This window comes from Bubalus bubalis, chromosome 4 (assembly GCF_019923935.1).
Source record: "Bubalus bubalis isolate 160015118507 breed Murrah chromosome 4, NDDB_SH_1, whole genome shotgun sequence".
Taxonomy (NCBI): Eukaryota; Metazoa; Chordata; class Mammalia; order Artiodactyla; family Bovidae; genus Bubalus; species Bubalus bubalis.
The window spans coordinates 64,209,801-64,417,316 of NC_059160.1; the positions used below are offsets into that span (position 1 = coordinate 64,209,801).

The following is a 207,516-nucleotide window of genomic DNA, read 5'->3' on the forward strand; positions in this document are numbered from 1 at the left end:
CATCCCAGGTTGTTGATGACTGCTACAGTCAAAGGGGGTCCAAGTGTGCCAAGTCGTTTCAGTCGTGTCCAACTCTTTGCAACCCTATGGACTGATTCCTCTGTCCATGGGATTCTCCAGACAAGAATACTGGAGTGGATTGCCATGCCCTCCTCCAGGGCATCTTTCTGACCCAGGGATCAAACCATCATCTCATGTTTCCTGCATTGGCAGGTAAGTTCTTTACCACTAGCGCCACCTGGGAATCCCAGGTCTACAATTCCTGTGCAGAAGGTCACACTGCTTTACATGGTCCTAGACTGAGAAAGGGTTACAGCCCTTTTCCTACAGTAGCAAATATGCTCAAAGAAGGCAGCTTTAAGCATCTAAAGAAACCTAGTGTGTGTGTGTTAGTCACTCAGTCGTGTCCAACTCTTTGCAACCCCATGGACTATAGCCCGCCAGACTCCTCTGTCCATGGAATTCTCCAGGCAAGAATACTGGAGCAGGAGGCCATTCCCTTCTCCAGGGGAATCTTCCTCATTGCAGGCAGATTCTTTACCCTCTGAGCCACCAGGGAAGCCCAAAGAATCCTTACCCAACTCCCAAAAGAGGAGCATTACTTTTCATTCCTCCTCTCTCCCTGGCTCAACTTTCTCAGTCTATTCCTCCTCTCTTGAGGAAGCTATGGATCCATCCACCTCCAGAAACAAGAGCCCTCCCCTTCCCTTTTAGCCTTGAGGTCTCAGCTCCAGCCTCAGCTTCCAAGCCAGTTCTGCCATCCTCCACTGGCTCCCTGGCTCCCTAGGGCCCCAGAGCAGAGCGATCTTCCTGGGGAAAAGGGGCGTCCTTGTTGATTGCTTAGAGGGAGGCTTGTGTCATCATCTGTCCACCAGGTGGCGTACACACTCCTGCAGCGCAGCTCATTCGAAAGGCCAGCACAGCCCCCTCCCTAGCACATTAATTACGCACCTGCCCTCGGACCCCAGTCCAGCCTCTCACTTCCTTCCCTGGGGCTATTCTGCCACACCCCCCTCTACTCTCCCCCAGCCGGCTCCTCCCCCTCCCCCAGAGCCTGTCTGCTCCCCACCACCAGCAGCCCCACCCCCTCACTCCCTCCCTCTGCCAGCCGTGCATCTGGTGCCCCCGGGGAGCCACTGATTCTCTGCCTGTCGCCTCAAGATCCTGGGCAGAGCGAGAGGGGCCCCCAGCTGCGGCTTGGAACACACACCCCTCCAGTCAGCATCCTTCCTCTGCCCACCAGGACGGCCAGGAGAGGGTCTACCTGAAGGAAGTGCTCAAAAATTCCCCACCTGGCAAGGATGTCAGAGAGACCTAAGACAGAAATGGAGAAGAGACAGGGGCAAAACCAGAGGCTGATACAGACAGAATGAGAGACAGAGACACAGAGATGGAGACAGGGAATGGTGTGTGTTTGTGTGTGTGTGTGTGTGTGTGTGTGTATGTATGAGAGTGAAGAAGCTGGGTAGAGGAAGCTGTGACCTGAGACTAGCAAAAGGAGGCGAGATGGGGTGGGTCAGGACTCCAGAAAAACAGGAGGGGCTTCTGTCCTGGGTACCGTGGGCCTGAGTGTGCCCCCTGCCCCCACCACCTCAGCAGCCCCTGAGTTTGGCACTCGGGCTCAGGTTCTGGATGGAGCCTTGTGGCCCGCGGCCTGGCTGTTCCTGCCTCTCCCTGCCTCCCTGTCTGCCCCACCTACACCCAGGTTCCTGGTCCAGGCTCCTGTCTGTCTCTCCCGGAGTATCTGTGTCCACTTCATCTTCTCAGCATTCCCGATCCTTGTTTTGTGTCTTGTCACATCCATGTGTCTGTCTATCTGTTTATGTGTGCCCTGGCTTGTCTTTTGGACTGCCAGTGCCAGCGTACACCTGTGTGTGTCCATCACTGTCTGTGAATGTCCACCTTTCTGCCAAGGCAAGGAAGGTAGGGTCGGCTCTGAGTACCTGGCTGGGTATGCATGTCTGTTGATGAAAGTTGCATTTATCTCTCGGGTCTCTGTGTATGCACACTCTGTGTAAACCGACTGTGTCCATCTACGTGGATCAGTGCCACTAGGCTTGCACCTGTCTGTGTATGTGTGCACTGTTCTCTGTGTGAATGTGTTTCACTGTGCCTGTATGTTCACCTTTATTGTGTGGCCTGCCCCTGCGAGGCTCCTGCGTGCATGCCTCGGGCCATGTGTTGGGATCTCCCGGTATGCATCTGTCTGTCTCTTTGCTTGTCCCTATCTCTGTCGCTGTCTAGGTGTCGGTCATACCACAACCTCAGCCACAGCCTCAGTGCGTAGCAACAGCTGACAGCTGAAGACTCCCTGGGCAGGAGAGAGAGAGAGACTAGGGGGAGGAGGGAGCTGATGAAGAAACAGCCAAGAGGATTGGGACAGAGACAGGACCAGACTGGGGACAGAGACAAGGACAGGGCTAGAGGAGAAAGGGGAGAAGGATCTAGAGCGACTGATGGTGAAAGAAGGGACCCTGGGCGGAAAGGGATGGATGGAGATCGCACCAAGAAGCCGGGCCGTTGGTGCGGCTCCTGCCCAACCCCCATGCAGGGACGCTCTGGGACGCGTGGGGGGTCAGCAGAGGGGGCGAGGGGCAAAGGTGAACGCCGCGTCTAGCGGAGGGGTCCTGAGACCGCAGAGGGGCCTTGAAGGCGGGGGTGGGGGCGGCGGGAGCCGTTTGTCAGCCCTATTGACAGACGTGATGGGGTTTCCGTCCGTGATCAATGATACTCATCTCCGGGCCGAATGAGCCGCGGGGCGCCCATCCATCCCCGTCAGCGCCGCGCGGCGGCAGTCGCCCGGGGCCCCGCCCGCCCTCACCTCGGCCCCTGCCCTGCTCCTGCCCGGGGACCCTCCAGGGCCCGGAGCACCGAAGAGGCCGGGAGTTCCGAGGGACCCCGGTCTTGCTGGACTGTTGAGCCTCGCCAGGCTCCCCACTCTCCGTGCCCCGCTTCGGGAACAAGGTCCCGGAGCCGGGAGCCCCACCCCCGGCCCTGTTCCTCAGCGATGCACCCACCCAGCCTCTCGGGTCTGCGGCCCCCGAGCCCCGCAGCCCGCTCCGCTCCGCACCTGGGCCGGGGGCGTGTCTGGGGCGTGTCGGGGTGAAAGTCACCTTCGGTGCCCCCGGCTGGGCGGGAGGGGGCGCGCGGGGCGCGGCCGGGATTGGAGCGCCGCGGAGCCCCGCCCCCCCGCCCGCCCGCCCGAGTCAGACCCAACTTTCTCCCCCGCCCGCGCCCCGCCCCCAGCGCCGCGCTCCGCGCCTCTCGCCGCTCAGTCCGCGGGCCGCGCCGCCCGCTCCCGCCGCTCCGGCAGCCACCCCGCGGCACGCCCGCCGGGGCCCCTAGTCCCCAGGCCCGGCGCCCGCCCCGCCCGGCCGCCCGGGAAGATGCGGTTGCTCCCGGAATGGCTTCTCTTGCTCTTTGGCCCGTGGCTCCTGAGGAAGGTAAGGGTAGCTGGGAGGCAGCGCGAGCGCTGGGGTCCCGGACGCCAAGGTCCCAGAGTGCGAGGGGCTCCGTGCGCCCGCCTCGTCTACAGCGCAGAGCGTCCCAACTTTGCCCGGCTCGGGGTGGGAGAAGGGGGGTACGCGGACAGACAGACTCCCGGTTCAGGATAGGCGCTCTCCCAGCACAAGTTGGCTGAGGGTCCCGGGTGGGGTGGGATAGGGGGGTGCCCGGGTGGAGGCCCGACTCGGATCCCGCTCCAGGCGAGGCGGGGGAGGGGACGAAGCCAGACCCACGAGTGTGCCAGACGGAGCGGGAGTGCGAGACAGACAGACAAGCCAGCAGGGTGTCAGCCTTGCCGTCTTTCCGCGCCAACCTCACTCGCCTTCCTCGCTGTCTGTCCTTCCACCACTCCACCCCCGCCTTCTCATTTCTCTCCTCTGCTCTTGTCACAATGCCAGGTGGGCACTGTGCTCTGAGCACACTCGGCCCGAACACACGCGCGCACACACGGACCCACACAGATACCGCCGAACTTGGCTACCATCTCCCATCGCATCTCCCGCGGAGACACTGTCTCCCCTGAACAACCTCACAGACACACCCCTCTCGCTCGCCCGGCGGGTAGGGGGTGTGGGCTGTCTGGCTCTTCTCCCGTCCTCTCCTCGCTCCATCTCCCTGAGGCTGGCCTGTTTCCCTGAAGCTCCAGGGCGAAGACAGGCTAAAGGGGCCCAGACTTGATCTGCGTCCCTCCAGACTTGGAGGCTTCAATTCGAATACACCGGGTGCTCATGTGTGCTGGTGTGGAGTGTGTGGGTCAGCGTGTGCGCCTGTGTGTGCACCTGTGTCCCGGGCAGCCAGGCTTGCGTGTCTAGTGCTGGCGTCCAGGGTGTGTGTATGCTGGTGTGGAGTGTGTTGGCTCTGAAGGGGTGAGCGTGAGTCCCTGCTTCACAGTGCAGCCATCTGTGCCCAGCTGTGCATCCCACAATGGGGGCCTAGGCCCTGGACACCTATCTTCTTACACCAGCCCCCTGCCTCTGACTTTCCCGTTTCCTACTCTAAGTATGACCTACCCACTCTGGGGGCAGACAGGTAGCTCCCCAAAGCCCTATTCCCTGCATCCCAGCCCTCAGACCCTACAGAGTCTGGAAGGGGTGTAGACCCCCCACACACACACACTTAGCCTCCCACCTGCTCATTCAGATTGCCTTCAGCAGCTCCAGCAGGGTGGGGGCCCTTAGTGAAGCTGGTGACGGAGCTCCCTGATTCTCTCAAACCAGCCTGGTGACCTTGAGGGGCTGGAAGGTGGGTGGAGGAGCCCCCTCCACAAATACTGCTTCCACTGGCAGGAGCTTCTTGGGGACCTGCTGCCTAGCTCTACCCTTGTAGAGCACTCTGGGAGGGGGTCTCTGCCCCACAACCCACTGGGATGTAAAGGCCCCGGGGGAGAAGTAGTGGGGCTGGATGGTCCTCCCCTGCCCCTCCTTTCTGGTTCCTCCCCACTCTCCTCTCCAATCTCCCCATCAAATAAACTCCCCTGTGGACAGATCTGGTTTAATTTCCTTTGCCCCCTGAAGGGGAATGAAACATCTGGTGAAGACTTGAGGGAGAGTGAGCGTGAGGATGTGAGCAATGGGGATCTGAGTGTGTGAGAGCTGCTGCTCTGGGCCTACGTGTTGGAGTCCATGGAGGAGAGGGTGTCTGCCATTTAGTGCGGCTTGTATGCACGTAAGAATCTGTGTTTGCATGTACATACAGACTGTGTTTGCATGTGTATAACTGTGAAGGGGGATGTGTGTAGGACAGTGTGTGTCTGACTACCTCTCTGTGTGTGCTCATGTGTGCTGTATGGTGTGAGCACATGTGTATGCACACCTCGGAGTATCAAGGTGTGTCTCTGGTGCATATCTGTGTGTTGGGGTGCCTGTGTTGTCTGTGAGTCTCCAAGGCTTGAGTGTGTCTGCATTCTTGTCATTTTGAGTGCATTTGAGTGTGGGGATGAGAAGGAAATGGCAACCCACTCTAGTACTCTTGCCTGGGAAATCGCATGGACAGAGGAGCCTGGCAGGCTATAGTCCTTGGGGTCACAAAGAGTCTGACACGACTTAGGTTCAAAAACAACAATAATGGGATTGTGAGCTTCAAGATGTGTTCATGTATCCTATCCGAATGTGGCTTGTGTGTGTGTGCGCGTGCACTCAGGGCCGTCTCAGTGCTAGGGCTGGCACTGGGCTGGCACTGGGCTGACACTGAGAGGCTGGTGGGGGATAGTTTGCAGGGAAACCCTAATTGTCCCATGTTAAGCACCTTGCCTTCTCTCATCTTGCTCATGGGCCCCTCCTTCAGGCGCCCTCTCCCTCCTCCCTCCTTGCTTCAGGCTCCTGGTCTCCTATGGGGCCTGTGACTCCTGGCTTCCACTGCCCTTGGGGCTCTGGCCCAGGCCTCCTACAGGATCTTTCCAACACTGTCTCTGACTTCTCGCCCTCTCTGTCTCTGTCTTCCCACCCCTTGCCAAAGCAGCCGCCTACTGGGAGAAGCAGCAGGCGATCAATAGTCACTAATCACTAATCACTAATTACTAATTAGCTGGGGGAGGGCAGGGGCGGGGCCCTATGGGACCTTCCAGCTCTAGCCTGCCTCAGGAAAGGATTAGGCTGAATTGAGTCTCTCAGCACTGGCTGGCCCCAGCCCTGCATCTAGCCACCCGCTCCTGACTCCATATCCCCCTCTAACCCCCCAGCTAATCTCTGGCTGGACCACTTAGGCACGTGCAGCCTGGGCCAGGGCCCAGAGCTGTCACGGGGATCAGGGGCCGCAGCTGAGCCAGGAGCATAGGCCAGGGTGGGCGCTGATAGCTCCCTTGGGTCAGAGCCCCCGAGTATGGGAGGGGCACCCAACGGAAAGAAGGTAGACTGTCTTAGGTTTGGGGTGAGGGAGGAGCTGGGGGTCCAGGACTGGGTGGCTGCGGAAGAGGTGAGGTAATTTGGGGACAGAAACAAGATAAAGAAGGGTCACTGGGTTCAGAGACAGTGTCCTTGGGGAGGGGCGGGATAAATGTTGAGGGAGACCGGTGAGTGGAGGGGGCATCATCGGGGTCAGAGATGAAGTCATTGTGGAGGAGGTGCGGAACTTTGGACCGAGCCCTAGAACTCCTCGTGGGCGGGGACGGGGGACAGGGTCACGGAGAAAGGGCAGGGTCTGTCGTGGGGGAAGGGTCCCAGGGCTCCCGGCTGGCTGGGCGCTGTGGCGAGTCCACAGGGCTTGGGGTGACAGCGAGCTGCGGGCCAGGGATGGCGAGCGGGGAGCACTTGCCTTGAGCGCTGGAAATTGGCGAGTCTCCCCCTCTCCCTAGCCTACCCCTCCTCCACCTCCACCCCGCCCACTCCCCCTCCGGCTCCGGCTTCGGGAAATTACATCCCAGCTCCGCGGCTCCCACCCCCCCCCCCCACCGCGCCCCGGAGCCCGCGCCTTTATAGGCACATTTATTGCAATAATAAAGTGAGGCGCGGGGCGGGGGGCGGGGGGGGCGGTCGTTCCCGTGGGGACTGCGCCGGCTCTAGGAAGCAGGGAAATAAAATAAAATAAAATAAAATCAAAATTCAGATAACGGTGAGCCTTGCGCTGCAGGCCAGGAGCAGGCGGGCAGGCGGGGCTGAGGGGGAGGGGGCGCCCGGCCCAAGGGCAGAGCCCGCCCCAGCAGCCATCCCCGCCCCCTCACGCTATAGCTATAGTAGGGTCTGGAAAAAGGTATCTTCACCTGCCGAGACCCCTCTGTGGCCTTATACTGCCGGTCTTCTGCCTTTTTCTCTGGCTTGACTCCCATACCTGTTCTCAGCCCGTCTCCCCATCTCTGTCTCTTATCTCCTTCCTTGTCTCCCATTTAACATTCCAGCCCCCATTCATATTCCCCATCCCCACCTCCTGGGTCTCTGCATCCTTCAGCAACCCTATTTCTGCCCAGTAACCACTTCCCATCCCCCGTTTCTGTTCCCACCCCCATCTGGTCCCACCCCCATCTCCCAGTCCCCGTCCCACTCTCATTCCTCCCAGTGCCCATCCCTCATCCACCATCCCTGTCTCCCCCATCCCCATTCCCATTCTAGTTCCCACCTTGTTCTGTCCCCCATCTTCACTGCCTTGGCCCCTATCCCATCTGCATCCCAGTCTCTGCCCAGTACCTGTCCACCATTTCTGACCTCCTCTTCTTTCCTGTTCCCATGCCTACCCTTGTTCCATCTTTATCTCTGCACCATGTACCTGTGCCTGCCCAGGCCTCAGTCCCAGTCCCCCTCCATCTCTGGCCCAGTCCTCATCGCAGCCTGTCCTGTCCACCCCACCTCTGTCTTCACCCCCATCTCCATCCCAGGCAGACCCTGCCTATTTTACCCACCCTGGCTGCGGGGTGCCTCCACCTCTTTCTAGGTGCAAGGCCTCAGTACGCACTTCCCTCTCCTTCCCTGACCCAGGCCTGGAGCACTCTTCCTTCCCCAACTACTGGGTGCTGTCCCCTCCCCCAGTCAGAATCCTGAGCAGCCCGCCTGACCCACACAGCAGGAGAAAAGCCACCGACCAGTCTGGAGGCCTGGGGGAGGTGCACCCTGCAATGCGGATGGGGGGCCGACAGCCTGATCCTCCCCCCATTCCCAGTAGTCCCATCCCCAAAGAGCGCCCCCACCCCCCCCCACCAAGTGGAGTTTGTTCAGCAGAAAAAGGCATCCTCAACTCCCCTGCAATGCGTGGGCTCGCTGCCTGGGGGGCAAAGCACTCCTGGCTCAGCTCCCACCCGGCTAGGGCCCAGAGGCGCCTGGTGAAGCGCACCCCCACCCTCACCCCCTGACTCCCTCCTGCCACCACACCTCCGCCCCTCAAGCCGGCAGCCAGGCTAGCCTCTCCTCTTCGCAAATGTCACTGCGCCCAATTAGCTTAATTAAACCAGCTCCGAAACGACCGGGACCCCTCCTCGGACAACACCCTACCCCCACTCTCAAGGGGGAGGGACAGCACTGTGAATTCTAGGCAAATAGGGGCTCCCTTATCACTTCGTTTTCCCCTCCCTCCCACCCCCACCCACAGCTAGAGACAGACCACCTGAAGGGTAGAGGGAGAGAACCACAGTCAGACAGACAGACAGAAACAGAAAAGCAGAATCGCAGAAGAAAATTAGAGACAGAGACAAAAAGAGACTAAAAGAGAGCGAGGGAGATGGAAAAACAGTGAGAGAGAGAGCGAGAGAGGGAGAGTGAGCGTGAGAGCTAGGAAGCCAGAGGGAGGGTTTTATTTTATTTTATTCCATGTTCCCATTTCTCGGCTCGTTTCCTCGCAGACTCTCACCCCTCCCTGACTGAGTTCTCCCCCCAAGGTCGCTTCGGCCTCTCCCCCCCACTCTTCCCTTTTATCTTGGCTGTCTCCAGCGGCGGGTGGGGGGTGCAGGTGCCCAAAGCCCAGGGATTTGCCAGGATCAGAGAAGCGTAGACAGCAATTTTTCTGGGATCAGGGTGGGGGGACAACTGGCGCCCCTCACCACCCAGCCAAACCTCCTTCCCTCTCCAGCCCCTGCCTGGGAAGAGTGGTTGCACTGGAGCAGTGGACAGGTCCTGGACTGGGTGCAAGATGTCTAGTGCTGTTGGGGTGTGCTGGGGAGGCGGGCTCAGAGGTATTTGGGGTCATAACAGCAGGTGTAGGGGCTCATGGATGCCCCTGGAAAGAGCTAGTGGTTGGGCCCAGGCAGGTGAGGAGTTTAGGTGTCAGAGTTCAAATGACTCCTCCCAACCATTCTTGGACTTCCCCTGGAAGCTTTGATACACTCCCACCTCCAATGCCCTCTCCAGGGCTCAAGCCTTGCCCTCTCTAAGCTCACCTCCTGGAGCCTTGGTCCTTCCTGCTGGAAGGCCCTTGTCTCCTCCTCTGTGGCCCAGGACCCCTTCCCCCCATCCCCTCTCAGGCCCACCCTCTGGGTGTTAGCTGCCAGCTCAAGCTTGTCAGTCTGAGTCAGTCTCTCTTACCGCCCCCGCCCCCCACACCTGAGCTGGGAGGAGAGATGGACGGGAGGAGGAATGAGGGGGGCGATAAATATGTATGACGAGCGGGTGGCGGCAGCATTAATAACCCAGGATCGCAGAGCTGCGGGAATGGGACCAGGCGGTGGAGATTCTAGCCTAGCAGCTTGACTCTGCTGTTACTATCCCCTGTGGACACATGGTGTATGCAAACAGAGAGGTACACCCATGCTGCCTGGCCTCTTTACCTACTCAAAGCTCATCCTGTAGGCCAGTGTGGGGATCCCCCCACCCCCCAGGAACATTCGTATACAACTGACATGTATGCACCACCCCCCAGGGGAACACAATGAGACCACACTTGTTATATCATTGTGAATACACTGACCCAGCCTTGAGAAAGAGCTTGACACATGGACAGAGGATGAGAGGAGATCACAGAGGGAAAGTGACACCCCCACTGAATCACACACAGCCACCCTCAGATACACAGCCAACCCAGGCATACGACTACACCAGTCACAGAGAGGCAACTACCACAACCTGAAACAGCCTCACTCAGATCCACACGCACAGACACAACCAACCTAGGCACATATACAACCCAGACACCTGTACAGAGCCACCATGGACTAATACAACAGGCATTCAACCACCACAAGCAGGCAGACACACACAACACAGCCTCTTCGGACTGCTACACATGGCATACAGATACGCATAGACACATACACAAACACACACAGCCACCCCAGGCAGACACATACACACCCATCACCAGAGGTTGAGACCTGAGCATGCGCATGCACACACACACACACAGTCATCACTCCAGGCAGATAGACAGATACATACAATATAACAGAAATACAATCACCCCAGACTCACGCATGGTACTGCCCCCTCCTCCCCACCCAAACAAACCCACAGGCAGTAAGGGCCACACTGAATGGCCACAGCTAGCACGGTCTGACTGACACACTCTGACACGCACAGCTCCTCTCCTTTCCACTCCCCTCGCTGGAGCAGCATCTCCATATTTCTTCCTCTCCACTCTCTCACGTCTCCTTCACTCGGGGCCACCCCCCAACCCCGCCCCGGATAATTGATGGCCGGGGCCTGGCCCTGCCGCTCCCGCCTCTCGATCCATCTTATACTCGCCTGCGCTGTCTCCCAGATCGGCTGCCACCTGAGACACAGAGACGGGTGGGGGGCAAGCAGGGCAGTCCTCCTCGGTACCCCTCCTAGCCCAGGGGAGGACCACCAGGCGGCCTCCCCAAGAGCAGGAGTGCTGGAGGTAGAGAGAGGTGCCCACTAGTAGCCCCCAAGCCTCAGCTTATGGCAAGCATGCAGACTCTCCACTGTTCTCCTCAGGTCCATTGGTCTCCCATGCTCCACCCCTCAAGGAAGTAGAGGCTGAGGCCTGGGTGGGGGCTCCAGTCTTGGCAAAGGTGTGCTGGGAGGTCTCACTCTTTCCTGATGCTGGGCACTGACAGTGGTCATGGCCTCCCTTGCCTGAGTCCAGCTTCTCCATGGTGCATTACTCCCAATCAAGCCAGAGTTCATAGCTCCAGTCCCTTTCAAACCCACACTGCTTTGGCTCTTCTAGTTTCCTCAGCCCTCGTCAGAGTTCTGTGAAAAGACTAGGATTCTAGTGTCATTTCACAGATGTAGAAACTGAGGCAGAGACCACACACCTTGAAAGAGCCGCAGGCCCATTCCAACGGGCACTCCTTGAACCACTGCTGTGGCAGCCTAATTCCATTTGTTCTCCCAGCGGCTGTGGACAGGGACCGGCGTGGCCCTGGCGGGTGGCCCCAGACAACTCCAGCGTCTCTCTTTTCCTCCTTCTTGGTCCCCAGGCCGTCAGTGCCCAGATACCGGAATCCAGGAGGCCGCAGTACCTGGAGCTGCGCCCCGCCACGGCCGGAGGTGGCGCCGCTGGCCATCACCTCCCGGCAGCGGCAGCGCCAAAGTCCTCCGACGGCCTGGGCACCGCGCGTGCCTGGAGCTGGGCCTGGCCGGCTAACCACACAGGGACACTGGCCCGGGCTGGGGCGGCGGGAGCGCCAGCGCAGCGCACGAAGAGAAAGCCGTCCATCAAAGCGGCCCGCGCCAAAAAGATCTTTGGCTGGGGGGACTTTTACTTCCGGGTGCACACTCTCAAGTTCTCGCTGCTGGTGACGGGTAAGATCGTGGACCATGTGAACGGTACCTTCAGCGTCTACTTCCGCCACAACTCGTCCAGCCTGGGCAACCTCAGCGTCAGTATCGTGCCGCCCTCCAAGCGTGTAGAGTTTGGGGGCGTCTGGCTGCCGGGGCCCGCCCCCCACCCGCTGCAGTCTACGCTGGCCCTGGAGGGGGTGCTCCCTGGGCTGGGGGCCCCGCTGGGGATAGCGGCGGCGGGGCCGGGGCTCGGGGGCACCCTCGGCGGTGCGCTGGCGGGTCCGCTCGGGGGCGCGCTGGGAGTGCCTGGGGCCAAAGAGTCACGCGCTTTCAATTGCCACGTGGAGTACGAGAAGACGAACCGCGCGCGCAAGCACCGCCCGTGCCTGTACGACCCGTCGCAGGTGTGCTTCACCGAGCACACGCAGAGCCAGGCCGCCTGGCTGTGTGCCAAGCCCTTCAAAGTCATCTGCATTTTCGTCTCCTTCCTCAGCTTTGACTACAAACTGGTGCAGAAGGTGTGCCCAGACTATAACTTCCAGAGCGAGCACCCCTACTTTGGATAGCCCACCCCGCCCTCGCCCCGGCCCCTGAGCTTCCCGCGAAATCCCGGACTCCCTTAAGTGGAACCCCTGCCCCTACCCTGCAGCTCCTGTGGCCGCGTCCACTCCTTCCACTCTGGGGGTGGAGAGGAGCAGCCCTTCCGAGACTCAGCCGGTATGGATCCCCCTTTCCTTATGGGGAGTGCCCAAGAGTCTAGGGGTAGCCCCCCATGGGCTACAGCCTCAAGTGGAGGGCCCAGAAGGCAGCCCTAGAATCGGCGGGGCTTGGAGGCGGTCCCCGCGTCCCCTGCGTCCCCATTGAGTCCTCTTCACTCCTGCCCCTGATGCTGGGATGGATACTCCCTTTGCCCGCAGCTTTATAACGCCTTGCCTGGCACCCTCATCCCACCCCTTTCTTACTCCCAGGCGCTTGTCTTCCACCCTATACCCACGTAAAGACCATAAAGGCCTATACACCTTGGCCTATTCCCAATCCCTCTGCCTGTCGTATGCCTGTCCCTATTTCCCCCGAACCCCAATAATTAGGGTAGGGGAAGCAAAACTCCCGTGCTTAGGCGATCCACTCGCCTGCACTCTGCCCGCCTCCCTCCAGTCCCTGCCAGCCTTGCTCCACCATCCGGCTGCTTCCTCTCGGTTATTTTTTTTTTCCTACGCCAAAACAGACGGGAAAGGGAACAAAATAAAGTGAAATCCAATACGCGTCTGTGTGAGACCTTTAGGCAAGGGGGTGGTGGTGTGCGTTTCTGTCTGGCAGAGACCTAGCCAGGGCCTCCTCCCTCGGCGGCTCATGGGGAAACTGAGGCAAATATTGACGGAGCTGTCACCTTGGAGGACATCCAAGACGAGACCAGATTCAGACGAGGAGGACGACTCTTGGGGTTGAGCCCTGCAGGAGGTGGGAATTTTCCTCCCAGAGGTGGGCGGGGTGAAGCTGCCGAAAATGGGACGGGGATTAGATCTGAGAGGGGACCACCAGCGGGCTCTCTGGGGGAGGAGGTATAAGGCCCTGAATGGGATGGAGATGGAGGGACCGCGTAGGCGGAGCGCTGACAACCTGCTAAGCTCCGCGGGCTGGCGGGAGGCGGCAGGTGGGGGGGGAGGGGAAACAGAGTTTGCGGCATCTGGAGTCATCGATCTTCCTTTTCCTTCCTAATTTCGTGGGCGCTGAGTTTGCAGACGGTTGGGGGAGGGAAGGAGAGAGGCCTGAGACGAGAGGGTGGGGGAAGGGACGACTGCGAGTTTGGAGAACTGGGCAACGCCGCTCCCACTAGCCGTCTGCAAACGCAAACAAGGGCTCCTTCAGCCAGCTGTCCACCCTCCCACCCCTGCAGACGCAGCTGCTAATTTTATCCTCCCCCAACCCTGGCCTGGGCGTTAATTGGCTGCGGCTTCATTAGCAGTTCTCAAGCTCAGCAGCCCCCTTCCCCTCGGGGGACCCCTGACGACGAGGCTAGGGAGGAGGTACAGACAAGCTGAGGCACAGAACGACACCTTCTCCTCTGTAGCCTTCCTTCGCTTTGAGTCCTGGGTCAAGGTAAAACTGGGAGGCAGCAGTGTTCTCCGGAGGATTGCCCGCTGGCTGTATCGGGAAACTGAGTCAGAGGTGAGTCTAACCCAGACACCTTGAGTCTCACTCGAGGAATGGAAAGTCAGTAAGGGGAAAATAAATACGTGATGGATGGATGGTGGGTGGGTGGATGGATGGATGAATGAACTGAAAGGAAGAGGGAGGTTGGAAGTGGTTCTGGGTCAGAGATTGTAAGAGGGACAGGAACAGGGCTGACTCCCGACACCAAGCCTATTATTGGAAAAAGCTGAAAGCACCTGAGGCTAGAGTGAGAGGGAAGGAGATTAGAGCTAAGGGGGGACTTCTAAGGTCTGAAATGAGAACCAAGTGGGAATAACTGGAATTAGCAAATTAGCTCATCTGGGCCTCAGTTTCCTCACTTGTGATGCAATAATAGTTCTGGACACTGAAAGAGACTTTGCAAGGGAACATGCTTTGTGATGGATTGTCCTCCCTCTCTGACTCACAAATTGCCTCCACCACCACCCTCTCCTCCTCCTTTCCTTGTTCTTAGGATGTCTGGACACCTGGGAGCAGAATGAGATGCCCCTGCTGGTAATTGCACTTGTTCACCTCTTGATGTCCTGGTAGTCAGTGATCTATTCTGGTATCTCCAGGGCTAAGGCATGCCTAGCATGGTGAAGGAGTTAATGTGTTTGCTGAATGAATGAATGATTGAATGAATGTGTAATATTGCTATGTAAGGCAGTGGTTCTCAAAATCACTGCTTATAGAATCACTAAGGAGAGGTTTTGTTGTGTGTCAGTGTGAGTGGGCAAATGCCCACTCTTTAAGATCCACTCTTTAAGACTTAGAACCTCTGAGGAAACTCTCAAAATCATATATTTATATCACACAGCCAATTCTGATACCCAGGTTTGAGAACCTACTCCTGGAGGGATCAGTGAGTCCCTCCCTTAAAGGAAAGTCCAGATGAAGTCAGGCTATAAGGAAATCCCTTCCAGCTCCAAGAATCTATAGCCCCAGGGTACAAAGAGAGCTCACTGATTGCTGGAGCATCCAGACTGAATTGGTAACAAAATTCAACAGGTGCAGTGAGGAGGGGGCACCTCAGTCAGCTCCCACATGTCCCAGAGAAGGAGATGGCCATAGAGGAGGCAGGTTTGTGAGGATGAGGTGAGGGAGTGATCCATCAACAGCATGTTTACATACAGTTTCATTAAATCCCACCACATGTTATTTTATTATTGATTTGCAAGTGGGGAAACTGAGGCTCAAATCAGCTAATTCGTTAGTTAGTCCCAGAGTGGGAACTTGAACTCGGGTCTCTCACCCTTCCAATTCAGGGTGCTTTACAGCTTGTACAGGAGTCTTTGTATTTCCAGCTGGTAAACAATCTGCCTGCAATGCAGGAGACCCCAGTTCGAATCCTGGGTCGGGAAGATGCCCTGGAGAAGGGATAGTCTACCCTGTTCTTGGGATTCCCTGGTGGCTCAGACGGTAAAGAATCCACCTGCAGTGTGGGAGACCTGGGTTCGATCCCGGGGTTGGGAAGATCCCCTGGAGGAGGGCATGGCAACCCATTCCAGTATGCTTGCCTGGAGAATCCCCATGAACAGAGGAGCCTGGTGGGCTGCAGTTCAACGGGTCACAGAGTCCGATACTACTGGGCAACTAAGCACAACACATTCACTCAGTAGATACCCAATAAATTGCTATTGTCTGAACAGACGAAAAAACAAAACAAAACAAACGCTGAAGAGCTTCAGGACAATGAGGAGACAGGGCGGCAGTGGATCTCTCATCTTTCAGGCAAGAGCTTCTCCAGTTGGAAAACGAAACTGAAGAGAGAAAAAACTACAATTCCCAACAGACCCTAAAGGGTCCACCTTACGCATGCGTAGGTCCCGCCCTAATTCCGTGGCTTCCCGGTAGCTCTTTCGCGCCTGCGCCCTCCGATCGGTCGCCTTTCTACCCCTTGCTTTCCCGCGCCGGAGTTGGTACCCGGATCTCGTGCGACTTTGAATCTCTTGTTGCGATGTTGTCCTTCTCTTTTATTTGGGCGACTCGGGTAAGGATGGGGCTCCAGAGAATAGGTGACCCATAGAAAGTAAGTTCTCAACCTATCCCAGTTAGTTCTATTCTAACGATTCACAAACTTGGGCTTCTCTGGGCTTTTAAACGCACGTGGTCAGGGTCCTCGGGGAGGGGAGAGCGGAGGGGAGTGCAGATGTGCAACTAGGGGATCCCTGAGACCCCCGCTGCACGCAGGGTGATTAGGGCCCCTTCTCATTCTGGGAACCAGATGCCCCAGGGCCTTGTGACTGCCCGTTTAACGTGGCTTTAGGGAAGAGAACCATACTGAATGCCCCGTGGACCCTGTGCTGGCGAGCCAGCACGGTTCTTGGCTTGGACCCTCGAACTGAGTCTTTCTTGCCAGATCTGAGCCATGCAAATGATGCAACTGGTCACCCATGCTTGCATCAGGGGTCCAGCGGCTCTGGGCTGGAAGGAGGTGGAAAGAGTCGGGAGCACAAGGGACAAGATACAGGTTTTGGCCCTCTTCCCCAGAGGCTGCTAAAGGTCTGTGTTCCCACCTCCATTGCTCTGGTAACTACCTCTACAGCTTTTTGCCCTAATCTTTGCCAGCTTGGTCGCCACCACGGGCCCCCACCCCCACCCCCCACCCCCCACTAGGGTATCACTTTGTTAAGGCTCTGCAGGAAAACATGTGTTTCTGTGGGACTGCCCGGCGTTCCAGAGACACAGGCTTCTAGAGGACAAACTGCCCTGAGGCTTCGCAGAGTGTTTTAAGGGCAGAGGTGGAGGGAGATTCTGAGGTTAGCTGAAAGGATCAAATCAGAACCACCCCCTGGATGTTTATCTCAACCTTTGCTCTAGACCTGGTTTTTGAAGGTGGAGGTGGGGTTAAGGAGAACTGAATGGACTGACTGTACAACTGACTGCTGGGTATGGCGCCTGAGGATCTGATAAGCATAACTGAGCACTGTTAACTCTTTCTCGTCTGGACACTTTTTCTTTGACCCGAGCTTTTCTTTCCCTAGCCTCTGCGGAGATGTGGTCAGCTGGTTGGGATGGCCGTACGGTGCCAGCACAGTGAGGTGGCCCAGACTCAGACTGGAGAAGCAAGCAAGGGCTGGTCAGGCCAGGAGAGTCTATCAGACAGTGACCCTGAGATGTGGGAGCTGCTGCGGAGAGAGAAGGACAGGCAGTGTCGCGGCCTGGAGCTCATTGCCTCAGAGGTGGGGCCTGGGGAGAGGGGCCAGGGCTTAGGCCACAGCTGGAAGTAACAGATCATCTTCCTGCTATTTCTCCAGATCTCCCTTTCAAACTCAAGGCCTTCCTGCTGGGCCTCATCTCCGAATCTTCTGCTGATCTCTGAAGCAAAGGCAGGGCCAGTCTGGGTTATGGGCAGGGGCATTAGGAAGCCCGCCAGAGCCTCTTGGAGCTTCTGTAGTTTAGTCTGGTCCCTCTTCCATCCAAGGTGGAAACAGAAGCCTGGAAGCACAGGCTCATGTGGACAGGAGGCCTTGCTGGAGACACCTATCACAGCAGATGGGTTTCTTTTTTTTTTTAATATTTATTTATTTGGCTGTGCCTGGTCTTAGTTGCAGCATGCAGGATCTTCCCTGTGGCACGTGGGATCCAGTTCCTCAACCAGGGATTGAACCTTGGCCCCTGCATTGAGAGCCCAGAGTCCTAGCCCCTGGACCACCAGGGAAGTCCTAGCAGCTGGGTTTCTGAGGAGGATGCTCTGGCCCTGTCCCTGACCTGGCAAGGAATCCTCAATGAACAGAGCTTTCTATAGAACCCGGCTCCTCCCTGCAGCCTGGGGCTCTGGCCGGAGGGGGCTGTGGGGTCCAGGGAAGGGGGCTCGGTACCTTCTGACACTGCCCCTCCCCCACCTCAGAACTTCTGCAGCCGAGCTGCGCTGGAGGCCCTGGGGTCCTGTCTGAACAACAAGTACTCGGAGGGTTATCCTGGCAAGAGGTGAGGGCTAGGCACCATGAGGCTGGAGGACAGCCTCAGGGACCGTGCTCCCGGTGGGGGAGACCCGCCTGCGCCCTGCCAGTGTGTCTAGAGGATGGTCTTCCCCGTCCTTTGCTGCTGGTCCAGGGGATGGGGGCACCCTTTCTCTGTACGCTGATCTGCGCCCCTCCCTTTGCAGATACTACGGAGGAGCAGAGGTAGTGGATGAGATAGAGCTGCTGTGTCAGCGCCGGGCCTTGGAGGCCTTTGACCTGGATCCTGCTCAGTGGGGAGTCAATGTCCAACCCTACTCCGGATCCCCAGCCAATCTGGCTGCCTACACAGCCCTTCTGCAGCCTCACGACCGAATCATGGGGCTGGACTTGCCCGATGGGGGCCAGTGAGTGTGGGTGGGGTGGTGGGTGGGCTTGTAGGCAGTATGGGCATGAGAGAAGAGTAATTTATTGAACATCTACCGTGTTCCATGCAGATGGAACAGGGCTCTCCCAGTCCAGGAGTGGTTGAGGAAGATAAGACCCCATAAGTGTTGCTCAGAGCCACAGGGGTAGAACTTGCTAGGAGCAGTGTTCCAGAGACCCCGGCCTTTGGAGCGGGGCAGGAAACCAGTGGCTGAGTTGGAGAGTTCCTGTACTCTGAACCTGCCTCCTTCCTCTCCTCTCCTCCCAGTCTCACCCATGGCTACATGTCTGATGTCAAGCGGATCTCAGCTACATCCATCTTCTTCGAGTCTATGCCTTATAAGCTGAACGTGAGTGCTCTGGGGTGTGAGGAGAGAGCTCTGAGGAGCTGCTCTGCTTTCTCTTAGAGCTTTAGCTTTTTGTCTGTCTGTCTAGCCCCAAACCGGCCTCATTGACTATGATCAGCTGGCACTCACTGCTCGGCTCTTCAAACCACGACTCATCATAGCTGGTACCAGTGCCTATGCTCGTCTCATTGACTACGCCCGCATGAGAGAAGTTAGTGGTGGGCTGGAATCTCTGCCCCTCCCCAAGGGGTCGTGAGGAGACTTGGGAGGAGGGGCAAGCCTTGGGCAGGCCTGTCTGGGCCCTCCCCAGGCTGAGGCCTATCTCTGTACTCCTCTGTACCCCCCTAGGTGTGTGACGAGGTCAAGGCACACCTCTTGGCAGACATGGCCCACATCAGTGGCCTGGTGGCTGCCAAGGTGATCCCCTCACCCTTCAAGCACGCGGATATTGTCACCACGACCACTCACAAGACCCTTCGAGGGGCCAGGTCAGGCTTCCCTGAGGTCTTTCCTTGCCTCTCCCTGTCTTCATGCCCCACCCCAGAGCATGGTTGGGGTTGGATGTGAGTTTGTTCCCACCAGAAGCCCTGTCTAGGATACTTCTCCTTTTCTTGCCCCTGGTGGCAGTTCCCCGGCAGGGGGTTTGAGGGTGGAGGTGAGGTCTGCTCCCCTCAAGGCCTGGAGTGCACCACACTGAACACCACTGGGCTGGACTCTGAGAGCCGGTGGGGGCCAGGGCAGCCAGTCTCCTCTGCTCTCCCCACCCCCATGCTCTTTCTTGTCAGCTTAGATTCTGACCGCCTACCTCCCACACAGGTCAGGACTCATCTTCTACCGGAAGGGGGTGCAGGCTGTGGACTCCAAAACTGGCCGAGAGATCCCTTACACATTTGAGGACCGAATCAACTTTGCTGTGTTCCCATCCCTGCAGGGGGGCCCCCACAACCATGCCATTGCTGCAGTGGCTGTGGCCCTAAAGCAGGTTGGGGAGCCTACTCTTGTGGGGTGGGAGGGGGCAGGAGGCTCAGACCCTGCACCTTGCTAGCTGAAATTGGAGCTGATGGAAGGGAGGTGTCAGGCTGGGAGGGCGAGGGGATGGGGTCCCAAGTATGCTGGGGGTGGTGGGGCAGGAGGGGCCGGGCTTAAGGCGACAGTGCTGCTGCCTCTTCTCCAGGCTTGCACCCCCATGTTCCGGGAGTACTCCCTGCAGATTCTGAAGAACGCTCAGGCCATGGCTGATGCCCTGCTGGAGCGAGGCTACTCCCTGGTGTCTGGTAAGCTGGGGGGTGGGGAGGGGGAGGTGCAAGCCCCTGTAGCCTCAGAGGCCCAGGACTCACCACCACTCCCTGCTCACTCTCCCCGCCTCAGGTGGCACTGACAACCACCTAGTGCTGGTAGACCTTCGGCCAAAGGGCCTGGACGGAGCTCGAGCAGAACGGGTGTTGGAACTTGTATCCATCACGGCCAACAAGAACACCTGTCCTGGAGATCGAAGTGCCATCACCCCTGGGGGCCTGCGGCTGGGTGAGACCTGCATTCTGGTAGGGGCGGGGCTGACTGCCAGGTGGACTGGGGCTGTGCTAATCCTCTTCTGCCCCTCTCGCAGGGGCCCCAGCCCTGACTTCTCGAGGGTTCCTTGAAGATGACTTCCGGAAAGTTGTAGGCTTTATAGATGAAGGTGTCAACATTGGCTTGGAAGTGAAGAGCAAGACCAGTGAGTGGACAAGACCTCCCCCGCCCCCCAGCCAGTTCATACTGACTATCTCCCCCCTCGTCCAGCTGATCTCACTGCCTTCCCCTAAGCTCTGACCACTTTTTTTTCGTCACCCGTGTCTAGCCAAACTCCAGGATTTCAAATCTTTCCTGCTCAAAGACCCAGAAACAAGTCATCAGCTGGCTGACCTTAGGCAACGGGTGGAGCAGTTCGCCAGGGCCTTCCCCATGCCTGGTTTTGATGATCACTGAAGGCACCTAAGAAACGAAGCCCGCGGACTGACATGTCTCCCTCTTGGCCTTCCTGGACAAGCTGGGGAGGGGTGGTAACTGCTCCTCTTTCAGCTTTCTGCTGGCGGAGGGAAGGGCCCCCCACTTAGAGCAAGAGCCATTGGTAGTTCCACTTCTCAGGATGTGGAGCTGAGGTTTCTTCTTGTAATAAGACTAAGGAGGAGGCTTGGAGCTTTCTGCCCTAACCTCTCCCATTATCTCAGTATTATAGACCCCTGCCCTTTCTTGGGGAGGTGGGAGTTCCTCTCCTGAGCCAGAGGAAGGGGTGGGTAGGCACCCTCCTTTCTGTTTCTATCTAATAAAATACTAACCTGCCCTGAGCTTCTATTACTGGGGTAGGGGCCCCCCGGGGGTCCCCTGGGCCAAGTGGTGATTCCTCTCCCTCGGCATATTCCTCATTTCCTTCCCACCACCACCACAAGGACCCCCAAGGCTGCCTCCTCCTCTCCCTCTGATCAGAGGCGACACCAGACGTGATTAGCAGGCGCAACAAATTCAATTTGTTAAATGAAATTGTATTTTGCCCACGGCTGCTTCTGTTTGATCCCTGGGGACCGAGGGAAGTAGGGGAGGGGTTGGGGAGGCCCAGGTGTGAGGCGGGAGGGGGTGCCCAGTGGTACCGGAAGCGGAGGGAAGCGGAAGCAGCGCAGGCACTGGAGGAACAAGCCACACCTTCCTGAGTGTGGGTGCCTCAAGCTGGCTGTACTGTCAGCAACGAGCCTGGTTGAGCCCAGGGCCAGAGTAGCACCGCCCCCAGTCTGGCGCCAGGAAGCCTGTAGCCTGGGCTAACGTGGGGCCCGCCACGTCATTTGGCACTCAGGCCCCTGCTTGGTCTTGTCTCTCACGTAGGCCACGCTCAACATGTAGCATGCACCCCGCCCTCCGAAGCCAGGGTAACGGGGCAGAGGGGCTGGCATGAGCCTTTTGGGTTAGGCTACTCCCTGCCCTTTAACTGCTCCTCCCCCTCGTGGGACTGAAGCTGAGGGTCAGAGGCGCTTCCGCTGCTGGGAGCAAGGGAAGGGGGGTGGGGCTGCCTCCCCTCCTCGTGGGAACCCGGCTGTGTAAGCAGAAACTGGACAGGGTGGCTAGTGTGGCGCCTTGGGGTTGAGGGTGGAGAGTGGAAGAAATGAGTAGGCTGGCTGCTGGTGGTTCACGTCGACTGGCACTGCAGCCAGCTTAGAAGTCTGGCCTGTCTTTCTTCAGTTTCTTGTAGTCAGTGGAAACTGCAAGGAACTATGGAGAGAAAGGGGGATTGCATTGAGTGCCCCACTCGTCCCTTTGCTGGGGTGGGAGGTGCCCAGCGGGGATCAAGAGATGAGCGGATGGCGGTGCAACCCGAAGGCCACTGGGAGGTACCTTGTATTGGTCATTGGGGCTGAGGCGGTTCCAGGGCTCCGGGTTGTTCTTTCGGTCCCAGCTGTGGAGACGGAGGTGGGGGGGCGGGGGGTGGTGGTGCTGGTTAGGGTTTCCTCTCTGGGAGCTAGGACTCTGGAGCCTAAGGGGACCCATAAGGTCTGTGCCCCCACCCCAGCACCCTCCATCCTCCCGGGAGATGGGGGTGTGTGCATTTCCCAGAGACTGAGAGGGGAGGGGGCACATTAGCAGGTGCTGACAAGTGAGGCAAGAAGGCTGTCACCATTGTCAGCGTGGGGCCAGGTGATAGATTTGACAACCTGGCCCAAGGACTCCCCCTGGTTCGGTGCCACCCTAGGCTAGCCCCGCAGAGCTGGGCGGTGGGAATCAGGCCAAAATCCCGAGGTACTGGGGTTGCAGTGATGTGACTCGAATTCAGACAACACCATGGGTGCTCCTGCCCAATGGCAGACCCTCCATTCCCGCCGCCTCTGGCGCGGCTTGGAGTCTCCGCGCTCCCCTGGTTGCAAAGGCGACCCCAGCAGCTCACCCGGCCACACCCCCGGCGCTTGGGCAGCGAGATAGAGGTACCCAAAGGCCGCCGGCGCCTGGCAGAGCGGCGTCGTCATGGTAACGCGGTCGGGAGCGGTGCTAGTTTCGCAACCCAAAGCCGGCAGAATCTCTAGCTACTGAGGGTGGGCCTGAGGGGAGGCGGGGGGGCCTCCCAGGTCAGGAGCAGGCTCCAGTCCCGAGATGTAACCTGCCTGGGAGTCCCCGCAAGGACCATCATTCACATCATTCCTGAGAGTCCTGTGCATTCCTGTCCCATCTTGCCCCACCCAGGACCCTTTCCTGCGTCCCAAGCCCGGCCTTTACCAGACGTCGGGGCTGCGCAAGGCGAGTCGCAGCAAGTAGAGCGCAGCGCTGCCCATGCCCAGGCCAATGAAGCCGATCATCGGGATGAGCTGCGGGAAGACAGAAAGAACGAACTTTCAGGAACAGCCCCCTCCCAATCTCCTTTTACAAGCTTTTCTGCTCGGCCAACCCCCACGCCACCCCATCCCAGGTCTGGCGCTCTCTCCCTTTGGGAAGAGAGGACCTACAGCCTCCCACCACATTTCCTGCCATAGTCTCCCTCAACCTGTAGCTAACCTGTTTGAGGTGACTTCAAGGGACCCGGGGACATATTGCAGGGATTGGATTGAGGGCACTGCAGAGAAATACTAGGAGCTTTGGGGAAACTTAGCAATAGGCAGGGTACGGGGAGATTTCGGGGCTGCCAGGGCAGCTAGAGAGTTAGAAGGTAGAATCATGGCTCCTGGGACCAAACTTACCCCGGGATGTCTCTTGATCTGCCGATAGAAGCGGGCTCCGAGGCCGGTTCCCGCCATAGCGCCTCTCCAGTGTCTGCTCCTCTCCAGCAGCCCTGAGCCCTTGCTTCTCCTGGGGTCCCGCCCCTCTCTGGGGAGGGGTCAGCCCAGCCCAGCCTGGCCCAGCCCCGGCAACTTCATCAGATTCACCCCAACCCCCATCTCTCTCCTTATTGCAGTTCCAGGATCGGCCAGGAAGAGAATTGTTGGGGAGCAGGAGGATTTCTGCTCATCCACTCTCCATTCCAAGGGGTCTGACCTTGGCCCAGGAGACATTATCATGCTTTGGGCTGGTCCAAGGGAGAGGCCTCCCAGACTCTTAACTGAGAGCCCGACTGAGGGGAATCCTGAAGTGGGAGGAGGGACTCAACAGGGGACAGGCAGACAGACCTCCAGTAAAGTGCAGCTGCAGGGTGTTCACAAGTGGGTCGGAGGGGGTGGGGGTATGGGGATCAGGGACAAGTGAGGGCCTCTGTAATGTTTCCCTGACACCCCTAGAGCCACCCAGGAGCTAGCAGGGCCACCTCCCTCCAAGAACAGTGGGGAGTGGTGGTGGGGGCGCAGACAGATCCGAGCCGCTCTAGTCCTGGGTGGCTTCTCCAACTTGTGTTGTGGTTAGCCTGGAAGAGTGTGGAGGCCAGGGGAGCCGGGCATTATCTCAAGCCTGGCTCAGGATAGAGTAAAACAGTTGGTTAAATCTGGGGGTTAAGAGTCTTCCTTCCCCTACCTACCTCGAGTATCCATCCAAGGAGACTTCTGCCTCTGACTGTGATGGAGAGAAAGAGAATGGAGTGAAGGAAATCGTGGAATAAAGATAGAAAAGATGTTGAAAGAGAAAAGAGAACACATAGAGACAAGCTAGAGTGATTGCATCCCACTGGATGATCAACTCGGGTGCATGCTGTACTATCAGGTGGGATGCTATGCTATCTCTGCCCCTGCCTTTGGGGAACTGGGGTCCTAGGGAGCCCTGTAAGAGCTGAGCCTTAACCACTTCTCCCCATTCCACGCTAACCTACCCCCTCCTTCCCCTACTTCTGTCCTGGCGGCTGATTCCTATAGAGAGCTCCCACTTCTCCCCTCCAAAGCTTCGTGGTGCCCAGGCAGGGGCGAGCCGTGCACCCGCTGCTGTGCCTCTCAGAGTACCGAGAGGTAGGGGTCCCTTCCTGAGGGCCTCCTGCTTTCCCCTCCCGCGCCTGATACCTCCCCCACCTCCTGCGCTGACAAGCGCGGCTGTAATTAGGCTGCGGGGTCCCGAGCTCTCCGCCTCCCTCCGGCGGATAATGAGATAAAGTGTCAGAGACAGGGCGAGAACAAAGAGACAGAGACTCGGTGCTTACGTGTGTGGGGGCGGGGGCGGGGGACGGGGGACTGACGGGATGTCGGAGCCTGGAGCAGCTCAGAGCCTGGCCCTGAGTACCTGCACTTCCAGGGCCGGGTCAGGGGCTGAGGTGTCCTTTCACCTGTGCCCCGTAGCCCTCCAGTCTCTGGGGATAAAAATCAATCCTGGAGCTTGAGCTCGAGGGGCCGCACAGCTGGGCTGCACACGTGACTCCTGTGGCACAGCTGGAGTGATAGGGACTTCTGGCTCCGGTGCCGCGCCCCTTTGCTTCTTGGGCCCTCACCTTTCTTGCGGAGCCCTTTCTCTGAGTCCCAGTGATCCGCGCCTCGCGCTTTCCGGGCTCTCCTCCCGGCTTTTTCCCTGGCAGCCCCAGTGATCCTCCTGCCTTGGGCCTCCGCCCTTGCTTTTCTTTTTTTTTTTTTTTCGCCCTTGCTTTTCGAGTTTCTTACTACGTTATTGCTTCTGCCTCTCCGGGGCTCCTTGACCCTTCATCTGCTTCTGGTACTTGTCTCTGACCCCTTGTCTGTGACCCTATTTCTAAGGCTCCTCCCGTCTCTGGATCTTGGTCCCTGGGGCCGAACTGAGACCCAGAACTCCTTGAATTCCAGATCTCATTTCTTCCCACCAGAAGGACTCAGGCTACGCTGACCGAGCAGACACAAGTCATTAGCCGCGGATTAGGCGTGGCCAGGGGCGGGCGGGGGTCCCGCTGGGATCTGTCTCAAAGCTAACCCGCACAGGACACTAATCCGCGCTCTGGTGGAGCTGAACTTCAAAAGCAGCTGGACTCGCGGGAGCGAGCAGGCCGCGGGGCCATGGGCGCGGGCGCCCCCTGGAGGCGGAGCTGCTCTCAAATTCTTAGGGGCGATGCCTCGGACGCCCCCTATCGGGCCGCAGCTGCCCTGAGCCTCGCGGCTTCCGAGCTGGGAAGTTACTGCCAGGAGTGTGGGTCCCGCCGGCCGGCCGCTCTCGCCACTCCTGCCGCCAGGGCAGTGAGTCCAGCAACTTCCATTCATCCGCTGTGAGGAGGGGCCGAGGTGGGGGAAGGAGAGGGAACTCAGAAGCTCCCACTTCGCCAGCTGCGGACATCCCAGGTTCAGGCTGGCTCCTTTTGCGGGGCTGGGCGGCCCCAGGTGCCCAGGGCTCCGTCTCAGCGCCGAGACACTCCTCTTCTTCAGGCCTTATCACTGTCTCTTTCTGCCTTCCCATTCTGTCTCTCCCTCTGCAGCTCCCTACCTGCCTTTGTCCCCCTGCATCTGTTTCTCTGCGTCTCCCTGCGTTTGTTTCTCCTTTCCTCTACATCTACCTCGCCGTGTCTCTCTTTATAAATGCCTCCCTCTCTGTCACTGTCTTTCTCCCCCCTCCCATTCCCTGGTTCTATTCCTATTCTCTGGCTTGCTGCTCCTGGGGGTCTGCAGCAGTCCAACGGGGGACAGCCCGCGGGCACCTCGGGGCTCTGCCCAGGGTCCCCTTCCTGGTCACCTCCACACGCCCGTCACCTTGGCGCAGACTCCGCTTTCCCTCTGCACCAGTGGGGCGTGGAGGGGGCGCTAGGGAGGGAAGACACAGTGCCCAGCATCTGCTCGGGAGCCCCGGGGCCCCTAACCCCCCTCTGCCGCTATTAAGGGCGCCGGGTCCCGAGGCTCTGAGATGATCATGGTTGCATCAGCCAGACAGCCGAGGAGCCCGGAGCCTCGTAGCGAGCGAACCATCTAGACAAAGACTCCCGCGCCATCTGTTTATGCAAAGCGCTTTCCGCTGGGGACCCCGGCGTCCCGGTGCCTGGCCCGGCTCTGGGCACAGGGTCATGAGCTCGCAGGAGCTGCGGCTGCAGCCCCGCCGCGCTGCGGCTCCCCCACTCCCCAACACCCAGAGGGGACGCGGGGCGAGCGAAAAGGAGGGGGGCGGGGGGTGTTGATGTGATTGGAGCGGACGCGGCTGTTTCTTCAATAATGGATGGAGATGATGCGGACGGCGGAGCCAAGCCCGCCCGGAGAGGAGAGAGGAATAGAAATAGGGAGAGGTAGGGGCGGGGGCGGGGGACTCACCCTGGCGAGCGCACACGCACACACACACACACACACACGAGCGTGCGTGCGTCACAATGTCATTCGAATACACGCCGCTGCGCGGCTCACACCCAGGCACACGCCCACGCACTGTCACCGAGACACACACCTGCAGGCAGAGACGCCGGAGCAACACACTCACCAGAGGCTTTTTCTGGTTCTCACACAACATGGTCCTGCAGGCAGAGGCGCACGGAAATGCCCACACGTGGGGAACACGCAGGCGTGAAGAATGCACAGACACGTAGACACATCAAAAAGCACATATGCCCATCTGACACCCAGGGACTAAGACAGCCAAAAACCTCAGAGGCTGGGGTGGTGGAGCAGAATAGGGACAAGACACACAGTGGCACAGACACACACCAGGGCACAAGTTCCAGGGGTACACACATCAACACACACACACAACACCTGTGACTCTGATAGACACACCTCACACCTTAAGGGCAGACATATACATTGCACAGCAGGGGCACAGAGTCACCCCTCACACACTCAGTTTCACACCCACCCGTGCTGAAGCTGCTGCTTCTGAGAGGTCACTGGGATCCCCAAAGAAGGCCTTGTTAGTCTAGCCTTGTAATGAGGTTCTGATGACAGGAGATGCCTGGGGCCATGGACACTGAGCCGCTACTTAACTGCCTACAAACTTCCTTTCTTGGCCCCCAGAGCCAGTGGTGTAGGCCTTAGGCCTCTCTGGCTACAGCCAGCCCTGCTGGCTTCAACCCCCAAAGCTGGGGGAGAGGTAGGAGAGCCATAGAGGGGTATCAAGGCTACATAGGGAGACTGCCAGGATCCCCAACACAGCCAGGAGGCAGGCTCACACCTGGTGCTGCCCAATCTTCTCACTTCAAGGGGCACTTTTCTTGCTCAGAGCCAGGGGGCCCTGGGGAGGGGTAGGATGTGGGTTATCTTGGACCCTCCTAACCTGAACCCTCCTTCTGTCTGTTTTCAATTCAGTCAGCTCCTTGGCCCAGACTTATGACCTTTGCAGCCTGAGGCAGCATCATCCATCACCCAGGCGGCTGCTAGTGGGATGAGGGGCTCTGGGGGCTCACACAGGGTCGCTGTCCCTCCTGCCTCCATCTCTTGAGACCTGCTCTCTGCCGTGGGCCAGGGCTCAATGGGAGGGGTAAGTACTGCGGGGAGGGTGTGACCAAGGTGCTCAATTGCTATAAATGGGCCTTGTGTCCCCACCCCTGATAGCCCAGCACCCTGTCCTTCGAGCTCGGCACAGTCAGCCTTCCCGCTCCTCCCGCCCTCCCTCTCTCGGGCCCTTTGCTTAATTTCCTATTAACTGCTGATAAATCCAATTAAACCGCCGCTCTAATTAGGGACAGCTGCCGGCTCTGGGAGGAGGGGGAGGAGGATGCCCCCCTCCCCGAGTGTAGGGGGAGAGAACAGCAGCTCTCTCGGCTTCTCGGTACCCCCATACCAGCACTGCCGCCCAATGAGCCAGTAAATTGGTTTTGCTTCAGCATTGGGGGTGTGCTCTCGAGGATCTTGGGGAGCTCTGGTTTTGAGTCCCTTAGACCGCTTGATGAAGAGTTGAGACTCAAGCCCTAGCCGTCCCTGCTCCCTCCGTCCTTTGGTGGTAGGTGGATCCTAAGGAGGGATGGGGGCAAAAGGTGTGCGGCGGTAGATGGGGGCTTGTGATCTGCGCCCGTTCCAACCCAAGTGCGGTTCAAAGGGGCTGCCTGACTCTTCATTATGACCCCGCCGCCGCCCCGAGGCATCCCGGACAATCAAGGGCAAAGGGAAAAGGAAGCCGAACGAGGTTCTGAGACGAGTCTTCTCGTGTGCTTCCCTACCCCCAACGCACCTCAGCCTTCTGGATGGAAGGGGGGCGCTCCCGTCCTGGGCCCTCCTCTTCCCCAGCCCAGCTGAGCCTCTGCCCTCCCCCCTGCCAGCAGCAGATGGTGCCCAGGCTCCCGCTGCCAACCTTGCTAGGCGGTGCCAACCTCAGGCCTGGCAGACAACAAGCAGATGAGAAGAGGATCTCTTGGCTGGCCAGGGTGACCCTCCCCCACTCGCCATCAAGCTCAAGACCCTCAGCCGGCCTCATTCCAGCGGACCACCCCAGGTTGCCTCTCTCTGTTCCGCTCCCAGGTCCCTAAACTCCTCATCTCCTTCAGCTCCCTTTCCCACACCTTCCGGCTCCCGGCCACCTGCCACCGTGACCGGGGCCGGTACATTTGCATATTTACATATGCAAATAATAACATTTGCATACGGCACACCACTGGGGCGGCTCCGCGTGAGCCGGTTAGCTGTCTGCCCCGCGCCCTCTCTACCTGTCGCTAAGGGCTGGGGCGGGGGCCGCGCGGGAGGGGTTAGGCCCCCCGGTCTCGCTAGCTCAGTTCCCGGAGGATTTGAGTAAGTGTTGCCATGGAGACGGCACGCACCCCACCCCCTCCCAGGCCGAGGGTCTCGAGCTTGGTGTCTCCAGTTCTCTCCTCTCCCCCCGACCCCCGCCCATCCCATCCCTCGCACTTCAACAGAGATCTTGCATCGCCCCCTGGCGGCCTAGCTCGGAACTGAGCCAGGTTCGAAAATGGCAAGGGGCTGCCCACGGCGAAATCGCTCAGAGCTCTGGGGAGCTACCCTGCTACTGGATCCTGCTCCCAGCGGCAGGGGCGCGGGGACCGTGACCTCAGTCCGACTCTCTTTCTTCATTGACGACAGAGGCCTTGCCGAGCGGACGCGTCTATCTCCCCACCTCGCGCCAGCCTCAGCCCAGGTGGGTCTCGGGTTTCGGGTTACTCGATGGTAGTGAGGGGAGACTGCTGGGGAAGATTCTCCACCCCTTCGGAGGGCTTCTCCTCCCTCCCCCTTCGGCCCCCAGTTAAACAGCAAACTTTTCTTAACTTTTGTCAAAACTTTAATAAATTCGCAATATTCGATGGTTCGTCTCAACCCCCCACCCCTCCCGTCTCCCTAGTAGAGAGGCATTCTTTCTATCCCCCCCCCCCACCCCCCGCCAGATTTGGGAAAAAAGGCTGGGCCTGAGGGTTGCGAATGAGGCTGCTCCAGGCACCAAGAATCCGACGCCCTCAGCGGGGGAGGGGGACGGGAACCAGTCCCTTCCTGGAAGCCCCGTCAAGTTTCGGTGGCCTTCCCAGCCCTCCCCAACCCAGCCATGTAGTTGCTTTCGCCCCTTTTCTCCCCAACCTCCACTGGGCCTGCCCAGAATGGGGTTTGGGTATCTCCCACTGGCAGGCGTCAGCACGCCTAAATCTCCTCCAGAAAGTCGGTGGGGAACAGCCCCACCTTGCGGCCGGTGTAGACCTTGACGTAGCCGCCGGTTTCATCGCCTTTTTGCACCACAATCTAAAGGATTAAAGGACGAGGGAGAGAAAATGGAAGAGCTGAGCAAGGGAGCCCAGAGCCATGGAGGCCCAATCTGGTCCCATGAATGAGTTACGATCTGAAAGGAGTGTAGTTGGCAGAGGAGCCTCTGGGCCTGGCTTTGAGTTGGGGCACCAGAGCTACCTGGTCCTTCTTGAGAGTGATCTGCCCTATCTCGCGGTTCCCCACGAAGGATCTGGTTACGCGGTGCACACGCTCTCCAGCCCGGACCCGAATAATGAAGTTTGGAGGGAAAAATCCGACCTTCTCCCCTATTTTCCCCTAGAGGAGGTGGTAGGAAGAATTAATCTCACAGTCTCAGGCTCTAAACTCAACCCACGTCCCACCTGAGCCTTAGCCATCTCTCTTACCCGCCACCACTCCTCATTGGAGTCATCAATGACTGTGATCTTCTCTCCAGGCCTGGGGCAGGAAGGAAGGGGCCTCTGAGATTCAGGGACCTTACACATTCAGTCCCTTGGCTGTGCCCAGGTCCAGCCCCAGATAGGCTCCATGCCCTGAGTACCCCCTTTTCCTTTCCCATAGGGAACTGGGCTCTCCCCTCTCCATTCCCAGTACACCCCCACCCCAATTCTAAGGTCTCTCACGGGAAATCCAGATCGTCCTTCTCCAGGGCTTTGAATCGATAGAGAGCCACAAAGTAATGAGATTGCTGGAAGCCAGGCTGCTTGTGCTGAGGGTGAAAGGGGGTGAAGAGTCTCAGGGCTCCTCTGTCCCACACTGAGGGGCAGGAGGCCAAGGCAGGGACATTTTCCAGACACGCTACATTCCACCTCTCTTCTGTGTCCCTGAACTGAGAGGAATGTGTTGGTCACATGTGTGTATGGGTGAGGTGGTGAAGAGGGCAGGTTAAGGATTGGAACCCATGGAATATGTGTGAGTGCTGCCAGACCTGGGTTGGGGAGAGGACCGGGGTCCCCTTAGGGAGAAAAGATTCTCACTTTGTCATCAGGTGTCTTCTTTTCAGCTTTCTTATCCCCTTCAGGGTTTCCTAGAATGGGAAACACTGACAAATTGTCTCTGGCTTTTGGACAGTAGCCCTCAGTCCCTTACCTTTCTGTTCCAGGGCCTCTTATCTCTTATCTCCCTTTGGCTCTCCATCCCTGGGGCCATGACTGAGCCCCAGCCCTCCTCCATCTCAATGGACAGAGGTGGGTGTTACTCACCATCCTGGGGTTTGCCTTCTTCTGGTCTGGCAGACTCTGGCTCCTCTTCCATCATGGCCGCTAGAGACTGGAGAGGGCACCAGCATTAGGAAGATGCTGTCTTGAAAACCCACATTGCCCTGGCTGTCAAGTCAGTCCAGAGAACTACAGAATAGTATCTCAGGTTTGGAAGAAGCCTTGGAGGAAGTATCTAGCCAACCACCTGCCTACTGCAGGGACTTGCTCTGAAACGTCCTGCTAGGTTACCACCTAAATTGTGTTTGAATGTAGGTGACAGGAAGTTCACTACCTTGCAAAAATCCTTGTCTTTTATGTAATGTCTGCTTTTCAAAATATTACACCGTGTAAGAGAAAAACAGGCAGCACAATTTTTGTAATTCCTTTAAGACGATTGAACCTGAGCGGGCTAGCCTCTCTGGAAGCAGTCAGATCACATTGATAGTACCTTAGAAGTCATGGCTCACTCCACAGAAATCCCTAATTTGCACCTAACCTCCATATCAACTACTTTGAGGCCAGATCTCTAGTTGTGTTTTTGTGCAGTTGATTTTTTTTTTTGATCCAAGAACAGTTAGGTATTTTTTCCAAAAATTTTGGATTATTAGTTCTTGGTCTTTCTGCTCGTCTGTAAGGTTTTTGAATATATTATTCAGTGTATAAGTTATCCCTCATAGGTTTCCTACAAACTTCATGGGACATACCATTTATATCTTCATTTGTAGCAGTGAGAAAAATGTCCATAGATGAGAACCAAGGACTAAAGCAGGTCAAAAAGCATCAGAAACCTCCCTACAGTTGGAAACTCCCTAAAGGACCAGGATCCTTTGGGTGCTGTCATTCAACTAATTTTACGAATCCATCTAACTGTGATCATTATCCACATTAGTCCATCCTTGTCCAGAAAGATATAAGGATATGCTAACAAATCCCTTGCTGTGCTGAATACAAGTCTATTGTATTACCAATCTAGGAAATGAAGGTGCTCTTGGCCACAAGCTTTGTGTCTCAGTTTCCTCATCTTTAGGATAGATGAGTCAGAACAGATTGTCTTCATGGGCCCTTATGGGGTTCTAGAATGGCATGACAAGTTCTCCTTCCCAAATCCAAAAGCATAGATCGCTTCTGTTGCCTGGCAATGCCAGAGGCCTAGGTCCTAGCCTTTAGTTGAATTATGGTGGTTAATCTGACAAGTTCAGAAGGGAGTTCCTAGAGTAAACACATGCTATAAGGAGATGCTAAACTGAGGCCCTTTAAAACCGCACACAGAAATTTGTCTGTTGGGTTGTGTGCAGTTTTAGGGGAAAAGGATCCCTACTTTTGTCAGCTTTCCAGAGAGGAGACAGGACCTGCTCACTGGGCTCTTGGGAATGGATCTCAGTAGGAAGATTGGGTGCTCACATTTTTCTTATCTGCCTGTCCCTTCTTCCGTTCTTTGTTTGCCATGATCACCCCAGTGCGAAGAGTTTCAAACACAGGGTCATTGCGATTGGCAGAAGCTAGTTGGAATGGGAGAAGAAAAGAGATATTAGTGGGGAGGCAGGAAGAGGCTTGGAGGAAAAAGAGACCACCTAAGTAAGGGAGAGATGGGATTGAGTAATAGATACTCGAGTGTGTGTGTTTAGAATTAGAAAAGTGTCAGCTGGGTATACCTAGATCATCAATTTATAAAGAACTCTAAAGACATCACTGGAAATATGATGGAGAAAAATATTTACCAGCGCTCCTTCCAGGCCGAGTATTATATGTTGTTGGAAAGACAACTCTACTAATAAGTTGCTTGGGAGCTGGGGAATGCTCAGAACCACTCTTTTCAAGGAGTGGGTCCTTTGTGTAACTGTTGGCTTTTATTCCTCTGAGTGGCATGTGCAAGCTGGGGTACTACCAGCAGTGGGTTCTTCTTTTTTTCCATCCATGCTCCTCACAGAGAGTTCAGTCTCTTCTCCAGATAAAGGTTGAGCAAATTATCAATGAATACATTTTTAAGGGGTGCCAAATTATGAATCTTCCCAGGATGCCCACAGCTCTTGATCTGGCCCTGAGTCTGGCATTATTTTGTAATAAGGAGATGAGAGTGTAGTTCATGGTCACAAATGGCTTTGCATAGAAAGAGCACAGAGTTTGAATTCAGGCAGATGAAAGTTTCAGTCTCTTCTTTACCATATAGAGCTAAATCTTATCTCCCCCAGCCATAAAACACGGGGATACTGACTTTGTATCCAAGATGACTAAAACACTAGATTGAGTGAAAACGATGGGAAATAGAATGTTTCAGAATTTGGCTTCCAAATCTGGAGACAGTGATGAAAGCACCTCTAGGCTTTCCCACTCCCTCAGGTTCCATACGGGGCACTTACAGAGATCTTTGACACAAGCGTACTGCTGGTTGCTGTAGAGTGGAGAGCTATAGGCCCGATGGAAACCAGGGGGCTGTAGGATTGGACAGGAGACAACATTAGCGATATGAGGCAGGGCCCAGAACCCCATCTCTCTCACAAGTACTTGCCCCTTCTTGGAGTGCGAGATGGGCTGAGGAAGAAAAAGCAGGGAAATGGGTGGGATGACTTGAGGAGGGACTGGCAGAGGAGGAAGCTGGCCATATGTCCCCTCCCTTCTACTTTCTTGCTCCCCAGAGCCTACTCACGATCTTGCCGAAGCATCTCTGCATCTCCACGTAGGACTGGCAGTGTTCGTGGATGTTGGTTTTGCAGTTCTTACAGCGAAGCCCAAATTTGTTGTTGACTTGGGAGATGGAGAGAATGCTGGGTGAGGCTCCTGGTTTCCCTCCCGCTTTGAAGGGCTGCTGCTACTCTAGCTCCCAGGTCCCTTTTCTGTCTGGGAGCCAACACTGTCTCTAAGTATTTTCTTAGAGCCAGATCTTGCCACAGCCTGTCTGATAAGACAAATACTTCTCTCCTAAACCTGTTCCCCCACCCTTGCCTTCAACAGCACACTCTCCACTTCCCTTCGTGACTCACGCACAATCATCCGGGCACAGACATCACAGAACTTGGGCTTCTTGAAGAAATGATCTTTGAATTTGTGAGGTTTATCATTAACAAGCTTAGGAGGCTCTGGGGGTGGCTCCTCCTCTTCCTCCTCTTCTTCCTCCTCTTCCTCATAGATGTAGTAGATGGGCCCACCTCCAGCTCCCACTGCCTCCCCATTGGCCTGGGGCTCTGGGGGAAGCTCCATCTCCTTTGTCCCTGTAGACTCCTTCCTGAATAGCTGTTTCAGCCGCTGTAGCTGAGGGAGGGAGATCCAGTGTTGAAAGAACTGTCTTGCTTTCTAGAGTAGGTAAGGCTGAGGCTATCTACACATTTTTCTACCTGGGACAAGGGCCACACTCCAGGATTAGGGGGTGTGGGGGCTGCGGGTGCTGTTGAGCATTTTAACAGTAAGATTTTAACATATACAAGTGAGATCAATTCAAGCACTTTTCTTCAAGAGCTGCAGGGGCTCCCCAGCTCCCCACCCCCAGTGGTCAGAGGCCCAGACTCACCCCACCCTTCCGAGTCTCTGATGGAAAAGAGGAGGACTCCAGCACCTCCTTTTCTGTCATCCTGCAAGAAGTTGGACCCACCGTGAAATCTCATCCCCAGCTGCCATTCTTCCCTCCCTTATTCCTGTCCCTTGTAGTAGGGTGGTCCTTGAAGGGGAGGCTTTGTGAGAAATTTGGTTAAAAAGAGATCCTTTCACAAGGTTTATGAGCAGGGAGGGCCAGAGAAAAGCCCAGCAGACTAAAGAACTTCCCAACTAGCTCCTCAAACCAGTTAAGCATCCTTCTGCCCTGAGGGACAACCCAAGTTTACAGCCCCAAGGCTGCATGGTTTAGGGATTTTCCTACAGATACTTTGTTTCTCCTGGAAACCTGGGGCAACAGAAATGTGACACACACACCTTCCTAGATCCTCTTTCAAGAGGCTTAATGTGTGTGTCCATAAGCATGCGTGGAGGGATGGGCTGAGGACAGTTGTTCTCCTCTAGCTCTCTCGTGAGCCCTGGGGGCCCAGTGCCTAGTTCCCAGCCTGCCTCAGGCTTCAGCTATTTTAAGTTTTCAGAGTAATATGAGCCTTTCCTTCCCTTACTGCTCCATTCTCCTGATCCCACCCCCACCCCACCCTCCAATCCTAGCTCTTATCCTGGAGTAGCATAATAAATTCACTCCTAAAACCCAAACTACTCACAAACAAGGAGAGAAATGAAGAAGCTGAATAGACTATGGATTGGGGAAGCTTGGGTGAGCAATCCTGGAAATGGAAAGAGGATGAAGAGGCAACTTACGTTTGGGATTCCCTAAGTCAGTTCACAGCCTGCAGAGGAAAAGAGGGAGCCCCTGTGATCTTGATGGTGGTGCTGGGGGAGGACTGGTCGTCTTCCTTGGGGGCTAAGCCCCCCCAGTACCCTCTGTACTCACACCAGCTACCCAGACGGTGTTTGTAGACCTCCTAGCCTCTTGCCTTGGTGTCAGAGCTGAAATGACAGGGCTAGAGGAAAGTGGACAGCTGAGCGACACAGCTGACACAGAGAAATTGGACACGGGGCGGGCTGGACCCTAACTCCTCCCACCCCCCCGAGTGCTGCTGCCCAGTTTTTCATCTATGGTGTGCAGGTCAGAACTGGCTAAATTCAGGAAGGCACTGTCCATACCGCATACTCATGTGCATGAATTTTTTGGGGGGTTGCTCCATATAGCTTGTGGAATCTTAGTTCCCTGACTGGGAATCGAACCTGGGCCCAGTGAAAGCTCAGAGTCCTAACCACTGGACTGCCAAGGAATTCCCTCATGAGAGTGACTTTAAATAACTAAAGGTAAAGATGAATTATAAACAGCCTTCTTCATCTCCTTATCCCAAGGTCCAAACACCTCCCCAGTTCTACTCTCTCTGGAATCTAGCTTTCAACCTCTCAGCCACTGCTTCTTGTGGCCACGTGTTTTTAATAGCCTCAAGCACTGATCTAGCCTCCAATCTTTAGGAAGGAAAGGGCTTGCAAACTGGTGAAGAAAGGAAAACTTGAATTTTCAGAACTCCTCAAAATCAGCTGATTGCTTTTCTATCCACGGGAAGCTGGAAGAGTGCCTTGCTGCTATTCTGTGAGGGAGTCAAGAACCTGTGGTACTGCTCTGTTCCCTGCAGTAGCCTCAGAAGTATCTGTCCCCTATCCCCCTAAAATCTTGTCCTCGGGGTGAATGGAATTCTAAAAGCTATTTTAAAAAGCCAGGCTGGGACTTCCATTTGAGAGGTTCTGGGGGAGTGAGGGTCTAATGATGACATAGAGATTGTTCTGTTAATGTTGGACAAAGCAACAGCTGTCACACAGGGAGTCTTTGTCATCTGTCATGTGCCCTTTCCCATCTGCAAACTCTTGGAGGTAGGATGGCCAAGCCTCAAGCTTCCTTCGTCATTCTGATTCCCTGATTCCATCTCCTTCCTCTGCTGCCCTGGCATATGAACCAAGGGGTCAAATATATATCTGGCAGTGTTATCTCACAGGGATGCAGCCTTTTCCTAGTCTGAGCTATGACATGGTTGAAAAAGGAGATACTCCCATCTCAGAGGAGAGTAATCTGGAGACGGTAATGTCGTGTTGCTTTATCCTGTGTATCTGCAAGAAGTAAAGGATTATGTTAGAGGTTGGGTCAGACTAACTTCAGAGGAGGCTGGCTAGAGAGAGACTGCTATCCAGACCTCAGGGATTTCCATGGCAATGTGCTATGCATTTCTACCTACTGCTCTTTTTTCTTTTTTTAAGGGGAGGGTGACATTGAGAAGGGGCTGCTGGATGGTTCTGGGTCAACAGACTCTTTAACGGCCCTGGTCTGACTGGTTGAACAACAGGGTTAGCTTTGTGAAGACAGAGGAGAGCTCTATCTTATGGGCACGTGACTTCTGTTCTTCACCTTTCTTCAGCTGCACAGGACAGGGACTGCTAAGCACACCTGGACAGTATGGCATCTTGGCATAGCACGTTCAACTGACACAGCTTTTAAGAAACATGCAATCCTGTTCCTATCAGGTAGAACCCAGCCCTCTGGCTTTGGAGTTAAAGAAAGGCCCAAGTCCTCGAAGAGTTTTCAGAAGAGATGGGCAGGTATGAGGCCAGCATCTTGACCCAGTTTTGACCTCACTCACACCCCTCTGGCTTAGCTACCAGAACCCTAAATGAATATCACAGAATTAACAGGGTGGAAGGAACCTGGAGGTCACCTAGTTAGTCCAAGTCTCTTGTTTTACTGGTAAGAACTCAGAGATCCAGTGTCTAGAGTGATGTACTTGATAAACTACAGTTTGTGGCAGAGTCCTGTCAGAGACCTGGCCATCTATCAGAAACACTTGTTAAGGAGGACGGGATGCAGGGAACTGTGTTAGGCAGATATGTGTGCATATGCCAGAGAAAGCCATCCAGCCCACACCAAACCCACCCAGCCCCCATCCACACCAGGGTGGCAACAGGAAACAGGGACTGATGTCCAGTGACAGATTTTTTTTTTTTATATTTAAAAACAAAATCAACCTCCCCCCAAAGAACCCCCAACAAACAAAAAATCAGATTAAATAAAATTTACAGTGAATATACCCAGCAAACATCTGTATGTGCAATTAAATACTGTGTCTGTTACTGCGGCACAAACCTCAAACAAACAATATACAAGTGTTCTGGGGGCGGGGCGGGTGGAAGGAGGCCCAAGTTTAAACTCTGTGGGGTTTGGAGAGACAAGATGGGGTGAGAGAAAGGGGAAATCAATTTTGTTTTTCTTAATTCTGTCCATATAAATATATTCATAAAGACCAAAAAAGAAAAGGGAGCTTGGGATGGTAAGGAAATAGGAGAACAGGGGAGTGTGGGACCCTCCCAATTCTACCTGACCAAAAAATATGAATTAATTTCATGGTGAGAGAAGAGATAAAAAATGATAGAAGAGGATGGGAAAGAGAGGGAAGCAGACATGGGCCAACCAGGGAACCGGAGGGAGCCTTGGCAGGGGAGTGAGAAAGTCCAGTGCCAGTGTGAGTGTTTGTCTCTGTTTCCATCTTCATCCCACTGTCTTAGGCTCCAGTTTAGTGTCTGTCTGTAGACCTTATCTTACTTTCTGCCTCTGTCTGTGGTCTGACAGGACCTCTTGACCCCCTCCACCCTGCCCCCACCCCTGCCATGCTGGTCCCTTCTCTTCTCCATTTATTGGGAGCTGGCTCGCTCCAGGATCCTCAGGTCATAGTTCTTTTTGGCCATTCGAAGTTTGAAGCGACTCACAGAGTTGTTGAGGCGAAGGGAGGCATTCTGAGCAGCCAGGGAGCTGGGGAACACAGCCACAATGGTGTACAAGGCAGCAAGGTCCGAGTGGCGGCCGTTCTCAGCAGTCCCACCGTTGTCCCCCCCACCCCCACCAGGCAGCCCCTGAGCATCCTTGAGCCACTGGATCTTGGCGCCGGACATGGCAAGTTGAGTGAAGAGTTTGTCTGCCTCGGTACGGGTGATGCCCTCCGGGAGATCTGTCACCTCCAGTACCCGTCCCAGAACTGGAAGGGGAGGAGAGAGGATACGGTTGTGAGAGGTGCAGAGTAGGCAGGACTGGACAGTGGCCTGGCCAAGGAGGATCTAGTTGACTAAGTCTGTATACAATGCCCTCAAAAGCCCAGCCTTTCTCACTCAGTCCTTTCCTTCCTTCCCACATCAATCCAACTCCCCACCATTCAGACTCTGACCAGGGCAACTAGGAGACACAAAGAACTTTTCTCTTCTCTTAGCCAGAGATGTAGGCAAGAAGAGACCGAGAATCAGAATGCCCGAGTTAAGATCTGGAAACCTATACCTCAGCTCTTGCACAAGGTGCCATTACCATGAAGGAAGGATGGCTTTCGGTGATGTTCATTCACAAAGTTAACAGCTCAATCTGAAATATGTTACATTTCCTTCCCAGAGGCTGGCCCAGGTAGATTCCTCTTCCTTATCATCTAGGGAAGTCAGTTTCCCTTCCTTTTCTTGTTTAGCAAATTGCTTCAAACAGGGGAACCTCCAAGAGAGCTTGTATGCCTAGTTTGGAAGGCCTGCAGGAGGAGAGCTACTCCCTCACGTTTTAGTATCAAGCCTCTCCTAAACTGGGTCTAGGACTACCAGAGACAGACATTCTAGATCAGGGTCAGGACCATTTCCATGAGATTCTCTGTTAATAGCAGGCTCAACAAACTTCATCATTATATTTTTCCCAATTTTTACCCTCATCTTCCCCAAGACCTGGAATGGCTTGGTAAGGAGGACTGAGCCACAACTTCTCCAGCTTCTCCTTGCTCTTGAATACAAAAAGGTCCTCTTTTGAATGCCTGCTGACCCTAAGCTGGCCTTTCTCACCAGCCTGGAATGGTAATGCAGAGCTGGAGGGTTAAGCTCTTCTTGTGGGGATTTAGCAATGGCAAACCACTCCAGTACTCTTGCCTGGAAAATCCCATGGGCAGAGAGGAACCTGGTAGCCTGCCGTCCATGGGGTCGCAAAGAGTCGGACATAACTGAGCGACTTCACTTTCATTTTTCACTTTCATGCATTGGAGAAGGAAATGGCAACCCACTTCAGTGTTCTTGCCTGGAGAATCCCAGGGACGGGGGAGCCTGTTGGGCTGCTGTCTATGGGGTCACACAGGGTCAGACACGACTGAAGCGACTTAGCAGCAGTAGCAGCAGCATCCTATCACTCACCAACGTCTGTTGTCCCCAGGTCAGTGGAGGCAGATTTGAGTGCTTGTCTCTTGCTCCGGTTTCCATGCTTCAATCCGCTCTGTCCCTTCAACATTTGAAAGATAACTCTCATTCCAGGTAAACAATATTGACTGCCTTGCATCCCAGTCTGTCTGAGAGATTAAGGAACAGTACGCGACCCTAAGGATCCCACCCTACCAGTCAGACTGGCCAGAGTGGCCAGTGAGAAATAAAGAGCCCCTCCCAATTGGCACTGGGAAGGGGTGAGAAGAATGAGCACAGGAGTGGGGCAAAGGCTCCCCCCACTGTGTCCATGCTCTCTGGGTTGTCTCCCTTGTCCACCTAGCTGGTTGAGGTGATGGCTCAGAAGCAGGGGCCTGGATGAGAAGGAGACTCCAGTGGCCCTGAGGCTGATGGGAGACACCCTTACCTGGTGCACCGAGTAAGCTGACTGGCCATGAAGCAGGGGAGGGCAGATGGACAGATTGTACTGTAACGGCTGGCCCAAGAGGGAATAGCGACCATCACCTAGGGAGGAAGCACAGGTGGTTTTCTGGGAGTTTGCGCTATTTGGTATGACTTCTGTGAGACTTCATGGGGCTTTGGAGATGGGACTGCAACAATGCATACTATTCCTACTTTTTCTTTGATAGGAGTGCCCATGTCACTGATTTTAAGCGTTGTCTGTCTTCCTAACCCCCTTGGTTCTCAGTTGTATCTTGGACAAAAGGGGTTATTAGGTTCCCTCATCTTTGAAGACGGAGAAGGCAATGGCACCCCACTCCAGTACTCTTGCCTGGAAAATCCCATGGGCGGAGGAGCCTGGTAGGCTGCAGTCCATGGGGTTGCTGGGAGTTGGAACGACTGAGCGACTTAACTTTTACTTTTCACTTTCATGCATTGGAGAAGGAAATGGCAACCCACTCCAGTGTTCTTGCCTGGAGAATCCCAGGGATGGGGGAGCCTGTTGGGCTGCCGTCTCTGGGGGCGCACAGAGTCGGACACGACTGAAGCGACTTAGCAGCAGCAGCAGCATCTTTGAAGAAGGGTTCTGTTCATTGAAGACAAAAGGCCCTAGAGGAAACCTACAGACCCTTATAACTGTCTTTTATTTCTCATATAGTTGCTTCTCACCCTAAACCCAAGGCTCAAGTTTCTGACTTAGATGAGAGGCAATACAGTGTAGCAGACAAGGAGAGACCTGTAGCCAGACTACATTCAAATTCTGTCTCTGTTTCTGAAGATGGGATGTTGGGTATGTTCTTCTCTCATCAGCACCGGTGCAGTTAAATGATTATAAGATATCACACCTGTGTGTTAGCTAGTATTGGTGATAAATACTGTATTTCAGAGCACTCTGAAGTTTTAAACCATATTCTCATCTTATTTTTATACTGCTTTTGATAGCCAAGGCAGAAAGCAGGTAAGATTATTTCCATTTTACATGTGATTAACCTCATTTTATATATTAGGAAACTGAGCTCTGGTTCTAAGTTTAAGTAACATGGTAACATACTCAGCTTCACAAAACTAGTTAGTGGTAGAACTAGAATTTGAATTCAAGTCTTTTTTTTGTTTTTGTTTTTTTTTTACTTTTTAAGAAATTGAGTTATTTCTGAAATAAAATATTGGCGGTATGTTTTAAAGCTATAAAACTCTAATTCTTGTAAATTCTTGGTTAAAAATTTGACTGTGCTTATTAAAATGGCCATCTATGTTGTGCACTTGAGATTTGTGAAAAATAAAGTTTCTGTGGGAAGGTGACCTCTGGTTTCCTGATCATGGGAGGGAGGTGGTGTCTGGGGCTCGGTGGCTTGGGACTAGTTTCCTTGGTCCACTCACCCTGGGCTGAAGGAAGGGGCCACATCCCCCACGTGCCCAGGTGCAGGGAGCAGGACTCCCACAAGCTGGGTGGCATCTCAACAGACTCGTGTAAGTTGTGATTCTGATCGAAAGAACAGCAGAAGCGCCAGGATGCTCCCTCCTCGTCTGCGACAGTCATAGCTGAGCCCTCCTTTGGTGTCCATCAGGGAATAGACAGCAACGAGCAGCTGTTCTAAGCTTCTGTCTGTCATAGTAAGTTGGGGGTGAACCCAAGTCTTTTCACTCAAATCCAGCATTCCCTTTTCTAAAACCATACTGTTTCTGACATACACCATATTCCTAGCCCTCAGTCTCAGTACTGATAGGTTAAACTCTTTGCTGTTCATTAGAAAGTTCAGGGAACTTCTTTTCCCTGGCTCGCAGTCTCTGGGGACTTGGAAGGAAATACTAAATACGTAAAGGAGATCTAGAGTTAAGGTAACTATGGGCAGCACTAAAGACGGGTGTGTCTTTGGCCTAAACAGGGACATTAAAGGAAGAGCTGGCTTCCACGAACTGGATGGCCAGCCACAGTGATTCTCTGTCTATTGCTACCCTCTTGATCTCCCCACTTGGGAATGGGATGCAAAGGGTGAATTTGACAGCTGACAGCAGCCCACCTTACTGAACCCTTACCCTGTGCGGGACCTCCAGGCCGGGGGAACTGTGTGAGGACAGGAAGGGGACTGAGTCCTGTGCAGACGTTGCTGAGGCTGGTGACAGGAGAGGGTGCTGGAGACTGAGTAGGAGATGTGACAGGGCTGCTGCTCATCTGTGTGTTGGCCTGTGGGAGAGAGCGGAGTACACATCACATATACACCAGACCCTGCCCTCTGGATTACTCCCACAGCTTGGCTTAAAAGTTACCTCTCTCAGGAAACTTCTCTTGCTGAACTCTGTCAAAGTCAGAGTGCTCCTTCAAACTGGCCCCTGAGTGCCTAATTAGTTGGTATTATTTTAATATTTCACTTCCTGACAACCTGTTTTATGTCTTCCCTTAGCGTTTTTAAGCATGCGTCCTATCTGCCACCTTAGGTCTTAGGTTCCTTGAAACCTTGAAAGAAGATGCTCCCTCCTCTCTTTCCTGTGTTTCTTCTGAAAAGTGCCCAGGGTAAAAGAGCGCACAAGTAAAAGAGGCTGCTTGGTCAATGGCAAAGACTGCTTCCTGAAAAGAATCTGGTCACCTCCCTGCCAAGATAAAGCTGGGTTGCAGGACTCACCTGGGGGCTGCTCTCAGGACTGTACAGGTCTCCAGGTTTCTGACCCCGCTGGTCCATGCTGTAATATTTACAGTGACTCCACTGGACCATGGATGGGTTCTGGGGAGGCTGGGGTCCATTAGGGACATTTAGCTGCATGACCACCACACCTGGTCCAGAAGGTGACACTCCTGAGTGGCAGGAAAAAAGCAGTTGGTTGTGAATTCAAACTACATTTTAGCCTGTCAGCTAACCCTGAGTGGGAAAGCCTGTAAGCAAATCCACCTATGGCTTCAGGGTCACTTAAACTGTGTCCTGCCAGGAATCTGAGACAGTTGCTGATTTGGTCTCTGACTCTCTCTCCTCAAACCAGTGGAAGTTTGAGGGGCAGATGCCAATGCTCTCCTGGCCTTCACCTGGTTGAGGGGTACTTTTGATAGGCTTGGCCAAAAACTACTCCATTCTGTCATAATTAGGTATTACCAAATGCCCAGATCAGATTGCTCAAATGTCTGGGCATGGTACAGGTCCCAGTCTGGAGCTTGAGGCAGGGCTGCAGGCACGTGCAGGCTTTTCTAGTAATGGCTGCAGGTAAGTCAGTGATCTCTGGTTGTTCTGGAGAAGATAAATGTGCACAGCTTCACTAAGCCAGACATTAATTCTTGGGCAAGGATAGGGTGAGTTGGAACACTTCAAGTAGAGGGAATGGCATAGAGATATATGTCACATTCAGGAAATGACAAATAATTCAAGGTGCTAAGGAAGGCCCAGGAGCTATGTAGGGGAAGTACTAGGGGATGGATGAGATATATCTCTTCATTTATCCAATAAACATTTATGGAACATTTACCAGTTCCTATGCCAGGCACTGGGTATAAAACAACAAAAAAACTGGTCTCTACCCCAATGGAATGAACAGTCTATCAGAGAGTTGGACATTAAACAAATAGCTGGTGTCAAGAATTCGAAGCACATTCAGGTAAGGGTTGTAACCCAGAGGTGTTGCAAACAGGACTTGTGCTTCAGAGAGCTAACCCCAGTGGCCAAATGTAAGATGGCTGAAGGGAGGGGGAGACTAGTGACTGGAAGAGAAGTTAGAAGTCTACTGAAACAGAACACAGTGGTTATGAGTTAGAGCAGCGACAGCAGGAATGGAGTGGGAGGGTGAGACCCTCGGAAGATTTTACTGACAGGATATAGCCGTGGGGTTTTAGTCCAGGCAACCATGGATGTAGTCTTACCCTCTCACAGGCTGGGGAAGGAAAGGGCTCATTGAGGAGGAATACTAAGTCCTGAATCTTCTGCACGGTGAAAAGCAAGGTAAGGGGTCAGGGAGGAGTAGTCTGACGGACAGTTCCTGCTGGGGGAGACGGGCAGGAACTCCGCGTCCCCACAGGGGATTGTCTAGCGTGAGGGTCTGCTCTTGGCCCGCAGCCCGTATTCCTGTGGATGGACAGTCTGAGTTCATGTGTGTGTGTGGTGGCAGCGACACGGGGCTGGGCGCGCTAGGTGGAAACCTGCCGCAGTGCTGCTTCCTGGCTCAGCGCCCGGGGGCCGCCTCTGCTGCCACCATCACACTGCTTCCTGTGACAGGAAATGCTACAGCCTCTGCCCTGGGCACCAGTCATGCTGGGAAGTAAGCGTGATTGCTTTTCTCAGGTAGCATCGGTCAAAGGAAAGGAGAAGAAGTGGGGGGAGGTCTGAGAACAGCTCAGGAGACACAGCATCTGTTGTATCCTAGTCCCCAATGTGTACCCCTCCCCCATCCTCTAGGGTTCATCTAATCAGAGCGCAAAAACACTTAGAACGGCAGGCTCATATCTTCCCTTCCCCTGCCAGAGGGGACAGGGTATTCATCAACACAGCTTGTGGAAGGGCCATAGGAAAACTGCACAGAGATGAAGTGTCATGCATTTAACAACTCCCCCTTTACTTCAGCTGCTCTGGGCACTGTATCTCCCATCCTAGGAGCCCCACCTGCGCCAATGTCCTTTAGCCACAACTGCCTCAACTGACCTTCTTCAAACTGCTGAGGGGGCCAATGCAAAAATAATCAAATCCACAGCTTTTCTGGAAGGCAACATATAACCTAAGCCTAATGCCCTGGGCCAGGAAAGGGTAGAGGATGTGTGAATGCGTGGGGTATGGGCACAAGCAAGGCAGTAGATGCTCTTTATAAGGCCAACATGTAGACATAAGGAGCTATTAGAGGTCTAAAGTGGAGCGGGGAAGAGAACAAAGTCCTCATATTATTTTCTCTGATCCTAACAAAAACAAAGGCAGGGTTCTTAGTCGCAGCCTCATTCCTGAGCTCCTCCTAACACTGAGTCCTCCCCCGCTGGCCCCGAGCGTTGTTCCTTCACTCAGCCGAGGACAGAGAGCACTACTCTGCTGATGAGCTGATTTTTATGCTTCTCATCCTCAAGCCAGAAGCAGGTGGCATCCATTAGCAGCTGAACTGTGGCCACTTCTTAATGCACATGGCAAAAAACTGCCCAAATCTCACAAAACAAAACCCCCCACGGCACTGCCCAGTGACAGCACTTCCATATTATCAGGCTGGGGGAAGCAGCCTGGGTTAGAGTAGGAAGTGGGAGAAGAGAATTGAATAAGGAAATCAATTTCATCTTGAAAGCTCTGAAAAGAGAGGGGACGTGTGAATGGCTTTTTAAGTGGCATCGTTAAACCTGGGCAGAAAGGTCGATTGGGCAGAGCAAACCCCATAAATATAAACAGATGACATTTATGTCTGGCAGAATTGGTTTTTGTTTAGTTGTTGTTTTTTTTTTTTTTTTTTAAATCACTGAGGTAGAAAACTGATAAGGCTTCTTCTTTACCATCTGGAATGAAATCTATGGAAAGGAATGTCCAGAGAAATAAAATCCCTCAGGCATCTTTCCCAAATTACAGGCTATAATCCTACAGTATCTTCGTCTTTTTCCCTTTTTTGGTGGGGGAGAAGGTTATCTTCAGGAAGTGGGGAGAGAAAAGAGTTATCTCTGCTTTGGAAAGCCCTCAGCTACAAAATGAGCCAGCAAGTATGTGGGAAGCTATTTCTGTATGTACCTCACTCTGGCCACGCTGCTGTGTCACTGTGAGTTGAGAGTCTGTGCATAGGTTTCACTGCCATTTCATGTCCGTGTGCATCTTCCCAAGACAAGCCTGCAGAAACCTCAAAGGACCTGCAAGTCATTATTTCAGTGGGGAGAAAACTATTTCCTAGGGTTATGGTTATATCTAAAATCATAGTGAAGGAATTAAGGTCCCGGCCTGGGGGTAAACTGGGCAACTACAAAAATGTATTAATAAACCAGAACAGTTGCTCCAGGAACAGTCAATCCTAATCCCTGCCTTTATTTTTGGAAAAGTGACCATGCTGCTACATGGGAGAAGGGCGGGTGACTGTCCTCTGAAGGTGACATAGCAGCCCTTGTGGGCAATGCTGGCCTTCTAGCTTTCCAGTAAAGGCCAAACTGGAAAGGAAGGCAAAATAAGCACTTTTCCTTTTCTTCCACTTCCTCTTAAGATTCCCATGACCTGGGATTGAAGATTTTTAAGATCAATGATATAGTGAATAGGTCTCTTAGATGATGTGAGTGGAATAGAGGGTCATCATCTAGGAAAAGTACAAGGGGTCAGTCAGAAGCCTAGGTCAATCAGGGTGGCTAGAAAGAAAGGAAATATACTAGAAAATTCTAAAGCAGCAAAGAAATGAGATGATGAAGAGGGTTTTGTCTATTTCTATTAATTTGGGGAAGAGCCTAGATTATCTCCTTCCAATTCCAGTCCAGATCTCTAGTGCCAACTTTCAGAACCAATAGCTGTTTCAGTTTACTTATCATTAGGTCCACAGTAGGTACTGCAAAATTATTTTCACTTGATTTGTTTCTAATTCAAAGACCTTGTATTTGTATATGAAGAGGTATAAATGCAGAGACCCAGTAGATATACTGATATACCACTAAGGATTTACACAGAAATTCACATACAACTATACCCATATACACACGCACAAACTTATCTTAACAAATAGGAGAGAAAATGCCCTGCGGTATCAAGCACCCCCACAGGCTACAGCAGTTCTTGGAGCTAGTTTCTATCATTTCCATACCCCATTGGGAATTTCAAGGTCAACTGCCCCTGGCGGACACTAGGAGATACAGCTGGAGAGACCAATAATGGAGTAAAGAGTAGTAAGGGTTGTTGAATTTTAAAACCTCAGCCTGTAAGAGATCCATGGTTGGTCTGGATAAAGGCAGAAGTTATTAATCCTTGAAGCTAAGAATTGATCAGGTCTTGTGAGCAAGATTGATTCTGGAATCTATTCCACAGCACCCAACACAGAGTACAGAAAATCTTATGTGAAAAATATCCCATTTCTAAAATATGAAAAACTGGCAAAATACCTTATCTCACCAGAAGAGGGCACTCTGACATTCCCACTGTAGAGCGGAATGAGGAAGGCTGGAGGCTACCTTAAGACCCCCTTGCCTCCAGAACCCCTGAAGTCAATTTAAATGCAGTGCAATGATATGTCAGGGTAGGGTGAAAGGGAAACAGCAGTTGTTCTTGGTATATTGGGGGGGTTTTAGGCAAAGACAGACAAGCTGTGTAGCATTAAGTGTATTCACCTGGGATAACCGGCCCCTCCAAAGAAGGCCTTTTTCCTTCCACTGGAGGGAAAGGAACGGAGTACAGAAACCTGTTGAAAATGTGTCCGAGGATGTAGCAGGGGTTACAGAAAGTGAAAAGACCCAAGTTCAAGCTTTAGGATTGTGACCTTACACAAAATTTATCCCTCTTTTGAGTCTTAAATTTTCTCTTCACAAAGCTGTGGAGAGAATTAAAAGGACACAATGTATATGAGTACAAATGAAAAATTGCTAAACAAATCTAAGATACAATTTTAAAAGCATTTTATCAGCCTCCCTCACACTCCCAAGAGAAAAGGAAAGCTATTTACAGGAAGAATGAGTGCAAGAGACAGAGATATAAGCACTTTATGTTGTAAAGGCATGTGAGTCATCGTAATCCAGTCATAGTGCTGGATTCAGCAGAGAGGAAGAAACAAAGGAGAGAGAAAGGAAACAAGGAACCCAATCGACATGCGGTTCCCCAGGGGTAGGGATCAGGCAAACCACCTCACCTCTTGAGGGGGTCAATTTCAACACCTCTGGAAAACACCAGCCAGCCAGGACTTTGGTCTTTCCTCCTGATGAAGTCACAGCTGGGGACAGAGCCAATCCCTGAGCTTTCTCTGCCCTACCCAGTTCTAGAGCACAAGTCCTTCAGCAGTGTTTTGCTCTCACCAGTGCCCAAGACCCCTCCGTTCTTTATGCTCTTACCTGAGTACTGCTGTGGCATCTGTGGTGGACTGCAGGGAGAGGGAGACTGAGGCATCTGGTACTGCTCAGAGCCAGGAGGCTGCAGAAACCCCACAGAAGGGCTGGGGAGATGGAGAAGAGGGGAGTGGTAAAGCAGTAGAGGGAGGAACACAGCTCCCGGCAGACAGCTGTTGCCTCCTGGGCCTCCCCTGTGGGAAGCCAAGGCAGCTCCAAGCCATTCCCAGACCAATTTGCCATGCAATTTCTAAAATCACTCATCAGTTCAAAGTTAATTATATATATTTGTACTTGATCATCTTTCAATTAGGAAGCTGCTAATCAGTGCTACAGATGGAATGTTAGTGACACATGGCTCTTCCCAACAGTGTAGAAACACCAAATACATAACTCATGCGAGTGTATGCGCACGTGTACACACACACACACACACACACACACACAAATACACACACTCCCTCTCTGTGTCTCTTTCTCTCAGAAACACAACAGAAACGCAAAGCGAGTGCCAAAAACAGACACACAGGGCTAGAGTGCTAGAGAGAGATGGGCAAAAAAAACAACTAAGGAGATTCAGGATATTTTCTTAATGGCAAACACAGATCATCAATTAAAGAAAAACAGGGGAAAACCTCACAAAATTCAAGACACATTAAAAAAAAAAGGCAGAAATAAACATATGTACACTGAGAGAGACACAGAAACACATCGACATAGGCCCAGACTTGAGTTCTAATCCCAGCTCTGCTTCTATTAACTAGTTGTATGACTTTGAGTAAGTTTCTTAATATACCTAGCTGGAATTTCCTCATTTATAGAAGAAGAGCACAAAATAAAACAAGGGGAGTGGACTAGATATTTCTAAGATAAACTTCTATCTCTAAAATTACATTCATTATACTAAGATATACGAGCTTCCCTGGTGGCTCAGTGCTAAAGAACCCACCCACCAATGCAAGAGATGCAGGTTCGATCCCTGGGTCGGGAAGATCCCCTGGAATAGGAAATGACACCCCACGCCAGTATTCTTGCCTGGGAAATTCCACAGACAGAGGAGCCTGGCAGGCTACAGTTCATGGGGTCGCAAAGAGTTGGACATGACTTAGCAACTAAACAACAACATACTAAGATATATAAACAGACAAAAGAGATAACACCTCAGATTCATCCATGGCTATAGAGGTACATGGAAAATTTTACATATGTATACACCAAACTGCTTTTTTAAAAAATAATAAGCAGTCTCTATTTCATAGTTCAGAAAAACAAAAATTGGGGGAAATTATAAAGTCTCTGTTTCTGAAGCGGGAATTTTTTCCTGCTAATGAATTCTTATGCAAATATCAAATTAACAAGGAGAATGAACTCCCTCATGTTCTAACTGCTTTGGGGTACCCCTGATCTTTTTAAAAAATAAACATTTATTTATTTGACTGCACCAAGTTTTAGTTAAGGCATGTGGATCTGGTTCCCTGACCAGGGATTGAACCCAGGCCCCCTGCGTTGGGAGCACTGAGTCTTAGCCACTGGAGCACCAGGGAAGTCCCTACCCCTAGGATCTTTACCCCTGTTTTTCTTTTCCAGTGGAATAAAAACCATGGTGCAACAGTTGCTAAAAGTCTGCGGGAGATGCACCCCGTCTCTCTGGGAGCCCTCACCTTGTACCGTTCTGCTGAGCTGGCGGGATCATGCTGTAATACACTGGAACACCCCCTGCTGGGAGGGCCCCCTGCACAGATTGGCTTGCAGGGACCAGCATGGGTTGCTGGAAAGGCGGCTGGACCACATTTTGTGAGTCATTACCCACTGGGACCTGGGTGAAGACAAGAAGAGAATGACCACTTTTACTCGAAATGAAGTCATCCAAAAAACAGCTTAGTCATCTCTGGACAGGGACACTCTAACCTCCTTCCCTACCTTTAGAGATCCTCTTACTCTCCTCACCTAAAGCACGTTTAGTGCTACCTCCATTTCCCCCTCCTCCAAACATCACCTTTGGGCATCTGATGTACAGGAAGGAGCCTAATTTCCTCTAGATCCTACTTTTCTGGGCATATACTCATTTGCATGGTATAAAGACCAAACAATTTAAATAAAGACTCTTCTCAGACTCTTTTGACCTTCTTTCAGAGAAAGAAAACCTAAAAGTGCTAGAGGTAAAAAAAAAAAAAAAAAAAAGTGCTAGAGATAAAGTGAACAGTGTTTTAATGTTCGAGTTGTCAGACTCGAGGACAGACGTGGGAACTGTCCTCCTTTTCCTCATCCCAAGGACTGGGTGGTTTCCCCATTCAGAATGCACCCACTTGGTAAGAAGGCAGTGGAGTGTACTGAACCACCAGGCCTTGCATCTGGCCCCCCATGCCGCTCCTCTGGTTGCTGAGCAGGCCCTGGTTCTGTGGCTGCTGGACCCCAATCATGCCTTGGTAAGCCGCTTGCTGCTGGTTAGGCATCATGGGCTGTAAACCTAGGGACAGGCAAAGCAGAGAAGACATCAGCATAGCCTCAACAATGTTTAGGAGGTCACACTCTCTTAGTAATTTTCCTTCTTTTTTGGAGATCACAGGTTCCTTTTTAGGACCCTAACCATTCCAGCCACTACTCCCCTTCCCCACCGCTTTTTAAACAGGGAAAGTAATTCTTCCCCAGTTGCTGTCCTTCCCTTACTTGCTGCCTCCGTACAGTTCCTCTTACCAGGCTGCTGGGATGGCTGAGGCAGCTGCTGACCACGCTGGGGGCTGTACGCCACTGGGTGAGACAGAGGTCGGTATTGCTGGTTGGAGTTGGGGTACTGTCCAGGGGAATAGTAAGACACCTGGATCTATGGTGAGAGGAAACAGATGTATGAGAAAGCCCCTCAAATTCAGCCCCAACATCCCCTAACTATTAAATACATCACAGTCGATTCCAGAAGTCTGTAAACAGAAATATTTTGGGTTTGCAATTGCAGCATTAGTGTACAAGTTTGAAACAGAAGAGGAAGGACTTGTGTTATTTGATAGATGTTTCTGACTACAAAGACAATTCTCAAGAGAAAGGTGGGGAAATGGAGGAGGGTAGCGGGCAGGTATCTCCTCTGGTCTGTCTAAACTAGAGGAAAAAAGAAGGTTTATAATACTGGATAAATTGAATTCATGATTTAGACTGGAAACCCAAACCACTCACCTGTTGAGGGGGCTGCATGTAGCCCTGGGGTGGCAGGACTTGCTGAGTAGGTGGTGCATGGCTAGAGGTGGAATAGTTGGAAGTAGGGAGGGGCTGCCCTGTAGAAGCCATGATGAAGCTAGTCTGCTGAGGGTGCTGGGAGATAAGTGGGGGCTGGAACAGAGCTGAGGATGGGTCAGCTGCTTCAGTAGAACCTTGGCGACTAAGGCTCATTTGTCCAAAGGGGTTGCTGAGATCATCTGCCTGTTGAGAGAGTGGGGGAGACCTAAGGACTGAGGTCATATCAAGCCCCAGGTCTCTGGCTTCAACACAGACAGACAGACAGAAATAGTAACCCTCTCTACCGCCTTCCTTCCTTACGCCAATTTGGGATATTCCTACCTCTGTGCCCTGGGAGGTACTTTTTAGCCCTAAGCCTCTGTCATGTGGTATTTCAAATTGCTATGAATCGAAAGCTGTTTGAAGCCCAACTCCAGAGCCAGTCTCCCTACCACATATGAGGTAACAATGGCCGCTCTGATTATGATCTTTATTAGAATTAGTCCTGGGGAGACGGGAGCAATGATACAACTTCTATATATAGAAAAAACAGGACTATTTAAGTCTTTCCATTTCCTGTCTTCCTCATGCCTCCAACCATGCAAAGGGCCTATATGTTGTCATAAATCTCATTTTTATAATAAAGGACCCAGATAACACCTTGTGTGGCTGATCGGTAGATGCATGTGGCTCCCCAGCTCTGCCTATGCATTGGAAAGACTGGTGGGATCCCAGCTCCTGCTGCTTATCTCCTTACTCCCTCTTGAAGTCATTTCCACCTCTGTTCTCTGACACTTGCCTAGTGTTCTCCTGCTCTTCAGAAACCACTTCCAATTCTCACCTCTGAAAGGAGGCCAGGGTGAGCAGCTGAGCTGGGGAGAGAGACTGACTGACTAATCTGTAATTGCCTTCTCTCTCAGCCCTCTTCTCCAACCAGCAAGGGTGAGGGTGTTCCATCTCTCACTTGTATGGTGACAGGTTAGTCTGTTAACTTTAACTTCATCTCTTTTGCTCCATGGATAGTAATCAACATACACATACACATGCAGAGCAGAAGTTCTTCTGCAAACGAAACTAGTAGAAACAAAAGATAGTACTTTCCTGTGGTTTCACTCAATTTTCAGGGATCTTATCTTAGCTGTTTTGCTAACTTAGTGGGAAGGAACAGATGACAAGAGCACTGGATTGCAGTTACTATTTTGAGGTTCATATTCTAGAACTTTTCAGTACGGAGCTAAGAGGTGGGAGAAAAGAAGGGATTCTAGTGAAAAAGCAGACAGGTGTGATTAACACAAAATTTGAAAAAAGTCAGGGCTCCTATAACCATGACAGAAGTCACCAACTATGAGACAGACCAGATCTTTATAAAGGATTTGTTGTCAGGGTACAAACAATTTAAACAGCGCATGCTATACAACAGAAGAGGATATTTTTTATGTAAAACAGGGAAACATCTGAAGCTTTTACCAGTGGTACCAGAGAAATATGCAACTGTGTTTTTATTTTTAAAGGGAATTATAGAGAATCATTCTCTACAGTACAGAATAAACTGCGTTCCTCCACCATGGCCTGGGAGCAGATGAGATGAAGAAGGCACATGGCAGAGAGGACAAGGAGCCCAGGTTAGATCAACATCTGATCTTGTTCCCCACTCCTGAAACTCAGAGGAACTCTGTTCTCTGTCTTACATTTAGGCATCTTTGATGCCTGAAGTACTGTGAGGAGGTCACTAGAAATGAAGTATAGTTCAGCCTGTGCCAGCCCCTAAAGAAGAAATATGTTCCTAACAATGGTCCTCTAAAAAGCATAACTGCTTTGCAAGGTTGTCACAGACTGACCCAGACATGCCCATAGACACAGGCCACACATGAACAAGACAAAAAGCTGGAATGGAGTTTATACCATGTTGTACTGCTGGGGCGGAGAGACTGGCAGAAGGACTTGGGGACAGGAGCCTGGAGAGAACTGAACAGGCTGCGGAGAGGGCTGCAGAGCCGGGACTGGCTGTGGACCAGCAGTGAGACATGTGGAAAGGCAAGAGCAAAGGGAGGTATAAGGAGAGGCAGGGGTAGGGGTGTGGGTGAGGCAGAGAAGGGGAAGGAAAGGGAAGGAACAACAAGGTTAATCATAAGAGAAATTTCACATGAAGAGTAAGGCAGCTGAGCAGGCTGGAGACCAAGTCCTGGACTTGGTCTCTGACAAACAGGCAATCTACCCTATCAGTACAGACTCACTGCAGACACTCAACCCCATTAGCCACTCAGAACTCTGTAGCTGCTGTTTACAATCTTAAGACTCTCAGAGCCAGGGTTTGCCGCCTGATTCTAAACACAGCTTTTTCCCTAAGCATTTTTCCTGGGCACAGGATTCCTGGGGAGCATAACCCGCCTTGAGAAGGGATTCCTGCTTCTGTAGGAAAGGTCATCCAAGGTCTAGCTCGGCTCTCCCAGGCAGGCTCCTGACTTCACACCACAGCTCTCTTGAAGGAGTGCTCATTCACAAGGATCATCTCCCTCCCGAGGGCAAAGAAGGAAAAATAAGCCAGTTCATGTGCTACTTCCTCCTGCTCCATGATTCTTCTGTGCTCCCCCAGGCTGAGAGAGCAGTATTAAAAATGCTCCCATAAGCAAACAGGGAGGGATTTAGGAATAAAATAGAAATAGCCTAGTTTTAGCTTCTGTTCCTTGGGTTCCTTCACTTGCCTCAAGCAGGAGGACTTGTTTATTAGGAACATGGTGTGTTCTAAACCAACTAATAGGGAGTTATTTTTTTCTCTCTTCTTCCCCTCCAGTCATTTCAATCACCTCATCAGCTCTCCAGTCATAGCTTCTGGAGCCCTATGAAGAGAGGGGGAAATAACACTGATATACACTGCTCATTTACATACACTTATCTCATTACAACCTCACAATTATCTGATAGGGAGATAACGTGTATTTGCAATTAAGACAATAGGGCTCAGAGAAATTAAATCACATACCCAGGATCATACAGCTAATGTGGCAGAGCAGGGAGAGGAACCTAGTTTTGCCTGACATATGTTCTTTCCATTCCACTCCAGCAGTAGGGAAAAGGTAAAGGAAGAAGTCAAACAATTATGTAAATATCTTGTTTGAATAATTCTCCTTCCTCCTTTCAAATTTAGAGTATTAAGAGTTAGTTGTGGGGGAACCAAGGCATCAATATATATATCTACCTGCCATATATCTCCTGGGAGACCCTTTCAGAGGGGATTAACAGCTCGAGAGGCAGACAGTCCAAAAATTAGAAGACTCCCAACATGGAGAATACTCCTGATATCTGAATTGAATACAATGTAAATCATCTTGGAAAAAGTTACCGATTTTCAATTTTCGACTGTGTGACCTGAGTGAGATACTGCCACAACCTTGAAAATAAGCTCTCAGCAACTCTGGCACACCTATTTTCTGGAATTGGTGACATTCCAAATATAACTGCTGGCCAACCTGCTGAGCATGAGCTACCTGTGCTGGTAACTTTTAGACCCATTTTCTATGATCCTAATCCATTTCTTCGTCTTGAGGGATGGCCTGCCATATTTCAGGCCTTACATTCTCTGGGGGACAATGGGAGACCTTAGGGACAGTGAAGTGGTAAAATAACTGCCTGTTTTTCCTCATGTTTGTGAGTTTTGAATAAAAAGTGAAGAGAGGAATGGAGGTTCAACAGGGAGGGGATAAATGTATACCTATGGCTGATTCATGTTGAGGTTTGACAGACAAAAAAATTCTGTAAAGCGATTATCCTTCAATAAAAAAAATTAATTAATTTAAAAAAAGTGAAGAGAAAAGAAACAATGCTCTTCTGTTCATCCTCTCCTGACTGAGGAAGGGAGTGATAAAGGCAAGCGTTCTCAGTGCTATTTTTAAGTGAAATCTACCACTATCCTCAGCCACAGTTCTCTTCTTGGAGAGTCTCAAACTCCAGTTAGGGAACTTTGAAGAACCACTGGGAAGCCAAAGACTGGCCCTGGGGGACATGACTGCCACCTACTGGTGACTTCTGGGCTAGATCATTGCTCTTGGATGCTGACTGGACTCCAGGGAGAGGCTCAGAGGACTCCTTTTCATAAGATCTACTCTAAGTTAATTGGCCAAAAGGTAGCCACTGGTCCTTTAATCCTCACAATCACTCCCTGGTTTCAAACGTTCTACTGATATGTGATATGGAAGCCTGCTCTAACAGCAGGGGCTGCCAAGAAGGGAAAGAGCATAGTTTACCCGGAACTGTCCCCCAGGCCTGGGGCAAATGCTTGTTGCTACAAAGCTAAAGGTTTTTCTTCAAAAGGAAAACCTTTAGGGTAAGCACAGTGGTGTGTGCGTGTGGTCACTTCCTTCATTCCCTGTTACATACCACTGAGAAATGAAATGGTAAGTATTCTGGGGTTTAACAACTTGAGTTTGGAGAGCCACCAGTGTTGAGAGACAGGGGTAAAGAGAAAGGAAGAAAGAAAAAGGCAATAGGAAGAGGAAGAAAGGGATAAAGAGAAAAGGAGATATATGTAGTGGGGTGGTGCTGGTATATTAGCAGCTACCATGAGTGCTTCAGAGACACCAAAATTAACCAACATAAGATTTTTTTAGTTTGGAGTTTGTGATCACAATTAAGTGCAAGAGTAAATTTCTGAGATCTCTGTACCAAACAATGTTCCTCTGTCCCCAGTTTACAGGACCTAATCTAGCACTGTACTGCCTGGAGATGATCAGTCAATACCAACAACTGACCCACTGACCCTCAAGACTCAAGAAGCATGGAAAGAATCTGAGTAAAAGTTTGGGATTTAGGGCCAGTCACCTGAACAGTCTATCTAAAAGTTTTTCAGTCCCAAATGGTTATTCTCTTTACTTATCTCTTTATCCCCCTCCCACTCTTGCTGTCTGTTTCTAGATATGGATGGATGGATGAGACAGATGGAAGACTAAGAGGGAGACAAGGAAACAGAACTGTATCAAAATACACACATTTTAGAAAACTCAAAAAAATATACTGGGACCTTAAAAAACTAAAGCACATACACATACACAGCAGGGGATGGCCAGAGGGAGAGGTTCAGAGTTTACTCACTTACAGGTCTAAATTAAGACACAGATGGGGAGAGCACACACACATGCTATGCTTCAGTATGGAGTGAGGTAAGCTGATGTGAATGAGACTTAATGAGGTGGTAGAAAGACGGCGGGTGGTAGAATTAGAAAGAAAGTCAGGCCTATTATAGAGAAACTGATTAGGGACTGAGATGAAGGACTTGGAATGACTGGCATGTGTGTGAAGCTACAAAACAGAGTTTCCTAGATCTTCACTGTTCTTTATTTTAGTTTCATTTTCCAATATACTGAATGGGGTAGTGATGAGCCATTCTGGAGTGTTCCCTCTCTAGTTTCCAATCCTTGGGGTATCAATGCTTAGGACTTCTTCTTGTACCTATGGAAGAGATCTCTCTGAGGCCAAGCTGGACTAACTGAGTATGGAGGTAAGAGAGTCTGGGAGGTGAAACGAGAACTTAAACTGCAGCAAAAAAAAAGTACAGACATATTAGCTTCCTAACTACCAGAGAATACTTCAGGAGAAAGTGCAGGCTCTATTCACGGAAGAAAAGAGTAAGTGAAGATCTCAGCACAGTTCTCCTCAGAGTATTAAAGAGACTTTAAACCTAAAACACATAGGAGGTTCCAGTTTAAAATAGGATCTGATTCTTGTGCTGATCACTTGCATGGTCTCCACAAAAGCAAAACTTTCTCAAACCCTAGTTGGTACCAATGTCCAACAGCCCCACAACAGAAGGAGAAAGAGAGCTCTTTTATGGCATGGGAAACAAAAACACTGGGGGGGTTTGTGGTTGGGCTTCCTAGATGGCTCAGTGGGTAAAGAATCCACCTGCAATGCAGGAAACGCGGGTTTGATCCCTGGGTGGGGAAGATCCCTTGGAGAAGGAAATGGCTACCCACTCCAGTATTCTTGCCTGGAGAATCCCATGGACAGTGGAGCCTGGCGAGTTATAGTCCTTGGGGTCACAAAGAGTCAGACACAACTGAAGTGACTGAGCATGTGCTTATGGTACATGAGTCTTGATAAGTATTATTTACTTTTCCCCAAACACCAATATATAAATATTTGTTTATGGCTCAACAGTCATATAAACACATTCAGCTAGACTATGGTGGGAGCTGTGATCTTTTCAAGCTCCATGTATGGATGTAGGAAGTAAAATCACCTTGAAATTACACAGGATGTAGAAGGAGACAGAATACAGCAGAAATATGGGATAGGGTAAAAGATCCTGCTGACAATTCCCAGAACGAAGAGAAGGAAATATAAAGCTGGGGGGAAAAAAAAGAAAAAGCCTCCCAGGCTGACTCTACTAAGAGCCCTTTGGCCAAACCTCTGCCCTTACTCCTCTCTCCCACAACTAACAAACAAGAAGTGGGGGAGGGAGAGGCATGTCTCCAAAAACAGATCTTTCCTGCCACCCACAGTACAAGAGACATGACTGTACTTCCAGAGCTTGCTTGAATCAGAGTTGGGGTGGGGGGGCTCCAACACTGAGTGCTGACTCACCTGTGAAATCATGTGATTATTCAAGGGTGGCTGTTGTTGAGGCGTGGGTGGGAGAGCAGGAAGTTGCTGCTGCTGCTGCTGTTGTTGGGCAGTACAAGGGAGAAGGCCCCGGACAGACTGGGATGAGGTGACCTGGTTGCACACTTCTGGGGCACCTAGCACCATACCTAAGGCAAAGAGGAGACCCAGCAAGAGTTGTAAGCACAAGCCATGAACATACCACCCCTGGAGGGCCCAGTCGTAGGGCCTGACTCTTTCCTTGCTGTCTTCCTCGTCATTCCCCTTCTGTCTATATCCCACTGTCTTAGGAGATCCATGCATGAGCACAGATGTATTTCAGATGTCCTATTGATGGGAATCCTCATCTTAGCCAGTTTCCACTCCCCAGTGTCCATAACCATCTTGACTGTCAAGGTTAGGTTTTGAAAATGAACCCCTGGAGTGCCTAGAATCTGTCCATCATGACTAGACAGCTGGAAAAATGAATGTTTGCTTCCTGGGAAGGTATATATTCCTAGTCTCTTAAGAGACCTGTCTTCTCTTTTCATTTCTTCTCAACTTGCAGCATCTCATAAAAGTTGCTGAAGGCAACCTCCAAGTACATGCCTGTGCACACACCCCCCCACACAGCCATAATCCAACTACTCCCCTCATTTCCAGGCTGTCCAAGTCATGAATGCATTTACTCAAAATACTTTTACGGAATATGTACTACGTGAGGCACTGTACAATGAATCCTTTGTATCCTGAGGATACAAAGGTAAAGGAAACATAGTCCTTGCCCTTGAACAGTACAGGATCTTCCAATGGAGATAGATATCCATGTGATTACAATCTGATAAGGATAAAGGGCCTCCCTTGTGGCTCGGCTGGTAAAGAATCCACCTGCAATGTGGGAGACCTGGGTTCCATCCCTGGGTGCTGAAGATCCCTTGGAGAAGGGAAAGGCTACTCACTCCAGTATTCTGGCCATGGAGAATTCCATGGACTATATAGATCATGGGGTTACAAAGAATTGGACACGACAGAGCGACTTTCACTTTCAAGGATAAAGGATGCATCAGTGACATGAATAAAGTTGTATGAAAGTAAAGATTAGGAACAATAACTCTTGGGAGGGTTAGAGGGAAGGATTTAAACAGGAAGTGGCAGAAGAGACAGGTTTGAGGGATGAACAGAGACTTTTCAGGCTGAGAGGAGACAAAGCTAATGCCATACTCAGAAAATGGTTGGAGGGTCAGGAGAGGATGAACGTTCGAAAGTAAGACTGAGATGGCAAACTGGAGTCAGGAAGTTATGCTATATTAAGTAACTTGGATTTTATTACACAAGAAATGTAGAACCATGAATGTTTTTAAGGGAGGACTGATGTGATTAGATCTATGTTTTAGATTAGTAAACTGGCTCAAAACAGGGTTGAGAATAGGAAATTACCTGGCAGTCCAGTGGTTAGGACAATGCACGTTCACTGCTGAGGGTCCAGGTTCAACCTGGGGTTGGGGAACTAAGATCCCTGCAAGCCGCACAGTGCGGTCAGCTGAGGGTAAAGCAGGGAAACCAGCTTGGATAAAGGCAGAGACAGTGGGATTAGAAAAGAGGTAACAGAGAAGCATAAACAGAGGCAAAGTCTTTGCCACTACTGATGTCTTTTGAGGACAAGACCAACAGAACTTTGTGGATGAAAGTCAAGAAATTCTTCAGAGGCAGGAGGATGGTGAAATAGCGACTTACTGGGTAAAAAGAGCTGAATGGCCCTCTGCTAAAAGTGCAGCAGAAATCGATGGAGAAAAGTTAACACAGCAGCTCAGGAGAGCTGATGGGTGCTCCCAGGCTGGCAGGTGGAACTCATGCTCATTTTCCATGACTGGGCTCCAGAGAAGCAGTTGCAGCAGTGATGCTTAACATTTCAAGCCTATTGGCTGCTACCAATTAATTACAAAAATACAAACTGTAAGGTTCCCTCTACTTTACAAACCCTCTTTATAGTCTCAGGGGCCTCAGAATCATCCTTATTTTAGTACACAACCTGAACTGGGGTTGACACGGCTGTCCCGCCTTGGTCAGAAATCACGTAATAATCTAATCCCAATCAGTTTTTTTTTTTTCAATTAGGAAAAATGGTTAGAAAGGAAATCAGAGAAGGAACTCAAAGGACAATGGATCCAAGAAATCAAACTTCCCCTCATCTGGCTGTGTTAGGTTTCTGGGACACAATATGGGACAAGTGTTTTGTTAAAAATAACTATCAGTGATGTTTTGCAGAAGATACACAAGCAGTGATGGAAGGAGAGAAGCTGTGGTACCTGGCCTGGAGATCCTTCCTGCACTGCCACCTTTGCTGCTCCCGATGCTGTCACCCCGGGTGAGGATGGAGATTCCACTGAAGCTGCTGGCTTTGGTGACAGGGGGCCGCATGCTCCGGACAGAGCCATCGGAGTCTGTGCTGCTCCAAGGCCGCGGCTCCAGGGATTTGAGTTCGCTGTCTGTGCTGCTCTGGCGGCTGCTTGAGGTGCGGCTCAGCCCCTCACGGTTCCCCCTGCAGAGACCACAGTGGTCAGAGCATACCACTTCAGCAGAAGGGCTAGGAGAGAGTTCATTTCTATTCTTTCAGTAACAGAGAAGGGGTGAGGGTTGGGGAGAATGGACACTGACTTCGTGTTAGTTGGCTGGCCAACCAAGACTTGATGGGAGCAGACAGAACAAGATCCAGTACAGTACAAAGAGCACAGAGGCAAATCTGGAAGACAGTGCGCTGGCAACTAGTTCAATACAGCAGACCAGAGGTGGACGGGAAACCATGTACATGATGCTGAGATTGGCTGCGGTCTCTTCCCCTGGCCCCGCAGGGATCCCACACATGCAGGAAATAGTGGGGAGCACAGGAGAACCAGTTCCTTCTGAGAGTTCTTGAAACAAAAGGACTCCAAGAAGTTACTATTGCTAGAAGGCAGGAGTAGCCAACAACATGGATAAATCTCACATCAGGTCTTCCATACAACACATGTCTGAGCCAGAAGAGATGTTGCTTACAGCCACTTTTCAGGGTTGGGAAGAAGAATATAGTGACTAAAGGGGCACTGAGTCTAATAAAGAGAAAACTCAGTCTGATAGTCTGGAATCAACTCAACCTGTTCTGTGGAAGTCTTGTGTTAGTATCTGAGAACAATTTATTTCAGGGTCTCTAAAGGCTGACATCCTCAGCACAATCAGGTAAACATAACCTTAGGACTCAGGATGGCAAACAGGAGGGGGCTGACTGTGCCTAGTTGCCTCCATATTAATAACACTGTTGCCCTAGGTAAGGCACAAGGCTACTAAGAAAAGGGATTCATCCTCTTATTTTACTCTGGAAACATCAGGGTTAGCCTAATACTATAATCACTTTAATTATAAACAGCTGTGCTCCTCAAGCTATCTGAGGTTAGACTGAAAACCCTCAGTGTTGACTCTTACTGCCACTTAATTGATAAGCAATCAACCATCAGGAATTTTCCTTTCAGATCCCCCACCACTCCAATAACTAATGACCTAAGAAAACCAAATGATAATAATTATAACAATTTTGATATGTATGCTGGGGAGCAATTGAGCAACAATCATGGTAGCTTGGGTTCCCTCCTTTTCCCACCCAAAGCAAACAGAATACTCTATCCCAAAGCCCACAGCTCTTCAAAGACATCAGGCTCAGAGTTATTCTAATAAAGAAAGTTATTTTTCTTAAGGGGGTAATATTAAAGAAAACACTTTTATTAGAATATCTATTCCAAAGATACTGTAGGGAAAATAGACAAAATATCTGCTAGGGTCACTATTTTAGTTTTTAGTCAATCATGGGGGGCTAAGACACATTGGCCTAGATGGTTAGGGACATGCTAATTCTCTGAATCTTAAGTAGATGTATTGATACATATAACCTCAATGCTTCTCTCTATACTGTTAGAATAGAAGACTGGAAAATATTAATGTTTCCCCAATGCTTTACCCCCTTTCTCTTGGGGATGTCCAAAGTAGAATGGGAAACAAGACATAAGAATAACTCAGGGACTCTCCAGGAACAGAACCAACCTGAAATAAGAGCCAACAGCTCAAATCTACTGACTGGACTCAATAAAGATGTGTTTGTCTGTGGGATGTGGGAATACAGCAGCACCAATGAATGAGGCTGCTCATTAGACATTAGAACTTGAATTCTGCAAGACAAGCCCTAATGGCCTTTTATATCTAAATCAAACACTATATTTTCTATTAGAGCAATTCTGCCATTTACGTTCTTTTTCTACCAGGGATAGGCAGTGAAATGAGGCGACTTTAAACCAAACACCTGGAAAACTTGAGCCAAACTGGCAGCACTTATGTACTGATCCAGTTCCCCCAAGACAGTAATGGCCTAGTGCTCAAATGTGGACTGTCTGATGATCTTCTAACCTGGGTTAGTACACTACACCCCTGAGAGTTGGAGAATCTAAGTTGAGTCTGGACTAGGAAGACAGATCAATTCTATTCCTCTACAACTAAAGCTAATCTCTAGTCACATCTTTGTACTTCACTAAAAATAAGGCAATTAGGGAAAGTTACTAGATCTAATTCTAAGCACTGGACTGGACTGTGTATGTGTTGGTGAGATGGAGGTGAAGGACAGAGACATTCACACTTGATAGCACAAACAGGAGATGACTTAGTTTTTACAAGTAAATTTAGTGCTGGTGAAAAGTCCTGTTTATTGGTCTTGGGTAGAGAGGCCCATGAAAGAGGTGGCAATAAGCATCAGTAAACCTCAGGTAGCTTATTTATCAGTGGCGCAGTGGAGTAGAATCTTCCAAAGAACAGAGAAGTTGCCATAGTTATTATTATTATTATCCACATTATTGCTAACGGAGATAATGGAATCTGATATATCAGTATTCGTTTCACACACCTGGGAAGAAAGGTTTAAAAGTTAGAGAAAATCAGCTTCTCATCATTTGAGCTCTGGACTAGTACCCAAATAGAGGAAGAAGCTACCCCCTGAAGAGTCCACAGAGCTGCATTTTAGATGACCTAGATCTTTAATCAAAACTCAGTATGGAAAGCACTAGCTTAAAAGGAGGTCTGGACAGGAGAAGGCTGCACCTACTCACTAGCTCCTTCAAGCTATTATCTGCACAGTTTGATGCAGTCTGATGCTCCACGGCACTAATAAGGGCATCATTCTTATCAGTGAATCAATTAGGCGTGATATTTACAGACAGCTTGTGTAGTGTGGTGAAAAGAACACTGGACAGAGTCAGTCCCAGTTTTGCCACTTACAGTCATGTAAACTTGGCTAGCTACTTAATCTCTCTTGCTTTTGTTCTTTTACATGTAAACCAGCTCACCAAATCAGGATATTCAGAGAATTCAATGAGATACAGTATACTGTGGCAACTATAAAGTGCTGCACATTGTCACACACACTTTTAATTTAAAAGTTCTGTTTATTAAAGGTATTCTGGAATGGTTGCGGAGTAAGATTTTTTTTAAGGGGGACTCTATCTTGACTACCACTGACGACACAGAGCCCTTTTGCCTGGGCTTTCAGATGGATCTCAGGGCAGGCTGGTCTAGGAGAAAGAGTTCAGAGATGTGGAATGGGAGATAACTCTCCTTCCCAAGAAGAGTTGAAATCTTGCTATCCCAATTTCCACATGGTTTAATTAGCTCTAGAAAGGGTGATAGAGAAGGGACTAGTAAAAGTACTTTAGTAAAGGACTTTAGTAAAAGTACTGGGGATGACAGTTGTAACTAATGTGTGTTAGTGAGCACATATCAAGCTTAGGGGGCTTCCCTGGTGGCTCAATGGTAAAGAATCCACCTGCAGTGCAGGAGACCTGGGTTCAGTCCCTAGGTTGGGAAGATGCCCTGGAGGAGGGCATGACAACCCACTCTAGTACTCTTGCCTACAGAATCCCATGGATAGAGGAGGCTGGCAGTCTGCAGTCCATAGCGTCGCACAGTTAGACACGACTGAAGCGACTAAGCAAAAGCAGCATCAAGCTTAGGATTGAGAAAAGAGATAAACCCTTTGGAAAGAGTGAGACCTGAATCCTAGCATTAAATTGTCAGGTTTTCTGTACTCTATAGTTTTTCTGTTGATAAAATGGAAAGTATATACTTAAAATGAGTCAGTGTCAGGATATGGTCCTAAAGTGCTTCTCTCACGTTGCCTTTGTAATTGTCTGGGATGGAATTGAGAGACTGAGATGAAGGGAGAAGCTCACAACTGCTTTGTGGAAAATGGAGAATATGAGGCACAGGAGAAGTTAGTACAGTAGCTTTCAGCAACATTAAGAGTAAGTCATGGACAATTATATAAAGGACATGCCCTACGTCCATTCTAAGGCCTTTCTGAGCTCATCTTACACGTTACATTTCCCAAAGAGAAAACCACACAGACAGAGGTGTTCGTATTTTTTTTTAAATGTGTGTGTGTACTATTCCTTCTTAAGGATACAAAACATTCCCCTATGCTGGGTGAGGGATAAGTTCTTCACATCTTTCCATAGATTTGGAAAAAGCAGCCAAAAGACACCTGTTCTTTTACCTTAATAGGCTTCCCTTGTGGCTCAGCTGGTAAAGAATTCACCTGCAATGCAGGAGACATGGGTTCGATTCCTGGGTTGGGAAAATCCCCTGGAGAAGGGAAAGGCTACCCACTCAAGTATTCTGGCGTGGAGAATTCCATGGACTGTATAGTCCATGGGGTCGCAAAGAGTCAGACATGACTGAGCGACTTTCACTTTCAAATACATGCTGAAATCCTCCAAAAATGCTCAGTTTCAGCAAACTTCTGAAACAGAGCAGTACCTATCCTAAACATACTTATTTGGTCCCCTTCATCACCTATCCAGGACTTACAGCGAAATTAGCAACAATAAAAGTAAAGTCATTGAGCACTACCCATTTTTTTTAAATGGGGAAAATATCCAATGTTGCAAAAACCACAAACTGACTTATTCCACAAGCAGCCATGCATGGAGCAAACTTACTCCGCTGAAAAGATTACAGCGAAACAAAATAAAATTAAAAAAACAAACAAACAAAAACAAGGAGAGATATAGACCACACAGAGGTACCTAAAAATCTGCCTTCTCTTGTGAGAGCTAGAAGAAAAGGCTTCTTTGGAGAGTCTGTTGGTTAACATCAAAGAAAAGCATCATTACAGGATTATATTAACCTCACTGACAAAGCTCAATGAGAAGCAGGGAACATGCTAAGTGGTACTAACCTGATGTCATTTAGATATCCGTTCTGGCCAGTCTAGGTGAAGGGGAGAAAACGGAAAATAACTTATAAGAAAACAGCATGGCATAACCAAAAAGGGTGTCCATGATGCTATGAATACCCAAGGTCCTCAAACCAAGCTCACCCCCCAACAGGGAGAGAGGGAGCAGGGACAGGATGACCCACACCCACACACCCAATCTGACTTCTCACCTTTAATGGGAAAGCGCATTCAGAGTTTTTAGCCTTCCCACAGAGTGTTTAAAAAGAGAGGTCAATGAAGGTAGGAGTATGGAAAGGAGAAAGAGGAAAGTATTAACCTAACTATTAATTCCTTTTTAGTTCTAAATTTATTCTCTCTATAGGTAAGCTGAGCATAATAACTGGTGTGCTTGGTCCTAAAGAGTATTCAAAGAAAGGGAAAAGGGAGAGAAGAGAAAAAAATTTAGTTTTTTTTAGAAATCATCCTCAATCTCTATCCCATTTCTGTCCTCTACACTGGCCAAAATGAAAGACATTCTGACCTGACACCCAAGGAGAGTAAGAAATTGGGGAAGCAGGTACTTTTCAGAGCCTAGAAAAAATGAGAAAATTAAAAGCCTGAAACATTCCTTTTGGGGATCATTTCCTGACAAAGCCACTGAGCTGAGTCAAGTGAGCATTATGGTGGACTCCCAAGCCTTAGAAAAAGGTACAGAGAGTGTCCAGCTGCTGAGCACAGGGGCCTTCGTGCGGAGCAGAGCCTGAGTGGGGCAGCTTTCCCAAACACAGCTCAGCTCCAGAGAAGGCTGTAGCAGCAGCATTTCCATCCAAACACCCTTCTTGCCACTTCCCTTTCTTTTTGGACTGCCTCTTCCTCCCCTCTGCGGCAACCCACAACTCCACCCTTAATCAGTTGCCTTTGATTGGCCAGGTTCTTTCCTCTCCACATAGGAAATCTTTGGCATATAGTAGGCTTTGGCCATTTCCCCCTGCCTAGACCTTTTGCGATTCCTGATGCCTCTACCACAGCAAGAGTTAGGAAGTGCTAAAATGCAAATGATAAATCCAAAAGGATTTAACAAAGAGTACACATATTAGTAGAGGCTTGAGAGACTAAATATCAGAGAAAAAGGAGAGAAGAGCTTCCTTTGTTATGGTAATAGAGATATATTCCAGTGTTGTACATAATAAGCCCTAATATCCTATGAAAAGTTACTTGTGCTTTCAGAATGGCTTTGCTAATGGCTGGCATGGTGGAACAGTCATTTTCCATGTGTCAGTGAAGCAGAGGAGCACATCACAGGTAGCTATGCTATGATGTCACGGGAACTTCTTAATTTAAAAAGCCCAGAGCAGAGCAAGCTATGGAGAGGTGGTTTACTTAAGGGGTTAAGAGCGTTGACTCTGGAGCCAAGGACTGCCTGAATTCAAATATCGGCTCTTTCACTAAATAGTGGTGTAATCATAGGTTACTTAACCTCTTCGTGCCTCAGTCCCTCATTTCTAAAATGAGGAAGATAATGTAACCTATCACATAGGCCTAGTGTGAAGATTAAATAAATTTATGTGTGCAAAGTGTTAAGGACAGGGTCTGAAAGATAATAAGCACTACATGAATGTTTGCTATTAACTTCCACCATTCTGCCCTGTCCACAATTTAGGGTCCTCACCAGCTGTAGTCATGTACAAATGACCACTCTCCTAGCATTCCACTCAACTGATTTTCAGATAAAGTTAGAAAAACCCTCTCTGGGCCACAGTTGGATAACTGGGAGGATGGGTTTTTCTGACTCAGAATGGAAGGCTACATAACATAAGAAGAGTCCTTCTCCTCAGACTTTAGGCCAGAAGGTTTGCTGTGTATCTGACCACAGTGAGGCTCCTTGGAACAACTGTGTCTTCCAAAACAATAGAAGAAGTTCACAGAGGAGTTTGGTTTTTATAAGTTAGAGATAATATTTTTCTGAGCTAGGTGATGATGAGAAGATGCATTATTTTTTTTTGTCTTGATGAGGGAGAGTGAGGAAGTGGGAGGGGAGCAGTGTGCATCTAAGTATTCATTAGAATTGGCCATCTTCTGATGACAAAGGGAGGCTGGCTCTTCTTCGTTTGCTAATTTGACTGTAAGATGGTGCTACTATCTGGATCATGTATTTTCTGGAGATTTGTTTCTCTCTTGCCTATCCTGAATTCCTCCTATACTTCTGTTCAGTCTGGTAGGCAAAGGCCACCAGACACAGGGATACCAAGTATATCTGATATGGCCAACAGTTCTTAAGAATAAAGTTGCCCATAACAATTCATGTTGCCTTTTGGTCCATGGAGCAGGCCTATTCTAAGAAACAAGGTAAGAAATATAGGAAGAAAGAGACTTCCTATTCAGGTCAAGACTGTACGGAATAGTGAGTGTACCCTCTGTGCGTGTGGAATGTGGAGCTCAGAGAATGGATGCCACATCTGTGCTCTGATAATCACCAACATAGCCTAAAAATGAGCCAGACCAAACAAGATGAATGTATATAGGCTGTGTGGACACTAAGTCTTCCACTTAGAAGCAAAGACGCCTAAAATAGATAGTGGAAATGAAAGAGGGTAAGCGGGAGGAGGGTTTGACAGGCAAGATCCAGGGCCCTTCCGTAAGCCCTGCCAAAACCATTTCTATTTTCAGTCTAATCAAATCTACCAAATTCAGCCACTCCATTTGTTCTCTTTATAGGCCATATGCATTAACGATAATATGAATAAAAATCTGCAGCTTCCTAATAAGCTACATTTAATTTTAGAGATCAAATATGGGGCTGGCTGATGTTGGTTAAAAACAAAATCAGAAAAAAACAACAAAACATATATGGAGGGTTCATTCCATTCACAGTTCCAAAGATTAAGAGCTAAAAGCTAGGGGCTGACAACTCTCAGAAGCTACACTTACCTCTCGGGCAAATATTCTCTCTCGGACCCTTTGATATTCCTCCTCTCTCTCTTCTATTGACTTGCTCCTCCTTCCATCCTGCAATGGAACTCTGATCTAGATCGATGAGCAGAATTAAGCTAGTTAAGTTCTCCTCGTACTGCAAGCTCACTGCACACCAGCAAGGAAGAGAAACCGGGAGAGTTTATAGTTGCCATCAAAAAAATGGAAAAAAAAAAGAAATAAAATTTCCAGTGTTGGACAGGTTTCACTGGGTACATCTGACCATGCAGTTTGGGAGATCAGGTTTTCTGGATGGTTGGGGCCTCACCAGCTCCCCACCCCCCCAACCAGAGTATCAAGAACAGTAACTTTTGATAAGGATTAGGTTGCTTCCTTATGTAGCAGGGTACTCTCCAGTCAGTAAGGATGAAGAGAATCGCCCATGGAATAAACAGCATTGCTTTGGAGGGAAAGCAAGGGATAGGAGGAAGCTAGAAAAGGAGAAGAGACAGGTATTTACCAGAGCTAAATTTAGAAGAGTTTTTACAGAACTAGCACCTGATCTTATCCCTTCTTTAGTCACTGATGCCATGGCCTGTAGATCCAAGTCACACAGAGCTCAGCAAAGAGGGCCTTGCAAGTGAAATCCCAAGGGCGAAGCTAAACTCAGAGCTTAAGTATTTTTTCTCACCTTAACTACAGCTACTGGAGGGAGGGAAAGGGTGAGAGCTTACAGAAATATACAGTAGAAAGAGAACACAGCAACACGAAGAAGAAAATAGAAGGAAAAGGAGAACAGAAAGAAGGACGGACAGGGAAGGGCAGACAAACGAGTGCCGCGAGGAAAGCGAGCTCAGTGACAGAACAGAGGACAGAGAGCCCTGCATTCTCAGAAAAACATAGTCAGGAGACCAGAGGGGATGGCTGGGCAGACCGCCACCTCTGCAAGCCTACCCCCCACTCTCCACCACCATCTTTTCCCCTCTTAGCCTGGGAGTTGTGAGCACTGTCCTGGGTAGGATGTTACAGAATGTCCTTTTTCCATACTGCTCTTGAAGGCAAAGTGTTCTGAGGGAGGTAAGTCATCAAATGCATGTCATCAGGTTATAAAAGATTCTGACCTTCAATCCAGAGGCTTTTAAAGTTTCAGATGAAACAACCAAGGAGACCACTGGTCTAGGCTGATCTTCACCAATTGCCAGAAGTAAGCATAATTTCAGGAGTATCAACTTTTGACTAGTAGTTCTCACTAGCCTAAAGAACCTAAATTCTACTAAATGTCCTTTTTACCAATCCCATGCCAAGAAGATATAGGACCTCAAGTGCTATATTGTCCTTAGCCCCTAGCACTGGTTAACCAGCGGCAGAACAGATAGAGCATAATGGGCTTTGAGGTCAGGCAGAATCTCAGCTCTGCCACCTCCAAGTAATGTCACTGGCAACTAACTTAACATTTCCTAGCTCAGTTTACTTATATTTAAAACGGGGCTAATAATCCCCGTCTAGACTGGGTTGTGGAGAGGATTAAATGAGATAATGAATATAATGTATTTAGAACAGAGGCTAGCAGAGGGAAAACACTCTATGAAATAGCAATTACTGTGTTTATTATTAATATCACAGACAGAAAGTGCATAGAGCCTACCCTATTATGGATCAAGCCTGAAGCCGAGAGATGAAAAGTTCACAGTAGGGAGAGATTCCATCCCACCCCAATGTGCCTCTAGGCCTGAATAATTCCTGATCCACAGAAAAGGGGTTTTGGGAAAATGGAGAGAAGGGCATCAGGATGGAAAGGCTCTTTCTCGTTTTTTAAATTTTATTTGTCTTTTGTATGTTTCATTGTTTTCAATCAGACCCAGCATGTTTGTCCACAATAGATAATGGCACTTTTCTCAAAAGGACTCCCTCAAATACTCAAGTAGCAAGCAGGAAAAGTCCTGGTCTCAGGACCAGACAATATTGAGAGGAAACTAATTTTGACTCTAGAGGTAAGATATTATTAGAGTTATCATGAATTAGCAAGACTAATGTTATTGGCTTTACCCCACCATATTATTTAAACTGTAATCCTGGTTCTCTACCTAACCTCCTTTGGAGGCCAAGCAGAAGCAGGCTGGATCTTAACCCTGTATGAGGCTAGGAAACTAACTCCAAATAATCACTATCTGAAGGATGCGCTAGAAGTCAGGGCAAAAGCCAGGCCCATAAATGAAGGGATGGGGCAGACTTTTTACTTCTCATTCCCACAGGAGTGGATCAAAATGGGGATACTGCCTGAGGTTTCAAGCGTCAAAAGCCAAACTGACTCACTCACCTTGCTGGAAGGAGTTGGGAAAAGAATAATGGGTTTGCAGAAAGGGATCAGAAACACCTTTACAAGTGGGTAAATCAGATAACAATTTTCCCAGTTCAAGGCTAGCTCTGAGACAGGAAGAGTGCAAGTGGGATAAAAGTAGCTTTGGGTAGTTCCCAAAGAAATTCCTAACTATTAAAGAAAAAAAGAATGGAGCTATCAGTTGAATCAAGGTTGAAGCAGGGAGGGATCTTGCTTTGTCCCAAAATGAAGTGGAGTTAGAAGTCAGTGGCAGAACCAGGGAGTTCCAGGCCAAATGAGAAAACCCAGCAAACCTCAGCACCATGTCACTCTGGGGCTAAGAGGGTGGCATTTAGCTCAACAAGTGTACTTAATCCTCAACATTAAGCTAAAGCCAACTCAGTGTAGCTCAAGAGTTTCCTTCCATACTAAGATATTTTGAGTTTTCTCCATCCCACAAAAACTCTTCTCCCCTCCCAGTTTCTCTTACTGCAATCTCTCTGTATAGACCCAACCCTTTCCAGTCTTCACCTGGTTATCATCTCGGTCCATACTGGCATCATCTCTCTTAAGAATGAATCTCTGTTGAAATTCTGTATTCTTCTCATCCTTTATATGTTCTGAGAATCTCTGTTCAGGGCTGGGATTGGGAGAGAAATGTGGAAGGAAGGGAAGAAAGACTCTTCTGTTAGGAAGCAGACCTTCTATACAGTTCTCTTAAATTCCACAACTCCCACCCAGGAAATTTCTGGAGTCAGGCATTGTGAAAGTTTTAACGAAATCCTCAAGGACTGTTCTTTATACATCTATAACTTACCTTCTTCCACAGTTACTCCTATCCTATCACTAAAGGTGAAGAGAGCCAGGGGCCAGTCTTCACAAAATGCCAATGCCTCTAGAATACATCTCCAAGGCTTCAAAAAGAGTAGAACTTGATAATATAACCTACCCACTCCCTCCACTGCTCCCTCTCCAGAAAGAGAAATCCTGCATCTTCCTCTCCCACCCCAGAGCTATCCTAGGGAAGTCTTCCCAATCTGTGGTTTCCTCCCTTACATTCTTGTGTTACTGGTTTTGTTGATGATGACAGCTTTTCCAGTTTGATCTACATTGTGGTCCATCCCAAAATAGGCAGCTACCCGGTGTAATAGCATCCGGTGATATGAGGTCATCTGAGGGAACTTCTTGAACTGGTTGCTGCAGGGAAACCCAGGGGGGAAAAGTGAAATAAGAACAAATAATAGCCCATTGTAATTTTTCTTACAAGTGTTGAAAGTGGAGAAATTCCTACGAGACATTATCATAAGGAAGATAGATATTTACTCAATGGTAACCAAACAAGTTCTCTTAGCTTTATCTACAGTACTGTGTAGATCCCTTTGACCCACTATCTTCATTAAGACTGCTCCTTAGACAAAAAGCCCTAGGTCTCACCCACCTGGATGATATTCTACAAAGAAAAAGGGAGAAACTTAAGAATAGTGAAATATAGGACAAAGGGCTAGCTTTTGAAAAGATATAAATATTTTTCAACTCAAGTCTAAGTGATAATTTAAAAACTTGATTTAGTTTCCACACATATACATTTTGATTCATTGTGATTATGTCTTCCCAACTCCTCCTGGTTCCTAGTGAGTTATTACTTCAAAATTCAGACTTTAAGGGAACGATAAAAGAGGGATATCCTTAAATTTTACCTAAATTTCTTTCCAGTACCCCCTCCCACCTCTAAGGTGTATTTCATTCAAGTAACTTACTTGTTGTCATTAATAAAGTCCAGAATCTCCTGTTCTAATTTTAGCAGCATCATTCTGTCCCTGTTTAAAAAAGATTAAAACAAAACAAAACAAAAGGCAGCCCTCCCATAGACACCGACACAAGGATTGAAAACACAACCTGCTCACTATAGAAGCTTAAGGGAGGGACAAATCCAAACTCCAAGAGTGGATCAAAAATGCAAAGGCTACCAACCTCACTACCCTGTCTTATGTTACTTTAAAAAAACAATCAAGCCTCCTAATCATGTCCTCTGTTTCCCTTATCAGAAACCTAATTCTGTTGGCAGTCATAGTCATACAAACACATACTTTATACTTATACTAATCGTAATTCTACACTCCATCTGGTTATTTATAGAATTTGTAAACAAGTATGATTTAGCTTTGTTACAAATCAGTTCTTTTCTCTTCTGTACTTTTTAATTGTATTCTTAAGCCTTGATATTTCTTTGTCTCCATTCTTTCACAGAATTTTTCTCAACTCTTCTGAAAGCAGAAATCTCAATATAAGGGTATTCTGAATCCCTCCACAGAATATAAAACTACTTTGGAGAGAAATGGTGGTGTGTAGGGGAAATGGACATCCCAGATTCTAACAATAATAGAAAAATTCTGAGAAGCTACTTGGCTTCTTGGGTATTCTGCTGATCCAGGCCCCTTTCCCCCTTCCATCAAATCATGTTATTACCTTGGGTTCTTTTTCAGTGTATTTACAAGAAATTCATGTAGGTCTATTCCAGTGGAGTCCGTATATTCTTGGCTGGAGTCTAGAACACCACAATGAAATAAATTTGAAATAAATGAAACTGCTTTGTATGATATTTAACCCCAAGCAGAAGCCTACAATCTGATCAGGAGACATAAGAGGAAAAGTAGAATCAAACTTCAGGAGTTTTAGCTTAAAATGAGAGTAACCTTGATTTACCAGCCTCTCAAAATTTCCCATGATAATGACAGAAGGTGGAATCTGGGTCACAGTGTTATATTCATATTACACTGAATAGTCACCTTGCCATCAGTATTTAGCAAAAGACCAGACCAAAACAAAGGTTTTATTCTAGTTAAAGAAAATAAATTCTAGGTAAGGTCTGATGGGGCTGAATTTTCCAGAACCTCAGCAAATATATTCAAATGGTGATTATTTTTATATATTTATATTTGCTTATAAAATTTTAATACTACGATTGCCTTTTCCCTCTTAATTATCATTAAAAAAATTTGTTTTTGGCTATATCACATGGCTTGTGGGATCTTAGTTCCTTGACCAGGGATTGAACCTGGGCCCACGACAGTGAAAGAGTTGAGTCTTAATGACTGGACTGCCAGGGAATTCCCTCCATTTCTGTGGACCATGTCTTTTTGCTACCAGCCCAAGAGTTTAAAACCAAAGAGAGCTTAATAATTACATGCAAATTTAATTATTTAAAAAAAATCACTCTGAGCATCTCCAAACTAAACTATAAATGGTATTGAATCTGTTACCAGTGATAATCCATCACTATTTATTCCAAAAGCAAGAATAAAATCAGAATTGACTACAATATTCTCCTGCTATTGGCAGCCCAATGTTAACAGAGTAGCTCTCTGTCAGCCCTTACAGCAGAGCTGGATAAAGCAGCAAAGAAAGTAACCTAGTTAGGCACCTCCCCAAACAATGATGAAGTCAGCAGGACACTGTACACTGTCGGGCCAATAAGGCCAGTGGGAAGATGGAAGGAAAGGGCACTGCAGAGCCAGGCCCTAGGACAGATGAGCAAGGGGGAAAAGTCTTCACCTCTAGACAGCATCCTCCTTGGGACCTTTTCTTTGTTTTTGTCCTTGTCTTCCTTTTCAGAGACATCCTTTGTGGACTTTTCTTCCTCCTTGTCAGAGGGGCAGCTGATGTGCAATTGAATTATATCCTTGGACAAGGGGAAACAGAAATATAATCAAAAGGGAAAACAATTAACTCTCCTGCAGCTCCTTTAAAATCTAAAAGAAGGCAAATCTTAGGGTGACAGCACTGTATTACAAAAGAGAATATTTTAATTAAATTGTTTTAGTTTTTGTTCTACCAATAAGGTAGAGGCTAAGTCCTTTCTGCCAATAATCACAGCCTACTCTTTGGAGAGCTCAAGTTATGCTGGCTGTTTCTGGCATAAGAATTAGAATGGAAATGGTTCTAACCACCAGAGGGAAAGGTGTGGTTGGGAAAACATGATCCAGCCCTGGAATCTCCTTGTCTGCATCATCCTGGGTGGTCCAGGTGTGAAGACCTACACTTCATGCTCTCATTCATGCCACTTTACTGCAACAACTTGTTTTGAAGCTTTTTCTACCCCAATTTCCAAGTCTAATGTTGATGCCATGGTTGTGACACCACTGCTCAGCAAACAACTGCCAAACTCAAAAGCTATACTTACTCATAAAGGACCTACCTGGGTTTCTAGTGGCCCGTCAACAAATGGAGCAGAGGATTCCTCACACACTGCAAGGCTGCGCACCAATTTCAGCTTGGAATTAGACTGGGGGGGGGAAAAAAAAAATATATATATATATATACACACACACACATACACACACACACACACACATACTCCCTTGGGGAACATTTGGAAATCTTTCCGCTGAATAAAGGGCATCCTCTTTGGTTCTGTTAGTTGCTGCTTCCATTAAAGAGGGTTTTTTTTTTCCCTTCTTCAAACAGGTCCTTCTCATCCATTCCTGATCCACTTGAAAGATAATTCTCTTGCTTACAGCAGTAGATATATAACAACAAAACAACTACTTTTGGCTAGATGATAGGCAAGTCACTTTGTTTAGCTCTCCTCTCTCTCTAGCTCAGTGCTCCAATATTAGACTTGGAAGTTAACTGAGAATACACAGCAGCAAAGCTTAGTAGAAAGACTAGATTTAAGAGCCAGAAGTCCTAGCTTCAACTTCTGTTTCAAACGATGAGATATGAGACCCTCAGCAAACTACTTGACCTTTCTGGGTCCTCTTTTTTTCTCACAATGAAAATGGGATAGAAATGCCTAAATTCTTGTGAGAATTATATAAAATATGTAAACATAAATAGTGTTTAGCATACAGTAGACAACAAATGCTAAATGACTCTAAACCTGAGGTGGCAATGTAATGGGGAAAAGTGTCTAAGGAAAATGTAAAGAGAAAGAAAACTTTCTAACACTTGGGGTTCAGTGTAATAAAGAACTAATCCACTTGGTTTATTTATGCTACCTGGAGAATCTCCCCAAAATCTGAAATTCACTTTATAATTATAATCACTGCTCTTCCAGGGATCTCCAAAGTCAAAAAGTATAGTGACTCATTAAAAATCTACCTATAAACATTTATTGAGAGTTCTTATAATAAAATTAAAGTTTACAGTAAACACAAAAGCACAAAACACAGTATGTGTGTTTCAGGTTGTATAGTACAGTGAAAAAATTTCCAATCCTGAAGAACTGACTTTAAGCCTAGTTTTGCCACTTACTAATAAATGTCCTTTGTCAATCTCACTCAAACTCTATTAAGCCCAAGTTTTCTCCTCTGTAAAATGGAGACAATAACAATAGAAACTTTTTAAACTTTTCTGTCTTATTTCAAAAAGTTTGGAGGAAGTGAAATGGCAGATAATACCCTCTGGTTTGCTTTTCCCCCCCTTTATGAGGTGCCATGCGGCATACAGGATCCTAGTTCCCTGACCAGGTATCGAAGCTTTACCTCCTGCATTGGAAGTGTAGAGAATTAGCCACTGGATGCCAGGAAATCGTGAACACCCTTTTTACTGTCAAGTCCATTACTTGTGGATTAGGCCATGGAAGGCAGTCCACAGAACCAATTTATCATACATCATAGTCTTCTTCAAACCCAAGCTACACACTGGCTGGGACACTCCCAAATTCTACCATTATTTTTCTAGGGGAAAAGGGTGGATACCCTTAATTACTAGTTCTGTTGACAATTCTTCCAAATGCAGGACAAGTTTAATATTTTACTGTTCCCTAATTAAAATTAAAAAGCTATCATACCATTAACACCTATAGTCTTCCCTGATAATACTGCTTAAAATAATCTGTGATGTGCTAATTTTATCATACAATGATTAAAAACAAAATCCTCCTCCCTGAACCAACCTAAAAGGTGAACCAAAACAAACCAAAACAAAGCCTCTATTTTTAGGATGTCCAAAAATGTTCAACCATTTTACTAAGGAGGGAGGATTTATCTTACAGAAAATTCTCATGGCAAAAATCCCCAAAACTGTTGGGGGAAAAATAAGAGCCAGAGATGAGCAGAGAAACTAGCACTACAACAGAACCAGTATCAATCTGCTCAGGCTTTGTTTGTGGGAGGCTTGGGCTGGGTATCCTTTCAGGTAACTGAAATAGACTAAAGATAACAGAAAAATAAAGCCAGACATTCCAACAGGACATATGTATATGTGCAATGCATGTTTGTGATTGTGTGTGTGTGTATGCATGTTCACAATTAGGGTACAAAGTATAGGCAAAAAACTTTACATATATATAACCTAAATACACTAGATATTAGTGTTAAGTCCATTTGTACAATGCACTACTAATAACACTAGAAGTTATAGAGGAAGGGCTCTCACCTTGGCTCTTTTCCTGGCATGACCATGGTTGGATGTCCGCCTCTGTTAGAAGTGGATTAGAAAATATTAAAGGTAGAGGAAATAAACACTTAAAAGCAATACAAATTTACAGAGAAAAAGCACTAACTTTAAAACCACTGTAACAGCCAAACTATGATGAGACCCTGTTGTCGTGGTTGTCCCCCAAGCTACAACTCTAGCAACTGTGACATGGAGGGGACCACAGGCCACCTGCAGACAAATCACTCACCATGAAGATAAAAAACGGAAAGACTGACTGGTTGGCCTAGTTCATAGATTGATAAAAATTGCTTTTGAATAAACCAGGGAATCCTCTCCTGATTAGGATGGTTCCAGAAATATTACTACCATAGCATGACAAGTGTTTCTTCCCCAAACTTTGCTAACAGAAGCCTATTTAGCCTATAATGGATGTGAAATATGGCCCCTAAGCATCACTTAAAATACTGTCTTTGGAGGACAACACACTGAGAGTTCTAACTTCAGATACTCGAAAGACCTGTTCCTATGGCTGCAGAAATGGAATGAAGGCTCTTCTTGGCAAATGCCTACTTCCTGGAATATGAGAATTCTCCCAGTGCTAAGCTCCTGGTTGTTGGCTCTTATAGCCTGTTTGGGTCAGGGATATAAGATGGGGACAGGATAAAAAGAAAGGAGCATGGAAGATGTGGACAAGACCTCCAGAGCAAAGGGAGGTAAGAAGAGTGAGTAAGGAGCAGGATAGAAGCTGAGGAAGATGAATGAGGGCCTGAGGTGGGATGAAGGGAAAAATGACTAATTAATTTATGAGGTTTCTGAATAGCTGAGAAGTCAAAATGGGGACTCTGGAGAAGAGGTTGGGTAGGGTTATGCATGGAGAAGGCAACGGCAACCCATTCCAGTACTCTCGCCTGGAAAATCCCATGGACGGAGGAGCCTTGCAGTCCATGGGGTTGTAAGAGTCGGACACTACTGAAGCAACTTAGCAGCAGCAGCAGTAGCAGGGTTATGCATGATACTTAGGGCTTCTAAGATGTTTGGAATGGAACTGTCACTGGGGTGTGGAGAAAACTGAGGCTGGTGGGTAGAGGAGGGGAAACAAGACAGAGGTAGAGTACCAGCATGGTTCTGGGTAGGTGAGGATTTCTCTTTGCTTTGTCCTCTTCACTAGTTATCAAATAACACTGCTACAATGCAAAATGGAGAACTGGAAAGGTGGGTGGAAAGAGTAAGAAATGACGGAGAATCTGGTCAGTGGCAAGATGTGTTACAGTAAGAGAATAGTCCAGGGATATGAAGCAGGATTTGTCACTATTTTTTCAAATAAGTAAGAACATACACATGGCACAAAACAGAACAGTAAGTCTCCTTTTACATGTGTTCCTCAGCTACCTGGATCCCTCCTAAAGGATCAACTAGTATTGAATTTCTTGTAATCTTTCCAGAGATCTTTTATGCATCTATAAGTTTATTGTACTTGTGTACACACACTTAAAAAAAAAAAAAGGATATTGTACACACTGTCCTAAACCTTACTTTTAAATTTTTCTTCAAGGATATACCTCCACAGAAGAGATACTGTTTTTCTTAGTGGCTACATGGTATTCCTTTGTGTGGCCATACACAAACTGTACCATTTTGGATGTTTCTCATGTTTGTTAGTATAAACAATGCTTCAATGACTATATCATTGAGTATACCTGCAAATACTGTACAGTCCATTTAAAATTTTTATAAAGTATTGCTAAACTGTCCTTCAGAGAACTTATACCAATTTCAGTCAGTTCAGTTGCTCAGTCGTATTCAAGTCTTTGCAATACCATCAACTGCAGCATGCCAGGCTTCCCTGTCCATCACCAACTCCTGGAGCTTGCTCAAACTCATGTCTATAACGTTGGTGATGCCGTACAACCATCTCATCCCCTGTTGTCCCCTTCTCTTTCTGCCTTCAATCTTTCCCAGCACCAAGGTCTTTTCAAATGAGTCAGTTCTTTGCACCAGGTGGCCAAAGTATTGGAGTTTCAGCTTCAGCATCAGTCCTTCCAATGAATATTCAGGACTGATTTCCTTTAGGATGGACTGGTTGGATCTCCTTGCAGTCCAAGGGACTCTCAACAGTCTTCTCCAACACCACAGTTCAAAAGCATCAATTCTTCAGCTCAGTTTTCTTTATAGCCCAACTCTCACATCCATATATGACTACTGGAAAAACCATAGCTTTGACTAGACAGACCTTTGTTGGCAAAATAATGTCTCTGCTTTGTAATATGCTATCTAGGTTGGTCATAGCTTTTCTTCCAAGGAGCAAGTGTCTTTTAACTTCATGGCTGTAGTCACCATCTGCAGTGATTTTGGAGCTTAAGAAGATAAAGTCTGTCACTGTTTCCATTGTTTCTCCATCTATATGCCATGAAGTGATGGGACCGGATGCCACGATCTTAGTTTTCTGAATGCTGAGTTTTAAGCCAGCTTTTTCACTCTCCTCTTTCACCTTCATCAAGAGGCTTTTTAGTTCCTCTTTACTTTCTGCCATAAGGGTGGTATCATCTGCATATCTAAGGTTATTGATATTTATCCTAGTAATCTTGATTCCAGCTTGTGCTTCATCCAGCCTGTCATTTCTCATGATGTACTCTGCATATAAGTTAAATAAGCAGGGTGACAATATACAGCCTTGACATACTCCTTTCCCAATTTGGAACCAGTCTGTTCCATGTCTGGTTCTAACTGTTGCTTCTTGACTGTATACAGATTTCTCAGGAGGCACGTCAGGTGGTCTGGTATTCCCATCTCTTCAAGAATTTTCCAGTTTATTGTGATCCACACAGTCAAAGACTTTAGCATAATCAATAAAGCAGAAGTAGATGTTTTTCTGGAACTCTCTTGCTTTTTCGATGATCCAGAGGATGTTGGCAATTTATCTCTGGTTCCTCTGCCTTTTCTAAATCCAGCTTGAACATCTGGAAGTTCATGGTTCACGTACTGTTGAAACCTGGCTTGGAGGATTTTGAGCATTACTTTGCTGGCTTGTGAGATGAGTGTAACCATGTGGTAGTTTGAACATTCTTTGACATTGCCTTTCTTTGTGACTGGAATGAAAACTGACCTTTTCCAGTCCTGTGGCCACTGCTGAGTTTTCCAGATTTGCTGGCATACTGAGTGCAGCACTTTAACAACCTCATCTTTTAGGATTTGAAATAGTTCAACTGGAATTCCATCACCTTCACTAGCTTTGTTTGTAGTGATGCTTCCTAAAGCCCACTTGACTTCATATTCCAGGATGTCTGGGTCTAGGTGAGTGATCACACCATTGTGGTTATTTGGGTCATGAAGATCTTTTCTGTATAGTTCTGTGTATTCTTGCCACCTCTTCTTAATATCTTCTGTTTCTGTAAGATCCATACCATTTCTGTCCTTTATTGTGCCCATTTTTGCATGAAATGTTCCCTTGGTATCTCTAACTTTATAAATACCAATTTGTATCTCTACAAAAATGTATAAATCTGTGAATTTCTCAGAATGCATAATTTTCATTTAATAGTCAAACACATACTGAAGGCCTAGTATGTATCAGACCCCATGCTAACTACTGGAGGATACAGAGATAAAAGACAGAGGCCTTGTCAAAAAGGAACTCATAATTCTGCTGAAGAAGACAGACAAATGGACAATTACAATATAGGATATTAAGTGCATTACAGAGGTACTTATGAAGTGCTATAGGAGTGCAAGTATCTAACTAAGACCTAGGAATTCATAAATTCATATGTTCATAAATAATGAGTGCCTGCAAGGAACTGTGTTGGGCCTTAGAGATACAATGATGAGACTAAACTGACCTGGCAAAGGCCAGGGAAAGAACACCAAGGAAGGCGTTCTAGTTAGAGAAAGCATGTATAAAAGCATGCTTTCTCCAAACTTTCCAGCTCCAATTTATAACAGGGACCAGGGAATCCGTTAGGCTGAAGCATAGAATGCCAGAGGTGGATGGATAGCAGGCAAGGGGCTAGGTCACAATATGCCATGCTGACAAATTTGGGACTTAGCCTAGGGCATGAAAAGACACAGAAAGGTTGAAGAGAATTAACACAATCAGATCGTTATTTCATAGCCATCTTTCTAAAGCAGTATGGTAGATGAATCAGAGGGGATTACAAGTATAAAGGCAGAAAGCCTAGCTCAGTTCTTTAAAGGACCCACCTAAGAGTTCAGTATTTGTTATGTCAGGGCTTGCCCATTCTAGACTGAATCTCAGAACCTGTCTTACATAGCACTGTTTTCGTGCCAAAGATGTTCTGAATTCCAATTGCTGATTCCAAGAATATGTCTCACAGCACAAGTAATGAAAGTACCCTTTCCTCAAACTTTCCAGCTCCAATTCATAATATTCCAGAACAATATTTGGAACTATCCAGTTCTAATTCATAACAGGTACTCTCAGCATCAGTAAGATTCTTGGGGAGACTTAAGACTTGAGGGGAAGGTAAGAGAAAGAGCAAAATTTTTTGTGTTACTGAAGAGGAATACTGGTAGAGGGGAGAAGGCTTCTGAAGGGTGGCCAAGGGTGGCCAAGAATGAAGACTTTGTAGAAGGAGCAGGAGCTCCAGGAAATGGCAGCAGCAACTCAACCTGTACTAGCAGCCACGAAAGGAGTCTGAGGGGAGGCAGGTTCCCTTCCCAGCCTCCCACACAACCTATCCAGACATATAGGTGAAGACATTCTTAAACCAAGTAAGTATCCATAAGGCATATAAAACCTATAGTCATCCTTTCTTTTCTGCCTATCTTCAAGAAGAACACACAACAGGAGTTCAGAACACCACTTAAAATAGTCTCCTGAGAACAGAGTAACTTGAACTCAAAAGTTCATTTAATTATTATCGTCCATGTAACATGACAGCACATAATTAAATATTCAGCACTTATCTGTCCTGAGGATTTAAAATTCATTATTGGTATCAGTGGAAGCTAAAAGTAGAGCTGCAACAGCGGCAGACTGTCTCCCCAAACTCTGGAAGGATGGGTGGGGAATGACAACTCACATGCAAAAGATAATGGAAAGAAAAACAGCCATGACAGAGATCTGGCAAACTGTAAGAGGAAAAACAGTAGAAAAAGCAGGCAGCTAGAGAACAAAATATTTCAGAGTTGTCTGATTTTAATTTAATTTATCCCTTCGTGTTGTTGCTGTCTTAAAGACAAGGCCTAGGTGAACTGGTTGTCCAGAAAAATCATGCTTCAAGTTTCCAGACCCTCAAAAATGTTATTGCTACTGTTGTTTAAACTAACTGCAGTTAACAGTCTACCTCCTAGGCATATAATAAAGACCAGTCTCACCCCTGGGCAAGAAGGAAAGGATTTATGCTATTTCAGCTTGGGTAACAGAGGAAACTAGTTGTAACCACAAGGAAGAGAACTGAAACAGGTAAGCTAGAGAAGGCTCAGAGGCCGGGCTGGCTGGGTACCAAAAAGGAGCCCTGGAAGAAGCTTGGCTGGCAATCTACTGCCATCATATCTGCACTGCAGTATGAATTTGGATGGAAAACAACATGGCAACCAAAGAATAAAATTCTTCTCACACACATTTACCAAGTGGCAAGTTCAGAGACTATTTCTGATCCAGAAAATACTGACTGCTTTAACACAACCAGAATATGAATTTAACATTGTATAAAGTCAGGCAGTTCTCATTTTAAGAGTTTATTATAAGCCATATTATGACATCAAATATCACTATATAGTTTATTTTTTGATCATTAAAAAAATATCAAAATGTAGCAAGAACTGGTGTTACTCAGGTCCTAACAGATTAGGGATTTCATTCTGTTTTCTTTGAACTTCATTGTGGACTCTGACAAAAAGTGGAAGAGATATTTCTTGAGAGCTGAAGCTCGGCTTTTAGGGAGATTCCAATGTCTGTATAAGTGACTGGCTTCCTATAGGTCCCCAATACCACCCATAAGGACACTTCTGTTTTGCTGAGAAGAATGCACACAGGATGCGCTTCTAATCCTTACCTGTGTCTCCTGACGCAAACTGGTATCCTCACTCTCTTTCTCAATTTCTTCTTTGCTTGGAGTCTTAGATATAAACTTGTTTTTGTTTACAGATTCTTCCACCAGCTTTTTTTCCGATTCTTTCATTATTTCCAGGGTCTCTTGAGTAGTGTTGCTGTTAGACATCTTCTTCAATAGAATACAGTAGCCTCTATGGACTCCTAAAAAAACATGAAATGCATTAAACAGGAGTTGTGCATCTATAGTTAATACACTTACAAGATTAGTATTTCACACGAAGCCTACAATAGCCTTCCTATAACCCAGTATAGGGTTCTTTGATAAATGTTGCCCCTAGAAAAAAAATTTCATTTTTTTTTTAACTTTAGGGTGTGGTGTGTTTTTTTTTTTAACTTTAGGGTGTAGCTCAGTTGTATCCAACTCTTTGTGACCCCGTGGACTGACTATAGCACCTGCCAGGCTCCTCTGTCCATGGGATTCTTCAGGCAAGAATAATGGAGTGGGTAGCCATTCCCTTCTCCAGGGGATCTTCCCAACCCAGGGATCAAATGCAGGTCTCCTGAGGTAAAACTGACATAAATTTCATATATTTAAAATGTACTAGGAGAAGGAAATGGCAACCCACTCCAGCATTCTTGCCTGGAGAATCCCATGGACAGAGGAGCCTGGCAGGCTACAGCCCATGGGCTCATAAGAGTCAGATTTAGCGACTAAACCATCACCACAGGAATTCTCTGGCAGTCCAGTGATTAGGACTCCACATTTTCACTGCTGAGGGCCCAGGTCCAATCCCTGGTGGGGAATTAAGATCCTGCAAGCCACGTGGTACAGCCAAAAGAAAAGTACAGTTTGATGAATTATGAAACATGCATACATTTGTGAAACATCATCACAATCAAAACAGTGGGCATATTATAAAAGCTTCCTCCTGCTCCTTTATAAGCCCATCCTCCCCTCTCCATATTCCCAGCCAACCACTGTCACTACAGTTCTGTCTCCATTTTCTAGAATTTTACATCATACACTACATGGATTCTTTTACTCAGCATAATTATTTTGAGATTCACCAGGATTCAGTTCTAAAGCAATGCAGTATCAAGTCCCCTTGGCATTTTATTTTCCCTCCCTTGTTCCCTCCAGAAATTTGCTCACATTTTCAGCTTGAGCACTTCACAGAGTTAACTCACCAGACTCTCTTCAGAACGGAGGAAAATATAAAGCTCTATTCAATACTAGAGAAGATCACTCTTCTTTCCCAAGGGAGAACCCCTACAGCTACCACAAACCACAACACTGTTAACAACTTCAAGTGTTTCCTCCATCAAAAAGGCAGCAAAATCAGACAATGTTTACAGAATCTTAAATTCTTTCTTTTATCTTAAGCAAACTGAAAAGGTAAGAAGAGTTTGTAGTCATCTGCTCTTCAGCAAGACCGGGTCTCTCCCTGGAGGAAGGGAGAATCTTTGCTTTGCTATTCACTATTTGAGTTCAGTCACTTTACTGGGTCCCAAAGACACAGAGATTTATACTGCAGGGGTTGCTAGCTCTTGTCACTTGCTATAGCTACAAGAAACCCTGTAATAAGGTCAACATAGTAATCTCAGCACATATTCAGAAGCAGAAGCTGATGCTCTATACAAAGATTCATGTTCTCAACAACTGTTGAAGTCAAACATACTTAGCTCCAACAATGGTTTATAATCGAGGCTTCTCCTTACATGGATTACTGACTGTACTTGAATCCTAAATAATTCCTTCCCCTCTTTAAAAAGATAAGACTGGAAACCCTCTCAGATGTGTCTCTTGGCATGTGACCCTAGAAACTAAGCTAAACAAACAAAAGTGCTTCAAGAAAATTGTAATGCCAGACATTTTTCCTCCTTCAAATCAGTTTCAAGGACAAGACCCAGAAGGTTCTTAAGAAGCATGTGTAACCTCAACCTGGCATAAATTAGTCTGCAAGATTATTGCTTTGTTCACTTTTTGGTAGCTCCTGAGCAGCTGCCTGGAGACTTAGTTTAAAAGGCCAAAGTCACTCATACAATCAGTCATACAGTTGAATTTAAAGATGAGAAACACTGGAAGATACTGACTACACAAGGAAAATGGCTGATATTTTATTTTTTAATTGATTCAGTGTCTGGAGATTTCTATAAAAAGACTTCCCTGGTGGTGCAGTGGTTAAGAATCCACCTTCCAATGCAGAGGATGTGAGTTTGATCCCTGGTCAGAGAGCGAAAACCCCACATGCCATGGGGCAACTAAGTCCGTGTGCCAAAACAACTGAGCCCATGTACTCTGAAGACCATGTGCCACAACTCCATTGAAGCCTGAGCACTGCAACAGAAGCTGCCACGTGCCACAATGAAGACATAATGCAGCCAAATAATTTCTCTTTAAAGTTATAACCTACAGAGCTTATGGTCATTGGCTGCACATGGGAACTGCATACACACATATACTTGTCTTTTCTCTCCATGGATAAATAAAGCCTCAATTCTCTTCAGTCTGAAGGATAGTAAAACTTAGTATATCCCTTCTCTGTATCTCTTAGCTGAGATCCTGAGTGAGTTAGTGATCCTTAGTGTGAGTTCCTGAGAGGAACGTTCTTTCTTCTAGAAAACTCCCAGGACAGGATCAACTCACCATTTTATAGCCTTAACTTGTGACTCAGCTGGTAAAGAATCCGCCTACAATGTGGAAGACCTGGGTTCCATCCATGGATTGGGAAGACCCCCTGGAGAAGGGAAAAGCTATCCACTCCAGTATTCTGGCCTTGAGAATTCCATGGACTCTATAGTCCATGGGGTCACAAAGAGTCGGACACAACTGAGCGACTTTCACTTTCACTGTTGTATAGTTTCTCCCTATAGAAAGCTATGAACGGTTTCAATCCTGCCCCTAAATCTGCCTTCAGAGTCAAACAAAATTAAGTTTACTACTTTTACCACATGATAGATCTTTAATATTTTTCTTTTTCAGGCTTAAATAACCTTAAACAGATTACTCTGTCAGAAAGAAAAGTTAGAGGTGGGGAGTGGGGAAAACTGGATGAAAGTGGTCAACAGGTACACATCCCTAGTGAAAAGATACATAAGTACCGGAGATGTAATGACTATAGAGATGACAACAGTTAACTGCATGGTATATTTTGAAAGTTGCTAAAAGAGTAGCACCTAAAAGTTCTCATCAAAAGAAAAAAAAAATTGTAACCTGGAATTGTATTTAATTGAATTAAAAAAATTCACTCAACATAAATTAAGCACTTTGAAGTGAATTCAGTGGATTTAATATATTCACAATGTTGTGTAACCATCACTTCTGTCTAGTTGCAAAACATTTTCATCAACCTAGAAGGAAACCCAGAGAAGGCAATGGCACCCCACTCCAGTACTCTTGCCTGGAAAATCCCATGGGCAGAGGAGCCTGGTAGGCTGTAGTCCATGGGGTCGCTAAGAGTCGGACACGACTGAGCGACTTCACTTTCACTTTTCACTTTCATGCATTGGAGAAGGAAATGGCAACCCACTCCAGTGTTCTTGCCTGGAGAATCCCAGGGACGGGGGAGCCTGGTGGGCTGCCATCTATGGGGTCGCACAGAGTCGGACACGACTGAAGCGACTTAGCAGCAGCAGCAGCAGCAGCAGCAGAAGGAAACCGTCTATGAGGAAATGGATGTTAACTAAATTTATTGTGGTCATCATTTCATAGTATATGTATGTGAAATTATTAAGCAGTATACTTTAAACTATGGTTTTTCCAGTGGTCATGTACGGATGTGAGAGTTGGACTGTGAAGAAAGCTGAGCGCCGAAGAATTGATGCTTTTGAACTGTGGTGTTGGAGAAGACTCTTGAGAGTCCCTTGGACTGCAAGGAGATCCAACCAGTCCATTCTAAAGGAGATCAGCCCTGGGTGTTCTTTGGAAGGAATGATGCCAAAGCTGAAACTTCAGTACTTTGGCCATCTCATGCAAAGAGTTGACTAATTGGAAAAGACTCTGATGCTGGGAGGGATTGGGGGCAGGAGGAAAAGGGGACGACAGAGGATGAGATGGCTGGATGGCATCACCGACTCAATGGACGAGAGTTTGAGTGAACTCCAGGAGATGGTGATGGACAGGGAGGCCTGGCGTGCTGCGATTCATGGGGTCGCAAAGAGTCAGACATGACTGAGTGACTAAACTCAACTGAACTGAACACTTTTAACTTATACAGAGCTATCTATCAATTAAATCTCAATAAAACTGAAAAAATGGGAGAAAGTGGTATGGAAAAATATAAAGTAGCAGTTGTTTCTTTTTCCAGGATGGGCTTCAATTACCAAACAGGTATATTGTCAAATCAGAATAATAACTTTGCAGCTCCTCTTTACATCTAAGGCAGAAAAGGCTCAACTGTCTGGACAGCTGGACTAATAATAACTTCATGGTGTCCAAGCACTGTTATTCAGTCAAAGCACTAATGAAAAAATTCAACTAAAAACAAAAAACAGTCTTTCATAACAGCCACCTGTGGAATATGGTCACACATTCCAACTTAAGTTGCAGGGAGTCACATGGTTTCCTTCACTCACTGGGAAACAGGAAAACTTGAACTTTAGATTAAGACATCCATAAAACAGACAGTGATTAATGCACCCACTTTTAAGAATTCTGACAGTCATTTCCAATGAGACTACTGGCCTCTTAAAGATCTGTGTAAAACAAAGTAATTCTTACTCTAAGGAAAGAGGAAGCAGCAGAGGAAACAGTACAGTAGACCTTATACTGGCTGCCTATCCAAATCTCCTTTCTCCCACACTTCTCCAGCCCAGATTTCCTCTTGTGTTTGCCTTCCTCTGAGGACATGATCAGCAAAGGTGATCCTGTCCCTGAGTCCTACGAGGTGGATCCTAATTAGCTAGACTAATCGTGGTAATTCTGTTTTCTTTTGTGAATGGGTTGGGAAGGGACAAGTGACTCAATCATTACCAGCTAGACATGAGAGGGCTTTGCTGGGTGAGTGGCTTTAAAGAAAGGCCATTGTATTTGGAAAAAAAAAAAAAAAAGCCACTAGAGAAATGCTTTTCTTCTGCTGAAGGTTGTCTTCTGTGTAGATGATGCCTGGACTGCAACAACCTACAAACACATGGAGAAGGGTGCATCAGAGAGAATAAGCTAGTCATGAGAGGTCAGAGTGTTACTATCCTAGAGTTAAGACCCATAACAAGATACATGGAGGTCAAATCTGTATTACTTCGCTGGGGTTCTGTTTTGTTCTATAGTTTTAACTACAGTCACTTCTAACCCTGTAATCCTACGCAGAAGGCTCTCTTTATCTGTTGGGACATAAGGATCCCTGGAAACAATTTTTTCTGGGCCAAAACAAAGCAAAAGTTGTAGCCAAGGGACAAGATAATTTATTAGCAGGAAGAAAGGAAGAAAACAAAGAAAGGTCTTGAAAGAGCAAAAATAAAGTCAGCAGATAAGGGATAAAAGGCAAAGAAACAATTTCCGCTGTGGATGGCTTATTCAATGAAGAAAGGAACTATTTCATATATAACTTGACTAAAACAAAACAAGACAGTAAGCTCCCAAGAGAGCCTAGATGGTGTGCTTCCCTACAACCTATTTGGGTACACTGTACATTTCACCCTGGCAAAGAGCACAATTTTAAGGCAGAGTGTCTCCTGAGGACACTCAGTGGCTTGAAGCTGCACAGAGGGACTGTCAGAAATGAGGGGCAAGGAGAGGGAGTGAGGAAATAGGATGATACAGGAGAAGACGATTGGAAGCCAAGATTTGGCAATTTTTTTCAGGGAGAATATTGCATATTCCCCATAAATTTTTTGACTGCCAAGGTAAGTACCTTCCAGAGCACAGTGATATTATATATCCTTCCATCAACTCTATAAAAACCTTCTAGGCATTGTGCCAAAAAGAATATAGTGAGGATATTCAGAGATAGAAGGGCAATTTAATTTTCTTCCTTTTAATCTATGACCAGGTAGACAGAATACAAGAAAGAAGAAAATAACTAGAGGCTAAAAATTCTGACTTACTCTGTGGCAAAAGCCCTATAAACTTTCTAATCCTTTTCTAATTTATACATCAACAGTAAGTTACTCCCAACTGATACTCATATTGAAAAAATATTTAAAATCCAAGGGCTCAGGAGAATGGAAAAACAAATTGTGGTATATTCATATAACAGAATACTATTCAACAATTTAAAAAATGAACTTCTGGTATCTGCTTTCCTCTGAGGACACATGATTAGGGAAGGTGACCCTATCCCTGAGCCCCTAGAAGGCGGATCAATCGTGGTAATTCTGTTTCTTTTTTGAGACTTGAGAAGAAAGAACTGATTCAATCACCACTGACCCCATTGGCTGTATACTGACATACACAAAAACATGCATGGATTTCAAAACTGTATGGTATGGAGTAGGAAATGGCAACCCACTCCAGTATGCTTGCCTGGAAAATCCCCTGGACAGAAGAGCCTGGTGGGCTACAGTCCGTGGGGTTGCAAAGAGTCAGACACAACTGACTGAATGCACACACACACATAGTTGATTTATAGTTAGTTTCAGTTGTATAACAGTGATTCAATAAATTACATTATTATAAAAAAAAAAAAAAACTGTATGGTAGGTAGAAGAAAGCAAATCTCTTTCCCTAAAAATACAGACTATGTAAATTCACTTACATGAATTTCAAGAACAGGCAAAACTACTCGACAGTGGTTTAAATCAGAAAGGTTTGGGGGTAAAATACTGATTCAAAAGAGACATAAGGGATCCTTTAGGAGTGATGGAAATATTCTGCTTTGTTTGGGGTAGTGGTCATATGGGTGTATATAAATGTCAAAACTTAATTATTAACTGAGTACTTAATATTTGTGTGTTTTACTGTATGTTATTTAAACACACATACATACACAAAGAGAAAAAAAATGCCCTTAGGAGTCAAGACAGTGGGGACAAAATATTCATAGGTTTAAAATGGCAGGTTAAAAACAAAACAAACTGTACAGACACTCATGATGGCTTAGCCTATTCATACACTCTTTGACAATGGAGTTAGGATAAAAGGAAAAACCATTAATGTTTATTGAGCACAATTATGAACCTGGTGACTTTATGTACTTCAAATTATATCCACGAAGAGTAGTTAAGGAGTTTACCCAAGGTCACACTACTATTAAATGACAGAATCAGACCTCTTGTGCTGATGCCAAAGTCTACATTCTTTCTATGACTCTGATTACTGTTTCTATACATTTCTTTAATCCTAACAAAACATTAGGGTATTTTTCAGATGAAGAAACCAAAGCTCTGAGGAATTATATAACTTTCCCAAGTTAATACAATGAGGGGGCAAAGGCAAGATTCTAGCCTAGCTGTGTCTGAACCCAAAACCAAAGTTCTAGGTGTCCCAAGGTAGACATTCAAGAGCATTCTGGGACATGAAGTATGGGATGGAAGGAGTGCCCAGATCCAAGGTTTCCCTTCAGAGAGTGTCGGCGGGGGACATACTTTGGGGCTTGCAAACTCTCCCATTTTTTGCCTCAATCTGAGTCACCTCTCAGGACTTTAAATTTTTTATAGTTTATAGAAAATATCTTGTTTGATCTTCTCAAGGTATAAAATATCATCATTTAATAAATAAAATACATTACTGAGGGCCATACAGCCTGTAAAAGAAGCTAGAATTCAAACCAGGTCTTCTTGATTCCAAAATCCCATGTTCTTTCCACTACAGTGTCCAAAGGATAAAAAGAAAAAAATTATGGTAACTGTATGTCTGAAAAGGAAAATTGGTTCAACTGCCCTTGGGACAAGGACAAGAAAGAAGGCTGTACTGAGTAATGAGAGATACAGGTCCAACACTCCTTTCTCGTCAAAGAGAGAAAGCAAAATACGGGGGAATAGAGTATAAAGCACTTATGGAACATGTAAAGCTATAGCTACGTGACAGTCACCAAGTCTTTTAAAGATTTCAGAAGTCAAATGTCATAGGTTTCACTAGTACTAAGCCAATAAAAGCAACAACAACAACAACTGTGCCAATTCTCCAAATCAGGGAAGCGTGAGAAAACCATTCTACTCTATAAATGCAAAAGGATTCACTGGTGTGTAAGGGAGGCCACAGTTGGCTGATGTCCACAGCAATTCCTTAGGCAAAGTAAAGAGAGAAACAAGATTGAAATGTTCTTAACATGTATCCTCTTTCTTTGCTCAGTATCTGTTACGGTTGTACTTGCCCCAAAATGAGAGCTGCAGGTGCTCTGATTAATGGACTGAAGTGTCAGTTGGGCTTCATTATAGTTTTATCAGCTTCTCTACATTCTTGGCCAAAAATGCCCATTTTATTTCCTTGAGCAAAATAGAACAAATCATATTTCCTCCTCTTTCAAACAAAAAGCAGCAGTGCTCCAACAGTGGAGCACCTCTACTACTTCCATTTTCTTTAGCTTTATCACAGTAATGCCACTATGGAGAAAATAACACAGAATTTTAGAAATGGAAAAGACTTTGAAAGTTCACATTGTCTTTTCCCACATCCTGGCAAAACTGCTCCCAACTAAACCCAGACAAGACATGCTAGGAAAGAAAACAAAAAAAATAACAATTTACCTATTGCTTATGACATTTCAAGATGCCTTCTCTTGCAAACTTAAAACACCATGCAGCTAAGTGTGTATTGCCCACTGTGATGAACTCAGAGGTCAACCTATGAGGTGGAGAGGGCACTTAAGCCAACAATTTAGTTTTAAAATAATCTTTCAAAATCTAAAACTGAATGTGAGTTTGGCCAGAGAAATAAGGTAAGAACAATCTAATTTCACATGAAGGAACTGGAAAACTTTAAGAATCATTACTCCTTAAGCCTCCGCTACAAAGGAGAGCCTGCTGTTCATTCCCCAATATCCAATCACCTCTTTCTTAATACAACTATTGATTTTCAGTTGGGCACATGGCTGACTGTAAAAATGTTATACATATTCTAACTTTCATTATAGCTAAAAATGAATGTGTGACTAGGTTGTGGTCCATGGGATATAAGTAGAAAGAAGTATTATTATGGCTGGATTGTGTCCTCTCAAAATTCACATGCTGAAGCCCTATCCACTCCCTTACCCCCAGTACTTCAGAATGTGACTATATTTGGAGATAGAGCCTATAAAGAAAAAAACCATGGGAGTACACAGTAAACAGGCCATTTGGAAATCCAAGAGAGAGGCTTCAGGAAAATTCCAATCTGCTGATACCTTGATTTTGAGACTTCTAGCCTCTAGAACTGTGAGAAAATAAATTTCTGTTGTTTACACACTCCTGTTTGTGGTATTTTGTTACAGCACCCCCAGGAAACTAATAAAAATAGTAAATACAACTTGTATGAAGTATCCCTAATAGAAACAGATGGCTCTTCTTCACTGATCCCTGATTCTTGCTGTCTTGAATGCAGAAGTAAAGGCTGGCACTTCACTCATCATCCGAAGCTATGAGTTGATAGGATTGAAAACCACAGACAGTGGGGCAACAGAAGAAACCTAACTCCTTGATGAGTCCAACCCTGGATTGGATTGGCTACCTCTGGATTTCCTGAATGTAAGAGAAAGACTTCTTTTGTCTTATTTAAGATACTATTTAAATTTTGCTGTAATATATATTAAAAGCACACACACTCTCTTAAAAAATGATAAAAAATACCAGACCACCTTACCTGACTCCTGAGAAATCTGTATGCAGGTCAAGAAGCAACAGTTAGAACTGGACATGGAACAACAGATTGGTTCCAAATTGGGAAAGGAGTACATCAAGACTGTATATTGTCACCCTGCTTATTTAACTTATAAATGCAGAGTACATCCTGTGAAATGCCGGGCTGGATGAAGCACAAGCTGGAATCAAGGTTACCAGGAGAAATATCAATAACCTCAGATACGCAAATGACACTACACTTATGGCAGAAAGTGAAGAGGAACTAAAGAGCCTCTTGATGAAAGTGAAAGAGAAGAGAGGAAAAGCTGGCTTAAAACTCAGCATTCAAAAAACGAAGATCGTGGCATCCGGTCCCATCACTTTATGGCAAACAGATGGAGAAACAATGGAAACAAGTGACAGACTTTATTTTTTTGGGTTCCAAAATCACTGCCCATGGTGACTGCAGCCATGGAATTAAAAGATGCTTGCTCCTTGGAAGAAAAGCTATGACCCACCTAGACAGCATATTAAAAAGCAGAGGCATTACTTTACCAACAAAGGTCCATCTAGTCAAAGCTATGGTTTTTCCAGTAGTCATATATGGATGTGAGAGTTGGACTATAAAGAAAGCTGAGCCCCAAAGAATTAATGTTTTTGAACTGTAGTGTTAGAGAAGACTCTTGAGAGTCCCTTGGACTGCAAGGAGATCAAACCAGTCAATCCTAAAGGAAATCAGTCCTGAATATTCATTGGAAGGACTGATGCTGAAGCTGAAGCTCCAATACTTTGCCCACCTGATGGGAAGCACTGACTCATCTGAAAAGACCCTGATGCTGAGAAAGATTAAAGGCAGGAGGAGAAGGGGACAAAAGAGGATGAGATGGTCGACGGCATCATCGATTCAATGAACAAGAATTTGAGCAAGCTCCAGGAGTTGGTGATGGACAGGAAAGCCTGGCATGCTGCAGTCCATGGGGTTGCAACGAGTCGGACATGACTGAGCATCATTAAAGGATGAGTTAGGGATGGCTTCCCCTTCAAGGATCACTGCCTTGTTGTTGTAAAGGGGTGCGCATAACTCCGTAAAGCTATGAGCCATGCTGTGCAGGGTTACTCAAGATGGACAGGTCATAGCAGAGAGTTCTGACAAATGTAATCCACTGGAGGAGGGAATGCAAACCACTTCAGTATAACCGTGAGAACCATGAGAATCTTGCATACTGGGCTTCAGCATTATGTGAACCAAGAACTTCCAGATGTCCAAACTGGGTTTAGAAAAGGAAAAGGAACTAGAGATCAAGTTGCCAACATTCACTGGATTACACCAAGAGAATTTCAGAAAAACATCTATCTGTTTCATCGACTACACTACAACCTTTGACTGTGTCAATCATGAAAAACCGTGGAAAGCTGTCAGAGAGATGGGAATATCAGACCATCTTACCTGTCTCCTGAGAAACCTACATGCAGGTCAAGAAGCAATAGTCAGAACCCTGTATGGAACAACTGATTGGTTCAAGACTGAGAAAGGAGTATGACAGGACTGTCTGCTGTCACTTTGTTTAACCTATACACTGAGCACATCATGAGAAATGCCAGAATCAAGATAGGCAGGAGAAACATCAACAACCTCAGATATGCAGATACCATTGTAATGGCAGAAAGTGAAGAGGAACTAAAGAGCCTCTTGATGAGGATGAAGGAGGAGAAAGAGCTGGCTTAAGACTAAAGGTTGCAAAAACTAAGATCATGGCATCTGGCCCCATTACTGCATGGCAAATAGAAGGGGAAAACGTGGAACTAGTAACAGATTTCATCTTCTTGGGCTCCAAGATCACTGCAGACGGTGACTGCAGTCATGAAATCAGAAATCAGAAGACTACTGCTTCCTGGCAGGAAAGTGATGACAAACACACCTAGACAGTATGTTGAAAAGCAGAGACATTACTTTGCCAATAAAGGTCCGTATAGTCAAGGCAATGATCTTCCCAGTGGTCATGTATGGTTGTGACAGCTGGACCGTACAGAAGGCAGAACGGCAAAGAACTGATGCTTTTGAACTGTGGTGCTGGAAAAGACTCCTGAAAGTCCCTTGAGCAGCAGGGAGATCAAACCAGTCACTCTTAAGGGATTTCAACCCTGAATATTCACTGGAAGGACTGAAGCTGAAGCCCCAGTATTTTGGTCATCTGATGTACACAGACGACTCACTGGAAAAGTCCCCGATTCTGGGAAAGATCGAGGGCAGAAGGAGAAGAGGGTGTCAGAGGATGAGATGGCTGGAAGGCATCACCAGTGCAATAAATATGAAATTGGGCAAACTGTAGGAGATGGTGAGGGACAGGGAGGCCTGGTGTGCTACAGTCCATGTGGTCACAAAGAGTCGGACACGACTGGGTGACTGAACAACAGTAACAAGGGATGGCTTTCACAGTTCCTTCTTCTACCTGGTTGCTCAGTCTTTTCAGGTCTTTACTCAGATACCATCCCAGGGAGCTTTTTTCTGGTCACAATAACTAAAATTACAAAATCCCAAATACTTCCCATCCTATTTTTCTAAGGCCTCCCCCACAAAAAGTTAGTCAGATACCAAACAGATTTTTTGCTCCTCTCTGCTAAACAGATGAATCTGAAGTTTGGTTTTATTCCTCTGAGACAGAAAGTAACCGTATGAGAAGTTCACAACTTACTTAGAGAGACTCCAATGGTTCAAAAGAGGGGAACAGACTCATTGACCTTTTGAGGTCTCTCTCAATCCTTCAAATCTGTAAATAGCCAAGTATGGGAACACTGGAGGAGAGAAGATCAAGACCCATCACAATTTCTAAAGTATTCCTGACACACAATGTAAGAAGAAAAACACAATACTTTTTTTCATTTGCAAGATCTAGAAGGGGTACTTTCTTTATATGAATGAATCATTTTCAGTCATAAGGTACAGAGGAAGATTCATGCCATGATCTGCCGTGACAAGGAACTAACACTGAGTTAAGTGAAATCTCGCTCTCTTTTATGTTGATAAATATGAACAAGCTAAAGAAGTGAAGATGGAGAACTCAGAAGCTACTCCCAGATCATTCTCTAACACCAGATCAAATAATGTGCAATATAACATTTACATGGACTATCATACCAGAGTAGAAGAGAAAAAAGAAAAAACAAGAAAAAAAGATGCCAATTTCTGACTCAGCTCTAAAGCTACCAAAATAAGCAAGGCAGCTTCAGATATCAAGACAAATCTCTAGTCTAGAGGCCAGAGTTTGACTTAGACTTGGCATAAGCCCAACGGACTGCAGCAGCAGCTCAATTCACAGACAGGTGAAAGGTATTTCCCACCATATTTTCTCCCAGTCAAATCAAAGCAAGAAGATAATGCATTATTACAACTGTTTACATTAAGCAGGAAATTTTGAAAGGGAAGAGAAAACCACCTTATACCATTCTTGAATCAATTTAGTTCACGACTCTATGTACAGTATTAATGTCATATATCACTGAATAAATGAATTCTGCAAGGTTAAATGATGATGTATTTATGTTCTAACTGCTCATTGGCCCGGGGTCAGCCAATCTGATCCAGGACTCCATGGCAACAGGCTCTATCACTAAGAGCTACAAGATGATATTCCCCTTGCCGCTACCTTTTTTTTTTTTTTTTAATAAAACATTTTCCACAGAAACTGCTGCAAATATTGTCAAAAAATAGTCTTCATAGGCAAATAAGAAATGCTGATACACTAAAAATGAATAATAGGGGTAAGAAAGTGAATAGCAATGACAATGAATCTATGCAAATAACAAGGGATCTCAAACTCCAGAAATCGTCTCTTGTTTAGCTTAAAAGGAGAAATTCAGGAATCTTTGCATTGTGAAAAATCATCAGTAGGAAAAATTGTGGGGTTAGTATAAATAAAGTGCTGCCTAGCTGAAATTTCAATATTGAAGTGTCCCGTGCCACAATGTATGGAGAAAGCTAAACATTTTAAGACTGCTAATCATTGTAATGAAACTGTCATCTGCCAACATGGATCGACTTAGTGACTATCATAAAGAGTGAAGTAAGTCAGAAAGAGAAAAATAAATATCGCACATTAATGGAATCTTAAAAAAATGATACAGATGATCTTATTTGCAAAGCTGAAATAAGAGACACAGACATAGAGAACAAATTGTATGGATGTCAAGGTGGAAAGGGGTGGGTGGGATGAATTGGGAGGTTGGGACTGACATATAAACACAACTATGTATAAAATAGATAACTAATGAGAACCTACTGTGTAGCACAAGGAACTCTACTTGGTGCTCCATGGTGACTTAAATGGGAAGGAAATCCAAAAAAAGGGGGATATATGTATATATATAACTGATTCACTTTGCTGTACAGCATAAACTGACACAGCAGTACAAAGCAGCTATATTAAAAAAAAAAAAATTCTCCCAACCTTTGTAAGAGGGCTTCCCAGGTGGCTGAGTGGGTAAAGAATCTGCCTGCCAATGCAGAAGATGCAAGAGATGTGGGTTTGATCCCTGGGTCAGGAAGATCCCCTGGAGGAGGGCATGGTAACCCACACAAGTATTCTTGCCTGGAGAATCCCATGGACAGAGGAGCCTGGCTATAGACCATGGGGTGGCAAAGAGGAGGACACGACTGAAGCAACTGAGCACAACTTTTTTAAGTTTCCCATAACTTTCTTTGAAATGTTAAAATGAACATCAAACTCCAGAGATTTCAGGCTCTTGTTTTCCATATTCTCAAATCAGTCAGTTTATACAGTTTCTATAATTCTGTATCTGTCCTCTTTTCAACACTCCCCTCCCTCATCACCCTCCACTATCCATAGAGAAAAAACTGCTATGTCCAAATAAGGAAATGTAGTAGTTTCCGTCCCCCACTCCCAATTCTGTAGCTTTGCTTTCCATGGTTTCAGTTACCCAGTCAACTGTAGTCCAAAAATATTGAATGGAAAATTTCAGAAATAAACAATTCTTAAGTGCTGTTCTGAATAGCATGATGAAATCTCAAGCCACCCCATTAAGTCCTGCCCAAGACAGGCATCATCCCTTTGTCCATCATATCCCACCTGTCAGTTACTTAGTAGTCTTCTCAGCAGATCGACTGTCATGGTATTGCAAATACCAGCATTCATATAAGCCTTATTTTACTTAATAATGATCTTAAAACACAAGTAGTAATGCTGGCAATTTGCATATGCCAAAGAGAGGCCATAAAGTGCTTCCTTTAGGTGAAAAGGTAAAAGTTCTCAACTTGATAAGGAAAAAAAAAAAAAAAAACACCACACTGAGGTTGCTAAGAATGACTCTTCTGTGAAATTGTGACAAGGGAAAAATAAAACTGTGCTAATTTTGCTGTCACACCTCAGACTGTAAAAGTTATGGCCAGTGCATTATAAGTGCTTAGTAGTTAAGGTGGAAAAGGTATTACATTTGTACAGTAAGATATTCTAAGAGAGAAAGAAAACTTTTACTAATATAATTGCCTTTGTTAATCTCCTACTATGTCTAATTTATAAATTAAACTTTTTCATAGGTATGGATGCCTAAGAAAAAGTATATAGTATATACAGGGCCTGGTACTATCCAGGTTTCAGCAATCCACTGGGGGGTCTTGCAACATATCCCCCGTGTATAGGGAAGATCTACTGTAATATATTTGCTCTTCACAGTCCATGTCCCAATTCCTTCACCCTCAGTTGCAGATCTCCTTGAAGTAAAGAGGATTCAAGACAATTATAAACTAGATCCAGAGACTAGCCCAAAAAGCACATCCTTCTCCCTAGTGGTGCTCATTAATATTCTAAAATCCACCTGATGTATTATAAGGTATCCCCCTTTCCTCACATGCTTTTTGCTAGTAATTGCTACAATATCTCTGTAATAAGCAACTCTGGGCCACATCTTCTGGTATATGGAGGTAAGTGAATGCTAACAAGTAGACAGAATCTGAGGTGTCAGGGCAGAAACTTAGCTGGGAAAGTGTACATTTTCATTTGGTTCACACTGTTGGGTTTTTGGTTTTAACAGTGGTAAAATACACATAACATAAAAATTACCATTTCAATAATTTTTAAGTGTAAATTTCAGTAGTATTAAGTACATTCACATTATTGTGCCTTCTGGAAGAGAAAATGGCCTCAGGCACACAAGCCATGATGTTAAGACTACAGTCATTTTTTCTGTGACTATTTATTAAACATGTATTTATTGTACAAGTCACATATTAAGAACTATAGTTATTATGAAGAATAAGTAGTCAAATTTTAAGAATATCTGACACTACTGCCCAGTAAAAATAGCCACGTGTATTTCCAGAATGTTTTTCATGTGTTGAAAGTAGCTTCTTAGATGCACATCTCAGTTCCCAAGCAAGTCCAAAGTAGATGGAAGTCTACATTTCTTTTTTTTATCATCAGCTGAGTTCCAAGAGGTCCATAGGAGTAGACTAACATGAGAAGCAACGGAAATTCTTAACTGTTTCAAGCTTCCTAAGAATTTTTAAGGAGACAACCCAGAAACAGGGGATAAAAGCAACCTGTAGTGGGACTCATAAATTATATCAAAGCCAAAAAAATTTTAAATCACTGAAGAAAAATCATTACTAGGTCCCCTCTACATCAGTTTCCTTTACACCTTCATATGAGAACACCAGAACATTTCACTCTGGTCCTAAAAGTTCTTTTGTTTTAATATCCTAGGCCAGACAAAATGCTACATGTCTCACCGATGCTCCTGTCCAATATGAAAGGGTTCTGATCCAGGAGCTGATCTTCCTCGGTACATAGGAGCTATTGTTTATCAAGCATTTACTGCATACCAAACACTATGCTTAGGAATTTACACATCATCATTTATTTTCACTTTAACAGATTCTGCAATTTTACTTTCAGATGCTAACAGAAAGACTTTTATGATTAGAGAAGTACTATAGGCTTTATAGGCTTCCCTGGTAGCTCAGCTGGTAAAAGAATCTGCCTGCAATGCAGGAGACCCCGGTTCAGTCCCTGGAATGGAAAGTTACCCCTGGAGGAGAGCATGGCAACCCACTCCAGTATTCCTGCCTGGAGAATCCCCATGGGCAGAGGAGCATGGCAGGCTACACAGTCCATGGGGTCGCAAAGGGTCGGACATGACTGAGCGACTAAGCACACACATAGGCTTTATACTTATAGAAAAGACACACAAGTAGAAATAGAAAAGAAAAATCACCCATATTCTGTAGCTCAGAGATAACTGCTACTAATAACACCAATGTTTTCAGGTATGCTTTTTAAAACTTGGTTTCCATATTCAAATGGAATTTGGATGTTCAGATACATTTGGATGTTTCTACATCTAACAATTTTTATGTAATTTATAGTATACAGAACATTTTTAAAATACCATGCTTATTTTTACTACTAGAACTGTGACCATTTCTACCATTATTAACTACTTTTACCAACTATCTAATATTCTACTACATACTGGTACCATGACTTATTTAACCATTTCCTTCTTACTGGATATTCAGGAAGCTGTTTATTTTTATAATAAAATAAGGCTGTGATGGGTATCTGTGCACTTAAATCTTTATTCACATTTCTCACCAACGCCCTAGGATAAATATGTCCAAGAGTCTTGAAGATAAAAAAATTTCCCCCTTAGTTCATTCCAGAAGCAAGGCCAGTCACATTATCTAATTATAGTGTTTCTCAACGTTCCCCCAGCAACACATAATGTCCACTTAGCACATCCCTTGGCAGTGGCTGGACTTTGAGGACATTCACCTGGGCAGTGCTTCTTACTTTTTATTTTTCTTCAACTTATACCTTCCGTTTTAATAATATTAACTCTCCTTCCCCATATAGTCCACTAGAAAAGATATGTACCCAGTACTCCTTAAAACTCACTGGCCTAAGAAAATTAATAGGGAGGAAAGAAAACTTTACATATAAAGCTATTTTCTTCACAGTAAATATTATACACATTACTAGCTATCGTCAGTATACATTGGTAGTTTAGAGAGCAATCCAAAAGAGGGAAGTCTCAAAAACCACAAAAGAGTAATACTCTAAGTCTTTAATATAAAATTAAAAGAAGGTAAACGGACATGGACATACTGGGTATTTTAATATTTGTGATTTGATATTTGGTCCATTTGCGATCCTAGAATTTTTTAACATGGCAAAGAAAACAGTCACTTAAGTCCAGGAAGCTATCTTAAAGGTTTTACATGAATTAACTCTTAATCTTCAAAACAATCCTAGGAGATGGATACTATTATTATCTTCATTTCATGTATTTTACATATGTAGAAATGGAGCAGTTAAGTAATCTGTCCAAGGTCACAAAACCAGCAATTGGCATACCTAGGATCTGAACTCAGGCAGCCTAAATTCTGAGTCCAAGCATTTAGCTACTGTCTATGCTTTTCCAAAAAAAGAAGTTCCTAAACAGGCTACAAATCATCGAGTGTAGGTGGGCTAGGGGTACTTCCCCAATGGCTCAGCAGAGTAAAGCCTGCAATGCAGGAGACAGGGGAGGCACCGGTTTGATCCCTGGCTCAGGAAGATCCTTTGAAGGAGGAAAATGGCAACCCACTCCAGTATTTCATGGATGGAAGAGCTTGGAAAGATACAGTCCAAAGGTCAGCAGCGACTAACCACACATACCACAGGTGGGCTAGAAGAGGAGAACTTCTGAGAGAAGTATTTACAAGGTAACTTTGAGACACAGAAACAGTCCCTCTCAATTTTGCTGCAAAGTTCTTCTAACATATATTATATTTTAATTATCACAAACAAGGTGATGCTAAACATCTTTTCCAAAAGCAGTTTTTGATCTTTTCCTTTTCTTGGGGGGATGGGAGAAGTGAGTGAAAAAAGGATAAAAAGAAATAAACCTTACTTCAACATTTTTTCACAGCTTTTCTTTCCTAGACCTTTTCTATAATCTTGATGGTTAGAAAACAAAGATTAAATAAGAAGGTACTTTTAGTTCAAACAAAAAGATCTCTCAGTAAATTTTCCAGTGCTAACATTTAAGAAAGACTTAAATGACGGAAACATTTAAGAAAGACTTTCGGCCTATCCCACCCACTCCCAAATGGAAGGAAAACCAAGTTAACAAAACCATCATCTTTAACTTCACAGCAGCTTTCTTCCCCCTCAAAGGCTATTCCTGTCCTCGTTGCAGACGGGGAACTGCTCCCAGTGATGTCAGAGCAGTCTCCTGGCAACGATTAATGAGGGTTGTCCACCACAGGGGTTTCCTGAAAAGCTAGCAAGAAATTATCCACATATTTGCTGCAACATTTAGATGCAAGGATGCGGTGGAATTTCTATTAACCCTTATAGCCCTGGTCTCTTGCAAGCTTCTAAATAGGTTATTCTTTCAGAATACTCTTGGCTTACCCGAGGACTGTATTTCTTTACTTATCCCTAATTATTTCCAAATAAAATTAGAATTTTGTTAGTTTGAAATATTTATGGCTGTAATAAATATTAATACAGTTGAACTACCATAAAAATAGGACTGTATAATGTAAGCTAAAAGCAGATATTACTCTTTTCACTTCACACGAAGAACTTAGAATAAATGAAAGCACAGAAGAGAAAAGAAGATCAGGATAGAAAATAAACCAGCAAGTTCTTAAAGGCACTTTTTAACATATTGTATCCACACACATATTGGATCCAAATACAGGCAAACCTAAAATATTCCTAGGCTCTAATCTACTCTGGCCTCCGCAGGCAGCCCTCCAGAGATCAGATTATTAAAATAGAGTTGCATAAAGAGAAAGTGGAAGTCCAAAAACTTACCCCAAAAAAAGTAAGTTAGATGCACACCTAAGAGTATAACAATTTCTTCCTAAATCTTTGCTTTAGCTTCATACATTCAAACTGAGAGTTTCACTCTAACTACTGTGGCAAGCAATTTTATATAACTATCTATTTTTGAGGTCTGAGAAACAGTGTACAAACCGCCTGCTCAGGACCAGCGCAAATAAGGTAGAAAAATTTCAAATTCCAAAACCCAACCTAGAATTACTCATGTTTGGTAGGTTCAAGAAATCTCTTTATGAGCCCCCTTTTCATTCCATACTTTGAAAAGGCAATTAAGCAAAATTCATTAGCAGGACATAAAGGGTTAATGCAGGCACTCTGCTTCAGCAATCCTGACTTTGGGCTCAGCCTATTCTAAAAGAAAAGAAACAAAATAGCATCCCTGTCATTAACAGCATCCCACTCTGGCTTCAGTTCTGTTCAAGGGTACCCAATTATCATCAAGGCATAGATGGGAGAACGCACCGCTTCAGATGGATTTTTCTTCTTTCTCTCTCTGTCCCCTCCCTTTCAGAAGAAAAAGACTGCAAACAAAATCACTACGTCACTGGAGGTAGAGGGAATCCCATCTCTACACCCTTTAGAAACCAAGGGCAGCAAACAAAATCAAACCAATTATAAGAAACAAACAAGTAATCCAAAATAAGAAGCAGTAAACCCACAGGAAATTCTTATGACAACCTCAATGTCACAAGGCATGTTTCACTAAAAAGGCTGAATAAATTCTCCTTAATATGTTCATAATCAAAAAAGCTTCCTAGACACAGCAAAGGCGACATGTTTCTTTTTAACACATTTAAAGACTAGGGGACAGTTATGTAAAGACACAGGACAGAGAGACATATTTATCAACTGGGTGTGGATAGCTGTGGAATGACACAGTGAAAGATATTTATAGGGGATTCCCTGCTTCCTGCAACGTGCGTCAACAGCATCACCGAAAAGAACAGAAATCACCACTATTCTCATAAGCTAAATCTGAATGAAGCATCACTTGAAATAGCCACAGAAAAGGTAGAATCTGACTACAGAAAAGTTCTAGCAAACCTAATTTTAAAAATATTTTAAAGATAAAAAACAAAAATCCTCAAAAACTTAACATTTGAAAATTATCTTATTTCCCTAAATGTATTATACAGTTAAATTGGCCAAGATAAAAAAGATATCTTTCTAGCTTTTCCCCTATCCAGTCTGTAGAGTTCAAGGACTTTTATATAAAAGACAGAAAATAATCCAAAACTCACCCCAGATGGATCTGCACTTAAACCAACAGCGAGCTCACGTTATTAATGGAGACCTCATTGTAAGAGTCTGTTCTGCCGGAATTTTGCCGGAAGAAATTCCTTCTGGGAAACCTGTGCCTCTTCCCCCGCCCACAGTCCCCTCCCACCCCCTTCACCCTTGAATGAAACGCTACTGATCCTTGCTGCTGTGTCTCTAGCAAGCTAATTGCTCTGACAAGCAGCTCTGAAGCAGACCATGGCCCAGCTGTTCAGAGGGATGTCACCTAGAGCTCTGCCAACAGTCACACTCACGTGCGCGCACAGGGAAAGAGATACACACACACACACACACACACACACACAGGCTATAAGAGCACCCCCTTCTACCTCCTCTTCTCGCTCTCATTCAAGCACTTCAGTGACATGCCTGCTTCCACTGCTCAGAGGATAGTTTTTAAAGACACAGCACCAGCTCTTTTCGGCTATATATGCTGAGATGCCAAAACAGTCTTATTAGAGAAGAATAATGAGTTGCGGATGTGTACTGAATTATAAGTTCACGTTTAAACTTATTTTGCCTTTTTCTCACTTGCAAAATAACTGAAGTCAGAGAAATGGTCTTTGCCTAAAAGCTACTGGGCTGGACTTTAGAAACTAAGGGCAAATCTACATAAAAAGAATTATCTTTTCAGCAAGCTATATTTAATAATCATTTTTCAGTTTGAACACAGGATACTAGCAGCTATCTGTTCCTTCTCCCATATCTGCCCCCAGAATGATGGGGGAAAGACTGGCTATAAAATGGGTGTAATGAGGAAACCATGAAGGTATCTTACTAACAGAACCGATGAAAAAGAATTAGAGTACAGCACATGGGTGGAGATGAGAATAAAAAGATTAAAATGAAGTGGTACAAAAGACACCAGGAGGGGCCTTGTTCACTGAAACTTGGTCTCCCCATGTCACTCTCTCTCCCAAATTCTAGCTGAGTCTCCATCTGGAGCACGGAACCCACCATGCTTGCTAATTATGCCTGGGCTTCTAAGATCCGACCGGGGAGGCCTCAGTGTCTCTTCTCCTTCGGGAGAACGGAAGGACGCCTGCGGCCTACGTAAGTGGTGCAAACTTCTTGTCTTGAAGTTTTATTGGTCTCCCGCGTAAACCAAGCTACTCAGCCTCTTTTCTCCACTGAATTTTCCTACTGAGCTATCCTCATTCTATTACTCTTTGTATCCTTAATTAACGTGTAATTAAGCAGTTGTTTCCTGACCCTCGCCTATGCCGTCTCTCCTTCGAATACCCTGGATCAGCTGGGGCTGGACCCCGGCAGACATTCATGTCTCTCCTCTCTGAACTCTTAAAAGCTCTTCTTGCCTGAAGCGTACTGCAGAACATCATGGATTCTACTGAGTCATGTGCCCTCCTTTTATGATTCATATTGTTTCAGGTAGATTTAAAACTTCTGAAGGACAGAGGACCCACCTTATGCTTCTTTGGTAACCCCTAGAGTGCCTAGCACAATGCTGAATACATACCTCATGCTCAATAAATAATCTGATCAAAACAATTCCAAGCACCAGATATGTAAAGTTGTGTGGGAGAAGATTAATCATATTATGTCATCTTCTTTTTAGGCAACTTCATAAGAATCTATCACCAATCTATAACTTCACAGTGTCTCTTTAGGAGACCTAGATAACAAACACGGAGAAGGCAATGGCAACCCACTCCAGTTAAAAAAAAAAAAAAAAAAAAGACACCAGGAAAGAAGAGTAATAGTTCTTGAAAGCATGTATGGCTCTGGGACATAATTTTTAAGAATTAAAAAAATTTTTTAAACTAGGTCCTAATTTTTAAGAGCCTAACAAAAAGGGAGTAAGTAGGGAAGTAATAGACATTGTAGGTGGTGCCAGGTCTGCAAAATCACAAAGTAACATATAAGTGGGGTTCAGACATCCTGAGAAAAACAATAAAATCTGTAACAGAGACACAACTAGTCAGTCATTCATACAAACATGTCTGTTCTGTGTTTGTGTTCTTACTACAGGCCAAACCCTACAATGAGTTCTAGGAATATAAGATAAATAAATTAAAGGTCATATGGAAGAAGGAAAAAAAGGGAGGATTCTGGCTTTTACCCTGAATGAGATGAGAAGCCACTGGGGGTTTTGAAGAAGCTGATCATGGAGGGCCAAATGGACCACATGTTTCTGACCTATATATATATATATATATATATATTTTTTTTTTCCCCCCCCCTGCCTCCAAATTTTTGTTTGAGAAGTTTCTAACATACAGAGATTTGCAAAAATAGTACAAGTCACCCAAATTCACATACAGATTTAGTACATACGTGCTACAGTATGTATACATTCTTTTCAGAACTATTTGAGATGTTCTCATAATGACCTTTCATACCCAAAATAATTCACCATGTATCTCCTAACAGTTTGAACTATGAGAATAGCCACCAACCAAGTCCCATATAGGGGCTCTCCTGGTGGCTCAAATGGTAAAGAATCCACCTGCAATATGGGATACCCAGGTTCACTCCCTGGGTTGGGAAGATCCCCTGGAGGAAGGAATGGCAACCCACTCCAGCATTCTTGCCTGGAGAATTCCATGCACAGAGGAACCTGGTGAGCTACAGTCCATGGGATCACAAAGAGTCAGACACAACTGAACAACTAACACACACACAAGCCCCATATGAGTTAATGGGTAGCACACATGCAAAGCAGATCTAAATAGCACTGCAAAAGCTAAGAAAACTGAACCAACTTTGGAATCACCATCCACTGGAGGCTGGACAGAATTTGCAAGCTGAACCCAACCAGGTCAAGTGTCTGCTAAAATAAAAGTCAACATTCGCCACAGCATTTAACAAGATCCAGATCCTTATAATATTCAAAAATTTCAGGATATGATCCAAAATTACTTAGAATACAAAGAAGCAAAATAATCTGCATACAAAGAGAGATGAATAGATGCAACATGGAGTTGACATATATGAAGAAATTATCTGACAGCTATTAAATCATCTATTACAAAAAATGTTGTCAAAATGTAGAGAAATCACTCCTGAAACTAACAGAATGTTTCAGGAAAGAAATAGAGGCTATAAAAAGGAACCAAATGGAAATTTTAGAACTAAAAAATAGAGCAACAAAAACATATACACTCACTTGATGAGTTCAATAACAGAAGAGAAATGAGAGAAGAGTCAGTGAATCTGAAGAAAGATCAAATTCCAATTGAAGACAAACTAAATTTCAATAGAAATACCAAATATGAACAATAAAGAGAAAAAAGACTGAGACAGGAAGAACAGATTATCACAGGCCTGTAAAATACTACAAAAAAGCCTAATATCTGGGCTATCTGTATCCCAGAAGCAGGGGAGAAAGTGTGGTGAAACAATTTAAGAAATAATGTCTGCAAGCTTCACAAACTTGACAGAAGACATAAACCTACAGAGTTAAGAAGCTCAGAAATCCCCAAACAGGATAAACACAATAAAATCCACTCCTGGATTCATCACAATCTAACAGGTTAAAAACTACAGACAAAGAACAAATCTTGGCAAGTAATAAGACAGAAATGATGCAGGACTTACTAAGGGAACAATGACCTAAATGACTGCATATTTCTCATCAGAAACTATTAAGACTAGAAGGAAGTAGAACAACATGCTTAAAGTGCTTAAAGGAAAGAACCCTAAACACAGAATCCTATGTCCAGAGAAAAGCCCCTTAAGTAATAAAAATGACAAAAGACATTCTCAGATGAAGAAAAACCGTCAGCAAACCTACTCTACAATGACCAAAGAAGATTGTTCAAAAAAGTGGTAAACAATACAGTAAAGACTTGGAATACCAGGAATGAGGGGAGAAAGACAAACATGCTAGATGTCTGGTTACATATAATATTCTTCTCCTATTTAGTTCTTTAAAACATATTTTGATGTTTGAAAACAAGAACTGTAAGATTATCTCATTAAGTTTTCAATGTATGTAGATAAACGTAAGGAGCCTGGTGGGCTGCAGTCGATGAGGTCGCTAAGAGTCGGACACGACTGAGCGACTTCACTTTCACTTTCCACTTTCATGCATTGGAGAAGGAAATGGGAACCCACCGCAGTGTTCCTGCCTGGAGAACCCCAGGGACGGGGGTGCCCGGCGGGCTACCGTCTACGGGGTCGCACAGATTCGGACACGATTGAAGTGACTTGAAGCGACTTAGTAGCAGCAGCTGCTGCTGCTAAGTCACTTCAGTCGTGTCTGACTCTGTGCGACCCCACAGACGGCAGCCCACCAGGCTCCCCCGTCCCTGGGATTCTCCAGGCAAGAACACTGGAGTGTGATGCCATTTCCTTCTCCAATGCATGAAAGTGGAAAGTGAAAGTGAAGTCGCTCAGTCGTGTCCGACTCTTAGTGACCTCATGGACTGCAGCCCACCAGGCCCCTCCGTCCATGGGATTTTCCAGGCGAGAGTACTGGAGTGGGGTGCCATCGCCTTCTTCGAAAATATCTATAATTACATTAAATGTAAATGGTCTAAAAATGCCAATTAAAGAGAGACTGTTCAAATACATTACAAAGCCACTTCAAATATAGTGATAAAGGTCCGTGGAAATGGAATAAACTATTCTGTATGATACTTTAATACTGGATACATGACATGTATTTGTCAAAACCCAGAGAACTGTACAATACAAAGAGTGAAACCTAAATTAAACTACAGACTTTAGTTAACAATAACATATCACTATTGGCTCATCAATAGTGATGAGCCGCCAGGCTCATCTGTCCAGGCTCCAAGTGTAACTCATGTACCACATAAAGCAAAATGGTTATTAACACATTATTGACCAGAGATGTACGAATATGTCTTTTGTTACCCAAATGTTACTGACTGGAGATTTTTCAATATTCACTTACGTAACAAATTGCCAGCCACAGGCATTAGTTTCTGAAAAATCCCCCAGTAAATAATGTATTAACAGGGAAACCATGTTTCTATTGGAGAAGAATGGCATATGGGACTCTGTACTTTCTGCTCAATTTTTCTGTAAGCCTAAAATTGTTCCAAAAAATAAACTCTATCAATTTAAAATTTAAAAGGTTGAAAAAGATACACTATACAAATACTAGCCAAAAAAAGCTGGAAGGGCTAAATCAGTATCAGACAAAGTAGACTCCAGAGCAAAGAAATCACACAGATAAAGAATATTACACTATGATAAAAAGGGACAATTCACCAAAATGACAACAATTATAAACGTCTACCAATACAGATTTATAATACACAAAACATAACTGAAATGAAATACTGTTGTTGTTGTTTAGTTGCTAAGTCATGTCTGACTCTTTTGTGACCCCATGGCCTGCAGCCTGCCAGGCTCCTATGTCCATAGGATTTCCCAGGCAACTTCTGGACTAGGTTGCCATTTTCTTTTCCAGGCCATCTTCCCAACCCAGGGACTGAACCCATGTCTCCTGCATTGCAGGTAAATTCTTTACTGCTGAGACCCAGGGAAGTCCTGAAATGAAAAACAGACATGCACAATTACAACTAAATATTTCAACACCCCTCTTTTAGGAAGAGACAGAACCATTAGATCAAAAATCAGCAAGGATACAGGGCTTCCCCGGTGGCTCAAGGGTAAAGAATCCGCTTGCCAATGCAGGAGACACCGGTTTGATCCCTGGTCGGGGAAAATCCCACATGCTGCAGAGCAAGTAAGCCCATGCACCACAGCTACTGAGCCTGTACTCTAGAGCCTGGGAGCTGAAACTCCTGAGCCTGTGTGCCACAACTACTGAGGCTGACGTGCCTAGAACCTGTACCCCACAATGAGAGAAGCTAATGCAATGTGAAGCCCCAGCACTACAACTAGAGAGCAGCCCCCACTTGGAACAACTAGAGGAACGTCCTCACAGCAATGAAGACCCAGCACAGCCAAAAATAAATAAATTTTAAAAACTACTTAAAAAAATTAGCAAGGATACAGAAAGAACTGAATAAAATCATCAAACAACAGGATCTAGTTGACATTTACAGAACACTCCAAACATAAACAAAATGCATATTCTTTTCAAGTGCTCATGAAACATCACCAAGATAGACCATATATGCCAAATCATAAAAACACTTGAACAACAACAACAAAAAAAACCTGAAATCATACAAACTATCTTCTCTGAAAGTCGTTCAGTCATGTCCAACTCTTTGTGACCCCATGGACTGTACAGTCCATGGAATTCTCCAGGCCAGAATACTGAATGGGTAGCCTTTCCCTTCTCCAGGGGATCTTCCCTACCCAGGGATGGAACCCAGGTCTCCCACTTTGCAGGCGAATTCTTTACCAGCTGAGCCACAAGGGAAGCCATCTTCTCTCACCAAAATGGAATTAAATTAGAAATCAATAATAAATATATTAACAGGTCCATCTCCACATGCTGAGAAATTAAACACCACATTTTAGGCTTTCAGTTTAAGATAGCAGAGTCAAAGGACATGTGCTCATCTCTTCCCATGAGAGCACCAAAGTCACAACTAGCTGTTGAACATCCATCGACAGGAGAATACTGGAACTGTATGTAACAGGAGGGAAAGCGGCAGGGCACAACTTTTGAAAGAATGACGTGGCCCAAGGACACAACATAAACTGACTAGAATCAAATGGGACCAAGATAGCAAACAAGACTAGACCTTGATCCTGAATCAGCAAGTGAAATGACACACCCAGAGGTGACAGTTCCAAGACACTGTCAAAAGACCAAGGAGTGGGCGGTGGCCCAAATCCAGGAAATCTCTGCCCCTTCCCCAAAATAGTTGGAATAGTCCTCCCACTCATTAGCATAAGAAATTACCCAGCCTATAAAAACTAACCACGTCACATTTCACAGCCACAGCATTCACTCTCTGCAATGGCCCACATTCTGTGCAGTGTGCTTCTCTCTGTATCTGAATAAATCCACTTATCTGTCACTTTGTCTCTCACTGAATTCTTTCTGTGATGAGACATCAAGAACCTGAGCTTCATTAGGTCCTGAAACCAGGTACCATGGGTTTTGGCTGGGTTCGAGTCCCAGCCATGTGGGTTCAAGTCCCAAGCAGGGTTTTGGCTGGGTTCGAGTTCCAGTCTGTGGTAAATGGTTTCAGAACCCATCAAAAAAAGATAACTACGTCCAAAGACAAAGAAAAAGCCACCACAAGACGGCAGGAGGGACACAATCATGATAAAATCAAACCCCATAACCGTTGGTTGGGTGATCTACAAACTGGAGAACAACAATACCAAAGAAGTTCTCCCACTGTTGTGAAGGTTCCGAACCCCACGTCAGGCTTCCCAGCCTGGTATCTGACAAAGAGACTAGGAATCCCCAGGGAATCTTGTCCTTGAAGGCCAGTGGGATTTGATTATAGGACTTCCACAGGACTGGGGTAAACAGAGACCCCAGTCATGGGGGGCACAAACAAAATCTTGCACACACCAAGACCCAGAGGAAAGGAACAGTGACCCCACAGGAGACTGAACCAAAACTACCTGCTAGTGTTTGGAGGGTCTCCTGTAGCAGTGAGGGTCCGCAGGGGCTCACCACAGGAACAGGGGCATTGGCAGCAGTAGTTTGAGAAGGTCCCTCCCTGGCTTAAGTCCTCTTGGAGGTCACCATTAACCCTACCACAAAGCCTGTAGACCCCAGGGCTGGGTCACCTCAGGCCAAACAACTCCCAGGGAGGGAGCACAACCCCACCCATCAGCAGATAATTGGATTTAATCATCTTTATTGAAGAAGGCCTTGCCCACCAAAGCAAGACCCAGTCCCTCCCATCAGGAAGCTTATACAAGTCTCTTAGTCTCCTCTATCAGAAGGCAGACAGAAGAAGCAAGAAGAACCAGCCTTCTGTTTTTCTAAGACCACTCATAATAAAAACTGTCAAGAAACTAGGAATAGAAAGAAATTTCCTCTTGTCTTTATAGATAGAAGGCATCTATAACAAACCTACAGACTGATGCCTTCTCCCTTAGATTAGAAAAAAGGCAAGGTTGTCCACAACCACCACTGGTATTCAAAATCATACTCAAGTCCCAGCTAGTACAAAAAGCCAAGAAAAAGAAATGATAGGCAAACAGATTGGCAAGGAAGAAATAAAATCTGTTTCCCATCACAGGCAACATAATTGTGCACCTATAAAATATCAAGGAATTCACACACACACACAAAACCACTCCAAAGCTAGAACTTGTAAATGTTTTTAGATGCTTAGATCACAGGACATAAAATCAACACTGCCAAGCCAATAAAATTTACATACACTAGCAATGAGTAACTGAAAACCAAAACTTAAAAAACAGTATGATTTATGATTGTTGCCCACCAAAATTAAATAATTAGGCATGTACTTTGCAAAACATATAAGGGTCTGAATCCTGAAAACTACAAAACACTGAAGGAAAAAATGAGACCTAAATAAATAGGGAGACATACCATTTTCTAGTCTATGTCACAGACTAGAAGAGTCAACACAGATTTAGTATAAGTAAGTAAGTGTTAGTCGCTCAGTCGTGCCCGACTCTTTGCAACCCCATGGCCTGCAGCCCACCAGGCTCCTCTGTCTGTGAGATTTTCCAGGCAAGGATACTGGAGTGGGTTGCCATTTCCTTCTCCGCCTGGATCTTTCCAACCCAGGGATTGAACCTGGTCTCCTGCACTGTAGGCAGACTCTTTACCGACTGAGCTACAAGGGAAGCTCCATGGATTTAGTATAAGTCTACTCAAAATTCCAGCAGGATTTTTTCGTACACACAGACAAACTAATCTAATATTTATATGGAAAGGCAAAGGAGAAAAACAGGCAAAAACGATTTTTACGAACAAAGTTGTAGGAACTATATTACCAATTTTAAGACTTACTATAAAGTTACAGTAATCAAGATGGTATAGAATTGGTGAAGGAAAGAACATACGGATGAATAAAACGAGAGTACAGAAACAGATCCATACAAACATACTGTTTTTTTACAAAGATGCAAAGGCAATTTAATGAAGGAAGTACAGCCTTTCAACAAATGGTATAGAAGTCACTGTACATTCATATGCAAAATAAAAGAATACTGACTTTAACCTTATACTTACACAAAAATGAACTCAAAATGGATTGATCTAAAAGAATAATGTAAAACTTAAACGTTTATTAGAAAACATAGAAGCAGTAAATCTTTGTGACCTGAGATTAGGTAAAGGGTTCTCTAAAGATACCAAAATCACAACACAAAAAAGAAAAAAAATCAACAAGTTGGACTTTATCAAAATTAAAATCTTTTGTTTTGCAAAAGACACTGCTAAAATAAAAAGATAAGCTACCAGATGGAAGAAAATATATGCAAATTATGTATCCAACAAATGATTTGTATTCAGAATAAAGAACTCTCAAAACTCAATGATAATAAAATAACCCAATTTTTAAATGGGCTAAGGTTTAAAATATAAAATATTGATACTTCTGGCAAAGATATGGGGCAACTGGAACTCTCATACATTGGTAAAGCCACTCTGGATAGTGGTTTGGCAGTTTCTTATACAGTTAAAATAGACTTATCATATGACCCAGCAATCCTACTCCTAGCTATTTAACTTAGAGAAAAGAAAATCTGCATTCATACAAAACCTGTGTAAGAATGTTTACAGCTGATCTGTTCATAACTGCCAAAGGAAAAAAGGAAACAACCTAAATATCCTTCAATGAGTCAATGGATAAATTGTGGTATATTCATACAACTGAAATCTAAAGTGCAATAAAAAGGAGTGAACTAAGGATACATACAACAACTTGGATGAACCAAGATATTAAGCTGAATGGGACCAGCTAGTATCAAAATGTTGTATATTGTGTTATTCTACTTAAATGACATTTTGGAAAAGTCAAAATTATACGAACAGTAAACAGATTAGAAGTTGCCAGGGTCTGGGGATGAGGAAGAGACCAACTACAAGGGGCAAAAGAGAACTGTTTGAGATGATGGAATATTCTGTCTGGATTGTGGTGATAGTTATAAGATGCTATATGTCTGTCAAAATTTATAGACATGTTCACTTAAAAAGGGTAAATGTTACTCTATGTAAAATTAAAATCATGATGGTGTGACCACTGACCTAGAGCCAGACATCCTGGAATGTGAAGTCAAGTGGGCCTTAGAAAGCATCACTACGAACAAAGCTAGTGGAGGTGATGAATTCCAGTTGAGCTATTCCAAATCCTAAAAGATGATGCTGTGAAAGTGCTGCACTCAATATGCCAGCAAATTTGGAAAACTCAGCAGTGGCCACAGGACTGGGAAAGGTCAGTTTTCATTCCAATCCCAAAGAAAGGCAATGCCAAAGAATGCTCCAACTACCACACAATTGCACTCATCTTACACGCTAGTAAAGTAATGCTCAAAATTCTCCAAGCCAGGCTTCAGCAATATGTGAACCGTGAACTTCCTGATGTTCAAGCTGGTTTTAGAAAAGGCAGAGGAACCAGATATCAAATTGCCAACATCCGCTGGGTCATGGAAAAAGCAAGAGAGTTCCAGAAAAACATCTATTTCTGCTTTATTGACTATGCCAAAGCCTTTGACTGTGTGGCTCACAATAAACTGTGGAAAATTCTGAAAGAGATGGGAATACCAGACCACCTGACCTGCCTCTTGAGAAATTTGTATGCAGGTCAGGAAGCAACAGTTAGAACTGGACATGGAACAACAGACTGGTTCCAAAGAGGAAAAGGAGTACGTCAAGGCTGTATATTGTCACCCTGTTTATTTAACTTCTATGCAGAGTACATCACGAGAAACGCTGGACTGGAAGAAACACAAGCTGGAATCAAGACTGCCGGGAGAAATATCAATAACCTCAGATATGCAGATGACAACACCCTTATGGCAGAAAGTGAAGAGGAACTCAAAAGCCTCTTGATGAAAGTGAAAGTGGAGAGTGAAAAGTGGGCTTAAAGCTCAACATTCAGAAAACGAAGATCATGGCATCTGGTCCCATCACTTCATGGGAAATAGATGGGGAAAACAGTGGAAACAGTGTCAGACTTTATTTTTCTGGGCTCCAAAATCACTGCAGATGGCGACTGCAGCCATGAAATTAAAAGATGCTTACTCCTTGGAAGGAAAGTTATGACCAACCTAGACAGCATATTCAAAAGCCGAGACATTACTTTGTCAACAAAGGTCCGTCTAGTCAAGGCTATGGTTTTTCCAGTGGTCATGTATGGATGTGAGAGTTGGACTGTGAAGAAGGCTGAGCACCGAAGAATTGATGCTTTTGAACTGTGGTGTTGGAGAAGATTCTTGAGAGTCCCTTGGACTGCAAGGAGATCCAACCAGTCCATTCTGAAGGAGATCAGCCATGGGATTTCTTTGGAAGGAATGATGCTAAAGCTGAAACTCCAGTACTTTGGCCACCTCATGCGAAGAGTTGACTCACTGGAAAAGACTCTGATGCTGGGAGGGATTGGGGGCAGGAGGAGAGGGGGACGACAGAGGATGAGATGGCTGGATGGCATCACTGACTCGATGGACGTGAGTCTCAGTGAACTCTGGGAGTTGGTGTTGGACAGGGAGGCCTGGCGTGCTGTGATTCATGGGGTTGCAAAGAGTCGGACACGACTGAGCGACTGATCTGATCTGATCTGATGTAAAATTATCTTATAAACATGACTTTTATAAATAAGAAAAATAATCAAATAGGGGTAATCAATGACTGGAGATATATAGATTGAACAAGAACAGTAGAATGTCGATGATTACTGAGGGGTACATGAGAGGATTTGTTATAATATTCTATTTACTTTGTATGTTTGAAAATTTTCATTTAAAAAAAAAAAAAGGTCAGGAGAACCAGTGAAGGAAACTGAGAAGCAGTGACCAGTGAGAAAGAAAACTGTGATGTTTTAGAAGCCAGACAAAAAAGCGTTTCAAAGACGTTAGGTCAAAATAAGATGAGACCTTACAACTGATTATCAGGTTTAGGAACAGAGTGTAGTGGTAGTGAAAGCTTAAATGGAGTGGGAATAAGAGAGAAAAAAGGAGATAAATTAGTATTAGCAAGAAAAGACAACTCAAATAATTTTGCTGTAAATAGAAATGAGGTGGTAGCCAGAGCAGGGAGATCAAAACGAGGTTTTTTAAGATGTGACAGATTGAAATATATCTGAATGTTAATATTCTTTGACAAAGTTATTCTTTTAAAGAATCATCAGCTAAATCTGGATGGAGTATGTTAAGACCTCCAGGTCATATTAAGTGATAAAAGCAAGTTACATTTCCCAAAATATTTTTGAGTGTTTTCTATGGTTTAGGCACTATTTTAAGCATTTTGAATGTTTTTCACTGAAATTTCATTCTTCAATAGTGAACATTATATAAAATATCTGCATACAAAAATGTTCAAAAGCATTATTTATAATAGAGAAAATCTAGAAATAACCAATAAAAGGAATGATAATAAATGATGACAAATTCAAATCAATGAACTTTATAGTATTCTCATGCTGTGTTTATAAATTTTTTAATGACAAAGGAAATACTTATGATAGCCTAGAAAAATCTTACGTAAAAGTATATTTATTATATATTATGATATTAACTATAAAAAATTTATGAAAAAATAATAAATTTAAAAAAAGATAACAAGTATCTTTCTCTGAGGAGATTATAGGTGATATTTGCTTTCTTTATATAGTTTTACTTGGATTTTCTAAAGTATCTTTCATAATAAACATGGTTTGATTCTGTAATCAGATATTAAAAAAATAGTCATTTCTGTACTGAACTACATGAGCTAACAGATGACAATGACAAGGAAATTAGGAAACTGGTAATTTTTAGGTCCCTCCATGCTCAGTACAGGAGAAGGCAATGGCACCCCACTCCAGTACTCTTGCCTGGAAAATCCCATGGGCGGAGGAGCCTGGTAGGCTGCAGTCCATGGGGTCGCTAAGAGTCGGACACGACTGAGCGACTTCACTTTCAGTTTTCACTTTCATGCATTGGAGAAGGAAATGGCATCACACTCCAGTGTTCTTGCCTGGAGAATCCCAGGGACGGGGGAGCCTGGTGGGCTGCCATCTATGGGGTCGCACAGAGTTGGACACGACTGAAGCAACTTAGCAGCATGCTCAGTACAAGAAGGCTTAAATGTGAGCTTTACAAAACAAATCTTCAAAACTGAATTTAGAATTAACTCAATTTAGAATCTTAGCTGGGCTATAGAACGAGGATGTGCTCAGATCCTCATAACTGTGAACAAAGCAAGTCAATAAGTTTTAACACGGACAGTATCATAACTACAGCAAAAGTCCTCTAATTCTACACTGCATCACAAAAAAATTCAACAACAGCACCTTCAAATAAAAATTAAGGAACTCACTGGTTCCCACAATCTGTTCAACTAAGAAGTTTAAACATATGGACCTTGTTTGGATCCATATTCACACAATTATAAAAAAAGACACCTTACAGACAACTGGGGAAAACCAAACATGAAATAAGTATTGGATGACATCATCATCATTGCTAATTTTATAAAATATGCAAATGATATGGTAGTTATTAAAGTCATTATTAGTTGTAGACACATCCTGAATTATTTACAGGCAAAATGATGTGTTGATTTAAGATAGTCCAACTTCAGTAACAACAACAATAACAAAAACCTGTGTCGACTAGATATTGAATTTATGGTGGTTCATTAGACCATTCTCTGGTGTATTTATGTTTAAATCTTCCATTAAAAAAAAAAAAACTGAAAAGAAAGTTTACATGAGTGGGGAGAGTGAGGATTTAGATAAATTTCCAAGAATTTTTCCCATATCTGGATGGCAAATAAGACATCAAATGTCTAAAGAATCCAAAACAATATGTAGAACAGGAAATGGTTGGTGATTCTGACAGTAAAAATATGCTTATGTAATGAATAAGACATATTCTGAATTAAGTCATAATTAAGACTAAAAATCAATAGTGTTATTCATATCAATAGGACATAAAAGGAAGCAATAACTAAGGTCTATAGATGGTAAGTACTGAGGGAGCACATACGTGCTGTTTCTATAGCACAGGACAGGCAGAGAATTCATAGATAAGGAAAACATCAGTACATATTTAATTTTAGTACGTATTTCCTTCTACTTCTCACGGAGAGATTTTCCTCAATGTAAAGCAGAAGGACTAACAGTGACTGATCTGCAGGCTTTCTACTCAGTAATCATGTAACTGGCAGGCTACTTTTTGAACCTCATTAAAACTGAGGGTAACTATACCTGCTTCCCAAGATACTACAAATCACTGGCACAGGACCTGGCACAAAGTATGCAACCTTAGTAAGATGTAGGAAGTGGCAACCCACTCCAGTATTCTTGCCTGGGAAATCCCATAAACAGAGGAGCCCGGCAGACTATATATATAGTCCATGGGGTCCCAAAGAGTCGGACACAACTTGGTGGCTTAACAACAGAGTATTATTACTACTGAGTTTAACAGGAAAAAGAATATCCATTAGGGTGAGGTATGATATAAGGAAACTCACCATCACTGTTTCTACTCAATACTAAATGGTAAGGCTTAAACAATAGCAGCAAGACACAAAAAAGAAACGAGAGATAGAAGAATTAGAAAAACAAAATTTCCCTGAATTTAGCAATGTGACTGTGTGGAATCCAGAATAAAAGGACTAATCCTTAAGAATTTAAAAGACCTCAGGTGAAATGAAGCTCAATGTAGCAAAATTAACAATGTATCTATATTCTAACAGCAATAGAAAAAAAGAACACATACACAGTAACAACCAATACTACCTAGGGATATACCTAAGAGACCATATCCCTGACTGGAAAGACTCAATATTGCAAAGAAACCAGTTCTCTTCATGTTAATCTATAAAGTCAATGCAATTCCATAAAAAATGTCAATGGAATTTGAGTAAGATCAAAGGAAATCCGCCTGACTAGGCATAGGCTTCATATACAGTAATTAAAATATGTGTAAATAGAGCAAAGCAATGGAAAAGAACAGAGATCCTAGAAGAGACCTACACATATCCAACAACTTGGATTATATTATAGGAGGCAACACTAATATTCAACAACAAATGGCTTGGGGCAACTAATTATCCATATAGAAAAAAAAAAAAAAAATCAGAGCCTTTTTCATTGCCACACACAAATATGAATTCCAGCTGGATTTAAAAACTTACATATGAAAAGCAAATCCTTAAAACTTTTAGAAATACGTATACAAGAATCTTTATGTCTTCAGCAAAAGAAGGATTTCTTAAGAATCTGAAGCACAAAGTAGGAAAAAAGATAGCAATATTTAATGAATTTTTTTAATTTAAACTTTAAAAAATCATAAACAGTTAAAAAATACACTATAGATTTAAAAAAAATTTTAACATACATATATGATAAATATTCAGTGTATACAAAAAGAAAAAGACAACTCAACAGAAAATTTGGCAAAGACTCAAGAGTAGAAACCTGAAACACCAATAATAAAAGAAGAGAAGCTCACCTTCTACTAGTAATTAGGAAAATGAAAATTAATACAAGGAAATACCATGTTACGCACAACTGACTGTCCGAAAAAATATTTGTAACGAATAGTTTTATAATAGCATGTACTGGTACATCAATAGACTGTTAATTTTTATTGCTCCCCATCCTCACCAACATTTAATATAGTCATATTTTTTAAGATTAGTCATGATAATAATAGTTGTATACTGGTATCTTGTGATTTTAACGTGCATTTCCCTAATGACTAATGCTGAACATCTTTTCATGGGTTTATTTGCCAAACACATATCTTCTATGGCAAAGTGTTCCCATATTTTGCTAATTTTTAAATTGAGTTCTCCTATTGGGGCTTCTCTGGTGGCTCAGAAGGTAAAGAATCCACCTGCAATGTAGGAGACCTGGGTTTGATCCCTGGGTTGGGAAGATCCCTTGGAGGAGGGCATGGCAACCCACTCCAGTATTCTTGCCTGGAGAATCCCCATGGGCAGAGGAGTCTGGCAGGCTACAATCCATGAGGTCACAAAGTCAGACACGTCTGAATGACTAAGCATAGCATCGTTGAATTATGAGAGTTCTACATATATTTTACATACAAGTATTTTCTTGTAGATGAAATCAGGTGCATTCAGAGTGGTATGGCTGAAGATCAGTATATATATATTTTTTGGCTGTGCTGGGTATTTGCTGCTGCTCCTCAGCTTTCTCTAGTTGCAGTGAGTGGGGGCTACTCTCTAGTTACAATGTCTGGGCTTCTCGTTAGGTTGGCTCCTCTTCTTGTGGAGCACAGGCTTTAGGCACACAGGCTCAGTAGTTCCAACGCATAGGCTTAGCTACCCCATGGCATGTGGAATCTTCCCAGACCAGGGATCAAACCTGTGTCCCCTGTGTTAGCAGACAGATTCTTAATCACTGGATTACCAGGAAGTCCGACAAGTACATTCTTAGACATATTTCTTCCAATCTGTTACCTGTCTTTTCATTTTCTTTACCACTGTCTTTAAAAAAGAAATTTTATTTTGATGAAATAAAACATCAAACTTTTTACTTTTAATACTTTGTGTTTTTTGTGTTAAGCTTATGAAATTTTTGCCTTATCTATGAAAATGATGATATTCTCAGAAGTTTTCTAGAATTTCAGTTTCAGCCCATTTTGAGTTAATCTTTTGATGATGTCAAATAAGGTTTTGAGGGTTTTTTTGGTAATTTTTTAAAATGTGATGAAGAGTAGCAGAAGCAAAAATGTCACTTCTACGGATTATTTAAGAGAAAGCAATTGAAAAACAGATGCCAGAAAAGCTCTCTGTATTTGCCTAAAAGCAGGAATTAAATTTATAAAGGTATCCTCCTCCCCTCTCTACCAGGAAAGACAAAAGTTAATCACGAAGACAACCCTTACCAGCCTGGAGATGGCACCAGAGGACTCTATGTAACAATCTTCACTAGCATTTGCTTTTCCACAATTTACCACCCTTAGAGACTCAAGGTCCTTCTACTTTGTCCTGTCATATCTCAAAACATTTATTGTTCCTTTGTTAAGCTATATAAACCTAAGTTCTAACTGAACCTTTGAGTAATTTATCTAAGAGCTTCTCCCATGTACATATGAGATACACGTTAATAAATGTATTTTTCTCTTGTTAATATGTCTTTTGTTAGAGAACCAGCTGAGAACCTAGAAGAACAGAAGGAAAAAAGATTTTAATGGTTATCCAATTATTAAAGGTCTACTTGCTAAAAAGATACCCTTTCCCCACTGAAATGCGTTGGAAACTATCAAAATTCAATTGACCATAAACCTGTGGATCTACTTCTGGACTTCTATATTCTATTAACCTACATGTTTACCTTCACACCAATACCACACCATCTTAATTACAAACTTTTATAATAAGTTTTGTGATCAGGTAGTAAAAGTCCTCCAATGTGGATCTTTACTTTCAAATGTGTTTTGTTTACTCTAGATCTTTTGTGTTTCCAGATAAATTTTATTCAGCCTATCAACTGACTGGGACTGTGTTGAATCTATAGATCTGGGAAGAACTGAAATCTAAACAATACTGAGTCTTCTCATAGGCAATATTTTGTATTTTTTAGTATACAGCTATCACATGTGTCTTGTCAAATTCAGCCCTAAGGATTTCATATTTTTATGTTTTTTGTAAATGCTATGTTTCACTCACTTTAATTTCAGATTGCTCTTCCAAGTATATAAACATAATTTTTATATACTGATTTTGTATCTACAACCATCTTAAATTTAATTCTTTATAATTTCCTATATATATCATGCTGTCTTCTACAGTGGGAAAATAGTTTTACTGCAGTGGCGAGAATCATCACTTCTGTATTGAAAAGAAGTGGTGAAGGCAAACATTCACATCTTGTTCTTAGGAGCAAAGAATTCAGTATTTCACCATTAAGTATAGTGTTAACTGAAGGTTCTTCAAAGATGCCTTCTATCATATTGAGGAAGTTTCCCTTCTAGTTAGTTGAAATTTTAACACAAATGAAAGTTGAATTTTCTCAAATGCTTTTTCTGTTTCTCTTGAGAGAAGCATATGTTATTTCCTTTTTTAGTCTATTAATACACTTAATGACATCGTCTGAATTTTGAATGTTAAACCAACCATTAATTGCTGGGATAAACCCTACTCTGTCATACTGTATGTCATTTTTATAAATTGTTAGCTTCGATTTACTAAAATTTTGCTAAGGATTTTTGCATCTATGTTTATAACTGATACTGGTCTGTGGTTTCTTACATCTTTGGTTTTGGTAACAAAATAAGGTTGGGCTGATACAATGATTTAGAAGTATTCCGAGCTCCTCTGAGTTTGTCAGAAGTTTATGTAGAAACAGTACATAAATTTTTCCTTAAAATTGCTGGTAGACATCAGTGGTGAAGCCCTCTATGCCTGGAGTTTCCTTTGTGGAAAAATTTTAAACCACAATTCAATTTCTTTAACAGAGATCAGGTTATCTGCTTCCTTTTGATTAAGCTTTAGCAATCTGTGTATTCTAAGGAACCTGTCCATTTAATCTAAATTGTCAAATTTACCAGCATAGAATAATTTGTGGTATTCATTATTATCTTCATAACACCTTAAGAAGTATCAGTAACGCCCCATCTCTCATTTGTGATACTGGAAATGTGCTCTCTTTTCCTTTTCTAAGTCTGGCTAAAAGTTTATTAATTTTGTTAACTGTTTTAAAGAACTAGCTTTTTAATTCATTGATATTCTCTGTTTTCTGATTTTTTTGCTCTAATATTTGCAATTTCCTTTCCTCTGCTTCCTTGGAGTTAAGTTTGTTCTTCTAATTTCTTAAAGTGAAAGCTTAGGTCAGTGATTTTAGATCTTTTTTTCTTCTAATATAAACATTTAATGCTATAAATTTCCTTTTAAATACTGCATCCTACAAATTTTGCTATCATATTTTCATTCTTTAAAAAATATTTTCTAAAAAATTTTTTCAAATTTCTCTTGTTCTTCTTTGAACTATATCTAATTCACTGTGTCTAATTTTCAAATGTTTGGGAATTTACCAGGTAATTTTTCTATTACTGATATCCAATTTACTACCTTTATGATAAAATAACATATTCTGTGTAATTTAAATCATACATTTATTGAGGCTACTTTTATGGCCCAGAATATAGTTTACTTTGTAAATATTATGTGAACACCAGAAAAAAATATGTACCATGATGTTGTTGGGTGGAGTGTTCTATAAATGTCAACTAGGTCTAGCAAGTTACTTACTAATTTTTTGTCTAATTGTTCTATCAATTATTAATAGAGTGGTGTTGAAATACCTAATTATACCGGTGGATTCTCTATTTTTCCTTTCAGTTTTCTTTTGCTTTATGCATTTTGAAATTGTTATTGAACACATAAATATTTGCGTTCTTTTTTTGTGTGTGAATTGTGAATCTACCTGCAATGCAGGAGAGACCCTGGTTTGAACCCTTAGCCAGGAAGATACCCTGGAGAAGGAAATGGCAACCCACTCCAGTATTCTTGCCTGGAAAATCCCATTGTCAGAGGAGCCTGGAAGGCTACAGTCCATGGGGTCGGGCAGCAAGAGTCGGACATGACTTAGTGACTAAACCACCACCATCATCATAGTCGTCTTGAAGAACTGATCCTCTTTTCATCATGAAGAAACGCTCTATATCCATAGTAATATCCTTGTCCTGAAACCTACTTTAATATTAATTAAACAAATTGATTAATTTGTCCTGCTTTCTTCTGATTAGTGTATGCATGGTGTATCTTCCCCCATCCCTGTACTTTTAGTCTGTGTCTTTAAATATATTTAAAGTGGGTTTCTCACAGACAGCACCCAATAAGGTCTTGCTTTTAAATGAAATGTGATAATTTCCACCTATTAATTGTAGTTTCAGGTCATTTGCATTTAAAATCATTACTCATATTGCTGGATTAAAATCAACCAAATTGGTGTTTGTTTTCTGTTTGTCCAATCTGTTCATCTTTCCCTTTAGGATATCTTTTATATTAATTAAGCATTTTTATGATTCAATTTTATCTTCTTTATTGGCTTATCAACTATACCTCTTTGCATTCTTTTTAAAAGTAGTTTCTTAAGCATTTCTTCAACACACCACTTTGTATGCTGTGAGAACCTTAGAACAGTATACTTCTATTTTACTTTTCCCAACCTTTTGGGCAACTGCTATCATATGTCTTATCTCTACACATGTCATAAATCCCATAATACAGTTTTATCATTTGTTTTAAATAGTCAATTATCTTTTAAGTGTTGTTTTTTTTCAAATAAGAAAACACTAATATTTTCTATATAGATTTTTGCTCCTCTTCATACTTTTACATAGATCGAAATTTCCAACTGGAATATTTTTCTTCTGCCTTTAACATTTCTTATAATGGTAGTTTGATGGGGATTAATTCTATCAACTCATATATTTTTAAAAGGCTCTGTTTAACCTTCATTAATTTTATTGTGTATAATTCACTTACCATACAATTCACCCTTTTAACATGCACAGTTCAATAGCTTTTAGTGTATTTACAGATATGCTTCTATTGCCAAAACAGATTTTAGAATATTTTTATCACATTAAAAAGAAATGCCTATGCCCATCATTAATAACTTCCCATTTTCTCCCAATACTTGGCCCTAAGGAACCATGAATGTACTTTCTGACTTGAGTGATTTGCCCATTTTCCACATATTCCTCCTCAATTTTGAAAGGTATTTTCACTGCATATACCATTTTAAGGTTGACAGGCATTTTTTTAATTTAGGACTTTAATGCTGGGTGGCTTAAACAATAGAAATTTGTTTTCCCATAGTTCTGAAGGCTAGAGCTCCGAGTTCAGGCGTCAGCAGGTTGTTTTCTCCTAAGGCCTCTCTCTCTGGCTCACAGATGGCCACCTTCTCACTCTGTCCTCAGACGGTCTTTCCTCTGTGCATCCATGTCCCTGGTGTCCCTGAGTGCCCAAATTTCTTCCTCTATAAGAACACCAGTCAGACTGAATTAGAGGCCCTTCTTTAAAGGCTCTTTCCTCAGATGCAGTCACATTCTAAGCTGCTGGGCATTAGCGCTTCAACATATAAATTTGGGGGGGGATATAATTCAGCCCGTAATACTTCTGTATATAATGTTTTGGGGGTTTTGGTTTTTTTATTCCTGCCTCCTTTGAAGACTTTCTTCACTAGTTTTGTGCAATTTGACTAAGATGTGCCTTGGTACAGCTCTCTTCATGATTTTTCTATTTTGAGTTCTCAAAGAACCAAGCAGCTCAAAGAACACAAAACAGAAAAATCATGAAGAGAGCTATACCAAAGTATATCATAATCAAATTACTTAAAATCAGTGATGAAAATCTCAAATAAGCCTTTTGGATCTGTGAGTTTAGTTTTTAATAAATTTAGAAAACACACAGCCATCATTTTTCAAATATTTTTTCTGTCCCCTTGCCCACATTCCTAAAACTACAATTATATGCATTCTTAGACTTCCTGATGTCACTTATTCATTATTCACTTATCACTGTATATTTATACTTTCAATCTTTTTCTTATGTTTCATTCTGGATGCTTCTATTGCTGTATCTTGAAGTTCACTAATTTTTTCTTCTGCACTACCTATCTGCTGTTAATCCTGTCCACTATATTTTTTCATTTTAGCCATTGCAATTGTCATCTTCAAGAATTTTGAGTTATTTTTGTATCTTCCATGTCTCTACTTAACATGCTTAATCTTTCCTCTAGCTTTTGAACCTATGGTATAGGTATTACAGCTACAATATCATTGTCTACTAAGTCTGTCATCTGTTATTTCTACTGACTATTCTTTTTCTTCCAAATGAACTATGTACTCTCTACTTCTTTGTATGGCCTGATAATTCGTGACTGGATGTCAAACACTGTAAATTCTGCATTGTTAGCTGCTAGGGTTTTTCTTTAAATTTCTTTAACTTTGAGCTTTGTTTTACGAATCAGTGACTTGAAATAATTTGATCCTTCTTGAGGCTTGCTTTCTACTTTGTTAGTCAAATCCTTTAAACTGCAGCAAATCTGGCACCATTATTGAGGCAATACCCTTTTAAGCACTCTATTCAATGTCCCAGATGTCAGAGCAACTTCTGCACTGGTTAGTGGAATCAAAATATTTGTGGCCCTAGATTCCAGTTCTGACTAATGCTTTCTAATAATCTTTTCCTGGTCTTGGGTTAGTTTCCTCACTAATCAAGAACTGACACTCAGCTAAAGAGATTAAGGCAATAAAAGAACTTACTGGGGTGATGAAATTGTTGCCACTGGGCATTTGAAATGTGGTTAATGAACCCAAGGAACTGAATTTTTATTTAAATATCTACATGTGGTTAGTAGCTACAGTATTGGACCATGAAGGTTTAGGGGAAACCTCTGCAAATCTCTGGAGTCCTCTTTCCTATGAAACCCTCTGCCCACAAATTAGCTTCCTTGGCTTCCCTGAACTTTTACCTGTGTCTCAATTCAGGGAGACTGCCAGCTTTGTTTAGGTATCCCTTTCCATACTAGGTGCTACAGTCTGAGAACTCTCTTTAGGTGCAAAAGTGGGAACAGGAGAGGGCTCAACTTATTTTTTTCCCTTCTTTCAAGTAACACTACTCTGTTCTACCCTTTGTCCAATATCTGAAAGCAGTTTCTGAAATACATTTTGTACAGTTATTTATCTGTTTAAGGCAAGAGCATATATAAAACAACTTCTTGTTATTCCATCATGACCAGAAGCATACATTCTCTTGCATCGAGTTAACTCTGATTTATATATTTTTTACTTTTAAAATATTTAATGGCTTGTTTTATAAATCAACCAGTGTTGCTTTTTTCTCTTCTTTGTTATTCATGGTTTTTATTCACACTCTTATTTCATTAAGTATACTTATTTTATTTTCTGTATCAAATAATCCCAATATCTGAAGTTTCTGTGGATCTGAAGCAATTGTTTCTATTAACACTTACTCATAGTAATTTGTTTGCTGGTTATATTATTATGAGCTCATATTTGTTAACAATCCATCTCTGTAAATTCTTTGAAGCTAGAGCTGGGGTATATTCCACCATAGATGATCTGAGTTTGCTTCTCTCAGGTGCCTAGGAGCTCTAACAACTTGGATCTACTTTTTCAAAAAATTCAGTTTATATTTTTCTAGCTTTTTGACCAGAAAATAAATATATGTGGTTCAAAAAATTTAAACTAGGGACTTCTCTGGCTGTCCAGTAGTTAAGACGCCACGCTTCCACTGTAGGGGGCACAGGTTCAATTCCTGGTCGGGGAGCCAAGATCCCACATCCATGTGGCCAAAAAAAAAAAAATTAAACTAGTTCCCTTCCCCTTTTACTTGGTTGGGCCTAAGGTCTGAACTAGCATAGTATGTTGTAAAAAATTTAGCTTTGCCCCTAAAAAAGCTCTGGTTTTTGCCTTTAGAACCCTAGAAGTAATCCTAAATTGCTGGAATGTCTTATTTGATAAGAGTCTTTGTTTACTAGGGGACCATGAGCTGTGCCAAACAACCTAACAATGTGATTTATGGCAGGAACTTTGAGTCACACAGTATCAGCTCCATCTGAGGAGGGGCTGGAGACTGAGGCTGTCTACCCAAGCAATCAACCATATCCAGGGGATGATGGCGTCCCCATAAAAACTCTGGACACCAAGGCTTGGGTGAGCTTCTTGGATTGGCAGTTGCCCTTGTGTACTGTCGAACGTCACTGCCAGGAAGAGTTAATGCTCTTCACGTCTCCACTGGGAGAGAACAACTAGAAGCTCAGTTTTGGAACCCTCCTGGACTCTGTGTGTCTCTTTCATTGGCTGATTTTAATCTGTGTCCTTCTGCTGAAATGAACAATAACTTTCAGTGGAACAGCTTTTAGTGAGTTCTGTGAGTCCTTCTAACAAATCACTGAACCCCAAGCGTGGTCTTGGAGATCCTCAAACTCTGAAATTGGTGCTAGAAGTGAGGGCAGGTTTGGAGACCATTCCCTAACTCCGCACAAAGTCAGCGGCACTGGGACTGAGAATTCAGCTGGTGGGGCTGCGGTAGGGCTAAGAAGGCGGCATAAGTAATCAGGAGATTGACTTCATATAGAAGGATTAGGTAAATAAGTGTCCTCAAGTAGCTTTCCTTCTAGTCTTCACTCAGGAACTTTCATGCTGCCAAATCTCACTTATCCTACCCCCTCCTACTACCCCAGCACCTTAACATCATCAAGTGATCTAAGAAGTGCTAGGAAAATGAAACACAGCTCCACTTCTTAAAAGGTCAGGGACATTAGCTCTGAATTAAGATTTCTAAGGTAAACTCATGCATGTAAACGGTCATGGGGGGCTGGAAATAAGGTTAACAGCTCTGCAGATAATACGCATTTCTAGTTTTGAACGTCACCTAAAAGACTTTCACAGTAAACTAAGATGAACTCAAATCTATTAAGAATGTACAATTATACCATCAGCCTGTCAGGGATAGACCTTGTGCTCAGGTAAGCCATCCTTCTAGCATGCCAGTAATAAATATGCTCTAACTTCATTATGCAGACAAAACTTGGATAGCTACTTCAGAAACCAAGCATATCTTTTGGACTTTCAATCTGTAATCTGTGTCATTTTAGTTTCCAAAATACAATTCCAAGTAAGACTGTAAAGTCTTAGTCTTCTTATCATTATAAAAGATACAAAATAGAGAATATCCAGAACTTAGGATCCCTCGTTCCCTACACTGATAACTATTATTCAAGAGACTGCCCTATGTTAAGGCAAGTGGCTGTCTACCACATGCTAAGAGCAGTAGGAACAGTTCATCAGATTTCTTCTATAGAAAACAAGATACTTTCTCCTGATCTTACAAATGAAAACTAGAATTTAAAAATATATATGTGAAATTTAAAACCAAAAGAAGTTTAAAATAATTAGAAAAATAAGTGCATTCCTCTCTGATTCCTTCCTAAGATGAAGACTTCCTAAAGTGCAAGGACTATGCCTTACATGATCAGCAACCTGAAAACAGAATAAACACAAAAACTGCTGCTGCTGCTGCTGCTAAGTCGCTTCAGTCGTGTCCGACTCTGTGCGACCCCATAGACAGCAGCCCACCAGGCTCCTCCGTCCCTAGGATTCTCCAGGCAAGAACACTGGAGTGGGCTGCCATTTCCTTCTCCAATGCATGAAAGTGAAAAGTGAAAATGAAGTCGCTCAGTAGTGTCCGACCCTCAGCGACCCCATGGACTGCAGCCTTCCAGGCTCCTCCGTCCATGTACATACAAATAAGAGCTGGGTAGTTTGAACCATGGAAAGTTCCCTAAAGAACATAATTTTGCACTGGATTTTTCAAGAAGTCACGGAAATGTATTGAGAGAGAGTCAACATAACTCAGAGGACAGCAAAAGCACATGGGGAAAGACAGTAAATTTAGTTTTGTTTAACTTGGCTGACACAGTCCAAAGAAAGGAATTCAATGAAATGTCAGAACAGTCTGTGAGTGGGGCTGTCCTTAGGTCCTGCTGAGATATGTTGGATTTATGCAACTGAGAACTATTATCACAGGGTAGCAAAATGATAATAATGATAAAACCTATAATCACTGAGCAGTGAGAAGCAACAGAAGACTATAAAACTTGTTCTAGTTCAAAATATAAAAGCATTTCCTTACTCCAAGAATGGGAACCAAATCTATACTATTACTTTTGCTAAAAAGGTCCTAAGCAAACTTGGAGATGGACAACAGGGCAGTGGGGACAAACAAGGTTTCTCTTTTGCCCAAGTGAGTGACAGCTACCTGTACTTTCTGTTTACAGTGATATAAAAGGGGGAAATAGTTTAAAAAGTAAAGAATATGCATATAGTAGTGTGTTCCTATATCAAAGAGGAAAAAAAAAAGATGAAGGAAAAACACAGGACAGAGACAGAAGACAAACACCAATTCTGATGCACTGGAAAACAGAAAAGGGAAGAAACGTTCAAAGTAACTGTCAGAACAGATTTTGCCACCCTTCTTCCAAGTCCAGAATCTCTAAGAAGGTGAAAGAATAGGGAATGAGAAGAAATACTCTCAAACAAAACAAATTAATTCCCTACAACCCATATGCCAAGACCAAAAAATTTCAAAATGCCCCCAAGTATCTGGGTCATATTTATAACTAAATTTGAATCTTGGTTCAATGTCATGCTTTTTGTAGGGATTCCTTCCTCATCTCTCCTGAAAGCATAACTATAAAAACATAAAATAAGCTTCATAACAAAAATCAGCATAATAATCGCTCTTTTAACAGACACTAAGGGAAGAACATGGCATAGCTTCTATCTTTCCCATTGTTGCCAAAACAAAATAACAATAGTCTAAAAGCCTGAATGATATTACAATGCCATCACAGACTGTGGCCTGTACCCACACTGCCTTGCAGCCTTCTGAGGATGAGCCAGTGGGATTTAACAGGAACCAAATCTGTCAACCAAGTTGAAGACAGACACGTGGGTTCTAATGAGCAGTGGTGAAAAAACATACTGCTCCATTCAGCTCCAAACAATGATAAATAATTGAGGAAAAGAACTGCCGCAATATAGAGCACAGCAGCAAGGCTTAAAAATAGAGCTTAGGTTGAAGAATCAGGAGTCAGAGACAATGATTTATGTCAACAATTCCCAAGCCATTTGCAATACAGGATGCTGCTGAAATTGTCACTCAAAACAGATGCCAGAAATCTAATGTGTTTTTTCAAAAAACAAGTACTTTTTCCAAGAACTTGGCAAAGCTGGTAACAAGATAGGTAATAAACAATAGTAGTATTTGGCAATAGTAGGTATCATTAAAAAAAAAAAAAGCAAATCCAAATGACATAGGGAAGACATGTTCTTAAGAAAAAAATTAGAAGGGGGATAAAATTCTATTTTTCATACCACTACATTCTAGGTAAAACATCAATTTAGACTTACTAATAATTATACCTCTAAAATTGAGAGTACACAGCACTCAAGATTTTTCTATTCAGTTTTCCACCACTAACAGATCTGATCATGCAACACATGCAAACACAAGATTCTCACCTGTTAAAAAAAAAAAAAGAGTACCTTGAAAACTGAACAGAAGTCATGACTATATTATTTCCACATTTAAATTAAACTCTGCTAAGTCACCAGTCATGTCCAACTCTGTGCGACTCCACAGACGGCAGCCCACCAGGCTCCCCCATCCCTGGGATTCTCCAGGCAAGAACACTGGAGTGGATTGCCATTTCCTTCTCCAATGCATGAAAGTGAAAAGTGAAAGTGAAGTCATTCAGTCATATCTGACTCTTAGCGACCCCATGGACTGCAGCCTACCAGGCTCCTCCATCCATGGGATCTTCCAGGCAAGAGTACTGGAGTGGGGTGCCATTGCCTTCTCTGAAATTAAACTCTAAGTCTGATAAAACTGATGAATTTGGGACTTCCTGGAAGTCCAGTGGTTAAGATGCAACAGTTTCACTGTCAAGGGCCCATGTTCCATCCTGGTCAGGAAACTAAGATTCTGTCAGCCTTGCAACTCAGTCAAAAAAACAAAAATATCATATATGAAACGAGTCGCCAGTTCAGGTTCGATGCACGATACTGGATGCTTGGGGCTGGTGCACTGGGACGACCCAGAGGGATGGTATTGGGAGGGAGGAGGGAAAAGGGTTCAGGATGGGGAACACGTGTATACCTGTGGCGGATTCATGTTGATATATGGCAAAACCAATACAGTATTGTAAAGTTAAAAAATAAAAAAAAAAAAAAAAAAAAAGGACAAATTTATAATTAGATGAGGATAATCCAAGATCATGGGTTCATGTAGATTTTCCAGGTTTCAATCTACTCAAGAATGCTTTAGGAATGGGGGTCTGATGAATAGTGTGGCTGGACAGCCTTAAGACTGGTATCCTGTGGACTATTAATAAAAGAATGACTAGAACCCAGGTATATTCTAAAAACTCAACAATCTGTATAATGAAAATCTAATATTCCACATCCAAACAGCAATTCTTCACAGCCACCAAAACACCACTCTCTCTTCCTACTTCTAAGATCAATTTCAGACAACTGAAATTTTTAAGACTATATAATGATGCCTAATCTACCTTTAAAGTATAATATAAAATACAACATAATCTTGTCCTTTTATAAATGTTTCATTCTAACTAAGCAAAGCAAGTAGTGCTGAAGAAACTCTTGTTCAACCTAAACTCCAGACCAATACATAAACAGACCAATATGCTTCTGCGTCACCTATCTTCAGAAGAAAAATTGGTTATGTCTCCTCATTACTATGTCATTCAACTTAAACTGCAGAAAGATCAGAACACACTTGGAACAAGTTTCATTTTTTTTTTTTTTCTCCCACTCTTAAATTCTCTAGAATCTAAGATTAAATACTAAATAGTATGTTAAAAGGTAAAACAGACTGGCTTATTGAAAACATGATCCATTCAAAGCAGTTCTCCAGGACTTCCCTGGCAGTTCAGTGGTTAAGACTTTGCTTTCCAATGCAGGGGGTACAGGTTCTATGTGCATCTTGGCCAAAACACCGAAACATAAATAATAGAATCAATACTGTAGCAAATTCAATAAACACTTAAAAAAAAAATGGTCCATATCAAAAGAAAAAAAAAACACAACTTCAAAGCACTTCTCCAAGCATGACATAACATGGTCAAATTAGCTGTTTTCCATACCTGCTGCACTCACCAAACAATAAACAATCATGTCCTTTCTATGTAAATCCACACTTTCTCACTGTTGACAAAGGACAGTATAGTCAAATATACCCGAGTTTGAGTCCTGGTGGTAGTACCACCCTTGGCTGTTGTAAAGAAAGCCTATTCTGAGTCTTGTACTTTGGACAGATCCACTCTGATGCTCTTCTGACCTGTCTATCCCCTCAGGGCAAGATGCTAACAGGACCAAGGGGCCAGCCCTACAGGAAGCCTCTGACTCTACCATCACCAACTATAGTCTCTGGATTCTAGAATGCCCTGCCCAAGGCTCAAACTTACTTCCAGGGCTTTCAGAGGGTCTCTCCTCAAACTCCGTCCTCAACAGACAATACTTGTTGTTCACATCCCATGGTCTGAATGGTGGGCAAGGGACAGATGATGAGACGGATGTAGACGGAAATCAGACTTAAGAGGACATCCCTGTACTATCCCCTTCCTGTCTCAGAACTTTGAGAAGTCCAAGAATTCTGGCCTTCCAGGACATTATGAAAATATATCTAAGCAGGAGGACAATTTTTTTCCCCAAAGTTGTGTTTAAAATTCTGATTTCAGGAATCCCTGGTGGTCCAGGGTTAAGAATCTGCCTTGCAATGTAGGGGATGCAGGTTTGCAGGTTGGGGAACTAAGATCCCACATGTCGCAGAGCAATTAGGCCCATAGGCCACAACTACTGACCTGAGCACAGCTAGACAGTCCGTGCGCTGCAATGAAAAGACCCCACATGACGCAACGGAGATCCTGTGTGCTGCGACTAAGACCAGAAGCAGCCAATAAATAAACAAAATTCTGATTCATAACTTAAATATCTAAACACATGGAATATATCCTTCCATTCACATTTTCAACCTGGGACTTAAAATTGTTAGGAACAGGTCTACCTAGCCACACCAGCTGTGTGATCTGAGTAGTAGCCACCTCTATAACCCTCACTTAACTGATCTGTAAAATAAGCAAGTTAAAAATGCCACTGTAGGATTTTAATGCAATTAAATAATTTTCAAAATTATTTTACAGGGCACCTAATACTCAGTAAATCTGTGACAAACTGAAACTATCATTTATTACATGTTCTGCCATTACACTTCTCCCTGGAAGGGCAAAATAGGTACCAAAGACAAAAAAGTAGAGCCAATTTTCAGAGAAACTACAACCAAAACACCACCATCTCTAAGTCTCACTTTAAGGAATTCCACATTAATTCCATGGAAGTTTGATGGCATTGATCATTTCTCCCAGTAAAATGTTAAGCTCCAATTTTTAAAACTATACAAAGAGATGAATATTAATAAAACTTTTTGTAGTAATCCTTTCTTATTCCAAGTCATTATGCAGTACATCTTAAACTTATACAGAGCTGCATATCAATTGTGTCTAGATAAAACTGGGGGGGAAAAATGTAAGCTGTACAAGGGCAAGGATGGGGAAACAGTGGAAACAGTGTCAGACTCTATTTTTCTGGGCTCCAAAATCACTACAGACGGTGTGCAGCCATGAAATTAAAAGACGCTTACTCCTTGGAAGGAAAGTTATGACCAACCTAGATAGCATATTCAAAAGCAGAGACATTACTTTGCCAACAAAGGTTCGTCTGGTCAAGGCTATGGTTTTTCCTGTGGTCATGCATGGATGTGAGAGTTGGACTGTGAAGAAGGCTGAGCGCCAAAGAATTGATGCTTTTGAACTGTGGTGTTGGAGAAGATTCTTGAGAGTCCCTTGGACTGCAAGGAGATCCAATCAGTCCATTCTGAAGGAGATCAGCCCTGGGATTTCTTTGGAAGGAATGATGCTAAAGCTGAAACTCCAGTACTTTGGCCACCTCATGCGAAGAGTTGACTCATTGGAAAAGACTCTGATGCTGGGAGGGATTGGGGGCAAGAGGAGAAGAGGACGACAGAGGATGAGATGGCTGGATGGCATCACTGACTCAATGGACGTGAGTCTCAGTGAACTCCGGGAGTTGGTGATGGACAGGGAGGCCTGGCGTGCTGCAATTCATGGGGTCGCAAAGAGTTGGACATGACTGAGCGACTGATCTGATCTGATCTGATTCCTTACTCTCAGACAGTTCCTGGCATAACAAATAAACTATTGTTAATAAACCATTGACTACAAAAAGTGAATATGGAATGGTTACCCGATACCTCAACGTCAATATCACATGTAAGCAAGTCTGGCATAACCAGAAAATGAATTATTTATATATGGCTATTTCACTTAGCTGCTTCCTCTAATTTCAGAACAGTTTCCTTAAAAATGAAACTAACTGAAACTGTAGAGTATGTCTTTAATATAAGGACAATTTTGTTCTCCTTAACTTGATGCCTCAACTTCCTGCACAGGGATACTAAAAATACTCAGTAATTTCACACATAATCCTACCACAGAGCATAATCTAATTAACTAAATTATACTGAAGTTCTTATTTTAAGCTCCAAATATGATGGGATGTAGTAGAAAGATATCCAAAATAGTAGTTTAGGGGAAAAGCACCTTTCTGCATGTCTCTCATGCTTTTCTCCCTAAGCCCACTGTATCTTGCCTAGGCCAATCCTATCAGCTCTTAAAGAGCTCAAAGTCAATCTACAAACCATATCCTGCACCCCATCACATTCTCAAAAACATTATTAAGGGGGTTTCCCTGGTGATCTAGTGGTTGAGAATCCGCCTGTCAATGCAGGGTACACAGGTCTAGTCTGGGGAGATCCCACACGCCATAGAGCAGCCAAGTCCATTTGTCACAACTACTGAGCCAGTGCTCTGAGCCATAAGAGCTGCAGCTACTTAAGCCCACACCCCTAGAGTTTGTGCTCTGCAACAAGAGAAGCCACTGCAGCAAGAAGCCTGTGCAACCGCTGTGAAGTGGAGCCCCCATTAACCACAACTAGAGAAAGCCTGCCTGGCAATGAAGACCCACCGCAGCCACAAATAAACAAATCTTTTCTAAGAAATATTATGACTTTCAAATTTTCTTAAACCAATCCACTTATTTCTTTGGTGAATGCTCATTGTCAAACTAAAGGTTAAAATATTGTGTCAGAAGTAGGTAATTTGGAAACAAATCTATTCCGGAAACAGACTAAAACATTGACAATATTCTAACTAACACTTTCAGAAAGACAGAAGGAAGGCTGGTAAAAAGATAGTGTAGCAGCATACCCTAAATAACTAAGAATTAAAAACGTGTCAACAAAGGGGACCTGTTGTGGATGTGCTTTCAGATTCACACAAACCCTAAAACTAGGCTGGGTAGTTTAATAAAATTACATTCTCCATATTGGTCCGATTTCAAAACCCATCTACAACATAAGGCATCATCTTAAAGAAGAACTACTTTTGATGACTTCAAAATACTATTAGCAAAAAATAAGTATCACATTCCTGGATACTGGCTAAATAAATCTGCAATAGCCCTAAATTCCATGACTGAATTTAGATTAACAAGCTCCTCCATGAACTAAATTCAAAGCTTTCTTGAAAAAAGAAAAAAAGACACAAAAGGCAAAAAGTTCCAACACATCCTATTCCAAACCAAAAATACAAAGCTATAAATGTCTAGACATGCCTCAAGGTGTGTAATTACTGAAGCTAATTAGCATTCTCAAAGTTAAACATCCACAGCAGTGCTTAAGGGATGGGGCGGCAGGGTGGGGGTGGGGGGTGGTGGGGGGTGGTTGGGGAGATGTATCTCTCAAATAAATTAAGAAAACAGGATTCTGGAATCACCTAATGTAAGTTGCTAGGAGAAGAAAAATGATTATCAGCTTCCTAAGTCTCAACTAAAATGTGAGACTTCTTGTTGCTATTATTCACTGGGAAGGTAAGAATTAAATTGGGCAGGAAGCTCAGAACTCATTAATTTTGTAATAAAGATAACATAAAAGAGCCTTTCATTCATACTAAAAAGATGGTGTTTTAAAAAGAAAACACATTTTTAAAAATCTATAGTAAATCATCACTTTCTATAAGATCATGACAGTAGAGTTGCACCATATAATTTTACCTCTATTCCTCCCTTACCTTTATCCTAACGATGACTGTACTATGAGATCCTGGGTAAAACGGATTCAGTATTCTGTACAGTATAGTTTTTAGAGATTTTGAATTCCACATCTGCCACTTAAAAACTGTGTGATGTTGGATAAGTTACTTATTTTCTTGGTGCCTCAGTTTCCCTTAGGGGGGGTCCTGAGTGGCTCAGTGGTAAAGAATCCGCCTGCCAAAGCAGAAGATGTGTATTTGATCCCTGGTCAGAAAGATCTCCTGGAGAAGGAAATGGCAACCCACTCCAGTATTCTTGCCTGGGAAATCCCATGGACAAAGGAGACTGGTGGGCTACAGTCCATTGGGACGCAAAAGAGTTGGAAAAGACTTAGCAACTAAACAACAAAAACCAAAACAAGATCAGGGACACTATTTTTTAAACTTGGAAGAATTAATATAGAAATATTCTTAACTGTTTTATGGTTTCTCTGAAATTGAGGGCCTTGCTGGTATAGAATGAACAGAGTAAGTAGGTCCAGAGTGACATTAGGTTTTAAGGCCCTCAATATGCATTCTCCTTTTAGAGAGAAATATTCTGGGATGCAGACTAATTTTCCTATGCCAGAAGAATGAAGTTCCCTTCCTGTACCTACTAGGAAAATTAATGGTACAGGAGATAAATAAGTAAATTCTCATGTGCTAAGTGCTAGCTAGAGCTGCTCACAAGGTTAAATGGGAATAGAGGAAGTGGTCATCTAAATCACACTGGAGGGAAGGCTTCCAGAAGGAGGCGATGCTTAAGCCTAATCCTCAAGGAAAAACAGCAAAACAGGAAATAGAGAAACAGATCCAGATTCCATATTTAACAACTGGATGATGTGAAGCCAGATACTTAATCTCTCTAAACTCCAGTTTCTTCATCTATAAAATGAAATGGTAAGAGTACTTCATTTGGAAGACTGTGTGAAGATTAAATGAAATAATACATGTAAAGAATAATGCCAGTAACATAATGTGAATCCAACAAACAATAATATCATTAACACAGATGTATGGCTCACCATGATGCTTTCTCAGAACTGCAAGTATTGCATAAAAAAAGCTATATCATAAGACACTCACAGAAAAGTGGCTACAAAAGAAGTTAGAAGTTAGTGGAAACAGGCTCATGAAATATCTTGTGTTGTGGGACTTCCTGGTGGTCCTGTGGCTAAGACTACACTCCCAATGCAGGGGCCCTAGGTTTAACCCCTGGGCAGGGAACTAGATCCTACATGGACCTAGCACAACCAAATATATATATGTACATAAATCTGGTGTACTAACTAAAGCACTGGGAAATTTATAAAGGACATCCAGAAAGGAGATACATGATTATATTTCTATTTTAAAAAGATTACTTTTGCTACAAAAGTAATGGGTTAAGAAAGCAGATAAACTAGAGGCAGAGACACTACCTAGGGAAAAGATGAGATAAGCATTCTGGCTGGAGAATGAAGGGACTCTGATACAAGAAGCATTAAGGAGGTAGAATCATTAAGACATGGTGACACAGGAAATACGTGTGATGATAGGGAGAAGTCAAAGAGGACATCCAGGCAGCCAGAGACAAAAGCAGCTCTCAAAGTGTGGCCTGGGAATTCCTAAGACTTTTTCAAGGAATACGCAAGATCAAAACCATTTTTATAAGCATGTTAAACCTTATTCACCCTTTTCGTGTATCTCAAAGATACACAAGAGCATTTTCCGAAAGCTACATGACATATAATATCACAACTAATTAAATGAAAAGCAGATATGAGACTCATCTGTATTCTATTAACCCCAACACTAAATTATTTGGAAAAATTAAAAACAATGACACATTTCTTATAAATTTTATTGCTGTTGTGGGGAAAAAAATATTTAATTCACTTTTATGTTAACATGTAATGGATTTATTATCATACTTAAATGAACTAATGTGTTTTAAATTTCTCAGTTTTAATTTCTAATACATTAATACTGATAGATACAACCTACATAAACAAAAGCTCTTTTGGAGGCTTTGGTAATTTCTAAGAGTGTAAAGAGATTATAATACCAAAAAGTTTGAGAACAACTGGGGTAGACAGACATTTCTCAGTATTCTGAGATATGCATATTGACGGAGAATAGTCTGTAAAGAAAGAATAAAGTTCTACTTAAAACATGGTATATGTGATGTACTGACATAAAGTGCCCAGTAGGCAGTTACACTGATGGAACTGGATACCTAGACCACCAGATTGTGACAGGAGCTGAAACCTTGGATTTTAAAGGGAGAGTGCATGGTGAGAACACTGGAAGATTAACAGCAGAAAAGACTAGAAAGGTGAGCAGAGGTTTCAGGATACACCAATATTTAAGGAATAAAGAAGTAGACGAGAACTCCACATAGAAGAAAAGAAAAGATTACAAAAATTAGAAATAAAAATGAAAACTAAAGCAGCATGTGAAAGTGAAGTGAAAGCGAAAGTCGCAAAGTCATGTCTGACTCTTTGCAACCCCATGAACTATACAGTCCATGGAATTCTCTTATCACCAGCTATAAACTAAAGAGAAAAAAGCTGCTCAGGATGCTGAAGAAAAGCAAAACACCAATTCAGCACTAGTAACGGCAAGAAAAATAGAGAAGTGAAATCTAGTATTAATTCAAAAACCTCATTTTAGGCAGGAGTTTCAATTTCTTCTCATACAGTACTCTTTCCTTACCTGAGTTATTTACAAACAACAGAATGATTTCTGGTTCATCTTTTTTGCCTTCTCTGTCCACCCTCTGGAGGAAATGCAGACCAAAAAAATGACCAAAAGGATAGAGATAGAAAGAAAAGGAAAGATCCTGGACAAAACATATGAAAGGAACTGACCGAAGCAGTGACTCAATGAAAAGGCATTCATTCATTCATGCAACAAGTACTCACTCACTGAGTAACCATTCGGTACAAGGCATCCATGATACACACTGCGGAAAACCAGCTAATAATATACCAAGCTATGCCCCTGTACATCAGCAGAAGCAATAGACCAGGAATAGAAGTAAAACTTTCCTAATGAGACTAGCCTAAGCAGAGATAGCTCTATTCTAAAGGTGGCTCTAGCAGATTTCCAGAGCTCAGTTACCTAATTGCTGAAATGTGTCCTCATTCCACAAAATAACTCCAAAGAAGTATTTCCTTCAAGTGTTTGATAGCTACATGATCCTGTGGCAATGCTTATCTCTTTGAATTTTATATAGGCAAGTGCAGTTTTGAAATGCAGAGCAAAGTCTTTAAGAAACACTTGTATACATATTAAAACATCAAAAGCTCTGATGTAAGCTCCAAAACTAATAATAAAGGTCAAAAGAGAATTACCCAGCTAGATGCACCTAAGCTTACAAAGCAGCTTTTTTAACCGGTTAACTCTACCCTTTAGATAAAAGAAAATGTGATTTTAAAAATATGGTCATTCTTTCAAGAAAAGGATGTAAGGATAAGAATAAAGATATTTGAAAATATCCAGAATCTAGCATTACATCCAAACAGAAACCTGAACAAGAAAGGATATATTATCACACACAAGCTGTCACAAAAATCTTTCCACATCATCATTGTGTTCTATGGTAGCTGACCTATTTCTAGCTCTAAACCTGTATCTGATTGATTTGCAAACTTCTGAAAGGACCTGAGCTTCAAGAGATACTGAACAACATCAGAAGTATCTTCTGTCTGAGTTATATTTAGCCTCCATTCCCACCTCATGCCCACCCTTTTTAAAAAACAACCTGAGAAAGGAAGGCATTTTTGGACAGTAGTTAGTAACAATGGATATTCCTAGTGTTACTGAAAATTCTGAGGGTGGGATGGGGATTTCACTTCTGGCTAACTTGGAATAACAGGAATGATATTTATATTCCTGGCAGAAATAATAAAAAAATCAGACAAATGTGCAAAACACTGGTGTTTAAGACACTGAACATCAGGCAATGAAGGACAATGATTCCTGAGAGATGAGGAAAAAATAAAGTAAGTTCTGTGTTATACTGTGTGCTCAGTCTATGTCTGACTCTTTGCAACCCTATGGACTGTAGCCAGTCAGGCTCCTCTGTCCAAGGGATTTTTCAGGAAGAATACTGGAGTGGGTTGCCATTTCCTACTGAAGGGAGACCTTCCCAAACCAGGGATCGATTCCGTGCCTTTTGTGACTCCTGTGTTGGCAGGCAGATTCTTTATCACTGAGCCACCTGGGAAGCCCCAGCCAAGCTCTATATTACCTAAGTTTAATGCCTCGAGAGTTTCCAAGAAATATCCAAAGGAAGAAAGAGTCTAAGGGAAACCTAGGCATGTTCCTACAGGCTTCCTAAGTGGCGAACACAGGAGTGAGAGCCTGAGAGAGCAAAGGAGTCTAGAGTTAGAGTAAGCCACAGATTGGAGAAAAAATCTGCAAACCACATAACCAACAAAAGACTTGTATACAGAATATATAAAGAATTCTCAAACTCAACAGTAAAGAAACAAACAAAAAGAAAATGGGCAGTAGACATGAACAGACATATTGAAAATCCACCATTAGGGAAATACAAATTAAAACTGTAATGAGATATCACTACACACCCATCATAATGGCTAAAATAAAAAATACTGCCAATACCAAATGCTGGCAAGGATGCAGAAAAACTGGATCATTGGTAGGAATATAATATGGCACAGCCACTCTGGAAGAAAGTAGAGCAGTTTCTTATGAAATGAAATACGCAGTTACCATTCTATTAAGCAACTGTAATTTGGACCTCTATTCCAGAAAAATAAACTTATACAAAAACATGCATATGAATATTTACATGCATATGAATGTATAGCCTTATTCATAATAGCCTGAAACTGAAGCCAACACAAAAATCTTTCAACACATGAATGTTTAAACAGACTTGGGATAGCCATACCACGGAACACTACTTAGCAACAGGAACTATTATACACACAACTTTTTTGGATCTCAAGGAAATTATGCTGTGTAAGGGGAAAAAAAGGTCAATCTTACAGGGTTACATGGCGTATGATTCCTTTTAAATAACATTCTGAGGACTTCCCTAGTGACGCAGTGGGTAAGAATCTGCCTGCAAACGCAGGGGACACAGGAATCTTCTGCTTGGGGAAGATTCCACATGCCTCAAGAGTAACTAAGCCCCTGCACCACAACTACTGAGCCTGCACTCTAGAGGCCGAGAGCCACAGCAACTGAAGCCCATGCACCTAGAGCCTGTGCTCTGCAGCAAGAGAAGCCACTGCAGTGAGAAGCCCACACACCACAATGAAGAGTAGCCCCTGCTCACCACAACTCGAGAAAGCCCATGAGCAGCAACGAAGACGCAGCAAAGCCAAAAATAAATAATTAAAAAGCGGCAAATGCAAAAAACAAGTTTTGAGATGACAATATTATAGACATGGAGAACAGATTATTGGTTGTCAGGGTTACAGGTTTATGAGTGGGGTGGAGGGAGGTAGGGGTGGTTTTAAAAGGGCAACAGGGACTTCCCAGGTGGTCCAGGGGCTACACCACATTCCCAATGCAGAGGGCACGAGGAACTGGCTGGGGAACTAAGACCCCACATGCTGCACAGTGCGGCCAAAAAAAAAAGGGTAGGGGCAACAGGAAAAATTCTTGTGGGAATAAAACTGTTCTGTACTTCGACAAATTTACATGTGATGAAATTCCATAAGAACTACATGCACACAAACATACACATGAGAATAGATCTAAAATGTTGATCAGGTATGAATAAACTCTGCAGACTATACCAATATCAATTTGCTAGCTTGATATGGTCCTATAATTATGCAAACTGATACCACTAGGAGAAAATGCGTGAAAAACACATGGAACATGTGCAACTTCTTATAAGTTACATTTACTTCCTAATGAAAAGATAAATGACTAAGAAACAATGTAGACTATAGAATTAGTAAAGAAAGACATTTAGAAAATTATTATAACTATATATGCAAATATATTCTCCAAGCCAGGCTTCAACAGTACGTGAATCATGAACCTCCACATGGTCAAGCTGGATTTAGAAAAGGCAGAGGAACCAGAGATCAAATTGCCAACATCCATTGGATCACTGAAAAAGCAAGAGAATTCCAGAAAAACATCTACTTCTGCTTTATTGACTACACCAAAGCCTTTGACTGTGTGGATCACAACAAACTGTGGAAAATTCTTCAAGAGATGGGAATACCAGACCACCTGACCTGCCTTCTGAGAAATCTGTATGCAGGTCACAAAGCAACAGTTAGAACTGGACATGGAACAATAGACTGGTTCGAAATCAAGAAAGGAATACGTGAAGGCTGTGTATTGTCACCCTGCTTATTTAACTTATATGCAGAGTACATCATGAGAAATGCTGGACTGGATGAAGCACAAGTTGGAATCAAGACTGCTGGGAGAAATATCAATAACTTCAGATATGCAGATGACATCACCCTTATGGCAGAAAGCGAAGAAAAACTAAAAGCCTCTTGATGAAAGTGAAAGAGGAGAATGAAAAAGTTGGCTTAAAATTCAACATTCAGAAAACTAAGATCATAGCATCCAGTCCCATCACTTCACCATAAATAGATGGCAAAAAAGTGGAAACAGTGACAGTTTATTTTTGGGGGCTCCAAAATCACTGCAGATGGTAACCGCAGCCATGAAATTAAAAGATGCCTGCTCCTTGGAAGAAAAGCTATGACCAACCTAGACAGCATATTAAAAAGTAGAGATATTACTTTACCAACAAAGGTCTGTCTAGTCAAAGCTATGGTTTTTCCAGTAGTAGTGTATGGATGCGAGAGTTGGACTATAAAGAAAGCTGAGCGCCAAAGAACTGATGCTTTTGAACTGTGGTGTTCATGAAGACTCTTGAGAGTCCCTTGGACTGCAAGGAGATCAAACCAGTCAACCCTAAAGGAAATCAGTCCTGAATATTCATTGGAAGAACTGATGCTGAAGCTGAAACTCCAATACTTTGGCCACCCGATGCAAAGAACTGACTTACTGGAAAAGACCCTGATGCTTGGAAAGATTGAAGGCAGGAGGAGAGGGGGACGACAGAGAATGAGATGGTTGGATGGTATCACCAATGTGATGGACATGAGTTTGAATAGGCTCCAGGAGTTGATGATGGATAGGGAAGCCTGGCATGCTGCAGTCCATGGGATTGCAAAGATTTGGACACAACTGAGAGCCATGAAATTAAAAGACGCTTACTCCTTGGAAGCAAAGTTATGACCAACCTAGATAGCATATTCAAAAGCAGAGACATTACTTTGCCAACAAAGGTCCGTCTAGTCAAGGCTATGGTTTTTCCTGTGGTCATGTATGGATGTGAGAGTTGGACTGCGAAGAAGGCTGAGCACCGAAGAATTGATGCTTTTGAACTGTGGTGTTGGAGAAAACTCTTGAGAGTCCCTTGGACTACAAGGAGATCCAACCAGTCCATTCTGAAGGAGATCAGCCCTGGGATTTCTTTGGAAGGACTGATGCTAAAGCTGAAACTCCAGTACTTTGGCCACCTCATGCAAAGAGTTGACTCACTGGAAAAGACTCTGATGCTGGGAGGGATTGGGGGCAAGAGGAGAAGGGGACGACAGAGGATGAGATGGCTGGATGGCATCAATGACTCGATGAACATGAATTTGAGTGAACTCTGGGAGTTGGTGATGGACAGGGAGGCCTGGCGTGCTGCGATTCATGGGGTCGCAAAGCGTCGGACACGACTGAGTGACTGAACTGAACTGAACTGAACTCAGTGACTGCACTGATATATGCAAAAATCTAAAGAAAAAACTAAGCATGTTAGAAGAAGTAAAAAAAAAATCTCTGATATATTAGAGATAAAACTACACTATGTAAGACTAACAGCAGATTAAAAATTTTAACAGAATAAATTAGGAGAAAAAACTTTTAAATAAGATCAAATAGGAAAGAGGGAGGGAAAAATTTTTTTTTTAATTAAGAAAACTATGACTGAAAAACTAAAGAAAAACTATGAGAACAATGTCTCACCAAAAATAGAATACTGAATGAAAGACAGAAATTATAAAAAGGAACCAAAAATGAAAATTTTGGAGTCAAAAATTACAATAATGGAAATTAAAAACATCAGTAGAGAGTTCAACAGGAGATGTGAGCAAGAAGAAATAATCAATAAACTTTAAGTTGGGTCAATTAGGCTAGATATTGAGAAACAGAAAAAAAATAAAGAAAAAGTAACAAAGTCTCAGCACAAAACGTAACAATTCATTTGGGAGTCCCATGACAGGAAAGAAAGGGAAAGAAATGATATTTAATGAAATAGTACCCAAATTTTTCTCAAATGTGATTTAAAACACTAAATCTGCATATCCAAGAAGTTCATCAGAAACCATGGAGGTCAGAAAGCAATGGGAAGATTTATTCAAAGTCCTAAAAGAAAAAGAGTATCAAGCAAGAATTCCATATCCAGCAAAACCACTCTTCGAAATCAGAGAAGAAATTAAGACATTCCTAGATAAAAATGAAAGAACTCATCACCAGCAAATCTAGTCTATAAGAAATACCATAGAGAGTCATTCAGCCTGAGATAAAAGGATACTAGGCAGTATCTCAAATCCAAACAAAAAACTTAAAAGTACTGGTAAAAGTAACTACATAGGTAAATATAAAACATAGTATAAATGCTTTGTATGTAACTCTTTGTCTAATTTCAAAGAAAACCAAATAAAGCTATAATTATAAAACTGTGTTGATGGGCATGCAATATAAAAGGATATAATTTGCACGTAATACCACAAAAGAGAAGGGAGGGAACAGAGCTGAACAGGCACAAAGTTTTGCACACAATTGTAATTGAGTTGGTATTAATTAAGATGTCACTGTTATAAATTAAGATGTCAACTGTAATCCTCAGAGCAATCCTAAGGAAATAGCTCAATTTCATTAAAAAAAAAAAAAAATCTGCAAAACCTCATACATAACATCCTACTTACAGATGGAATGCATTTATCCTAAGCTCAGTAACAAGACAAAGACATCCACTTTTGCACTGAAGGTTCTAGCTAGGACAATAAGACATTAAGAAGAAAGAAACGGGGGACTTCCCTTGTGGTCCAGGGATTAAGACTTGACCTTCCAATGCCAGGGATGTAGGTTCAATCCCTGGTTGGGGAGCTAAGATCCCTCAAAGCCGAAAAACCAAAACATAAGAAAAAAAAAAAGAAGAAGAAGAAAGAAACGGCACCCAGATTGGAAAAGGAGTAAAAACTATCTCGCAGATAACATGATCTTGTATCTGGACAATCCTAAGGAATCCACTAAAAACTAGTAAACAAGTTTAGCAAGGTTCCAAGATACAAGGTCAATATAAAAAAATTGATTGCATTTTATACACAAGCAATGAACAACCCAAAAGTGAAGTTAAGGGAAGAAATTATTTACAGTAGTAAGAAAAATAAGACAAGCCAGGGTAAGCCCAGCAGCCCCCTCCTTCCCTAAGCCAGGGTCCTTATTGCTCTGTGATGTCCAGGGTGGCCTGAGGCCTGTGCCAGGCAGAACCAGGACCCTTCATTTCCAGGCTGGGAGACAGCCAAGGATGCTTGAGCTGAATCACATGGTGACAGTTCTTCAGGCATTTCTACCACAATATTAGAATTGGACACATTGGCCAAATAAAGTTGAAATTAAAAAAAAAAAATGGTGGCTCAGCGGTAAAGGATCCACCTGCCAATGCAAGAGACACAAATTTGACCCCTGTTCCAGGAAGATGCCATATGCTATGGAGCAACTAAGGCCGTGCATCACAACTACTGAGGCTGTGCTCTAGAGCCCAGGAACTGAAAACTACTGAAGCCCACTTGCCCTAGAGAGCCCACGCTCCACAAAGGAAGCCACGGCAATGAGAAACCCAAGCATAGCAGCTAGAGAAAAGCCCGTGCAGCAACAAAGGCCCAGCAGAGCCAAAAATAAAAAAATTTTTAAAACAATACTTAGATATAAACTTAACTCTGAATATTCACTAGAAGGACTGATGCTAAAGCTGAAGCTCCAATACTTTGGCCACTTGATGCAAAGAGCCAACTCATTGGAAAAGACCCTAATGCTGGGAAAGATAGAAGGCAAAAGAAGGGGACAGCAGAAGATTAAATGGTCAGATAGCATCACTGACTCACTGGACATGAATCTGGGCAAATTCTGGAGCTAGTGAAGGACAGGGGATCCTGGCATGCTGCAGTCCATGGGGTTGCAAAGAGTCGGACATGACTGAAGCGACTTACCCTGATGATACATATGTTTTGGAGAAGGAAATGGCAACCCACTCCGGTGTTCTTGCCTGGAGAATCCTGTGGACAGAGGAGCCTAGTGGGCTGCTGTCCATGGGGTTGCACAGAGTCGAACACAACTGAAGCACTGTGCATGCATGTATGTATGTTTTACATACCAAGGAATGTATGTTACTGTCAAGATGGTAACACTCCCAAAACTGATCTATAGATTCAAAGCATCCCTATCAAAATCCTAGCTGGCTTTTTTATTCATAAACTGACAAACTGATCCTAAAATTCATATGGAAATGCAAGGAACCTAGAACAAACAACATACTCTTAAAAAAAAAATAAAATTGGAGGACTCACATTTCCCAAGTTCAACTAACTGCACAAAGCTATAGTAATCAAAACAGTATTGTAGTGGAAAAGCACTGAAAGTCCAGAAATAAATCCTTACATATACAGTCAACTGACTTTTGACAAGGGTACCAAGACAATCAATCCAACAGGCCAAAGGAGGGCACGGCAACCCACTCCAGTATTCTTGCCTGGAGAATCCCCACAGAGGAGCCTGGTGGGCTATAGTCCATAGGGTCACAAAGAGTTGAACACAACTGAGTGAGAGTCTTTTCAACAAGCAGTAATGAGACAAGTAGATATCTATACATAAAAGTTAGAACCATACTTCACACCATACACAAAAATTAACTCAAAATGGATCACAGACCTAAGTGTAAGAGCTAAAAATAGATTAAGATCCACTTAATCAAAAAAAATAGATTAAGTGGATTTAATCAAATTTAAAACTTGTCTGTGACAATATCATCAAGGGACTTCCCTGGTGGTGGTGGTGAAGAATGCAGGAGACGTGGATTAGATCCCTGATTGGGGAACTGAGATCCCACATGACACAGAGCAACTAAGCCCACGTGTCACAACTACTGAGCCCGCATATACAGAGCCCACATGCCACAACTAGAGAGTCTGCGTGCTGCAACAAAAGCTCTTGCATGATGCAATGAATGTCCCATGTGCTGCAACTAAGACTCAATGCAGCCAAATAAATAAATATTTTAAACAAAACAATACCATAAAGAAAATGAAACAAAACCCATGGAAAAACTATTTGCAAATCATGCATCCGATAAGGAATTTGTACTCAGAACTCTTACAACTCAATAATATAAAGACAAGTTATCCAATTTTTTAAAAGACAAAGAATTTAAATATACATTTTTCCAAAAAAGATATACAAATGGCGAACTTCTAAGTGAAAAGATGCTCAACATCACTAGTAATCAGGAAAATGCAAATCAAAACCATTATGAGATTCTATTTCACTATTTCTGGCTACTAGGATGGCCTGCGGAGAAGGCAATGGCACCCCACTCCAGTACTCTTGCCTGGAAAATCCCATGGATGGAGGAGCCTGGTGGGCTGCAGTCCATGGGGTCGCTAGGAGTTGGACACGACTGAGCAACTTCACTTTCACTTTTCACTTTCATGCATTGGAGAAGGAAATGGCAACCCACTCCAGTGTTCTTGCCTGGAGAAGCCCAGGGACGGGGGAGCCTGCTGCGCTGCCGTCTCTGGGGTCGCACAGAGTCGGACACGACTGAAGCAACGCAGCAGCAAGCAGCAGCAGCAGGATGGCCAGACTCAAAAAGACAGATAAGAAGAAGTTTGATAAGGACAAACTGGTACTCTCATAAACCGCTGGTGGGAATGTAAAATAGTGCAACTACTTTGAAAGCAATCTGAGAGTCCATTAACAAGTTCAACATAGAGTTACTATGGTGCACATGTACTCAGTTGTCTCTGACTCTTTGCAACCCCATAGACTGTAGCTCGCCAGACTCATCTGTCCATGGGATTTTCCAGGCAAGAATACTGGAGTGAGTTGCCATTATGATCCAGCAAATAGACTTTGAGGTATATAGCCAAGATAAATGAAAACATATTTCCACACAAAAGCTTGTATATAATAGTTTGTAGCATTATTCATATATCCACCCCAAAAGTGGAAAACAACATAAAAGTCCCCTAAATGATGAATGGATAAACAAAATAGGATATATTCACCACACAACAGAATATTACTCAGTCATAAAAAAAGAACAAAGTATTGGGAGTTCCCTTGTGGTCTAGTGGTCAGAATTTCAGGCTTTCACTGCTGTGGCTCAGGTTCAATCCCTGGTCAGGGAACTAAAATTCCAAAAGCCATGTGGCACAGCCTAAACATGAAACAAAGTACTGATACATTCTACAAATTGGATGAATCCAACCCAGGGATCAAACCCAGGTCTCCCACATTGCAGGTGGATTCTTTACCAACTGAGCTATCAGGGAAACCTGAACCATAAAAATATTATGCTAAATGAAAGAAGCCAGCCACAGAAGTTCACATACTATCTGATTTCTTTTATATTATAATGTCCAGACTAGGTAAATCCATAACAACAGAAAGCAGATTAGAAGTTACCAAAGGATGGGGGGAAGAGAGAATGGGAAAAGATTAGTCAATGAGCCTGAGGTGGTTCATGGAATAATCAAAGTTCTGAATCTAGAAAGCGCTAGTGATTGCAGAACACTGTAAATATACTAAATACCCATTAATTGTACACTTTAAAATTGTTAATTGTATGCTATGTGAACTCACCTCAAAAAAAAAAAAAGAAATTAACTTGGAGGGAAAAATAAAGTCTAAGTCCATACAAAGATTTGTATACAAATATTCACAGCATAGCGTTATTTGTAACTGCTGAAAACTGGAATAAATCCAAATGTCTGTCAGTAAGTAAATGAATGAACAAATTGTGCTACAGCTATACAAAAGATCACTACTCAGAAATAAAAAGTAATGAACTATTGATACATAAAACAACATATATCAATCTAAAATAATTAACTTTAAAAAAAACCCAAACCAAAAATAATTAAATATGAAAGTGTACACTTATGATTCCATTTATATAAAATTCTAGGCATTGCAAACTATTCTATAGTGACAGAAAATTGATCAGTGGTTGTCCAAAGACCACAGAGGTTGGGAGAAGAATTACAAATGGGGATAAGAAAACTCGAGGGGTGATAAATATATTCATTATGCATTGATTGTGGTGACAGTTTCATGACAAGCTCATGTCAAAACTTAACAAATTGTGTATTTTCATCTGTAGTTTACCGTATGCTAATTTTTAAAAACCTCAATTAAGCTCTTTTTTGAAAACTATGAGAGGACAGTGTATTCCTGCTGGCCACTCAACAATTGATAAGGCATTAATAAAGCGGTTTTACTTTCCCTTGCTGAGTGTACAGGCAACTCTTGGCAAAATTAAACAGAGAGAACCACTCAAAGTAGCATATACATTTGAATTTTTGTAAACATAAAAACACTTCCATTAACCTATATTATAATTTCAGACATGTTCCATCTTTAATTTTGACAGATCTTCAGTTGGTACTGCTAGAAACTCTGTCAGTTCTGGCAAGTACACAATTAATGTAATCTGTAAATAAGCATTTAGATACACCAAAAAAAGCTCCTACAAGAAAACCAAATAAGGTTCCTTAAACTTGAAAACATCTGTGAATAGTACCCCAAGTGTGATAAAATCAATAAAAAAAGATTAGAATCTGTATTATCTCCTCTTAAGAATTTCCCAATTATAGATTTTTACCTTTTGTAGACATTTACTCAAAAAATATAAACTTTTTACCTACTTAAAAAAAAAAGTTTAAAAGCTTTAAGGTTAAAAATCCTAAACTGAATTTTTCTTTACCAAAAGATATTTTCACTGTTTTAAAGACAAACAGAAAGTATGATGTATTGAGCAATGGGGAAAAGTTATGGAGATGAGGGTGAACTACAGTCCATCAAAACCATTTTATATTCATATTTATGTCAGATAATGAATAACAACATCATCTAATCCAAGCTACTACATGTCTCACTTTAACTATTGCAGTAGCCTTTTTGCATTTTTTAAATAAAAATTAAAATTCAGATGAATTAAATCTTGATATACTGTGAGTCTCAATTTCTTCACCCATTATATGGGTACAATAACACTCCCAGGTTGTGTGAGGATTAAATGAGATCATGGGTAAGCACTTACTTTGTTGCCTGGCACATAAAAAGTGTTTCATAAATGTTAACTATTATTACCTGAATAAATGTTCAGCCTCCATGAGTTCAGTGCTGGAATGGTGTCACATATAAGTAACAAGTCTAACCTCAAAAAAAAAAAAAAAGATAAGTTAAAAGCAATATTTCAATCTTAATATACTGAGACTCTCAAAGAAAATAAAGAGATCTATTTAAAAATCCATAGCAGCTTCTTAATATTTTCTTTCTCAATTCTTTTTGCTCACAATATTTCTTATAACCCTCACTTTGCCCTGAACCCTCGGTATCTACCCCTATTTTAATTCACAATAAAACACTAGTCATTTGGTTCCTCCCCTGCTGCTGATCCCTTCTACTTATAAGCAGTTCTCAGTTCACTTTCTAATAAAGTCCACTTTCATCCAGTCTTACTCCTTGAACTTCTTCAGCTGTTTTTTTACCCATTATCCTTCTACAGAAGACAAATCTAGAAACTGACCTAGCAGAATAGCTTCTGTCTTGGTAGATGCGAAGCAAAAGTAGAGTGGCCAGAGAAAAAATTTTCTTCTCTGAGTAGAAATAATATCACAAACACAGAATTTAGTATCTCCTCACTCCAACTGCAATATTTATTATTATTGTTATTATAGGACTCTGAGGGCTGGTTGCTGCTGAATCCACTTTAGGAACCCAGGGTGCTGAGTGCCACCACCAGAACCCTTAATATGCTCAAGCCAGCCTGTCTCCAAAGCCTAAGCCCTAAAAAACAAAAACAAACAAAAAAACCTAAGCGCTACTAAGTTCTATACAGTGAGGAGTATCTCCAATTCATCCTTTTGTTTTATAACTCTATTTTATGAATATCACATCGCTAAGTCCACCTTCCCAGTATCTTACACAGATTTCCATGAAAAAGCTCTTCGAGTTTCTGTACAGTCCCTTCCCCTCAGACTTTTGGCATTCGATGTGTGGTGGTTTGGTTAGGATTGGGAGGCGTGACCGGAGGATACTGCCCTTCCCCTTTCCATCGCCAATCTTGGTCCTGAAACACTACCTGCACAGTGAATTTTTTCCCCACGAAATGTCTTGTTCTTCCTCATGCAAAGAAATTACTGGTTGCCTTTCTCTAAAGGCCCTCAAGACACGCCCAGATGTGTCTTATTCTTCAGTGAGCAAAGGAGATTCAAGTTGAAGCCTTGCCACACCAAAAAGTCACTTTCCAACTGAGTCAGAGAATCAAGAGCAACATAATTCAAAGCCCACACTAGTACTTATTGCTATGACGGTTTTCTTGCCCAAACTGTAATCTATCAAAATGAAAAATGAAATACTTTCTGAAAGAAGCTGAATTCCTTTTTGCTATCCATCCTCTTCAACCTCCATATAATTGCAATTTTTTAATAAAATGCAATAGAATCTGCCTGGAATACAGGAGACCAGGGTTTGATCCCTGGGTCTAGAAGATCCCTTGGAGAAGGGAATGATTACCCACTCCAGTATTCTTACCTGGAGAATTCTATGGACAAAGGAGCCTGGTGGGCTACAGTCCATGGGCTCACCAAGACCAGGACACAACTGAGCGACTAACACTACACTAAGAGCCTCTCAACTGATCTTTCTACTTCTGCACTGGGCACTCTGCTATCTGTTCTTCCCAGAGAATCAAGAGTGATCTTTTTTTTTTTTTTTAATTGAAGTATAGTTGATCTACAATGTGTTATGAGTGATCTTTTTAACATGTATATCAGATCACTTAGCTTCTTTGTTCAACCAGTTTCCTTCCATTAATGGCTTTCCATCATCCAAAGCAAGGTCTACAGAGCCTTGTAAAACCTGGCCCTGCCTATTCTTGAACATACCAAACCACATACTCCCTATAAGTCCTTTGTATTTGTTGTTCCTCCTGCCCAGAACAGTAACCTTCCGTCAGGAAATGCTAGTTCTAACCCCACTTCAAATGTCACTATGAAGAGATCTGACCACACAATTTAAAGTATCCTCTTGCTCTCAAATCACATCACCATATCAATTTTCTTCATAGCACTATACTAATTATCTTATTTCTTTATTTTCTTCTTTATCAAAGTTCTCAAACAAGAAAATGTAAACTCTGTGAGGGCAGAAATCTCATGTGTCTTTTTCACATCTGCACCTCCAATGCCAAATAGTGTCTGACACACAATAAACACTGTACCAGTTTTCTAACAGTCTGATTCACTTACAAAGCCAGGTACTATCTCTGAGGTGTTCGGTTTTTTTAAAACTTATTTCTACAGCCAAAAAACCAGCCAGGCTTCAAAACCCCTATGTTCTCTTCATTCTAACAATCCGTCCTGTATTCTCAAAAAGCTCTCTTCCTTTCTGGAAGAGAGAAGGTACCTCTGAAAGTAAAATTTGCACTCAAAAAATAGATGCAATCTTATCTGGCAACACAGTCCTCTAGGTCTGTGGGGTTCAGATCCAAAATTCTCAGGCAGCAGCAAGTACCAAAAATCTGGCCATTAGTATTGCACTGAGGAAAAGCAGAACAACCAGGTTAACCTGAATCAAGTTGCAAATCCTTTAAGAGTATCATAGTTGATAAGAGTTCTGTGAAGCACTCCTCACAGGAATAGGGAGATTTAGTTTAGTCATCAGACTAGTGGCACATTCTAGAAAGCCTAAATAATGACCCTGTCACCAGAATAACAGATACTTTGTCCCAGCCTTCCAATCAACTGCATTTAGCAACCAACATCCATCTTTCACAATAAAATGCCACCTCTGAGTTCCTATTTCTATCAAATTATCACTAGTTTGGGCAACAGACAAATCAGAAACTACAGTTAACAAATCTACTTGTCTGGGACCCAAGACAATTAATTAAACTTACTCAGAGAAACAGTCACCTGTTGCCTCTAGTCACCTAGAGACAAGTTTAAAAGATGCAAACAACTGTAACACTTGGGCACATGAAAATGGCTATAATCTGAAGAACAGCCACACGTCACTTCCAATGGTGCATCTATACTGAAAGTGACCTTCCCCCTCCAAAATAAATAATGTTTAAAGTCAGTTGAATCTTGAACAAATACTCAGACTTTTCTTTAAAATAAGGGCTATGACAGCGACCTTAACGAGAGGCCCAATAAACTCAGGGCAAGGGGCTCATTGTGCTGACATTGTCACGTCATTTAGGACTTGAGCTGATTTATCCTGATGGGCTGACAGGTCACTGACATCTGCACCTTACCCAAAATTCTTACTGATTTCACATGTGAAAAACACTGTCCACTCAAGACAACTGCAATCCAGACACCTTCTCCTGATAGGGAACCTTTCCTTTCCTGACTTCAATGAGCACCATGGAAAAAAGTTGCCATTTCAGACCCACTTCAGGAACTCTGGATGACTAACAAGTAACTTCTGAATGACTGAACGGCTGGGAACAGAGACCATAAAAGGCCTAGAATGTTAAACTTTAGCAATTACAAATAAAAGGATTTTTTTTTAAGATCAAAATCACCTGAAGAAAAAACTACTCTCTCCTGTATTAAGAGATATTTGGTACTACTAAGGTAATTTGAAAAGAAGTTACAAAGTCAAGACCTAAAAATATCTGGTCCTTCACCACACCAAGAAATTACAGAAGAAATCCTTTAACCAAGTAAGCTTTGTTCTAACATGAATTTCAAGAAAAAGACAAGGCAAGGCAAGGTAATTTTTAAAAATCCACCAACTATCCACTTAACTTGAAGGAAGGAAGGGAGGTGAGAAAAGGAGGGAGAAAGAGCAAGAAGACAAAAGAAGAGGAACAAGGAAAAGGAATGCCCAGTGTTACAGGTTAAACATGGCCATAGATTATTTGCAGCAATTCCCATCAGGAAGTGGAGCTCAGGGACTTCTCTGGTGGTCCAGTGGCTAAGACTCTGCACTCCCAATGCAGGGAATCTGGATTCAATCCTGGTCAGGGAACTAGATTCCACATGCCAAAACTAAAGGGCTGGTATGCTGCAACAGAGTGAAGATCCTGTGTGCAATAACTATGACCCTGCACCTAAATATATATATATACACACACAAGTAACAAATGCTGAATAGGGTGTAGAGAAAAGGGAACCCTCCTACACTGTTGGTAGGAATGAAAATTGGTACAGTCACTACAGAAAAGAGTATGGAAGTTCCTCAGAAAACTAAAAGTAGAATTACCAAATGATCCAGCAATCCTACTCCTGGCTATACACCTGGAAAAAACTGTAATCCAAAGAGACACATGCACCCTTTTGTTCAAAGTAGCACTATTTACAAAAGCCAAGACAAAGATACAACCTAAATGTCCATCGACACATGAATGGATAAAGAAGATGTGGTATATATACATACATACACACACACACACAATGAAATACTATTCAGCCATAAAAAAGAATGAAATAATACCATTTGAGGCAACATGGACCTAGAAATGATCACACTACGTGAAGTAAGTTGGAAAGACAAATACCATATGATATCACTTGTATGAGGAATCTAAAATATGGCACAATGGGGACTTCCCTCATAGTCCTTGATTAAGATTCTGCATCTCCAAAAAAAAAAAGATTCTGCACCTCCAATGCAGGAGGTATGGGTTTGACCCCTAATCAGGGAAGATCCCACATGCAGCACAGCGTAGCCAAAAATTAAAACAACAACAACAAAAAGACACAATGAATTTATCTACAAAACAGAAATAGACTCACAGAGAACAGACTTATGGTTGTCAACATCAGGGGGTGGGGGAGGGATAGATTGGGAGTTTGGGATTAGTAGATACAAACTATTATATACAGGATGATGGAAATTATACTCAGCATCTAGTAATAAATCATAATGGAAAAGAATATGAATAAGTGTATATATATATGTGTGTGTTTCTGTATAATGAATCACTTTGCTGTACAGCAGAAATTAATGCAACATTGTAAATCAACTATACCTCAATAAAATAAATTTTTTTAAAAATTAGTGTTTTCATTAAAAAGTATATTATAAAAAAAAATTGGCAGAAGAAGTAAATAGGTAATTTTCCAAAGAGGAAATAGAAATGGTCAACAGGCACAGGAGAAGATGCTCAACATCACTGGAAATGGAAATCAAAACCACAATGAGATACCACTTCACAGGATGGCTATAAGAAAAAAGAACATTAATGACAAATGTCGGCAAGGATGAGGAGGAAGGGAATCCTTGTACATCGTTGGCAGGAATGTAAACTGGAGCAGCCACTATGGAAAACAGTATGGAGGCTCCTCAAAAAGCTAAAAATAGAACTACCATGCTACTGCTGCTGCTAAGTTGCTTCAGTCGTGTCCGGCTCTGTGCATCCCCATAGACGGCAGCCCACCAGGCTCCCCCGTCCCTGGGATTCTCCAGGCTAGAACAACTGGAGTCGGTTACCATTTCCTTCTCCAAAGCATGAAAGTGAAAAGTGAAAGTGATGTCGCTCAGTCGTGTCTGACTCTTAGCGACCCCATGGACTGTGGCCCACCAGGGTCCCCCGTCCATGGGATTTTCCAGGCAAGAGTACTGGAGTGGGGTGCCATTACCATATGACCCAGCAATTCTACTGTGTGTGTATATACACACATACATGTAGGCACGTGTGCACACATACACACAGGAATATTACTCAGCCATAAAAAAGAACAAAATTTTGCCATTTGCAGCAACATGGGTGGACTTGAAGGGCATTATGCTAAATGAAATAAGACAAAGAGAGAAAGGCAAATACTATGTGATGTTACTTATATGTCAAATCTAAAAAATACAACAAACTAATGAACATAAAAAAGCAGACTTACAGACACAGAGAACAAACCAGTGGTAACTAGGGGGAGGGGTGGGGGGTGGGCATGAGCAGGCAACACAGGGGTGGGAGAGTGGGAGGCAGACTCAGTTCAGTCCCTCAGTCGTGTCTGACTCTGCGAACCCGTGAACCACAGCACGCCAGGCCTCCCTGTCCATCACCAACTCCCGGAGTTCACCCAAACCCATGTCCATTAAGTCGGTGATGCCATCCAGCCATCTCATCCTCTGTCGTCCCCTTCTCCTCTTGTCCTCACTCTTTCCCAGCATCAGGGTCTTTTCAAATGAGTCAGCTCTTCGCATCATGTGGCCAAAGTACTGGAGTTTCAGCTTCAACATCAGTCCTTCCAATGAACACCCAGGACTGATCTCCTTTAGAATGGACTGGTTGGATCTCCTTGCAGTCCAAGGGATTCCCAAGAGTCTTCTCCAACACTACAGTTCAAAAGCATCAATTCTTTGGCGCTCAGCTTTCTTTATAGTCCAACTCTCGCATCCATACATGACCACTGGAAAAACAATAGCTTTGACTAGATGGACCTTTGTTGGCAATGTCTCTGCTTTTTAATACGCTGTCTAGGTTGGTCATAACTTTCCTTCCAAGGAGTAAGAGTCTTTTAATTTCATGGCTGCAGTCACCATCTGCAGTGATTCTGGAGCCCAAAAAAATAAAGTCTGACACTGTTTCCACTGTTTCCCCATCTATTTGCCATGAAGTGATGGGACTGGATGCCATGATCTTAGTTTTCTGAATGTTGAGCTTTAAGCCAACTTTTTCACTCTCCTCTTTCACCTTCATCAAGAGGCTCTTTAGTTTTTCTTCACTTTCTGGCGTAAGGGTGGTGTCATCTGCATTATCTGAGGTTATTGATATTTCTCCTGGCAATCTTGATTCCAGCTTGTGCTTCATCCAGCCCAGCGTTTCTCATGACAGCCTTGACGTACTCCTTTTCCTATTTGGAACCAGTTTGTTGTTCCACGTCCAGTTCTAACTGTTGCTTCCTGACCTGCATACAGGTTTCTCAAGAGGCAGGTCAGGTGGTTGGTATTCCCAACTCTTTCAGAATTTTCCACAGTTTATTGTGATCCACACAGTCAAAGGCTTTGGCATAGTCAATAAAGCCAGAAATGATCCAGCGGATGTTTGTGATTTGATCTCTGGTTCCTCTGCCTTTTCTAAAACCAGACTGAACATCTGGAAGTTCACCGTTCACATATTGCTGAAGCCTGGCTTAGAGAATTTTAAGCATTACTTTACTAGCGTGTGAGATGAGTGCAATTGTGCGGTAGTTTGAGCATTCTTTGGCATTGCCTTTGGTATTGGAATGAAAACTGACCTTTCCCAGTCCTGTGGCCACTGCTGAGTTTTCCAAATTTGCTGGCATATTGAGTGCAGCACTTTCACAGCATCATCTTTCAGGATTTGAAATAGCTCAACTGGTATTCCATCACCTCCACTAGCTTTGTTCGTAGTGATGCTTCCTAAGACCCACTTGACTTCACATTCCAGGATTTCTAGCTCTAGGTGAGTGATCACATCATCATGATTATCTGGGTCATGAAGATCTTTTTTGTACAGTTCTGTGTATTCTTGCCATCTCTTCTTAATATCTTCTGCTTCTGTTAGGTCCCTACCATTTCTGTCCTTTATTGTGCCCATCTTTGCATGAAATGTTCCCTTGGTATCTCTAATTTTCTTGAAGAGATCTCTAGTCTTTCCCATTCTATTGTCTTCCTCTATTTCTTTGCATTGATCGCTGAGGAAGGCTTTCTTATCTCTTCTTGCTATTCTTTGGAACTCTGCATTCAGATGTTTATATCTTTCCTTTTCTCCTTTGCTTTTCACTTCTCTTCTTTTCACAGCTATTTGTAAGGCCTTCTTAGACAGCCATTTTGCTTTTTTGCATTTCTTTGGTTATAAAATAGGCTATAAGGATGTATTGTACAATGCAGAGAATATAGCCAATATTTTAGTAACTGCAAGTGAAGTGCAATCTTTAATTAAAAATTATATATAAAAAATTAAAAAGTGTGTCATACATTAATATGTAATGAATTGACTATTTTTAATGAATTAATAAATATTTAAATGTTTCCTGAGTTTTAATCTCTAAATAGTAAATATTGGCAAATATAACCCACATAAATAAAAGTTCTTTGGAGTCCGTAATAATTTTTTAAAGAGTTAAAAAGTCAGACTAAGATTTGAGAACTGCTAATCTAGAATTTCCCCTGCCCCACTTGTCCTTCAAGGCTCTGCTCTTGCAGAAAGCCTTCCCTGATAGCTTAATCAGCTATAGTTGCTTATGAGAGCAAAGACTACATTGGTTCAGAGGCACTCAGTTAACTGTGTTGAATGAACTAGGCTAAGCTGAATGCACACCAAATATACATGTGTGGAAACATTTCAAAGTGGTTATTTTATATGTATCCACCATGACTAAATCCTATCTCTCAAATCTCGAATCAACTACTGGTAGAAATGTAAACTTCATATATATTTAGAAGTCAATTTTACAATGTTTATAAAAACTGCAAAGTATATACCTTTAGAAAATTATCTTAATAATTATTACAAATATGCAAAATAACATATGTACAAAGTTATTCATGCAGCACTGTTTATAACTGAGAAAAAAGTCAAAATGCTTTTTTTTTTTGAAGAGTTACAAGTCACTATGAAAAGAGTAGGGAAAATGCTTGCAAAAATATATGTAACTTACTTAAATAAGAAACACACATAACTACTCCTGATTTGCCCCTGTGCTCAACTCTTCCCCTGAAAGTATTTTAAATTGTAGAGATTTGCCTTAAAAACCTTACTGATAACATAGCACAATAATAACCATAAATATTATAAATGATAGAAACTTCATACACAGCCCATAATACTGTACAGATGCAAACAAGAATAAGGAAATTTTTGATGTTATGTTGTAAGTCTGAATTACAACAACACATACAACTTGATGTATGTGTAAGAAAAGTGCAAGACAATCATTTTTCAAAAAAGGAATAAAAGAACATAGAAACATTTTCATGTATGTGTATATTTCATGCTTGTAAGTGCACAGGATACACGAAAACTGGTAACCCTAGTTGCCCCTGGAAAGAGGAACTAACTGGTTTATATCGTAGGAAAAAGAAGAAAATTTCACTCTACTTTTTTCTATCAGTAGAACCTTATACCATATAACTGTGACACCAATTCAAAGAGCAAATCTAAAAATACGTAATTTTTCACATTAGGAATAACTTCTTATCTTTCTTTTTCCAGCCTCAGAAAATGTTAATCCCTAATGTCTTTTTAAAATTTTTTATTTTTTTCAAGTGTAGTTGATGTACAATGTCATGTTCATTTCTACTGTATAGCAAAGTGGTTCAGTTATACACATACTATAAATTTTTTCATATTCTTTTCCCTTATGGTTTATCACAGGATATTGAATATAGTTCCCTGTGCTCTGCAGTAGGACCTTGTTGTTTATCTCACACACACACACACACACACACACACACACACACGCATTAGGCTGGTGCAAAAGTAATTGCAGCTTTGCACTGTTGAAATTTGTCATGATACTGGAATACATTCTTAAATAAATATGGTTATGTTATACATCATTTTAATGTGTATTTCTTGTTTTATGGTTTTTTTTGCTAATTACATTACTTGTTGTTTGTTTTATATACACTTTAGACTATGGAAATGATGTTAGACAAAAAGAAAATTCAAGTGATTTTCTTATTCAAGTTCAAAAATGGGTTGTAAAAAGCAGAGGAGACAACCACAACATCAAAAATGCATCTGGCTCAGGAACTGCTAATGAACATACAGTGCAGTGGTGCCTCAAGAAGTTTTGCAAAGGAGACGAGAGCCTTGAAGATGAGGAGCATAGTGGTCAGTCATCGGAAGGTAACGACAGCTGAGCACCATCATCAAAGCTGATCCTCTTAAAATTACATGAGAAGTTGCTAAAGAACTCATCATCGACCATATGGAATTTGAAGCAAACTAGAAAGGTAAAAAGCTTAATAAGTGGGTACCTCATGAACTGATCAAAAATCAAAAAAATTGTCCTTTTGAATTGTCATCTTCTCTTACTCTAGGCAACAACAATGAACCATTTCTTGATTGGATCATGACGTGCAATGAAAAGTGGATTTTATATGACAATCATCAACAACCAGCTCAGTGAATGGACCAAGAAGCTCCAAAGCATTCCCAAAGCCAAACCTGAACCAAAAAAAAGGTCATGGTCGCTGTTTGGTGGTCTGCTGCCAATCTAATTCACTACAGCTTTCTGAATCCCAGCGAAATTGTTACATCTGATAAGTATGCTCAGCAAATCAGTGAGATGCACTGAAAACTACAATGCCTGCAGCTGGTATCAGTCAACAGAAAGGACCCAGTTCTTCTCCAGGACAACCAACACTTCAGAAGTTGAATAAATTGGCTACGAAGTTTTGCCTCATCTGCCACGTTCACCTGACCAACCACCACTTCTTCAAGCATCATAACAGCTTTCTGCAGGGGAAATGCTTCCACAACCAGCAGGAGGCAGAAAATGCTTTCCAAGAGTTCGTCGAATCCTGAAGCACAGATATTCACACTACAGGAATAAACAAACATTTTTCACTGGCAAAAATGTGTTGATTGAAAAATAAAATAAAATAAAAAAGTGTATTGGTTGTAATGGTTCCTATCTTGATTAGTAAAGATGTACCTGCGTGTGTGCTAAGTTGCTTCAGTCGTGTCTGACTCTTTGAGCCTAGTTATACGTATTTAAAATTCATGGTCCAGCACGGCAATTACATTTGCACCAACCTAAAAATGAATGAAAGTGAAAGAGGAGAGTGAAAAAGTTGGCTTAAAGCTCAACATTCAGAAAACTAAGATCATGGCATCTGGTCCCATCACTTCATGGCAAATAGATGAGGTAACAGTGGAAACAGTGTCAGACTTTATTTTTGGGGGCTCCAAAATCACTGCAGATGGTGACTGCAGCCATGAAATTAAAAGACGCTTACTCCTTGGAAGGAAAGTTATGACCAACCTAGATAGCATATTCTGGAGAAGGAAATGGCAACCCACTCCAGTGTTCTTGCTTGGTGAATCCCAGGGACAGGGAAGCCTGGTGGGCTACCGTCTATGGGGTTGCACAGAGTCGGACACGACTGAAGCGACTTAGCAGCAGCAGCAGCAGATAGCATATTGAAAAGCAGAGACATTACTTTGCCAACAAAGGTCCGTCTGGTCAAGGCTATGGTTTATCCTGTGGTCACGTATGGATGTGAGAGTTGGACTGTGAAGAAGGCTGAGCGCCAAAGAATTGATGCTTTTGAACTGTGGTGTTGGAGAATACTCTTGCGAGTAGCTTGGACTGCAAGAAGATCCAACCAGTCCATTCTAAAGGACATCAGTCCTGGGTGTTCTTTGGAAGGAATGATGTTAAAGCAGAAACTCCAGTACTTTGGCCACCTCATGCAAAGAGTTGACTCATTGGAAAAGACCCTGATGCTGGGAGGGATTGGGGGCAGGAGGAGAAGGGGACGACAGAGGATGAGATGGCTGGATGGCATCACTGACTCGATGGACGTTGAGTTTGAGTGAACTCTGGGAGTTGGTGATGGACAGGGAGGCCTGGAGTGCTGCAATTCATGGGGTCGCAAAGAGTCGAACACAATTGAGTGACTGAACTGAACTGAATAGTTTGCATCTGCTAATTTCAAACTCCCAATCTATCCTTCTCCCTGGCTCTTGGCAACCAGTCTGTTCTCTCTGTCAACAAGTCTGTTTCTGTTTTGTAAACAGGTTCGTTTGTGCCATATTTTAGATTCTGCATATAAGAGATATAATAAGGTATTTCTCTTTCTGACTTACTTCAATTAGTATGATAATCTCTAGTTGCATCCATGTTGCTGTAAATGGCGTTATTTTGTTCTTTTTATGGTTGAATAGTATTCCACTGTATATATGTACCACATCTTCCTTATCCATTCATCTGTTGATGGACATTTAGGTTGTATTCATTGTTTTGGCTATTGTGAATAGTGCTGCTATGAAAATGTAAGTGGTATCATATGGTATTTGTCTTTCTCTTTCTGGCTTACTTCACACTGGAAAGGATGCAGAGAAAAGGGAACCCTTGGTACACTATTAGTGGAAATATAATTTGGAAGAGTCACTATGGAAAACAGTATGACGTTTCCTCAAAAAAACTAAAAGTAGAAATATCAGAGGATCCAGCAATTCCATTCCAGGGCATATATCTGAAGAAAATGAAAATACTAATTCAAAAAGATACATGCACCCCAATATCCATGAAGCACTATTTACAATGGCCAAGATAAGGAAGCAACCAAGATGCTCGTGGCTTCTCTCAAAGCTGAGATGGTAAAGAATCTGCCTCTAATGCAGGAGACCCAGGTTCGATCCCTGGGTTGGGAAGAGCCCCTGGAGAAGGAAATGGCAACCCATCCAGTATTCTTGCCTGGAGAATCCCCATGGACAGAGAACCCTGGTGGGTTACAGTCCACGGGGTTGCAGAGTCGGACATGAATTAGCGACTAAACCACCACTACAAGATGCTCATCAACCTATGAATGGATAAAGAAGATGTGAGACTGAGATACACACACACACACACACACACAATACACAAAACATATTCCTCAGCCATAAAAAGGAATGAAATCCAGCTACCTGCAGCAATATGGATGGACCCAGAAAATTTTATGCTTAGTCAAATAGGTCAAACAGAGAAAGATAAATACTGTGTATCACTTATACGCAGAATCTAAAAAATAATACAATAGGGGGCAAGGGAGGGTTGGATTGGGAATTTGGGACTAGCAAATGCAAATTATTATATATAGAATGGATAAACAACGAGGTCCTACTGTATAGCACAAGTCACTACATTCAGTATCTTATAAAAAACCATAATGAAAAAGAGTATGAAAAAGAATATATATACATATATAACTGAATTCATTTGTTGCACACCAGAAACTAACAACAACATAGTAAATCAACCACACTTTGATTAAAAGTAAATAAGTAAAAATTTTAAAGGAAAAATAAAGAAAAATTAGAATAATACAAATGAAAATACAAACAAAAAAGAAACAGACTCACAGATATAAAACAACAAGCTGCTAAGTCGCTTCAGTCGTGTCCGACTCTGTGCAACCCCATGGACGGCAGCCCACCAGGCTCCCCCGTCCCTGGGATTCTCCAGGCAAGAACACTGGAGTGGGTTGCCATTTCCTTCTCCAATAAAACAACAACAAACTAGTGGTTACCAAAGGTGAGAGGAAAGGGGTGTGGAGCAAATTAGGGGTATGGAATTAAGAGATACAAACTACTACATATAAAATAGATAACCAACAAGGATATATTATATAGCACAGGGAATTAGAGCCACTATCTTATAATAACTTTTAACTGAGTATAATCTGTAAAAATACTGGCTCACTATGCTGTACACCTGAAACTAATAATATAGATCAACTATACTTCAATTTAAAAAAAAGAAAAAAATATCCACTATGAAGGCTTTAAATTAATTGTGTTAAGTAGTTAACTAACGGTTCTGGGGTAGGGTCAGGGTCTTCACCTTTTACATTTTTTGAATTATTTAAATTTCTTATGATAATTACATTATTACTTTCACAATTTGAAAAATACAAATCTATAAGATTAAAGATACTGAACGTAAAAATCTATAGTCCTGTCTTTGAATTGGAAATACTGATACAAACTTGTAATACACTTTCTTTCAAAAAGACAAAAAACCTTATTTCCTAGCCTTCTTCACTAAAAACAGCAAGAAATAATGAACAATCCACTAAGCAATAGTGCCTCTTGCACCCAGACTGTGGCTTCTAAACACCATTTTCCAAAAAAGGGGCAATGGCTGTTACATGCCCATGAATGTAAATGGAAAAGAGGATCTCTGAATATCAGGTCAGACCAGAAAACAAAGAAACTAGGAGGATCACATGAAAAGAACACTGGAGGGAATTCCCTGGTGGTCCAGTGATTGTGACTCCACTCTCACTGCCAAGGTCCCAGATTCAGTCTACTAAGATCACACAAACTGTGCAGTGTAGCCAAAACGGAAAGGTGTTTTTTTTTTTAAAAAAAAAAAAAGGACACTGAAGCCAACTTAAAGAGGTTTCCATTTGCCATTATGAGTTAATCAATGAGACATCAATAATAAAAAAGAAATAAGACTGAAACATATCAATATATTTAAAATGATGAGTTCATAATAACAATTCAAAAAACTTATCAGTCACTAGCAGCAGCAGTGAACAAACTATTTTGAAAATAAAGATTCATTAATTAAAATGAAGATTCAAAGCAACTATCTCACCTTTGCTGTATAAAATACACCTGAAAGTAACCAAGGAAATAATGAGGGAAGTATCCCTTTATAAAAGTATTCCAGGACTTCCCTAGTAGTCCAGTGGTTAAGAATCAGCCTGCCAATGCAGAGGACATGGGTTTGATCCCTGGTCCAGGAAGATTTCACATGCCGCAGAGCAACTAAGCCCATGCATCACACCTGTTGAAGCCTGCGCACCCTAGAGCCCGTGCTCTGCAACAAGAAGCCACCACAATGAGAAGCCTGCACGCCACGTCTAAAGAGTAGCTCCCACTCACTTCAACTGGAGAAAGCCCACGCACAGCAATGAAGACCCAGAGTAGCCAAAAATAAAACAAATAAATACTAAAAAATAAAACTGCTAAAAAAAATTCCAGCTAAAATAAATTTTAAAATAATACAAATTGAATATCATTTATAACCACTAATGAAATTCAATAAAGGATGTAGACAAGGTTCATCAATGGCTGCTGACATCATGAAAATTAGACTCATAGACATCATACACTTCCTCCTAATGGAAGTACACTATAAAGTATTCTAGCCAAAAACACTGAATCTGATCAAATCCACTTTGTGGGAAATTAGTGGACAGATAACCAAGTTTCTTCAACAAATACACTAGGGGAAAAAAAAAGGAGAGGGGAAATTTTTCAGATTAAGTGATTTTTAAACATATATTGACCAACTACAAGATACAGATTTTATTTGACTAAACATACAAGCTGTTTAGAAAATATGATACAGTCAGGGAAATATGAACACCAGATATTTAATATTCAGGAATTACTGTTAATTATTTTAGAAGTATAAATGGTATTGATATTATGTCTTTAAAGTCATTATTTAGGGGTATATACTGAAATATTCACGGTGAAATCATACACCAGATTCTCTTCAAGACAGTCAGGAAAGGGGCTAGGATTATAGATTAAGTAAGAGTAGCCACAAGCTAACAACTGCATATGGAAGTTCATTTAACTATTCCACTGCTTTCAAATGTTTGAAATTTTTCATAGTAAAGTTATTTAAATAAGCAACTCTCAGAAAAATATAAATATTTGAAATATAGCCACTGAAATGAAATAAATTTTATATACTAATCTTTTATTGAAGCCCAGTTCAATTCCTACCTCTATCCATTCTTCCTACATTGATTTCTATCTTTTTTCTTTTATATTTGTTGGACGGAGGAGCCTGGTAGGCTGCAGTCCATGGGGTCGCTAGGAGTCGGACACAATTGAGCGACTTCACTTTCACTTTTCACTTTCATGCATTGGAGAAGGAAATGGCAACCCACTCCAGTGTTCTTGCCTGGAGAATCCCAGGGACAGAGGAGCCTGGTGGGCTGCGGTCTATGGGATGACACAGAGTCAGACACGACTGAAGCGACTTAGCAGCAGCAGCAGCAGCATACTGCACAGTTAGATACAACTAAATTCTACAACATTCCATCTATACTACAGAATCTAACCCACTATATCTACTGTTGTTTTGTTCATAAATTATCAAGTTTATCTCCACAGCTAGCCAGTAAGGTCTTTTAATGCACATAAAATTTTTTTTGATCCCACAGCCTTAAAATGGTCCTAAGACTTTTCTAATGGTCCCAAATACCTTATCTGATACTCAAGGTGTCTCTGAAAATCCCTGGGACCTAGGGAAAAATGCAACAGTCTTTCCTGTCACCCCAAAGACTACTAAGATTTTACTCTAGTAAAGCACATAATATTGTCTTTTTCAAATTTAATTGAAGTTCCCTTTATAACATCAAAATGATGAGTCTCCAGAAAGCTAGGGCAAGTTAATAAGCACAAGCTTTCCTCCCAGAATTCAAATGGGAACTTGAGTATTTATACTCTTTCACAAAAACAAAATTACACATTACTAGGTTTAAATAGAAAGTTTATTATCTAAGTGGTTGACTAAACACACTGAAATTCTTTAATAAAAATTTCAGCTATAATATAAAGAAAGTTTGCCCAAAGAAATAGTCACAAAGCCCAGGAAAAAAGAACTCACCATCTAACTGGAGTCCAAGAGCACTGGAAAACAAGTCTATTAGTGTACTTACAAGTGTCAAGAGTTGATTTATAGCCCCTTTATCCTTTTTAGAAATGTTTTAAAATAACTGACTTTTCCATCTAACCGTAAGAGAAATCCGTGTTATTTATGAAGAGATAAGAAAAAAAGAAAAGAAAAACCATCCTACTACCTCCTCATGGCATTTGTCTTACTCAACAGTAAGTCTTTTGAGAGCAGGAAAAAAAAAGGGCACATGGGCTTACAATGAGAATAAGATGCAGATCTGTCTTTCAATTTTTTTACATTTCACCACTTGTATAAATCCAGGGCCAGAAAATAAAAAAACCTACATTCCACTCTGGGAATTTTCTTGGTTTACAATAATTTAGGGGCATTTTTCTAATGTCCTCAAAATTTCTTACCATAGTAGCACCAAAGCCTTACATTTCCAATTGCCAAGTCAGGTAGTAAACACATCATATACACTCTATATAAAATCTGTCCCTATTTTAACTTACATTTAAAATAGTTACTCAAACTACCATTCCTTTTATTTGCTATTTTTTATATCTATTCAACTCCATCAAGAGATTTTTATTTCACGTACAGTTAAATATACACTGAATAAGTTTCTCCTCAAAATATCCTAGACTAGTCTCAATCCACACATAGGCAAAACAATTCTAGTGTCATAAAACTCACCCACCAGTACCCAACCATAATGCTCACCTGATCTCTAACTCAGATGTATTGCCTCATCCATCCTGGTGAAGTATAAAGAACTGCACTTATCAAGCATAATCTGAAGAGACATTGGAGAAAGGAGAGTGGATAGCCTCCAGCAATTCACCTAGGAGGAGGAAAAAAATTATCCCTTTCACCACCCAGAATCTAAACTCCAACAAATTTTCAGCAACAGTCAAATAAAATTCTCAGAACAGTTTTGACTTTTCACTGGCCCAGGTGAGAGTGCAAAAATTAATTTGAAGCTATTTGTTTTCTACCTTATTTCGAAGAGCCAAATATCATCTGTCTTCACTATTAAAATCCCCTGAGATTTCAATTCTGCAGAAGCTCTACAGGGTTCTAAATTTAGCCAAGTAACAGAAATAGTTGGAAGGCATGCAATTCATTTTAATATCTGCACATTTATGTTGCCAGGCAGCTAATTTTTAAAATACTCTTAGAGTAGACATCCACATATAAAAGAACAAATACATAAGCCATGTAATTAAAATATTTATTATCTATAACTTCTGGAAGTGACCAACATCACTCCTCCAAAAACATATTCCATGTTCCTTCCACAGGGATAGAGTTTTAAATATTTCAACAAAACATGGGACTTCCCTGGCAGTCCAGTGGTTAAGACTCCATGCTGTCAATGCAGGGGACACCAATTCAGTCCCTGGTCAGGGAACTAAAATCCCATGTCGTGGCCAAAAAAAAAAATTTAACGTTAACAGCAATTTCCTTACACCTTATTTATTTGTTTCCACTTCAAAGGAATATATAGATAGGTTTAAGGAGTTTCACCTTCAACGCAAAACCTTTTTGTACGCTTTGCTGTAAGGCACAATTAGCGTAACATTGTTAATCAACTATACTTCAATTTTTAAAAATCAAGGAAAAAAAGTTTTGTAGAAAGGACTGACATGTCTCATTTCACATAGAGTCCCATAGCAGGATGTTCTCAAGTTGTTGGGCCATTAGTCATTAGGGTGTACAAGATCTCAATTCTAAGGCCAAATCTATTTTGGATTTTCTGAAATATCAGACCTCATAAGGAGCCATAAAACCAGGCTTCAGCATAAATGATCAATACAATAAACACCCTAACTTCATGTCAGTTTCATAGATTGTGTACACAAACCAATGTATAAAGTGTATGTGCAGATGAATACAACATGCAGGTTCAAAATACAAAGTATTTGTATTAGCTGGATTACAAGGTTCCCTATCTAAGGAGATTTTAATTCAGAGAGCAGAAAATAACAAAGAGGGAAACAACTCTTAAGTCACTACACCACAGGAAAAAAAGCATGGATTATATAAGAGTAAAAAGGATACAAATACTTGTTTTCACCTTCACATGTCACCACCAAGTTAGAGGAAAAAAAAATACAATGCCAATTTTCTAAACAACATCCCATTATTTCCCATGGCAAGTCATCGACATTGCCTGTAACTCACTTCATTCTGAGAAATAATTCAGACACTTTATTACTGAGTACTTCTAGGAAGACACAGAAGGGTCTTAGGTCTGGAATGCACTAATTTTTTTGTACTGGAAATAACTGACCCCATAAAGATGGCAAAGGATAGATAATTAAATATGAGCAGTTCCCCTTTAAAGGAACCATTCCCCACTAAAGGAATCAGGGTTCCTTGCAAGTAAAGTACAGAGTGAACCCAAAATACCTTGTTGTGGCAGGATGTAAAGAAGTTCTCAGAACTTGACCAGGACAAGTCAAAAAAGCATAGGAATTAGTTTGAAGGCGCTCCGATTGACCAGACTGACAACAATTGTTGTATGTAAAATACTAAATACTGTCAGTATTTTATACATTGATAAAGGACTGCAACATTTTGAATTTTTTTTAATACCAAATCTATAGTGATCCTCAAAAACAAAGAACAGGAGAAATAAAGTTCTCCTTTATAGAATAACACCAACTAGTAAATGGAGAAGGAATGATAAAATCAACATTTTGTAACCACCAATGTAATAATTAATTCAGGCAAGGATCACCAACAAATGCTAACACCACTGGGTAAAACGTAGAGAAAAAGAATCATACAATCTTAACAGCACCATCCTACAGATATTTTCTTCATTACAAAGGGAAAAAGGCATTTTTACAAAGAAGAAATGCAGCCTATATCAATTCATCTAAGTAATCAAACTTATCACCAATAATGCGGCAAAATGACATTGCATGCACAGAGACGCACACAACATTACCTAAACAGTATTCCTGTCAAAACTGTTTAAAAAAATCATGACATAATCATGACAAATCCAAATTGTGAAACATTCTTCAACACAACTGGCCTAAACTCTTCAAAAGTATCAATGACCCAAGACACAAAAATGGAAAGAACTGCTCTGAACTAAAAAGCTAAAAAGATATGAAAATTAAGTGGAATTCATGATACTTGAATAAATCCAAGATCGGAAGGACAGCTATAAAATAGTATCTCAATTATTAATATGATTGAGGAAATTTGAGCATACACTATAATTATTATATCACTGTAACTCTTTTAAAGAAGATAATGAATTTTATAACAATATTGTAGTAATATAGGAAAATACCTTGTTCCTAGGTGACATATGCTTAAGCAATTCTGGGTGAAGTTTCCTGATGTCTGAAATTTCCTAATACACAGTAAAAAAAAATTAATAATAATAATGTGTATATGTATAGGGAGGGAAGCGGAAGTGAAAAGTGGAATGTGACAGAGAGGGAAAGAGAGGGAGGGAGGGAAGTGGGTAAAGAACGTGTGAAAGCACAAATGTGACAAAATATTCGATAAATATTAGGTAAAATCATATGGGTGCTCATTATATCACTCCTTCAATTTTTCTCCAGGTTTGGAATTACACATAAAAACATGGAGGTAAAAAAGAACAAGCAGCAACTTTAACCCAAGCTCCTGGCTATCCAGTATAAATTTTGCTGTGTTCTATTAATAAAAAGCAATTCCAGGTGATGCTTACAAGTGCAGACTTCAGCATGAAAGTGGGTTGTCCTGGCTGCACAATGAATAACCTAACTTAACCTCTCTGCAATGGTCTGAATGTATCCTCCCAAAATTCATGTTAAATCCTAACCTCCAAACATATTAAGAGGTGAGGCCTCTGTGGTTAGGTCATGAACTTACTGTCTTACACAGAAAGATTCTAGAGAGATCGCTAGCTCCTTTCACCATGAAAGGACACAGTAAGATGAAGGCTATTAACCAGGACAAGGGTCCTCAGCAGAATCAGACCATGTTTGATCTTGAACTTCTCAGCCTCCAGAACAGTGAGAAATAAATTTCTGTTGATGAGCCACCCAGTATTTTGTTATAGCACCTTGAACAGAAAAAGACACTCCCTGAACCTCGCCTGTAAATAGGGATAATACAGTACTGATCCACAGGGACTACCTTCTAAGGATTAAATCATCTAATATGTGCTATTATACTTCTGTGATACCACGTTTTCTGTTCACTTATATTCCTTCTAAGTATATGGGGAGACTGGATCAATTTTTAGCCTTTCTCTGTCCTGGCAACTAGCTTATGAGCTATTAATAACTTTACTAAAATTTACTACAATAACTTTACTAAAACTTGACTAAAATTTTATGAATTGCCAAATATATCCAAATTCAAATAAAAAATTAAAATGCATTCCATCTAAGGACCAATAAAAATAAATCCACCATTAACACAATAACAGAGCTAACATACTCGACCATGTTAAAGCAGCAGCTTTTCACAGCTTACAGCTGCTCCTTCCTCACAAGAGAGTTCTATGTCAGAAACAGATATAGCCTGCCTTGGTCCCCAAAATATCAATCTTTACATTAAAATCCAATGCCCTCAGGCCAGAAATGCCTCTTAAATTCTGGTATTTCCTGGAGTTTCCTCTCAGTTTTCTTATCACTCTGTAAGTTTGTCTCCATGACCCTGTTTCTTCTCATGGATTGAACAACATTCATGTACAGAGTACTTCAAAATCTAAATACCTGTGCCCCTCTGAAGAGCCCCAGATTCATTTAGACAACTATATTTCCAAAAGTGAACTTCCTAACAACACTCCTCTGCCCATTTTAAAATCAGACTGGTCTTTTTTCTATTGAGCTGCATGAGAACATTTCGGATACTAACCTTTTTTTTTAAATATATGAGTTTTTTGGAAGTATAGTTTATGTACAATATTACCTAAGCTACAGGTGTACAATATAGTGATTCATAATTTTTCAAGGTTATATTCCATTATCTTAAAATACTGGCTATATTCCCTGTGTTGTACCAATAAATCCTTATAACTTTTATATATAATCATTTATACCTCTTTCAAGTATATGATAAGTAAATATTTTCTCCCATACAGCAGACTTTTTCGTTTTGTTGATGGCTTCCCTTACTGAGTGACTTCACTTTCACTTTTCACTTTCATGTATTGGAGAAGGAAATGGCAACCCACTCCAGTATCCTTGCCTGGAGAATCCCAGGGACGTGGAGCCTGGTGGGCTGCCGTCCACGGGGTCGCTAAGAGTCAGACACGACTGACTAACTTCACTTTCCCTTTCCCTTTCTGTGCAAAACTTTTTAGTTTGATGTAGTCCCACTTAATTCATTTTTACTTTTGCTGCCTTTGCTTTTGGTGTTAAAGCAAAAGAATCCTAATACTGATGCCAAGGAGCTTACTCTCTATGTTTCTTTCTGGAAGTTTTATAGTCTCAGGTCATATGTTCAAGTTTCTAAACCATTCTGAACCATTTTTTGTGTCTGGTATAATACAGTAGTCTAGTTTTCCCGACACAATTTACTGAAGAGACCATCATTTGCCCACTGTACATTTTTGGCTCTGTTGTCATAAATGAACTGACCATGCATGCATAGGTTTATTTCTGGGCTCTTTATTCTATTAATCTACTTATCTGTTTCTATGCCAATACCATATTGCTCTGATTACTATGGCTTTGTAATATAGTTTGGTATCAGGAAATATGATACCTTCATTTTGCTCTTCTTTCTCAAGATTTCTTTGGCTATTTGCTGTCTTTTGTGGTTCCACACAAATTTTAGGATTGTTTGTTCCCTGTAAAAAATGTAATGAGAAATACAATAGGGGTTGAATCCGTAAATTGGTTTCAGTGGTATGGACCTTTTTCAGTATGGACTTTTTAACAATATTAATTCTCCCAATCCATCAGCAGAGAATATCTTTCCACTAATCTGTGTCTTCTTCAATTTCTTTCACTGATGTCTTACAGATCTTATAATAAACTGTAAACATTTTTTACCTCCTTGGTCAAACTTATTTCTAGGTATTTTTTTCTTTATGCTACAATTGAAAGCGAGATTATTTTGAAAGTTTCTGAGTATTAGCATATAGAAACACAACTGATTTTTGTATACCTATTTTGTATCCTGCAACTTTACTGAATTCATTCATTAATTCTAACAGCGTAGTGTTTAGTATTTTCTATATATAATATCATGTCATCTGCAAATAGTGACAGTTTTACTTCTTTCTTTCTGATCTGAATGCCTCATTCCTTTTTAATAATTTTATTTATTATTTGCCTGGTTTTTGCTAAACTGCACTGACTAGAATCACCAAAACTATGTCAAATAAAAGTGGGAAGGAAAAGCTTTCAGCTTCAGTTGAGTATGTTAGCTGAGGGCTTGTAATATATGGTTTTTATCCATAGGAGGAGTTTACAAAGAATTTTGATTTAAAGAATTGCTTTAATAGAAGAAAAAGTTTCTTTAAAAATCTGGATTTTATGATGTTGAGGTACATTCCCTCTATACCCACTTTGTTGAAAGTTTGTATCATAACGGATGTTAAATTTGTTAGATCCTTTTCCTGCACCACTGAGATGATCATGTGATTTTTAGCCTTCATTTTGTTAATATGACGTATCACACTGATGACCTGCAGATGCTGAACCAACCGCCTTTGCAGCTCCAGAATCAATCCCACTTGATTATGGTGAACGATCCTTTTAACGTACTGTTGAATTTAGTTTGCTAATATTTTGTTGAGAATTTCTGCATCATATGCATCAGGGATACTGGCCTGTAATTTTCTATACTTCCAGTGTTCTTGTCTGTTTTTTGTATCAGGGTTATGCTAGCCTCATAAAATGAGTTTGAAGTGTACCCTCCTATTCTACTTTTTGGAAGAGTTTGAGGATTGTTAATAGTTCTTCTTTAAATGTCTGGTAGAATTCACCAGTGAAGCCATCTGGTCCTGGACTTTTGCGTGTTGGAAGTTTTTTGATTACTCAATAATCAAGACTATTTGATCCAGATTCAATCTCTTTACTAATATAGGTATACCTTAGAGATACTACAGGTTTGGCTCCAGAACACTGTAATAAAGCAAATATCAAAATAAAGCAAGTCACAAATTTTTTGGCCTTTCAGTGCATATGAAAGCACATTTACACTATATTGTAGTCTATTAATTGTGCAATATCATTTCATCTAAAAAAACAATGTACATGCCTTAATTTTAGAATATTTTATTGCTAAAAAATGACAAGATAACATAATAGTAACACAGATGATTACTGAACACAGATCACCATAACAAATAATAATGAACAAGTCTGAAACACTGTAAGAATTACCAATTTGTGACACAAAGACACAAAGTGAATCAGTGCTATTGGAAAAACAGGGCCATGAGACTTGCTCAATGCAAGGTTGCCACAAACCTTCAATTTGTTTAAAAAACAAAAAACACAGTATCTGTGAAGCACAATAAAGTCAATCTCAAAAAAAATGAGGTACATCTCTAATATGGTTTGGTTCAGATTTTCTATTTCTTCATAATATAGTTTTGGTAGGTAGTATGTTTCTAAGAATTTATCTATTTCTTCTTAGTTGTCCAATTTGTTGGCATGTAATTGTTCACAGTAGTCTCTTGAGATATGAGGTGTTAACATCTCCTCTTTGATTTCTTATTTGAGTCCTCTTTTTTCCTTAGTAAGTCTAGCTATAGGTTTTGTCTATTTAATCTTTTAAAAAAAAAACTAGCTCCTAGTTCCATTGATCTTTTCTATTGTTACTCTAGTTCTAATCTAATATTTATTTCCTTTCTTCTACTAACATTACATTTAGCTTGTTCTTCTAGTCCTAGAGGTGTAAAGTTAGGTTATTTAAGATCTGCCTTGTTTCTTAACTTTGGCCTTTTCTCAATGAGCTTTTCTTTTGCTTCATTCTATAGGTTTTGTATTTAGTACACTGTATTTCCATATTCATTAGTCTCTAAGTATTTATTAATTTTTCTTTTTATTTCTTCTTTGACCCATTGATTATTCAGTAGCATGTTGCTTAAGCTCTACCTGTTTATGAATTTTGCAGTTTTCCTCTTGTCACTGAGTTCTAGTTTTATACCACTGTGGTCAAAAAGATTGCTAATATGACTCAAATCTTCTTAAACTTATTAAAATTTGTTTATGCCTAACATATTATCTTTGAGAATATTCCAAATGCACTTGAGAAGAATGTGTATTTGGATACACATTTGCTTTTGGATAGAATGTTCCATACATGTCTGTTAAGTCTATCTTGTCTTATTTGTAATTTAAGGCCAATGTTTCCTTGCTGATTTTCTGTCTTGATGACTTACTCACTGATAAAAGTGGGGAATTAAGGTCTCCTATTACTGTATTGCTGTCTACTTCTCCCTTTAGGTCTGTTAATATCTACTTTATATAATTAGATACTCCTAAAACCTGCCCCCTTTCTTATCTCTGTTAACACCGCCCAGTCACCTAAGACAGAAACTGAGAGTCATCTGTTCACAATTACTTCTCTCTCCTCCCATATTTAACCAATTTCCAAACTCTGGTACCATCTCCTGGATCCATCTGATCGTCTTAGCTCCTGTCCCTTCTTCTCCACTTCCATCATTGATAGGCAGAGAAATCAGTTAATGGGACAAGACCTCCAGAGTTCTTTTTTTCCTCCAGCAAAGCAGCTGGCAATTTTCCCATGGTGGCTCCTCTGCTGGCCTTTTAGCCTTTATCCCTGAATAACTAAAATTCTAATCTATCCTGATGAACATGTAGTGTGAGAAATAAACTGCCCTTTCAAGCTATATTTGACGGTGGTTTCTTACCCACCATACCCATCTCTATCTTGATTTCAACATCTTCTGCATGACTACAATAACCCCCAAACAAATGTCTCTCCCTCTACGCTTAATCCATTGTATTTTTCAAAACTGATACCAGAGTTACCCTTGTAAAATAACCATTCCATTTCTCTGATGATAATCTTCAGAGGTTCCTCTTTGCCTAAAAATATTTCAAATTCCGTAATATAACTCTTAAAGCCTACCATGAAATTAGGCTCTACAGATATTCTCTTCAGTCCATCAAAATAATGCTACCTCTCCGTACACACCATAGTCTTTAACATTCCTGGGATTTTGCCCAGGCTCTTCTATTTGCTTGAAATGCATTCCCACCCTTATACCACCTCACCCTATCTTTGCCATCCTAGCCAAACAAACCCCTTGGCAACTATCCTTCCCATTCTCTCAACAGTTATTCAAATTTCTGTCTCTTCTCAAGGGCTCTATTTTACTGACTCTTTTATTAGAACACACCAGCCCCCTAACCCAAAAGGATAAGTCTCCTTCATCACAAGGAATATCAAGGCCCTACAGTCAGAAGCTCCCTCAAACTCCTTTGTTCAGTGACCAAGCATTTGTCCCCATCCCTTTCTTGACCTTTTCCTCTACCTTAATGAAAGACATAAAAATAATTCTACCTCCCTTATGGAAAGTGAAGAGGAACTAGAGAGCCTCTTGATGAAAGTGAAAAGGCTGGCTTAAAACTCAACATTCAAAAAACAAATCATCACACCCGATCCCATCACTTCATGGCAAATAGATGGGGAAATAATGGAAACAGTGGCAGACTTTACTTTCTTGGGCTCCAAAATCACTGCACATGGTGACTGTAGCCATGAAAGTAAAAGATGCTTACTCCTTGGAAGAAAAGCTATGACCAACCTAGACAGCATGTTAAAAAGCAGAGACATGACATTACTGACAAAGGTCCATCTAGTCAAAGCTATGATTTCTCCAGTAGTCATGTATGGATGTGGGAGTTGGACCATAAAGAAAGCTGAACACCGAAAAACTGATGCTTCTGAACTCTGGTGTTGGAAAAGAGTCTTGAGAGTCCCTTGGACTTCAAGGAGATCAAGCCAGTCAATCCTAAAGGAAATCAGTCCCGAATATTCACTGCAAGGACTGATGTGAAGAACTGACTCACTGGAAAGACCCTGATGCTAGGAAAGACTGAAGGCAGGAGGAGAAGGGAATGACAGAGGATCAGATGATTGGATGGCATCACTGACTCAATGGACCTAAGTCTGAACAAGCTCTGGGAGTTGGTGATGGACAGAGAAGCCTGGTGTGCTGCAGTTCATGGTCTTGCAAGGAGTTGCACACAACTGAGCAACTCAACTGAACTGCTCTGGAGTTCATCTTCTCTTCACACTCAAGGACTTCACTCCATTATCACCATTCTCTAACGTCTTGCTCATTCACTGAACATATACATATGCTCAAGTCTCTCACGCTAAAAAACTCTTCGGTGGGACTTCCCTGGCAATCCAGTGGTTACAACTCCACACTTCCCATGCAGGGGGTGCAGGTTCAGTCCCTCACCCCAATCCTCATCCCAATTCCTGGTGAGGAAACTAAGATCCCACATGCCATGCAGCATGGCCAAAAATGAATAAGTTGATTAATTTTTTTAAAAAAACTCTTCTCTGAACTCCACCTACTCTCACTATTGTCCTCTCTCTCCATCTCTCTGTAATCTTCCTGAAAAATAGTTTACTTTCTCCCACCTCTTATTTATTCCTCAACACAATGCAATTTTGCCTCTGCCCTCATCACGCCAGTGATCCTGCTCTCACTGATGTCAACAATGACCCAAATCCATTAAGTAAGGGCTTCCATGGTGGCTCAGACAGTAAAGAATCTGCCTGCAATGCAGGAGACGCAGGTTCAATCCCTGGGTTGGGAAGATCCCCCATTGAAGGAAATGGCTATCCACTCTAGTATTCTTGCCTAGGAAATCCCATGGACAGGTGAGCCTGGTGGGCTACAAACCATGGGGTCACAAAGAATCAGACACGACTGACCAACACTAACACTCACACTTTCATGTCCTTTCTGTTTTTATACTTGACATTTCCACTACACACAAACACAATTACCTTCCTCCTCTTTGAAAGTTTCTCCTCTAAAATCCTATCACAATACTTTACTGATTCCCATCTACCTTCCTGGCTTCCTATATTTCTTCCAGGGCTCCTGCCACCAATCACATCTTTAACTGTCAGTATTCTCCAAGGCGCTCTCAGCCTTTAGCTCTTCAGTCTTAACATGATCCTTGGAGGAACCAAACCTATCCCTTCAACTACAATGTATATGATGTTGACTCCTAAATCTCTCCCCAGCCCTGATTTCTCTCTTCGACTCCAGGCTGAAGCATCTAATTTCCTATTACGTATTTCCACAGGGTTCTACAGATACCTCCTATTCAACCAGTCCAAAACCAAAGACCTCACTTTTATTTCCAAACATCCATCTCTAACCATTCAATATCACAATAATCCAAGTCTATGCCCCAACCAGTAATGCTGAAGAAGCTGAAGTTGAACAATTCTATAAAGACCTACAAGACCTTTGAGAACTAACACCCAAAAAAGATGTCCTTTTCATTATAGGAGACTGGAATGCAAAAGTAGGAAGTCAAGAAACACCTGGAGTAACAGGCAAATTTGGCCTTGAAATACGAAATGAAGCAGGGCAAAGACTAATAGAGTTTTGCCAAGAAAATGCACTGGTCATAACAAACACCCTCTTCCAACAACACAAGAGAAGACTCTACACATGGACATCACCAGATGGTCAACACCAAAATCAGATTGATTATATTCTTTGCAGCCAAAGATGGAGAAGCTCTATACAATCAGCAAAAACAAGACCAGGAGCTGACTGTGGCTCAGACCATGAACTCCTTATTGCCAAATTCAGACTTAAATTGAAGAAAGTAGGGAAAACCACTAGACCATTCAGGTATGACCTAAATCAAATCCCTTATGATTATACAGTGGAAGTGAGAAATAGATTTAAGGGCCTAGATCTGATAGAGTGCCTGATGAACTATGGAATGAGGTTCGTGACATTGTACAGGAGACAGGGATCAAGACCATCCCCATGGAAAAGAAATGCAAAAAAGCAAAATGGCTGTCTGGGGAGGCCTTAAAAATAGCTGTGAAAAGAAGAAAGCAAAAAGCAAAGGAGAAAAAGAAAGATATAAACATCTGAAGGCAGAGTTCCAAAGAATAGCAAGAAGAGATAAGAAAGCCTTCCTCAGCGATCAATGCAAATAAAGGAAAACAACAGAATTGGAAAGACTAGAGATCTCTTCAAGAAAATCAGAGATACCCAAGGAACATTTCATGCAAAGATGGGCTCGATAAAGGATAGAAATGGTATGGACCTAACAGAAGCAGAAGATATTAAGAAGAGATGGCAAGTATACACAGAAGAACTGTACAAAAAAGATCTTCATGACCCAGATAATCACAATGGTGTGATCACTCACCTAGAGCCAGACATCCTAGAATGTGAAGTCAAGTGGGCCTTAGAAAGCATCACTATTAACAAAGCTAGTGGAGGGGATGGAATTCCAGTTGAGCTATTTCAAATCCTGAAAGATGATGCTGTGAAAGTGCTGCACTCAATATGCCAGCAAATTTGGAAAACACAGCAGTGGCCACAGGACTGGAAAAGGTCAGTTTTCATTCCAATCCTCAAGAAAGGCAATGCCAAAGAACGCTCAAACTACCACACAATTGCACTCATCTCACACGCTAGTAAAATAATGCTCAAAATTCTCCAAGCCAGGCTTCAGCAATATGTGAACCGTGAACTTCCTGATGTTCAAGCTGGTTTTAGAAAAGGCAGAGGAACCAGAGATCAAATTGCCAACATCCGCTGGATCATGGAAAAAGCAAGAGAGTTCCAGAAAAACATATATTTCTGCTTTATTGACTATGCCAAAGCCTTTGACTGTGTGGATCACAATAAACTGTGGAAAATTCTTCAAGATATGGGAATACCAGACCACCTGACCTGCCTCTTGAGAAATTTGTACGCAGGCCAGGAAGCAACAGTTAGAACTGGACATGGAACAACTGACTGGTTCCAAATAGGAAAAGGAGTACGTCAAGGCTGTATACTGTCACCCAGTTTATTTAACTTCTATGCAGAGTACATCATGAGAAACGCTGGACTGGAAGAAACACAAGCTGGAATCAAGATTGCCGGGAGAAATATCAATAACCTCAGATATGCAGATGACAACACCCTTATGGCAGAAAGTGAAGAGGAACTCAAAAGCCTCTTGATGAAAGTGAAAGTGGAGAGTGAAAAGTGGGCTTAAAGCTCAACATTCAGAAAACGAAGATCATGGCATCTGGTCCCATCACTTCATGGGAAATAGATGGGGAAACAGTGTCAGACTTTATTTTTCTGGGCTCCAAAATCACTACAGATGGTGACTGCAGCCATGAAATTAAAAGACGCTTACTCCTTGGAAAGAAAGTTATGACCAACCTAGATAGCATATTCAAAAGCAGAGACAGTACTTTGCCAACAAAGGTCCGTCTAGTCAAGGCTATGGTTTTTTCCTGTGGTCATGTATGGATGTGAGACTTGGACTGTAAAGAAGGCTGAACGCCGAAGAATTGATGCTTTTGAACTGTGGTGAAGACTTTTAAGAGTCCCTTGGACTGCAAGGAGATCCAACCAGTCCATTCTGAAGGAGATCAGCCCTGGGATTTCTTTGGAAGGAATGATGCTAAAGCTGAAACTCCAGTACTTTGGGCACCTCATGTGAAGAGTTGACTCATTGGAAAAGACTCTGATGCTGGGAGGGATTGGGGGCAAGAGGAGAAGGGGACGACAGAGGATGAGATGGCTGGATGGCATCACTGACTCGATGGACGTGAGTCTCAGTGAACTCCGGGAGTTGGTGATGGACAGGGAGGCCTGGCATGCTGCGATTCATGGGGTCACAAAGAGTCGGACACGACTGAGTGACTGATCTGATCTGATCTGATCCCTAACTCATATAAATGATGGTCACCATCCACCATGGCATAGAATCCAGAAAACTAGAAATCATTCAAGAGCTCATCCCTCTCACTTACAACTATACTCACATATATACACATCATACACACTTCCAAGTCTAACAGATTCTACCTTTTAAACATCTCTTGAATCTGTACATCTCTATGCATTTGCAGGACCACTTTAGAGCCTCACAATCTGTTACCTGGATTATTTATTATATATTAGCCCCTAAATTGGACTCCCTGGTTCTAGTCTACTTTTCAATCCAGTTCCCACATTGCTACAAGCAATCTTTTAAAAATACAATCCTTCAATAGTTTTCATACTGTAACACAAAATTCATTGCAGCCTATGAAATAAGGCCTTCAAGATCAGGCCCCTACCTACCTCTCTAGCCTTTTCTCTAAACAATCCCCATAAACATCCCATGTGAAGGCACATCCCTGTCCTTGAAGTTTCACAAAGGCAGTATGATGTTCAGCTCTACACCTCCACCCTTTATGTAGGTAGTTCTTCCCCTAGAACTCTCTTCCTCATAAGTACCTGTCCACCTTGTTAACTCCTTCAGGTTAACTACCTATCACCCCTTCAAGATTCCTAACTCCCTGACAGAAAGTCTTTCCAGATCTTTATTGTGCTTCCCAAGAACTTTGTGCATTCCTCTAGCTCAGAGTTCATCAGGCTGCAGTATCCTGACTTCTCAGTCTATGCTCTTTGAAGGTAAGGACTACATCTTGTTTTTTAATACCTCCAGCACCTAATCCTGTAGCTATTTATATGCTGGTTGAATTAATGAGTCCACTGAGACTAATTCAAATTTTACCTTTTCTGAAAAGTTGATTCTGAACCCGTCATTTAGAATTAAGCATTCTTTCTCCTTGCTCTCATATTACATTTTATTACCACCTTGTAACTGCTGCCTGAGGAGGCCTTACAAATAGCTGTGAAAAGAAGAGAAGCAAAAAGCAAAGGAGAAAAGGAAAGATATACCCATTTGAATGCAGAGTTCCAAAGAAGAGCAAGGAGAGATAATAAAGCCTTCCTCAGTGATCAGTGTAAAGAAATAGAGGAAAATAATGGAATGGGAAAGACCAGAGATCTCGTCAAGAAAAGTAGAGATACCAAGGGAACATTTCATGCAAAGGTGTGCACAATAAAGGACAGAAATAATATGGACCTAACAGAAGCAGAAGATATTAAGAAGAGGTGGCAAGAATACACAGGAGAACTGTACAAAAAAGATCTTCATGACCCAGATAATCACAATGGTGTGATCACTCACCTAGAACCAGATCCTGGAATGTGAAGTCAAGTGGGCTTTAGGAAGCATCACTACAAACAAAGCTAGTGGAGGTGATGGAATTCCAGTTGAGCTATTTCAAATCCTAAAAGATGCTGCTGTGAAAGTGCTGCACTCAATATGCCAGCAAATTTGGAAAACTCAGCAGCGGCCACCAGACTGGAAAAGGTCTGTTTTCATTCCAATCCCAAAGAAAGGCAATGCCAAAGAATGCTCAAACTACCATACAATTACACTCATCTCACACGCTAGCAAAGTAATGCTCAAAATTCTCCAAGCCAGGTTTCAACAACATGTGAACCATGAACTTCAAGCTGGTTTTAGAAAAGGCAGAGGAACCAGAGATTAAATCATCAATATCCGGTGGATCATCGAAAAAGCAAGAGAATTCCAGAAAAACAATTATTTCTGCTTTACTGACTACGTCAAAGTCTTTGACTATGTGGATCACAACAAACTGTGGAAAATTCTTCAAGAGATGGGACTACCAGACCACCTGACATGCTTCTTGAGAAACCTGTATACAGGTCAGGAAGCAACAGTTAGAACTGGACACGGAACAACAGACTGGTTCCAAATAGGGAAAGGAGTACGTCAAGGCTGTATATTGTCACCCTGCTTCTTTAACTTCTATGCAGAGTACATCATGAGAAACGCTGGGCTGGAAGAAGCACAAGCTGGAATCAAGATTGCCGGGAGAAATATCAATAATCTCAGATATGCAGATGACACCACCCTTATGGCAGAAAATGAAGAACTAAAGAGCCTCTTGATGAAAGTGAAAGAGAAGAGTGAAAAAGTTGGCTTAAAGCTCAACATTCAGAAAACTAAGATCATGGCATCCGGTCCCATCATTTCATGGCAAATAGATGGGGAAACAGTGGAAACAGTGGCAGACTTTATTTTCTTGTGCTCCAAAATCACTGCAGATGGTGACTGCAGCCATGAAATTAAGACACTTGATCCTTGGAAGAAAAGTCTGACCAATCTAAACAGCATATTAAAAAGCAGAGACACTACTTTGCCAACAAAGGTCCGTCTAGTCAAAGCTATGGTTTTTCCAGTAGTCATGTATGGATGTGAGAGTTGGACTATAAAGAAAGCTGAGCACCAAAGAATTGATGCTTTTGAACTGTGGTGTTGGAGAAGACTCTTGAGAGTCCCTTGGACTGCAAGGAGATCCAACCAGTCCATCCTAAAGGAGATCAGTCCTGAGTGTTCTTTGGAAGGAACACTGGATGTTGCTCTGTGGCATGTGGATATTAAACACTGGATGTTGAAGCTGAAACTCCAATACTTTGGCCACATGATGCCAACAGCTGACTCATTTGAAAAGACCCTGATGCTGGGAAAGAGTGAGGGCAGGAGGAGAAGGGGACGACTGAGGATGAGATGGTTGGATGGCATCACCAACTCAATGGACATGAGCTTGGGTAAACTCTGAGAGTTGGTGATGGACAGGGAGACCCAGCATGCTGCAGTCCATGGGGTTGCAAAGAGTCAGACACGACTGAGCAACTGAACTGAAATGTAACACTCATGACCTTGTAGTGTATTTACTTTCTTGTAATCTATAAAAATAAAACATGAAATAGGGACAATAGGGAATGATGACAATCCTTGACAATAAGGACGATGTCGCATCTATCTTATTATCATTAGTATATAATCTATCACAGGTACCTATTAAACAGCTGAGTAAATGAATGAGTTGTTCTTTTCATAACTCTTCTCGACGTATTACTTTGGAAGCAGTTCTGTAAACCTCACTTAAAAATCACTCTTTCTATTGTAAAAATAGAGAAGAACCAGAAACTAAGAGAATACCTTCTACGAAAGAACTAACCTGGACAGAAAACATATGGGTGATGTTTATTCTAACAAAGACCAATATTAAACTGAGTTCCTCTGATTTCTAAGCTAATACTGTACCTTAGAAATGTACTAGGCTCATGGTACACCAAAGGAAATGCTGGGTTTGTAACATGAAACAGTAGCAAGTGAATGCCGGTAATTCTTAATTGAAAATCTATAACCAGGCTTCCCTGCTGGCCCGGTGGCTAAGAATCTGCCTTGCAATACAAGGAACATCAGTTCGATCCCTGGTCTGGTAAGATTCCACATGCCATAGAGCAACTAATGCCATGAGCCACAACGACTGAGCCTAAGCTCTAGAGCCCATGAGCCATAACTACTGAACCCACACGCTGCAACTACTGAAGTCCAAGTGACTAGAGCCTGTGCTCCACAATAAGAGAAGCCACTGCAATGAGAAGCCCACATACCACAACTAGAGAAAGCCCATGTGCAGAAATAAAGACCCAGCACAGCCGAAAATAATTTTTTTTTAAAGAAATAGACTTAGAAAAAGAAAATCGATAATCTTTTCAGAGGGCCTCAGGTGGCACTGTGTGTGCACATGTATGTGTATGGCTAAATCTGTGTATTCTACTTTGGGAAATGAACAAAGCACAAGTCTACAACAAAGGACAAGATAGAACAGAAAGAACAGAAGAGACTCATGGCCTAAAACACATTATGGATCTGAATAGATTCTATAGCTGAATCCAGTCAGTCTACTAAATTGAAAAGACAATTGCTATTTCCCAACCTCTAACAAACTAATAGGCAGAAAAACATTTATGAAAGCAATGTTAATTCCAAAGAGAAAAAGGAAGAAAAAGAAAAAAAAAAACAAAGCATGGAAATAAAGCACCATTTTATCTCTGCAAATATTAACTTCAATGCTGTTCTGTTATTTAATAGCACTAGAGAACGTCATTTAGAGACTAGTAATTTGATCATATTTAATATAGATTATCCTTCTATGAAGGCTTCCCTGATAGCTCAACTGGTAAAGAATCTGCCTGCAGTACAGAAGATCCTGGTTCGATTCCTGGGTCAGGAAGATCTCCTGGAGAAGGGATAGACTACCCATTCCAGTATTCTTGGGCTTCCCTTGTGGCTCAGCTGGTAAAGAATCTGCCTGCAATGGAGGAGACACGGGTTCAATCCCTGGGTTGGGAAGATCCCCTGGAGAAGGGAAAGGCTACCCACTCCAGTATTCTGGCCTGGAGAATCCCATGGACTGCATAGTCCATGGGGTCATAGAGTCGGACACGAGTGAGAGACTTTCACTTTCTGATTGTGGCCACCAAAGAGATGTAAATACATCCCAGGTACATGGAAAGTATGCTCATTAGTATCTGTAGATACCTCTTTGTCTCTCTTCTGTATCACCTACTAACTATAGATGAAGTACAATATTGAAGCTAGCCTAAGAATTCATTAAGGGCAGCTTCAATCTCAAGTGTTTACATTTTAAATCAGTAGATGTATCAAGAAGTATTATCATACTTAACCTTAAGATACCTCCAAAAGTCAATTTTCCTGTATCCTAAAAGGCAACAGACCATCAACTCCATTTTACATATAAAGACACTGATTCAGCAGAGTTCATGACAGTAAACACAGAAAAGCCTCGAAGAACTTCAAATAAGGTTAAAAATTCAAGTCTCAAGCACTGGTTCTGATTTTACTCCCTCACAAAGCCTACACAGAAACTAAACAGGTTTGATTCCTTTCAGTCATCCTATCTTAACAGTCAATTACACTTAATTTTTCAGCCATCATATTCATTTAGAAGAATGAATCATTCATTCATTAAGAAGAAAGAAAAAATATTTTTGCATTACCATATAGAGAAAATACTCAAAGGGCAAACCCTCTTTGTCTTCCTGGTTTTTTTACAGTTAAAAATATTGCTAGGATATGTGTTATAGCAAATGCAGCACAATACTAATTATTGGCTCTTAGAGGTGAGTTCAGAGAAGGCAATGGCACCCTACTCCAGTACTCTTGCCTGGAAAATCCCATGGATGGAGGAGCCTGCTAGGCTGCAGTCCATGGGGTTGCTAGGAGTCGGACACGACTGAGCAACTTCAGTTTCACTTTTCACTGTCATGCATTGGAGAAGGAAATGGCAACCCACCCCACTGTTCTTGCCTGGAGAATCCCAGGGACAGTGCAGCCTGGTGGGCTGCCGTCTATGGGGTCGCACAGAGTCAGACACGACTGAAGCGACTTAGTAGTAGTTAGAATTAGGGACATTAACTGTAAAATTCTTTCAACTCTTCAGTATGCTTGAAAATTTTATGATAAATGTTGGGAGAGAAAGCTAATTATAATGTAGAATGACATTCATAAAGAGATGTCTTATTTTACTCACTGGTCATATTGAGCCGGAGAGGGCAATGGCAACCCACTCCAGTACTCTTGCCTGGACGATCCCATGGACAGAGATGTCTGGTGGGCTGCAGTCCATGAGGTTGCACAGAGTTGGACATGACTGAAGCGACTTAGGAGCAGCAGCAGCAATATATGACCAAATTTATCTGTGAAAAAAGCGTGTGTGTGTGTGTCATGAATCTGAAAGAGGATTCATTTGTTAGTAAAAATCCACTAATGATGACTAGGTTTCACAGGACACAGTGATACATTAGACTGCTGCTGCTACTGCTGCTGCTGCTAAGTCGCTTCAGTCGTGTCCGACTCTGTGCGACCCCATAGACGGCAGCCCACCAGGCTCCCCCGTCCCTGGGATTCTCCAGGCAAGAATACTGGAATGGGTTGCCATTTCCTCCTCCAATGCATGAAAGTGAAAAGTGAAAGTGAAGTCACTCAGTCATGTCGGACTCTTAGCGACCCCATGGACTGCAACCCACCAGGATCCTCCGTCCATGAGATTTTCCAGGCAAGAGTACTGGAGTGGGGTGCCATTGCCTTCTCCGATATATTAGACTAGTATGTGTTTATCCTGCCTATAGCCCGCTTTGTCTACATGCAATGAAGGAAACTCTTATCTAACGTGGAGTAGGGGAGTGTTTTAACAACAGTAACTCATCTAATGCTTAAATATTAGGTTGGTACAGTAGCAATTGTGGTTTTGCACCGCTGAACTTTGCCGTTTGATACTGGAATACAGACTTAAATAAATGTGGTTATGTTATGCATTTCTTGCTTTATGTTTTTTTGCTAATGACTTATTACTTGCCATTTATTTTATACTTATTTTAGACTAAGCATATGTTAGACAAAAAGCAAATTCGAGTGATTTCCTTATTCGAATTCAAAATGTTTTGGAAAGTAGCAGAGACAACTTGCAACATCAACAACGTGTTTGGCTCAGGAACTACTACTGAACACACAGTGCAGTGGTGATTCAAGAAGTTTGCAAAGGAGAAGAGAGCTTTGAAGATGAGGAGCACTGTGCCTGCCACTGGAAGTTGACAATGACCAACTGAGAGCAATCATCAAAGCTAATCCTCTTATAACTACACGAGAAGTTGCCAAAGAACTCAATGTCAACCATTCAGCATTTGAAGCAAACTGGACAGGTAAAAAAGCTTGATAAATGAGTGCCTCAAAAGCTGACTGAAAATCAAAAAAGCGTCCTTTTGAAGTGTCATCTTCTCGTATTCTATGCAACAACGATGAACCATTTCTCGATCAAATTGTGACGGGCAACAAAAAGTGGATTATATACAATGATCAGTGACGACCAGCTCAGTGGGAGGACCGAGAAGCTGCAAAGCACTTCCCAAAGCCAAACTTGCACCAAAAAAAGGTCTCGGTCACTGTTTGGGGGTCTGCTGCCAGTCTGATTCACGACTGCTTTCTGAATCCAGCAAAAACCATTACATCTGAAAAACATGCTCTGCAAATCAATGAGATGCACTGAAAAGCGCTAATGCCACCACCGCACCATGCGCTTCCACTGTAAGGGCACGGGTTCAATCCAGCCTCTGGTTGGAGAACAAAAATCCCACATGGCACAGCCAAAAAACCAAAAACTGGCCAAATCACAATCTAGACAACAGACCTCTACAACATGTACCTCAAATTATCTAATTATTTTTCTTCTCTTCTCTTCTCCTTTACACCTAGTAGAGGAATAAGACAAAAATCACATGCTCTAGAGAGCTCTTTTGGCACTGGAGAGATGACGATTCTAGAAAATTTAACTTCAGTGTGAGCAGGAAACTCAGAATGGAATCTAAGAGGGAAATATGGTAAACTAAAGACAAAGAGGAATCCAGATTTGTGAAAACTGGTTCAAAAAAGGCAGACAAAATGAGAAGTCTGGGATGCCCTGAAGGGTTCCAGAACATTACATCTAAGCCAAGGAGGGCATCTGTTGTTTTGGAGTGCAGAGGTGTCCTGTTGAAACAATGGTGTACCCAAGGGTGGCAAGGTGTGAGAACAGGGAAGATAAAAGAACAAGTAATTCATCTGTAGCTGAAGCCTAACCCTGAAAGCACAGGGAAAAGGAGCAAAATATAAGGTAGGTGAGATAAAACAAGCTGGATTTTAATGTGTGTGTATATGGACTTCCCTGGTAATCCAGTGGCTAAGACTCCACGATCCCAATTGTGTGTGTGTGTGTGTGTGTGTGTGTGTGTGTGTATGTGAGGGTACCTAACTGCATGATTACTTAATATCAAAGAGTAAGAATGACTAAAGTATGATATCCAGGTTTCCAGCTACACAACTAGGTAGTATAATTCAAAGAAAAAAGAATTCATGTATGCTTTGGTCATACTGAGTCTGAGATGCTGTGTGGCAGTCATATGGAGATGTTCAAGAGATCACTGAATAAATAAGCCTAGTGCTCAGGTAAATGGAGAAGGAAATGGCAACCTATTCCAGTGTTCTTGCCTGGAGAATCCTGTGGACGGAGGAGCCTGGTGGTCTGCTGTCCATGGGGTCGCATAGAATCAGACATGACTGAAGTGACTTTGCATGCATTCGTGTATTGGAGAAAGAAATGGCAACCCACTCCAGTGTTCTTGCCTGGAGAATCCCAGGGACGGGGGAGCCTGGTGGGCTGCCGTCTATGGGGTCGCACAGAGTCGGACATGACTGAAGCAACTTAGCAGCAGCAGCTCAGGTAAAAGATCAAAACTGGACACAGAGAATTACAAATTGCCAGCTTATAAAAGATGCCAAGTGAAGCTACCAGGGTAGATATGTGACAAACTATGTAGAACGATATTCTTCTAAATGTTATCCAAGACAACTGACCAGAGACATCACAAATACCTGGAATGTTTGTTAATACACAAATTCCTGGGCTCCATCCCAAGCCTATTAAGTCAAAATCCCTGGGCATAAGCCCAGGAACCCATGTTTCACCCATTCACTAATTCATTCATTCCATAAACGTGTGCTGAAAGACCATTCTAGGCACGAAGAATACAGCAACTATAAAATAAACAAGACCCCTGTACTTATAGGTTTGAGGTTTTGGCTATGGCCAGACTATAGACAAGAAAACAAACAAGATAACTAAGATAGTGGTAAGTGCTATGGAGCAAATAAAACAGAACTGTAATGAAAGAATAGTAAGAACAGGGAAATGAGGCACAAGGTAAGTCACAGCAGTTGGCAGTGGTGAGATCATGAAGGCTTCTGTAAGTCACATTCTTAAATTCTTCAAGAGATGCTATGCCATTAAGGTTTAAGAATCAGAGGTAAAGAGAGAGAATACAATAGTAACCTTAAGGAAAATACATATTTAAGGGATGAGCAGGGGACAAAGGGCCAGGAATGCAAGTGGAAAAGAAAGTAGTATCACTGAAACATTTTAAGAAAGAGAAGGGTCAAAAGTGACAAATGCTCCAGGATGAAAAGAAATCCATTAAACTAACAAGGTCCACCATATTCTTCCCACTGATGTTGATGGCTGCTGGGAGCAGCTCCACCAATAGTTGAGAAACACTAAGTAACCGTTCGCCTTCTACACAGTCACAGCACACTGCTTCCTGCTAGTTAGCAGCTGGTTACTGTCCTAGATCTTTTCCCTTTTCCCACAGAATCACAAAGGAGACAACATAATTTGTGAGCATAGGAAGAAAACTATATTTCAAATATATCACTTATTAAGTATGAGCTGTCACTGCCTTGATTACTTCCCTCCTCGTTCTGTTAGAAAGCTTACAGAAGTCTGAGCCACTCTTCTCCAAAACATAAAGAACGCCCAAAGTGTTGCCCACGTGTCAAAACCATGCAAAGTCTTAAAAACTGATAGAAGTCCTTGCAACTGGCACATGCAACAAAAACACTGCCCTCACAAAAATATGAACTGCATCCTTGGAAAATCTATCTTTTAATATGAATGTTGCCCACTTTAAGGTGTGATGAGCTTTTAGGAAAAAGAAAATGCTTTGCAGATATGAAACATGGTTTTGATCATTATTAATAAAAACTGCAGCACAACTGTTGTTATCAACATGAAACACACAAAAAACATCACATAAGGTAGATAATGAATCAAGTGGCAAAGGAAACTACTTAATAATTAAGTTAAAAGTTTACCTCTATGCTGTACACTAGACGAGAATTATATAGAAAACTAGCAGTGGGAGCAAAATTACCTCCAAAATGGCCATCATCAAAAAAATCTAAAAATAATAAACACACACACACACAAATAAAATTAAAAAAAAGAAAGAAAGAAAGAAAAAAATCTACAAACAATAAATGCTGAAGATGGTGTGGAGAAAAGAAAACCTTCCTAAACTGTTGGTGGAAATGTAAATTGGTGCAGCCACAATGGAGAACAGTATGGAGGTTCCTCAAAAAGCTAAAAAGAGGGACTTTCCTGATGGTCCAGGTTAAGAATCTGCCTGCCAATGCAGGGGACACAGGTTTGATCCCTGGTCCAAAAAGGCCCTACGTGCCTCGGCAGAGTAGCGCGCCATAGCTACTGAGCCTTGGCGGTGCAGATACTGAAGCCCACATGCCTAGAGCCTGTGCCCCACAACAAGAGAAGCCGCTGCAATGAGAAGACCATGCATCGCAACTAGAGAGCAGTTCCCATTCTCCCCAACTAGAGAAAGTCCGCACACAGCAACAAAGACCTAGCACAACAATAAATAAATATTAAAAAAAAAACCCTAAAGACAGAAATAATACATGAACCAGCAATCCCACTACTATGCATATACCCTGAGAAAACCATAATAGCCATAATTCAAAAAGACACATGTACCCCAATGTTCATTGCGGCACTATTTATAATAGCCAGAGCACAGAAGCAACCTAAATATCCATTGACAGATGAATGGACAAAGATGTGGTACATATATACAATGAACTATTAGCCATAAAAAATAGTGAAACTAGGTCATTTGCAGTGATGTGGGTGGACCAAGAGTCTGTCATACGGAGTGAAGTAAGTTAGAAAAACAAGTATCGTATATTAATTCATATGTATGGAATCTAGAAAGATGAGCTTGTTTGCAAGGTAGGATTAAAGACACAGATGTAGAGAACAGACTATGGACACATGCAGAAGGAGCTGAAGGTTAAGACAAACTGCAGTGCAGGACTGACATATATACATTGTACATAATGTATATAATGTACGTATGTATATGTAATAATCTACATAATGTATAATGTATACACACACATTAATGTGTATAAAATAGCTAGTGGGAAGTTGCAGTATAACAAGCGAGCTCAGCTTGGTCCTCTGTGATGACCTACAGGGGTGCAAGGAAGGAGGGGGATGGGAGAGAAAGAGGTTCAAGAGGGAGGGGATATATGTATACAAATAGCTAATTCACTTTGTTGTACAGCAGAAACTGACATAACATTGTAAAGCAATTATATTCCCCACACACACAGAAAAAGATACATACATCCCAACATTCACTGCAGCACTACTTATAATAGCCAGGACATGGAAGCAGCCTAAATGTCCATTAACAGAGGAATGGATAAAGAAGATGTGAAATATATATACAGTGGAATATTATTCAGTCATGAAAAGGAACGAAACAGTGCATTTGCAGCAACATAGATAGACTTAAGAGATCATCATGCTGAGTGGAGTTAAGTCAAACAGAAAAACAAATACCGTATATTAATGCTTTTATGTGGAATCTAGAAAAATGGTACAGATGAACTCATTTGCAAAGCAGAAATACAGATGTAGAGAAAAAACTTATGGATATCAAAGGGGAAGGGGGTGGATGGGATGAATTGGGAGATTGGGATTGACATATATATATACTACTACATATAAAACAGAAAACTAATCAGAACCTACTGTATAGCACAGGGAACTATATTCAGAGCTCTGTGGTGACCTAAATAGGAAGGAAATCTAAAAAGGGTGGGATATACGTATAAATATGTGTGTGTGTGTGTGTGTGCGTGTGTGTGTGTAACTGATTAACTTCGCTATACAGGAGAAACACAACATTGCAAAACAAATATACTCCAATAAAAATTAAGTTAAAAATATTACCTCCAGGGCTTCCCTGGTGGCTCAGTGTTAGAATCCACCTGCCAAGGGGAGACATGGTTTGATCCCTGGTACAGGAAGATCCCACATGCTGCAGAGCAACTAAGCCCAGGAATCACAACTACTGAAGTCCGCACGCCCTAGAGACTGAGAAGTCATTGAAATGAGAAGCTTGCGCACCACAACAAAGAGTAGACCCCACTGGCTGTAACTAGAGAAAAGCCCACACAGCAACGAAGACCCAGCACAGCCAAAAACAGATAAATAAATATTATCAAAAAACATTACCTCCAAAAGATCAAGTGAGAACTTGACTGGTCTGCAAGTCAGTTTTTTCCTTCTTTTCCCACTGCCTCACAGATGCACAATCAAAAATACCAATTAGAAATAAACTAAGTTATTTTATTAAAGTTTTTGCACAGCAAAGGAAATCATAAACAAAATGGCAACCCTCAGAATGGAAGAAAGTATTTGCAAATGCAGCAACAGACAAGGGATTAAGCTCCAAATATATATAAGCAGCTCATGAAGCCCAATTAAAAAAAAAAATCAATCAAAAAATGGGTGGAAGATCTAAATAGATATTTCTCCAAATAAGACATACAGAGGGCCAGTAAGCATATGAAAATATCCTCAATATCCTCAACATTTGCCTTACTACAGAAAGGCAATCAAAACTACAATGATGTATCACCTCACACTGGTCAAAAGGCCATCATCAAAAAACCTACAAATAATAAACACTAGAGAGGGTATGGAGAAAAGAAAACCCTCCCACACTGTTGGCAGGAATGCAAAATGGTACAGCCACTATGGCGAACAGTATTGTTTGTTGTTTAGTCACTAAGTCATGCCCAACTCTGCAACTCCATGGGCTGTAGCGTGCCAGGTTCCTCTGTCCATGGGTTTAGTCCGTTGCCATTTCCTTCTCCAGAGCATCTTCCCCACCCAGGGATCAAACCTGCATCTCCTGCACTGGCGGGCCAATTCTTTACCACTGAGTCCTGGAGGCGGATTCTTCTCCAGGGAAGCCCCAGGGAACAGTATGGAGGTTCCTTAGAAAAGTAAAAACAGAACTACCACATGACCCAGCAGTCCCACTCCTAGGTATAAACCTGGAGAACACCATAATTCAAAAAGATACCTGCATCCCAATGTTCAGTGCAGCACTATTTACAACAGCCAGGACATGGAAGCAACCTAAATGTCCATAAACAGAGGAATAAAGAAGACATGATACATATACATATACATATACATATACATATATGAGTGAGTGAGTGAAGTCACTCGGTCGTGTCCGACTCTGCCACCCCATGGACTGCAGCCTAACCAGGTTCCTCCATCCATGGGATTTTCCAGGCAAGAATACTAGAGTGGGTTGCCATTTGCTTCTCCAGGAGATCTTCCGGACCCAGGGATTGAACCCAGGTCTCCTGCATTGTAGGCAGACGCTTTACCGTCTGAGCCACCAGGGAAGATCCATTATGTAGTGGAATATTATTCAGCCTTAAAAAGGAACGAAATAGTAGCATTTGCAGCAACAAGGACGGACCTGGAGATCATCATACTGAATGAACTAAGTCAGATAGAGAAAGACAAATATTATATGATATTGCTTATATGTAGAATTTTTTTAAACGATACAAATGAACTTATTTACAAAACAAAGTCATGAACATAGAAAACAAACTTATATTACCAAAGGGGTAGGGGGTGAGGAGTAATTGGGAAACTGGGATTGACATATTCACATTACTACATATAAAACAAATAACTAATAAGAATCTGGGCCTCCCAGGTGGCTCATTAGTAAAAGAATCCACCTGCTAATGCAGGAGACACAGGTTAGATCCCAGGGTGGTAAAGATGCCCTGGAGAAGGAAATATCAACCTACTCCAGTATTCTTGCCTGGGAAATTCCAAGGACAAAAGAGCCTGGCAGGCTACAGTCCATGGGTCACCAAAGAGTTGGACATGACTTAGCAACTACACAACAACACAACAGTAGCACAAGGAATCAATATTCTGAAATTTGGGTTTCAGAGTATTTCAGGGGTGGGATGAACTGGGAGATTGGGATCGGCATATATACACTATTGATACTATGTAAAAAATAGACAACTAATGAGAAACTACTATATAGCACAGGGAACTCTACTCAATGCTCTGTGGTGACCTAAATGGGAAGGAAATCCAAACAAGAGGGGCTATATGTGTATGTATAGCTGATTCAGGCTTCCCAGGTGGCACTAGTGGTAAATAGTGGTAACTAGCAGCAGCAGCAGCAGCAGCAGCAGGAGATGCAAGAAACACAGTTTCGATCCCTGGGTTGGGAAGAACCCCTGGAGGAGGACATGGCAATCCACTCCATAATTCTTACCTGGAGAATCCCATGGACAGAGAAACCTGACAGGCTGTAACAGTCCATAGAGTCGCAAAAAGTCTGACACGACTGAAGTGACTTGGCACACATGCATACATAGCTGATTCACTTTGCTATACAGCCAAAACTAACACAACATTGTAAAGCAACTATCCTCTAATAAAAATTAATTAAAGGCATCCCTGGTGGCTCAGTGATAAAAAATCTACCTATCAATGCAGGAGACATGGGTTCGATCCCTGATCAGGGATGATCCCACATGCCTGCCACAGAGGAACTAAGCCCATGTGCCACAATTATTGAGCCTATCCTCCAGAGCACAGACTCAAAAACAAAATCTATTGAGCCATGTGCCACAACTACTGAAGCCCACCCACCCTAGAGACCCTGCTCCGCAACGAGAAGCCACCGCAATGAGAAGTGTGAGTACCACAACTAGAGAGTAGCCCCCATTTGCTGCAACCAGAGAAAAGCCTGCACAGCAATGAAGATCCAGCACAGCCAAAAATAAATAAGTAATTTTTAATTAATTAATAACTCTGTAATGAGCTATATGGGGAAAATTCTAAAAAAGTGGATATATGTATAACTGGTTCACTCTGCTGTATAGCAGAAACACAACAATGTAAATCAACTATACTCCAATAAAAATTAATTAAAAAAAGAAAAAAGAAATTGAACTGTTTCTTTTTTAACTTATAGAGCTTTATTTTTTTATTTTTTTGGCCACGCCATGAGGCTTGCGGGATCTTAGTTCCTCCACTAGGGACTGAATGCAGGCCCTCAGCAGCGAAAGCAAGGAGTCCTAACCGCTGGACTGATTATTTTAAACCCTGCTGATTACCTCATTTATCTTTACACTTCTAGCTAGCTCTACAGGATAAGGACTCAAGCTGAGATATTTTGGGACCTCAAAGTAATTGTATGGGTATAAAACTACAGTTTTTACTTGCGTGCAAAAGAGTCTTAGTCTTCAATGAAAAACAAACACAAGCTGCAGAACACCACTAACACCTTTAGTGCATTGGTCTAGGTCAGGGAAGAGACTGTACAAGAACACTTAACAACTGGCTTCATTTTGTTCCCCCAAGAAAATACCCAGAAAGGTCTAAAAATTATCTCCTAGCAGTTAAAGAGACTGAAAAGATTTTTTTTTTCCCCTTGTGGTATACAAATTAAGGAGGGATAGAATAAAATGTTTTTTTTAAATTACCAGAAGTGTTTTGACTACTGGAGACATGACTGCCTGAGCTTTGGGGTGTTTTTGTTGGTTTTCTTTTTTACCTTTTCTCCTTATCCTCTCTCATCTCCAGCCTGGGGTTCCCAATTTAATTAGTTCTTTTTTAAAACATTCCAGGAAACTTACTGTCAAAACTAGAAAGCTGACAGGACTTCTGTGATGATCCAGTGGTTAAGAATCTGCCTAGCAATGCAGGGGATATAAGTTTTGATCTCTGATCAGGGGCACAAAGATCCCAGATGCTGGAGCAACTAAGCCTGCTCACCGCAACTGGAGTCTGGGCGCCACACTGAAAAATCCCGCATGATGCATCTAAGACCCGATGAGGCCAAATTAACGAATTAATTAATTTAAACAAACAAAAACTAGAAAGCAGAAACGGTTTTCCCAATATAGAATCAAACAACTGGATTGAACAACTCACAAGAGATCTTGCAGAAAAGCAAAAAGTGCCTGGATTTACAAAACATCCCAGAACCTTTCCTTTCATACAGCCCAAGTAAAAATAATGGAAGCACTGCAGATTAATGTAATTAGGGCTTTCAACACCCATTTTTTTAAGAGTTGGAGAAAACAGACACATGCTAAGGAAATCTAAGGGAACTCAAAAAGGAATTAAAACAGATCTAGGTTAAGAAATCTTTCCTATCTAGATCTGTTTTCAGAAATAAACTCAAATTTAAGAACGAACAGACAGAATAACTTTATCAGAGAGATGGAACAACTGCTACTTTACCAAACTGGCAACCACAGTTAAGAACAAAAGGTAACCAGAAAAGACAATGAAGTGGAATGTTTTCTACAGAGGGTGAGAGGATACAGCAGGAGGAAAATACTAAAGCCACTGTGTATGAAGACGGTCTCTAAAATTAGACCCACCAACTGTATTCATGCACACATATTCAAGCCATGAGTCCAGTTATTTTTCCTACTTGTAAGTTGGCAGCACCTTTCACAGAGGGACATTTAGAGTCCTTTATCCCATCTCACTAGTAGACACAGGGGAAAAAATAAAAACAACACCCGTCTGCACACACACAGAATTTCACAAAATTCTCTCCTCTGTACTTCCTGGAGCCATGTAATGAAAACGCAGCACTTTTATCCCTTCCTCAAAACTTGCTTTCTCCTAAAAGCTTTCCTCGAGTTCATGAAGAGACCTGGCACAGGAACAAGCAATGCCTCATTCAGAAACCGTTACCTATACTGAAACATCAGTACTCAGTACAGTATTTATCTCTTAAGAGGTGAGAATGTAAGATGTTTGAGTATCTCTAGATACTGAGACAGACTTCCTAGAAACTTTGTGAAAGGACTTTAAAAGGAGCAAATGTGGTAGAAGCCCTTATCAATGTGCCAAAATTTTACCAGAAAGTATTCACAAAACGAGAATATACCTCTCTACGTTAATAACAACAGTATCAGACCCAATCCAATATACACATGATCCCCAATTCTCCCATACTCCCACCCCCAACTCAAACCATTCTCTCATAGGATTGGAAGCTTTCAATGTCCTGATAAAAATTTAAACAAAAATAGCTTTGCAACCAGCATTCTTACAAAGTGTTAAAAGCACTATCTCACCCCTTTCACCTTCCTAAGCTGAAAAACAGTAGCCAGGGCTGCCCCAGAGAGAAATCTCATCCAGGCCACTTTAGCCAGAGGTCAATGAAGATAACAAATACACCAATCAAGAAATAAGAAAGGAAAAAATAAACGACAGAAAATCCACAGAACTCAGGGGGCCTGCTCCTTTATCCTCAGACTTAATTTAGTTGCTAAAAATGACCCCAAAAATGGGTTTGTGGAAAGGATCACACGCTCCCCACAATCAAAACACGCCACCATTGTTAGAGAAGGGTTTTCTTACAAGTTTTCAAGCTCAACTGTCTCCACATTAATAGGAGGGGGAAAAAAAACCTAACCCATACAGCCCAGACTATAAATATTAACATCTTCAGTCTACTGAAAAATTCAAAGTGGAACCAGCCTACTTAGTTCTGAGGCCAAAGAGGTAAGGATGGTGATATTTGTCTCTTCGAGGATGTGAACCAACCTCCAGGAAGAGCCTGAAACAGTAAAAATTCTGACCACATGAGATCTGAGATAATCTTCCTCTAAGACACCACGCTCCATTCTCTCTGCTTTCAAAGTGCTTTCACTCAAAGACCTGAAAACACAAGACTTCTGTCAAAACAGAAACGCGGCAAGAACTGACAGAAAAAAAAATCTCAAGTTCTTCCAATAAATAGCTTATAAAAGCCTAGTGGAAATTCATGTCTCTCATTTATGACAATGAGAGAGTTTAAGAATAAAACTTCATTACGTAGTTAGTCAATAAATTTGTTGAGCACCTGCTGCATGTCAAGGGCTATGCTAAGAGCCGAGGATACAGCAACTGATAAAGATTATCTAAACCTCATGAAGCTTATTTTCTAAAGGGTGAGACTAAACATATATAGTACGTTATCTGCTGATGAGTAAGGAGGAAATTAAAGCAAAGTGGGATAGAAAGTTATGTAACTGTATGTGGAGGAAGGGCTTTGCAATTTCAATAGTCTAGGAAATGTCACTGTTAGTGACTTTTGAGTAAAGACCTAAAGGAGGTGAGGATACAGGGTTATGCAGCTTTATAGAAAAAGGTGATCCAGGAAGGCTCACCTGCACAGCTGCTGAGGCAGATGTGCCTAAAGTGCTCAAGCAACAGTGAGGAGACCAGTGTGTTTGCTGCTGGGCAGAAGAAGGGGGCAGCAGGTAAGGCTGCTACAGATCTTGGACTTAAAAGATGACTGTAAGGTCTCTGGGTTTTATTCTGATATAGGAAGGAAGCCATCTCTTCAGCCTCCTTTCGATTAAAAAAAATCAGGCATCCTATTCTTACATGCGCAAATTTTTAAAATTTTGTTTTAAAACTGAAGATCTACAGTGTAAATCATATAGTGGACACTAAACTGGAATTTAAACACTTAAAAATAACACTAAAATATTATTAACTGTTAGTGAAAATTAGTAATACAACTTTTGCTGAGCGTTCATCAGACCCTCAAGAAAGGTTCTCCGTTCTCTCAGCCCTGTGGAGAAATGCGAAGAGAAGGAAAAATACAACTAAAAGTGAACTGAATTGACTACCACTTTCTACCACTATTTAAGCCATTTTAGTCTTAATGCCCCAGACTCCCTCAGGGCGGGGAGATAAGAGGAATAAAACGAGGCAGGGGACAGGGGGGAAGCATTAAGAAGAAAGAGGAGCACAAGCAACTGATTCAAATGTCAATCTGACTACCCAAAAATACAATTTAAAAAAACAGGCTAGGTATTTGTGCAAGTTCTTAGGTGGAACCTGTCACCTCCCTCCACCAGTCACCATGCTGCCTACCAACAACACAGGGCTCAAGCTTCTCAATGTTAATTAAGTCTATTTGGAAAAAACACATAAAAGGATATCCATCCAACTGAGAGCTGAATTTAAATTTTTCCACACCGGTCTCTGGTGTAATGAACCTCTGGGACTGTTATTCGGTCATTTTTCATCATTATCTAAGAACAATTCATTTTGAATGAATAAATACTCTGTGGAGCTACTAGGCTAATTGTCACAAATATTGCAATTTGGGGCTCCAGAGGTAATCAAAACCAAGAAGAGTTTTCAAAGCCTCAAGAGTTAGCTGCAAACGAAGCGTAGGCCCAACTTTTAAGCTCCAGAAACATCTCCTTGTATGTTCCAACTCAAATCTCTGTCCGTCTAATACACTCGGGCACCACCAAGATCTGAAACACTCCAACACCTTTCCCTCCCATTTTTCCAAGGCTCGAAGAAAAACGGAGATCCAAGAAACACATGAGACTAGTCACCCTGGAGCACAAGGGCACAAGTTTTTAGGTCCCACCGCACAGGCCACAGGTGGCCCCAGTCCCCCCACCCCCCGCCCCGCGCCCCTCGCTTCTCGCCTGCGCTCCCGGTACACACCCGGGGCGTCTCTGGCCTCCGAGCCGTCCTTCACCGGAGGCTCGGGTCGACCCACCGCCCGCGGGTCCGGGCAGCGCCAGCGCGGGGAACCCAGACCAGGGGGCCTCGGCCCACCCACTCACCCACCCACCCGCGCGGCCGCCACGCCCCCTCCCCACGGGCCGCCCGCGTCGCCCGCCCCCTCGGCCCGGAGGTGGCCTCACCTCACGCGGGCCGTAGCGGGGAGGGCGCCAGCGTCTCCGCCCGCCGCCCGGGCCCACGGCCGCTCGGCTGCGGCTCGGCCCCGACGGCCGGCGGCGGCGGCGCGCTTCTGGGGGCGGGCTCTTCTCAGCGGGGGTTTCCCCAGGGCCCAGGGCGGGGGAGCAGGGGGGACTGGGGCGGGGGAGGGGAAAGGGGCTTGGGAAGGAAGGGGGAGAGGGGGAGAAAAGGGGGAAACCAAACCCGGAAAGGGAGAAAAGGGGGGAGGGGGAAAATCAGAAGGGGAAGAAAGGCCCAGAGTCCGCCCCCCGCTGCGGCCTGCGCCCTACGTCACCACGTCCGGCGTAGTCGTCACCGCGTCCTGCGCCCGGCGCTTCTGTGCTTCCTGTGTGCCAGTCTCCACGCCTGCAGACCCCCCCCCGCGTGTTCTCCCACCTACCCCGTGCGCTCACTACGCTCTCAACTCTGTAGCTTCCGCTGCGTTACCTCTGTCTTCAGCCGCCAATCCAGATCCACTGCGCCCCTTAGTTCACGTGAAACAGATCAAGCCGGTCAGAGTCACCCTTGCTTTAAACATGATACTAATAACTGAAATTTAAGTTTACAGAGTACTTTCAAAATAGCCTTTCACCTAGGATTGTAACTCCTGCTCCCAAAACAGCATATATGAAGTAGATACTTGTAGTATAAATGAATAAAGATCATGTAGTAGGTAAATGCCCAGTTTTTCTTTGATGTAAAAGTTTAACTCGACATAAAGTAGGTTTCAAATGGGTATATCTTTCCTTTGCTCCTTTGCCTTTCACTTCTCTGCCTTCACTTCTCACCAGGGCTTCCCTGGTGGCTCAGATGGTAAAGCATATGCCCGCAATGCGGGAGATTCGATTCCTGAGTTGGGAAGATCCCCTGGAGAAGGAAATGGCAGTCCACTCCAGCACTCTTGTCTGGAAAATCCCATGGACGGAAGAGCCTGATAGGCCACAATGCATGAGGTCGCGAAGAGTCGGACACGACTGAGGGACTTCACTTCACATCTCTTCTTTTCATAGCTGTTTGTAAGGCCTCAGACAACCATTCCAAAGAATAGCAAGGAGAGATAAGAAAGCCTTCCTCAGAAATCAGTGCAAAGAAATAGAGGAAAACAATGGAATGGGAAAGTCTAGAGATTTCTTCAAGAAAATTAGAGATACCAAGGGAACATTTTATGCAAAGATGGACACAATAAAGGACAGAAATGGTATGGCTCTAACAGAAGCAGAAGATATTAAGAAGAGGTGGCAAGAATACACAGAAGAACTGTACAAAAAAGATCTTCACGACCCAGATAATCACAATGGTGTGATCACTGACCTAGAGCCAGACATCCTGGAATGCGAAGTCAAGTGGGCCTTAGAAAGCATCACTAGTGAACAAAGCTAGTGGAGGTGATGGAATTCAACTTCAGCTATTTCAAATCCTAAAAAATGATGCTGCTGTGAAAGTGCTGCATTCAATATGCCAGCAAATTTGGAAAACTCAGCAGTGGCCACAGGACTGGGAAAGGTCGGTTTTCATTCCAGTCCCAAAGAAAGGCAATGACAAAAAATGCTCAAACTACCACACAGTTGCACTCATCTCACATGCTAGTCAGATCAGATCACATCAGATCAGTCGCTCAGTCGTGTCCGACTCTTTGCGACCCCATGAATCACAGCACACCAGGCCTCCCTGTCCATCACAAACTCCCGGAGTTCACTCAGACTCACATCCATCGAGTCAGTGATGCCATCCAGCCATCTCATTCTCTGTCGTCCCCTTCTTCTCCCGCCCCCAATCCCTCCCAGCATCAGAGTCTTTTCCAGTGAGTCAACTCTTCGCATGAGGTGGCCAAAGTACTGGAGTTTCAGCTTTAGCATCATTCCTTCCAAAGAAATCCCAGGGCTGATCTCCTTCAGAATGGACTGGTTGGATCTCCTTGCAGTCCAAGGGACTCTCAAGAGTCTTCTCCAACACCACAGTTCAAAAGCATCAATTCTTTGGCGCTCAGCCTTCTTCACAGTCCAACTCTCACATCCATATATGGCCACAGGAAAAAACCATAGCCTTGACTAGACGAACCTTTGTTGGCAAAGTAATGTCTCTGCTTTTGAATATGCTGTCTAGGTTGGTCATAACTTTCCTTCCAAGGAGTAAGCGTCTTTTAATTTCATGGCTGCAGTCACCATCTGTAGTGATTTTGGAGGCCAGAAAAATAAAGTCTGACACTATTTCCACTGTTTCCCCATCTATTTCCCATGAAGTGGTGGGACCGGATGCCATGATCTTCATTTTCTGAATGTTGAGCTTTAAGCCAACTTTTTCACTCTCCACTTTCACTTTCATCAAGAGGCTTTTGAGTTCCTCTTCACTTTCTGCCATAAGGGTGTTGTCATCTGCATATCTGAGGTTATTGATATTTCTCCCGGCAATCTTGATTCCAGTTTGTGTTTCTCCTAGTCCAGCGTTTCTCATGATGTACTCTGCATATAAGTTAAATAAACAGGGTGACAATATAAAGCCTTGACGAACTCCTTTTCCTATTTGAAACCTGTTGTTTCATGGAACCAGTCTGTTGTTCCATGTCCAGTTCAAAATTCTCCAAGCCAGTCTTCAACAGTACGTGAACCATGAACTTCCAGATGTTCAAGCTGGATTTAGAAAAGGCAGAGGAACCAGAGATCAAATTGCCAACATCCATTGGATCATTGAAAAAGCAAGAGAGTTCCAGAAAAACATCTACTTCTGTTTTATTGACTATGCCAAAGCCTTTGACTATGTGGACCACAACAAACTCTGGAAAATTCTTCAAGAGATGGGAATACCAGACCACCTGACCTGCCTCTTGAGAAATCTGTATGCAGGTCAGGAAGCAACAGTTAGAACTGGACATGGAACAACAGACTGGTTCCAAATAGGAAAAGAAGTACCTCAAGGCTGTGTATTGTCACCCTGTTTATTTAACTTATATGCAGAGTACATCAAGTGAAATGCCAGGCTGGATAGCTGGAAACAAGATTGCCAGAAGAAATATCAATCACCTCAGATATGCAGATGACACCATCCTTATGGCAGAAAGTGAAGAACTAAAGAGCCTCTTGAAGAAAATGAAAGAGGAGAGTGAAAAAACTGGCTTAAAGCTCAACATTCAGAAAACTAAGATTATGGCATCTGGTCCCATCACTTCCTAGCAAATAGATGGGGAAACAGTGGAAACAGTGGCAGACTTTATTTTGGGGGGCTTCAAAATCACTGCAGATGATGACTGCAGCCATGAAATTAAAAGATGTCTGCTCCTTGGAAGAAAAGCTATGACCAACCTAGACAGCATATTAAAAAGCAGAGACATTACTTTGCCAACAAAGGTCTAGTCAAAGCTATGGTTTTTCCAGTAGTTATGTATGGATGTGAGAGTTGGACTATAAAGAAAGCTGAGCACCAAAGAATTGATGCTTTTGAACTGTGGTGTTGGAGAAGACTCTTGAGAGTCCCCTGGACTGCAAGGAGATCCAACCAGTCCATCCTAAAGGAAATCAGTCCTGAATATTCATTGGAAGGACTGATGCTGAAACTCCAATATTTTGGCCACCTGAAGGGAAGAACTGACTCATCGGAAAAGACCCTGATGCTGGGAAAAATTGAAGGCAGGAGAAGGGGATGACAGAGGATGAGATGGTTGGATGGCATCAGCAACTCAATGGACATGAGTTTGAGTAAACTCCAGGAGTTGGTGATGGACAGGGAGACCTGGCGTGCTGCAGTCCATAGGGTCACAGAGTCAGACGTGACTAAACGACTGAACTGAACTGAACTAAAAGTAGGTTTAAGTCCATCCTTTTTAAAATCACTGCTTCACACCACCATCCTTTAACACACAATTCTTTTTTAAAAGATCATCGTAAATTTGCAACTTCCCCCACACTGTCCATCCTAGGCAGAATCAATTTAGTTACTGATTACATGTATTTGCATCATTTCTTTACTAACTCCCTCAAAGCATTGTAGTCGTACATGGATAGAATTCAGTCATTAAATATTTATTATGTAGTGGTGCTAGTGGTAAAGAACCCACCTGTCAATGCAGATGTAAGAGACAAACACCTAATATTTGTATTAATATTATATATATATATATATATACACACACACAAACATATATGGGGCTTCTTAGGTGACTCAGTGGTAAAGAATCCATCTGCCAATGCAGGAGATGCAGGTTAGATCCCTGGGTCAGGAAGATCCCCTAGAGGAGGGCATGGCAACCCATTTGTCTGTTCTTGCCTGGGAAATCCCATGGACAGAAGATCCTGGAGGGCTACAGTCCATAGGGTTGCAAAGGGTCAGACATGACTTAGTGACTAAAGAACAACAACAAACATGTGCTATAATAGGTGTTCAATGTGCTGTGGAAACACAAGAAGGAGCGTTTAGTTCTTAGATGTAAGAGATCAAATGAGCTACAGAGATGCTAAAGGTGAAATTTCAGCTAACCTTGAAGAATATAAGTTGGAGTTCATCAGAGAGGCAATGGATAACCAACGAGGTTGTAAAGATAAGAAATTCTCCTTTCCTTCAAAAATCAGCAATTTGCAGGTTTTCAAGTTGGAGGCAGGAAGCAGTGATGGCCAGGAGGAAATAATAACTAGTATTTGTATTAATGTTATGTATGTATGTGTATAGGACTTCCCTGGTGGTTCAGTGGTAAAGAATCTGTCTGTCAATGCAGGAGACATACACAGGAGGTGCAGGTTCTATCCCTGGTTCAGGAAGATCCCCTGGAGAAGGGAATGGCAATCCACTCCAGAAATTTTGCCTGGGAAATCCCACAGTCAGAGGAGCCTGGCAGGCTACAATCCATGGACAGAGAGAATTGGACACAACTTAGGGACTAAGGCAACTAAACAACAATATATGTACATGGAGTATAGGATATGTAGCATTCTACATCTGTTATTTCAATTTAATCCTCAAAACAGTAGGTATTGCCCTTGTACTCATTTTATAAGAGAAGGAACCCTGGGCTTCCCTGGTGGTGTAATGGATAAGAATCTGCCTGCCGGTGTAGGAGATACCAGTTCAATCCCTGGTCCGGGAAAATTCCACATGCCATGGAGCAACTAAGCCCATGTATCACAGCTACTGAGCCTGTGCTCCACAGCAAGAGAAGCCACTGCAGTGAGAATCCCGTGCACTGCAACGAAGAGTAGCTCCTGCTCCCCACAACTAGAGAAAGCCTTCCCAAAAGCAATGAAAACCTAGCATAACCAAAAATAAATAAATAAAGAGAAAAATAACTCTAGTTAAAAAAAAAAAAAAAAGATAAGGAACCCTGGGGCAACAAAGTCCCAGATTTTGAACTAAGACATTTTATCTTCATCAGTTCAGTTCAGTTCAGTTGCTCAGTCATGTCCAACTCTTTGCGACCCCATGAATCGCAGCACACCAGGCCTCCCTGTCCATCACAAACTCCTGGAGTTCACTCAGACTCACCTCCATTGAGTCAGTGATGCCATCCAGCCATCTCATCCTCTGTCGTCCCCTTCTCCTCCTGCCCCCAGTCCCTCCCAGCATCAGAGTCTTTTCCAGTGAGTCAACTCTTTGCATGAGGTGGCCAAAGTACTGGAGTTTCAGCTTTAGCATCATTCCCTCCTAAGAAATCCCAGGGCTGATCTCCTTCAGAATGGACTGGTTGGATCTCCTTGCAGTCCAAGGGACTCTCAAGAATCTTCTCCAACACCACAGTTCAAAAGCATCAATTCTTTGGCGCTCAGCCTTCTTCACAGTCCAACTCTCACATCCATACATGACCACAGGAAAAACCATAGCCTTGACTAGACGGACCTTTGTTGGCAAAGTAATGTCTCTGCTTTTGAATATGCTATCTAGGTTGGTCATAACTTTCCTTCCAAGGAGTAAGTGTCTTTGAATTTCATGGCTGCAGTCATCATCTGCACTGTTAGAAATGCAATTGGACACGATGGGGGAGAGAGGAAGGTAAGGTGAACTGGGAAAATAGCATTGACATATACACACTACCATATATAAAACAGTGGGAAGCTGCTGTATAGCACAGGGAGCTCAGGTCAGTGCTCTGTAATGCCCTAGAGTAGTGGGATGGGTTGGGAGAGACTCAAGAAGGAGGGGATGTATGTATACATATAGCTGATTCACTTTATTGTACAGCAGAAACTAACACAATATTGTAAAGCAATTATCCTTTAATAATAAAATAAAATTAAAAAACAAGAAATGTAACTGAAAAGGGCAGGTTTCAAAGGATCTGTGTGTCATAATGCAGAGTGAATCAGTAGGGTCTTTTAGGGACAAATACAGTAATTGAAGAACAGCTAAGGCAGAAACATAAAGCATCCACTCCTAAGAGAAACCCTGCTCTGTTTCTCCTGCTTTTGCTAACCTCTTATTTCCCAACTATTTGTCAGTGAGAAGAGAAGCAGTTGAAATCATCTTAGAGTCTGAGGGGGTCTGGGAAGTACATAATGTAATTAAGACATGAAACAAATAGCAATGTAACTATTTCTCCCAACCTCCAGGTAAAGTTATATCCAAGAATGAAATTAGGAAAATTAAAATGTTAGATATAAGATCAATTCCTGTAGATTGGAAGATTACTAGAAAATGACTACTAAATAGGTACAGGGTTTCTTTGGGGAATGATGAAATGATTCTCAAATTAAATAATGGTGATTTTTGCAGAACTCTGTGAATGTACTAAAAACTGCTGAATTATATACTTTAAAGGGTGAATTTTACGTTATGTGAATTTTTTGTTAAAATGTAATAAAACCCTTATTTTATAAATAAATAAGCCTATGCTGCTACTGCTAAGTCGATTCGGTCATGTCCGACTCTATGCAACCCCATAGATGGGATTCTCCAGGCAAGAACACTGGAGTGGGTGGCCATTTCCTTCTCCAATGCATGAAAGTGAAAAGTGAAGTCGCTCAGTCGTGTCTGACTCTTCACGACCCCATGGATTGCAGCCTACCAGGCTCCTCCGTCCATGGGATTTTCCAGGCAGGAGTACTGGAGTGGGTTGCCATTGGCTTCTCTCCATAATGCTGCTGCTGCTGCTGCTAAGTCACTTCAGTCGTATCTGACTGTGCGACCCCAT

The 207,516-nt window shown here is 43.1% G+C and overlaps 5 protein-coding genes and 1 long non-coding RNA gene across 35 annotated transcripts; 3 read left to right on the plus strand and 3 right to left on the minus strand.

The window, feature by feature from the left end:
* The first annotated feature begins 3,262 nt into the window (after positions 1-3,262).
* NXPH4 (neurexophilin 4) lies at positions 3,263-12,865 on the plus strand. The gene is made up of 2 exons (XM_006077860.3): positions 3,263-3,443; positions 11,300-12,865. Exons 1-2 carry the CDS (start codon positions 3,387-3,389, stop codon positions 12,167-12,169), a joined length of 927 nt encoding a protein of 308 aa, XP_006077922.1. The 5' UTR covers positions 3,263-3,386; the 3' UTR covers positions 12,170-12,865.
* Positions 12,866-13,607: 742 nt separating this feature from the next.
* On the plus strand, positions 13,608-20,769 carry SHMT2 (serine hydroxymethyltransferase 2). 6 transcript variants are annotated; one of them, XM_044941537.1, is made up of 13 exons: positions 13,672-13,769; positions 15,425-15,594; positions 16,760-16,957; positions 17,626-17,705; positions 17,884-18,084; positions 18,372-18,453; positions 18,539-18,661; positions 18,799-18,938; positions 19,267-19,432; positions 19,625-19,724; positions 19,819-19,974; positions 20,057-20,164; positions 20,288-20,769. In XM_044941537.1, the coding sequence occupies exons 3-13, from the start codon at positions 16,790-16,792 to the stop codon at positions 20,413-20,415; spliced, it is 1,452 nt and encodes a 483-aa protein (XP_044797472.1). In that variant the 5' UTR covers positions 13,672-13,769; positions 15,425-15,594; positions 16,760-16,789; the 3' UTR covers positions 20,416-20,769. The 6 variants fall into 6 exon arrangements, with proteins under 6 accessions (XP_006077927.1, XP_044797472.1, XP_006077923.1 ...); XM_006077863.3 differs by lacking the exons at positions 13,672-13,769; positions 15,425-15,594 and adding exons at positions 15,648-15,765; positions 16,135-16,277; XM_006077865.3 differs by lacking the exon at positions 15,425-15,594 and having other exon boundaries at positions 13,608-13,769.
* Positions 20,770-20,948: 179 nt separating this feature from the next.
* NDUFA4L2 (NDUFA4 mitochondrial complex associated like 2) lies at positions 20,949-23,291 on the minus strand. The gene is made up of 4 exons (XM_025283817.2): positions 23,142-23,291; positions 22,684-22,772; positions 21,811-21,871; positions 20,949-21,687 (listed from the first exon to the last, which is right to left on the minus strand). The coding sequence occupies exons 1-4, from the start codon at positions 23,196-23,198 to the stop codon at positions 21,631-21,633; spliced, it is 264 nt and encodes an 87-aa protein (XP_025139602.1). The 5' UTR covers positions 23,199-23,291; the 3' UTR covers positions 20,949-21,630.
* A 2,183-nt stretch (positions 23,292-25,474) lies between these two features.
* On the plus strand, positions 25,475-56,269 carry LOC112584553. Its single transcript, XR_003108831.2, has 6 exons — positions 25,475-25,613; positions 27,552-27,723; positions 28,502-28,674; positions 29,093-29,331; positions 52,931-53,041; positions 56,103-56,269. It is a non-coding gene; the product is annotated as an uncharacterized LOC112584553 (long non-coding RNA).
* STAC3 (SH3 and cysteine rich domain 3) lies at positions 29,593-35,605 on the minus strand. Of its 3 annotated transcripts, none has more exons than XM_044941538.2 (12): positions 35,408-35,603; positions 34,626-34,686; positions 34,102-34,369; positions 33,768-33,865; positions 33,481-33,553; positions 32,525-32,622; positions 31,127-31,193; positions 30,902-30,951; positions 30,548-30,753; positions 30,311-30,362; positions 30,084-30,221; positions 29,604-29,921 (listed from the first exon to the last, which is right to left on the minus strand). In XM_044941538.2, exons 2-12 carry the CDS (start codon positions 34,683-34,685, stop codon positions 29,823-29,825), a joined length of 1,209 nt encoding a protein of 402 aa, XP_044797473.1. In that variant the 5' UTR covers position 34,686; positions 35,408-35,603; the 3' UTR covers positions 29,604-29,822. The 3 variants fall into 3 exon arrangements, with proteins under 3 accessions (XP_044797474.1, XP_044797473.1, XP_006077942.1); XM_006077880.4 differs by having other exon boundaries at positions 29,615-29,921; positions 30,548-30,633; positions 35,408-35,601; XM_044941539.2 differs by lacking the exon at positions 30,084-30,221 and having other exon boundaries at positions 29,593-29,921; positions 35,408-35,605.
* Positions 37,595-200,541, minus strand: R3HDM2 (R3H domain containing 2). Of its 23 annotated transcripts, none has more exons than XM_025283800.3 (29): positions 200,375-200,538; positions 167,781-167,901; positions 150,865-150,927; positions 82,840-83,039; positions 76,823-76,864; positions 74,640-74,726; positions 73,997-74,123; positions 72,911-72,989; positions 72,202-72,261; positions 71,501-71,641; positions 70,976-71,084; positions 68,146-68,241; positions 65,239-65,270; positions 65,087-65,140; positions 60,299-60,531; positions 57,996-58,162; positions 54,224-54,256; positions 53,322-53,423; positions 51,381-51,623; positions 50,910-51,036; positions 50,522-50,682; positions 49,877-50,031; positions 48,222-48,322; positions 48,023-48,103; positions 42,898-43,067; positions 42,314-42,461; positions 40,245-40,342; positions 39,815-39,899; positions 37,595-38,643 (listed from the first exon to the last, which is right to left on the minus strand). In XM_025283800.3, the coding sequence occupies exons 4-29, from the start codon at positions 83,002-83,004 to the stop codon at positions 38,303-38,305; spliced, it is 3,237 nt and encodes a 1,078-aa protein (XP_025139585.1). In that variant the 5' UTR covers positions 83,005-83,039; positions 150,865-150,927; positions 167,781-167,901; positions 200,375-200,538; the 3' UTR covers positions 37,595-38,302. The 23 variants fall into 23 exon arrangements, with proteins under 23 accessions (XP_025139585.1, XP_044797458.1, XP_044797459.1 ...); XM_044941523.2 differs by having other exon boundaries at positions 150,865-150,932; XM_044941535.2 differs by having other exon boundaries at positions 38,505-38,643; positions 39,815-39,966; positions 200,375-200,539.
* Between the last annotated feature and the right edge of the window lie 6,975 nt (positions 200,542-207,516).

What these genes read in the sequence shown, in the direction of transcription:
- NDUFA4L2 (XM_025283817.2), bottom strand. Translation starts at nt 23,198, where the DNA reads ATGGCGGGAACCGGCCTCGGAGCCCGCTTCTATCGGCAGATCAAGAGA. An exon ending in AGATCAAGAGACATCCCGGG is followed by an intron (nt 22,773 to 23,141) that starts GTAAGTTTGGTC and finishes GTCTTCCCGCAG; the next exon opens with CTCATCCCGATGATCGGCTT. An exon ending in GCCCCAATGACCAATACAAG is followed by an intron (nt 21,688 to 21,810) that starts GTACCTCCCAGT and finishes TTCTCTCCATAG; the next exon opens with TTCCTTGCAGTTTCCACTGA.
- NXPH4 (XM_006077860.3), top strand. Translation starts at nt 3,387, where the DNA reads ATGCGGTTGCTCCCGGAATGGCTTCTCTTGCTCTTTGGCCCGTGGCTC. An exon ending in GCCCGTGGCTCCTGAGGAAG is followed by an intron (nt 3,444 to 11,299) that starts GTAAGGGTAGCT and finishes CTTGGTCCCCAG; the next exon opens with GCCGTCAGTGCCCAGATACC.
- STAC3 (XM_044941538.2), bottom strand. Translation starts at nt 34,685, where the DNA reads ATGACAGAAAAGGAGGTGCTGGAGTCCTCCTCTTTTCCATCAGAGACT. An exon ending in CTGTGCCCGGATGATTGTGC is followed by an intron (nt 33,866 to 34,101) that starts GTGAGTCACGAA and finishes CCATCTCCCAAG; the next exon opens with TCAACAACAAATTTGGGCTT. An exon ending in AGAGATGCTTCGGCAAGATC is followed by an intron (nt 33,554 to 33,767) that starts GTGAGTAGGCTC and finishes CCAATCCTACAG; the next exon opens with CCCCCTGGTTTCCATCGGGC.
- SHMT2 (XM_006077861.3), top strand. Translation starts at nt 15,733, where the DNA reads ATGTTGTCCTTCTCTTTTATTTGGGCGACTCGG. An exon ending in TGGAGCTCATTGCCTCAGAG is followed by an intron (nt 16,958 to 17,625) that starts GTGGGGCCTGGG and finishes CCCCCACCTCAG; the next exon opens with AACTTCTGCAGCCGAGCTGC. An exon ending in CTATGCCTTATAAGCTGAAC is followed by an intron (nt 18,454 to 18,538) that starts GTGAGTGCTCTG and finishes CTGTCTGTCTAG; the next exon opens with CCCCAAACCGGCCTCATTGA.
- R3HDM2 (XM_044941526.2), bottom strand. Translation starts at nt 83,004, where the DNA reads ATGTCTAACAGCAACACTACTCAAGAGACCCTGGAAATAATGAAAGAA. An exon ending in ATGCCAGGAAAAGAGCCAAG is followed by an intron (nt 74,727 to 76,822) that starts GTGAGAGCCCTT and finishes TCCCCCCCCCAG; the next exon opens with TCTAATTCCAAGCTGAAATT. An exon ending in ACACTGAAAAAGAACCCAAG is followed by an intron (nt 72,262 to 72,910) that starts GTAATAACATGA and finishes TTTTTTAAACAG; the next exon opens with GGACAGAATGATGCTGCTAA.